We start from the raw sequence: 288,358 nt of genomic DNA on the forward strand, positions 1-288,358 counted from the left end.
TTTTGGTTTAAATCCCAAAAATGTGGGTGAAGTTATCTTGGGGAAACCAAAGTCATGTTGGTTTTGAGCAACATCCCTCGTAACAAAACAAAATTAATTATCACAATTCATAAACTGATTGAAAATGGAGTTGATAAGAAAAACTAAAATTTACATGTTGAGCAATGAAAAGATCATAACTGTTCCAAATGTGACAAAACCTATCAAAACTCAAGTCTACGAGACAATATTCACAACAAATTGATAATGCTGAGAGAAAAAAAATTAAATTGCAAATAATAAGAAAACTTGAAAAGGTCTACGGAAAATGAAACAAAGTGCAATACCAGTTGGGCAGCCAATAATGGGATTAATCAATATTGGAATTGCATGTACATATGTATTTGCCACTCAATCACTACAACAATATGAACATGGCATTACAGCAGGAAGCATGCAACCTACTGAGTACAGACAGTTCCATGAGTACTTGTTTCCATAACAGTAGTTACTATCTTTGACTGGTACTCCATTTACAGTCACTTCAAGGTGATAAACATCTTTCCGCATCCACCTGAAAACAAAGAAAATGAAAGGTAAGATGGTGTTAGGATATTACAAAGAAGCTAATCGTATTATAAAAGAAGCATATAAAAAGGACATATAAATGGATACTTCTCTAAAAGCAAAAGGAGCCTTTTCTTCTCATATTCAAAATTTGACTTCTTTTCATCTCCCTAATGTACCCACTTAATTAACCATTTAGCACTGGTAAACAGTTTGACACATTTTGTTTTATACATTAGTCTTAGGTGAAGCAAGCCAATATATATCAAACTTTTTATTAAACAGCAAATGCCAAAAAATGTCCTTCTGATCACAGAAAAGTATAATTAGGCTTATCGGATTCAAAGAGGTGCATTTCCAAATTAAGTATTTTATGATATGCTTTAAAACAAATCTGATCAAGTTGGGACCATATATTTCAATCTCTGCTGAAACTCAATCTATCCCAATTTATGCATTATTGAGACAAAGAATTAATCATGTAAGTACCATTCAAATAGTATTTAATTTTTCTCAATGTTTTAAGGCCCCTTGTGCCCTGAGCCAAAGAAAAATGCACTGCCTCCAAGTTTTAGTGTGCCGAGAGAGACCACAAACCTGCTTGTCACAAAGGAGCAGGTGTTAACAAAATCATGATCAAAACTGATAAATTTAATCTTGTTTATAATTGTAATTCATGAAATATAGCATTTTTTAATGCAAAATCATAAATTGTGTTGCATTTAATATTTTATAAAATCTCAGTACACTGTACATAATTACACCATTAATTATCAATCAATTAAAATGTTAGTAATGACTACTGGTGACAACAGTTTAAAAAACAAATACGAATTATTACATCTTATAAAATTAAATTCATTTTTCAGCTTTATATTTTAACTTGGTTTCAGTGTAATCATCATATATTCAAACGTGTGAACTGTCAATTAATGATCAGTGCACTGCCAGTAAACAGTTCCAGAAAAACCCAAATGTGCCTTCTTTTTATGTCCAGCGTGTGGAAGTGTTTGTTTCCTTGTTACAATGCTTATTTTGTACTATCACATTAATTTTTTGTATGAAATCAAGTAATGGGTCTAGAATGTTTTAATAAAAATAATCAGACATTAAAATCTTAGTTGTGTAAGAGCTAGCGATTAAGATCTTGTGTTAACTCAATTCAACTGACCAATCAAATACCGTCGAAAATATTATTATGTAAGTAACATAATTAAAGTATCTAACATTGATCAGTGGTTCATCCTAATCGATCACAAATGTGATGAAGAAGAGCAATGGAATCAAAGAAAAGTGCATGAAAAATTTTGTTTTACAACTTTTAAGAATTCATTATGGAAATGCAAATTCCAGAGTTTGTACTAAACATATAGTTCCTGAAATTTTACTTGCAATGAAATAACAGTATCACTATTTTTATGAAGCAATTTTTTTAAAATTGAGTTTTGACGTTGCTTTTCAAAATAAATGTCCATCTTTTTTAAAAAGATACTTCTTTTCTTCTCAGTCAACAATAAGAACAAAATGTATTAATATTGAAATGCAAAAGGCAGTAGCATAAGACACAGCGTTTTCACTGGATTACATGTGGTTTGTGTTAAAACATCCTGTAATAATGTTTACAGAAAGTTTTCAAGGTTCAGTCATCTTAAAAAAAGGTAATTATACAGAAAGCTAACAATTTCATTAGAAAAATTTATCGACAATTATTCACAACACAACTATAAAAGGAGCAGCCAATCCACCCTATCAATTCCATCGCTTTCTTGATTTGTTTGAAGTTGTTCAGTCATTTGTGCCCTAGCATATGCTCTGGTCTATGTTTTTGGACCCACTGTGTGAGAGTTCTCCAGGGTTAGGTTTATGATTAAGCTATAATTTATGAAAATTAAATGATTATTATCCTTAAAATCACCTTTATGATTCAAACTTTTTGTCACGTATAACTCATTTAATATTGTCATTTCTACTTCTTTAAATACCCACTTCAGAGTTGAACACACAAGTTTTCATGCCATAATAGTCAATTTTGAGAATAGTACATAAAAACTATTCACATGCATATATTAGGCTATGTAATAAAAATGTAATACAAATCTCACTTAGGTGTATAACAGAAGATCTGGTTCTCCAAAGTACCATCCACTGGGACTGTGCACTCATATTCTGCCGTGCTTGAGACCAGGAAAACTTTTTTGTCAGGGTGGGAATTTTCATGTCCAAATTTGTTTCCATTTCCGTTGTCGGAATTTCCAGGGTGGGAAATTCTGTCATCATCATCAGCAAAACCTTCAACATAAAACCAAGATTTTCTTGTTTTATTATATCCAAATGTTTCAGAATATTTTTATCATCTATTGCTTTCAATTCCATCAAAATCTTTCTCTGTTGCAAATGTTGCTGCCCTCTTTTTTAAATATTGCTTTTACAAAATGTTCATGTATTTACAAACCAACAATTGTTTATTTTCCCAGAGCAATTTATATTTCTAGTTAGGGATTCAGGTGAAGACAATGATATTAACCAAAAGCTAAAACTGGCTCTTACCATGCCAATCATCACAACTGAATTTGTAATAAATAACTTTATAATAATAATAATAATAATAATAATAATAATAATAATAATAATAATAATGTAGACAGTATAGCACCTAATCTTAAGAGCTCTAAGAGCTTTACAATATTAAAAAACACATACATGCAAATAAAACGACAAGATCACAAAACAAAGATGTCAGGTTTGCTTGAAGAGTATGATAATAGTCTAATTCAAAATATTATGAAAAGAACAATTCAAACTGTCATGCAGAATGATAAAATTCTGACCTGAACCCTACCTGATCTGCTAATGACACAGAACTTGTTTATTACCTGATCCATAGATGGTTAGTCTTGTCTCTCCATTCAAACTCCCATAGTGAGGTTCAACTCTAGTTACTATAGGCACACCTGGAAAACAAATATTACATATATATATATATATATATATATATATATATATATATATATATATATATATATATAGTAAAATCTGTCTTGAGAGAACACCTGTTTTGAGAGACCAGGATCTCCATGCATGGATTTATTGATTATATAGTGTTAATACCTGTCCTGAGAGGTCACCTGTCTTGAGAGACCAATATTTTTTACTGTGTGTCTGTATATATATATATATATATATATATATATATATATATATATGTGTGTGTGTGTGTGTGTGTGTGTGTATATATATATATATATGTGTGTGTGTGTGTGTGTATATATACACACACACACACACACACACACACACATATATATATATATATATATATATATATATGTGTGTGTGTGTGTGTGTGTGTGTGTGTGTGTGCATGTGTTTGTCTGTGATAAACAATGAATTACTGGATTTTCAGAGATAAATAATACTGATAACTTACAGGAGTTAAATATGATATTTTTTCATTGCTAGTCAACAGACATTGATAACATTATGACTAAGAAAACTGAACCTATTTTTCTTAGAAAACTGAACCTATTCTTAGATGTTTTTGTGGTCTAATTGTAAGCATGAATGGTCACAATGCATTTGAGACAAACCATGTTCAAATCCAACAAGGGGTAAATACTATTTTCTTGAGTTTTATTTCTTTTTATCTTCTGCTTTACCTGGATTTGGGAAAGAGAATTATGTTGCTACTTTCTGTGCGAATATCTACAAAACACAGCAACACATAAATGCTAAAGAACCGATATCACAAGGGATCCAGTAAGATATATACTTGAAATCAGTTATACATATATTTGGCTAACACATTTGATCATTAAATAAAAAGAACTTTGCTTGTTCTAACAGCCGATATATTTCCTCTCGCAGGTACAAACTGTAGAAAATACTGCCAAAGAAAGTATAAATATCTGTTATTCATTCCTCTTTTAAGCAAATACTGGTATGATCTAAATAGGTACTTTAGGTATGTAGGTAGGTATTCTCATACAAACCGCCCCACCGAACCCCCTTTTATCACACAAAATCAATGAAATTCCTAACTTATCAAGGCTTAGAGACCTGTATGTATACATTACAGCATGTCCAAATAATTAAAACAAGATTTACTTTATTTGAGATTTAAATAATGACAACAGAGGCTAAATTTATGCAAATATACATGTCATTTAATTCATTATCTGTTAGTTTGGAAAGAAAAGTAATTCTAAATACTAGTAGATACTGAGTGTACTCAAGTTACATGAGGTCAAGATCTGATATCGAAAGTTCCCTAATTCAATTCATTTCAGGTTAACCAATCTGTTAATGTTAAATTCCCTAATTCAGTTCATTAACCAATCTGTTAATGTTAAATTCCCTAATTCAGTTCATTAACCAATCTGTTAATGTTTTCATGTTTTATTTGAGGACATGATACAACTTAATTGCAATAATGTTATTATGTCCAAGGAAAATATAACCATTAAGTGCAAATCACAACGTTAAACTGGCAAAAAATGATAATGGAATTTTTAGAGCATTTACAGTGCGTTATATACTATTATTTTCCTTTGTCTCTAAAATTTTGAGTCTTCCACAAATACGAAACTTAGGGGATACACCATCCTCTATCCTTGATATCCTATGTACAATGCTGAAAATCTAGAAAGATGCAGATAGACAATTATTTAAAGGAATATATAGATATATATATATTGCTTGCTTAACCGGTCATTTCTTATCATTTCTGCCACAGTGTATTCTATTACATGTGTGTTGTAATGTCTTACATATACATCTCCATCATACAAATTTGTGACTGAAAACTGCATGCATAAATTTTTTTAAACTGGCTGTATTTCCAGCAAAAACAATCTGACACATGATACAGATAAATGAATATTAAAGAATCAAATGTGATAAACCCAGATCAATGATCAGTTGTACTCAAGATGCAGAATCAGTGATAAACTTAGATCAATGATCAGTTGTACTCAGATGCAAAATCAGTGATAAACCCAGATCAATGATCAGTTGTACTCAAGATGCATAATCAGTGATAAACTTAGATCAATGATCAGTTGTACTCAATATGCAGAATCAGTGATAAACCCAGATCAATGATCAGTTGCACTCAATATGCAGAATCAGTGATAAACCCAGATCAATGATCAGTTGTACTCAATCAGAAAACACTGAATAATCAAAGGTTTTGTTTTCAACAAAATGGAATAGATATCAAGCTTAATGTGAAACGTGAACTCGATGACATTTTGAAATAACAGACCTAGATGCTGGACAGTGCAACAAAATCAATTCCCTTAACAGTAATATAAATTTTTAAACTTACTACATGTATGTGCTTTAAAAGATTACTTTCCTCATTTTTATGTGTGTCAACTATAATTCTATTACAGCTAATTATTGTAATAAATCAGCACTGTGAAGCTATTAACTATGAAAGGTGTAGACTGTTCATATAATGGTGAAGAAACTTAGTCTGGTGTCCCAAGTGATTACTAGTGTAGTGCAGCCATTGAGCCATCAAAAATGTCCTCATGAAGCCCCCTGCTCTAAAGCCTCTTTTAGGGGTGGGTGGGATGGATAATAATGCAGCAGAATAGAACATGATGAAAGTCTTCTTAAATTTTATCAATGAAGGCGAAGATCCGGGTTTACTGTTCTGTTTACAGGGGGTAAGAGAGCAGTGAAAATTTGATTTTTATCGCATTATAATACTTGTGGGGTAAGACTGTTGCAAAAGAGTATAAGCATATTTTCTCTGCACATCTGCATCTTTTCCAGCTCTCTACTGTATTTTTTTAATAATTATTTAAAATATAAATCTTAATGACACATATGCATAATTTTCTAAAAATACAGACTGTTGGAATTTCTCTTTTCCCCGTTTCTTATGGTAGTTTAGCTTCGGACATACTATTTTTGTAAGGTTAATTTCGTATAGTTTTGTGCATTTGTTCTTCTCATTTTGACAGTTAATGCCTGTTTATTATGATCTAATATGTGAAAAGATAGGTCTATATAGAAAATAATGTTATATTGCAAAAAAAACAATGATAATTTGGAATAAAGAATAAACTCGTAAATTTGTTGGTGTGCTGGAAGCTTCGCAATTGATATGAGCGAGACTTGTTCTTCGCAGATGTTAAAATGCACACTATTAATTATGATGCAAATTGACCCCGACTGCATACACGATGATGAAGATTACTGAATAGATCTGGGAAAGTAATATAGCAAGCATAATCTATGTTGCAATCAGACTGACTGAAGTGATTGATAAAAATACCCAATGGAAATGTAATCAATGAAATTATCATATATTTGAAAAAAATGCATGTTATAATGCACCATAACTAAGCACACGGATTTATGCATGTTACATGCACCATAACTAAGCACATGGATTTATGCATGTTACATGCACCATAACTAAGCACATGGATTTATGCATGTTACATGCACCATAATTAAGCACACGGATTTATGCATGTTACATGCACCATAACTAAGCACATGGATTTATGCATGTTACATGCACCATAACTAAGCACATGGATTTATGCATGTTACATGCACCATAACTAAGCACATGGATTTATGCATGTTACATGCACCATAACTAAGCACATGGATTTATGCATGTTACATGCACCATAACTAAGCACATGGATTTATGCATGTTACATGCATCATAACTAAGCACATGGATTTATGCATGTTACATGCACCATAACTAAGCATGTTGATCTATACTTAGTTTAACAGTCACATTTAGTGCCACTCGTTACATCCAACCGAACTGAACGAAGAAGGCTAACTTCTAGAGTATGCAACTGCTCATATACCTTACCTGATCAGTTGTTAATTTTGTTAACATTTTGTCTTTTTCTTAATTTGAAGCACGTTCATGCTTCGCTGGATATACCTTCTCGTACACTAGCGGAAATACATACCACAACTACAATATATATATATATATATATATATATATATATATATATATATATATATATATATATATATATATCGTTACGAATTTTACATGAATACAAATATACTAGTTTCATGTCCAGATGGGTAGTTTAAGACTATATTAAGTAAGATGTTTTGCCAAAGAATGTTCTGTATCATTCATATTATGTACAATGTTAAATGTATGTCACGATGTCCGCCATCTTTATTTTGGAGGCAATGTATGTACTGGATGCACCTCCAGTGTGTCATATCATTGGGTTACATTGTTTCAATGCTGTAAATCACATATATGATAGTTTCGTGTACATATGAATATTCTGAGACTATGTTATGTTCGATGTCTTACAAAACAAATGTTCTGTATGATTGATATTATGCACAATGTTTAATGTATTTCACTATGTCCGCCATCTTTGTTTTGGAGTCAATTTTACGTATTGGAAGCACCTCAGATTTCCATTACGCGGTGGATGCAATCATCATTGAACACCAATAAACGCTTGATTTAACTAGTTTTTACGTAGAATAAGTTATGCTCAACAATAAAATAATGCACTTACCTTCTCCTGCAAGGATAACGCATTAGGATGGTGCATGTTATAATTTTCCCGCACCACCAACTTGTTTGGAGGCCAATATTTACTGTTGATACGTGTGACACAAGGAATTTAGTGCTTGATCAAACGTTTGCGATTAAGATTGTAATAATATAATTAGCATTTAATGTTTGTTTTGTATCTCAGTAATTTAACGATATTTAATATTTATTGAGTCGTAAATACTTGTTAACAATATGTACTATTTTGGCAGAATGTTGCACTGTGTAGTGCAACAGAAGGTTTAAATACGGGTGTCGCGCAAACCTGTCAGTTATATATATATATTTATATATATATATATATATATATATATATATATATATATATATATATATATATACTTGCTTTTGAACAGTGGACGGTTTTAGAGTCATTCTCTCATTGAAACATCTGTTCGGCGAAGTTCTGAACATTTTCTTAATTTCGCTTTGCACTTTTCGATCCAACCAAATATATACAAAATGATCTAGAACGACCGAGCAGAATGAATTACCCAGTTGCACATGCTGGTCTCCAGTGAGATCGAAATAGATTAAAGATAGGTTTTGGTGAATTGTGTTTCTTGAATAGTAGAAATATTTTCTTGACGAAGTTTTATTTATTTATTTATTTATATTTATTTATTTATTACTATTTTTCGTTGTTGACATTGCAGTGTGCAACAAAAAGGGCAGTTTGAATCGATGCTTCTCAGTTTATGCTGAAGTGACAACATTTCTCAAAGAGTTGTTTAATTATATCCTTAAAGATTTGAAAATACGACGACTAAAATCAATAAATAAACCACCGTTAAAACATAAGCATTCTTCAATATCATGCCATTATAAGAAATATTAGTCTCACAGTACTTCCGGTACTTTGATTATTGTGTTCATTGTGTTCTATTTTTTTGAAAAATGATTTAAAATTTTTTATATACATTAATCAAATGTGAATTATATGTCCCATAATATATAGGTGATGAGTTTCACTATCTTTTTCATACTTCGATAAAATAAAAAATAATACGTAAGTACATAATCTCAAAAGTGTTAATGCATATAATATATTTTGAACACAAATGTTAACGTCATTATTTCATTAGGTTCAAATACAGGAATTATATGTTTGTCATTCTCATTCCAATTTATGTTCGATTTGCACTTTTCTTTTGCTTGGTTAATATTTTTTAATTTTTTAAAATATATAAATAAAATGCATACCTCTGCCTTCCGAGCAACACAAGTGTCACTGCTGTCTGTGAGAAGACTATTCTGATAAAAACGACCGGCCGTAAAAAAAATAAAACACATTTCACAGCTGGTATGACCTGCTTAGCTAACTGTTCAAAGTTGCCTACTGTCACCATTTTTAAACGGAAGACTGCCGAAAAACATGACATTTCCTGGAGTTATCGTTCTTCCATAGCAATGGGGATGGATAGACGAAAGTGGAACGGTTGAATGGCTTGATAAATGCATTTTCATTAGGCTATTTTAGTTACCTGGTTTGGCTACATATTTAAATTTAGAACTTAACGCTTTCATCTTGTGATGTCTTCTCGTAATTTTGAGTCGACTTACGAGCAGGTCGTGCACTGCACATTATGTTTTAACCTATTCAATTTGGTAGGTCAGCTTATACGGGAACGGGTTTATACGCGAGTAATACGGTAAATAAAATCTTGCATTATGCCAAGTAAATCACTGCACTTCAGAAAAGGATTCCGACACAATGTTCAGTATCATTTGGGGAATGAAGACGTAGTTCTGCTCCACCTTTATTATAAACCTTTTTGAATTTGGACAGGAACACCATTTACATTGACTATATTACTAAAATATTTGTTAACAGAAAGCGTACGAATTTAAATAGTGTTAACTAACTGAGACCAACACAAGTCATCTGCAACTCTTTTCAGTTTTTCTTGTTGAAATTACATATTATTTGAGTATCTGTTAATTAGAATGATCGCTTGATTCATTGATTGATTCATTGATTGGTTGATTTAGTTTCTTACATTTCGACTTCTGACAAAGGAAGTTTCGTAAGAGTGCACCTCTCCAGAGATCACACCACTAAGCTACATTTAGAATGTGTGGCATGGAAAATCATCATCCCACTAGAGATCACACCACTTACCTGGGTTTAGAATTTATGTCATGGAAAATTATAATCCCATTAGAGATCACATCACTTAGCTGGGCTTAGTATTTATGGTATGGAAAATGATCCTCCATCTAGAGATCACACGACTTAGCATGGTTTAGAAATGTATGGCATGGAAAATGATTTTACCACTAGAGATCACACCACTTAGCCGGGTATAGCATTTATGGCGTGGAAACTGATGAACGCTCTATAAATAGCACCACTTAGCTAGGTTTAGAATTTGTGGCATGAAAATGGTCATCCCTCTAGAGATCACATGACTTGGTAGGAGTTTGCATTTATGGCATGGATAATGACTTTCCCACCAGAGATCACACCACATAGCTAGGTTTATCATTTATCGCACGGATAATGACCCTCCCACCAGAGATTACACCACATAGCTAGGTTTAGCATTTATGTCATGGATAATGACCCTTCCACCAGAGATTACACCACATAGCTAGGTTTAGCATTTATGGCAGGGATAATGACCCTCCCACCAGAGATTACACCACATAGCTAGGTTTAGCATTTATGTCATGGATAATGACCCTCCCACCAGAGATCACACCACATAGCTAGGTTTAGCATTTATGTCATGGACAATGACCCTCCCACCAGAGATCACACCACATAGCTAGGTTTATCATTTATGTCATGGATAATGACCCTCCCACCAGAGATTACACCACATAGCTAGGTTTAGCATTTATGTCATGGATAATGACCCTTCCACCAGAGATTACACCACATAGCTAGGTTTAGCATTTATGGCAGGGATAATGACCCTCCCACCAGAGATTACACCACATAGCTAGGTTTAGCATTTATGTCATGGATAATGACCCTCCCACCAGAGATCACACCACATAGCTAGGTTTATCATTTATGTCATGGATAATGACCCTCCCACCAGAGATCACACCACATAGCTAGGTTTATCATTTATGGCAGGGATAATGACCCTCCCACCAGAGATTACACCACATAGCTAGGTTTATCATTTATGTCATGGATAATGACCCTCCCACCAGAGATCACACCACATAGCTAGGTTTATTATTTATGTCATGGATAATGACCCTCCCACCAGAGATTACACCACATAGCTAGGTTTAGCATTTATGTCATGGATAATGACCCTCCCACCAGAGATTACACCACTTTGATGGGTTAGCATTTATGCTAATACTATCACAAAAAATAATAATACACTTGACTTTTAAAATTCCTATCTAATTTAACTAAACTGAAATCCCTAAAGCTGCATCTCTGACCTGGTTTATGTAATGGTGCCACAGCCTTGACTTTCTGTAATTCAACTAGTACGGGTTGGGTGGCCTGCCCTATTATAGTATAATTATGTACCGAGTTAAATGATGCGGATACCTTTATAATACATACTTATAAACGTTTTACACTTTTGTTTTTCTTGTTTTGATGTCATCAGTGAGAAAGCTACACGTAAATGTAATACTAGTCTCACTTTGCAGGACACTGAGGTCATAAATGTGGTATTTCAAAGTACATTTTCCTTCTAAAAGTATTTTGTTTGACTGCTTACAATTATACTTATATTCAACTTGGTGTTTTGTTTGTTTTTATTCTCTTTCTTCTTTTAACGAGACTCCCTTCACAATAAGACTATTAATATAGTCATAATACCCAATAAGACTTCAATAGGTCTCCACAGTCCCAAGTTAAAGTCTGACAGCGACAGCTTATGAATCATTTTCTAGTGACCGATGCTAGTATCATAGTCGCTAATTTTATCAGCCAATCAGATGAAGACTGATATATTGACGTTTGAGGGACTGAGCATTATGGAATCAGATCACAATTATTAGTTCCGATTCAGCACCCGTAGTCCCGGTCTAATTTTAGAGCATTTTTCCTGTCGCCTTTCGGTGGTGATACAAGAGTTAGATTTATGCATTCTTAGTGATGATTTGAAGGTACTTGTTTATTCTTTAGAATTTGAGTTTATGATGTGGTTGTATGTGTGTATTTCGGCGACAATGCACAGTGAGTAATCAGGAAATGATGATGAACCGGTAGTAAAAAATCTGTGACCCCATGTACGGTGCTTTGTTTATTGTACAGCCTTTCAAAATAATGCCGGTTAACCTATGACAAGAAGTTCACCGTGAGTTTATCTTTGAAGGTACTTTTCAGTATTGAGAAACAAATGTAGAGAATATATGGTAAAATTGTATTATGATTACATTATTGTTGAAGACTATTAATGTGTGCCGAGCGATTTAATTGACTTACAGATGTCTGAAAGCTGCATTTGCACTGGGTAATTCAAAGGTCACACGAACATGACTCCTAAGATATCGTTGTCAGATCTTCACGTAGGAAAGCCAAGATCTGATTTAAATCAGATTGGCATGATGCCTGATCTGTCAAAATCATCAATCATTACCTGAAGCAGATATATACATGTACGTGTAAACGCAATTAGAAGTCATATATAGATATATGAATTGCTTATGTTGTCGCAAGTCTTAAGAAGAGTGTGATGATGAAATATACAGTATGCGGTAATGAAATGTTTCTGGTTGATACAGGTCATTTTCATTATAAGATGAGTTGCACAAATGTTCTGCCGTGTTTCGCATACGTATCGGGGGGTAAATGACGTAGCATGGGTGATATAGGTTATTGAATAAGACGATATCGCATATCAAGAGCATTTCTTATCCGCTGTGCATGTTTGATACCTCATCCAAAACAGTTGTTCTGATCTTGCATGCAAGTAGGATAATTACATAATTCTGCAATTAATCTACTGTGAATGTATGCACTTCATTCGTATAACGTGCGGTGGATTTGACTGCTTGTATTGGACATGCACATCAAGGTTGTATCTTGACTTTTTCATAACTATTAGTACATTAAAGCTCTTTGTTTAAAGCTAGTGCATATTCTGGCAGCAATCTCAGTAAGCACCTAGTCATGGCGCAAACGATAACGATCGTCTGTTAGAGCTACATTGCAGGATTACAGCAAGTACTCTGAAACTGCATGTCCTCCACGAAGTTCACAGTTTGGGTCATAATTTAGTCCCCATGTTTTGTTGGTTTAGGGAGAACATCATACATTGAGCCTAAGAGGAAGTTGATTTTCTGGGCACCAATTCTCCAGATGTCGTATATATGCGCACACTTAAGGTCGATCATTTGCTAGGTCTGTGTTATGCAACCTGGCAACTCTTTGATGCTGAAAATTGTATTAAAAGCTCAGCATGGTCCTCTGGCGTTTAACCATGCAAACGTTTATCTATGAAGCTTCTGTCAGCTGATTATTTCATATTCAAGCACTCCTGATTTAAACAATAGAACTTTAAAACTGTGCCGTAGACCCACTAATTGTATAGATGATTTAAACCGTAAACCGATATAACCGGGTCGTACATACACTAATTATATTGATAATACAAAAGGCTCAATGACAGGAATGACACTCTTCACTGTTTACTATACAACACGTTTTGTCACTAGATGGAATAATTTGTACAAACTTTGTGAAACTTTAATTAAAGGGTGATGTAGGATTAAACGTACATATCTTAACTACATTGTGGTATCGAAGGTGAACACCACTTCTGTTTGAAACAGAGACCAATCTCGTTTTGAGTTGTCATTTCAGTTAATTTTGCGTTGAATTTTTGTCAACAAGATGAAATGTTAACAAAAACAGTGATAGATTTGATGGGGTGAAATCTTAACATATCAGCCGTCTTCTGTGAATCCCTTGAAATACGAGGTAAAAATAAAACGCGTTTCTGGAAGAATGTGGCAGAATTCTGCCTGTGGTGGCAGTGACATTTCGAGTGAAGCGAGACAGTCACCTGGATAGCAATTGCGTAATTTGGACCAGTTTTGTTGAAAGCAAAGGTTAATTGTTAAATTAAAATAGATTTAGCGCTATAAAGAAATGTATACTGGTCGATATACACTTTCAGTAACTATTAAAGATGTTTTCATAAATATTAAATTCTATGTGCGAATAACTTAAGTTTTATTTTTATTCATTTAATTATAGAATTTTTCTTTCTATTGTTTTGGTGGGAGCAGGGGTGGAGAGAGAGCTTTAAAATCGGAATGCAAATATTTATGTGTGACTTTTATGATACAATATACGGAAAGCTCACATTTTATGCCAGTGTGTTGAATTATATATTCAATATTTATTTTTCTAAATTAAATCTCATCACGGTAATATTTCATTACTAATTTGCATGCTATAATTGTGAACAACGGCTGTTATAAAATTATGTAATGTTTGCTTTTAAACTTTTAAACATTGGAAGAGACATATTGCCGCTCTTGTCAGTCTGTATCTCTGTCCATCAAATATTAGTTGAGTTTTGTGTTTAGCTGAATTCAGGCACTTTGCTTGGGAATATGTTCTCCATGAACAGACTTCTATAAAACGGACATAATTATGATAAGGTACTCTCCGTCTGTCCGTACCTATGCTTTATCCATAGTCACCTTCAATTACATTCGTCGAAAGCATTTCAATCGGCGCAACAAAAATATTTTCTGTGCTGACAGGCAGAAAATTCATGTTACGTGTTTCGGATTAGAAACCTGTTTCAAAGAATGGAACAGGGGTGTAATTATAATTATTGCATATATGCATGATGCCAGCATAGGTAGTAGACTCACTTCACTTTGTTTGAGGTGTTAAATAACACGAGCTGACATGGTAAGTGTTGTATTTATCCACTGTTGGTAGAACATCCAAGAATGGTGTATTAGTAATTAAATAATTCTGTGAACCTAACAGACCTATGGATACTTGAAGAATCTGTGTGTCAAAGAAACAAACTGTCCTTTGGGTTCGCTTTCACCGTGTGTTAGTTAGATACAGATTGAATGACACATGTATTGAAGGCGGGAAAACAGTTTCAATGATACATGCACTTCAGGCGTGATACACAGCTGGAATGATACATGCAGTGAAAGCGTGAGATACATATTCAATGAAACGTGAATCGCAAGCGTGAGACACAGTTTGAATGATACATACACTGAAAGCGTGAGACAGATTGAATCATACATGCACTGAAAGTGTGAGATTCAGATTGAATGGTACATGCAATGAAAATGTGAGACAGTTTGAATGATACATGCACTGAAAGTGAGATTCAGATTGAATGGTACATGCACTGAAAGTGTGAGACAGTTTGAATGGTACATTCACTGAAAGCGTGAGACAGACTGAATAATACATGTACTGAAAGTGTGAGATTCAGATTGAATGGTACATTCACTGAAAGCGTGAGACAGATTGAATGATACATGCACTGAAAGTGTGAGATACAGATTGAATGATACATGCACTGCAAACGTGAGACACGGTTTGAATGACACATGCACTGAAAGTGTGAGATTCAGAATGAATGATGCATGCACTGCAATCGTGAGACACAGTTTGAATAATACGTGCACTGAAAGCATGAGACACAGATTGAATGCTGCATGCACGAAAATCGTGACTGAAAGATATCTAATATGATGCAAGCTCGGCATAGCGATAACTTGGACATCTCATGTCCCAACCCATATGTTGCAAGCTCGGCATTAAGTTAACTTGGACATATCATGTCCCCATGCATATGTTGCAAGCTCGGCAAAGCGATAACGTGGACATATCATGTCCCAACCTATATGTTCCACCACGCCCTAGATTACTTTACTATATTTTATGTATGTCTTTTATAGAAAAGTAAAGACGGGCTCGACGAAAATGATTTCTTGTCTATCTACAACTTTACTCACACACACACACATCTTACTATGATAACATCTCAGAGAAATATTCGTTTGGTTGAATATATAAACAGAAAAAATTATTGATATGATAGCCCGTGTTCTGAGAGATTTTGATCTCAAAAAGGCCCTGAGATGGTCCAAATTTTCTGCGAGGTTTGCATCACAATGTGAGAACTCGCAGATGCAAGAATAACCTTAATAGAATGCTGTACTAATTACAACACTGCAGTTGTTCGATAAAGCTGAAATAACTCTGATGAGTAGACATAGATGCTACAAAATAATCAAAGAATAACTGTATAGCCTGCTTTCAGTTTAAAGGTCACCGGCCATACTCCAACATTTTTCTTTTTACATCAGATTTGCATTACATGATTAGTTATAAAAGTAGTTATACTCGCACAAAAAGAATTTAAAAAATATCAAATGTAAAGAAGAAATAATAATTTAATAACTCCAAATAGAATTATACAATGCTGTTACTTCCCCATAGCCACAATTTCCCAGCTATTGACGACGCCAGCCGGAAATGACGTACATTTATGCCACAAGACGAAGTACGTGCTTCTTGTCGGAAAATAAAACACTATAAACTATGGTTAGGGAACATTTAGATGAAACTATTGAAAACTAATTTACTGTTCAACCTTATATCGGTATGCGTGCACTACGCACTAGATTGAGCCGCTTTCAAGTTGTCCCATTGTTTCAATTTATTTTAAAAATTCCCGTTCATACAGGTAAAAAGGAATCAATGCTGGCTTCCTTACGTTGGCCGACTTTGTAAAAAAAATAAGAAATCGGTACACTTAAAAGAATCCAGAGGAATAAAAGCTGGCTTCCTTATGTCGGCCGACTTCGTCAGAAGAAGAAGAAAGAAAAAAAAACTGGCACACTTAAAAGATTCCAACGTCAGTTTCCGGCGTTGGCTTACTTTGTAATTAAATAAACTTTGTATTTGATATCCTGTCGGTAAGTTTAAGCAATGAGTTTATGGCTCTCTGCCATCAGCCATTCAGTCCAAAAACTTGTAACCCAGAAAACCTATTTAATATTTGTCTTTTTAAATAAATAAATAATTTAAAAGATAGAAATGTGTACCTTAGAACAATACTGTTGGCAACAAAAATCTCGCTACGGTAGTTACCGCTTTATTTGATCGCATTTTATATTGTTCAATTACCTAAGCGTCAGTGCATTGTTGAATAAATGTAGATTATATGCTGTACCTGTATCCTAATTCTATTGTATTATCTTTGTCATTCCAACGTATTGGTGCAAATGTCATCATAGCAAAGTGCATATCCCTTTTGGTCATTTGGTAAATTTTGGTAAGTTAATAGACATATGCAATGATATCGAATTCATTGTCAAATTTGTTACGATCGTTTGCTACCTTTTTCTTCACTGAATATGTTTAGCGCGTATTCTAATATCCTAAAACTGAATACTATGGTAAATATGGCCGTTATCTTCAGTCATTGCTCATCACTGACAGTTACATGGCCAAGCTGTATTGGCAGCAAAAAATATTCGTTCTGAGATCCTTACTTTATATCGTTGGTGAACTCAGATATTTATTTTGTAAAATTATATCAATATGGGTACTGGAACAAACCTCATTATTTACACCTTTATCTCCATCTTTGAAAAGTAAGAAATTGTCTACCAAATAAGACAACATTAAAGACATGTTTATACACCTTTGATTTTGTATGCAACTGCATCGGATGAATATGCATTTTTTCCCACCACACTTATGTTCTAGACTGTTTTCCACTAGTTGTATCATAGACCCTTCCTTCCCAGTCTGCATTCAACTTGTTTGTGTAATGTCAATAATAACAAAAATATATCATTTATAACTGCAAGTCTGTGTGGTCATATAAACTCGTTAGATTTCTTGTAACAACATAAACCGGAACAACACGAAAAAGATTTGTAAGCAAATGTTACTGATAACTTTATTTATTGATTTGTCTATTATACAAAACATTATTCATTAATATGGTCTTTACTCTCAAACTGATTTGGTACAAATTACTGGATGATTCGGCCTAGAATTCTGACCGATTCGGCCCAACTTCCAAGCTGAATCGGACCATGTGACATATTCAGTTTAGTCCAGGATTTAAATGTGACATTTAAATTTGTTTGTAAAGATGATTTTCTCACACCTCGTAGCATTATTTTATAATATATTTTTAACTAACCGCAGTGATGTCGTGAAATGATGTATCTTAAATTGTGGTGATATTAGTATACCACTGGAACTATTTACTAAGTTTATCCTCAGCTTTATCTTAGACACCAAACAAGTATGTCCATCTTATTTTTTAAGTGCATAACTGTTGCCCCTGCGCACTCTTTTTTTTTTCTTTCATGGCCGGATCATAAAATTGGTTTGGTGTTTACGCTAACCCGATAAGATGTCACTCTCGATAGTACTCTCTCATTATACCAACATGTAATGAATATATGCAGGACTGCTCTTCAGCTCCATTCGAATTTTTCTTTCGGTAGTTGCCACTAAAATGCTTATATGCCCTTTAGTACTTTCAAGACTGGACATATGCAATTCAGTTCTGTCTCGTTCGTCTCAGTATCTACTACAGAAACTTCAAACACTTGGATCATCTTTTGAGTACAAATAAATGAGCACACGTCCCCCTTCTCTGTAACCTTCACCGGCTACCTGTTCAATTTCAGAATCAAACACACAAAAATCTGTTCATTATGCTACATTTCGCTGGCTGGCTCCAGTCCAATATGACCTCACCCAGAGCACACTGCATTTTCAAACTTACGCTCCTCTTCCGACAAAACGAAGTCATACGGACAACATTCTTTTGCTTACCAAGGCCCAGCTACGTGGAACGAATTGTCCATAAATGTTAGACACAAGAACACTTTGACCTTATTCAAGAGTGCACTTAAAACACGCCTATTTCGAATACAAGACCAGACTTAAAGACCCAGTGATGTTTACTTTCTTAATTGTCAGCATGTTTTTGCTTTGTAAGTTCAATGTGCTTGTTTTTGTAATCTTGTCATTGTTTATGTTAGTACGTATTATCTAATGATGTAAAGAGATGAGAGCGTCTGAAGATTAGGTGCTGTACTAAGTCCAAAATTAGTATTAACCACTGACCCATTGTGGCTCCGTACTCAATTAGTCGTCCCTCACGACATATAGAAGTGCGCGTTGTATCTGTTCACATCCCTGAGCACACTAGTCAGGAAGATGGTCTACTATAGACGGATTACATGCATTCTATTTAAAGGTCCAGGACAAATTATAAAAAAAGTCATAACAGCAAGACACAATACGTGAATAATATCCTGAAACAGATTTTAGGTTCAAGACAGCTTGGGTTGCATTTGGAGTTTGAGGATATTTCTCGAGGGTGTGGGTGAAAAGTGGGTGCATAGTAAGACATTCAAATGAGATGACACTTTTAATTTTATAGAGAAAACATGGAAATTTACAATAAAAAGCAATCAATATTGTTCATTTATCGGTAGCAGCTAATTATGTATTTTTTTAATACTTGTTTTTCCTTGTATTTTTATATACCTGACCTGATTGTAAGGCCAAACGAGCTTATGGTATGACCCTGCAACCGTTGTGGGTCCGTCCGTCCGTCCGTCAGCAGTCCTTTTACTTTTAAGTTGTTATGAAAATCCACCAGACCAATTTTAACTAAATTAAGCAGTATATCAAGGCTAATAGACTTTCATATTTGTATAAATTGTGCTGTTCCACCGTTAAATATGGCTGATGTTAATAATACATAAAAGCGTTAAACGAACACCTCTCAAAAACACTGAAAAAAAAATTGAGAAAAAACATCCATGCAGGAATGTCTTTCAGATTTGTATAATTAATGATATTTTTGACATAAAATACGTCCAATGTTACTACACTCGTTAAACAACGAATCCAAAACCACTAATAAGAATTTCATCATGTTTTACAGAAAACACCTTGACGCGAAGACCTTTCAGCTTGTAACAGGGCATGCCTATCCATAACTAAGATATATTGCCAAACAACCATGATGATTATTCTGACTTAAAGATTTTTAAAGGTTGAAGGTTTTGTACAATTTATGCCAATCCACCATCAACTATGGCCGTTGTTACTAAAAATATAAAACCTTTAACCGACTTCTCCAAAACTGATTTGATAGGGTATAAGATTTATTTGTGGAAACAAATGGCGTAAAGTCGTATTACTTTTTTGTGACTTTGCTGTTCACAGACATCATACACGTTTATGATACAATACAAGGAAGTTAAATTGACAGGGGGAATAGACAATAGGCCAATAACCTCATACAGCAGGGCATACTGAGGGTAAGGAATTGCTCCTTGCAAGATTGTATCCCCTGCAGCTAACCGTCTTAAATTCATTTAGAAAACTGGGATTATTAACTCTTTTTATTGTTATTTTCATACGTCACTAATGAAAAATGTGTGGAAATTCATCGTTGATCTAGAACCGACTGCACATCGTAACAAGAATGTTCATACACGAATATTATTACGCCATGGGCGGATCACAATTCGATATATATATATATATATATATATATATATATATATATATATATATATATATATATATATATCCCGTATCTTGCTGCCGTGGTCCAGAGAGAGAGAGAGAGAGAGAGAGAGAGAGAAACGGCCTTTGTACATTTTCGTATTTAATTAATAATAGATAATAATCGCTTTTTATCACATTATAATAGGTTTAAGAAACAACAACAACAAAATAACAATAAATACATCACAGTATATGTAACACGTAATCAAGAAATTTACCGTCTAATTTGGGCAGGGTTTGCGACTTTGTATCATTGATTATATGACCACTGTAGATAAATCCCAATGAAAGTGTAGACATACCGGTACGCCGAACTATGTTCTTGTAGGTTACTTGGTGTAAGTTCAGTTTCACGGTTTTCATCCATCGCAAATTCTGTTTCTCTCTCAACACCAGACTTCTGCGTATTTTGTCTCTTATGCATGAAATGGGAAGGGGCACGGAAAGCAAAGAGGATTACGATGAAATTGTGTACCGTATTAAATTGATTTAGAAAATGGGGATTATTAATACTTTTTATCGTTATTTTCATACGTCACTAATGATTAATGAGTGGACAGCAAATCATTGCATTGGCGCCTTTGCAAGAATGTTTATATATACGTATTATCGCGCCAAAAGCCATGCTATTTTTAATACATATATATATTGAAATGTAATTCGTAAAACAGCTCATCAAAGTTTCAAGCAAAACAAACTTGGCCAACAGTATACAGTCGCATTGTTTAATGTCAGCAGAAACCCACTGGCTTGTATTCTTCATAGATTATATTCAAAGAATACATAGCTTAAAATATAATGAAAAATGCTCCCTTACATAGTCTAATTGTGCAACTATGACCTTATTGCTTTGTCTTAAAAAAATATATCTAGCAATATAGCTTCTTAATGTAACTATTTATTAACGTTGCGCAAGAACTTGTCATACATGATCTATTGTCGCGTGCGCGGTATTATTCACTCCGGACCAGGAACATAACTTTGTGTTTGTTGTGAGACAACAAGAAATAAGGATGTCTTTGTCTAATCACTTAATCAATCTATTCTTACATTTAAAAAAAAAATACATGCGCAGAATTTATTCGATTATGCGTATCGATGTGACGTACAGATTCAACGATATCGAATTTCACGCGACATCATTGCCAAGATATGTTGTTATACGTTGTTTTTTTTTTCGGACCGTAAGTAAAACAAATGAATTATTTACTCATCATGTGCGTATTGATTGAAAACATGCAGTCATGTTAGCTTCTTCATTCGCAAAGAAGACATACCTAACCTGAACAGTGAAATAAGATGTGCTCTGTTGCTCTAATACAGGTTTTTGTTACAGAGAGATAGAAATAAGGATGCACGCAAAAGTTGTTTATCAACTCCTTTTCTCCACGGTAATCTGTATTTATTCTGATTAAACTGATTAAAATCATATATCCACTGTCCTACGTGAATATCTGATAACGACTTCTTAAGGGTCATGTTCTGGTGACCTATGTTTAAACCATAATCGCTAATTGTATCATTACAATGATTTCCCTATCACCAGATGTCACTCAGTCTTAATACGTGCTGACCACTGGTTTCACCTGAGACCAATATTGAAAGTATGAGCGTCACGTGATTTATAATAATAATAATAATGAGGACTTTGTACAGCGCCTAATCTTTAGAAACTCTTAGTGCTTTACAACATTAGACAACACCTATAAGATAATTTAAAAAGACATATAATAATATTATTACTAAAAAACCCACCATGAAATTAGAAAAACATTAAAACATTAAAAACATGCTGAGAATATTTCAGGTAGGAAACATTAATAGGTCTTTAAGTTTGTTCTTGCAGTCGAAATAAGTAGGTTTTTAGAGCTCTCTTGAATGTGATCACTGTGTCTTTGTGTCTAAGTTCAGTGGGCAATTCATTCTACGTATCTGGGCCCTTGTATGCAAAAGAAACAAAACCGCTGTCCATATGACTTTGTTTTCATAGTGGGAATAATGAGTATACAATTGTCAGAAGAGGAGCGTAATTATATTGCTGGTGTGTACACTTGGGTGAGGTCGGATAGGTATGTTTGACTAGAGTCCGACAGTGAAACGTAGCACAGAGAACAAATGTTGTGTTTGATTCTGGATCGAATGGATAGCCAGTGTAGGGTACAGAGCAGCGGGGAGGTGTGCTCTGATCGTGGTACTCTAAGAATGATCCGAGCAGCTGTGTTTTGAACTTTTTGAAGTTTCTGGAGTAGATATTGAGATGAACCAGTCATAATTGAGTTACAATAGTCCAGTCTTGAAAGTACTAATGAACACACAAGTGTTTTATTGCCATCAACTAAAAGATATTTGCGAATTGAGCTGATGCGTCTCAGCTCAAGATATGCAGCCTTGCATATGTTCATGACATGTTGGTACAATGTGAGAATACTGTCCAGAGTAACACCCAGGTTTCGTACTGATTGTGTGAATTTAATGTTGGTGTTGCTGATATTTATTGTTTGAGGTAAAGGATGTGAATGAGAAAGTCTTTGTGTTGTGATCAGAATAGCCTCAGTTTTATCATCATTCATCTGCAGCTTGTTACATGTCATCCATGATTTCACATCAGAAATGCACTTCTCTACACCTTTGATGGCAGCATCAACTTCAGTTGGGTGGCTAGATTTGTATAATTGTGTGTCATCAGCGTACAGTTGGTGAGACACTGGATGATGATCTATGACCCTTGAGAGCGACTGAGTGTACAGAATGAAGAGAACAGGTCCAAGAACAGACCCCTGTGGAACACCACAATATAGATCAACTGGGCTGGAGTGTATTCCATTTGCAGATACAATGTGTGTCCTGTTGACCAAGTAGGACTTGAACCACAATATAGGCGCACTGGCAGATTGTCTGATGTTTGTGATTACTATCCATCACGAATTGAACATATACTATGTACACATTCAAATCCTTCAAACGTACATTTCAGTTGGGATTAAAAACAAATAACACTAGTTTACATTGGGCAAGTGTCAGCATAAAATACTTTGATTGTATACGATGTGTTATGCTTTTGAATATATAGTGTTATCTCATTTTCGGTAGCAATTGTTCCAATGTGATAACCCTATTTATACATTGGCGTATCGAGCGGATATGTAAGTGCTTCGGGTCTGAATTTCACTGGATGCGGCGGCAAGCCGCCGCATCCAATCAAAATTATGTTGTTCAAATTTGAACACTGTTCCTATATGATCGAGACAAGGGGAGCACACAATTCGAATGGACTGAAACAAAAATGCAATTTTCCACGGCAGGTCCGTGTTTAGGCAAATATCTTTCACTCAAATAGACATGTAATGGCTTCCATCTGGTACATAGTCATACTTTCGATGTAAATCTTTCAAAGTATCCTTTTTAGGTCAATTGCCTCCATCATTTTTGGCCGATGTACAATGTACCACGCCATTTGTTAGCAGGGCATTACATACTAAGTGGGCAACTCATGAAATCTAATAGATGTCGCTAGGACAAAGCACCAACAGATCTGTTCAATCCGCCAAGATTGTGTAATCGTTGCGTTGGCGTAACTAAGTTTTCGAGGCCACAATTATAGAATCAGACTTGAATTTCTTCATTCTTTAATCTGTCTATCTTTGTCCATTAAAAAAGGAGACTTACTGGCATGCATCTATATTTTTATTTTATATTATACACTGGCATTTAAAAAGCGCAAACAAGAATGCTGTTTTATAAAATTGAATTTTGTGCCGATTTCTAATCTCGGTGTTCACAACTGTGTCTTACTTATCGAACCTGAGAAATGAGCCGCTTCGCGTGGTTTGAAGTATAGATCTTGGTAGTCGACAATCGACAAAAGCCAACATGGCTCATGGGGCTTTTATAAGAAGTTTTGATTCCTTTTTCTAGACTTTACCTTTTACATGTATCATTGACTTTCTACTTTCTACACCATCTTAACCTTTTACAGGTGTAGACGCTTGCTTTCATTTAGAAGAGTTTTCTTCATTAAATATTATAACCGTTTTGTTATATTTGCATTTTTTCTGTCAGTTTTACTCGGCACTTTACAACTGGGATCATCCTTATACTACTACTACTACTACTAATAATAATAATAATAATAATGATAATAATAATAATAATAATCTTGAAACATATTGTTTGAGGAGACATTGCCAGCATATTCTTTTGGGAGGCTTTTATATATCAAATTATAACAGATGTACAAACTCCTTGTATCCATCTGTTGTATACTAATCAACAGGGAAACATATATATAAATACACCGACTCCGTGTATCATGTATCACCATGACAACTTGACGTAGTTTGTGAAGTGTGAGGAATTGTATGATAGGGATTTGTCTGGATGGAATTTCCCTAATAACATCGGGCGGTCTTGGGTCAGAACCCACACAAAGGTGACTCTGTCCATATGAAATATATAATTCTAATCGACAATAAAGACGATGAGACTTTTTTATTTTTATACACATGTTGCCCCCCCCCCCATTTTTTTATTTTATTTTTATATATATAGCCAAATGCTTAATCATTTGTAGTCACCAAATTCAATACCTTGTTATGGAAGCCGTGGTGACTCAGTGGTCAGCGTGCCGGACTGGTTAACCAAAGGGTGCATTGTTTGGCTATAGTCCGATAAATCAGTCCCCTAATATTTGTCTGCATTAATTGCGCGTTTTAATGAATAGGTGATATCAAACCCAATAACCGTCCATAAGTATAAGCACTCGTTACGGGGACTGATTTTTCAGGCTTGTCGACGATCGTGCTGTGTTCTTGGGCATGTCACTTTGCTCTGATTGTCTTTGCACAAAATAGTATATTTTTGTTGTTGTGCCTTAAAACATCAAACCAAAAACAAACGAAACCAATTTTTATCTTGAAAAAAAAAGCGAATCTTGCTTCATTTTAAAATCCACATAAATGGTTTGATGTGGTTTTATGAGGTTTAACACCATTTTTCAGCCACATTGTGGCCAGCATAATTTTGGTGAAGGAAGAACAGAAAAACAAAAAAACAAAAACTTGGGGAAAACCATCATCCCACTGGCAAGCTTTCTAACATAACCACTTTGGCTAAGCCGAGGCTCGAAGTCTCAACGGCAGAGGAGAGCAGTGAATGATTTGTAAAGACGAGTGAATGTGACCACTCGGCTACCCACCACCGGACCCCACCAATAATGGGTTCCAATGTACATTCTTTCATTTATAGCGATCTATCAAAAGATATATGTGCCTTGTGACAATTAGCAAGTTCTTGTTCATGCATACATTCAATTTATCTCACATGCAATTAGTTTATTGAAAATACTTTCCAACATACATACATTCAAATAGTGTACTTTATCAAATATAGAACGTCATTAATATCTGTTTGCGTTACAAAAAATAATTTTACTGTAAGATTTCTATACAATTATATTTTGTAAGCAAATAATTAAAAAATACAGAAAAAAAGAAAGGTTGTATAACTATATAACTTTTCATAGCGTGCATATATATACACATGTCTTTTTGACGCCACTTTAATGTCGCTATCGGCGAGTTGATACCGCCATCTCACGTTTGGATGATGCATGTGATACGTGAAAAACAAAAATGTTGGACAACATTTAGTTGTGATGCTTTTAATCAAACTCTACTAAAAGATTATAAATCAAATTCAGACCAGCTTAACATATGATCTACATATATGAATATTAACAATAAATTCTTATTGAAAACAAGGTCTCTGTAGAACACAGTTTCCGATCTGCAAAGTAATTTGAGAATGCATTTTCTAAGACTAATAAAAGTATAGCACATTATATATTCATTGTTTCTGATGACGCGGACGCTGACTCCGGCGCTGCTGCTGCAGTTAAATGTTTCAGCATCACTATTTCTAACCCTGGCAAGACAAAATTGAAAACCTATCTAAATCGCTATATAACTAATGTAAATATTCCTTACACAACTAATGTAAATATTACAATTCTTTTTATCCATTTTTAAAGAAAAAACGGTTCTCTTAATTTTGTATCTACTCTTTTCACGTATTCGTCGGGAATGAAGTCCCTTTGTTACAGCTTTCAAGATACTTCAAATTATTGACACACCCATAATGATAATAGTGACAAGCTATATTTATTACCTTAATTCTTGGTATTTTGTAAGTTTATTTACATGTAGCTTGTTGGCATAAATAATCATAGGAACACGAATTTGAGAGCGTTCGTACTACACAAGATCAAAACACTATCAATTAGGTATTTTATGAAAGTAACATGTTCAGACATTAATGCCTGTTACTATATTGGTGACAGTATGTTCTGTAGTTGTGTTGCACTACTATTTACACGTTAAAAAATAGAATGCCATTAATTAAAACTCAAATATTTGTCCTACCTTTTGGGCATGCGGACAACGTAGGCAAAATTTAATAGTATGCAGAACGATACGTGTCAATCTATTTCGTCCAACAAAACGGGCATGCTATGATTACACACGCGCTACCAGTATTTAAGCCGTCATAGGCAAAGGAACATAATATATGTACCTGGATTTACACATAACCGAACTGTAATGATTTTGGTGAGACATATATCGTTTAAAGTTAAATTTCACAGATCAGGCAGAGATTAAAACTGCTCTTTTTCTGTTAGCCAGTCATCTTTCAGACATTCCATCGTGCTGATATCGTGATGTTTGCCGTGCATTGTACGCAAGGCCTGATGTACATGAAAAATGAACACTCGATGCATCTTGCGTTGTTTTCAAGTAACTAGATAATTGCAATGCAATTCCTCATTACGATCATTTGCGCATAAAACGCAACATCAATTCGCCTATTTTAGTTCATATAAATATATTTTCACTGAACATTAAAATGACAGTTCTTTTAGGTTAATAATTTATAACCTTCCACTTGTTACGTATTATGCGTGATATTTGACTACACTATACCCACCCACCCTGTTAAGCCTATTCACATTACCAACGGCCCTAAATATGAAACCAATATCACCATCATACGACCCGTCCTTTATATTTAGGTGGGTATAACATTTATATTAAAGAACCAGTTGAGGTGTTTTTTTCTGCAAGTCTACAGACCATAACAGTTAATGTGAAACTATTCTCGCCTTCTTATGATTTCACCTTCATAGTTAGGTAATTTTGGTTTACTGCTTGCAAAAGTTCAGATAGGTCACAGTACTACCTTGTCAGGTCAAGGATCAATTCAAGCGAGATAACTCACAATTGATAATTACGTAATCAGACACAATCATTCTATTTTATTAGTATTCACATGATCCCCACCCACCCATCTCTCTCTCTCTCTCTCTCTCTCTCTCTCTCTCTCTTCTGTGACAGCAATAATTGCTATCCATCAAAGTTCAGACTAAGTTCTTGGTTTCAGAAAAATACAAACTCCTCGTTAATCATTCTCACTTTTAATTTTATTCTGTTCAAAATCAACAAGTATGGCTAATTGATCGTTTATAAAGGTTGATAACGTCCTAGAAAGGTAGCATCAAGTTTTATTTATTCCCACGAGTGTGAATGTTCTTTTGTAAGCTGCAATGACTAAGTGTACTGTTTCCTTGTCATATTTTAAGTGTATTGCGTTAATTATAGTTGTTCGTTGGGTCCCGAAATGTTCTGTACAGGCTTGACCGGATTTGTTTGTCAAAAGCTAATAGTTAACAGCTTGCGTTATATCTACAAAAATTGTCAGAAGATTTTTTTCGATCAAACAGATCAGTGCAGCATGTAAAGTATAGACGAAACGCTGATTCGTTCATATTTGAGCAGTCCTGATGTAAGCCATAAACATGTGTAATTGTTTCGTAGACCTACTAATTAAATATATGATTTAAACTATAAACTTGTATAACTGGGTCGTATACCCACTAATTAAATATATGATTTCAACTATAGACCTGTATGATTGGATCGTATACCCACTAATTACATAGACGAACCAAAACGTGCATATGACGGTAATGATTCAAAGTCTTTGTGAAAATAGCCAGTTTACTTGACAAGTACGTTTGGTAAACAACAACAACAGAACATGGCCCAAGTGGAATACAGACATCAAATAAAGCAAACCAACAACAATCTGGAAAACAACAACAACAACCAGAACAAGAACAAGGAAAATTAACTACTATGCAGTTTCCAAGTTACTACCCATGGGCATCATGTTGTCATCCAAAGGTCAGGGCCTGAGGTTGTAATCATGAACCCAATATTATACATTTCCAACTACAAAATGTACGATATGTTTGAAGACTGTACAAAAGCCATCATCACCCCGCTTTCCCCGTCCCCAGGGTTCAAATCACATTCTCACATCCGTTTTACCTATGTAATTACGACCCCAGTTGCAAATCAACATTTCAAAGTCTGTATATTAATCAATTGGGAGGAGATACAATACATTAGTACCTTAAGGAAAAGCAGATGCATGGGAAGACGTAATCCTCGCTTTTCTTGCATTATACATAGGAGAAAAACAATAGCTGCCTCGATTATTTCTTTCCATGACAAACGTATAATTTTGGCGTGTACAAAATCTGTCTGGTATGATACTGTTTAGCAGATTTTAATCATTCCTTTGTATGTTAAGAACTGTAAACCATTCTGTTACTCTCCAAACATGCATTGTCAGGCGACTATCAATCAAGATAAAAAGATAAAAAGCATAAATCGTACTGCACTATTCAAAACGCATCCTTGTGTTATAACTCGTTATTCTGTTATATTATAACGCATCCTTGTGTTATATTATAAAGCATCCTTGTGTTATATTATAACGCATCCTTGTGTTATAACGCATACTTGTGTTATATTATAACGCATCCTTGTGTTATAACGCATCCTTGTGTTATATTATAACGCATCCTTGTGTTATAACGCATCCTTGTGTTATATTATAACGCATCCTTGTGTTATAACTCGTCATTATGTTATATTATAACGCATCCTTGTGTTATATTATTAGGATAGAATTTTTAAGTACAAGTAACAAGATTGAAATTTTCTCTGAATGGTATTAAAAGTAAGTTGATAAATTATTTTGAAAGTAAATTTCTATTAAAATATATTGAGATTGAATCCATTTATTTCGGTATTACAATTATATACTACTTAATACAGATTGCGCCCTTATGATCAAGTACGAACCGTCTATACATACATTTACCTTGTATCCTAAAGTCGGCACACGAAAAAGCTACATGTAAAGTACCGCATTGCGGAAACCTAAAAAAATCATAAGCTATTACTAATCGCGCTGACGTTGTAGAATTGTCTGTCTAATGACGTACATAGATCTAGACGATAATCTGTAAGAGACTACGAAGCCTCACTTGAGATTCTGGCCTTCGCAAAGAGCTAGGCGCGCGCCATATTTGGCGTTGTCTTAAGAAACTGGTATATAAAGCCCCAGCCACGGGCTGACACCAGTTTTGCTGGCCAGAAGCTCAAACAGACTTTTGTCTTTACAGTTCGATCCGAGTACTCTCGCATGCCAAGCTTCCCCAACATGTAGATGTATTTACAACATCATCAAGTGACACCTCTTTCAAGAGGATTGAACTTCCTTTCTTTTCACTCTCTCTCTCTCTCTGTCGGGTTTTGGAAACATATTGACTTAAGAGTCTACGAAGCAAATCTCTTCATAAAAGCCTGACGAACAAATCTCTTCATAAAAGTTGGTGGAGAACGAACAAATTTTTTCATATAAATATTATAACGCATCCTTGTGTTATAACTCGTCACTGTGTTATATTATGCAAAGGAAGAAAGGCAACTTATACTTCTGAGCATTCATTGAATAATCTTTACATATGATAACATCGTGACGATCGTACTGATTCAAACGTGCTTGAATAGTCATCTTATTAAAAACACAGTAGATGTCTGTACATTATAAAAAAAACTCAAAATATAGAAATATGATGCCATAGCAATGCGAAAAAATCTGAATAAAAACGGATTAAACACTTTTATAATGTTATAAATGTACATTTATCAACATTAAACATATTTTATGACATATTTTATGACAATATTAATTCTTTTGTAAAATTATGTATATAGCACAAACAGGAAACCAATTTAAAGTTGTGTGTGTGTTTCACACTAGATACCTTATCACATTTAGTGGTTTTTAATACTAAATTAGAATGATTAGTCTTTAATGTTTAACCATTACTTAAATTCACATTTTTGCCAGATCAAGGGAATGTGTTTAAAATTAAAGTTTATGCGCACACTCAAAATATGTTCACTGCTTGTTTTCAACAAAATATATTTTACAATAAGAGTTTTCTTGAAAATGTATATGTTTATATATATATATATATATATATATATATATATATATATATATATATATATATCATAAGAGAAAAGAGAAACAAATATGTTAGTTATTTTTTGTATCCTTCTTCCGTTGATCCAATCCTTAGTCGGCATGCTCTTTCCTTTGTTTCCAAAATTTACAGTGATAATTTTCTAAATGAATTTTCAATACAAATTTTAAGTCTGAAAACGCTGCTTTTTACATCCAACATACATTGTCATTAATTGAAACTGAAATAGTTGTCCTACCTTTTGCGCACCCTGTCCACGCAGACAAAATTAATTGTATGCAGAACAATATGTGTCCATCCATTTCGTCCTGCAAAACGGGTATGCTGTGGTTACACACGCGCTACCAGTATTTAAGCCGTCATAGAAAAAGGAACATAATACCCGTACATGGATTCACACCGGGCCAAATTGTAATGATTTTGGTGAGATAGATATCTTTCAAAGACAAATTTCACAAATCGGAAATAGATTAAAACTGCTCTTTTTCTGTTAGCCAGTCATATTACAGGGATTCCCTCCAATCATATTTTATACAGCTGGTCTTACATCAGCCAATTAAAAGCGGCGATCTGGATATTTTGCTGATTTCAGCGTTGGTTTTTAATGAAGTAACCTCAAGGGAGAGAAGCTAAGCAATGATTGTTTTGTATAAAAGACTTTAGGGTTGCCTGAACAAAGCTAACTCTAGTAGACAATGAATGTTATCGTTATATGATTGAGTTCCCTGTGTTGTTATTGGATGCGTACGGTATGGATCACGGTAGCTCCTTTTTGACAGGTTTATCTTAATTATTTGGAGAAGGCAAGATATAGTGCTTACTCCTTGATACGAACCATAGGGTTATATTTGCGGATGTTTGCGTAAAGCAACTAACAGAAATCAGAACAAACAGTCCTCACGATGCAGGATTTGGACAACGTGACAGAGAACAGGAGCTTCACGAATCCTGCATAAAGGTTGTGTGGTAGCTCCGTAGATTTATGACATTCCGACCAGTTTCAAATTTACTTTAAACATTTTTTAATGCCCAAACTATTTTTGGCTCCCATTAGAAGAACTACTAGACAAATGGCAGCCAACCCCTTGAATCCCCGAGAATCTTAAGTATGTACTTGAAGACAAACAGTCTTACCTTAGGAACACCTTACAAAACAAACTGGTTCAAGACAGAAAACCAAGAATTGAGAGTCGAAATGGAAATCGATTTTCAACCTTTTAGTCAACCTTTTAGTCAATAACGAACTCTATATGCATATGCGAACTGCATAGACAATAGACTGCAATATGTCTTTTGATAACGAGTCGGTTCATCAATGTCTACGTTATTCGTATTAAATCGTAAGATAAACGAACATCTTCGACTCTGATCAAAGAAAACAACGTGCGACCGCACATCTGGGTTTACGCCGCTCACTTCATATATTGGCAAAGACTATTCTCGTCGCTCGAACCTTACCCATGTAATACTTGAAAGCCAATTTCTCCCAACATTTGCCTGGGATACTAAAATGCTTTCTTCAGTTATTATATATATATATATATATATATATATATATATATATATATATATATATATATATATATATATATATATATATATATATATATATATATATATATATATATATATATAATCACTGTAGACAATAGCATACATAATGTAATTAGTATGTTTCATCGACGACTCCATTGTTTATCAGAAGTATATTTACATTTGCTCATCGGATTTATATTTACGAGTTCTTACTTTATGTGTAGAATAAAAAGGATATATTTAATATTGTGAGAGTGGAGGTTGTTCATCAACAATAGGAAACCAGCACTGGACCTCTGGTAATGCGAAATTTGAAGAAGAAAAAAATATTCTTGTCTTAATTCAGTTACTAACTAAATGGCATGATGCTTTACAATATATATAGTATATAGTATATACAGTGACATAAAGCCAGAATATTATTTCTGTCTGAGATCTTAACAAAAATAATATGATTGTCTTTCTCCATTTATCCAAGGTCGCATAGTCGATACCCGCCCAGACCAGCCCGAGTCTGCTGCCTCGGCGTTTCTTTGTGCAAGGCAATGAGTTCTCATTTCTTTGAAATGATATAGCCAATAACGAGCTGAAAAGCACTGTTAAAGACAACCAACCATTTAGGAGTAGACTTTTGACAGTTTTTCTTTCAAGTATTATTAATAGGGTAGCTTGTGTCAGCTTCTAAGAGGATACAGCAGGCATGGTCCATAAAATAAGCTTTTCGGCTTTTTCATGTCAATTCGATTAAGAACTTTTTTGTCACCAAAAACATCTGGGATTTTCCTCATGGATTACATAAGAAGTTTTGATCCCTTTTTGGAGGCTTTACCATTTACATGTATCATTGACTGTATACCTTTTTAAGAATCATGTTAACCTTTTACAGGTGTATACGCTTGCTTTCGTTCAGAAAGTTTTCTTCCTTACGATTTTAGAACCTTTTTTATAATTATAATAATTATAATTACCATTGTTGTTTTATAACTTTTTATTCAGCACTATAAAATTAGGATTCTACTGAAATAATAATGTGGTCGTCAATTTCCATAATGGGTTATATTATAAAAATATTTGTTTTAAAAAATGCACTGACACGCACTCAATATTTAAAATGTACTGATATGTGAGTATAGTGGTTAATAGAAATATATATGAACAATAAAGTATATACATTTCAGCATGTCAGAAGTCGTATAAGCATGAATCGAATAAAATATCTACAATTTGTTTCCGGTGTCCAAAGGATAAAATTCTCTATTGGAAAGCTTATTTATAAAATCGAAATCTAATTTGTTTTTTCTATAAGGATCAAGCCTATAAACAAAAACATACATATCAACAGAGAAACAAACATTATTGCACAAACTCCGTGCATCCATCTGCTTTTATTTATCAACAGAGAAACACCTATAAATGCACAGACTCCGTGCAGCATGTATAAGCAGGTTAACAATATGTAATTATAACCGTTGTAAAGTGTGAATGCTTGTGTGATAGAGATTAGTCTAAAAGGAATTTCCTTAATAGAATTGTACAGGGGAGACCACCTTTGTGTGATTCTTTGTCTCAATGAAAAAATGAAGTCTAATAGCCACAATAAAAACGACTATAATTTTTTCTCAAATACCTGCTTTTTCCGATAAAACAAGACGAAATGATTAATCTTTTAGAGTCAACAAATTAAATACCTTTTTATATGAGTTTTACTGACTCATTGGTAAGCGTACCGGACTCGCTATTTCAAGGGTACCTGGGTCGTATATAGTCCGATAAATCAGTCCCCTAATATTAGACTGCACTAATTGCACGTTTTAATGAACTGGTGACCTCAGTCCTACTAACTGTCCGTCGGTTTAACATATGATCTACACAGGCGTATTACCAATACATTTAGATGTGATGCTTTAAATATCACCAATAAATTGTCATAGAAAACAAGGTCTGCGTACAAAACTGTTTCTGTACTGCAAAATAATTTTCCAAAATCATTTTTACGAGTTTAAGAAAAGTATACAACATCATATTTCATTGTTTTTATTATCAAGCGGACGCCGATCCCAAGCGCTATTGCTACAATTAAATGTCCCTGCATCATTATTTTTAACGCTGGCAAGACAAAACTGGAAACCTATGTGAATCATTACACAAATAATGGAAATAGTTTGGTTCTTTTCATCCATATCATATTTTTTTTAAACAATTATTTTGTCTTACATTCGTTGGAGGTGAAGTCCAGCTGTAACAGTTTTGAAAACGCCTCTAAATACTGACACACGTTTAGAACTAATAGTGACGTGTTATCTTTCTTATAGTGAACCTTATACCGTTAGTCTTTATATATATATATATATATATATATATATATATATATATATATATATATATACAGCTTGTAGGCAGACATAGTTATATGATCGTGAATTTGACAATGTTCATGATATCACATATCTAAACTCTGTAAATTAGATATGTATGGCAAAGTAATGCCTGTTATATTACTGGTGACCGTATTATTATGTAGTTGTGTTGCATTGTTCTCTTATTTTGTTGTTGTCTCATTTGTATTTTTATTTAGAATGAGTTGTACATCACCTTAGTTTAAAGAACTAGTATTACGTTGGCGCAAACTGTGTCTCTCCATTGCTTTATTTGTTACATATCAATCTAATTATTAAAACATAGAAGTGAAAGATAAATAGACAAAATAGAAATAAATCTGTAAGATATATAATGATTTTTTTATCCTTCTTCCGTTCATCCATTCTTTGGTATGCGTGTCCATTCATTTGTTTCCAAAAACTACAGTGACAATTTTAATAAAGAACTTTCGATAAAGGTTTACATTTTACTGTGTGTACTATTTACGTGTAAAATTACAGTCTCTAATTAAATTTGTCCTACCTTTTGCGCATCCTGACCACGCAGACAAAATTAACAGTATGCTGCAGAACGATACGCGTCCATCAATTTCGTCCATCAAAACGGGTATGATATGGTCACACACGCTCTACCAGCATGTAAGCTTCCATATACCAAGTAACATAATACCTGTAGATGGATTCACGCTGGCTTAAACCGTACTGATTTTGGCAAGATTGATCTCGTTTAAGGTTAAATTTCACAAATCAGGAAGAGAATAAAACTGTTGTTTTTTTTCTAGCCAGTAATAATACAGGTATTCCTCGTAATTTTATGTGTTGGTCTTATATCAGTCGATCAAAGGTGGGCGATCTGGATATTTTTTTAATTGATTTTAGCGCTGGCTTTTAATAAAATAACCACAAGCGAAAGAAGCTAAGCTATGATTGTTTAACATAAAATACTGGACAGTTGCCTGTGCAGGAAGGCTAACTCTAGTGAATAATGAATATTGTCGTTCTGTGGTTGGATTCACGGTGTTGTTACTGCATACATACTGTATAGATCACGGTAGCACTGTGATGATAAGTGGGCATTTTCACATGTTTTCTTAAAGTTTTCCCCTAATTACCTGGATAAGGCAATATATATATGGCTTTCTCCTGGATAAATCCCTTTGTGTTGTTTGTGCGTAAGACTGTTAACAGGAGCCAGAACAAATAGTCCTCCGGATTTATGCAGACCCTGGAGAAAATCGTAGAAAACAGGAGCTTCACGAATCCTGCATAATGATTGTGTGGTAGCTCCGGAGATTCAAAACACTACGACCAGTTTTAAAACTTACGTGAATACAAAATTGTTGAATGTCTGAACCATTTTTGCTGCCAGTAGAAGAGCTACTATGTCATTTTAGTCAACCTTGGATCTCTGAGAAACTGTGTATAGACTTGCAGAGAAGTCGTCTTTACCAGGGCAACACGTTTAAAAAAAAACTTTTTTAACATAGAAAACCATGAACCGAGACTGGCCAATGGAAATCGATCTATATCCATCAGTTTAATGGCGTACAATTTTTAAATGCATATGCAAACTGCATATACTGTAGATCACAATCTGTCGTTCGAAAATGAATCAGATGATCAGTGTCTACGCTGTTCGTATTAAATCGCAAGATAAACGAACAACTTCGACCCTGATACAAAAAAAACAATATACAACGGCAGATCTGGGTTTACTTTGATCACGTGATTTATTGGCAAATACTATTCTGTCTAGAACCGAATACATCTACTCCTTGAAAGAAAAACCTATTAGAGATCTACTCCTCAGTGGTCGGTTGGTTGATTGGCAGGTTGCTGGTTGGTACTTGGGTGGTTCGTTGGTTTTAACAGTGCTTTTCAACTCATAATTGGTTGTGTCGTACCTAGGAAATGCGAGCTAGTTGTCTTTCACAAGGACACGCCCTGGCAGCGCATTCGAACTGGCTTGTGCGGGTATCGAATCTGCGACCCGTGGATAAATGGAGAATGACGATGATGCTTTTCGATTTAAGATCTCAGGCAGAAATAGTTGTCTATGCTTCGTTTCACTTTCACCATGTAATAATGTAATACTATATTGAAGTCTGTAATAGGTATTGCAAAGTACCATGTAATTTATTTAGTAGCTGAATTACAACATTAAACATTTATTTCAAATTTCGCATTAGCAGAGCTCTATTGCTGGTTTTCTAACGTTACGGAATATTACAATATTTAATGTATCCTTGTTTCTCTGCACATAAATGAAGGAGCTCGTAAATGTAACTGATAAACAATGCAATTGTCGACAACTAGATATATATTCAGTAAGAAATGTAATCATCGATGAAACATACTGATTACATTATTTATGTTACTTTCTACAAGGATTAAATAAAACAACGGACGTATGACTTTTACTATCCCAGACAAATGTTGAAAGAATTCGACTTAAATCATGCTGTAAATAAAATATGTAAACTAAAATGAACAAAATAAAGCCCAACAACAATCACGATCAATTTCTCAGTCGTTTGCCCCCTTGTGTGTCCGCTAAATAAAGGTGTTACTCTAAAACTTCTGTGCCTAACAGTGAGAGAATACGTTGTAAAATAATGTACCTTTACAAAATGAGTTCCCCCAAGTACCTTTAAGAAAACAGCTCGACATTTGAACAAATAAAACAAGAAAACATTGAAATCAACATTATATGCAACTGATGTATTAATTTGTGACGAAATCACTTCACAATATAGTAAAACGGCCTTAACGGACATGTCTATACCAAGGACCCCCGTTTGAAAAGGTCAATATTCTGGACTCTTCTGTTTTCTTCGTTTCACTTCTGCAAGAAATACGCTTGTCAATAAAGGAGAAAAATATCGTTGTTCTTTGGGTGTCCTTGATACAGAGGTTTCGTTGTACTAAAATTTGCTGTCATCATCAAATTATTTTGCAACGGCTGAGAAGTGCTTTTATTTTCATTTTCGCTGTTCTGAGCTTGCATTCTGATTTAATGCATAATATAAACGACATTCCTAAACAACAACAGGTCCAAGTCGGATGATCATACGAAATACATGCATGACTAATGCAAATGCCAATGGAGCAAGACGGCACATGTCACTTGGCATACAAATACCCATATTTTGTTCCTGCTACTTGGCCGCATGATCTAAATATGATATTGATGAAGTATATGATTTGCAATGTTCGGGCTCCTGAGATTGATCCTTTGTGTTGGATTACAGTACCCGAGATTCTCTCCCGGTGTTCAGCTAAACGTCACACCGACTGTGTTTTTGGAGGGGGCCCCGAGTGGCCGAGTGGTCTAAAGCGCTCTCCGTTATGGATCACTCCCATCTCACCTCTGTCTGCGTGGGTCTCGGATTCAGCCAATGTGGGTATGTGGGATAGCTCGCCAGTAGCTTCTCGTGGGTAGGTGGTTCTTTCCGGGGGTTTTCCCGGATTCTTCCTCCACCATTAATACTGGCCCCCATGTATAGCCTATCGTGTGCTGAAAAATGGCGTTAAATCCTACAACAACAACAACTGTGTTTTTGGTTTGCCTTTTTTACATGGCACACATGCAAGATGCACAGTATGCATTGCATAGGCTCAAAGGGTATGGCAGATTCATAATTTTTATAATCAACATAACAGTCGCACAGAACTCGTGTTTCGACCTGATACTAGAACTTCGCGATAAACACAGAAAATTAAGGATGTATTGTAACGGATTGGGGGTAGGGTACGTGTTAACTTACATAAATGTAATACTAACTTTAAAGATAGCATAGGTTCAGGTCCTTTTTAACTGATGAAAATATGATAAAATGCTTCATAAAAGGACAATGCTACTAAAACACGAATACAGGTGATTTTGTGTAATAAAGATGAGACATTTTAATAAAGATATAAAAATTCGTTGACTTGTATAATTTTAATAAGTATTAACTTCTTAATGTGTTTTAGTAAATGTGTAATTATAACTACCTCAAGACAGTAATCTTTTAATTTGGTGGAGATCTGTATCTATGGACTTTATGAATGTTGACAGCTATCTTTGAATTTCGCTCCTGTTTGCTCTCTTAGGATAATAGTTATGTGACGTAATTATGACCAATCGTTGCTTTTCTCACCCATACCACTGAGAAATCTAGCTGTTTTGCTAATCTTACTTTTCTTATTTTTTTATTATTATTTTTTTATTTTATTTTTTGTTAAAATATTGTTTTTGTTGTTTTGGAGTTTCGCATTTTGTAGGAAGTGGAGGGGGCACCATGCTATTTTCAGTACTTAGGACCCTGGATGGCCTTAATCCGTCATCGAGTATTAATTACTTGTGGAGGAAGGTAGCAGGAACAGACAGCAACAAATACATCTATTTACAGTTTAAACATTTTAATAAGTACTTTTGTTGGTCAGTCGCAGGAGCCGACCAAAAGGACGTTTTAAATATATAGTTATACAGTACCAATTACTTGCTTAGGACACTCACAAGAGTGTGCCAATACGACTGCTTTTACACTTTAAATATACATTTACAATCTTTGTATACTATACGAACACTAGAGATTGTCATGCCGAAATTGCATGGAGGTGTAATCTGATATAAGATAACACCATTTAAGTTTGAAATACTATCCTCGAGTTCTTCTATTTCCATACAAGGTTGCTATAAATAAACATGTTAGGTGTGACTGAATTACGATAGTCTCAAAGGTGGTTTATCTTTTATGCAAGTTAGATAGGATCATTTCAATATCATTCAAAGAGTAGGTGTCGTGTTTGCTCGGCCCCAGTTCATAAGTTGTGTATAAATTAAGGTATTATTACAAGCCATGTTTTGATGTCTAAAAATTGCCGCCGGTTAGAGTTAATCTCTTAAGCAATGTTACCGTGACCAGAGAGAAGACCCGGCATCTTGGATCGGCACAGGCGTTAGATCGAGCTACTTCCCACCTAGGTGTTACAGCTTAGTCCTAATATCAGAGGAACTGGGAGGGGGATACGGGGCGTGCTCTAAATCCGTTCCCGCATGGACAGTCAGTGAGAAGGACACTGTCAGCTAAGTTTGATTGGTTTGGGTCAAAGCGGCATCCAATCGGTATTGAGACGGACGGTGTGATACAAATTTTTATCAGAATTATAACTTCTAACTAACAAGCGAAAATTTGGGTATGCCCAGGAAGATTGCTGAGCAATATAGGGTTAATCCGATGAAGCCACTCGTAATTTGGCGGTAAAACTTAGAGAGGATATTCTAAGAAAAGACAAAATTTCGTAAAGGTCAGTAAGTTATTTGCTCAATTTTTGCAGAATATTACGGCAGTATAATTGTAATTACGTGTAGTATGTATACTTAATAGGATCGTTTAGTACGTAGAATTACTTTTGTAGTGTTAAGCGTTTTTGAGAAATGAGTTTGAGTATTATGTAGATAATTATGTAGATTCTTAGCTTGTGGTCAGAACTAATTTTGTCATTCACTATTAGGTTACTTCGTATTAAACTAGTGCATTTATCCGTGCGATATTTTTGATTTTACACATGCTTGAATTGTGAATTTGGAAAATGGTTGAAGTGTGCAAGCTTAGTTAATATGGCTGTATGGCTATATCAGAGCATGAATTTTTGAATACTTGTGTACTTTGTACGAGTCTTAATGTAAAGAAATGCGTCTGATTGCTGTGGTATAGTCTAGTATAATGGGATTATGAATATGTGCTGATGTGACGCAATTTATTGATGTATGTATGAGAAGTAATTGATATAGTGCTTTTATTACTACGTTGTTTTACCACGCAAGAACGTTTGAGTATTTCGATATGAATGAATGCTTGCCCAAAGAAATTTAATAGCAGTTATCTGACGATAGGCTGGGTGTAGTGTGAGATGAGATGGCTAAGGAGAATATTGTACCGTCCTTGTGTTTTCACAGATAGTTTTTTAGGGGACGGAGAACTTCCGGTTCAGTTAAATCCCGAGTCTCTAAGAGGGGAGACGGAGTGAGACTCGCAGAGCAGTCGGAGTCGACAAGTCTAGTCGGTGGACAGAGTCGAGAAGGAGGAGGAAACGGAGTCGAAGAGGAGAAAGTGGAGAAGGAGCAGGAGTATAAAGAAGATTAGGAAGAGAAGGAATTGGAGGAATAGGAGAGAAGAATACGCAGATGAGTAGAATACAAAGACAGGTGGAAAGTTATCTCACCACTACTAACCAAATATTGCAATAGGCTATCACAGGGTCGAACGGATGGAGAGTACTTGAGAAATTTGAAACATTTGACTATTGAATCGTTACTAAATTGTTATTCGTTGAATTTCACTTTATTTGTATATTCAATCATTTAACCGTCGGCATTGCAGACTGGGGGCTCAGAGCTTTACATCTGTTTTTCACTAATTTAACTTCAGACCAAAATCGAGCCTGGGTGGGACTTCCATAATAATTTAAATATAATATTGGGAGCACCCCACCCCAACCATAACACATCTACCACAGTGGCGGCTTAACAACCAGTCAAGTCACAGTATGAAATTCAACCTCACACCGTTCTTCCATTCAAATATGCGCCTGAACGTGTTGTGCAAAACAACGTTATTACATTCATACATTTTGCGTCAGTTAGGTTTTCATGCTTGAAGACTGGGAAAAAAACCTGACATGAATAATAATGTCACAACTTCCTTGTTGAATTTATTGGTCGAGTTAGACAAATATTCAATATAAAATCTTGAACGTAGTGTTTTGGTGTGAAATAAAATCTTTTAAAATTGAACCTTTGCAAAAAAGAAAACTCGTAACTTGGAAAGAAGTTGATAACATGCTACCTCGATCGGCAAAGGCATTCAAAATTCTTCCATATGATCAGTTGTCGCTGCTTGAACGGATCTGCAAAATCTGTCACCTCTATGTTGCTTCACAAGTCATGTTGAAGAAGCATGTTCAACAGCACCGACACCGAGATCTTGGGCCTAGGCAATTACCACATGCTCCTCAACCGCAAAGAATTTGGCCAATACGAGTGGCTGCCAAAAGACAGAGAGAGCTGATGGCAATTATTGCTCGCGGAGAGATGTTAAGCGCAGAATGGTTAGATAAAGATGATGTTGACTTGTCGGGTGTATCGGTTCCACAAGAAATTAATGAATCAGCCACTATGCCCATTATAACAACTGAGGAGCATTTGGCTTCCCCATGGGAAGATGATAGAAGCTAGAATATAAACTGTCGATTTTTTCATGAATTCAAAGTGTTATAGTCAATTTGAAATCTGTTAAACAAGTTTAAAAAAATGTATTAAAATTTATTTGTAGACCTTTTAATTTCCATAATTCTATTTTTAGCATAAAAGCCAGCAGTATAAAATATTGTTAGTTTGGGGGGGGGGACAATTTTATTAGGGGGGTCACTGAAAGTTTGACAGTTGTTGACTGGGGAGGGGGGTAATTGCCTAAAAATTGTTGACATAATTAATGGACGTCCCCTTACACGTATTCAGTGCCATAGCACGGCCGTTGTCATGACTAGCACGTATGGTAGTACATCATCCCACTACAAAGGTCTGACCCTACTAAACTGTTATGTAGTATTTCAGTGTTATGATACGGCCACGTGAACTACTAACACGTATGGCAAGGCTTCGATCCCATTAGTGTTTGAAAAGTTGGTACTACTGACCTTCTCTTTCGTTTTTAGATTTTTAAAAGGTTGCAATTTATGCAGCGTAATCACTGCTTTCGTCCGTCCATCCTTGCCATGTATCAAAACTGAACACTCTGATCACCATGATGGCATTATTGCTGTAATTGAAGCGGAATTTAAGTTGCTGCGTGATTAAAATCATTTTACCAAAGAGACAGATAACTCAATGTAATTTTGTTCCCTGATTATATTGATGAAGATTTATAACTGCATGCGTATTATCATTAGCGGCCAGCTTCCTTCCCCATCCCCGTTCTCTGTTATGTCCATACACTCGTTGCTAGGGTTTTCATTTGTGACATCAACGTCACAGAACAAGGAAGTTGTTAATTACTCACGCTGCTTTCTGATACTAGTGATATCAGCCTTTTCTTGTCCGACTGGTGCACTGACATTAGTTATTACCACGTGTCATGTATTGTAGTTGTAAGTATGCATGATTAGGCGGATAGAACCGGTTTCTATGTTATTTATAATCTTTATGCATCATAACGTCTGTACATAGAGTTTGAAAACGCAGACTTAGTTGCAGTACTGCATTATTGATTTTGCTCACTAAAACCTACTCCACCCAGGTCTGGATATCGACTTCTGTATTTGATGAGTATGCAAGTAAATAAACGCATGGCATACAAACCACACTTCAGGTCTGCAAACCCCCCTTTAAATCTACCAAGTTTTCGTTTGTGTTAATAACTTCATTACATGTTTATAGGATGTAACAAATACTAAACACCAACGCTATGCGAATCTAGACATGTTAATTCGATATTACAATTCCAACTAAAATTATTGATATTTATGCAAAAGGAACAACAGCCGTTGCCTTTACTTCCCTTTTTATTACTACTAACAATATTACGACAACTAAGACGACATCGACGACGATGATTATTATTACTAATATCGATGATGGTAACGCTATGGCTCATTCTCACACATGAACATTTTGAACCCTGTTATAATTAGCTGATTCATTGTTAAAAATTCCATTTCTGTAAGCAAAGCAAAACAGTCCGCATATTTAAGGATAGTGCTATCTATTTGTCTCACTTTGTTCGTGGATTTTAGGCGTAGGTATTTTACACAACAAAAAAGACAACATACTTTATGAGCCATATACAACATATATTATTAAATGTAGGAAATATCTTATAAAGCTTACGTCACGCCAAAATTAATATAAGTGCTGCATATTCCAAGAATCGGGCATCTCATAGTTATTTCTCATATCCTATGAACTGTACATCTTACAAACTGTATAAGGTATCATATATACTGACTTCATCCAAGGTATCATATATACAGACTTCATCCAAGGTATCATATATACTGACTTCATCCGAGTTGTTTGTCATGAATCCAGTAAACTCAACCAGTCTTTGTACAACATTTCTGTATGATTTAAAATTATTATGGCACCAAATAATATTTGCTACGACTTTAGGTTTTCCTTAAGTAGGCAAGAAAAAGGAATACAAACAACAGTTTAAGTACATTTCAACAAACAATTTATTTCCCAAGAATACAAAGTGAAAATACAAAGACATGTGAGGTATTGTGAATTTATTGTAAATAACCCTAAATGGCCTCTCAGAAGTCTAAGAACATAGAATGCTCCAAAATGCCATTGAATTAGCTCACAAAATCCCAATTAAGTGTGAGTCCAAACGCCAATTAGAACTTTAGTAAGTCCAGTTAATAATTTAAATAATGGCTTATTTCCGAGTTCAGCATTACACCTGTAAACTTAATAGATTCCCAAAGACTGATATGAAACAAAACAGACTTATATGCTTGTCAACTCCCTATTTATAAACATTTCCACTGACCTACGACGTAAATGAACGGATACATTACCAATTTAATTGTAAACGAGGCTAAGCCTCGAATATTCCAATCTCAAATTCTGTATGAACATTTTGTTTGCAACTGATCATATTCTGAAGTACAAAATTACAATCCACTATGGCTTTTAAAATCTACAATCATGGACACAAATTAAGCACACACACACACACACACACACACACACCAACACAGTCTCTCTCTCTCTCTCTCTCTCTCTCTCTCTCTCTCTCTCTCTCTCTCTCTCTCTCTCTCTCTCTCTCTCTCTCTCTCTCTCTCTCTCTCTATATATATATATATATATATATATATATATAAACATTGACTGGTGACTCGTTGTCGTCTCTCGCGAGATGTGATAAGATTGTTTTCTGGGCACTGTGATCAGCAATAAACTTTGTTAAATTCCGACTCAAACGACTTCAGTAAAATATATTTTAACCCCAAAGATGGGAGTAGGAGGCAAACCGTAACATGATCACGGTCATATATAATCAAAGTTTCTTGAGCTTATGATTTGTTTTTGTTATTAATATTTCTCACGAATATTATATCCACTGCCAAAGTTGCTCCCATGATTCTGGAACAGTTCACCTGGCGACTGCGATCAAACCAACTGTACCTTGTGTAAGTTTGTCAGCAGGACTTTGTTGTACAGATTGTCAGTAGTCGCGGTGATTAGATACGCTACCGTCGTTGCTCCTGTATAAAACACAGCTAACGGATAATAGAATGTATGACCTGACATACGTTGTTGTTGTTGAGTTTAATTATAATGGCGTGCGCACAATTGTGCATGTGTCACTTTTTTCTGACTGCACCGCAGCCTGCTAGTTGTTCCTGGGGAAGGGGATGGTGCCACCTCCCCCAGGCTTTTATGGATTCAAGGAACCCTGATAGTTTGGCCTCAATCTGTGGGTCCATAAAGGTCCCTACAGTCGAATGGTTGGCTGTCATTAGTGGGAACGGAGCTCGGGAACGGTCCTGCTTGCTTTACATCGCTGGTTTCTTGTTGCATTTGCCTGGTGTTTCTTGTTTTTTTTTTTTTTGTTTTTTTTTTTCCTTCTTCAAAATGTTCTAAAAGGAGTGGGGATGTTTTATGCTGTTTATAGAGGTTCTTAGTAGATATCATGTATGAAGAGAGATTGTCAAGGTTATTATGGTATTACTAGTCGAGGTGTTTAGGGTGTGTTCCATACGTTATGTTATTTATAAGATTTTAGATATTACCTCTTTAAGTTATTTATTAATTGATGTTTTTAGAGATTGAATGTTATTTATACTTTATTTAGCAAGAGACCGGAGTCCTAGCCGATTACACGGTTCGTTAAGGACATCTAGGACCGGAATCCAAGCTGATTACTCGGTTCGTTAAGGACATCTAAGACATCCGATTTTGCGGTTTCCTTAGTTTTTATAGGTGCTTCGTAAGTGAATTATTTATTAATACTTTTATAAAATTGAATGATATGTTATGGGTTTTTATGTGGTGGCTTCTAAATGTATTTAGCTAGTTACTGGGTCTTTTGGTTTTGTGGGGATAGTAATTATATTTTGTTCCTAAGTCCTGCTGAGTCTATGAATTGATTTATATTTTTATATGCTGATTGTTTATTTTTATTAGAGTCCATAAGTAACTCTGGGTATGTGTGTGGTGATCCAATCTCTTTTTGGTTTTTGATAAATATTTTCCGAGCGGGTTGATATTTTGGGCACATATTGAATACGTGGTGTAGATCTTCGGTGGTGTGGCAGTTAAAGCAGTTAATGGTTGCTGGTTTGGGTCCTATAAACCTTCCAAAACTGCTTGCTAGTTTAGTTTTTCCAGTTATTATCTTGTTTATGGTTTTCTGTTCTAAATAGGTACCCTTAGGTAGCTGTATGTTCCTATCTACGTTTATGGGGGTTTCATGGTGCTTTTTACCTTTTGTGGAGGAGTTCCAAAAATCTTGCCATGTTTGGTCTATATATGTTTGTGCGAAGCTTATTGCTTCTGTAGAGCTATAGTTAAGCTTGATAGAGTTTTGATCTCCTAGTTTGGTTTTTGCAACTTTGTCTGCTGTTTCGTTGCCAGAGATTCCAATGTGCGACGGTATCCACATGAGCTCGACTAATTGATGTGCTGTGGTGATATCTTCGATTAATTGGCATGCTCTGTCGAGGAACTGTTCCCTAGAGTGTGTATTGCGATTTTGGATCGATTTGATAACGCTTAGGGAATCGCTTATAATGACTGCTTTATGTATTTGGTTGTCTTTGATCCATTGTAGTGATTCAAGTATAGCCCAGAATTCAGTGGTGTAAATGGAGCAATAGTCAGGTAATCTGGATCCCGTTTGTATATTGAATTCAGGGATGACTATTTCTGCTGCTGTTCTTGGTGAGTTGTTTGTTTTTGATCCATCGGTATATATTTTAACATAGTCCGGGTATTTTTGGTTGATTTCGTTTACCAGCACAGGTTTTAGTAAGTTTTCTTGTCCTTCTTTATTGCCTAATTTGGTAGCTTCAGTGTTAATCCTTGGTGGTTTTTGTAACCATGGTGATTTGTTCTGGTCTGTATTGTTTGTTAACTGTTGTTTTAGTAGAGGTATCTTTTCTCTTAGTTCAAGGATTACTTTGCCACTTGGTGTGATAGGTATGATTTTGGGTTTGAAGACAACTTTACACTTATTTATAGCTATTTTGGTGGGATGGTTGTCTGGGTGGGTATCTAATCGAATGGAGTATCGGAGGAGCAGTTCTTGCCTACGTAATTTTAAGGGTAGTTCTCCTGTTAGTGTTTGTAGTTCTTCTAATGGTGTTGAGGGGAGTGTTCCTGTGCATAATAGTAAGGCTTTTCTCTGGATAGTGTCAAGTTTTCGTAGTACAGCCTGCTTAGCCGAGTTATATGCTTGGCAACCGTAATCCAGTTTTGATCTAATTAGGCTTTTATATATCGTGAGGAGGGTTTCCTGGTTGGATCCCCAGTCAGTCCCTGTGATGTTCCTGGGTAAATTAAGATCTTTGTTACAATTCTGGGTGAGTTGTTCAATGTGTTGTTTCCATGTGAGGTAGTTGTCAAAGAACATTCCTAGGAATTTTCTACTGTTACATATTTGATTAATTGATTTTGTATATAGAAGTTTGGATAGACTATGTTGTTATTTCGTTTGGGGGTGAATATGATTGCCACAGTTTTTTCATGAGATATTTTGAAACCCCATTTGTCCGCCCATCTCCCTATGTTGTCTAGGCTCTGCTGGATTTCTTTAACTATTGTGTTATTGGCAAGATTTCCATTCCTCCATATGCCACTATCATCTGCAAATTGTGACAAGTTTATTTTTGTGGAGGCTACATTGAAGTCAAGGTCGTTTACCATTAGGTTAAATAGTAAGGGACTTATTACACTGCCTTGCGGTGTTCCATTTTCAAGTGAAAATTCTTCCGAACGGGTGTTGCCTATTCTTGTGGTAATTTTCCGGCCTGTGAGGAAATCGCCAATCCAGTTGAACAAGCGTCCAGTTATTCCAAATTGGTTTAATTTGGCCATTAGTCCATTGGTCCATACTAGGTCGAACGCTTTTTCTAGGTCTAAAAAAACCGCTATGAGGTTGCGATCGGTTTTCCTATGTGCGTTATGTCTGTTTCCAATCTGAGAAGTTGGTCAGTGGTGGACCGTTTGTTACGAAAGCCACATTGATTTGTGGAGAGTAGGTTATTGGTTTCTAGGTGGTGTTTTAACCTATTTGCGATTATTGTCTCCATTATTTTGCAAATATTGTTTGTAAGGGAGATGGGTCGGTACGAATTTATGTTGTTGGGATCTTTACCTAGCTTGGGGATTGGTATTACTATGGCCTGTTTCCATTTGGTGGGTAGTTGGCCTTTATCCCATATCCTATTAAAGAGTTTGATTATGGCTATTGTTATATTGATATGTAGTTTTTTGTAGATAATGTAACCTAACTGATCCTTACCAGGGGATGTTTCGTTTTTGGATCGTAGGGCTATCTTCCATTCATGTACTGTGATGTCGCTATTTAGGTGAGATTCTTTTGTTCCTTGGCCTTGAAACATTTGAGGCTGGGTTCCCTCCATTAGTTTTTGTGTTCTTGAAAGTTTCTGGTGTGATTATTGTTGCTACTCATGTTTGAAAAATGCTTCGCTAGGAGGTCTGCTTTATCTTTATTTGTTATGGCATTTTTAATTTTTGGGGCTGAGGTAGTTGTTTTCCCTTTTATGGCTTTTATCTTGTCCCATATTTGTTTTGAGTTTGATTTTAGATTCAGTTTAGAGCAAAATGTTTGCCATAGATTAATTTTAGCAGTTTTTATAGTTTGTTTTAGTGCTTTTTCTTTATCTTTATATTGCTGGAAGTACATAGAATTTTTGGTGCGTTTATATTTATTTAAGGCCCTTTTTTTGTCTTTATGTGCTATAGTGCACTGTTTAGTCCACCATGGAACAGGGTTTTTATTTTGGATATTAGTTGTCTTTGGTATGCATCGGTTAGCTGCTTCTATAATTATGTCTGTTATGTTATCATAATACATGTCAATACTTGGGCTTTATAAGTTATCTGGATTTACTCTAGCTAGTAATAATTGGAATTGGTCCGAGTCTGCCTGTTGGTACCTCCATTTAGGTGGGGTTTCGTTTGGAATGTGTTGAGCTTTTGTTTGAATATTGATTGTGATGGGAAAATGGTCACTTCCTAACGCATCTTCCAAGAACCCACCAGTTTGTGATTTCAGCCAATTTTGGGGTAGTGATGGTTAGGTCTACGGCTGAGAGAGTGCCATCCTCAGGGTTTAATCTAGTGTTCGACCCGTCATTTAAGATGACCAGATTGTTCTCAGTTATCCATTTTTCAACCATTTTTCCTCTTTGATCTTTCTTTTTACCTCCCCATAATTCACTGTGTGCGTTGAAGTCGCCACAGATCATTAGATTGTTGTTGTTGTTATTAGTGATTGCCTTTAGTGAGATTAGGTTGGTAGGGCAGAAGGTACCCCCTGGGTCGTATGCATTTATTATTTGAATGTTTGTGGTTCCTATATTTATCATTACTGACATTATTTCGATGCTATTATTGATGTTTAGGTTAGGGGGTACTTCTATTACTTCATAGTAGATTAGTGTATCTATTAAAGAAATTGCTAGTCCACCCCCTTTCTGCCCCATGGGTCTGTTTTTAAAGAACCCTGGGTATAGCCTTGTAGTTTGGGCAGGCGTTTGTGTTCTTGTGTTATGAGGGTTTCCTGTAGGCAGATTACGTCTGGTTTTACGGCCGTATTATTCAGTTTGTTCTGCAGTTCTGATAGGTTTTTAAAGATTCCTCTGCAGTTCCATTGCCAGACGGTGATTTTATTATTTATTGTACTATTCATTTTTGACGTTGTCTTTATCTGTTAGTCTTGTGGTCCAATCAGCTAGTATGGTGAAAATGGTTTTGAGGGTTCTGATTATGCTACTGAGATCTTGCATTAGGGTTCCTGTTGTTAGGTTCATTACTTCCTGTATTAATTCTGTGTTGGGGTGTGTGTTAGGTTTGGGGATGTTTGGGGTGACAGTTTTGTTTGTATCTGGAGTGTTATCAGGGTGGTCATGGTTTGTTACAATGTGGGTTGTAGTTTTTGGTTCTTTTGTTTCCTGATTCGAGGGTATGTTTTGTCGTGCAATGTTTTCCTTTCTGATTCTGCGTGGAGAGTTTTGGTGCTCATTGACTGTTTCAGAGGTAGATTTTGGTGTGTTGGAGTTGTTTTTACAAATAAGGTTTTTGGCAGAATGGTAGGTGAGGTGTTTTTCGTTCATTAAGTCCACTATTTGTTTCTCTTTTATTGCAAATCTGCATTCTGCCGATCTAGGATAATGGTTTTCTTTACAGTTAGCACATTTTTGTTTAATTGTGTGGCATTCCCCTTTGTGTTGACCTCTGCAGTACTTACATCTTGGTTTGAATCTACATCTGAGGGCATAGTGTCCCCAGTGCAGGCATTTGGTGCAAAATCTTGGCCTATTTATGTAGTTTTCCAGCTTATGACACATCCTGACTGTCCTAGTTTTAATATTGAGGGTATTGGCTCGGTAGCCTCTATAACTGCTTTGTTTGTTCCTTGTCCCATGTGATTTTTAAGACGATATACTTTGGTGGTCTGTGTTCCATTTGCTGTGAGTTTATGAAGTAGGAGTTCATTGCTTATGTCTTTGTTGTATCCGTTTAGTGCTATTACTTTTTTAAAGATAGTGGTTTTAGTGGGTTCAGCCAGATTCGTTGTGGTTTCACTGTGTTTGGAGTTCGAAGTGACTCGTGTTTTCATCTGAGTGCTATGGTGTCTCTCTGCTTTGATCTTTATTGGGCATATACTTTCAATTTGGATGAATTTTTCCACCTGTTGAATTGTGCTGCATTGGGCAATCAGGTAGTTTCGCCTTGGTCTTATCAGTTTGAATTGTCCAGTGTGAATTTTGGCCAGTGCTGTCCTAATACTATTGGTACTTAGACTAGTAATTCTGTTGCACCTGCTGTTATGTATATGGTGTGTTCGATGGAATGATAATTGTAAATTTTGTTTTGGGGGTTATGTTGTTGTTTTTTTTCCTGTTTTGAGTTAACCTTACTTGTGGGTTTTTTGTGTGGTTGTTTTGGGGTTTTAGCGGGCCCTTGCCATTACCTAGGTATGTGTTTTGGGTTGTTTGGGGTCTTTGGGTTGCCATATTAGTGATGCTGCTAGGTAGTTTTGTAGTGTCTAATTCATTGGATTTGTTCCCATAGGTTGGTGGTTCCCTTGCTGTTATTATCCCAGATGGTCCAGGAGTTTGGTTTGAGTGTATAGTTTCTTTCCTAATGTTTTGATTTATTGTTGTTTGCTTGATTTCCTGTTGTTGGTTTGTTTGCATGTTTCTAGAACTGGTTATTTCAATTTTGGTGAATTTTGGGGTGCTGGTTATGGTTATGTGGTCTAATTGTGGGGAGTTTAAGGTATGTAGGTTACTGTCAAATTCATTTGTTAGGTTTGGAATAGTGGTGTCTATATCTTCATTTGTGTTTGGTTTTTCCGCTTCCTTGAAGAGGATTGGCGATAGTATTGGCATTGTATTTATATTGTTCCCTGGAGTGTAGTTTTGTATTTCTAGTAGTTTGTGTTGGTGGGGTGGGGTGGGTGTTAATTATGTCTGCTGGTTTGTGGTTTGTTTGGTCTGTGTTTGAGACCAGAATTTGGGGTCCCAGTGTGATGTTGGTTGAATTCGAGTTTGCTGTGGTTGGTACTACTTGCGTTAATCTTGCTTGTTTTACATGCTTTATTGGTGCTGTTTGGAGTTGTGATACATCCAATATTTTTACTGATTTATTGATAGGGTTGTTTGGTGGTTTGTGTGTTTGCGTGTTTGGATTGAATAGAGCCATTTGTTTGGACCTAGTTTGCATTCTTCTACTTAAATTGCGTATAGCATTGAATGATGACTTATCTTTTGTTTTTGTCCTAACCCAGTCTGCTCCTCCGCTAGAAGTCTCTCCTTTATTTTCTGTTACGTGTTCCTATCGTTCCTTTGTTTGATAGTTTCTTTGTTCTGTTCAATTCCTTTGTTCACGGCTTGGCGGTTTGCTAATCGTTTCCTCTTCTTGGTATTATTTCTTTGCTCTTGTTTTCCTGTTCCTTTATTCTATTTTAATTGGTGATGGTGGTGGCCGCACTCAGTAGAACGTTTAAAATTATACACCAAGCCGGTTTTACACAGTAAACAAATCAAGCAAATTGAGAGATAGTTTTCATACGTTTATTATCTCAGACTGCAGCTGAACCGATAGACTCTAATCGAGGATTAATTTGATGATGCCAGATTACATCTGTTACATTTATCATTTCAATATTGTTATCTATATCATCTGATAGTCATTATTATTTATAAAGTATGTAAAGGACGACTTACTTAGTTACCAAAAGAAAACAAAACTGTTTGTTTTATCACTCCTATACACATTAGACCAAGCATTGAACGTATAAGATATCATGCAAATAGAGGTTCAAAACAAAGGGGTAATATTTCTACATTTTTGGGGGGTAATTAAATATCTTTAGTTTGTTTTCCTGGAGCAATACTTAATATTTGTAGGTAATACTTCATGGAGTCTATTATCAGATATTACAAATCATGAATGCAGTGTTGGAAAGTAGATTAAATCGTACGGGACCGCTCCGGTGGCCTAGTGGTTGGAGTGTCTGCCTCGGAAGCGGGAGGTCGTGGGTTTGATAACCCGGCCGAGTCATACCAAAGACTTACAAAAATGGCACTAACAGCTGCCTCGCTAGGCGCTCAGCATTAAGAGGTTAGTGTTAGGCCTGGTCGGACTACTGTCAGGATAATGTGACTGGGTGGGACATCATGCTAAATGTCTGCGGCATGACGCCCCAGTGCTAGACATCACTATAAACTGCCACACTGCAGACATCGTAGCGATATGACTGAACAATTGTTAAAGCTACGTTAAAAATCATAATCACACACACACACACATACACACATTAAATCGTATGGAAGAATAAATATTTTCTTATATATACATTATATGATTTTAGAAGAAGAAAAAAAGCACCGCGCATTGTGGTTTGAATGTTACATTGTGTCCAACTTGACATCTCACATAGCTTAGCAAAACTCAGTAATTTCAGATAAGAATATCTGCATGCCCTCGCGGTCATTTTAATAGGAAACGTAATTGATAGAGTGGAAGTATATTACATTTCAAGGAAAGTTTAATATTACTCGTAATGTTTTTTTAGTATATTTGAAAGAATCATTTGCCTCGAGAGTAATTTTAAAAATTATGTTGAGTAAGCGATAACGGGCGTAAGATAAATTTAATATTGACTTTGTTAAGAGGATATACAATATCCCATGAAAAATTAATACTAGCTGTTATATCTGCAGATCTATCTGTCAGCAATATATAATGGCCAAACCGCTGTGCAATGAGACGACTTTGAAATGCATTCGGATGCCTCGGTTGTAACGTCTATCCTTTGAAGGGCGTTATAAAGTCATTTGTGACGTCATGAGTTTGTATTACACGTGTTGCATCATATATCAACATTATGATATGGGTATGTTGACGTAAATAAGACAGTAGTCAAGTGATATATAATATATATCATCGCTGAAAGCAATTTTTTTTAAATATCAGTTGAAATATCAATAAACAATTAGTTCAGCATTACAAATGTTTCTGTGTATTTATATTTACCATTTTAATATGCATCTATTTCTTCTTTCCTTCCTTCGTTGCTTCCTTCCTTCATTCTTTCATTATTTATTTATTTCTATCTTCAAGTGCACCAAGTCTGACAAGGAAGGAAAATAAAATTCTGAATTTTAAACCAAGAAACTTGGAGTTCCGTTACACTCGCTCCAGATGTCTAAACTCTACCAGTAAAGGTCAGGAAAACCAGGAAGACATAATCATTGCTATCTGGCTACAAACTGGATCGCTACATGTCAAATGAGAGTAATTGTTGTAGGCTTTGTATCAAATAACAATATAAAATATCAAAATATGTTTATAATTTACAGTGTAATTTTGTATTGTGATAGTTGGCAAACTACTACGCCTCGATTTATAACAATGCAAAAATGAGTGATATTAAATACATCAGGGAAGAATAAATATATTTATCCAACTTCAATCTTGCTGATCTGCATAGGTGACTTGTCGTCCTCCTAAAGTCACGTGGACATTCTAAAACCTTCTGGTAAAGATATATCCTTAACAGATATAAACAAAAAAAAAAAAAAAAAAACAGGATGGAATTTTGCCAGAGGTTTAAGGTGGGGTACGTCCTCGTGCTATCTTTATATACTTTCACACAGCATGATGTTTGCAATAAAAGATCTTTAAACAAAAAAGTCATCCGGCAACGATTCATACTTAGACATTTTTTAAATTAAGCAAATGACACCCAGGCAGGTGCTATGTCGATTAAATATTAACTGTACTTGCTCTTCCCAGCCCGTTTGATTCCCCTATTTCGACAAATCATATTGTGTACATTGATAGGTCTTGTACGGGTAAAGTAATACCATTATTTACAATGACGCCAACTATCAATCACCATGCACACAGGGTAGTGTTACAAAGGTTGTAAGGTACTGGCATTCTTCAAAAAAATATAGTTATATTTGTTTATCCCTATTTTATGGAACTTAAAAAAAAGCTATTAATCATGATGCTATTGTTCAGTTCCGTGGGAAAAAAGCCATTCAATCTTCAAATTGAAAATTTTAAAGATATTGTCGAAAGTTCTATACTTTTACACAATAAAAAATGTCATAAAAATTAATTTGGATCAAGTCGTTAATGATTAAATTCTCTATTGAATTATGTTTCTTATCCTCTGCAGTATGGACTATAGCTGCATCCTCACTTTTGTAGTTCTATATCGCATTTGCAATATAATGGCAATTAATGTGTGTGTACTGTTCTTTGCCTATTTTGCAAGGCCGCAACTTGTATTTACGGGAAATACAATCTGTCTGCCGCATGAGAATACTGGCTTGTAACGAAATTGAGTCTATGTGGCTTGTTTACCCCCCCCCCCCCTTTCGATCTGAGAGGCGTTCCATCTGTAAATTGGGAAATGATGAAAGGACATTATGTTGAATCAAAGGAACATAATAATGGGTTAAAAAGGACCCTATAACATTAATATTAACATTCCCATTTTCATTCTTTCATGAAATAAACATCGCTTGGTAACAGTAAATTCACCTTCCTCTGCGTGTAATTCTGCATCCTTAATAGCCGCAGTAAGCAAAATAATGTCAACCGCACGGAGAAGACAATTTTTGATGATCAGGTAATACGACTCGTCTAATTTTCCTCATTTACCAAACTGGGGTTGTCAATATGAGGCGCAGGAGAAACTTTGTTCAGTATTATTTTGTACATTTCTAGTGTGACTGCTTTTATTTTATGAGAAAGAGGTGTTAGCTCAATAGAATAAAATGTTGTATGATTCTTCATTTATATTCTGCGTTGGCTTCTGGCAAAATCACAAAACTGCCTTCGGATATTTATCCTCTCTGAAATATGCGAATGTCAATATGCTCTTGTTAAAATTATAAGGATTGAGCGTTTTCTAAGTAGTCAAATACTGAGAAAAGTAAATTTGTATCATGGACGTATTTGGCGATGTATTTAATAAGGTTGTACTATGCTTCCACGGTCTTTTAAAATCTATTCTGGTATGAAATCTAATTCATGTTCAGGTTGTGGTGACTCCAGTTGCTTTTCAGTAGTGCCCGGATGCTGATCGATTACTCTGACTCGTCAGTACTGGCAGCAGTCGTTCTGTCAGAGGCGTCTACGTCGTCAAAATTAAAACCAGCCGCCTCATAAAAGTCGCGTTTTCTGATTTTACTGTGCAGTAATCGATTGTTGTTGTTTTTTTTGTTTTTTTTTAAATTCTTTTGAAAGTGGCGGTCCTTGCATTTTGAATCAGATTTGTGTTCCACATCCTCTCATGCCAATTTAAGGGTTTTGCAACTGCTTGTATTTTTAGTTGATAACTATGCCAACAATATTTTGGATACAATTCTTCAATGTCACTTCCTTTCGTCAACTTAATTTGTCCAGCGCGTCTGAACCCTTGTCACTGCCGAACCGTTTGACGGCTTCGTACTTTTCGAGCTCTGACTTTAATTACTATGCTCAGTTGTTGACAACGTTTTTGCCGCTTGTTTTGGTGGTTCATGATCATCTAATAGCAATGTGTTACGATCCTTGTCGATTCTCGCAATCTCAGACATATACAAAAAGTTTACACAAGATCATACAGCGCAAAATTTTGATGCAATTTAGACCGGAATTAGATGGCGTTGCAGAAATACAATACAATCTGTGGAGACTGTATCTTGTCGTACCAGAGTTTGGACTGCAAACAGGCTGATCTCGTATAAAGCACAGTTCAGTTATCGTTGCCATTTGTTGATATACTCTGTCCCTAGTAAGTAGTATAGTGGGGAACATTAGCGTCAATGAAACACAGTCCAAAAGGTCGTGGGCAGGATTAACGTCAACACTTTTACTGACCCCCTGGGTACGTTTAGCATCAAGGGAAATTGAACATGGGGAATATTGGGTCTGTATAGCGTCAAGGGAAAGTTGGGGGTGTTGTATAGGAATAATAGGAATGGAACAGGTGATGTGACGTCACGGTACTGAACATTGGTAACAATGTGGCAAGGGGATGATCTCAATTGGTCCAAACAGTGGGAAAAAAAGCTAGAAAGATTAGCAGGACATAGAATTGAACAAACATAGACATAGACAAAGAAACACACACACACACAACACACACACACACACACACACACACACACACACACAAGGCAAAGAGAATAAATATATCTTTCAGTGGTCCTGAGAAGAGCCTTTGGTTTTTTGTTAACACCATTCCGTTAACATAGAGTGCATCGCATGTGTCTCTTCTCTTCCTCAAACTTTTTCTCACTTCTGGACCGTAAATGAGGACTCTCTTCAGACAGCCTTTTCTCTCCACATAGATTCTTCTGTTGTAAACGCTCTTATCGGTGATCCGGATGATTGTCCATGATGATCTAACATACATGGGTAAGTCCGCATGGAACAGCATCGACGATACGAGAGTAGATGATTCAACGTTAGTCCACATCTTGTGACGAGAACAGGTGAAAGGAATGAAGTGAACCGCTGTTGTTTATAGTGGAAGAGCAGATCGAAACGGATTTAGTTTTTTTTTCACCAATCGCAATACACGTTACAAAATTCAGTACGGAGTCTGTCTTCCAATTTGAAGAGAGCTACATGTGACGTCATATTCCCTATATAGATGCGCTAGCGTTTTTGCGCAGTGAATCAATGCGACAAAGTTTTCAAAAATCTAAGAAAACGATGAGTTGGGATGCACCGGCCGAGAAGCGATGGCATAGTAGCGGCTACCAAAGTCAACACAGTCCTACTTCAAGAAGGGGCCGATTTTCATTGGTATTTAGAGGATTTTATCTAATGTTCGGATGAATTTGTTCCGGTACCAGCACATTCGCCACCTTCTCATTCTTTATCACATGTCGAGGATTTTAAGCAGAGACAGAAAGAAGAACTGGAGAAATGTTTACAGCAGCAGAAAGAAGTAGAACAAGCTTTTCTACTTCAACAGCAACAGCAACAGCGAGAAGGGCAAAAAAAAAAAAAAAAAGAAGGAAACGTCAGGAAGAAAAATCAACAGCAGAGAATACACAAGGTCTAGGAGAGAAGGAGGACAGTGAAAGCCAAGCGGTGACGGTACTCAGACCTTTTGGCAGAGATAAGGAGTCTGAAACAAATGTATCAGGCTTCTTTATTGCGATCCTAAGGAAAAAGACCTTCCCATAGCCAAACAGCCCAACCTCATTACTACACCTGAGATACCAGCCCTAGTGATTTATACCAAAATCATCATCGACAGGAGCAAGTCAAGATGTAGGAGTTTGAAGATGACATGAGTGTGCCAGAATTCAGACCCAGAGAGTCTACACTCAGTCAAAATCCACCAGTATCACCCGAAATGTAGTACCATATTCGAGAGACGGAAAAGCGCTCCTCTAGAAAATTTAGAACTAATGCTTACTTGTACACGGTGAAGTTTAAAGATTTCAAGTCCAACGTACCGTTGGAGAAAGCAGAGGGTTCATCACAGAGGTGTGGGATTCTTTGTTACCCACATTGAAACGAAATGTGAAGCCAAAGAAGACAATGGCTTGAGACTTTCCATTCATCACAACAGTCTGAAGTCCCCCGTTTGCATCGAGTTTAGCAGTCCAGCAGAAATGACACCTTCCAAAGTCATCGACAAGATTCAACACGTTGAACAATCAAGCAAGTTTCACATCACCAATGGAAAAGCGACACTGTTCATGACCTACTTTGTCTCTTTCCCAAGGGACAAGACGCATAAAGGTGGTTTGCTTGACAACCTTTGCAGCACCAAAATGACCCTCGTCCGAATTAACAACCCTCAAGACCAGATGTGTTTAGCCCGTGCCATCGTGGTGGGACCAACGTATGCCGACAAGAACGGCACGGTAGAATGGAAAAGAGCCTTGAAAACGATTCAACAATCGGACCGATCCAAACAACGAAGAGAAGCAGAACTCCTGTTACAGCAAGCGGGGCTATCCATAGACATATCCTGTGGCATTCCTGAAATGCAAAAATTTCAGGACGTCTTGACTCCACGCTACACCTTGAAAGTACACCATCAAGAAGTGTGTGGACTTCTGTTGTTTCGAGGCAAAGATTTCAAAGATGGAAAATACATTATCGTCCATCATCACGATGAACATTTCGATGCCATTACCAATATCGCCGGATTCCATGGATACAGTTATTATTGTGAGAAATGTTACTATGGTTAGAACAATCGAGAGCATCACATAAATTGTGGATCAAAATGTGACAGATGTTTGGCCTCTCAACCCAGTCTGGAAGAAGGAAAAGAACAGGTGCATTTCCCATCTTGCCAGCACACTTTTGTCAGCCATGCCTTTTACTAACAACATCTAAAGACGCAAGGTTTACAGAACAAAAGTGCTTGTCAACTGCTGCGATTGTGTCCTACTTGTGAACAAGGCATACGTACCAACAATGCCAAGGCACACGTATGTTCAAGAAAGAAACGCTGTCACATTTGTCGCCAAATCATAGACTTCGAACACGAATGCTTCTTTCAAAAATACCATTTCAAATATCAAGAGAAAGACGATGACCAGAAGAAAATCACCGAGCGTGCAAGAAGTGCACACAAGAACGGATATTAAGTCAATTCCCTTGCTGTAAATTTTGCTAAACGGATCTTAGACCCCATCGACGAGACGTGGTGCCAAGAGGAAACTGAGCATTACGGAGTCTGTCACGCCATGCGACGGGGATGACTCAGAATTTCTCGAGATAAGATGGACAGTTTCTTCTCAGATACTATACGGAACAAAGTACCGAATGTCATAAAGCGACTTTGAACGGAGCCAGAAAAATTTTTATGCAAGTGGGACAAGTGCAGTTTAAGAATTCATTGAGTTACTTATCTATGCCTCTGAGTCGAATGCCTAAAACGTCTGGAATTACAAAAATAACCAAAAGGCTAACTGCCGCACTTTTTCAATAACAAAGCCAGTGAAAACACCGTTCTATCCCATTTGCCTGAGGCTCACTACTACGACCCCGACACTATGTGCACCGAACAACGAAAAACATTCTACCATTGGTACTACTCTCTAGCCTCAGACCACTTCGAGTTTCAAGAAGAAATATTAAAGTAGTGTCGTTCTGACCGTGGACATTTTACGGCGCTGATGTGGAAAAGTTCGAGAATTATTCATGGAGTACGGAGGGATCGATCCTTTGAAAGAAGCATGCACCATTGCCAAAGTGTGTTCCTTAGTGTACCGCCAACGATTCATGCCCGAAAACACCCTGGCTGTCATCAGCCCTAAAAGAATCACTTTTGTCAAGCGAAAATACTCGGTCAAAGCCCTACGCTGGTTACATTACTTGTACGAAGGAAAACAAATGGATCCAACATGCTCGCAACGGGGGAGGCGAAAAGACCACCGAAACGTATTCAGTGGATAGCTGAGACTTAGAAAACCAGAAGATCGTTTAAGATTTTAACGGATGGTTATTTCATTTATGTCCCGTCTGCTACCGCCAACGTCAGACCAAAAATCAGTTTTTACAACGTACCATGGGAAATTTGTACCATGCCACTTGACAGCGGCGCTTGAAGTTAGAGCAGCAAGATACCAAAGTGGTGGAAATGTGGAAACACGAGTACGATCCTGTTTTACGTCACCATTGCCAAGGAAAGCTGATGTTTCCCCTGTGCCGTAGTTTTGCCGAAACGTACAATCAAGACCACCGTTGTCAGCATGCACTGGAAGAACGTGCCTTGACGGGAACTTGGGTCTGCGTAAGTATATTTACAGCTCTTGACTTGGGGTATCTATTGTTAGAAGTGTACGAACTTTACCACGTTCCCAAGACAGAAAAATACCATATGGGCAGCGAGACTCAGAAAGGCTACATGGATGCCGTTTTGAAACTGAAAAAAGAAGTCAGCGGCTATCTTCCTGGTGACACACTCCCGGAGACCAAAATAAATTATGGGAACAAGAAGGTATCACGTTAGACCACAAGAAGAGAAAAATGAAGGAAGGCGATCGTTTGCCAAAGTGTTGCTAAATTGCTTGTGTGGACAAATGTCACAACGACCGTGTTTACCCAAGACAGAGTATTTGATAGAACCTTCCCGTTACTTTCAGAGCAATTACGACAAAACCAAATAAATGAAACACATGTACGTCGTTCGTAAGGACTTGATCTTTGTCAATTACGAAGAACTGAACTTTGTAGAACCCTACTCATTTGGAAATGTCATAATAGCAGCTTACGTGACAGGCCATGTTCGCTTAAAATTGTAAGAAGTTTTAGAACTGTGTGCTGTATTTTGACACTGGCAGTTGCACCTACATCGATCGCCAGGGTCACTGTCACCCTAAAATCGAAGGATACCATTTAGCAGCCTTGAAGGACTAGCACCCCGACGACAAGATTCAAAATTTTGCTTTTGGCTGTCCCAAAAATTACGGCTATCAATACTGGAACAAACAAGGATAAGTGCACACCGAGTGTAAAAGGAAAGGATTGACTGTAAATTATCGCACCAGTCGAGTGGTGAACTTTTGGTGTGCTGAAAGAAGCTTTGCAGTCTGGAGAGGATCGACATTTTAGAGTGACCACCTACGAACCACACAAGACTGAACGTTTACCCACACACCATTTTGTCAGTCGACCTTTGGAAAAAGTGTATCAAATCGTGTACCAGAAGCGAGTGCGGCTTTCCAACCACTTCACTTTACCATACGTACACGCCGATATTGGCCATCATATAAAAGGGAAAATTTCCAAGACCGATTCTTAATTGGGACTACGATTGCCAAGCAAAACAGACGAATCCTTTCACACAGCAAGTATCAAGTGAAAGAAAACTCGAGTGCGATGCTCTACTTTGCGATTGCATGGATGCCGTACGCTGTGACATCAGCGATTCAGTATCACATGTGAACTTTGCTATGACTACTTCAGCATGGCATCATGGGAACCTTGTCATGAATACTGCTACTACACCTACCATGGAAAGTAATGCTGTGAATGTCAAACCTGACTGTTGTCTGGTTTTCATGGTGAATGTCATCTCCCCCGCGAAACCATTCAGCTTCCACCATACGGATGTCATGCAATCCTAAGAAAACTTCTGCAGATTTTACTATACTCTCATCGAAATGACCCTGTGAAAGACGAATATTTGTTACCTGTGCGTTTGCCTGAATACTGCAAATTTCAAAACCTTCTAAGAAAAATGGCCTAAATATCTGGGAAGACCTATCCACGAAGAATTAGCCAGAGCCGGATTTATCTACTTGGGCGAAGGGGATAAAGTAAAGTGATTCAGTTGCGGTGTGTCATTTCACGAGTGGGATCAAAAAGATTTCGCTTATCTGGAACATGCTCAATGGTCTCTGGATTGTCACTACTTGCCTTTAGTGGGACGACCTCAGTAATATCTGGATGAATACTTTGCAAGACAACATTCGTGGTTTGCCTATTAGTTGAGAGAAGGCATTTGTCGAGAGTTGGTCAAAAAACGCAAACTCGAAACCATTTCTCCATTTTTAAACTATGTTCTTTTCCCAAGTAAACGAAGACAGACTGATTATGGGAGGATACTACTTCAGTCACAAATATGAACGAAGCTATTGGCCACGACCCAGCGATTCATGATTCTTGGAGGACACTAAATGAATACGTTACAAGAGAACATTCTTGGTTTGCCTGTGGAGTTGAGAGGACGCGTTTATAGATGCTCAAACTATAAGTGAAACGCAAAGAAAAATTGCATCCGTTAGGTCACCGATGTTTAAACCAATGGTAGCTAAATGATATGAGAGAACTGAATCAGATGAAAGTGTTCCAGTGGTCAACATTGTTAACCTGGACGTGGGCGAGAAGGATTGGTTTGTTGTGGCCGATAGACATATTGCAACGAATTCCAGAAGAAGAATTATAAGGTTACCAAAATCGTTTACACAATGTAAACTTAGTTCAAGTGGAAACTTTTAAACGGACGTGATGTGCAAGTTAGTCACTACATCATTCAGGTTCGCCACTGGAGTACGATCATCTCTATGGAGAAAGTACATGTACTGCATCCGACAAATAAAGGTATAAGAACGGGCTGCCATGCCACGGCCTTTATCAGATGAGACTGAAGGGACGTCATGTTGACGCTGTGTGAGACAGACGAAAAGTGTCCGAGGTTTTTATAGATTTCCACAACAGAGACGTGTACAGGACAGGCACTCCGTCTTGACACCAGCGGTGAAACAAAAGGGTATGAAATCACAAATAATCGGGGGTGGCGTGGGTTTCAAATCCACGTGTAGATAGGCGTGTGGGGTTTGAGTAGAATCGTCGTACGCCTGTGTCAGCCAGGCCGTTCCTAACTGTTTGGCTAAAACTTGCACTTGCGATTTATTTCTAGGGCTTTGAAACAAGATCACGTAATGAGCATTGAGACTGATTTTGCGATCGGCTTTACTTTGTTGAAACAACTTTTGTGTAATGTAAATGACACTGGCATTACGATAATGCCCTTTGCGCGTAAACCACAGTTTAATTTATTCTTCGTCTTCTCCTAACATGTCGTCGAAAATGACCAGATGGGTTTGACTAGGGTCAGACACGATTCTGTAGTCTTTGTTTTGGAATGCCTTCCACAAACACGATATAATCGCCTTGACTTTCTCGCAAGAGACTGTACGCCGATTGCCACTCTTTATAACATCACACGATTCGTTGAGGTGGACGATCGATCAAATGATGTTTATGTTCGATCAAACGTTTGACTAATTCGGTTTTGTCTGACCGCTAGGCCCAGCAATTAACATGTTAAAGGAATCGCGAAGATACAAGGCCTCCCAACTGACATGATCTAAGTGTTCGTCGATGACTTTGAAATGGGAGGAAGAGGGAGCAGAGACAGCAGAGGTAGCCATAGTGCAATGAATGTCCCTTGTGACACGAAGACAGACAAGACAAGAAAATTTATACTTTTCTTCAGGACACGTTTATTTAACTTTTTTAAAAAAAAATACATAAAAGCCAAAGGGTTAAGTACAACGAATATAAACAAGTCTCTGTACAACATATTTTGGGTAACCAAGATGTTATAGGGACAGTGTAAAATGTTCTTATATGGGGTAATGTCACACAAGTGTCCTCCACGAATGGTCTTTTGGGGATGCCTATGACAGTCCTGCCTTCCGTGAAAGGTTCTTCTGGGACTGTCACTAACACAGGTTTAAAAGTGACTTATCTCCTTGGATGCTTGAATGGATAATCACAAATGTTGAGCATAACGGGTCACTTCTTTGGTCCAAGCCTCAGAACCCACATTTCTTCACTCATGTACGTCTGTCCAATGAGGTTGTAAGTCACAAGCTAAACACACATCGTTATACATATCTCGTTGACTCCTAGCCAGTCTTGTCTATTAAACGACATTTGTGTCAATTCAATAACTCGGTCCCACTAAAGGTAGGTAGTGACAATTCAGGGACCATCAAGCATGTTCCAGGTATGTTGTACCCACTGGTGAAGTGACAAACCACAACAGAAGCACTTTACTGTATCCCTTCGCTTAAGTAGAAAAATCCGGCTCTGGCTAATTCTTCAGGGGCGGTCCTCACAGATATTTAGGTCATTTTCCTTGGAACGATTGAAGGCGATTTTCAAAGTCGCAGTATTCAGGCAAACGCACAGGGACGAATATTCGTCTTTCACAGGTTCGTTTCGATGAGGGTAGGGTGACATCGATAGAAGATTGCTCAGTGTTGGATGACATCCGTAGGGTGGTAGACGAATGGCCTCACGTGAAATAGTCCACGATAACGAGTGGAATCCCTTTCGCATCCGTCAGGTTTGACACGCACAGCATCACTTTCTATGGTATGTTTAGTGGTAGTAGTACGGATAACAAAATTCCCATGACGCTTTACTGCATCGCTCGCACTGCAAGGCACAGCACCGTACTCAACTGTATTTTTTTAATACAATCACCGAACTTGAATTATGTCTGTTTTAAAGGACTAATCTTGTTCGCTTGGTCTTGGTAGTCACAATGAACTATCAATACTGCATATTGTCTCTTTTTATATGCTGACCAATATTGACGTGACCGTACGGCAAAGTGAAGTGGCTGGGAAGACGTACTCGTTTCTGGTACACGACTTGATACAGTTTTCCAAAGGTCGACTGACTATTTGAAGAGTGGGTAAACGTACAATCTTGTGCGGTTCGTAGGTGGTCACTTTAAAATGTTCATCATCTCCAGACTGTAAGGCTTCTTTCAATACCCCAAAGTTTACCACTTGACTGGTTCGATAATTGAGAGTCAGTCCTTTCACTTTCCACTCGGTGTGCCCTTCTTGTTTGTCCCGGTATTCGTAGCCGTAATATTTAGGACCGCCACTAGCAAAACTTCTCGTCCTGGTGTTCGTCTGTCCAGGCTCCTAAACGGTATCCTTCGATGTTAGGGTGTTGCTGACCCGGGCGATTGATGTAAATGCAACTGTCCGTATCAAAGTGCAGGACGCAATCACCTAACAGATCTAATGCTTCGTACAATTTTAAGTGAGCATGGGCTGTCACGTAGGCCGCAATGATGACATTTCCAAATTCGTCGGCTTATACAAACTCCAGATCTTCTTCGTAAATGACTAAGAATAAATCCTCTCGAACGACGTTCACCTGCTTGATGTATTTAGTTTTGTCGTGAACCATCTGGAAGTACCAGGAAGGTTCTGTCAAATACTCCGTTTTAGGTAAACACGGTCGTTGTGCCATTTTGCCACACAAACAATGTAACATCACTTTGGCAAACGATCGCATGCCTTCGTTTTTTTCGATGTGCTTTAAAATGATGCCTTCCTGCTCCCAGTATTTCTCTTTGAAAGTCTTTTGGTCTTCGGGAGTGTGACACCAGGAAGGAAAGCCGCTGCCTTCTTGTTTCAGTTTCAAAAAGGCTTCCACGTAGTCTGCGAAAATGCCTTTTTGAGTCTCGTCGCCCTTGTGGTAAATTTATGCCTGGGGAAAGCGGTAAATTTCGTATACTTCTAACAGTTGGTATCCCAGGTCCAAAGCTTTGAACAATTCCATGGTAACCCACGTTTCCGTCAAGGCGCGCTCTTCCTGGGTGTGCTGACAAAGTTGGTCTTTTGGTTGCTTATTTTGGCACCAGTCCTGCCAAAGGGAAACACCAGTTTTCCTTGGCCATGGTGAGGTAACACGGGATGGTACAAGTTCGTGGGAGGTAATATTTTGCACTTGATTAACCCTTCGTATTGTCGAATATTGCCCAGGTCAATATGTTCCGTCAGCAATTGTGGGTGCCATGCAGGAAAGTGACAATATTTGCACACGTAAGGATACAGCAAACACACGTCCAAATGGAATTTGTCGGTCCTCTGTACAAACTATCATTTGGGTTCAGGGGGTCCATCAAGTTGTAACTTTCCACGATACGTTTAATCTCGGGATCGGTTTTCAAACGGTGACCGTATTCGTGTTCCCACATTTCCACCATTTGGTAACACTTGCTGTTCTAACTTCAAGTGTTACCGACAAGTGGCCTGGTATAAGTCTTCCATGGTTCGTTGTAAAACTGATTTTTAGTGCCACGTTAAGGGTAACAGACTGGACATTCTTGAAATAAGCAACCGTTAAACTCCTACACGTTCTTGGGTTTTTCTAAGTCTCAGCCATCCACCGAATACGTTCCGATAGTCTTTTCGCCTCCTCCATTGCAGGCGTGCTGAATTCATTTGTCTTCCTTGTCGCACAAGTAATGTAGCCAACGTAGGGTTTTGACCGAGCACTGACGTTTCACAAAGTTGGTCGTTTGAGGACTGATGACAGCCTGGGTGTTTTCGGGCATGAATCGTTGGCGGTATACTAAGGAACACGTTTGGCAATGGTGCAGGCTTCTTTCAAAGGATAGACCCCTCCGTGTTCCATGAACAGGTCTTGAAATCTTCCAAAACAATGTCGTAAAATGGCCACGTCGGAACGACAATACTTAAACATTTCTTCCTGAACGTCGAAGGGTCTGAGGAGTGAGCCTGGTACCAAACGTAGAAAGCTTCTCGTTGTTCGATGCGCATGTTGTCGGTGTCGTAGTCATGAGCCTCAGGCAAATGGGGTAGAAAGGCGTGTTGATTGGCTTCAGTATTGAAAAAGTGCGGAAATTAACCTTTGGCCATTTCTGTCATTCCAAACATTTTATGCATTTGACTCAAAGGTATGGACAAGTAACTCATCGAATCTTTAACCTGTACTTGACCTACTTGCATGAAATGATTTTTGGCTCCGCTCAATGTCGCTTTAGGATGTTCGGTGCTTTGTTCCGTATGGAATTTCAAAAGAAACTGTCCATCGTATCCGGAGAAATTGTCAGCCATCACTGTGGCATGACAATGACAATCTCCGTAACGTTTGATATTCTCTTGGCTCCACGTCTCGTCGATGGGGTCTAAGATCCATTGGGCGAAATCGGCCAGCGTGTTAGGTCTCAGAAAGACTTTGTCACGTCCTCCAGAAATCTTGCTGCAGTGAGGGCAATGACTAAAGATAAGCCACACATAAATTAGGAATGTGAATGCCAGTCTCTTGCATGCATTCGAAATTGAAAAAGAAGAAATTACCTTTCTTCTTGTGGTCATCATCTTCATGTTGAGATTTGTATTTTTGAATGTAGCATTGATGTTACAAGTCCACTATTTGGTGACAAATGTGACATTGTTTCTCTCCTGAACATAAATGTGGCTTGGAAATGTTGGTACGTATGCCTTGACCACAAGTAGACAACAATCTCAGCAGTGGACAAGCACTTTTCTTCTGTGAACCTTGCGTTTTTAGATGTATGTGGTAACAGGTAGGGCTGTCAAAAGTTCGTTGACAAGCAGGGCAATGTACTCGTTCTTGTCCTTCGTCCACACCGGGTTGAGAGGCCAAATATCCTGAGCATTTCGATCCACAGTGCTTGTGTTGCTCTTGATTGTTACAGCCATGGTCACATTTCTCACAGTAATAACTGTATGCCAGGAATCTGGTGATACTGGTAATGACATCGAAATGCTATAATAGACGTGAATGTATTTTCCGTCTTGGAAATCTTTGCCTCGAAACAACAAAGGTCTGTGCACTTCTTGAGGATGCACATTCAAGGTGTAGCGTGGAGCCAGACATCTTACAATATTTGCATTTCAGGAATATGCCACAGGGTGTGGATAGCCCGCTTGCTTTAACACGAGTTCTGCTTCATTTCGTTGTTTGGCTCGGTCCGATTGTTGAATTGTTTGCCAGACTCTTTTCCATTCTGCCGAGTCGTTCTTGTCGGCATACGTTGGCCCCACCACGATGGCACGGGCTAAACATATCTGGTCTTGAGGGTTGTTAATTCGGACGAGGCTCATTTTGGTGCTACGAAGGTCGTCCACCAATAACACCTTTTTGCGTCCTCTTCCTTGGGGAAGAGGCATGTGGGTCATACACAGTGTCGCTTTTCCATTGGTAATGTGAAATTTGTCGTTGATTTGTTGCACGTTTTGAATCTTGTCGATGACTTTGGAAGGTGTCAATTCTGCTGGGCTGCTAAACTCGATCCAAACGGGTGACTTTAAACCGTCGTGATGAATGTAAAGTCTTTGGCTTGACATTGGCGTTTCAGAGGGGTTAACAAAGAATCCCACACCTCGGTTATGAAATCTTCTGCTTTCTCTAGCGGTACGTCTGACTTGAAATCTTTAAACTTCACCGAATAGGTGTATGCCGTCGTTCTAAATTTTCTAGAGGAGCGCTTTTCCGTCTCTCGAATGTGGTAGTACTTTTCAGGGTTTACTAATGGTGGTGAACTTTGAATGGGTGTAGACTCTCTGGGTCTGGATTTTGGTTCACTGATGTCATCCTCAAAATCACTGGCATGAATTTGTGCCAAGACTTCAGCTACTGTACGAGGCGATAAATTACGTTTCTGCCTCTTACTTTCTTCTTCGTTCTTCACGAATTTATGCGATCGATTCATCTTGACTGCGAAAAGTCAAATGACTACATTTTAAACGCCATGGATCACTTTATATTTATTGTGGACAGTATAGTAAGGGTTTGCTTTTGCTTCTTCGCGTGTGTGGATAGTATATAATGTGGTTAGTCTTGGCTTCTTTGCGTGTGTTGATAGTAGATTTGTCGTTAGTTTTTTGCTTCTTCGCGTATGTGGATAGTAGATTTGTGTTTGTTTTGGCTTCTTCGCGTGTGTGGATAGTAGATTTGTGGTTAGTTTTTGCTTCTTCGCGTACGTGGATATTAGATTTTTATTTGTTTTGGCTTCTTAGCGTATGTGGATAGTAGATTTTTGTTTGTTTTGGCTTCTTCGCGTGTGTGGATAATATGCTCTGTGGTTAGTGTTTGCTTCTTTACGCATGTGATACTAGATTTGTGTTTGTTTTGGCCTTTTCTCGTGTTGATAGTATATATTGTCGTTAGTGTTTGCTTCTTCGCGTATTTGGATAGTAGATTTGTTTTTTGTGTGCTTATTCGTGTGTGTGGATAGTATATTTCTGTTTTGCTTTGCTCCTTCCCGTGTGTGGATAGTATATTTTGGTTTTGCTTTGCTTCTTCGCGTGTGTGGATAATATGTATATTAGTGGTTAGTTTTTGGCTCCTTCCCGTTGTTGTTGTTGTTGTTGTGGGGTTTAACGCCATTTTTCAGCATACGATATGCTATGCATGGCGGTCAGTATTAATGGTGGAGGAAGAACCCGGAAAAACCCCGGAAAGAGCCACAGACCCACGAGAAGCTACTGGTAAGTTTTGTCACGTACCCACGGTGGCCGAATGCTAGACTCGAACCAACGCAGACAGAGGTGAGATTGCAGTGATTCGTAACGGAGAGCGCTTTAGACCCCTTGAACACAATAACGTAGATGAAGACAGGCAACAAGCGCAAATATCATAAAAACGGCACTAAAAAACGGAACAGCTGCTTCAAGCCGGTTAAGCGATAGCGGCCATCTTGTTTCCAATCATATATATATGCTACATTGCAGACTTCAGGTTCTGACTTACTTTTTACTGTTCTAGCCCTGTACCTCTCCTCATGCATTAGCGATGTAACACGGTCAGTAGATTTGTTGCATCAGTAAATTGGGCATGATCAAAATAACCTTATTCAAATAAACTGACTACAACAATGGGTTGAAAGACCCTTTTAAATTTAAATCGTAAAACAGCTAATAAAAGTTTCAAACAAAAGAAACTTGGCAAACGAAATACTTTCGTACTGTTTAATGTCAGTAGCAGCCGATTGGCTTGTATTCTTTATAGATTATATTCAAATAACATAGTTTACAATATATTGAAAAGTACTTTCCTATATATTCTATGTGCAACTAGTACCTTATTGCTTTGTCTTTTAATATATATATATATATATATATATATATATATATATATATATATATATATATATATATATATATATAAATGTTGCTTCTTAACGTAACTATTTATTAACGTTGCATCAGAACCTGCCATACAGGATCTATTGTCGCGTGCGCGGTATTATTCACTCCTGATCAGGAACATAAATTTGTGTTTGGTATGAAATAACAAGAAATAAGGATCTCTTTGTCAAATCACACAATCAATATATTCTTACATTTAAAAAAAAATACATGCGCAACATTATTCAACGAGGTGTATGACCTACATATTCAACAATATTGGATTTCACCGACATCGATGCCAAGGTGAGTTGTTATACTTTTGTTTTCGGGCTGTAACCAAAACAAATGACTGTTATTTAGATGTTGTAACGTCATCGCGCTACATTAGGGCATTCTCCAGAGGTGAAAGTCTACAATCAATATAGCGGAGAGTAAACATGACCAAGACGTTGCAAGAATTGAAGGACGAATCTACATAGTAATCAGCTCAACAATATTACTATTTGATTTTGCTATCATCCTCATTATTATAATTTTCATAACTATCATCATTATAATGATGTTACTGACACAAAGTATCAATAATGTAAGCAACCGAGCATTTTCTTTTCCGAGGGCTTTTTGTTTTGAGGAAAAAAGTTGGTGACCCTCAAACAGCTTAAGAAAAGTACCCTTGCTATGATTTGTGAAAAATCCAGATCCGTCACAGTGTTATAGAGTTTCTTATCTCGAGATAAAGGAAAAACACAACATCTTCCTCTGATCATTAATTCATCGGTCCCTGCATTTCGATACTTTGTCAAAATTGATTGTAAATATATTCCTTTATGTAGGTTAATGATATATGGAAATTAAACAGAAAAAAAACCCATAAATATCATGGCTTTCTTTTCCGATCACCTTTTGGGCTGGTGATTAAGAAAGGGTTGTATTAAGATTTGTCAGTTTCGTTTGTAAGCTATCTCGCGATTCGGAATACGTTGGCTGGCTTCACGGATTAGAGATTGAGGCAGGAGTTGGAGGAGATTCTTTTTCATTCCTAAATTAAAGTTGGCATCGGACAATAAATCTCCGAGTTGAACCGGCATGTGGCCACAAGATTTCATTGCCATTTTCCGAATAATGGTCAGCAAATTTATTTAATCCCCATTCTCATGATGCCTGCTGCAGATGAAAACATTTTGCCAATCGTCCATTGACACAATCTGAAGGTGTAGATAAGATCTTACTTTTCCACATTTTGTCTCTCTTCACGAGAGATATGCTTAATATTAAAAACTGAAGACCCTCCGATCGTCTGTATTTTTATTATGGATATGCCCTTGTTGTATCAGACTGATGCACCATTGTGTATATTGTAATAGATAGGTTCATCTTCTCTAACGAGACTGATCAGATTGTACCTCTAGCGGAGAACCGGATGAAAAACTGTGACGTCATAGCCATCTTTTCCTAAAGTGTCCATAATTACTTAAGACATATTCCCACATAGCTACAAGTTTTGGTTTTAACTAATTTGAATTTCTACATAAAAAATAACCCTACTGTCAAAACATTGGCAGCAGTCAAAGTGTTTACGAGGAACTCATGATTGCACGCAGTTGGAATAATTTGAAGTTGATCTGAATACAGAAGGCAATAAACATATTCTGTAAAACAAAACAATTCTAAATACATTTTAATCCCTTTAGATGAATATTGTGCAGTTTCTAATATTAGTTAATATTAATCGAAGAAAATGCATCCCATCAATTAATAAGTCAGTTTATAACACACGGGGAAATATACTTTAAAAAATATATTCCTCGAAACGAATAAACTCCAGGTGACTTCAAGAAATATGTTTGAAACCATTTTTCTTTTAGTGTAAGTTCGATGCTAAGCAAAAACCTTGGCTTAAAAACAGATTAAGATCATTCGTCAGTGAAACGAGAGACTTCCCAGTACAGTAATTACAGTGATTCGCTATCACAGGATATCGCTCAACCCAAATGCGTGCCGATGCCGAATGACTTAAGACAAATACTAAAAGTATGAGAATTACAATTCAAAGTATTGCAAAGCCAACATCAAAGCCACACATTTTTTCTCAGTTGTGGAATAATTTATCTGGTGCCTCCATAATTTCTTATAAAAATAGCACACTGGTTGATAGACACCATTTTTGTCTTCTTGAATGAATACCCCAAACTCAACATTACAAACATCAACAAGCAATTTAAATGAGTGAAATTTGGAACTGAAATGTCATAAAATGGACCAATTGATTGCGGAATGCTACTTATGACGACAGGGACAACACGCACAAAAATAAGATGATTTAATTAGATAATTATGATGAAAAAAAGCACAATAGTAAAAATAAAACCCATTAAACCGTTCTTGAATATTGACTATTACAGTTCTTAAGAGCACTTTATGTTCATCGATACTTCTGCACTGAATCAGTATTCACAGAGTATATACGCCATCCAATGGCTCTTCAATGCATAGGTACGCCATCCAATGGATTTATTGTGTAGGTGCGCACTCTAGTGGCTTCTCCGCTGTGTAGAGATTTATTAAGGTACCTCTTGTGAATGGGGCTCCCATGTCCCGACGTTCTTAGGATGCATCGGTATTGACCACCTTGTGGCAGAATTCCCTGGCTAGCAAAACCCCCTTTTGCAGTCTCTCAAACTAGCCTTAACTAAGTGACTCATGCGACTGTGGTTCCCTTATCCCGACTTTTCTAGGACGTTCCGAGTTTGTCCATCCTTGTGGCAGGATTCCCTGGCTATAATAACCTACCGTTAGCAGTTTTAACACGGCCGTATCTCTCCAGGGTTGGAAGCCGATACAAAACGAAAAGTCGTTTTGAGTCATAGTATAAGGTTAATGTATACATTACAACGATTGACTGTTACATATAGTGCATTTTTGCTCTGTTTTATTCAAGTTCTCTCTTTAAACCAATTTTTCAACTACTTTCTTTTCTCTATCTACACTAAATGAAAGCAAACCTAACATTTTATGAATGCAAGGCAATGAAAATTAAAATACGTTGCAACTGATGCATACAAGTAAATAAAAGCACAGCACATTCAACGTACTATCGTTGCATACCTGAATATGAATTACAATCAATATATTTGATTATTATTATTAGCGTGTGCAATTTTACAACGTCATCATCAGCAAGGTGCAGAGCCTGCAGTCCACCAGGTAACTTTGTATGTGGAAAGTTGTTCACAGTGTGCGACATGGTCGGAAGAGCTCCACAGCAACAGGAAGAGTTGGTGGCCTGGCCCCATCGGACAAAGTTGACTGTTCAACGACCCTGCCCTGTCCGAAAGCGGTTAATTGTGGTCCACAGATGACGTGGAAGGTTGAAGACAGGAGAGCAGACGGATGGCTCAACTATGAGGAAGTGTTTTACAACATCTGTTGAAGACCATTCGACACTAAATGTTTAAATAGCTGTCATATCCTCGGTCAACGGACCTAACCAGACTGTGCGTATCAAAGTCAAGCGGACTGCTGAATGTGAGGTGATGCCCATGTACAGGGGAAGTTTTTCACTGGCATAGACCTTAGCAAACAATTTTGTGACTGCTGCCTTGCAATGCAGATGTAGAGGAGTAAAGGAGTACGACGTAGTGTTCCAGAGATTATGTGCATTGTTGTGTTGAGCTGGACATCAATTAACTTAGTGTGTGATGATTGTGCCCTGACAGGAGCGCAATACTCGGCTGTATAATAACAGAGGGCCAGCGCTGATGTCTTGAGTATCTGAGTATTTACACCCCTGTTGAGCCAGCCAGTTTGCAAAGTAGGTGTTTTCAAGTGCTAAGTATTGCTAAGTTTTCTAAAGGTGGTTGTAGAATGTCAGTGATCTGTCCAGAGTCACACAAAGGTATGTTGGTGTCGGCTCGTATTTTATTTCCTGCCCATTGGGAATGATGCAAAGCTCACGGTTCGTATTTGCATTGTTAAGGTGGAAGACGCTGGAGACTCTTTGTTGCACTTGGCTGTGTGCGCCATTTTAAAAAGAAGTCCGTCATATCCTCCGGGTCCTTGTTCAGTACCCCCTCGAGCTCAGCAAATGAGCGACTTTGGGCCCCGAGTGCAATGCCATCTACATGCATGAACTTGCAATTGTGTGTTACAGGTAAGTCATTGATATAGACATTGAACAAACTTGGCGAAAGAACAGACCCTTTTGGGAGTCCATTAGTCTGGCGGCTGGATTTGAAGCTGTCTCTGATGTGCAATCTGAAGCGAAGGAACAGTACAGTAGTCTCCACTATACAGCGCGGAAATACTCTGGACATTTTCAACCGCAGCCGCGCATGCCAGATCGCATCATATGCCGCTGTTAGACCGAGAAAAAACAACTCCAGTTAAGGTTCCTCTGAAAACCGTTTCAACAAATGTTGTCAGGGCAAGGGCTTGATCGCAAGCACTACGGCCATGCTTGAAGACTGCCTGCTCATTATTTATGATATTCTCCAAGTCAGGATCAGTTTGTTGGAGAATCAGTACCTTAAAACATGGCTCTTTGGAAGTGGTGGTTGGATTCCATGATTGTGATCCAGCGAGATGGTATGGTGACTATGCTACGCTCCTATATGTCAGTGTACTTCGTCCGATCTGCTTTGAGAAAGTTTCAGCGCCGCTGTGAAGAGTTGTGTACAGCCGGCAGCTGCAGTCCAATATGGATAAGAAATGGTCTTTGCTGACTGTGTGGGAAGTCGTCTAGAACAGTTTGGCTTACTGGCTGTGGATGGTCACCAATAGAGCTGACCCATTCGAGGTCTGGTGAGTAGTCCTTTTGCCCCTTGCAGAATGAAATGTCCCACGTTGCATGGAGTCGTGGGTGAGAAGGAGGTCATTGTTCATTTCCCACTCTACCAAGTGTTTCCCGTCTTCATCGGAGTGTGAGTAACCCAGTCAGGGGAATGACAGTTGAAGTCGCCAATATAGACGTCTGGGCGTTCGAGATTCGGAAGCATACTGTTGTCCCATTGAGCACAAGGCGGTTTGTAGACATCAGCAATCTTGTACCTTTCAACCTGGGCCACATCTCAGAAACTGGTACAGGAAACTGGAGATGCATCAGTAATGTCGAAGCGTGCATAACTAGCACGGCCGAATTGGAAATCAGGTGTTGATGAAATAAGGTCAAAGCCTCCAATGGTGTGTAGTCCTGCTACCTGGTCTGCTACGTAAGTCTCCTGCAGACATATTATGTCAACATTATGATAGTGAGCTATAGTGCTGATGACGGTTCGTTTGGCTACTGAGAGACCCTCGACGTTAGTTGTAAAACTCTTAAGCCAGTCCGATGGCTTGAAAGTCAGCGGACAATGACACGTAGGGGGCTGCTCTTGTTAGTGGCACGTAACCGGGATTCACGGCTGAATTCGGTTTGCAAGTAGGATCATTTGTTTCCACAACCTTGGCTGAGTACTGATGTGGGGCGCCACTTGAACGGGGATACATGCATCACAATATATTTGATAAACTATAATGTTTATCAATATATTTGATATACATAATAGTCTGTACGGTATAAACAATGATTTATGCATAATAAATACGAAAGTAGTGCAGAACAATCTACTAGAATGAGTAGTAATGATTAAAATAGAGATCATCGAAACAAGTCCTATTATATATAAACAAAGAAGAAGAAACGAAATAAAGAAAAAGCTTTACCTCCGAAAAGTACAATTTTCAACTGTACGCAGTTACAACATTATTCCCAATGTTATTCAAATGTTAAAAAAAATAAAGAATTTTCATACCTCAGTTTGGTCGTTCTAAGTGTACAGGTTTTCTGAAGTAACTGTGCGTGTGATTGCCAAGGTTTTGCATTGCATATGGTCGCTTTATACAGACCCTTTTGCAGGTATCATAAAGTGCACGAGCTTCTCGCCTGGTGAGAACCATTACACCACCATCATGGTCATACTGCTTACATGAGTTTGTATTCTACTGTCTACTTCGGATAACGCTTCTTTTTTACCGCTGTCGAATTCAGATAATATATTTTAGTGTCTTTATTATATTGCAAATCTAAACTTATTGACTACGTAAATAAAACAAGTGAATAATTTTAAGTCAGTTGGTGACACGAATGTACTGTTGCACTCCTAATAAAGACTTTTAACTTATCAAATCTTCCTGACATTTTTCAGACCAACTAAGACTTTGTTTTCTTGCTCAATAAATTCCTCAAGGGTTCATCATTTATGTAAAACTTTTAAGCAAAACTTCAGAATGTATCCAGCCATACCCAAAAAATCGCACCAGTTACTTTTTACTGATACGCAAAGAATTTGAGAGATAGCTTTGACCATAACTTCTATAGAGTTATATTGTTCTTGTCACACATTACGTCCAAGAAAAGTAACACACACACGGCAGAAACACTTTTACTTAAAAGTTATTGTCAGATATGCATAACCGAGTCAAAGAATTTTGGAACCGTTTCCAAGTGATCTTCGAATTGTTGTTGTAGATTAGGACATCATCGATGTAAGCGTCACAATATCTAGACCAGATGTAATCATGTTCATTAACCGTTGGAAAGAATAACGTGAACGTTTAATTCCAAACGGCGCTCATTTATAGTCCATCTGGGGTTATGAATGCCAAAATCTCCTTTGCACTTTCCAAATTTGCCAGAATTCTTTCGAAATATCAAATTTGGTGACATATTTTATATTCTCAATTTGTCAAAGAAGTCATCGGTTCTTTGCAATGGAAATTAATATGTTTTGGTCACACTGTCCACTTCTGTACTCTTTGTAAATGCGGAAAGTATTATCCGGTTACGGCAAAGGAATACATAGTGAATTCTAATCACTTTTGCTTGATTCTATGAAATTATTCTCCAAAATATACTGAATTTCTCGTTTCAAACATCCCTCTTAGAGAGGCTTCATCATGTAAAGATGCTGTTTCACACGTTTGAAATCAACTATTTCAACGTCATGGTAGATTGTATTTGTTCGTGTTGGACCATCTGGAAGTAAGTGCTCATACTCAAATAACAGCTAGTTTAGTTCACTATTTTCTTGTGACTCCAGATGTGAAATATTTTGGTCCAGAATATTCAATATTTCTGAATTCCGAGGATTAGTTACATCAATGGCAGTACAGTCCGACTGCATTCCATCATTTAAATACTTTCATTGTGAGACAAGTACAACTAAAATGACTGCATGATTAACACGGTTATCTCAATCAACATACTCCTTTAACAAATTTAACATCCTAAGAGTATTAATGAAGTAATGTAAATCACGTACTTTGTTTCTAACCTCATAAGGATCATAATACTTATACTGAAGAAGACTTTGAGGTATGAGCAAGAGAGACAGAACTTTATCACCAAGCTGAAATCTCCTTTACCTCGTATTTCTCTTACCTTAATTTCAGCTTTAACTTGGTTTTAGGTAAAGATCTGACACAGTCTACTATTATTCTACTAAATGGTTCGTCAGATGCATGCATAGGTTGTAAATGAGCCTTAGGTATCTTCTGATTGGGTTTTACAAAGTTTTGGACAAGTGTGACAACATCTAAAATATTTAAAAACATCACTTTTACTTTTCGACCAATAGAAATGACTTAAGATCTTGTGATAAGTCTTATTGACCCTTAAATAACCAGCCGATGTAGTTTCAATCTGCAGACGAAGACCTTCCTGACGATATGACATAGGAACAACAGTGGGCACCTAAGGTGATCCCCGTTCCCTCAAAATAACAAACATGTATTTGTGTGGCTTCAGTTTCGTTAATAGCCTATTGGAATACTCGGGAAATATCAGGATCTTGTTTTTGTTCGACATTGAGTTATTTTCGTTTGTCACCCTTGTTAGAATAAAGAGAATGAGTAGTAAAAAGATGGCCACTCACAGAGAAATATGAACTATGTATTATTTTGTTTACGAAATAAATGAATTTGATTTTGGACAAGGTAAAGTCCAAAATACAATTATACATAACATATAATCATGAAGTAAAAGTTAACAAACGGTAAAAATTATGTATGTATGTATGTATGTATGTATGTATGTATGTATGTATGTATGTATGTAAAAGGTTTAACAACACGTCAGCCCAATCCTGGCTATATGGTACCAAGACAAATCTTGGTAGCAAAAGTGGTAAAGATAAAAACCTTGCAGAATTCAGTGAAAGTAAATATGTACCATGAAACAAATATAAAAGGTAAAGGGGTCACAAAACCCGGAAAAGGAACACAATCAAAGGCAAAAACAAAGATAAATTCAGTAACACACAAAGCAAAAAAAATTCTACATCAATCGTACACTTTTAAAAGTCTGATACCTCCTCAAGTGAAATGCCTTATGAGGGGCATCCAACGGCAATGAGACTGCGCCAATTAGTTCACTTCTACGGCATTCAGGATGGCCCATCAGGAATATTCTAAACACATGAGACTGCAGAAGGGAAGTAAGGAAGAACACGAGAGGGCGAATCAACCTAATACATATAAATGGCTGAAATTTATGTACCCGACCAGCGGTTGAATGCCACCACAACTGTGCACTTTTAAAACTAGGTGTTTATACTAAACTGTGTCTTAACGTTTTTTGTAGAATTTACTTTTTGGCCAATATCTTATATCTTTGGGAGTAAATGAACATAACACCTGTCTGTAAGCTTTAACTTTTTGTGCCGTGTCCTATTTTTCTAACAGTGTTGCATTGCTCTACCTTATTCTACAGTGGGCAATGATCTTGATAAATTTAATACAGTATGCACTTTGTTATCAAATCAAAACTTACAGTGGGAGTGATACAGAAGTGGGAAAGGGAAGCGAGCTAACTAATTGTTTGGGACAAAGTGTCTTCTTCGTCACAATCAATTGTCCTCATGAATTGTGTTCGTTGGCATTGAAACGTTACATAATCAACACCATTCTTACAAGAACATTTGGATTGATTGAACCAAATAATGTATGTAGAATTTTGACCTTTTGTCATTTTGTATTATGTCATATTTTCTAATATTGCTGCATTTGTTCTGGGTATAGTTTCTTCAGCCATCTGACTTCCTGCGAAACTTAAAATCCAAGCATGTATTGTCTTGCATTCTTCGTATACTTCTTTTATCAATGCACAATTGTATATGTAGGCTAAATAATGGAAGTTTTGAATAAAGAATTAGATCTCGTAATAAACTGCAGTACGGATTATGACGACTGAATTTCAGGGAAGCAAATAAAGGTTGAGGGTCGATTTGGCTCCTCTTATTACATGCTGTTTTTAACTTATCAGGTAAATGTTATCTCTCGTAAAGCCTTAAAATAAAGGCATGCAGTTGAACCAATATTCATGTAGACATGACAAGAATCAGACAGACAAAAATATCAGCTAACTGACAGACTGATAGACAGGTGAAAAGCAGGTAGATAGGCTCGAACTTAGTAGGTATCTATTTAGATGGATATATATGTACGTAAATAGATAATAAATAGATAGGTAGATAGCTTAACATACAGATATAGAGATTTATAAATATACAAAACAGCATAGAAATTTAAAATCTCTGTTCCGTATATAGCAAGACTACAGTAAACGTTATGAAACTAAATACTTTTGTTTCTAGGTAATGATATAAAAAGGGAACATAGACCCTCTTGAGCCACAAGGTGAAAAACCGTGTAAAAATTTTATATATAAAATGACATGCAGGTATTTAGTGTCAACTTAAGTATCATAAATTAGAGACTATAATATGCATCCAAGTAAAACACGCACTCAAGTATTACCCTTAGTTTTTCTATTCTGTGTACAAAAAAATAGATTACCTGCAGATGTATATAACTCACAGGTTTTCCCAAAGAATAATAAACGACCACACTCTGTGTTGGCTTTTTTTCATTATAAACATAGCATAAAATACTAGGGTATGGTGAATCATTCTTTCTATTTTATATTGAATAGCAGCAGAGCTGTTTCAACTAATCTGGGTCAAGTCACATTTAATTTTCTCACCCTGAGCCGTCTCAAATATTCCATGATGAGGGGACGGCACGTGCTCTCTTGGTTAAATGCAGGATCTATCCGTTGCTGGTAATTCAAAATCAATATCATAGTCGCCTACCCGTAAATAATCGCTGGAGGTATGAACTACACACCTTCTGATTGCAAAATAAAAAATAATAATACCGGCTACTATTCGCAATCGATTCCGGAAATGTGAAAATCTTCCGGAAGTCCACTTGTCTACGGAAGCTCTGAATCCGACTGCGACAGACCCATCTATTGAAGTTTAAGATTTAAGTATACAAATAACATTGCCGCTGTTCACAAATTAGTAAAATATTAAATTCAAGATGATGATTTTATTATATTGGTCTTGTCTTGTTATTATATCATTGTTATCATATCATCTTTAAACTCCAAAAAATGTAGCTGAAATGTGAAAAATAACTATGTAATGAAGATTAAATTCGTTTACTAAGTCGAACTTCTGCATTGTCTGAAATATGAAAGGAGTTTTTTTAAAATATTACTACAACGTGCTAATATGAATAAACATCAAATTATGCAGCACACAGGCATATACACCGCAAATGGGGTCGGGGTGCATAATAGGGATAAAACTTGGATAACCCACGTTATATTCTCTAATTTACTGTAGCTGGTTTAAAACAAGACCAGGAAAGGCTGATGTCATTGAATTCTTGATCTTCACTTAACTCGTGGTGTCCAAATCAACGTTCACCTACAAACAATAAATAACTTTCTAAGAACTTAATTTCTTTTAATTAAAATTAAAACTATAACATCTATGTCGATCAAACTTCGTAGTGAAACTAAACAAGTTGTACACTTAAAGAAATGGGGCGACATCTGCCGTTAAATTCAGTTTTAATGTTGGATGAAATTAAACCAGAAGTGCTTCGTATAATAATAAACAACAACGAAAAAAAGAACAAACAAACAACAACTAAAAAATATAACACAACTCGATTTGCAAACGTTCAAAGTTTTTCCCACTAGCCTGGTTTTCTGGTATTCTGTATCATCATCATCAATACCTTAAATCACACTCAGTTTAAAGTGGTCAAAACCTACTCACTTAGGAACATCATCAATGAGACAAATTTCGGGGTAGCGTTAGACACTTGTCTGATTTGTGGGGACTATAGTGAACCGTTTCAGGTTATGAAAACATCTCGCTGATTGCACAAAATAATAAAGATCTACTCTGGATGCCAATGAAGAAAAATAAAAAGATGGATAGGTAAGTACACCAAACTTTCAGTGGATAAAGATGTAAAATGACCATTTGGGCCTGCTCTATTGACATTAGATTAGGCAAAATAATTATATCAGAATGACAGAAAGATTCAAAATAAGGTGTTAAGAATGGCCAGATCATATTTGTGACGTAATGTGAAATGCATATAGCTTTAGCTAAAGATTCCATCAATGATTACGATTTTTAACACATTATTATCTCTTTGTGCTTAGCCCTTTGACCGTTATTTAGGAAGTGAGTTATACTTCGGCAAAGTTAGCATGTAATGAACCCAAATTATCTGATATCTTTGTGATGTGATGTGATGTGATTTGGATTTTTAACGTAGCTTTAACAATTTTTCAGTCATATCGCTACGATGTCTGCTATGTGGCAGTTTATAGTGATGTCTAGCACTGGGGCATCATGCCGCTGACATGTAGCACGATGTCCCACCCAGTCACATTATGCTGACACCGGGCCGACCAGTCCTAACACTAACCTCTTAATGCTGAGCGTCAAGCGAGGCAGCTATTAGTACCATTTTTGTAAGTCTTTGGTATGACCCGGCCGGGGATCGAACCCACGACCTCCCGCATCCGAGGCGGACGCTCTAACCACTAGACCACCGGAGTGGTCTCTGATATATTTAAAAGTTTGGATAATATTGAGAAGATACGTTTAAGAAGGTGACACCATCATAACATTTGGCACAAATTAAAGTCTGGGTGCAATAAGTAAATCAATTATATACCCAGTCTGAAGGCTCTTCCAGTTTCTTGTATAACCTCATTAAGTCAGCATGGCCGCGCGCATGCATTGTGAGCTAGCATTCAAATTCCGGAACCCCTACATTTGTAGTGCTGTCAGAATTTTTCGTGAAAATAGTTCCATGTCATGATATTTGGTGTAGTAGCGCTTTAAGGCACATCAGCACAATACAGAATATACAGTGCCAATTTTAAAAAGTGTACAAATGAATAATTGCAACGTCATTTGGAAGATAAATCATTCCAAAAATGTAATACGAAGGATTAAAATATAACATATTAAATATAATGGTTAATATTTAATATTTTTTGCAAAAGGTATATAAAATAGAAGTTAAGTGTAACACATGTGAAATCATTTAAAAGATTAAGAGAAAATTCGTTATAAAAAAAGAGTTTCCTCTAAGTTTCAAATAAGCTTTCATTTGGTACATTAACCTAAAGGTTCTTCATTGATTGCATATCAGAAAAAAATATATCTTACAGGATGACACACTCAACAAGAATGTGTTCTACTGTCAGTAGACACTGGCATGATATGCACACCGCAAGAGGTTAACCCTTCAGGAGGTTTGCAAGTGTTAGGTATATATGAGTTCGATCAGCGATTGATACAATACCATCGCATCTTACCAATTAGCTCTATACGATGGCTGTCCACCCCCATCCCTCCAGTGGTAGATTTTATATTCTTTAATTTGTTTTTATTCCTCATATATTGTCAATTATGATGATAACGTTGATTGATATACTATTTGTAGTTAGTGTATTCAATCTTCCAGTCTGAGACTGTTGACTGCATAATAGCTTTGGCTGCTATTAGCTACCCTTGTATTACCCAGACATCAATATAGAATAAGTTTCCCACATTGAATACATCATGCTTCTTTAATATCATGGATGTTAACGGGTTGCAGATTTGAGATATTGCAAGGCTTTAGAGGTGGAAAAGGAATCCGAAAAGAAAACGTAATTTGTTCTTTAAAGTTACAACTTCGTCAGAAAGCTTTGAAAATATGGCCGTGCTTTCTGGTATCGTGGGTTTTGGCTATGGTAGTTCCGACGTTTAAACCATCTGTATACAGGGACATGTCGCTATATGATGCCCTGATTTCTTTGAATTTACTCTTGAGGAGATATGTTCCTGGATCAAGTAATTCACGATGTTGGATAGGACAAGATGCTGCCTAGGGTATACCTATCTTTTGATGATATCGTTCAGAAAGAGTATTGCCAACCGTAACTTTAAAATCTATATCTTTATAACTCAGAGATAAAGCAGGCGTGTGGCTCCTTAGACCTACGTTTAATAGGTCATTCATTATGACGTGCTTCCATGGAACGTAATAAGCTTTCTTCAAATCGAAATAGATGGCAACTATACGTTCTTTCTTTATGAAACCTTCCCTAATACATTCCTACAAATCTGTTGACTTTCCATTATACGTGGTGCTTATTTCATTATACGTGTTGAACATTCCAGTATACGTGCTGTATTTTCCCTTTTACATGGTGCTTTTTCATTATACGTGGTGATATTCCATTATCCATTACACCTATTTCATTGTACTTGGTGCATATTCCATTATGCGTGGTACATATTCCATTGTACGTTGTGTTTATGTCATACTTCGTGTGCATAAGCCATCATGCGTGGTACATATTCCATTATACGTTGTGTTTATGTCATACGTCATGTGCATAAGCCATCATGCGGGGTGCATATTCTAGTCTACGTGTGCATTTTACACTATACATGGCGCATATTCCGTTATACACGGTGCGTATTAGATTTTATTTTATACTCTTTTTTTTCTCTCTGTTAACTTTACATTGTCAGAATTGTGCAGTATTCTACGATACTGAACACCTTCATATTGCACACAACGGTCTCGAAACGTTTGCCTAAAAATAGCATAGTGCATTAGGAACTAATTTGTAAACAAACCATGTACACTCATGCAGTGGACCTTAGACATCTCTCTCTCTCTTTTAAAAAACTTGATTGATTTCATCTAATTTCACAGGTGGGGCCCCGAGTGGCCGAGTGGTTTAAAGCGCTCTCCGTTACGGATCACTGCCATCTCACCTCTGTCTGCGTGGGTTCGAGTCAAGGATTCGGCCAATGTGGGTATGTGAGAACGCTTGCCAGTAGCTTCTCGTGGGTCAATGGTTCTTCCCCGGGTTTTCCTGGGTTCTTCCTCCACCATTAATACTGGCCGCCATACATAGCCCATCCTGTGCTGAAAAATGGCGTTAAACCCAAGAACAACAACAATGCACAGGGGACTGACACACTATTGGTATTTTTTACTGTCCATTAAAATAAATGGACGAAAATTTCAAGTACAGGGTGGTGTTTCGGGACTCTGTGTCTTTGCGCCTGCTGCCGGGTACCTTTCCTTCCTTACCTCTCCCGGACTTAGTCCCACGACCTGATGGCTAAATTAACAGTGCTCTTTGAGCACATAAATGCCTGGGGGATGAGGCACTAATTCCTTCCCCCAGGAATAGTCCTCTTTGCAGACATAAACCAGTGGCACATGTACACTCGTACGCACACCACTATCATCTAACTAAACAAACTAGCAAAAAACTTTATTCTCCTGTGAAAATTGTACGTAAAGAATTATATAGATTGCGGTCAGAATTAAATTTTGTCATTCGCAAACTGTTGCATTTATTCATGTGATATGTTTCATTTTAAACATGCTTGAATTGTGAATTTGGAAAATAGTTGAAGTGGGCAAGCTTAGTTAATATGGATATATCAGAGCATGGGTATTTGAAACTGTGAACTTTTTATGAGTTGTAAAGAAATGCGTCTGATTGTTGTGATATTATATAGTATAATGGAATTAGGAATATGCACTGACGTGATGCAATTTATTGATGTATGTATGAAAAGTAATTGATACCGTGCTTTTATTACAACATTGTTTTACCATACAAGAACGTATGAGTATTTCGATGTGAATGAATGCGTGACCGAAGAAATTTAATAGCCGTTATCTGATGATGGGCTGGGTGTAGTGTGAGATGAGAGAGCTTAGGAAAATATTTTGCCGTCCTTGTGTTTTCACAGGAAGCTTTTGGGGTACATAACTTCGGGTTCAGTGAGTCCCGAGTTTCTAAGCGGGGAGACGTAAGTAAGACTCGCAGAGCAGTCAGAGTCGACAAGTCTAGTCGGTAGAGAGTCGAGGAGAAGGAAAAGGAGGAGAAATTGGAAAAGAAGAAGTATAGAGAAGTCGAGGAGGAGAAGGAATTTGGAGAAAGTCTGGAGGAAGAGAAGGAAATGGATGAATAGGAGAGAAGAATACACAGATGAGTAGAATACAAGGACAGCTGGAAAGCTATCTCACACTAAAGATTAAATGATGCAATAGGCTATCACAGGGTCGAGCGGAAGGAGAGTACTTAGGAAATTTTAATCATTTGATTATTGAATTGTCATTAAATTGTTATTAGTTGAATTTCACTTTTTTGTATATTCATTCATTTAACCATCGGCATTGCTGACTGGGGGCTTGGAGCTTTACATCTATCTTTCACTAATTTAACTTCTAACCAAAATCAAGCCTGGGTGGGACTTTTATCATAATTTAAATAAATAATGAAAGCCCCCACCCCACCCCAAGTGATGGCATAATCCTGCCACGCCATAATATAAAATTTAGATGTAATTAAATTAAACACCAAAAAAATAAAAGATTTTAGATTTAACAACATTTATAAAGTCATAAAGATTTCGAAAAATCAGGCTCACATTTACAAAACCAGACTTAGTTATTAGGATAGATAAAAAATGGGTTTGCAATAAAACATAAGTTTAATTTGCTCAACTGCTGGAATCTTACTTCATGCAATAATTACCGACATTGTTTTCTGTTTACTTACGCTGCTCTTTTTTGCAATCTACACACTGTCTTTTTAACAAGCACATCTGAGTTTTATTGTGATGACTTTGACAATTATCACTCAATAAAAGAATTTGTTCAATTTCGAAAATCTCATTTTTATGTTGACTGAATGCACCAATAAGTTTGCACTTGCGGGTAGCACTCTACTGTTCATACCAATATTTCACACAATTAACCGCTGATGTGATGGTCACTGATAAAACATGGAAATTTAATTTCCAGTGACGGGCGTCAAAATGTCTGTTTCATCATTCATTCAATTTTACATCTTTTGTCAATAAAGAACCTTAAAAAAATGTAAAACACTGAGATTCACTTTTGGATACAACTTAGTATCCTTCTCTATGTGTCGGTGACCAATCACAACCATATATATATATATATATATATATATATATATATATATATATATATATATATATACTTGCCATTGCAAGTGAGTTAACCTATGATGTCTGCCTAGATTACTGGGTCTGTCCTTGTCCTCTTGGGGCACTGCCACTAGTCATCATTTGAAATGCAATGGCACTGAGGATAATGCATTGGACTAATGGCCAGAAAGATGGGATCTATTTCCAGCATTTGAATTTGATCCTTCTGGACTTTTTTTTCAAGGCCATGGTATTCTTTTCTCTTAGTAATTTAATTTTAAAATGTTTAAAGAGGAATGCATAATTGGGTTATTTTTTTCCTTTATTAAAAACTAAAAATACAAATGTAAAAATTAAAACAATCTTGTGAGTTATAGCATCGAATATGTGAAATGTTTTCAAAATAGTGAACAGCACACATCATGTAATAACGTCAAGGAAAAAATATATCAGCATTTTAGTATAACAATACAAGAAACAGTCAAATTCTATTTACCCAAACAAATCAACTTAGAGGTGATAAGGGTTTTAGTAATAACCCCTGCAAATACATTTATAAAGTCAGACATGATGTTTACAAGAAATGTTTATCACAAAACAGAATCCTTGTCTTGTGCAGAATATGTAAATAAAGTCTTAAACATAGATACCTTTATTGGTGTACATCAGACAACTTTAACTGAAAGCAAAGAGGCATTCATTTTTTGTGTGGACAGCTCCAAGTCTTTCCCAGCTGGTTAGATCTTTTGAGCTGACCTCTAAAAAATGTTCTGTGCACCCGAAAGTTTAGCATTCTAAAGTACCAAACAGAAATATTTACTTGTTTAACAATTTTGAATTAATTTTTATTTGAATTAAATCTCTAAAAACTTCTCAAATATAGGTATTTATCTCTATTTCTGTCACAGATTAAGGTTTTAATTTGTTTGAGATCAGAACTGAGACTTCCTAATTACAAACCTCTTTTCTTGTCATAGTAATTCATTGGTATTTTACAAACTAATCTTATCAATATAATTATATCATGAAATTATCAACTAAAACTGTTAATCGTTAAATTGCTAATTCACATTTTTCTTCAATTAAAATTAAAAATCATTCATGATAATCCATGACTTCTGTTATTTTTTTTATTTCTGTCACTATTGTTCTACTGAAATGTATGCATCCTGTATTATAAATTAGATTTTTAAAATGTTTTTATCTTTTTCTGCATGGGGCAGAACCCTGTACAACTCCATACTTGTGACTCTAAATATATCCTAGCATAGGTCACTTCTCTTGGATTCTAAAAAATAATAGGCAAGTAGTTGACTGGACTCAAGATTTTGGGGACCATGGACAAAACAATACCAATGCATCAATGGGAAATGGAAGTATTCAAAAAGTCATATTTAGTTCAAAGACAATTTTTAAAAATCTAACTGAAATGAAAAAGTCCTAAAACCTCTTTGAATCCATTGGAAGAAATGAAAAAAATTAATAAGATTACCTTTTTGTGAAGAACAAAAGTTTACAACATAAAAGAACAATGGCAAGTTCAACAATAATTCTGGATAAAAAAATAGAGAAAAGATTAAAGTAGACTGTTATAAATTTAGAGATTTTAACATTAATATTAATTTCTAATAAAAACAATTTAAATCTCTTTTCTGCAATTTGTAAATCACCTTTTAATCACTGTTAATGAAATCTGAATTCTTTCCTAAAAGATCATCAAAGTCCAATTTTAATGTTTTTTTTTTTAAAATCTTATGTCAACAATGTCCAAAATGATTGGATAATAAAGACTATTAGCACTCACAAAGAAAAATATAACAATGTTGGCACACAGGTTATTCATATCACAGGCACAATGAAAAAATACTAAGTAAATAAGAAACTAGGCATAATCACACAAATAATAATAGAAAAACAATTCTGGCACTTCAGTGGTATTTTTACACTGCACTGCACTCTAATTTTCTTATACAATAAACATGGCTGACAATTTGTTATATAAAAAGTACAAAAACAGTTTGAATTTTGAGTTACTGGCAAAAGAAACAAATCTAAGAGTTAGATCATATGTTTATACAATTAATTTAAATGAAGTAAACAAACATTACCATTTACATATTAATTTTCATTATGTTATTCAAGAAGAAAGAAATAGCATTAAAGAGATAAAATTCTTCTCAAAAGGAAAATGCCTTTATAATCTATAAGCACTGATGTATTTCTGGTCATGTTTTCGTTGTCAATAAACCAGCTGGCTGCTGGCCTCCTCAATTAAGGGAGAGTGGGTGAGGTGACACTTGGATGCGATTGACAGGGCTTCTAATTCGCTTTGGGAATTTTGGAGGCAACTGTGTGCCGAGAGGTGGTGGTGAGATCATTTCACCTCGAAGACTGGTGAAGGAATTCTCAAAGAGCAATTGCTGTTCAACTTTTTTCTGATAACCTCCCAGGTACCTGATTTTGTCGTTGTCTGAAAGGAAAAATAAACAAGTTGCACTAGACCCAGAAATGACATCCCTTGATGTGCAAAATAATAAATGTCTGAGCTTTTCTCTTGAAATCATATGTGGACTGAAAAGAAGACATCTTTTTATGCCATTGTGCAGATCTGTACCTCTGCTGTCTGAAGTGGATGTCAGCTGCACAAAGTAAAATATTGCATTAAGCTGTATACCTATTCTCAAACAGGTCCTTCACTGACAAAATCTTAATTCTACCAAATGTAACAAGTGATTTGTGATAACTGTATGCCGGTACAACGTGTTTAATCTCATAATAAGTAACATGAATTTCCATTAAAAATAATTTGTGAACATTGCTATTCCAATAAAATTCATTCAAAATACACTGAGTAAACTACTCCATAACAACTGGTTTATATAATTATGTTGAAGAAAATTACCACTGCTCATTCTAGAGTCATGCCATCTTTTCCATAGAATATTATTATTTGTCTGAATCACTGGCAGACCCAAATTATTTCTAATCACACCACTGTCAAAATGATTCCGGAATATTAGGGCTGAAAGTTCTAATGCTTTGTAATGTATATATGCCCCTTGACTTGGCTACAATTTGAAAGAGTTGAATTTGTAACAGAATTTAAACATGTAAAAAAAATATGTATTAAAAGGTCTTAACTGAGGACTTACACTTGATGATTATGAATATAACATCAATCCTCAAGCTGCAACACATGTAACAAAGATTCTGAGTTGTACATATAACAAAAATTTGTATCCATAAAGCACAGGAGGTGCATGATACAACATACATCAAAGCAAGGACACAACACAATCAGCATCAACCCTCCACCATGAGTATGATACAACAAAGGAGTAGACCACTGGACTCAGATGTAAGTTCTATGCTGTATCAAATAAGTTTTGTTAACCCTGACTCAGAACAAAGGAATTATATGGTTTTTTATTCATTACAAAGTGCCTTTTTATTCAGGCATTCTTTTCAAACTTTTTAATATATCGTTCAAAACAATTTAATTAGGGCAATGTGAGATTTATAGAAAACAACCTACTGAACCCCTTCCTAATGATATGTACCATTCAGAACATTGCCATCTCTTTCTAATGCAAGTAAAATTACTTCCACTCTCTGTAGGAGACTCAGAAATAATTATAGTGATTCTTTCAAAAGTGGTTATGTTTTTGGCAGATGTACATCCATCTAAATGTGTGTGTGATTAGGATTTTTAACGTAGCTTTATAAATTTTTCAGTCATATCATTATGATGTCTGCATTGTGGCAGTTTACAGTGATGTCCAGCACTGGGGCATCATGCTGCGAACACGTAGCATGATGTCCCACCCAGTAACATTATCCTGACACCAGGCCAACCAGTCCTAACACTAACCTCTTAATGCTGAGCACCAAGTGAGGTAGCTGTTAGTAGCATTTTTGTAAGTCTTTGGTATGACTTGGCCGGGGATCAACCCACGACTTCCTGCTTTCCAAAGCGGATGCTCTAATCACTAGAACTCTAAGGCAATACATCTAAATGTGCAAAGTGCATGTGTGTGTTTGTGATTTGGATTTTTAACGTAGCTTTGGCAATTTTTCATTCATATACCTATGATATCCGCAGTGTGACAGTTTACAGCGATGTCTAGCACTGGAGCATCATGCCACAGACATGTAGCATGATGTCCCACTCAGTCACATTATCACCAGGCCAAACATTCTTAACACTAACATTTTAATGCTGAGCACCAAGCGAGGCAGCTATTAGTACCATTTTTGTAAGTCTTTGGTATGACTCGGCTGGGGATCAAACCCACGACCTCCCACATCTGAGGTGGATGCTCTACCCACTAGGCCACCGGAGTGGTAAATGTGCAAAGATGATTGGTCTTGAGAATAACACTCATCAATGATTCAACAATCAATGAATGATGACATTTTTTTTTATTGTTACTCCAGCAACTTTGTAATGAAACAAAACTGAAGACATCATTTGGTTTCAGTAGCCTGAACTGTCTGCAACTATTGCTTGGAAAGCTGTTAGCAGTGGCATCTCTTAATTGTGACGTTATCAAGTTATTACCATATAATAACAACCATGGGCTTGAGGGCAGTTCCAGGGTTTTTTATGTGATGGAGAAGGTTATGGATGCTCTAATAGATATTGTACAGTAATTTACTCTAGCTTTGTAGTTTTAAAACATTTTGTACTCTTAAGTTCACTGGCAAATCCAGGAAAGCTAAGAGGCTGTATTGGTTTAATTGGGGCCAATTGTTGTTTGGGCTACAGCCATGGGATCCAACAATTAAAGGTTGTCTCTGCAAAGTTAAGTACTCTGAGATAAAAATATTGAGAAGATGGATGCCTGCCAACAACTTCTGCAATGTCTTGGATCAAAACATTGTGTTCGAACACGAGGCTCGCATAGATTACTCTAATTTAATTAGCTGAAATTCTCATAAGCTGTTCTTATAATCCACTTAAACCAATAAGATGAGGCTTGGTAGATGATGACCTGTCTTCTTTCTTTCATCGGTAGATTGATTGGTTTCCTATGTGAATGATGACCTGCTCTCTTACTAAAAATAACTCGGCATATGATCATATGAACTGTGACCATTCTATCAAGTTATTAGGATTATTGACATCTTCCTATCTAAATTCACTGGCAAATCCAGCGAAGCTAAGAGGCTGTGTTTACTTGGCTACAATGGTTGTTTGGGATACAGCATTGGGATCCAAAAATTACTGGTTGTCTATGGAAAGGTAAATCCACAAAGATGAAAAATTTAGAAGATGGATGCTGTATGCTCACTAAAAGCTTCTATGATGTCTCAGATCAAAACATAGTGCTTGAATGTCAGGCTTGCAGGGATCACTTTAATTTTATAGCTGAAATTCTCATAAGGAGACTGACCTTAAGAGATGTCAGGGTGTAACCCACTTAAGCCAAGAAGATGCGGCTTTTGAGATGATGTCCTGATTTCTTGCTTTCATTGGAAGAAAGATTCTTTTGCACTTGCCACAGTTTATCTCTGAGCACTTCAAGCAGTGTTTGAGGCCTAGTGGTTAGAGTGTCCGCCTCGGATGTGGGAGGTCGTGGGTTCGATCCCCGGCCGAGCCATACCAAAGACTTACAAAAATGGTACTAACAGCTGCCTCGCTTGGCGCTCAGCATTAAGAGGTTAGTGTTAGGACTGGTCGGCCCGGTGTTAGGATAATGTGACTGGGTGGGACATCATGCTACATGTCTGTGGCATGATGTCCCAGTGCTAGAAATCACTATAAACTGCCACATTGCAGACATCGTAGCGATATGACTGAAAAATTGTTAAAGCTATGTTAAAAATCCAAATCACAACACACAACACAACACATCACATGATGACACTCAGGCTGCTCACTGATGGTGACTGGGTCCTGACTACTATGCCTGTTTGTGACATGATCAATAAACCATCCAATCTGAACTTAAGATAGTTTGGGTTGAATGAAAAGGCAAGTAAGTTGGTCACCCAGTATGCCAAAGCTAAAACAATCAGATGATAACATCTTCAGCAAGATCTGGACTAATGGCTCAAATGTTTCTGAAACGAGTCATGAAAAGATCCAGGACAGATTCCAGCTCGGAAACAGGGTGAGGTATTTTGGCCTATTCAAACCAAAATTAGCTATTAGGTCTGGTAGGTCATTATCATGATTGATAGTTCTTCTGCCATGACACCTGAGTGTGTCATATATCATGGCAAATGGTGTCCACTTTTTCAACTTGTAGACAGAGGAAAAAAGATGGCTTGTTTAGGGATTCAGGCACTCAAAAGGACCATGTTAATGACCTTGAAAATATGTCCCTTTCCTTCATAAAAGCATTGCAAGTGGAGGACCATCTTGCTCCTGAAATTCTCTCCACAATCAAGGTCTAAATTCTTTCTTTCACAAGGCTGTCCTGACAAACTGCTGAACCAGCACATAGGTCGGGCAATCCGGTGCACTCCTGTTTGAGGAGGTAAGTCACCACTACAGAGTCCACCACAACAGTAATGAGGACTGACTTCTTCAGAGTTGGTCCTTCTAGAACTGAAAGGTGTTTATGACAGGTTTCATATGGGGGTTGATGTAATGAGGACTGACTTCTTCAGAGTTGGTCCTTCTAGAACTGAAAGGTGTTTATGGCAGATTTCATATGGGAGGTTGATGTGAGAAGGCAGTTCCCATGGTCCCCATTTCCTACTGACCATATTCAAATTCTGGCAAAAAGGCTGGCAAAAAAGTGTTCACCATGAAAAAGATTGGATATTATTTAGAATTCAACCTATGTTTTAGTTTTTGAACAGAGATTTTTGGAATTTACTTGGATTGATGTTCTTTCTATGGTTATATTAGTCAAAAGATAGTGAAACTTTTGTGATGGTATAATATCCAACAACATTTATCAATCTATTAGCATTTTTTTTATTACTAATTTTCTTACCCCTGGGCACTTCATTCCATTTTATCCTACAATGACACTGGCAAAGACTTAATAGTGTCAACATGCAGTGTGAAGATTGTGGAAGCTCTACTGGTCATTTGTGTCAGGGAGATTTATTCCTCTGTAAGAAATGTGAGCTGAAAAGATTTCCTAGGGTGACGAGAAGCCCTGTAAATATGGCGGCAGATTACCAACGACAGCGGTTTGTTGACAGCTCGTCAGTAATGGTGATTGTGCACATTGCCTATTGATTGCTCACCAAATTAGTAACTGGAGTTGTTTTAACACCTTATTAACATGAACACTCACATATTTGATAAACTGGAAGAAAATGGTATTTTAAAAATATTTAATTGAACAAGCAATCTTTGGACTGAAGAAAACAAGTAAGTAATAATTTTCAACCACTGTCTTTCTCTTTTCTGCCTATCCAACAATTACATTCAACTTCATTTTGTTACTACTACACTGATAACAGAAAATGACAATCAAGATTTAAATGATCACTACAATGAGATATATTTAATAAAGATTTCAAATAAATGCATTTAGATGCTACTCACAGAGTTACCAGTTTTCAATTAGATACAATCAGATACTACTATCAGTTAAAAATTTTTCAATTAGATATATTTAGAAGTTACCCATTGGATTACAAGCTTTATTTCAACACTAAATATCTGAATACTCACCGTATGTCTTGGTTTTATGGTAGGCCTTACACTTCCAAAGAATGAGGATGAAGGCAACAAGAATTAGTACACTGCCAACACCAATAGCTGCCCAGATGGCTGGATGTAGAGACTGTGCTGTCTCTTTGGAGGACTGCAATAATAAAAATACATGTAATAATACATATTAGCAAAAAACAATCCATTTAGCAGTCGAAGCAGCCATACAGTACTAATTCATTATATTGCAGCCCATGAATGCCACACTAAAGTGTAATGCCCTATATGAAACACATTATTCAATTTTAGTGCTATATATTCAAGTGGATACATAACTTTACACATCTTACACTTGCAATAGGAACCATGTTATAAAGAAGGACACTATGGTGAGGGAGAAGTGTATAAATAGTAACAAGAAAAGAATAATACTGGATTGATTAAGCAGTAGAAGGACAAAAACAAAGAAATATTTTGCTTGTTTCAGTTTAAAATCTAATTTTACTCTGACCTGTGTCAAATTTCAAGCTGCTACAAAAAAACGTTTTTATGAAAACATTCCAGAGACCTAAATGTTTCTGTACATCAGTTTAATGAAGTTTTTTAGCAGATGATCAGATGTACATGGTGGCCAGTAATTTTGGTGGAGGAAGAACATTGGAAGAATCACATACCCACAGTAAACTACTAGCAAGCTTTTTCTCATACCCACATAGGTCAAGCTGTAAGGCAAGCTTTCTCTCATACCCACACAGTTCAAGCTGTAAGGCAAGCTTTCTTTCATACCCACACAGGTCAAGCTGTAAGGCAAGCTTTCTCTCATACCCACACAGTTCAAGCTGTAAGGCAAGCTTTCTTTCATACCCACACAGGTCAAGCTGTAAGGCAAGCTTTCTCATACCCACACAGTTCAAGCTGTAAGGCAAGCTTTCTCTCATACCCACACAGGTCAAGCTGTAAGGCAAGCTTTCTCTCATACCCACACAGGTAAAGCTGTGAGGCAATCTTTCTCTCATACCTACACAGGTCAAGCTGTAAGGCAATCTTTGTCTCATACCCACACAGGTCAAGCTGTAAGGCAATCTTTGTCTCATACCTACACAGGTCAAGTTATAAGGCAAGCTTTCTCTCATACCCACACACGTCAAGCTGTAAGGCAAGCTTTCTCTCATACCCACACAGGTCAAGCTGTAAGGCAAGCTTTCTCTCAAACCCACACTGGTCAAGTGTCTAAAGCACTTGCCTTTTCCAATCATTGCCATTTTGCCTCTGTCTGCATGGGCATGAACCTCTATCTTGGCCAATGTGGGTATGTGATAAAGTTGGTCAGTAGTTTTTGTTCGTGGGTAATTTTCATCAGGGTTTTCCTGGGTTTTTCCTCTACCAGTTATACTGGCTGCCATGTATTCCTTTATCAGTTGTACTGGCTGCCATGTATAGCCTATCATGCACTGAAAAATAGCATAAAATGCAACACAAAAAATAACATCAGTCATAAACTAGACTGGACATGGCACTGACTAGCCTACAACACCATGTTGTAAGAACTTATAAACACAGACAGTACTTGGAAGTTGCACTGTTCCAGAGCACTACATCTGGATCAGAAAAAAGAAACTGACCACTTGATCATAAGACATTAAGCTGATCCTAAACCTAGATACTGCACCTTAAAAATACAGTAAACAGCTGAAGACAATTAAACTGTTAATTAGTTTATCTAAGCTTATCAAAATACCATTTAGTCCTCAGCTGTTGTCAAAAAAACATATCTGCCAAGTAGAGTTATTCACATTTACTTCTATATCCATTTAAATTTATAATGTTTTCAATGTTCTTTCATTTGACATGGTACAAAGCAGTCTTCTCTTAGCATAAACATTATTATGTTCCGATGATGGGACATTTTTATTCGATGCTCAGTATGAATATTTTTTATTTCTAAATAAGTTTTACTTTGTCATCATTCATTTCTTTATTTTGTTACAACTTCCATTACTTTGGGATCCATAGATCTAATTTCATTACAAGCATCTTTGTGTCATATCAGAGCAAGTGGTGTATTCAGGAGCCCAGTTAACACAGGTTTCACTTCAGCTACACCATGTTTTGCCCTTTAGAAAATTATAAATTTTAATTATTACTAAACCATATACTCTATTCATAGTAATTACAGACTCTCCCGTTTGTACTCCCACCCACCAATTTTAAAATTAAAAAGCATCAAGGATATAAAAAAAATGCACAAACTTGGTCATTTCAATTACTGATTTATCGTTTCTAACCTGGGGTCCTGAAGAATGTCAAATTAACAGTGATTAAACACAAATGGAAGCTCCTGATGTAAACATGCAGTCAGACTGCTCTCTGTCGATTTCTGGTACCTAAAATAGTCCATTTCAGTACAAACTGTGTTGTCTGATCCAATATTTGCAATATCTACTAATAATATTTCCAACACAAATTGAACAAATAAATAGGAGGATTTACTCTTGCACGCATGCAAACACAAACTTTTGTAAAAAAGCACAACCTGAGTGACTGAAAAAACCTTGTTACCTTTGGTCCACATGTCACTCCATAGTAGCTGACACCATCGACAACCATGTATGAGGACAGGTACAACGTTGTGGAGGAAAAGTTGAAGGGAGTCTGGCTCTCAATATCATCACAGATGGAAAACAGTGTTGTGTTGACATTATATGCTGTACCATCAACTGTGATGGTTACCACTATGCTGCCTGATGATAATAATAATAATGAAGATAATATACCTGATAACAGTAACAACAAATGTTTTGTCAAGAAATTTAGAAAACACAGTTAGGTCTGTTGAATTTGCAATACTTAGCAAAGTTTAGAAATACTGCAGAAGATGCCTTGAACCCCTTCTGCCAGAATAAAGACCACTAGTCTCCCATGACAACTCATACAAATACATAATCAATTAATGTATGCAGGAAGAATCTCTTCTTTTTAGACAGGTGGCTTATGATAGTAATACAGTTAACCCTGATTTAGTTGTGTTCCCAAGAGTTGTCACGTATCTTGAAAACATTTCCCCTGATAGCAATAATGTTATAACGGAGGTGATATATCCCAAAAATTGCATAAATTCATTTTTTTTGGTATGAAATTATCTTATTATGTTATGAAAAGAAAATTAAAGCAAATATTTATATTTAATGGCCGTGTTTCCCAGCTGAATTTTATCACTATGAATTCTCAGTTGATATCTTTGTCCCACATTTAAAGATTCTGTCTAAGATAAGCCAGTAGCACACACTCTAGCTTCCCTAGGCTGCCCTGGTGGCCTAATGGTTAGAGTGTCCACTTAGCATGCAGGAGGTTATGGGTTCAAACCCCAGCTGAGTCATACCAAAGACTTACAAAAATGATACTAACAGCTGCCTTGCCAGGTGCTCAGCATTAAGAGGTTATTGTTAGGACTAATCGGCCTAGTGTCAGGATAATGTGACTGATTGGGCCATCATGATACATGTCTGCAGCATGATGCCCAAGTGTTAGACATCACTATAAACTGCCACACTGCAGACATTGTAGCAGTATGACTGAAAAATTGTTAAAGTTATGTTTAAAAAATCCTAATCACACTCTAGTGTCTCATTGTAGAACTCCTTATAGCAATCCACTATTTTCTGGAACTTCCTGGCTACCTTGAAACTTCTCTGCCCATCAGCGTTGTTCTCATTAAATAGGTCAGTGACTGTGTCAATGTGCTGGAAAGCCTCTGATAAGATCACTGCAGAGAGCGTTCTAACAGGCTGGACCTCAGGACCTCAGGAATTAACTACTCATCCTCCTCATTATACTCCTCCTTCAGGACAGTTCCTCTGTGTGGGTCAAGCAATTCCCTCACATTATCCTCATCTAAAAGATGTCAACATTTGTGGCCATATCAATGATTTCTCATCTTGCATTGGCAATATCTTCTCCCACTAAGCAGGCCCTGAAATTGTTGATCACCTTAGGATAGATTTTCTGCCAAACCCCATTGTTAGACTTTTCAGTGACCTCTCCCTATGCCTCACCAACTATGTCAATTGCAATTTTACGACATGAAACTTTGCCAAAACTATGTAATAGTGGGCTATTCTTCTCCATCTGTGTCTTCTATAAGCCTGAAGAAGGCATGATGATGGCAGTAGGTTCTAAAGGTGACAATTATGCCCTGATCCATTGGCTGGATGAGGGATGTGTGTTCAGACACAGAAAAAACATTTATTCCTTACTGAGGTCATCAAGCTTTGGCAGGTGCCTAGAAGTCTTATCTAGAAGAAGACGAATTTTGAAAGGAATGTTTTCACTCTTGTAGTATGCTTTCAATTCCTGGTGATGTTGTTGGTGTAGCGTTTAAAGCCATTTTTCAGCACAAGATAGGCTATACATTGTGGCCAGTATAAATGATGGTGGAAGAACCAAAGAAAACCTCGGAAAGAACCACCAACCCACGAGAAGCTACCAGCAAGCTTTCTCACATACCCACATTGGCCAAGCCCAAGACTCAAACCCACGCAGACAGAGGTGAGATGGCAGTTATCTGCAATGGTAAGCACTTTAGACCACTCTGGGCCCCTTAATTCCTGGTGAAGACAGCTCCTGAAATAATCTGTGAAAACAGCAGCAGTAATCAATCCATTTTACCACAGTAAACAAAGACACTTTTCAGAGTAACCCTTGAGTGCCTTTGGATTTTCAAAACAGTAGACCTGATGGGTTAGACTCTTTAGTCACCTAGATGTATTGCCACCTAACAGCTGTGTAATCTGTTCTTCGCAGCTTTGAAGTTGGGTGCTGATTTTTCTTTTAAGAAGATGAAAGTTAAACTCTGTATCCACTTCCAGTAAAGGCCTGTTTCATCTAGGTTGGGAACCTGCTTTGTAGTACAGTAGAACCTGTCTTGAAAGACCATCCCTTCTGCCATAAAACAATGATCTCTCACAACAGGTGGTCTCTCAGGACGGGTAATAATGCTATAAAACCAATAAATCTGTGCAAGAAGAACTTGGTCTCTCAAGACAGGTGGTCTTTCATAGCAGTGGTCTCCCAAGATGTTATAGTACAAACTCATTTTTTTCAAAGCAACACTCTCTGCTGCTACAGCTTCTCAGTTTGTTCTTAAGTTATGTAAACTGAACCAGGCCTTGAATCTCTCAAACTACCCAGAGCTAGCGGTGAAATGCCTTGTTTTTCCTTGTGGTTCAGATTTCTTTAAATGCTCACGTAAAGAGATTGCCTTTTCCTGAATCACAGCAGTAGACAATGGCAAGGTTTTAATACTCAACCCATGTAGGAAGCATCCTCTCCATCTTCTCCATGATGAAAGAATGAATAATCATAGATCAGGCTGAACTCACTTTTGAAGAAGTTTTACAACTTTCATTAATTTGAGGAGCATTAATATGGATTGTTCTCAGCAAGGATTCAGTCAAACACATATCAGCTGTATGCTGCCCTCTTTCACACCAATTCAAACATCTAGTTTGAGTTGCAAAGTGATAGCTTTCTTCTGCCTATTAACAGTTAGTATTACATCTCTTAGAACTCATATTTGATCAGGGTTACAGAAATAACCAGCAATTAAAAATGTTAAAGAACTGCACATCATTCTAGTGTCACAAAGAAGAACAATGACTTACTGAGCTGTGAATAAATGTGAATTGCTGACCACGTAAAACCCAAGCTATATGCACAATATATTCAACATCCCTGCCAGCTGCATGGGAATTAAGTTGACGAAATAGATAGGTTTGTCTAATTCTTCTTCTATGACTTTTGATGTTCATTTTTATTAACCTTATAATTTTCATTGAAATATTAATTTGATGCACTTAGCAGTTTACAAATCTTAAGTTTTTTGTTTAAGACAAAAAAATTCATTCTTTTTAGTCTTCACTAAAAAAATAAAAATAAAAAAGATGCACGTGAAAATGCATTAAAGGGAAATCTTTCAAGACATACTTTAGTGTACTGTCATACAGATATTTTCTTTTTTTCTTCCTACCTCTCTCTCTCTCTATTTGATACTATTCTCTCAAACTAGCTATGATTATATTCTTTATATATTTATATTACATGTACTTACCACATTCTTCATTGGAAGGAGGAAATAGCAATATCAATCACTCTCTCTCTCTCTCTCACTCTCACATATACTCACAAGTACACTAAATTAAATACATAATACATCTATCTAAACCTGTGTAATACTGCTCTAAATTTGGCAACAAGTCAGATATGCTCTATTACCTGGTTTGGAGGATATGCCAGTAATTAGTGTATCAGGATTCTTATTGGCAAAGTACTGTCCAACAAGCTGGTGGAATTCGGAGCGTGCTGTTTCTGTGGACAGGTATTGATTGTAGTCCTGAGGGAACTTAAGAACAATGTCTGCAGTCTCTTCCACCACCATGTTGACATGACTTGATGATATCACATGAATCACCCCAATATAAATCTCGTCATACCATGCTGGCTCAGACATGATGTGATACATTACGTAGTTTGGACCAATAGCGGTGAAGTTCAGGCTGCTGAAGATGGCCTTCCCCGTTGAGGGATTAAAAGTTGTGGTAAGAGTTCCTGTCAGTGTACCATAACTACTGCCACTCATCAAGGATGCTGTCACATTCCATGTGTGACCCTGTGAGGATAAAAAGGCTCTTTTAGGAGCACTGAGAATTTCTACATTCATGACTAATATGTGCATGTAATATATATCTTAATTGTAACAGAAATGCAAAACTCAAATTGAAATAAATACCTGTCTTTAATTACAAACATTTTTGCGATGAAAGTGGACTCAGAATTCCTGCATTCATGATTTTAGGTTTAATGTGTGCATTTAAAGAAATTTTACTTCAACAGAACGAAACTATATCTTAACGATAAATCAAACTTCCATTAAAAAATGTTTAAGACATTCTTGATCCTATCTGGTGAGCTAACATGAAATCCAAGAAATCCATTCATTGATAAAAATTAACTTCCTATTTCCAGACACAGTAGAATATACACCTACAATATATCTATTTTTTCTGCTGAAAATTTTCTTCCATTTTTCTGTTTTATTTCCTCACTGTACCTTTTACAGACTTTACCTGATATGCCCTATATAGATAAGTTAAAATAAAGGAAACAGATCCTTGATATTAGAACTTCAAAATAAATTAAATGGCATTTAAATGAAATAAAATTTGAACAAGGAATTGTTCATATGATATTCTCAAAAACATGGTGCAATGGAAGAATGCCTGTTTTGGTATGCCAGGACAGAGCTCCACAGAGCTCCAAGTAGAACAGGGGCCATAATTCTAATGTAATCAAAATGGAGTGAAAATTGACCTTAACCAAGGTCTTCAAACTATCATACCGAATCTGGCTTAAATCCATCCAGTATTTAAAATGATTTTGGGTGCAAATATAATTTGTTATGAACAGATGCATAAAACGTAGAAGAACATATGGAACTGGACAGATGGACATGGGCCACAATAAATGCTTGATCCACAGAAATAGTGGCATAGAAATAATGTAAACAATATATGACAAACTGAGAGAGTAAATTGAACATACTGTCCAAGCAATATTTTCAATCTTCTGTAGAGACGTTGCATCAATCAGATCCAGGGTGACTTGAGTCAGATCATTCTGGATCACGTGGCCGGAGATATTCTGAGAAGCGCTAATTTTTCTACCTGGGACATCAAAAGGTTCCGAACTTAGAGTCCAGTGCTGGGCAACTGTTGGTGCTGATATGATGAAATCCAGAATATAGCCATAACCCATATGAGAGATGGACAGATCTGTAAAGTTGGCAAAACCATTCACAAAACTTACAGTCACATTACCATTGAGCACTGCCCAAGAGTAACCTGACCCAGGATGAATACTTGCTGTAACTTGCCACTCATTTTCAGCAGATCCGACAACCACTAGATAACCCTACAAAGAAAAGAATACAACTGAGTTATGGGATCAGCTTGAAGTGAATAATCCATACTGTCAAATGTGTGTGCGTGTGTGTGTGTGTGTGTGTGTGTGTGTGTATGTCTCAGCTCATTATCATAAAAAGTATTTTGGCATAGTAATAATAATAATGACTTATTTAAAGAGGGTAACACAATTAGCTAAAAACTAATCTACCTTGAAGCCCTCATACAAATGAATTTATATATTTTAGCTGCATCTCTGAAGCCACTGGATATAATAGGTTTGGAAGAAGGAAATAGAGCGGGCATTTCTAATCTCAACTGGAATACTATTCCAGAGCAAAGTTCCAGAGTTTTGGAAGATCTTTTTAAATAATTCCTTATTTGGTTTGGGAATTTTATACTGTTTGGAAGACATGGCTGACAGGTGGGGAGTATTGCCAGATAGCCTATACTGGAATAGTGATTGTCAATATTCAAGAGCACTATTATTGGATATACTGCACATTAATTTGGTTTTTCTCAAAAGGATTTGGTCTTTAATAGGTAATAGTTTTAAATTACCAGCAAAATTTTTGTTGCTTTCCTTCCGGATTGATATTATCCCAAATGCTCTTTTTTAAAGATGTCCAGGCTTTTCTATATTTTCATCATTTTAATTACCCCACACTGTATTACAGTAGTCTAAATAGGGTTCTATGTAACTGTTATAAAATAGTTTTCTGTGCCATTCAGGGAGAAAAAGTCTTCTCCTACTGAGAAGCCATAAACTTTAATTGATTTCTTTACTGATATGTTTGGTATATTCAGTCCATGATAGGTTATTATCTACCAAAACAAAAAGTAGTCTATCATGACAAACCATCTGCAAATTCTTATCCTTCCATGTCAGACACAGTTCATCACTATCAAGATTTGTCCTTTTTTGCCGTGTTGAGATAAGTATTATTTTAGTTTTACCAATATTTACCACTATGCCATTGCATGTACATCAGTTTTCCATTTTGTTTAGGGCATTCTGCAATGAAGCTTTGAGTTCATGCTTTGTGTTTTGGATGTCTAACAATATTTTGTCATCTGCATAGAGATTTGTATATGATATCGAGTCCCTTAGTAAAAGTGGTAGGTCATTAATAAATAAAATAAATTGTAATGGACCTAGAATTGAGCCTTGTGGTACTCCATATCTAATTGTTTCAGATTCAGACAGAACATTATTTATATAAACATGCTGTGTTCTCTCACTTAAATATGAAGTAAGCCATCTAATTATGTTTTCATCACATTGGTAAATTTTCAGTTTCTTCAAATGGATTTCATGATCCACCCTGTCAAAAGCTTTCCTGAAATCAACAAAAACAGATCCTATTATTCTACCTTCATCAAGTGCTTAAGCCATTTTTCAGTTAGGAAGATCAAGGCAGTCTCACATTAATGTTTCTGTCTAAAGCCTGATTGATAAGGGTGTAAGAGCAAGTGTTTGCTTAAATATGACATAAATGAGTCATGGACATGTTTTTCAACCAATTTTGATAAGTTTGGTAGTATTGAGATTGGTGGGTAGTTATTTTCATCATCCTTAGAACCTGATTTGTGAATAGGAGTTACTTTTGCTGTTGGGGCCCCGAGTGGCCAAGTGGTCTGAAACATTCTCCATTATGGATCACTGCCATCTCACCTCTGTTTGCATTGGTTCAAGTGTCGGATTCGGCCATTGTGGGTATGTGAAAAAGCTTGCCAGTAGCTTCTCGTGGGTCGGTGGTTCTTTCTGGGGTTTTCACAGGTTCTTCCTCCACCATTAATACTGGCTGCCATGTATAGCCTATTGTATGCTGAAAAATGGCGTTAAACATTACAACAACAATTTTTGCAGTTTTCCATATTTTGGGGAAAGATGAGGTTGCAATACCTAAATTGATTATGAATGTAATGTTATGAATGGTGAAAACCCATCTTAATATGACTTTCATTTTGAAAGGTGGTGGATTTAGTGAAAAGATTTTCAAAATGACTCCTATGGTGGCTATATTAGATGTCAGATCAGGTCCATTATCATTTAGATCAACTAGACAACAGAATTCTTTTGATGAAAACCCCATATTGAAAGGACCATTCATAAAGGAAGAGTTGCAATAAGATTTTCAAGATGGTCAATGAGGTACTCATATTGCATAAAAAAATGGGGACTAGTTGCACTCACAAGATTACGTTTTACACTGCATTCAGCTACGATACAAAAAGGGCAGTAACTCTTCACATGATGACCACAGCACATACACAGTAATATGGTAGTCCACTAAAAACTGTGAGACTAGTTGCATTCACAAGATTTTGTTTTACACTGCATTAGTTTCCAAGTCAGAATGGGCAATAACTGTAGCAAAAATCACAGGACACTGATCTGTCTGCAGATTATGACCATCATACAGCATGTGCCATGTTATAAAATGATCAATTAAAAACTCTGAAAATAGATATGTTCACAGGATTCTGCATATTTTGTTAATATGCATACTGATATGTTGACTACAACATTTCATTACAATCAAGTGAAAAATGTGAGACCAGTTGTGATCACAAGATTTTATCATACACTGAAATCAAGAGCGAGTCAAAAAGGGACATAACCCTTTTTATAAATGATATGGGCACAATGATTAGTCAATATGCAAATCTTCAGGTGATGACCACAATATGTACCAAGTTTTATGGCAATTGATCAAAAACTGTGGCAACAAATAATGTGTGCTGACCAGACATCCAAAATGAATGGCCATATTGATTCCTATATTGAGGCAGAGGAAGGTATAAGAACTGTAACACTAAAGTTAATCAAAGATGTGGACAGACATGTGCATGGACACACAGATGGGTGGACATGCAATCCAAAATGATCACCATGTTGAACCACTGCTCTGGCAAGCTAGAAAAAATGTGACTTATCTAAGAGTATATATTGAACAATGAAATCGTAATAAGGTGCATAATGTGAATTTTGCAAACTGACATTTATCAGGTCTTTTTCCTATACAAAATCTCCAGGCTTTCTCCTTGCACTGACCAGGTAACATTCCAGTAAACAAAGTACATAATTTAAAACTTACATTTTCATCCAGGAACTTGAGAACAGGCTGGATGCTGAATTGTAAGCCTTCACTAGCTGGAGTGGGGGTAGTGTGGAACTCAAACCTCTCCACTGGGTTGTAGATGACATAGCGGGACGTTTTGGGGTTAAAAGTAGCCCATTCTTTAGAACCTGGACTGGGCAAAGGGTTAGCACTGGAAATGGAGAGAACTGTTGTATTCAGCACATCGCTGAAGTTTGTTCCACTCTGAATCTCATTCTGAAGGGTGTAGGATATGTTCATCAGCTCCTCATGAGACAGGTCAACCCCAGGTCCAGTTCCATTGATCTCTGAAAGAGGATTCAAAGAAACACTGTCATGCAGAACAAACAAACTATCTGACCAGCTGTTAGAAAACTAAAAACTAATATAATACATTAAAAGTATCAAGATGACTAATCAAGTCAGAGATAATAACTAAATCAATCAAAAGGTTAAATAGTCTCTGATTCAAAGGTTTCTTCTATTTGATAAAAATCAGGGTTATACAAACCTGTAAGTGTATGTAAACACAGCAGTTGTAATAGTTGACTTGATCAGCTACAGTCTGATCTGGTGGCCTAAGTGGTTAGAGTGTCTGCCTTAGATGCAGGAGGTTGCAGGTTCAAAACCCTGGCCGAGTCATACCAAAGACTTACAAAAATGGTACAAGCAGCTGCCTCACTTGGCACTCAGCATTAAGAGGTTAGTGTTAAGACTGGTCAGCCTGGTGTCAGGATAATGTGACTGGGTGGGACACAATGCTACATGTCTGCATCATGTTGCCCCAGTGCTAGACATTACTATAAACTGCTACACTGCAGACACTGTAGCGATATGACTGAACTTTGTTTAAAGGTACATTAAAAATTCAAATCACACAACACACACACATATGTGTACACAGATCTACATACATCTGGGACTAGGCAGTTGTCCAATGTCAATGTAGGTCTATGGTCTATGTGCTAAGAATATGACAGACAAAACCTGAAAATCCTTGTCTTCCAGCTAGAACTGGAAAAAATATTTGATTCAACTTTAAAGACTATCAATCTTCATCAAGGTGGATCTCTGAAACTTGCCTGGAAGACAAGTTGTGGTTTAATAATGTACATTAAAAAAATCCATACACTTGTACAAATAATTACAATTGGGAAACTTAAAACATATTTACCAGATGAGGGTAGATTTCCGATTTCCATCTGAATTGTTATGTTACCCTCAGATGTTGCTCTCTTACGACGCCCAAAGCTTGACTGTTCAGTGATGATGTTTACAATTCGGATTTTGGAGTATGGAATGCTTAGGAATGCTGCCAGGTTCTGTACTATGTTTTTTCCAAAGAAGTCATCTACAGTCATCATTGGTAATCCAAATGCCACCATGATGACCTCAGCAGTCTTGATTTCTACTACTCTGGGACCCTTTACGATGAAGCAAATTATTCCTGTTTTCATGTTGATGTAGTTTGCGCCAGATGCATCAGTGTTGACATTAGGCATATATTGGCCTTCATAAGTCTCTCTTTTCAAGACCATGGCTCCTGTAGGAGTGTATGCAGCATTTCTAGGCAGTACATATGTCCCATTAAGATAGATATCAAGTCGGTTGGGCTGGCTGTAGTATACACATACACGCACTGCCTGTGACTCAGAAGCACCCAGCAGGAGGTATCGGGAATGCTGAGGAGATGTGCTGGTGAAGAACACGTCAAAGTTCTGCCCTGTAATATATATCCAAGAACAAGTGATAAAGATATAATTTATGTATCCACAATGCTACATCTTACAAAATGTTTTAACAAGTATTTTTGGAGCCTGATTATGACTTGGATTTATATTCTCAAATAAAGAGAGATACTAAATTATAATTCAACTTCATTTGACCGGGCATGAAATTATGTGCACAAAATTGCAATTGTATTGTATTGTAATGTAATATAGTAAGGCTACATTTGCAGCAGAGTCTCTATTTGGGGAACTCCGGACTGATGAATGAGATCTCCTCAATCTGCCAACAGGTCTACTTGAGTGAGAATAAAAACAAGCTTCCTTGTGTTGTAAACATGGGACTCACTACCATGTGAAGACAACCTCCCTCCGCCAGAAGTGCCAAGAAGCCATTGGAACCAATCACTTCTTTTTACATGTCCATCACCAATCACTTATTGGATCTAGCCACTTCCATAAGCAGGTGGAATGCATGTCCCAAGCAGCTATTTTATGAATGCATTTACCCACATCTTGAGGCATATTGAATGTTGAAAGGAAACACAAAATTAAACAACTTAACCAAAACAAGAATTTGGAGGGTAACATATATCCTAACACTAATCCTATTAAAATCCCCAAATTTTATGAAAATAAACACAAACAAATAAAAACTATGCAAATACGAGGCTAAAAATACATGCAGCAATTACAAGACAAGAAAGAATATTACTATGAGAAAAAAGTCCACAAAAGTCTAAAACACAAGAAAGGATACTAGTGACAGTAGATAGATTACTTTGCTGAGTGTCCAAAGAAATCTTCATAAAAGTCTAAGGAAAGGATGATATTCTGAATGGTAGCCAAGGATGATATTTTTTGTTATAAACCTCCAAGTACTAATTGGCGGAGGGAATATTAACCTTGGACTGTGAAACAGTACCAGGAAAAGATATAGCAATGCAATAATAATAATAATAATAATAATAATAATAATGCTTTATTTATAGAGGGTGACTCATTAGTCAAGGACTATTCTCCCTTGAAGCCCTCTAAGGAGAGTATAACAATGTACATTATATGAAGATAGCAATAATTACTGTTTATTTTAACATGTTTAGTATTAAAATACTAAATTCCATTATCTATTAGAAGCACATATATGCTCATGATATCTCTACTTAAATACTCTAATATTTTCAGCAGATTTTACACGTAGTGGAAGCTTTTTCCACAGAACTGTACCAGAGTATTGGAAGCTCTTTTTAAATTGTTCTGTTCTTGGTTTTGGTGCTAGAAGGTTTCCATGTATATTGATCTCAACTGGTATTGTGCTGAAAAAATCCTGACTAAGTCCTGAAGATACTCTGGTACAGTTCCATGTAGACAGTTATATAAAAGAACCGCTCGGTGAAAATCTATCTTATAATGTGAACCATCTGACTTCTGTAAATAATGCTTTTGAGGGATATCAATAGATATATTTAAAATTACATGTGCTGCTCGTTTCTGAAGTTTATAAATCCTTTCAAGCTCAGATTTAGCACAGTTTCCCCATACATTTGAACACTAATTCATTGTTGGAAGAATATATGACTTGTAGTATAGATTTTGAGTTTCCATAGGTAAATATTTCTTGATTCTGCTGAGTATGGCAAGTTTATAATAACAGCTAATGTGTGACTGCTATTAAAATGTTAATTACAGTATGAAATGGATATGATGGGCAATGTGTCACAAAAAGACAAATCAGATGATGAAAAATATCGAGTGCTTAGGGAATGTGAGACCTACACAATAAGTACAAGGAAAAGAAAATTGTTATTTCAAACGAACATAAATAGCTAAGGAAATCTGATTAGGATGATGTTTTTATTCTAGACCTTCAATTACTAACTGGACTGGAGGCTAATTTTAGGGAAATAAAAGCAATATAAAGCAATAACAACAGGTAATGTAATACTGCCATTAATGTGTTTTTTTTTCTTTTTCAGAAAACTAAAGATTTAAGTGTATACATATTTGATGATAATGAAATAGCTGTTAGTTATTTCTGAATGATTATTTCTTCAAATTATTTTTTATAAAAACCACGTCTATAAATAAACAAATGATGCATCCTGGAAGTAGAATATATAACCTTTTATGCTAGAACCAATACTGTGGTCAGAATTTCCAGTAACAACAGTCTCTGTGTTGAATGCGTACATGACCTGGATGACTTTACTATTCAAAATATCAGAGATTGTGAAACACATCACAAAGTTCGTTTAGATGTTTTAAATAATAGTTTCCTTTGGTTACAATGAAATTAGGATATAACAATACAATTTAGGAGTCCCTTGGGCTTTGTTATATCAGAAGTTTGCTGTAAATTTGTGACATTGCTGTAGTCATTTTATTTTTCCTTTTTCATTGTAATTTATCTGTTGTGAAACTGAAACTGTCACACACACAAAAAGTGTATGATACTAACCATCTGGGCTGGAAATATTACACTGCTTAAAATCATTTTACATTATAAAAACTCCAATATATGAATGTGCAATAATTTCCCTGTAATGAAAGACAAATGAGAAGATTATTTACCAGCAGCAACAACAGCCTGGAAGGTAGATAGCCTCTTTCTACAGGTATATTCCTCACACCATCCATGGTCTTGGGGGCCATTGATCAGGTCAATGTAGCCATCACCATAGTGGGCTACAATTGCAACTGGGGACAGCCGACGTGTTTCGGTGTCAGCATCCATACTCTCAATGGTAAGTACCAGATAATCCAACCCCTGACAAAGCCAGGCCTGCCAGTCAGCTTGCAATGTGCAGTTCTCATTACGAATGATACCTGAGATATAAAAGCACATCAAGACAGTGAATTATATTACAGGCACATATCATAGAAAAACTCTGCAATCTTTGGATTTCAGATGCTTTTGCTTAAAACAGCATTAGATAAATTCCGCTCTTTCCATACTCAAAAATCTTGTTGCTACTTGTTCACCAAACATTATTTTTAAATATCAGAAAAATATATATCAGCATAAAGATTTGTTATTGATACCAACATGACATCTAAGATTACACAAAATACTATATTACATTAGATTACACAAAGTAATGTCACATACCTCTCTTTCTAGCAATAATGTTGACATCAAGCCTGGCCCCTGTGACAGGGTCAGTCAGGAGCTCTTTAGGGATCCTGTAGTCTCCTAACCCTCTTACTGGGTTCACATCCCATTCAAACTCTGACTGAGAGATGATGTATGCCTGCTTGCCAAGGAAACTTCCATCCAAGTCAGTCATAATTGTCTTCTTCTTGGCATCACAGTCCATGTCCACACAGTCAGCTGGATTGATCTTCCTAAAAAAAAAACTTGATCATTTAGATTTTACACCTTTATCTTGTAGCATCTGTATTGCTCTTTCTGTCTGATTTCTTGATCTGTTGGTCCATAACTATGTCTCCACTGACTGAACCAACTCTCTGTCCATCCAACTACCAAATCTCTTTCTACTACATGGAAAACTGTAGCATATTAGATTACAGGTGATGCTCAATTTATGCCACAGGTTATGGCATAAACTGAAAGTGGCATAGATCGAAAGTAATGTAAATACACATATGTGAACTGCATGCAAGTCACAGCATTATGTCACCAGCGAAGGCATATAAATGAGCACTGTGGAGCAAATGAATGTTATTTCTTCATCATAAATGATGTTAAAATGAAAGCACATAAATCATAATGGCATAAATCAAGTATCACCTGTACTCAGTAAATCTATGCAAAAAATACTACTGATTGATGATAAAATATTTTTTAGTCTGTTAGCATAATATGAATATTCTTCATATAAAGTCACCTGAAGAAATCTGAGCACAAAAAAAGCATCAGACATACTCAGTGTTAGGTCTGTGAATGAAGACCTTTAGAGCATCATCAACAAATTCCAACGTAGCCCGCTCTATTGTCAGGGGATGGTTACCATCATCATTTCCTTCATTTGTGGCAATGGCATAGTCTGTCTGGTTTGGGCAGGAAGTTTGGAAATATGCAAATGTCACATCTGAAAATGAAATTTGAACTTATTAATATTGTCATACATCTTGGATAACAAAATTACATTGAATCATCAGGTATCTAACCCCATGTTACGAGAATTATAACTTCGTTCAAACTGACATCTATCTGATCCTATGGTAACCTAATGAATTAAATGTCCAGTTATTTTCAATGAAATCTTGTTCTATCTAAAATATCTAATCCATTTTTATTGATTTGCCTTTTCTATTTTCATTTATATCAGATAAATGTTACACCTTATTTGTGTAGGATTTCCACATGGCAGTTGCCACTTAATCAGAACCATGTAACTGAACAATTTTTGGTAAATATAAAGGTATTATTTACTTATTTATTTATTATTATACAGAAACAAAACAATTAAAAAATCAGTAATACATCCATAAATCCATCCTAGAATGAAATGTAGTTACTTGGCAGATTAAAATAATTTTAATTATGTAATATTTACTTACCTGCTACTACAGCATTGCTTTCCTTGTCCAATATGCTATGTCCCCAGTCCCAAGCTAAATATTCCCTCCTTGAATTAACACACAAGTGACAAGACAGGGAAGTGAATTAGGACATATTAGGAGATTTTCAAAAATTTAATCAGGTGTTTTGCCTTCAAACAGATGGAGGATTTTCAAAGAGAATGGCAAATTTTTCAATGCATCATGTCTTTGACTTTCTTATCCCATCTCTTAGTGTAAGAACTTTTGTGCAGTTTCCAGATCAGGGAACAAACAGTGTCTTGGAATATACATCTTTATCTACATTTGATGCTGATTCGGTGAATATGGATTTCAGTAATGACATATTTTGCTGTGGCAATTATGTTTTCATGAGATGGTAATTGTTTTATGTTTATTGAGATCTAACTATAATCAATTAATGTCTTTAATCCTTTTGGAATTAATTCTGATCCCACACAGTACAAACCATATTGACAAACTTCAAACACTGATACCAACTGACCCTGCCAATAGAAGTAAAGGGATGTTAACTGTTTTATTCAGCTTGAAATCTGCTCAGCTCAGTAATGTGATCACGGATTCTAATATCATAAAAGTACTACAATGGAAGCTAGATTTGAAAAAAAGAAAGAAAATTCATTTTTTAAAGATAAAAATTTTGCATATTAAGATTTCAGTGAGTTATGAGAGTGATGGGATACAACCCTCATTAGGTATACCCCCCCTTGTACTCAAAGCAAATTGGATACTTTTAGCTAGATTTAATAACAATGACCTGAAAATACACTGATTTACATATAGGATAAAATTTGTGATGCTGTGTGGGATGAACTCTAGAAATAAATCATCTGTTAATGTGTTTCCAGATATTTATTGTATTTGACTGTTAACTGTTTTATGCTGCTTGAAATTAGCAACTCAACTGTCTTGCCCTGCTTAAGTCAATTCAGTCAAATTACCACAGGTGGTATTACAGCAAGTATTCTACACTGGAAGCAAGGTTTGTTGTTGCTGTTGTAGGGTTTAAATCCATTTTTTAGCACAAGATAGGGTATACATGGCGGCCAGAATTAATGGTTAAGGAAGAACCCAGGAAATCCCCGGAAAGAACCACTGACCTTTGCTACTGGCAAGCTTTCTCACATACTTACATTGGCTGAATCCGAGACTCAAACCCATGCAGAGGTGAGATGGCAATGATCCGTAACGGAGCAAGGTTTGCAAAAAGGGATAAAATGAAATTTTTTATAATAATTTTGCATATACTGGAGATTTCAGTATGTGATGGGAGGGACAAAAGACACTTCTCATTGCAGGATGAAAATCCTCCTGGCTGTATTTGAAATGAATTAGGTACTTATAGCTATATTTTATTATGCTGGCTTGAAAATTTACTGAGTTATAGATAGGAAAAAATTTGTGATGCTGTGTGGAATGAACTATAGAAAAAATCATATGTTAATGTGTTTCCAGATATTTATTTTACATGAAAAAACAATCAAAATATTTTCTGTTAGATTAAAAAATACACAGACTTGCCTGAAACATGCATTGTGCCACCTATAGCCGGATAGGCCATAATGCCTGCAAGTGGATACACAGGGGCATTGTTAGAACCGGATGTAAACGTGGTCCATGTAAGTCCAACCATCCCGCCATTGATCCCTCCAGCAGGACTAAGCAGGCCATTGTCAGAACAGTTGAAAGAAGATGTTCTACCCACAATAAGTGTGTTTGCCACATGTGCAAATTTATTCTCATAGTGATGTTCCAGTGAACTTGGTCCTATAACCATGGAAAAGATATTCACGCCATTCTCAATGACGATATTGTCAGTCAACTTAGTGCTTGGGTAGTTATTGTAGTACAATCCATAGTCATGGTTCTTCCAGAGAGTAAAATTTGCCAGCCTTGTACACCTGTGGACATCTGTATCATCAGGAAAGAGACCTATTCCAATCAGACAACTGTGACCAATATTATTGACATATTTCCCAGTGTTACCACTGTCACATTCTGTCCCAGGAACATGGTAGCACATCCTCTCTGATGCAGACACAGCATTGTCTATCAGTGTCAAATCTGTGGCTTCCAAGGCTTCAATTGCTGCTTCATAACTTTCAGTCCAAATGTTCAACACGGCCAGATTACCACGAATGGTTGTGTTCACAGATGTTGTCCATATTGCTGTAATAAATAAAATTAAATTTTGTCTTGAAATGAAATTCACACAAAATATCTGTAAATGCTTAATGTTCATAATAAAAATAAACAGATCAGATGAAGTCTGACAAATTCTTAAATTTGTAAAAGTCATTTACAATGATGATTCTCACTCCTGTAAATACCTATAATACATATTCAAATGAAAGTGCTGTTTAAGAGGATATAAAGAGGCTATAAAGTTCTTACTAATAACAAATGTTGAAACTGCTGGATAACAAAAAAAATTAATTTATTGAAATGAATATTTAAAAAAAGAAGTATGAAAAAGATAATTCTTCATTATTCAATAAGAAAATGTCCTATTTTCACAAAAAGAACTGGAGAAATAGACTTCTACATAACTGAGGCAATAAAAAAACCCACCTTTCTCAATCAATTTAGGCAAAACTCCCCATTAAAATTTAATGATAGATACAGTTGCTTAAGAAATACAAATTATTCACAGGCACAAACTTACCATGCTTCACAGTATGATGTATGACATTGTTCTCTATGATCATTCCATTAGCTCCAAAAAGCCCTATTGCAGGACTGAAACCATCATGAAATGCACACCCTTTCACATAGGATGGCTTGATACTGGACACTGTTCCAGTATCAGAATATGTAATGGAGAATCGGGCATCATCCAATTCAAAGTAGCCATCCTGGCCAGAGTTGACAAACTCCACATTAGACAGCCGAGCATGACCTGTATCAAATGATGAAATCTATAATCCAGATATTATTAATTTATTTATTTATTATCAGTAGTTGTAGTATAGGTTATAAATTCTAACAGGTTTATGTATGCATTTAACTTTGCAGAATGTGGCTAAGGATGACCAATATGATGGAGGAAATAACAAAATTGAAAAACTGCTGTAATTACATGAAAATCAAAACTGGTCATCTATTCATTACCTTGAAAAAATGTGTAAAATTGTATGACTCCAAGGTGAAAAAATGTGTAAAATTGTATGACTCCAAGGTGAAAAAAATGTGTAAAATTGTATGACTCCAAGGTGAAAAAATGTTTAAAATTGTATGACTCCAAGGTGAAAACAGTTTGTGTCATCATGCTAAATTGTTTCAGAACAGACATAGAGAATTATGGGCATGCACATGTATGGACAGCAGCAAAGCAAATTGCTCATTTTTGACTATCTCAGTGGTTGCAATATAAATGAAAACAACAGTCCTGATTGTCAAGGCATCATTCACACCAGCACTACTGCCTGTGGGACTAGCATACCTAATAATATTAGTCTACATTTAATGTGCACCCAACTGCAAATAGTGTACACCAAGATCTGACATTACACCAAGTTTTGGCATATCCGGGTCCTTGCTGTCTATTCAATCAGTGAATACTCTGATCTGTGAAAGGATCATGTAAAGTCAGATCTGGGTCTTCAAGGTTTTGGCTGGATACATATTATAAATGAATAAAAGAGAAATGGTGACTCATTTCTTGTAAGGATCATGTGATGGCAAACGTGTGTCTACAGTGTTTGTGGCTTTATGTATGTTAAAAATGGCTAAAACATTAAATGGTGACTCATTTCCTGGGTAAAGTATCAATCACACAAAAGGCAAACTCTAATGCCCACATTAGTCCAACAGACCTAGATGTTTTACTTTTTTCTGCATACAACTTTCACTGTGAACATGGTTCCCACACTTATCTAAAGATAAATTTCCAGGTCGTTTCCAGGATTTTTCCAGGATGAAAATATTTTTTTCAAGGTTCACATATAACCGTTACTGAATGGAATTAAAGAACATTTTAGATTATAAAACAGGCATTTTCTAAATCTAAAGATGTTTCCCTTTCAAGACTCCAAAACATCTAAGTCAGAAAAGATGATCATGTACATAACCACAAAATGTATCACACAAAACAAGTTTGTAAAGCCATTTCAGTTTACAGAATAAAAATTCAAACTTAATTTGCTGACCTGCAATATGTTGCTAAGTGGGAACAGCATAATGAACATAAATTAGTTTTGTTTCTTTTCAAACCTTTAAATCTAAAGAATTTTAAAGCAATATATATATATATATATATATATATATATATATATATATATATATATATATATAGTCTTGTAACGAAGAGTTTAACACTGAATTTATCTGTGCCAATAAAATCCCAAACAAGATTTTTAAGATATCTTGTTAAGAATCCATCATTTAGAAAACATTTTCAAAAGGATTGATTTAAGTTTTGACAAAAGACCTTCAAAATTAAATAATTTTATATAAACAAGGACTGAATTTTCTGTGAAATCATCTTGTCTTCTTGTAATTTGTTAAACCAGTCCCAAAACTTGTACTAATATAAGGGTTCATATCGGTTTTTAATATATAATACAAGGGATGGAAATTTCTCATTTCAGCTCTGAGATTCGACACTTTGGACCACAAATTTGGCTTAAAACGAATAGCATTCCATTTCCTAATCTGGATTTCCTTCGAATATTCCCACCCCAATTTTCACATTTGGACATTATGTTGGTGTGTGAGGTCCTTGCAATTGCATATAGAAAATTTGGAATTTGCCATCACCATATGGTAGCGGCATATGGTAGTCACTTACCAGCAGGCCTAGCAAATTAAATCTTATGTTCTATCAAGTGATACCTGCATGAAATCAATAGGAAAATGATTTATTTTCTTAGAAATGGCAAGTATAATTGTTATGTCTTTAATCTGCCGACAGACTATACAAAACTACAGCATAGATGAAACCTGACCTGGTATTTGATATTTACTAGTCACATGACTTCATAAATCTCAAATGATGCCATCAAAAGTCCAATAGTCACATGATATCAACAACAGACTCTATTTTAATGTTGTTGTACAGAAATTAAATTATATTAAATGAAAGTCAGATACCTTTTGTAAAAACCAGAAGAACATATAATTCTCAACATATTTATTTTGAAAACAACATGAAAAAGCTTGTTGTTGTCACAGCAATATGGCCAGTCTGATTCATCAAGCAGAGAGTACATGTCAACATGATAATCACGTGATACAACAAAACTCCGGAAGTTGTTCTTGGAATAAATATGGAGAATTTTGTGTTCTTTCATTTTTGTATTTTTATTACAAACAGTATATGACTTTCACATAATATTTCTTTTAATTTTTTTCTCTACAACATTCGAAAATGTGGATTGTGAAATTTGTGTGCTCATGCAACTAGCAAGGCAAATACCAGGTCACATTTCATCAATGCCGTAGTTTTATCTTGTCTTTCAGCAGATTAAAGATGATTTTAATACTTGCAATTTCTGAGAAAATAAGTGATTTTCATATCAATTTCATGCATATATGACTCGATTTAACAATGTTTATGTTTGCTAGGATATCTGGAAGCGGCTATGCTTTGCCACCACCACGTTGGCCTCTTATGATGCTTGCCTGGTTTTCATACCTTCGATGTAAGGATACAGATATCGAGCTGACTGTGATGACGGTTATACTCTGGTAAGTACAGTTTAGTGATCAAAGTCTAAACTTACCAGTAAAAACGCCACCTCCATTTTCACTTCTGCCTGATACAATAATCCTGGCTCCAAATGATTCAGCATCCATATTGCTGTAACTCTTCCCAATGATTTTAACATTCCTCGTCAGTAGGCCAACTTCCGCTCTCATCTCGATGATCTTTCCAGATGGCAGCATTTCAGAGAAACCTATAAGGTAAAAAAGGATGACCGTATAATAACACTGCAACAGTCAGGCTTATCAAGATTCATTACAATTATATCTTCCAAATTTTCTCTAACTTTACACAATACACTGTTGAATATTTTTCTTGGAATTCTCAAGCCTGCCTATATTAAAAACAGCTAAAATGAAACCATACCTCCAGCATCTGACTTTGTTATAATATCCAAATGAACAAAATTCCAGATGTACAGTAATTTTTTTCTTTAAATGTAAACTAACATGAGTAATGATCTCCTGAAAAATACATCTTTTCCCCTCAAAATCAGAATACCTTAATGACAAACTGTACACTTATATCTCTCACATAGATTATGGAATTGGAAGAAACAACTTGTATATACAGTCAAGAATTATGTTTACCCTTTCCAAATCAACTGTTACTAGAGGTGTGCTGTATTACCAGTACACCAATTTACTGCAGTATTTTTTTCTGGTGGTACATAGCATGGTACTTTTTCACTGTACTGGTACGTTGCAGTTTCTGTCAGGAAGGAACATATGGAAATTCTTGAGAAATCATGTTACAACTTTAATGATATTGACAGTGTCTTTTCATTATTCAAGACAAAAAGTTTTAAAAAATAACTTTTGTTTACAAAATGGGTGAATCTATCACAAATTAATGATGACATATATAATTCTATTTATGAACCTTTAACCATATCTTTGACATCTGTCACATGTGCCAATGTGGTGGCCAAATGAATTGTGAAACAGATTAGGGCAAAATTCGATTTTCAGAAAAATTTTTGATTCAAAAACACCTCCCCCCCCCAAGAAAATCAAAACAAAATATGTCATGTTTTAGTTATGTATTAGCGTAAGTGAATGTGTTAAGTATATGTACTCCTTTGGAAGATTTGAATCACTCTATGATTTTCAGGAGTATAATTGTTATCTGTCTGAACTATACATAATTTCTCAAGTCCACTAAATATTCTATCATTTCTTGAGTGTTTACTGGCACTCTCTGATAAATGTCTTGCCCAGGTGTTGGCATCCCACTCAAAGTTTTCCTGCCTATTATATCAATAGTGTAGCTAGAGAATTGTAGGCTTCAGAATAAACACTTAATATTTTTATCAACTGTATCTCTAATGCTAGCAGTATGTCTTTCAAAGTAGCAGCTAGTATATAAGCTTAATTATCCCACTTTAGTTTCAATTTTTAGATTGCAACTTTTACAACAATTAACATACACATAGAAAACACATCTACAGTAATGTGCTGGCCATTTAATTTTGGGCAGGCAGCTGTCATTTTCTTTTCAGCTTAAGTATTTTCTTTTATTTAATCTCAAGATAATTAATAGTTTTTTCCTAATAATTTTATGGCTATATTATGGTGTTATTTTGCTATAAATCAGAGAGGGGCCCCCTGTGGCCAAGTGGTCTAAAGCGCTTACCGTTACGGATCACTGCCATCTCACCTCTGTCTGCGTGAGTTCGAGTCTCAGACTCGGCTAACATTGGTACGTGAGAAAGCCTGCCAGTAGCTTCTCGTGGGTCGGTGGTTCTTCCCTGGGTTTTCCAGGGTTCTTCCTCCACCAATTATACTGGCCACCATGTATAGCCTATCTTGTGCTGAAAAATGGCATTAAACCCTATAACAAAACAACAACAACAACTATAAATCAGAGCAAGATATTTTATGCAGTTATTGACAGATGGAATTAAACAAAAGAGCGTTGGGTTGTTTTTCTAGAACAATGAATGGTGGGTCCCTAATATTATCTGTGGTATAGTGTGGTACGTATCATGATACATTGAGAAATACTGCTGTACAAATTTTTTTGCAGTGCCCAGTTCTAATTGTTTCCAAATATTTATTACCCAGTACCTTAAAATTGAAATGTGCCAGTCTGTTTTTTTAATATTTTTGACATAGCTTTAACAATTTTAATCATATCACTATGTCTGCAGTGTGGCAGTTATAGTGATGCCTAGCACTGGGGCATCACGCTGCAAACATGTAGCATCATGTCCTACCCAGTAACATTATCCTAACACCAGGCCAACCAGTCCTAGTACTAACCTTTTAATGCTGAGCACTAAGTCTTTGGTTTGACTCAGCTGGTGTTCGAACCCATGACTTTCTGCATAAAAGGCAGATGCTCTAACCACATAGGACAACAGAGTGGTTCAAAGTGCTAGTCTGATCTGCTTTCATTTTGCATACAATTAAAAGACAGTAACTTTTGTAATGCTTATACAATTTTTTTAGAATCAATAAATCAAATATTTTTACTCATCCATACCTAAATGTTCGTAGCTTAGTGCTCCAGAAAGGGTAATTGTTGTGGACGATATGGATGAGATCTGGAACATTTCAGTCTCCCAGGCATTATAGCTTGTGGAGGCAATCACAATGCTGTCTCCTACCCTCCAGTCCACAGCATCCTGTACGTTGATTTGAGTGTCTCCCACATTTGCCGTGGTGTTCAACTTGGTCCATGTGTGACTGACATTCTTGCCGTGAAGGTCAAAATGTCCAAATACACCTGCAAAAACACTTACTTTCATATTTAATCATGCCAAAACACACACACACACACACACACACACACACACACACACACACACACACACACACACACACACACACACACACACACACACACACACACACACACACACACACACACGAGACCATGTTACCTACTGTAAACGGAAAGGAAAAATAAATATCATGCAAGATATTTACATTTTATTTTTAAAACCCTTTAACCCCACAAAAAATAAAAATTTAATTCTTACATTGATATTCTCATGAAATCATCTCCTCACATGCCAACCATACATGTAAAATAAACATTAAAAAACACATTCTAGGTAACCTTAGAGAAAAATGATTAATATAGTCTCGTAAAAACAATTTTCAGTTACAAATATCTTTTTTCTGTAATTAATCTCACAGGAACAAATTCTTTTAATGTAATCCAACCTTGGACCAAATAAGCCACAAGCCTGGGAAAAAAGTGTTTTAAATACTGCCTTTATTATTATAAACTTTTGCATGAACAAAAAATCATTGCTGCATGGGATATTTTGTTCATGATTTTGAAGCATTCATTTTTCAAAGTCTCAACATTTCTAATTCCTACACAGAGTGATGGCACCAGATTGCTGCTTTAAGAAAACATTGATGTAGAGCAAAGTTGGTGCTGTGAATGTTGTAGTGATATTTCTATTTGCAAAAAAGATAGCTCACCTATGACTTTACTCCCAATAGGAGGTCCATCTGCAGTTGGGAACTCTGGGGTTGAGTGTTCACCAACAAGCGTGATTTCTGCTGAACCCTGAAGAGGATTATTCTGCCAGCCACCAATAAAATAACCACCCTGAATTGGATGAAAAGAATTTAATGCAAGTCTCATCGAATCTATAAAAGACTGGTCTTATTCAAAAGGACACAATCATGAAAGCTATTTCTTTTCATTCATTGAAAGCTGATAGGAGGAGGGTAACAGTGAGAATGCTGATCTCAAAAGGACTTTTTTTTAACTGGATACGAGTAAGCTTGCAGTAGCATTCTAAAAGGTTTTTCAACTTGTATTGTTATCCTAAAATTACAAACAATTAATGAAATATAAAAGAAAGTTCTAACATTTTCGTAATTTTTAATGTTGTCATGACAAAACTCATTACAGTCTTTCAATTTAAATAACAAATATCCTTCTTTCCTTCACTATCCCATATCTCTTTACTGTCACATTAAAGTCAAAGTCCTTAAGGGAAAGTCCTGCTCTGCTGAGGGTTATGAAGTTACTGAGCATAATCTGTAACAGCTTGATACTAAGCAGAAGTAACTAAGCATCCACTTTAACAGCTTGTTATGAAGTAACTAAGCATCCTCTGTAACAGCTTGTTATGAAGTAACTAAGCATCCTCTGTAACAGCTTGTTATGAAGTAACTAAGCATCCTCTTTAACAGCTTGTTATGAAGTAACTAAATATCCTCTTTAACAGCTTGTTATGAAGTAATTAAGCATCCTCTGTAACAGCTTGTTATGAAGTAACTAAGCATCCTCTGTAACAGCTTGTTATGAAGTAATTAAGCATCCTCTGTAACAGCTGAGGGTTATGAAGTAACTAAGCATCCTCTGTAACAGCTTGTTATGAAGTAACTAAGCATCCTCTGTAACAGTTTGTTATGAAGTAATTAAGCATCCTCTGTAGCAGCTTGTTATGAAGTAATTAAGCATCCTCCGTAACAGCTTGTTATGAAGTAACTAAGCATCCTCTGTAACAGCTTGTTATGAAGTAATTAAGCATCCTCTGTAGCAGCTTGTTATGAAGTAATTAAGCATCCTCTGTAACAGCTTGTTATGAAGTAACTAAGCATCCTCTGTAACTGCTGAGGGTTATGAAGTAATTAAGCATCCTCTGTAACAGATTGTTATGAAATAACTAAGCATCCTCTGTAACAGCTTGTTATGAAGTAATTAAGCATCCTTTGTAACAGCTTGTTATGAAGTAATTAAGCATCCTCTGTAACAGCTTGTTATGAAGTAATTAAGCATCCTCTGTAACAGCTTGTTATGAAGTAACAAAGCATCCTCTGTAACTGCTGAGGGTTATGAAGTAATTAAGCATCTTCTGTAACAGCTTGTTACAAAGTAATTAAGCATCCTCTGTGACAGCTTGTTATAAGTAATTAAGCATCCTCTGTAACAGCTTGTTATGAAGTAACTAAGCATCCTCCGTAACAGCTTGTTATGAAGTAATTAAGCATCCTCTGTAACAGCTTGTTATGAAGTAATTAAGCATCCTCTGTAACTGCTGAGGGTTATGAAGTAACTAAGCATCCTCTGTAACAGCTTGTTATGAAGTAATTAAGCATCCTCTGTAACAGCTTGTTACAAAGTAATTAAGCATCCTCTGTAACAGCTTGTTATGAAGTAATTAATCATTCTCTGTAACAGCTTGTTATGAAGTAACTTAGCATCCTCTGTAACAGCTTGTTATGAAGTAACTAAGCATTCTCTGTAACAGCTTGTTATGAAGTAACTAAGCATCCTCTGTAACAGCTTGTTATGAAGTAACTAAGCATCCTCTGTAACAGCTTGTTCCTCAGTGCACTATTGATCCTGGTCATGGTTTAAAACAACCATTCATAATCTGAAATAAATGTAAGAACAAGTTCATTAATGGATGTAACAACTGTTATTTAAAAAAAACCAATTTGTAGGTAAACTACCAAAAATGAATTCTTCATGGATCAAGACAGTGACATGTCTTTAAACAATAGTGACTGAATGGCCAATATAATGTATATTCCTCTGCATATATAACAATAAACCAATATGTTTGTTATGGTTTAATTGCTTCAATGTCAGACAGCTGAAATATTGTTCAAAATTTGTGTTTTGTTTACCTGCTGTAGACACACTAAGTACTAGCTGCTTATTTTGAATAATATTTCAAATATATGGGAAGGAATAATCAAATTTGGTTTTGTTATACACAGGTTCAAAGCAGTTAAATTTTGAATGTGTGCTCCTTTTCTTATCTGGATAGATATATAAAAAGAAATTTGCATGGCAGCAAGCACTTGAGTTATACATCTCTTTCACTTACAATACATTTGTTTCCACAAGTATACTATCTAAATATAAGAGTGATTCATGCAATTTTCACTCAAGAAAATGAATTCATCACATTAGTTCTGGAAAATATAAAACAAAATCTAAAACAATAATAAAAACTAATACTACTACTGCTTCTATTACAACAAAACACAACGATATATTGTGATGGTGTCATAGGAATTTTATGCAATTCTACATTCCCTACCCCATCTGACCTGTTACTAAGTAGATCAAAACCAGACGTTAGTAATATGGAAGACTTACCATTCAATTCAATGATTCCATACAAGAAAAGGAAATCTTTCATTCAATGCTGAACTATGCCATTACATTCTCTTCTTAGGATCTTTCTTTTCCTTCATGGGATAAATCCTGCAATCCCAATCCGAATCCACAAACTCAGCAGCTGGTCTTAGGCTGGTAAACAAGGGGCAATGCTGGCAGTGGATAATTTTATATCTTTTCTACGACTGGTGTGTCTGTTTTACTGAATGAGTCCAAAGGATTTTACTAATTTCAAAAGTAAAATGCACATGCCTACTGACCTGGTAGTGGAAACAACTGAAATAAAACTAACTAGTAGACTTCATCTTGACATGCCAATCACATGACTATGTCATGGGAAATATTAAACCAGCATCAATGACCATGCACTGGCTACGGGATCAAGCAATGTACAGAAGATAATAGTTAAGTGACTGGGTACTTATCTCTGATTATTTTAATGACATACAAAAGAAAAGGTTTCATTCAACTGATAGTGGTTGGAATTAGGTCACAATAGTATAATGAGATCACGTTGTATGAAAATTAAAAATTACAAAATAGGAAAGAAAAAAAAAATGAAGGAAACAATGAATGACATCCAATTTTCTAAATGCTTGCACTGTCACCTCTCTTTACTCTGAACATTTCTCCAATATTTGCATGATAGTGTGAGAACTATCAATGGTTTTATCAAGCTGAACTAATTTAATCTTTTGGCACTGGTTGTTGGTGCTGCACAAAAAAAGAAAATGAAATGATTCACTTATTCAAATAAAATTATTGTCCTCTCAGGCTCTGGTTATGTATCATCTCTGGATACTTCCCTGCCATAATGGCAACAAAACACTTTTGTACTACTGAAGTTAACAAATACTATAGATATTTCTGCATCCACATTTAAACTATTTTTCTTAATGTGCATTAGAATCCAATTTTCTCTAGTAAAATAGGTTTCTTCGAGAATACTTACCCAATCATAACACTTAAGGAGAATACTTACCCAATCATAACACTTAAGGAGAATACTTACCCAATCATAACACTTAAGGAGAATACTTACCCAATCATAATACTTAAGGAGAACTACTACTTCCATGGAAATACAGCCCTCCCAGATAACACTTTTAGCTATAAAAAAAAGAGTAAAAAGTTATCTGCCCACCTAGGTGGCGAGTGAACAGAATGATCTCCCCTTGTATAGAGATTGGCACCCAATCCGATGATTATTTCAGTTACAACTGGAGTGTAATGCATTCTCTCTATGTGGATGTAACTGTGTGGAGGCTGGGAGTGTGTATGTGTATTATGATGGGTAAGTATTCTCAAATCACCATACTGTGCAAGAAAAATTGGTTTCTTCTATAAATACATTACCCAGTCATAATATCTTAGAAGAATTGGTAAGAGGTGAAGGGAGATAAATCATCTTATCCCAGAGAGACCATCTCTGGTCCTCCATAGTATGTGAGACAGCTTCTAGATAACCTGACTGGAAAACAATCCATCTGTTGAGACATAACTTTGAAAAGAAAAAATATTCCCTCCTGCATATCCAGCGGAAGTCATGAAGCCACATCTGTATGAAGCGGCCAAAAAATCTGAAAGGGTAACCTTTGTACTCAGGGCAAAGATTCCTCCAGATCAACTTAAGTATTTTAGGGTGAGAGATCTCTGATAAGAACTGGAAAAGTATACTTGGATCTCCATTGCACGGCATGGATAATGATAGTTAGCAAAGAGTTTCACTCATATGCAACTCTGCTGACTGTTCGAACTTCATGAGCCAATATGTGGGGCCAATTCATTGGTGTGGGTTTAGTTAAATATACAAGACAGATAACCCACTCTGTCCATTTTGAAATATCCATGGTTCCCACACTTTTCTAAATATAAATTTCCAGGTCTTTTCCGGTTTTTTCCAGGATGAAATTAATTTTGTCAAGGTTCATATATAACCATTAATGAATGGAATTAAAGTATTTTTTGGATTATAAAGCATGCATTTTCCAAATCTGAAAATGTTTCTCTTTCAAAGCTCTCAAAAACATATATATCAGAAAAGACGATCATGTACAAGACCACAGAATGATTCACACGAAACAAATCTGCCTATATTCCTATAAATTGGCATTTAAAGCCAATGCAATGTACAGAATACAAATCCTAACTTTACTGTGCTGACATGCATTATGTTGCTATGTGGAAACAACATAATGAGCATAAATTATTTTGTTTCCTTTCAAACCTTTAATTCTAAAGAATTCTATAAACAAAATATGTGCATGTTATACAAAGTAAACATTTCCTTTCACAGTATGGAGAAGAAAAAAACAACAAATGCAAAATATTAGAATCTTATCTTGTAACAAAAAAAGTTTAACCCTGAATTTATGTGTGCCAATAAAATCTCAAACAAGATTTTTCAACTAACCTAATTTCCTTAAGACGATTTGGTTGCAAATTCCATTATTTACAGATATTTACAAAAGGACTGATTAAAATTGTGACAAAAGACCTTCAAAATTATATATTGTTGTATAAACAAGGACTGAATTTTCTGTGAAATCAACTTGTCTTCTTGTAGTTCAGTAAACCAGTCCCAAAACCTGTACTGATACATGGGCTCTTATTGTTGCTTAATATATAACAAAAGGACAACGATTTCCCATTTCTCCTGCGTTCTATTTAAGATCTGAAACCAAGGTTGTACCTATAGAACTTTTAGCAATAATTTGTGCAGGAATCATCACTCACAATTTCTGAGTTTCAAAGAAGTTAATTGTGATACTGTAGTTTAATAATTCATAATCATATTCCAATAATGTTTAATCTCTTTACTTCAGAACTCAACTGAGCCTGATCAAGAGCAGTAATTACATTCCAGCACTGAACAGAGGACAGCAGATGCAAAATGACAAATGGATGAATATAACACCCTAAAAATAGTTAGAAATGATATATCTCTATAATATATATATAGCACAGACGGGCAAGTTTCAGACTTCAAACTTTTAACAACAGGTTCTCTATGGCTAATTAGTTCAATACAGACTTCAGTATCATCCTGATAGAAAGGGTCCTGATTCAGTACAATTTGATAATTATGCATTATTAGGATTTCAGGCATAATGTATTTCTCCTGAAACGAATTTTTATTTTTATTGATTTATTTTCTGAATTGACTCACTCCAATTCCCACAGCAATACTTTCTGCAACCATTTCTGTGTGCAATTCAGTTTTTAATAATGGCATTGTTTGCATTTATTTCAGTGCTAACTGTCAATGCTACCACTTAATGCAAGTATCATTTTGTTTATCTCAGCTTGAAAGGCCATAACTCCACCAATGTTACCTATTAACACAAGTGACTTTGTATCTATTTCAGTTTCAAATTCATATTTTCTCCTAGTTAATTTTCTCATTCTCTTCATTCCTTTGTTTTTTTTTCATCAACACTACCTTACAATATGCCTATATTACTATAAAGCAATTCTTTATATACATGTAAAAAAATTGCACAAAATTCATTCAATTTGGTCTTTCAAAAGTTATCACGCAGAAATTAAAAACAAAACTTATAAGTCTAATGGGGAGATAACTCAGAGTTGTCCTATAAAATAGTGCAAAAGCAATATGACTTAAGTCTTCTTAATGAAAAGCCTAATACAAAATTTAATTTCACTCCATTAAAGTCCTCCAAAAGTCATTGAGTGGAAACAAAACTGAAAGGCAAAGTTTAAACTTACACTGGGGCTCACCTCAGTAAAATTCTGACAATAACCTTTCAAATGAAACATGACAGAGGCTTCCTTAATGTAGCCTCTTATCAAATTTGATTTCAATTAATGAAGTCCTTAAAAAAAAGCAAACTTCAAAATTGAGCAAAAAAGTTTGAAGTCCAATAGGGGCCATTATTCCATACATTTTCATCAGAGTCAAACCTGAGCTAGGTTTTCTTAATGCAAAGGCCCATACTAAATTTTATTTCAAGCCATAATTTCCTTCATTGTCATTAAGGGGAAACAAAATCTATGATGGGATGCAAAAGTCATGATATCACAGGACTGCCTCAATAGATACAGTCTGATGGTAGAACAAAAACTCTTAAGTCTTGAACATACATGATGTAAATAAGTATTGTTATTTGATTATTTTGCATTTGATAACAAAATTATGGTTGTGACCAACAACAAATTTAAAGACCCAACAAAAAATGATTCTTTAGTGGCAAAAATGGGTTGGGTGGGGGCCATAAGCAATGAATGATTTTAAATATCAACAATAATGTCAAGTTTCACACTTAAAAAGTACTACCATGAAGAAATTCTGGTTCTGGGGTTAAGTTATTTTTGTCTATTTGTTTGATTTTTATGGCACAATAAAATATGAAGGCTATCCAGTGTTAAGACAATTGGAGTAAACAACCTTCTCCAGGGCCATACAATAGTAGCCAATATGGCCTGATAAAACAGTAATAGAATCAAAGTCCATATCCTTCTGGTTGAACTAATTGCTGAGACACAAATCTCCTAAAGAAATTCTGGTACCTGAATGATTATGTAAGTTGCTTCTATTCTAAAGTTGTAGTAGCTTCCATTTGAATCTGGGTAGTAATCCAGCTCCATCTTCCCTTTCACCTCCAGCGTGCTAAACTTCAGGTCTTCTACATCAACAACAACCCATTTACCTGATAAATGACAACAAAAAGCACATCATACAATAAGTTTATATATATAATGTCAGGATGTATATTAAACAGGTAACTATCTCTGATGAGTTTATTACCAATAAAAATTTAAGGTCTTCTATATCAAAAAACTGTTTTTTGTATTATCATCAATTAGTGTCTCCTTTTTTAACTGAAAACACTCCAAAGTATGCTGAATGAGACTTAAGATGGACACCTGACAATTTCTAACTATACATTCATCTGCAACGTGTTAACTGGGTTGGATGTTATTACATGGACACAAATACCCAAAAGTGCTTAAATGAAATATAAACGCATGTATTTCTTACAATTTTCAAACATCAGAATGAACACAAAAGCAGTGTTGCAACCTTTGTGAAGAATGACTCTCAATGATAAAATGCTGCTGTGGTTTATTTAAAATAAAAAGAATTAAAAATATATACTGTGTAACAATGAGTTCATTTTGGGAATGACAAAGTAAGGGATGCGTGCTGGTGTACTAACTTACCTTCAGGGATGACTACATAAGCATAAGCCGGTGGCATGCCTACATTTGAAACAGATTCATCACCAATGGTATAGTAGGTAGTATTATCACTGAACTGTCCCACAATCCAAATCGCTTTAGACCAATAAACAAAAACAGCTGACCTGGAGTCCACAGGGGGTACAGTGTTGAGGTACTGTGGGGGAACACAGTCTTCATAGAAGCACTTGAAGGCAGTGAAATAGGGGAACTCTTGGTCTATAGAATAAATGTTGCATTCCTTCTGCACCCTCTTGGTTCCTGACACTGCAATAGGCATAGTGAATACAAAATTCAGTGATACCAATTATTTAAGTACATGTAGAAATGTTTCTTTGATACAACTTACCTGATCATGAAATATGACCTCACAAATCTAGCATTTCCCACCTAGTTTTAGTAATAGAAAAGCTAAAAGTAATCAAGGGTTTAAGTAACATGATGTGCCCCAACATCAAACCACTGGAAGAACACTCCCCACTTTCCCTTGTATGCATCTAGATTGGTTTGTCTTCACATCTAAGTTATTATGTCCACCAGCTGTTCCGAGAAACATTTGCCCCTGAAGGTTTGTTTGATTTGACCCAGACAAGCTGGTTCAACAATTCTGGGTTAAGATTTTAGATGGAACACCTGCAGTAGAGGTTGCTTGCCCTGGAGAGGGAAGACCACGTAAACTGGAATCTTATGATGATGAGGTCTGCTGCTGCGTAGAGGAGACCCAATAGCAGGTAGCATGGATAATCCTTAGCAGCTTAAAGCATTGAACTCAGAGCATTTAGTCCTGCCCATTGCACTGACACCAGTAAACAGAGAGCAAAGTGATAGCCTATACAGGTTAAATGATTCAAGCACAGATATAAACTTAATATAAAGAGAACACTAATGACCAACAAAAACATGTATAAGAATTATATGCATGACCATTTTGGTATGTAATATTAAACAATGATTGACAGAATTGATACGCTAATGTAGGTAACCAGTAAACAGAGAGCAAAGTTAAATGATTCAAGCATAGATATAAAGTTAATGTTAAGAGAATGCCAATGATGAATATACATGTATATAAGAATTACATGCATGACCATTCTGGTATGTGATATCAGACAATTATTGACAGAACTGATATGTTAAAGTGCACATTATCTGAATGATAAAATTTGCAAATGGTCTGTTATGATAGACTACTTGGTGTTCTGGTAGATAATAACCTATCATGGACTGAACATATCAAACATATCAGTAAAAAAGTCAATTCAAATTTATGGCTTTTCAGTAGGATAAGACATTTTCTCCCTGAAAGGCACAGAAAACTATTTTATAACAGTTACATACAACCCTATTTAGACTACTGTAATACAGTATGGGGCAATTCAAATGATAAAAATATAGCAAAGCTGGCACATCTTCAAAAAAGAGCATTTGGGCTAATATCAATCCAGAAAGAAAGCAAGGAAAATTTAGCTGGTAAGTTAAAAATATTATCTATTAAAGACTGAATCTGTTTGAGAAAAGCCAAATTTATGTACAGGATATTCCATAATAGTGCTCCTGAATATTTACAATCACTATTCCAGTATAGGCTATCTGGCAATACTCCCCACCTGTCAGCCATGTCTTCCAAACAGTATAAAATTCCCAAACCAAATAAGGAATTATTTAAAAAGATCTTCCAAAACTCTGGAACTTTGCTCTGGAATTGTATTCCAGATGAGATTAGAAATGCCCACTCTATTTCCTTTTCCAAACCCAATATATCCAGTGGCTTCAGAGATGCAGCTAAAATAAATAAATTCCTTTGTATGAGGGCCTCAAGGTAGATTAGTTCTTAGCTAATTGTGTTACCCTCTTTAAATAAGGTCATTATTATTATTATTGTTATTATTATTATTATTATTGTTGTTGTTGTTATTATTAATATTATTATTATTAATGAAATATAATATAGATGGCACATACTGCCCTTTGTGAGAAACCTCCTCAGACTTGCTCCCAGATTGAAAATAGCACCAAATGAAGACATGTTTGTGAGGTCTTTAAAAGATCATGCTTGATAGCACAAGTATTAGCAGTAGCAATCAGTGCCAATCCTACTATCCTCGGAGATCATTCCTGTTTGACTCCCATTTATGTGGGCAGATGATGTTAAGCTTGTTCATTGCTAAAAAATAGTTTCGGAGGGCTAGATTTGCAAGGTTGTGGTTGTACACCTCAGGTAATAGGATGAGGGTAACATTTGAAGAAGACAATCAAGATTCATCTTAAATTGTACTGACTGATAATATACAGTAAGCCCTCACTATAAAGCACCTCATTAAAGTGCAGTTCTGCATAAAACAACAAAGGTATGCTCATGGCTCCCGATGTGATAAAGAACATAGCTTTGGTATTAAAATTACCTCAGTACATGGTGACCTCACTTATATGCTAGTACATTTTTATAGCTCACCTTTACCAGTGTTACTATTGTTATACATCATAGAAAGGCAGAAGCTAGAGCTTTCATATGATTTAACTACCTGAATAATGCATGCATGTGACAGAACCAGGATCTCAAAACCAGTAGATTTACAAAGTTTGATCAGCAGACTGGCTTCTGAACCTCCAGTAGATTTTTTATCAGCATATATTTTAGATTCTTCAAAGGGATTAAGAACAAAATAAGTGCATTTTTTGCAATATGTATTCTCTTCATAGTAAACTAAAACAGCAGGTTTTGAACAAAAAATGGATTATATTCTTCTATTACAATTAAAATTGTCAATTATTTAAAAAGGAAGAGTTTTTTATCTTATAGATGACTGCAAATATTTTTGTATGGCATACAATAGCATTTCAAATGTCCTTCACAAGGTTACTGTCTGGTGGCCACTGATGACATTCACTGAAATTATTAAGCTTCACACTTAAAAGACTCTCAACAGTTCTCTGGTCCAGACTTTCCCCTTGAATCATTTTATATTTTGCGAAGAATGGATAATGTCCTCTCTCATATCAGCATTAGAATGTTGCAATTATAGGACAGCTATGCTTAGCCTGCAAAGAACATCTATCTTCAGTTTCCTGTTGCTGGGTTTGTAAGGTTGTTGACTACTCTCCAATAGTCCTCAAAGTTATTAAAATTCACTCAGTGGAGGAAATTCCTGACTTGGACTTGAGATGTATTCTTGAGTCTCAGCCTAAATAACTTCTATATTTGTATGGCTCAGATCTAAAAATCTGTTTGCAGGTTTCACCACTATAAATAAAGATTGATTTTTACTTAAAACAAATGAAAAAAATACATGATATACATATGCTTTTATGAATAATTTATCGCAACTTTAGAATTAATTATCTTTTAACCCTTTACCTCATACAAGCGTCTTTGGACGCCTCTACTCCATTCGCATGGAAGCGCCTTTTGACGCCTCTACAAGATTCGCATAGAAGCGCCTTTTGACGCCTGCGGTAAACATCAGCCATTTTGAGCTAGTTTTCGTAGTGCCACCTTCGGGGAAAACCCCCCTATTACATACTACATTCATTTCTGCGAATGACAATTACGTCAGATCACGTGGTCGCTATTCATGCACTGGTCGATATCTGCTATTTAAAGTAACTGGGTTGTAATCTCCACTCTCCAAAATGGCAGCTGCGGATTTCATTCAGTACGTACGAAGTTTTCACGATTAGAATAACAACCACGAAAGATTCAATAAATTAGGTAAAGTCTCTGATATTGATGTAGGCAGCAATTAGGTTTTATAAATTATCAAATTCAGATGACTTAGTGATATAGACGCACACGAAAACCTTGTAAATTTCGAGGATCGGAAATAGCAGCAACGGTTGGTCACGCGGCCTCACGGACATGACGGTGAACGAGTTCTCTCAAGATTTTGAAGCACATAAAAAAATTCTTCTGTGGAAAATAATTACACAGCTATAACAATCGGACATTACTCTTAAATTTTTCCACATATAATATATGTGTACCAAAAACGTAAAATGGTTAAAATTGTTGTTAAATGTAACATACACTAAATTGCTTAACAGTTCACAGGCAGGATTTCATTCAGTACTTACGAAGTTTTCATGAGTAGAATCACAAACACGAAAGATTCAATAACCTTGGTAAAGGCTATGATATTTATGCAAATAGCAATTAGTTTTTTATTGATTATCAAATTCAGATGACTTAGTGATGTAGACGCAGACGAAAAACGTGTAAATTTCGAGTATGGGAAATGGCAGCTATGGTCGGTCACGCGGCCTCACTGACATGACGGTGAACGAGTTCTCTCTCGATTTTAAAGCACATAAAATATTCTTCTGTGAAAAATAATTACACAGCTATAACAATCGGACTTTACTCTTCAATTTTTCCACATATAATAAATGTCTGCCTAAAACGTAAAATGGTTAAAACTGCTGTTAAACGTAACACCACTACATTGCTTAACAATTCACAGGCATGCCTATGTGGATGCGGTCTGCTAGGTAACAGGTGTTCTATTTATAGCGTGCTGCACTTTGTCACTAAGCTCTATGAGGTAAAGGGTTAATATACTGTAAATTACATATTTTATCATGGGATTGAACTGAATTTATGTGCATGAAATACAAAAGAAGCAAACATTTGAAGTACACATTGTAAACTCATGATAAATGTTACTTGTCTGCATATGCTTAAAACTCAGATATCCAGGCACTGTTGAACTTGTAATATTTCTCACTGGTCTCCTAGCATTGGAGACAGCACATGTTTTGCCAGTCTGCCATGAATTGAACAAAAAATGCAAAACCTGCCTTTAAATATTCCTATTAAAACATTGAATACAATAACAATTAAACAATATTGAACAATACAATAAAAATTAAACAATATTGAGCAATATAATAACAATATTGAACAGTACACTAACAGTTAAACAATATTTAACAATACAATAACAATTAAACAATACTGAACAGTACAATAACAATTAAACATAATTGAACAATATAATACAATAACAATTAAACATGACAAAAATCAAAATACTTACTCAAGTGTGTCCGCAATTTTTTTTTATTATGGTTGGTCTTCATCACATCTCCATTCTGGAAATGGTCCATAGATTTTCATCAAAGGCTCAGAAGACATCATGACTACTCTTTACTCCTTTATTACTTAAAACACCTCAAAAGACATGCCACATTTAGCTTGAACTACCCATATTTCAGCAATAAAGTTACCAGCTTGTTGTGTGCAAGTGTCAATTATTCTTGAACAATGGGTCTGCCACACATTATTGCATGAAATGGTGGAACATTTCTGGCCCTCAGTAGACTGGTTCAGGTTGGTTTCTCTAATGTGTTGATAGAACAAATAAAAATACCCTGTTTGGGTTTTTTAATTAAATTTTGTTAAAAGTAGACTTAAACTAAAAAATGGTATGTGCGGTAGACAGCCTTTTAAATGGCATTTTTGTCCTAGTGCCAGTAAAACCTCATGAATGACATTATGATGATGGGATCCAATCTTTTTGTTCAGCAAGTTTTCATATTAATTAATGTACAGCCAAACCAAATTTAGTTGCATTCCAAAATAAACAACTGAACATTGTGATACTATCCAAATATCACTTTAGAGGCAAACTGGAACGCATAATCAACCTTACAAAGAGGAAAGTAATCAATGTCCTTAAAAGAAGTCACTGAGATAATTTTCATCTAAAATAATGAAGGTTTTGTTCAGTGATGAAAGCATGACTGATAAAATGCTAAAATAGTAATAAAAAACCCTAACATATATTCCATTTCAAATAAGCTCATCAACTTGCAAGTGGCAAATCTAATATCACTTTTCAAAGTCAGCAGACACACAACTATTAGGCATTTGTTATGCCACAAGTAGCAGCATCATGAAATTTTGGACCCATTTTGACATGCTGACAACTATGAAACTTGGGACCCTTTCACTATGTAACTGGAGTCTTGATATTATAATCTGACATGGATGTATCAACTGTTTCTGTTATACATGTGAACCTCCTGGCTTGTAAAGATTTCCTCCCAAGATGTGGTTTATGTCTAAAGATCAACAACAATGAGGGCTGACACAAATATAATCCAGGCAATGATTTGCTAAGAAAAACTAAAATGCTTGTTCTACATAATAGGGACAGTATGAAAGGCAACAAGTTATTGTGAAATGACTGGTGTTATGAGATGATGTACATAAATTATATTAATATAGAAAAGGGTAATTTACACAATAGTTGTCATATTTGTTTATTCGCATGTTAAAAATTGGATCAATACAAATCCTCCTGATCTGAAGCAGAAACTTCTGACCCAATTTTGGAAATCTGCCAACCTACTTTTCAGTCACAAGTAAGCAAAGACCAACATTTAACCTTTCATTATGAACTGACTCTTAGGTTGGGTTCAATCTGATGTTTTACAGCAAAACAACAGTCTAGAAGATTATTTCAGTTAATGTAAATGTAACTGTAGTAATTTGCATTTCTTAAGGTCGCCTCAGAGTATCTGACCCTGGCTGATCCAATGGTAGGATTCAAACCACATATTTCTGGTCCTGGGGGTTCCCAAGTCTTGTATACTAAACCCTAAGCCACTGCATTCCTGGAACAAAACTATTATCTCTTGTATGTAATTATGTTGTAGAAGGTAACAATGCCAGTTGGAAATTAAAAAGAGAAATACATTAGTATTATACACAAAAGGTAAAAATATCTGATTTATGAATAAGACATACTGATGTCAAATTAACATTCAAGTTTGATGGCACATGATATTTACCAACTATTCTAACCAGATTGTTGACATTGTCCCATTCCCACTCTCCTGAAGTAGCATTGGCAGGAATCAGACCTCCAATTGTTGGTTGGATGTAGTTTGAACCATCAATGCTTAATCTGTCTGGAAACTGGGCCATTTGTAGCTCAAATACAACATAATCCGAGGGCTAAGGAAAGATAAAGGATTCAGAAGTTCATAAAAACATAAGAACATTGATCAAATTCGTATTATCATCTGCTAATACAAGTAAAACAATGGTCCCAACATAATGCAATGTCTCACTTGCGACTAGTCCCACTGCATGATGTACCCTAATATTAACATCATTGTAATAATAACACGTGTCTGGCAAGAAAAACTTTTTTTTTTACTATGGTACACAATTTTCTTTGAGTTGTATAATTAATTTACAATGAATTCCAACAATTCATTAGCAGCTGAAATGTATTACTGCATAATTTCATTTTAACTATGAACCCTGCATTAACCTTTACAAAGACAATTTATTTAAGCTACATTTGCCCACATTCAAATTTTGAGCACTATCAGGAGTTGGAAATGATCAATAAGTAAAATAACTCAATAATGTTGCACCTGTATTGCTCCAGTTTGGTCAAATGAATGGTAATTTTTAAACATATGCAATTTATTCCAATCATCCAAATGGAAAAGTAGCTCTTTATGTTAAGCCCTGAAACAAACACCAAAAATGTTTACCTCAAACTGAAAGAAAACTGCTGAGAAACTGATATTCCTGATCTTCACTGCATTCTCAAATGCCATTCTGTATGTCTCTCCATCAATCACAGTCCCAACCCACATTCTCCAATTATCTGGTATGGCACTTGTTCCATAGCTGTTGCTGAGCAACATCTTTTTTCCTTGCATGGGGATGATGTTATTCATAGCAAGGCGATGGAAGCGTATTGAAGCATTACATATACTGGCATTAACTCCCTCACTGAAACCAGCAAATCCTGGAGAGCAGAATGAAGTTGGTAGTGTACCAGTTGTTGGTGTGATTTTGCTCCCAGCAGATGTTTCTGTCAAAGTTCCATCTTCATCGATCAGCACACCTTCATGTTCCCATTCAAATCTAGCTTTTCTGGGTGTGTTGATGAACTGGATGCCCTTGAAGTGATAATTGTAACCCCCACAATATAATGAACATGTACCTTGAACACGAGTGAAAGCAATAGCCACAAAACCAGGATTAATGTAGTTGACAAAGCAAACATTCTTCACCAAGAATCCATTACCATATGGCAAAACTATACCAGTTGAGGGACCTTGAGACGAATCCAGACGGGTGGTAGATCCTACAATCAGAGTGTTACTAACCATAGCCCCTTCATTTGGATACTGTGGAACATTGTCGACCCTCTTCCCTTCATAACCAGCCTTATCATTATTCACAAATATACAATTGCTAAAAGTCAATGCACCTCCATTAACAACTTCTGCACCCTTCATATTATTCCATGAAGTTAATGCCTCAAAATTGACTTGTTGTGGTTCACCACATGTACAAGAACCACCAGCAGCTGGATGGTATTCCTGGTACATCCACAGACCATACCAGCCACAGGAGTGAGCAGAGTTGTTGTAAAAACGTCCAAGTGGAACATTGCGAGGACAAATATTGGGATCAAAGGAGGGTCCATCAGGGTGTTCATGCATTCGGTACCAATATCCAAAGTGTGTACCACCAGCAACAGCATTATGCTGAATTGTATTATTGGGGTTTGTAACCCAGAATGAGGCAGGTGTGATGTCATCATTCAACAGACTGGTACTAGAGCGTACAAATAAAGCTAAGTTGTATTGGAATGTATTTCCAGTCTCTATACCATCTTCTAAGAAGAAGGCTCCTCCACTGATGTTGTATACTACAGTCTGCTCAACAAGAGTGTTGTGGACTCCATGTAAATTTACAGCGCGATTGAAGGTGTGATGGATCGCACAGCCGCGTATATATGAGCTGGACATGTCACCGTTCAAACGAAAGTATATTGGGTATCTGTCTAGTCTGAATTCCTGTCCAGCAAATGTCACCTCAACATTCTCTATCCTGGCGATAGCAAGGTTTTTGTTCCTCTCAGGTGCATGAATTAAAATGTGACCTCCAAACCCACTACTGCCAATCTCCTCTCCAAATCGACCCTGGAAGCAAGTCTGAGTGGCAAATTCCCCTGAAATGAAGAGAGATAATGATCACCATGGAATATGTCAAGACTAAAGTTTCTGAGTATCAGAATATCCAACAGTTTGTAATGATTTCTGGACACTTGCTGCATAATCACCTAAATTAAAATTTTGAAAGGGTATTTATAGGCATACCCTTTACTCAAGCCTGATCAAAATATGTAACAAATAAATAAATTAAAAAATGACATTTTTTAAAAGCACTCTTTCCATCTACACATAAAAATTCCACAATGTTAAAGAATTTTGAATCTGAGTTTTAAATAGTGCAGAAGAAGATAGACTTACTTATGTCCATGTGAGCAAAGATGGCCAATGTAATACTACCCACCACTATTTTTTATCATAAAAACAGACCATCAAATAAGAACCAAAAATATTACCACTGGAAGCAGGTTTCTTCAATGCCTGAAGTCATTCACTAACCTGTATCAAACCCTGCAGGACATGCTTCTATGTTGCCATTCCAAGCTGGGTCAGAGTTGCCACGCACAACCACATTGTGTGTTAACAAACCAACCTCTGCTCTGAACTCCACCTGTGTTCCATCAAATGTCTCTATCACACCAAGATGTTCAAACTTTAGTGGTGACTCTAGAGTTATGTTCCGTTTGTCAGCTGATATTGCAGCAATTCTGTTTTCCTCAGTCTGACTCTGGCTCTGGTAACCACCAGTGGAAGCTATTACAATTTCATCTCCCACATTCCACTCCACAGGATGAGTCAGCATGATGATGGTTTCCCCTATGACAGCCGTAGTCTGAAGTCTGGTCCATGTTAGAGGAATGTGCTTGCCTGGAAAATGTAACAGCTAAAATGAATGGGGGATCAATAATCAAAAACAAGTAATCTTTAAAGATATAGTTTTAAAAGGCAGCACTTTTGCCTATTATGTAAGTGATGACTTTGTAACTATTAATATTAACTATTCCATGTACTTATTTGCTCACACAATAATTACTATCTTTTTTAAAAGTATGTAAAATAATGAACAACAAATTAATTATTATTTTCGATAAGTGATCCTGTATGAAACAATAAAAGATCTGACAATGAGGAGAACTCCACAATATCAACATCATTGTTAAAATTAAAATCAAGTGTATCCAATGTAGTTGTGTACTGTAATGGATAAATTTAAAAAAAACTATGACACAGTTATCCCATTATCAAAACTTTATTCTCATACCTCATGATCCAAAAATATGTTATGCCTCAATCAGAGTAAGATTAGAAGAAGAAGGAGAGAGAGAGAGGGGGAAAGAGATTTCTGCCCATCTTCATGCCATTTTGGTCATGGTACCTTACCCTGAATAGCTCTGTTTAGAAGAAGAAAAAAACATTTAAATGGAAATTTAAAGATATAAATCCCATGAAGGATCATATCTGCTATAAAACTAAGTTCATGTATGCCATAACATGATGTGTTATATGAATAATGAAGTTTTGAATTCCCATAACCCCGTACACAGTCGTGTTTCATAACACATAATTTTCAGTAATCTTAAGATAACTTTTGGGGAGTTGATACATCAAATTGCAGCAATGGAATGTTGTGTGGTGCTGGTAGGTTAATTGACCTTAACTTCTGTTTCAAGAAGCTCACTGGTAAAAACATTTTTGCAACAGCCTTGATGTCAAAGACAATGCCACAGTGCAACAGTAAGTTTTTAAAGATTTGCTGTCACCCCAGCTCTTTGCAACATTCAAGATGGTGATTTAGTTAGTTTCACGACAAACTGACCGTACAGATGTTAAGCTGCAGGTCCATTATAATACAAGCACATGGTCAACACACCTGCCCCCTGGGCTGCCTTTTCCATCTGGGGTGTAACTCTCATGCTCTCATTTTGTATGTGCCGCCCAGAGCAATGGAGTATATGGTCATCTGAGCTCCTCATATCAAGGGCTAGAAATCGTCATCTAACTCAGGCATCTATGCATCTTTGATAGAGTAGAATACCATTACCTTCAGGGCCAGGCTCCCATTGCTTGTGCTGAGCCTGTTCCTGGGCATAAATCTGGTTTAGTATGACCTAAATTGTCAATGACACCTTGTTGATGAGCTGTTCTAGAGTTTAACATTATTTTGCAGCACAAGACTATACATGGTGGCCAATATAAAATGGTGGAGGAAGAAGCCTGGAAAACCCAGGGAAGAACCACCGACCCACGAAAAGCTACTGGCAGGCTTCCCCACGTACCCATGCTAGCAGAACCTTGGACTTGAACCCACGCAGACAGAGGCTCAAAAAAACAGTAACACAAGAAAGAGTGAAAACATTAAGTTTTGACAAATTTAACAAATAATTTGTTTCCATGGAAAAAATACTGTAAAAATTTAAAAAAATAAGGACTTAACAGTATTAAGAATCAAATCCAAAAGTAATTCAAGAATAATCCACAAATCAAATTTTAGAAGTCCTAATAATGAAATGTTCTAATGAATTCAAGTTCAAGTCCCAATGAAGAATCCAAGATGGAAGGCTATGACGTATACTGTATCCTTTGTGGTATTGGAATGTCTTCATTTCTGTGGCATTCACAAACAATAATCTGGTGTTTGACTTAATGAAATGTCTTTGTCAAAAAATTCTGTATCAGCACTCATATTTGTCCAAGTAAAAAGAATTAATGCTTTTGAATTCAAATAAACATTAAAATGTAATTCCATAACTGATCAAAAACAAACAAACATCTTGACATAAAGTGTTTTAAGCCCAAACTGAGAAAAATCTCTACAAACCAAGAGTATACAGTAACTAATGAAATGCAAAACAAATTTCCAGATGAGTGTAAACTTTCCAGAATCTTTGAGAAGTATTTACATCTAAAAGCACATAGCCCTAGTATGACCTTGCCAAAATCCAATCATTTTACTCTAAGAATAAGATAAAAATAAAAAGTTGTTTACTTCTCTCACTGAATTTCTAAATTAAGGTTGGAAACTAGGTCAGCTTAAGGTGTTTACAACTGAAGAGTCAAGGTCAAACTATTTTCTGAACAAATATGAGTTCTTAGTAAACAAAACTACATTATTTTGACATGTAATGAAATTAAAACAAAAAGATTTAAAACTTACAAATAATTAAATTAAATCAAATATAAATGAAATCAAATATACATAACAGTGCTGTATTATGAAAATGGCAATTTTGTTTTGAAAATTGGTGACAAATATTCAGGTTGGCAATTTATATTGCAACAAATTTATTACTGTCAGCGCCATCCCTGGATTCATCTATCAACTGTGTGCTTCCAGTATTCTAATAGTCACACATATACAGTCTAGTCTTGTTTATTTGGAATTTGTTTATTAATTACTTTCATTCTATGCCATAAATGGAATAATTTCTTGAAAGTTACTGGATCCATATATTGGACAATCATCTTTATGTTACATTGTTGACTGTTCAAAATAGTTCAGGTTTAAGGATGATGTTATGGAACCCTGAATTGTGAAATTAAAATTACATGGATTACATTATTCAAAAAAAGTCATGCCTAAGAATGGTGCTTTGTAACTCTGATGTATTGGCTGGTCTGTCTGGTCTGACCCAGCAAAAGTTACATGGTTTAGAGTGGTTAAAATGATTCATATCTAAGCACTGAAACTAAAGTTGAAACTGGTCAGGCCAAGCAAAAGCCACATGTTATACAGAGTTCAAAATGTGTAATATCTAGAGATTCATTTAAATACTGCGAGCAAAATTTAAGAAAATCGAAACAGTTCTGTGATAAACATATTAGGCTGTTACCAAGCAAAGTTAGAGCACGTCTAATTCTCAAACTTTCGACCTGCTGAAAGGGCCTGATATTTACCATGAAGATCCAAGACTCCTTCCCTAAGTGCCAACACCTTGGTTCCATAGATAGGCAGTTCTCGGTCTCTGCAGTGTCCATACAAAGTAATGAGGGCTTTCACTGGGTGCCGCTCAGTCTCTGTGCCAGCCTGGGAAAGGATGTAATAAATGCTAATGCAATTCCTACCACATGTGTAAACTGTAGCATTTTAATCTTATTCAACAAATTCATTTGCTTCAATGCCTGTAAATCAGGTTCACAATGATGGTGTTTGGTGTTGCACAGCATAACAGTACTAGTAGGTTATTTTTTTTATTGCTGAGGCAGCCATAGTAATATACTATGCCAAAGGACATATTATGGAATCTAACATGGACTGGGCTGATCTGATGGCAGGATTTGATGCCCCACCTTTTTATTTTAGGTTGTAAGCCAGAGATGCTAACCTCTGACCCACTATTGCTCCTGTGTCCATTATTAGTCTTTTATGACAGGCAGGAGGGCACATCAGATCTGCTCTACATCCTGAACCTGAACAGGGAACCTTAAAAATCAAAGGATAAATAAATGTTTCACATATAAATTCCAACTAAGAGATAAACCAGTAAACTATTCCTTCATCCAATTATGTCATTTGTTGTCAGATTATTGACATTCGTAGTAAATATTTTATATGAAAATTTACATAGCAATAGCATAAAAAAGTATACATATTTTAAAATAATACAGGAACAAAGAGAGTAACACAGTATGAAAGACAGTAAAAGATATAATCAAGGTATAACTGAAGAAGACAAAGATGACCAAGCTTATTCCATATCCAGTTGCTACTAATATGTTACAAGTTACAAGAGCAACAAGCCAATCAAGGCTATAAATGTTGTCTCCTTTTGCATCTACCAGAACTGTAATCAATCCCAAGGGAGGATTGTCTATCTAAACTGAGATAAAAAAGGATTTTATCTGTTTCAGTATCAGTGAATAAATGAAGACTTGGCAAAGAACACTGACCAAAAACACCAAACCACTGAAATTAAATAAAAAGGTTAATGTAACATTTTTACTGACCTGCAGGAGTCCACCATCAGTAATGAGAATTATTTTAGACTTCAGTTCTATGTCTCTCTCATTATCAAAGATCAGCTGGCCTCCTGAAGTAATGATAAACAAGATTACCACAAACAGCACATAATATACCTTCACTATGTTTAATAATTCCCTTTATATGTAATATAAGTTTGTGCACAGAAAAAGCATTTTTCTTCAGCAACAGTTACCTTGATCTTTGGAATTTTCTGCCCCAAATCAACCAGATTCTGCCTTACTCCAAATAGGTGAAAGCCTTCCACAAAGTCTGGCCCAAGTTTGCGATGCTGAACTAAAGCCACTGTATGCAGACCAATTTTCCTTCCACAAAGTCTGGCCCAAGTTTGCAATGCTGAAATAATGCCACTGTGTGGAGACCAATTTTCTTCATTTTGTCAGTTACCTTGACCATTGATGTTTTTACCTCAAAATCAATACACTTCTTCCTTCTTACCCCAAGCATAAGCCATCTATAAAATCTAGTTTATGTGATGTAGAACTAATATTATTATACAATTTTATTCTTTCAGTCACAGTAACTATAACTTCTGACCTTTTGACCCTAAAATCAATAGGTCTTTTCCATGCCATATTAGTGCAAGTTATGAACAATATTTGGTGACTGCAAATAGTGCAAAACTCAAATTACAAGGAAACTGTTTTTCTTCTCTCAGAAATGTCATGCAGAACTAATATTTTTGTACAAAAACAATTTGTATTCTTACAAGACCATGATATTTTACCTTTTGAACGAAAATTGGTACACCACATGCAAGCCATCCAAAAAGTTTGAAAATTGTAGATTGAGAACTAAAGTTAAGTGCAGAAACAAAAATTCAAGAGATAGCTGGACAGACAGATGGGCATCAAAATATAAAATGCTCTGCCCCATGGCAGGCTTATACGAAGTTTTGATGATAACTGATAAATCACACCATATTGTGATACGAATGTAAGGCTATCAAACGAGAGGAAAAAGTCAACCTCTGAAAAGACTAAGTTAAAGAGCATGATGACTAATAATTAATGTTGGAAATAAATAGAGTGTAAAATGTAGCAATCGGGAAAAAATCCAGACATAGATTAGGATAGCAGCAAAATCACTGTCATTCAAACTATAATGAATACATGTATAGCTATGGCTTTATTAATATGAACTTAAAAGAAAATGAAGGTTTGAGCCCATTATCAGGCTTGGAAATTTGTAGGGTGCTGGTTCAGAGAACTTCAAATGCTAATTTTAATAGTTGGCCTCAACTGAAGCATGTGATGACTGTTGACATAACTGTTTGGCACATCAATGTAAATGTATTAAAATAAGCTTATTTTATTTTTATAATTACTCTAAAACTTGCATTAACCAAACCTTCATCTTTTGTAATCAGCTTCAATTAATTCTGCAGTAAATTAGTTTAAGGATATCAATGTCTACTGACAACCTGTACATTTGGAATTTTGAAGCAGGCTGTCCCTGTGGCTACTGAAGTCTGACAGGGACTTGGACCACTCATATCACATGCAATTTTCTGAAAGTACAGTTAAACATTAATTCTTCCAACTCTATGGTAGATGTGAATTCCAAATTGACAATTGGCTCTTCAGACAATGAATAAGAAAATGTATATGAAAATTAGTAACTCATTAAAACAGCATTAAGGATAAGACATGGGGTGAGTGGGTGGGTGGGAAATAATATAAGGCTTTCCCACCAACCCACTCAGCCCAGGTCTTATCCTTAATACTGTTTTAATGGGTTACTAATTTTCATAGAAGATAGTATTGGTAAAAATTACATATCAAACAAATGAATGAACAAAGACTTTGGGAATGGTGATCCATCTTCGAAAGGAGTAAGACCAACTTCCCTAAACCAGACATTTAGGTACTGATAAAGCTGACATTAGTCTGCAAGTAAATGAATTTATAATTCACAGTTTATGAAGAAAGAAGGAAGTTCTATCTTGTCTAATTGGAAACAGAATACTAAGCAAATCTGAAAACAAGCATAAATACTTACAAAATAATTAAGGTAAATTAAAAATATATTTTTTAAACATGATGACAACTACATTCACTCTTCCCTGGAGAGAAGAAAATTACCTTGTATTAGCAACATACTCAACACAGGAGTATCAGTGTCTAAAAGAATGATCTGTCCTTTAGGAATGATGACCATCTCTCCATCAGCAGGGAGGGGACCACCACCCCAGGAGTAGGGAGAAGACCAGCGATCCACATAGTAAAATGTCTGTGACTCATCCTGGCATTAAAAATACATGTATACTGAAACTTGACATTTATTTTCCCGAAACCTGCTTAGTGACATTTCTTCAATGAATTTAACAGAAATGTCTTTATACTGGTAAATTTATATTTATGAGTCAACTGGCTATATTGTAAGTCTACATGGATATATGCAAAGAGGTTCTTGAAGATTTCTCCTTATATAGTGAAACCTGTCTTAAGCATGTATACTGAAACTTGAAATTTGTTTTTCTGAAATACATTTGGTGATATTGTTTCAATGAATTTAATGGAAATGTCTTCATACTGGTAAATTCTGATTTAGAAGTCTATTGGCTATATTTTAAGTCAACATGGACACATGTATAGAGGCTCTTTAAAATGTCTCCTTATATAGTGAAACCTGTCTTAAGCAGCCTCTTAGAAAATCAGCCTTTCAATACAGGCAACTGCCTAATAGAGGTTGATTCCTACAGTATTTTATGTGCAAGACCTTGAAAGGTTATCTGCTTAATACATGTGATTCTTTAATACAGTTGACCTGTACAACACATTTGGCCATATAATCGGTCTCCTGAGAAAAAACAATTTTTGCCATTGACTGTCCTGTATAGACATTTCACTGTTCAAATATGAGATCACAGAATACAAGAAGAATCAAGTATAATTTTATCTCATTATCCACAATAGGTCAATCATCTGTTATTTATTTAATGAACAGACCACATGTCAAGAATAAGAATCAGTGTCCTGACAAACTATCTTTAAAACAAATGAATTGGGTAAATAAAGAAATTTTTGTAGTGACGATAATCTTTGTAGTGATGATAATCTTTGTAGTGACGATAATCTTTGTAGTGACGATAATCTTTGTAGTGACGATAATCTTTGTAGTAGTGACGATAATCTTTGTAGTGACGATAATCTTTGTAGTGACGATAATCTTTGTAGTGACGATAATCTTTGTGCAGCTAAGCTAGAGTAGTATATAAATACTTGTAGCCAATGCACATGGAAGCTTCCCTTCCGCAACTCCAGCATTGCACAATATAAAGGAATGCAAATTATGTCTCCATTTATGCCCAAAGATTGAGACATTATGTGAGAGAAATATATTGTTTCCATTAAACTTTCTAACTTTAAGATAGATAATAACATACTTTGTTATCTTTTTTTTTTTTTACTGAAATCACAAAACAGATACAAATTTTGCCAGACAGTGTGTAACTTTAAATTATAAATAAACACCAATTTCTAGCCATCAAAAGACATCTAAGATAAAAAAAAATTCTTGTTTATAATATGGAAAACACTAAGTCTCCCATGATTAATAGTAAATCTCAAAACAACTGGTCTTTTTTCCTTCTTGAAAAATTCATTATCATTACCATTTGTCTGAATAAACAATAATTTACCTGTTGTTTTGCAATACCATTTCCTGAAACCTCAACTCTGACTTTGGTTTTGATAGATCCAGAGTGTATACTAGTTACACAGACTATTACAGTGTCTGTCACAGATGATACAGTACAGGTGCTGCCATCTATTGTAACACTAACTGCTCCAGCTGTGGTGCTGTTAGTGAAAGTGCAAGAATAAATTACATTGAACAGACAAATGAAATTTGGACAAGTGCAGAGAAAAAATATATCAGCCTGAGTACATTCACAAAAATTTTAAAAGTAGTTTGAATTCTATTTTGGGAACGAAAGGATTATACTATTCAATTCTATACAATTATCCTATGTTAAGTCATACATGTATATTTGAAATAGTAACCTTTCTTAATGTAGTTTAGTGCTCTCATGAAACAGTATGACTAATTTGTGAATACATGTATAAACAAGAAAAATGCAATGTTTTTATCTTTATTCTGGTTGCAACTTAACTGTTCAAGATTTTGTCCTTTTTTCTTACATTTGTCAAAATTTGGTAATGATAAATTATTGAATAATTCCTAGTAAGAATCTATACTAACCCAAATCCAGAGCCACTGATTGTGACAGTGGTGCCACCCGCTGTACCACCACGAGCAGGACTGACTGTTATTATTGACGGTGTAAGGCTTGTATCATATGTATAGCCATTGCTCAGTGTGACAACCAGATTGCCGGCAGATGCTACCACATTACAGGACTGTGTTCCACCTACATGGAATCAAAGAAAACAACACTCTTCAGATGGATGATGCATGATGGTCACAAGTCTTAAAACTCCATGTGCTAGATATGTCATTTAACATCAATATAACAAATTGTTTAGAATATCCACTGAGATTATAATTCCTTGAATGCTCATGATATTTCAGGAGTTCCAAACAGAGCCTTGTGTGGTTAATTGATGTAGAAGTCATTGTGTCTGCATCAAAGTGATGAGGAGCAATGCAAACATTTTAACCAACCATGAAGGCACATTTTTTCTGTAATTTCAGTATTGGTAGTCATATTTATTGACACATCAGCAAAATTTGTATCAAAATGAATGTTCAATGGCTGGATTTTCTTGTTAAATTTGATTATTGAGTGGTTTAACAGATGAAGTCTAAATACTTGAATACTACTTACACCATCTCAATCCAAGATAAATGACTTTGCCAAAAGGACAACTTCTTTATTTAAATCTTAATTGGTGAAACCCTTGTATTTCAACCATTTCTGAGGCAAGAAAACATTCTTGGCACAAAAAAGGAGTTGAAGTACAAAAAGTGTAATAATATTAATGATTTAATTCCAAATATTTAATATTGTTTATATATGAACACTATTCATAAAATGTTTAACAGGTTTAACTGTAGCACTGATGCTAATTTTCGAATATGATTCACCTGTAATGTTGGTGGGTGGTGTGAAACAAATAAAACTGGTGGCAGACTGTAAGGTAGTGCCAGCTGCACTACAGACATTCCCACAGATAGTGACAGATGTTGCATTACGATCAAGCCCTTGTCCAGAGATGGTGACTGCTTGCCCTCCAGCAATACTACCTGTTGAAATGAACAAACATTAAGCACAAAAAAAATAGGTGAAAAAAACATTCATGCACCTAGAAATTTCAAGTTATGGATAAGATTTACAAAGTTAAAATTCTGTCTGCTCAAAAATATTTGAATATTCATTTCAGCACTAGAGCAGCTAGAAACAGAATAGGAAACCAAATCAACAATATGTTTTGTTTTTATACCAATATAGAAGCACTCTGTGAGAGCCTTCTTTTCTAGACTTTCCTCAACCATAAATAATGTGTTTGGATAATATAGGCTTATAAAATTACACAATTTTTTTATTATTCTTTCATTATAGCCATCATACAAATCCTGAGAAGAGTCTTTGAAGCCAAAGCATGAAGAGCATGGGGACTGCAATACACTCAAAAGAATTGGCAAAATTTAACACCAGGCAAAACATGATCAGTTTAAAGTTTCCACAGTGAAGCTACCAACCTGGTAATGTTTGTTGTACATAATCCTTTTCTGGGACAGTGCATATTTATATAAATCAGTTGATGAAAAAAAGATGAGCATCTCAAAAGAAACCAAATTTGTAAGATCAACCGAGACATAACCACTTCAGAGAATCATCTGATGCACCTCATTACACATTTTTATTTTGATCAGTAAAATCATAATACATAGATAGGTAAGCTAAAAGCATAATACAGAGATAGGTAAGCTAAAAGCATAATACATAGATTGGTAAGCTAACAGCATAATACATAGATAGGTAAGCTAAGAGCATAATACATAGATAGGTAAGCTGAGCATAATACATAGATAGGTAAGCTGAGCATAATACATAGATAGGTAAGCTAACAGCATAATACATAGATAGGTAAGCTAAGAGCATAATACATAGATAGGTAAGCTAAAAGCATAATACATAGATAGGTAAGCTGAGCATAATACATAGATAGGTAAGCTGAGCATAATACAGAGATAGGTAAGCTAAAAGCATAATACATAGATAGGTAAGCTGAGCATAATACATAGATAGGTAAGCTAAAAGCATGATACATAGATAGGTAAGCTAAAAGCAAAATACATAGATAGGTAAGCTGAGCATAATACAGAGATAGGTAAGCTAAAAGCATAATACATAGATAGGTAAGCTGAGCATAATACATAGATAGGTAAGCTGAGCATAATACAGAGATAGGTAAGCTAAAAGCATAATACATAGATAGGTAAGCTGAGCATAATACATAGATAGGTAAGCTAAAAGCATGATACATAGATAGGTAAGCTAAAAGCAAAATACATAGATAGGTAAGCTGAGCATAATACAGAGATAGGTAAGCTAAAAGCATAATACATAGATAGGTAAGCTGAGCATAATACATAGATAGGTAAGCTAAAAGCATGATACATAGATAGGTAAGCTAACAGCATAATACATAGATAGGTAAGCTAAAAGCATAATACATAGATAGGTAAGCTGAGCATAATACATAGATAGGTAAGCTGAGCATAATACAGAGATAGGTAAGCTAAAAGCATAATACATAGATAGGTAAGCTGAGCATAATACATAGATAGGTAAGCTAAAAGCATGATACATAGATAGGTAAGCTAAAAGCAAAATACATAGATAGGTAAGCTGAGCATAATACAGAGATAGGTAAGCTAAAAGCATAATACATAGATAGGTAAGCTGAGCATAATACATAGATAGGTAAGCTAAAAGCATGATACATAGATAGGTAAGCTGAGCATAATACAGAGATAGGTAAGCTAAAAGCATAATACATAGATAGGTAAGCTGAGCATAATACATAGATAGGTAAGCTAAAAGCATGATACATAGATAGGTAAGCTAACAGCATAATACATAGATAGGTAAGCTAAAAGCATAATACATAGGTAAGCTTAAAGCATAATACATAGGTAAGCTGAGCATACTGCATAGATAGGCAAGCTAAAAGCATAATACATAGGTAAGCTAAAAGCATAATACATAGCTAAGCTAAAAGCGTAATTCAGTGTACAAAGTCATAATGATTACACCAAAATTATGCTGGTCAAAAGGTATATAAATCCATTGTCTCATTATCTGCTAGCCCATGTAAGGCCACAACAATCTTACACTACAGTGTACACTAAGCCATATACAATAAGACTGTCCAATTGTTCTTCAAAACAAACTGCAATTCTGTTCCAAAGCAGAATTACTCCAGGCTTTACTCAGTTATTCATACCATTCTCCCCACTTCCAATATATATGCAGAAGTGTCCCTCACCCCATCTGTATGGATCAAAATTCTACAATGATAGTGCACAGCTACTAATGATCCCAAGTTATTACACCAAAGTTCTTTCTCTTTACCAGTATAGGAGGATCTATCCCAGGTTATTACCCCAAAGCTCTTTCTCTTTACCAGTATCGGAGAATCTGTTCAAGTTATTACCCCAAATCTCTTTCTCTTTACCAGTATAGGAGGATCTGCATCACATTACATATGTAGGCATGCACATCAGAATGTCCACTCTTTCTTCTATAAACTTGTGCTGAATTAAAGAATAAGCATTATTCAGAATAACAATCCTTACCAATGCTAGGGCTGATGTCAGTGATAGACAGCATGTAGCTGAACTCCACATTTGTGTTGGATGACCCTTTCCCTGCCACAATCACCACCACTGGGTATCTCCCTGACCCATGAACACCCAGGGTACATATTATGGATGTAGGGTTAGATGATGACACAGTGCAGGCAGTACCATCAATGTAAACCATTACACCTGAAATGGTTTTTTAAAGAATGTATAACAGAGCAAAACACACACACACACACACACAAATGCACACACACATGCAAACACATGTGCACACACACACACACACACACACACACACACACACACACACACACACACACGATCAGATCACTCAAGATCACTAAGAGATGCCAAGTAACTTCATACAGTAAATAAAAGGCTGTGTAGCTGTTATACTTAACCCTATGTTCATATGGAAACAACTGTCATTTCCATTTTTAACACTGTTAAAGCAGCAGCTGTTAAAATATGTGATAGAAGGTTAATAACTTGAATGCACCTGTGATGAATTCAAGCTTTGCATATCTTATCCATTCAAATGTAACATTTTCTTAACATGAACAAAATAACATCTGTTAGCATGATTTAGATCCAAATTATGACATCTGAGACTAATAAAGCATCCATACCATAGTTTATTCTGATTCAATGCATAGAAAGATGAAGAACTTACCTGAGGCAGCAAAATTAGATCCTGTGATGGTAAGTGTATCCCCACTCACTCCTTCAATTGGGTTGATCGATGCAATGGTGGGCGAAGCATTAACTGTATATACAAAACTCTGAGAGGGATAGGACTGGCCTTTTGATGTCACTATTACTGTCACAGTGGCAGCAGCATGGGCAGCTGTTATACAGATGATCTGAGTTAGTGCAACAGATTTAATTGTGCATAATGTGCCATCCATCCGTACAACAGTGTCACTGACAATAAAGCCATTCCCACTGATGGTCAAAACAGTGCCTCCATGGATACTGCCCTGGGAAGGTGAGATGCTGGAGATTACAGCACTGCTTTGGACCTGTAGTGAACCAGATGCTTTCCCCAGATCACTGACCCTTACAATTACACTATTTACTCCAACAGGTGCACTGGTAAATGAACAAGACAGACTAGTCTCAGCTACAGTAATCACATTACATGGTTCTCCACCAATAGTAACTACCACATCAGCAGTGTCAGTTCCAAACTTTGTACCAGTAATAGCAAGAGTTGTTGGTCCTGTCACTGTTGTTGGTGACACAGAAGATAAAGTTGGGGTTTGGTCAGTGGCATAGGTGTATTGGCAAATATTTGTTGTCATCTGACATACAGCAGTCAGATGTTGGGAGTTGATGGAAACCTGGACAACTAGACTTTGGTTACTTTCAGACCCAGACTGAGTCTCACACATTATTTCACTGTATGTCACATTATTAATTTCACATGCATATCCACCAATCGTTACTAAAACTGCATCCACATCATTTCCAAATCCTGACCCTTGTATAGTCACTGATGTGCCACCTGCTGTAGAACCCCAGCTGGGGTTAATGACTGTGATGACAGGTAAAAGACCAAAAGTACGATCATACGAATTGCTGATCATAACAAGCGCATACCCTCGGTTCCCAACACGCAGACTGACCTCTTGTTGTACTGCAACTGTTGGTTTACCCTGTACATTTATTTTGCACCCAATTAAATCAACTGCTGCCTCAGTCACTGTGCAAACATCCAAACCAAAACTAACTTCATTTTGGCAGTTTGTTGAGGCAAATCCACTGCCTTGGATGATAATTGTGGTTTCTGTGGTGCCATTGTTATGGCTGAGAGATTCAATCATGGGAGTGCTGCATGTGTAGAAAGCAAACCAGAACTTGCTGAAGTCATTGCCAGTAGGAAGAATATCAGTGCAGCCTGATACCTGTGTATTATCTGGTGCACAGGAACTGGAATCCACTGGATTGTTCGTCCCTACAAATAAATAGGACATCATCAAGATTAAGTAGATCAGAGGTGGGCAAACTTTCCAGTGCAAGTGCCGTATACACAAATTTACACCTTGTCGCTGGCCACATAGTTCATTAAGTAAAATAATTAATGTTTGAAATAGCAATAACAAAAGATTTTTCTAAATAACATCATAATTAATTTTCAGTTGTTAATATGTTGTTAATATTTGAAAACTTAAACTTCAAAAGAAGCACATTTATTTGATAAACAGAGTAACATAAACAGAGTCAGTGCGAATGATGACTTGTTCCTAGGCTGCATGAAAAAAAAAAAACCCTTGGTGGGCCGCATGCAGCCCGCAGGCCGTAGTTTGCCCACCCCTGAAGTAGATTTAATTTCTACCTGATATTATTAATGATAGGAACTAGAATCTATAGAACTGCTCACCCCTACAAATAGGGCAACAACAAAATAAACTGATGTAATTTTTATCCATGTTATATTAATGATTGAACAAAGAATACAATTTTCTCATGACCTAAATATAACAGACACAAGAGGAATAATTTAGTGTTATATACAAAAAGATGGGCTATTTTGCTTAAAGTTATAAAATGAAGAAAATAATAAAAACACAAATATCAGCAAGTTTACCATAGAGTCTTGTCTAAAATGTTTAGTTCATTGTATCATTCTTTAAATAAACTGCACCAGGAATGAATATTTTCAACTGTGCAAGTTGGTTTTAAACTTTTCAACCATCATGTTTCCTTTTGACTATTTCAAGAATTAACGTATGTCAAATTGATAAATTAATAAATAAATCTGCTGCTGGATTTAAATAATTCTGTCCTCCAAAAAATATATTTTATCAGCAAAATTACACTTCACTTTTATAAGCAACTAACCATACCCCTCCCTTGAATAGATGTGCCCTGATAACTCGAGAACCCAGTAATAACGTGGGGTCAGGAATGGATCCCATTTTTTAAACCTTTACAAATACCAAAAAATGAACACCTATTTGTTGAACATGATGAAAATCACAATACAAACTGACAACTGACATCCTGATATACTGTTTGTTTTATCACCAAAAACAGTAAATAGTTCCTGGACATCTGAATTAACATTATAATTTTTTTGACTTTTAATAAGAAGTCATATATTTTGTTAAATGTTCTTTCCCAACAATATTCTTAGTACACTGTAAATAACAGTATTCAATGAAAGTTTGATAAATAACGTAATACACACCTACTGGAGGCAGCACATTAATAAATAAATACCAATTAAAATAGTTTTGTCAAGTGAAATTCTTGTTTTACTTTTGTCTATTAGTTCAGGTTAAGCATAATCATCATAAATCCAATGTGCCCTCTTGTATTCAAAATGTAAAAGAGGTCAATCTATCATTACAGCTGTCCGCATTTCTGTGAGAAACTAATTAAGTGCTGATCATGTTTTGATATATCTGACTTGTCGAAGTATTTGTTGTATTTTTGCACTTAATTAAAAGTAGACTTGCTTTGTATTTTATCACTTTAATTTGTTTGATCTTTTGTATCAAATAAAAAAAAGTAGGTGGAATAAGAGAAAAGTTAAAAGGCATGCAAATCCTATCTATATAAGAGCTCTGTGTCCCTGGTTATGTGCCAGGTCAACTCATTCCAATTAATCAGTTGAACACTGTTATAAATATGGCTGTGTATGTAATATAATTACAATTAATCTGCCTTAAATTAGCCTACTCATTCACAAATGTGATCAAAGATAGCAAGTGAAGCCAAGTGAAATGAGTTCATTGTGGAGAAGCAAGTTTCAGAGTTTGTAGTTAACTTAAATTTCCTGAATTGGCACAAAAAGATTCCTCTAGGATGAGATGTTTTGCTATTACTTGCAATGAAATCACAGCATCAATATTTTTCTAACCAAACAGTAAAAACTGACTGAGTTTTGACAGTGACAGTTGATTCACATATAAAAACGTCCCAAGTCTTTGAAAAAAGTTATCTTGTTTGGTTCCAAATTAACAACAAAAAGTAGCAATGTAATACACAATGTTTTCATGTACATGTGAAGATTGTTGAAACCAGCTGGAATAATGTTAATGATCTTTAAACAATGGGGATCTTGAAAATAAAGGTAATTTATAAAGAAAAGAAACCAACTTATCAGGTGCTTTACTGACAATTATTCCAAATGAGAAAATAAAATGAGTATTAAGTACAGTCAGATTGCCCCTCCCTGTGCAATTTTCTCTATGTTCAGTAGTGACTGCATTACTTTTTATGTTTCTTTTTAGGTCCCTCAGTAACTTGCACTATCACTTATAGTGTAGTCTATGTTTTTGGCCCCATGTAAGGGGACATTTCCATATTGTTATTTAACATTTTTGCAAATTCAAGATTATGGAAATTTGTATGATTTTGGCATTCACGTTACTTCCAAAGTTTCCATGAGGTTAAATTTTCAAGGATTTCTATTTTCAGTCACAAAATGTGAGATACCCCACACAAAAATGTATCTTATTTGTGGCATTTCAAAAACATCTGAACATAACAAAATCTTAGAACTCTGAATAAGCAAGTTTAGTTTCAGTTGGCAACATAATGTGTCTTTTTACCTGAAGATGTGTTGTACATTGCAGTTTTACCAGCAACCTTGACAGAAACCTCTCCCACATAAGAAGTCTTGTTGGTTACTACAACAACACCTCTATAGCTAATGGCCTGATTAAGGTCTACAAATCCACTCCAGTAATAGTATGTTCCAGGTAAAGTGAAACGGAACTGGTAACTACCTGTAAATGAAACAAAATATGCAAACAGGCTATATGAATATATCTATATGAATATATTTAGCATCTCTTTGAGACGTAATATGAAATAATACATAGAATATATCTTGTAGTTGACATAAGGAAATATTTCATAAGTATAAAAATTGCACTGACATGAGTGGCAAAGCCAAGAGTGACAATACAAATGTTTCCACTTCACAAGTGAAATATTTCCTTATATTTACTCCAAAAACATAGATTGTCATTTAATTATATTTTTAAGGCAAATCCTTTAATCTTGCAAGGATTTTCTCCATTCTTTGTTAATGTAATTAGTGACCGTATTACTACATTCTTAAAGATAAGTCCAAAAATTTACAAATTTTTTTAGGACAAGGACTTTTTACAAATTTAAATTGTACATATAATGCTTCAAATTGTGTATTTTATAAAATTAAGAGATTTTTATTTTTATTAACATTTCTTTTGCAGACTGATACATTACTGTACAAACATGACAGAATGCTCCAACAAACTTCAGGGCATAACATCATTAAGCAACTGATTTTAATCATTGTGAGTTTACTTGTATGAATTTTGGTGGGTATTTTTGTTTATTTTTGCGTTCAGATGGCAATTTTTGCAGTCCATTTTGACAACAGAAGCTGCAGCCAAATTTTGATCATCACTTAATATCAGTTAGCAAACGATACTAATCAATGCCTGATTTCTCTCTCTTTATCAGACACGATTATAATTCTGATAACATTTGAAATTGTTACTTAAACAGTTTTATTAGTATATGTAATCAAATTTTTTATGCTGCATGGAACAGGTATAAGATAATGAATAGGTGACAAAACATAAAATAGCAACAGTTCATGTAAGTTCAGCCACTGACAATTTGCACAATTCATGCAGATAGCCAATTGTAAAAACATTGATACCTGAAGCCTGCTTTTTGTTGTTTTGGGTTCATTTTAGGCATTCCTGATGGTGCCTTCTCAATGATTATATCAGTGAATACTAGATGATCAACAGTCTTGACACATTTTAAGATCTATCATCCTTATGGGGAGAAAGAGAGTAGAAGGGTGGGAGTCAGAGAGAGGGGGGAAGAAAAGAAAAAGACAAATGAAAAAGGCATAAATATGGAAATACAGGGCTGAATAACATCCACAAGGACAGATGATACTTCCTCAAAGTAAAATGTAACTAGTTCCAAAAGTGATCTCACCACTGTGGCAATATAAACTGTCTCCCAATGATATATTTCTACATGTGATTACAAAATAGATAAAAAAATAGGTTATTTAAGTGCAAAGTGAATATCATCTACATTGATAACCATGTAAAGAATAAGATCTTAGACATGTTTGATTAACAACATGTTGTCAAGGCAACACTCATTATATTAACAAGCTTTATTTTCTAATTATTCATTAACATTCTGATTAGACAGTATTGGAGAAGGGACATTGTCTGACTAGTATCACTAACTGACCAGAATTCATGCCCCCAAACCAACAAAAATTCTAACATTTAATTCGTTAACCCCTGGTGCCCCATTTATACGTCAATAGGTAGTACCCAACTTCCAAGCTCTGTAGTGTCACATTTCGTTTAATGTACACCAAAGTGGGTGGTATTACAAAAAAGTAGACAGATGTAGCTCTCCAATGATACCAAATAATCAGGACTTTCTACTTGTATTACAAAATACTGAGGGAATAACATATATTTTTTTAGACCCGATTTTTTTACACCCGAAGATTTCAATCATTTTCGGAATCTGATTTTGTGTCCGGATTTGAGGCTTTTAGGCCTGAGATCGGTCTGAACTGCAAAAGGTAGGATAAGTTGGGAATTTGGAGTAAAAAGTGACCAGGACACAAAAATGATGAAAATGATAGATCTAATATGCAAAAAAAGAAATCCAACTTTTACCCTTCTGCCCATGCACGAGCTAAATAAAAATAAAAAAATGAAAACTACATTTTTTACACAACTAGGCATGAGACTAAGTGAAAATGTCCAGATGTATTTAGATGTATTCAGAAGGAGCCCCAAAATGCATTTCCTACTCCCATTTTAGGCAAAAATGATGAAAATCTCTAGGGGTAATGAGTTAAATTCAAACTGCTTTTTTGGTAAACATCAAAATTACTGACCAATCAGAGGTCAGTTTGTTTTGCTGATATCTAAGGTGGGTTAAAAACTAATTGTCATCTCAGGGTCTGGTTTGAAGTCTGATCTAAGCATTTCCATCCCACATGAACCCAGAGAAAACATGTCATAATGGAGATTGTATGGCCAATATGCATAAGACAAAGACCGTTAAAAAGGAAATATTTTAGTAAATTATGTTTCTCCAACATATGAACATCAGTATTCAATTACTTTCTGGTACCTTTAAAAGACTAAAAATGTATGTCTATATATTATACATATTACAAGAAGTAACTCCTGTTGATCAACAACACTTGTTCTTGGTAGGTGGCTACCAAAATCATGTATTTTTACCAGTTCAAACCTGAATGAAACCTGTATAAGGATGCTCAAATATGTCGGGAAGGGTGGGAGAGAATGATAGGGTAAGTATTTCTGGAGAAACATAATTTAGTAAATACATTAATCTCACTAACAGGAGGAGAATAGGTATGAAGGGGAGAAAATGATTGAGCATCTAACCTCTGCCCATCTCACCTAAAGGAGAATGATGACTCCTCTACTAAATAGATGCACTTCTCGGAATATGAAGTTAAAACAACTTAAGATTATGCATTTATACACATATGAAAGCAATCCCTGCATGATCCCACTACTTGTTCTTTGATATAAATTCAAATCTTTCCAGGGTGAATCCAGCAAAAGTTTCAAGATCATGCCCTGGACTTAGTGCTGTCGTGAGTAGGAAGTGGCAACTACTTGTGGCCCAAAAAGAGTCAGCTCTCTTCTTTGCATGTCATGCAAATAAAAGCTGGAGAAAGAAGACTAAGCAAGCTAGCCAAATGACTCCACTATGTCTTTAATTCTTTTTAGATATTATGTTTGAAAGTCAGATTTGTGGAAAATGCTTGCTTTTGCATGAAGTTTCTCTGCTGCTTTGTTACAATATCTATTTTGATTCAGTTTGGATGCCAACACTTTTGTTGTGTCATGTAGTGAATATGCAACAGTTAGTTCTGATTGGAGGCAATGATTTTACTCTGTACTAGAACAAGCAATAACCACCAATGATAATTTAATGTTAACATATTTCACTATGTGACATACTGGAAGTTTAGCCCTCATCTTCAATACAAGCAGACAAGCTGTGAAGCAACAGCAAAACTTGGCATTAAATTAAAGTTGTTCTCAAATGATCAGTAAAGTACTTAAATAGTACATGGGGAACATCTGGAATGTCTTCTTTTGGCTAATATGTTATTTGTGGCCAAGCATACTGACAAGATAAATAATCAGCCATAAAATGGGGGGATGGGGCAGATTTCAAACATCCCGAGTTAGTCACCTTGTGTTTGCTAATTTGTAGAAGGCAAATGGGTGTTGTCACTAGTTTTTCTTTGTAACTGACATCAATAAGTGTGTGCCTGTTATGGCTGTCTCAGGTGAATTCTCAATTTAAAGAATAAAAGAGCAAATGACTAATAATTATTCTTGACTGCTGAAGATTAAAATAATGCATAGGATAAGTATGGTTTTGAATTGATTCTTCACCTTTTGTTTAATCAATATGGGTATTGATATAGAAGAAATATCCATATATCAATCAAATATTTTATGCCTACTGCCAAGGATGTGATGGATTTTGTATATTTGTATATTTGTATGATATTAGGCACACCAATTAAGATACTCCCATATGATAATGCAAAGGTCAAGAGATTTTGTTCCCATTCTACGGTCATACCTGGTATCCCATGACCTTGCATCAGATCACCTCTGCATTATATGCCATCTTGACGTATCAGTCCCTAACCCTCCACCTTTATCTGCTACTAAGAGAAACCTCCATATGATAAATAGAACAAAACTAATGCACGACATCCAAGCTAACCTAACAACTTGCTTACCTCCTACCGCAGAACAACTCGATAACTGTCTGCGTTCATTACTTGACAAACATGCCCCAGCTACCAAGTGCAGAGTATCAATTCAAAAGTGTTCTCCATGGTATAGCAGTGTTAGGGATCAGCTTCGCATGGCTAAAAGAGACCGCCGTAAAGCTGAGAGGCTCTGGCTTTCCACCAGACTCACTATTCATAAGCAAATCTATAAAGTCGCTAAGAAGAATGTCACAAATATAGTCCATGCAGCGAAATCAGCCCACTACACTACTAAGATCATGGAAAGTTCCAGCTGCAAAGAGCTCTTCAAGATTACTAACAAGCTAACGTCAAGGAACAAATCAGCACCACTTCCAACTACCTTCTCTCCAGTCAACCTTCCAGACATGTTTGCAAATTTCTTCCATGACAAAGTACAAACCATTAGAGATAAGCTTGACACAACAATTTCAATTGACTCGTCGTCACCATACAGTTGGGATACAGAATTTGAGAGGCAACCATTAGCAGCATTTGAACCTGTCTCTATGGATTTCGTATGTACAATCGTGATGAAGAGTGCACCAAAGTCATGTGAACTTGATCCAATTCCAACATCACTGCTGCTTGAGTGCTTAGATACAGTATTGCCTTCACTAACTGATGTTATTAATACCTCTCTCTCATCTGGGGAATTCCCATCATTTTTCAAAACTGCCATTGTAAAGCCTCTGCTGAAGAAACCAACACTAGACCATAACGATTTAAAGAACTACCACCCAGATTCTAATCTCCCATTCATTTCAAAAATCTTAGAAAAGGTTGTTCTATCCCAGCTTGAATCTCATCTAAATTCAAATAGTCTTTTTAGCAATATACAATCTTCATATCGCCCTTGCCACAGTACTGAAACTACTCTTCTAAAAGTAGTTAATGACATTCTCTCTGCGTTGGATAAAGGACAGATTACAGTCCTCACCCTTCTTGATTTGTCTGCAGCATTTGACACAATAGACCATGATATATTACTTCACCGTCTCCAGCATGTATTTGGCATTCATGATACAGCCTTACTGTGGTTCAAGTCCTACTTGGTCAACAGGACACAAATTGTATCTGCAAATGGAATACACTCCAGCCCAGTTGATCTATGTTGTGGTGTTCCACAGGGGTATGTTCTTGGACCTGTTCTCTTCATTCTGTACACTCAGTTGCTCTCAGGTGTCATAGATCATCATCCAGTGTCTCACCAATTGTACGCTGATGACACCCAAATATACAAATCTAGCCACCCAACTGAAGTTGATGCTACCATCCAAGGTGTAGAGAGGTGCATTTCTGATGTGAAATCATGGATGACTTCTAACAAGCTGCAGATGAATGATGATAAAACTGAGGCCATTCTGATCACACGACAAAGACTTTCTCATTCACATCCTTTACCTCAAACAATAAATATCAGCAACGTCAACATTAAATTCACACAATCAGTACAAAACCTAGGTGTTACTCTGGACAGTACTCTCACATTGCACCAACATGTCATGAACATATGCACGGCTGCATATGTTGAGCTGAGACGCATCAGCTCAATTCGCAAATATCTTTCAGTTAATGCCACTAAAACACTTGTGTGTTCATTAGTACTTTCAAGACTGGATTATTGTAACTCAATTCTGTCTGGTTCATCTCAATATCTACTCCAGAAACTTCAAAAAGTTCAAAACGCAGCTGCTCGGATCATACTTAGAGTACCACGATCAGAGCACACCTCCCCGCTGCTCTGTACCCTACACTGGCTATCCATTCGATCCAGAATCAAAGACAAAACTTGTTCTCTGTGCTACATTTCAATGTCGGACTCTAGTCCTACATACCTATCTGACCTCACCCATGTGTACACACCAGCAAGATATTTACGCTCCTCTTCTCACAATCATATACTCCTTATTCCCACTATGAAAACAAAGTCATATGGACAGCGTTCTTTTGCATACCAGGGCCTAGCAACGTGGAATGAATTGCCCAGTGAACTTAGACACAAAGACACAGTGATCACATTCAAGAGGGCTCTAAAAACTCACTTATTTCGACAGCAAGAACAAACTTAAAGACCTAATAATGTTTCCTACCTGAAATATTCTCAGCATGTTTTTTATTTTTTAATGTTTTTCTAATTTCATGTTGTTTGTTTTTGTAATAATATTATTATGTTTCTTATCTTATAGGTGTTGTCTAATGTTGTAAAGCGCTTAGAGCTTCTAAAGAATTAGGTGCTATAGAAAGTCCTCATTATTATTATTTATTATTTGGTTGAACAGATAGTTCATTGCAACCAAATAGTCTGACATTATGTACACTATTTTCCTTTGGATCCATTCCCCCCAAAAACTAGGATGCACTGAGGTTACCTTCATTTACAGGTGACTTATGAAGAGACTTGCACTGTCCACTTTCTGCTGACTGTCACAAAGTCCTTTGTGCCCCACCCACCTGACAAATTAGCATCAGGACAGATTGTCATTTCTTGTACTAATAAAAATAATTCGACCACTAGCCACACCCTGTCTTGCCAATGAAGCAGGAAATATTTGTTGTTGTTGTAGGGTTTAATGCCATTTTTCAGCACAGGATAGGCTATACATTGCTGCCAGTATTAATGGTGGAGGAAGAACCGGGGAAAACCCCAAAAAGAACCACCGACCCACGAGAAGCTACTGGCAAGCTTTCTCACATAACCACATTAGCTGAATAAGAGAAAGCTGAAAGCGTAATGGAGAGCGCTTTAGACCACTCGGTCACTTGAGGCCCCTGGAAATATTTTAGTTTTTTCAATCTCATAATCTAGTAATATAAAGGAACCAAGATAGGGTGCCACTATGCCAGAAATAGACCCACTGTTAAACTGAATAGACCAAGGAGTTGAAGAAACTCTATCACCATAAAGAAACCCCCAACACATGCCTTCTCCAACACATGAACAATACTGCAAATGTATTGGTGACAAAGATCAACCTCACAGACACAAGTTAAAAAGTCAATAAAATAAACAAGATGAACAAAATGTTAGGAAGGGACAGATCCAACTTCTCCACACTGACCATCCATCCTTCAATGTGAAAGAGGTAAAGAAAGTTGTTCATATTGTAAAAAATGAAACACATTTTAACAGTAGGATACAATTACATAGCTTGACAGCTTGAATTTATTGATCAATATCACACAGATAATAATGACCTTTAAAAATATCAGTAAAATCACTGTGAAAGACACAAATGTTATATACACTAGGTATAAACCTTCTAACTTACTATACCAATGAAAATGCAAGTTGGATGGTTGCAATGGATTCTTTGAGGCACTGTTCACAGTTGTAAATAAAAGTTTAAACTGGTATACATCTTGGTGGCAACACAGCAGGAACAAGAGGGTGGGGAGTAAATCTGTAGAAGTTTCCCTTCATCTACATGATCTATAGATATAATGATGATTTTCATCTTTCAGGAAGGGATGGATTTTGAGGGTTGCAGAGAGCAAATTCCTCATATTAATATGATCAGGTAAGTATTTTTCATGGAGAAATAAAAGATGCATTGCCTACGCTTTGCAGCTTAGACATAAATTATAAGTACATTTCTGTACAATGTTTTTTCTCTCCGAAAAGACAGCATTAGACTGTCAGATAATACAATAAAACGTATTGTTTTAGCATGCACCAAAGTTAACGACTCATTCTGGCCATTACTGACAGGTTGCTAATTAAAGACTACAACTGCATTCAATGACAAGAGACCACCTTTTGTCATTCTTCTCACTTCTTAAAATAGAAAGTTAAAAACTTTAAGACACAACTTAATCTAATGAACTTTAACATATGCTCATCTGATTCATAACTGTTGTCATGTATTCTGTAATATTAATCTACCATTTATGTCCTTAGATCCTGAAATATGTTAATTTTTTTATATAAATCAGTAATATTTTGTTGTCATTACGTCAATTCAGGATATTTGCAACATAAATTTGTTGTGACATGACTAATGGCAAAACATGTTTGATATAATCTGGTTTATTCTACATATATTTCTATTACAGTAAATATTCTAAAGATTTGTTGCAAATATTTTGTAATTTCCATAACTTAATGCTATCAAAGCGAAAATGTCAACTTAATGTTAATCTGACCTCAGTATAAAAACTACTGACATGCGCAAATGCTTAACACATACCATCTTTACTTTGAATTGGGCTGCCAAACCCTTTTTCCATGTTGACAGCAGCACTAGCATTGACAGTCTGATGGACAGAGTGGGTGATGCCATTGACAAAAGTTGGGGTGCTCCATGTCCATTGCACAATGTCTCCAGTCTTGACCTCTACATAATTTGGTTTAAAGGCATAGCCTTCACCAAAGTCTGCAAAAATACACAGAATGATATTTTTAAATGTGTGATTAATTCTCTACTTAGTAAATGAACATTCTAAATTAATGATAAGAATTTGATTAAGTGAATTGTCTGTTTTCCTTGAGATAGTTTTTTAATTTTTTTTATAGGAATTATTACATCTCACTGCAAAAAAAAATCATTCAGGATTCTAAAACCGCAAGTGTGATCTGAATAATTAGTTTACTTAGTTATAAAAGATTCCCGAGCCCCACAATTATCTCAAAAGCTGTTGTAACATAAATATATAAGTATTATGAAAAAATTTATGTAGATAAATTCCAAATGAAATTATACTATGAATTCACTTTGTATACCAGGCCAACTTCTAATACAGTGCAGGGAGTTTGGAAGGAGGAAACTCACAAAGTGTTCTGAGGTCCCAATGGGGGATGGGTTTGCATAGCCCCCATGAAGACATACAATTGAATGTAACTTATCTGTTCATACAAGCCAACTGAAAATGGCTCAATATTCAAATCTGTATAAAAGATAATACTGTTCTCTTTGAAGCATTGAACACATTTACAAACAAAAGCTAATCATTGTCAAATATCATCATACATATGTGCCTGCCCTTAAATAATCTTAACCATATAAACATTAATTTTTAAACAAATGTTTATGTCTTTAAAAGCCATTAACAGTGGAATAGTCTTTATTAGATACAGTCTTTGCTGCTTTCAACAAATTCAGAAGGAGGTTTAAGGTAATGCAGGTGTCATTTGTATTCATCTCTACACCTATTAGAAACTGGATGGTACTATTGTTCAAACCATTTTGCAGATTGAGTGTGGTTCATATGTCACTGCTGTTTCTAATTCTGATACAGAAAGTACATTCACGATTCTTTCCAAACTACAAAGTGATTTATAGCAAATCTGGACCAGACAGCAATTGAGAGCCTGTTAAGTGTGAAATTTTATAATCACAATGAATGCTATTTAATGGTCACCAGTCTGTATCTTTTGAAGGAAACCAAAAAATATGAGTTTTATTAATTTGTTTAAAATCTCTGCAGTGCACAATGAGATATAACTCTTCCCTTTTAATTTAATTGACTATACACTGACTGGCATTCATTCACTATTTTTATAACATTTATTAGAATCATATTCAAGTTCAAAAGTTGCTGTTTTATTATAGGATTAAAAAAATCCACTTGTTTTACATTCAGCCCCCTTTAAACATGAAAATGTATGTCAACAGAAAATCTAATGGCTTAGAAGCCAATCCACTGAACAAAATTTAAATCTACAGTTTTTGATGGTCTGGTCTTGTCACAAGTGTGAACATGCATCTCAAGTCTGATTTGCATAATATCAAACGAATTGGGATGTTCCACTTAGTTTAGTTTACCTGTGTAAATCAGCCTAATAGGCTCTCTGACAGCAGTACTCAAAGGACTATTGTCAGCCTGTCAATAGGCTCTCTGACAGCAGTACTCAAAGGGCTATTGTCAGCCTGTTAATAGGCTCTCTGACAGCAGTACTCAAAGGACTATTGTCAGCCTGTTAAGTAATCAGTAAAATGGTTTTACCACCAAGGACATTTTTTCTGTACTAAAATTTGCAGATTAGGTAAGAGGGTAACATCATGTCCTTAGGAGAAGGATTGTTAATTGGTCTTAAAAATTCTCATGTTTGTAGCAAAGCAAAAAATTCACAAATAATTGTAACTTCAGTGTAGCCATACCCTATATAACAGTAAGCAGTGTTAAATAAAAGACACCAAGTTGACTCTTCAAAAGACTGAGAAGAACATAAACTACTTTGTACATTCAGACTTGCATCTAAATTTCCATATAACAGTTTGGTAAGAAATTTTTCACCTCTGTTCAAAGTAAAATAAATAAGTATAAGATATGAACAAGAAAGAATGACTGAGTCACTAACAGCCTCCTGTTTTGTGAAGCAAAATGAAAAGAAAAGTAATTACATAAAATGGCACTTCCTTTACTAAGATATAAAAATTAATAATGCCCCTTCAACAAAGTACAAGTATTTTAAGTACAATAGGTTTCTTCAATAATACTGTATATACTCATTTAAAAGTAACTCGACTATAAGTTACCACCCTCCCACTTATTTAGGGCTGAAAAAAGCTCATTTCTCTTTGACTAAAAAGAAGTTGAGGTGTACAGTAGAACCTGGCTATAACACGATAATTGGGGTCCAAAAAATTGGATCACATTAATATCAGGGTCATGTTAATGTGGGGTTTTACAGTATTTTACTTTTTTTTCAGAGAACAACTCATTGGCACATATACGTGTATTCATGTCTAATGTATATGATGAATATGGTATCAACACTGTTTACTATCATGCTGTCATGGCATACAGTTCATCTATAATGCATTTAATTCCATTGAAAAATTGCACACAGATTTAAAATATTCAGTAATTCATTCCAAGATCATTGTGTCTGAATTCAAAGTCTAATAAACAGCATGAACAGAGTATCAACACCATTTACATGCCGTCTGATATCGTACCATTGGGGCTTGCAATTAATCCATATATATATATATATATATATATATATTGCATATATATTTAACCTATTCAATAATTTTGCCATGCATCATTATTTGTCTGAATGCAATGGGAAAAATTAACAGCAAAATTAGGTTAAGAAAGACGAAGTACATGTACAGTTCATTATGTTCCAGGGTCTATGAACGGTGTCTATAAAAAATTTCATACTACTAAAATGTTCTGATATGCATTCAGTTACATTTATCCATTGCAAATGTCCAATAATTAATGCTTGTATGCCTATTCATTTGAACAAATATAGCAAGAATAAATAACAATCAACACATGCTTTCCATGTGCATATAACTTTTACTTCAGATTTTGTGTATATCGAAAGAAACATGCGAAAACTACTAATCATTGCGCAAAGTGCAGAGAATGACTTGCGTTTGTGAACTTGCTTTTCCATAACAGTAAAATATTTTTATAAAAAATAGGAAATTAATAACGAGTTCATAAACAAACACCATACCCATGTAAAACCAAAGAACTAAGTGCAGTAGGTCTGCAATGGTCACAAGTCACTTCTATAATTTTTTAAAAGCTGAACGCATGTACAATTTCATACCCTTTCAATTTCCAGCCAATAAAGAAGACATTATTTACTGGTCAATAAATGCACTGTACTTTGAAAGTCAGATGTATCTGATGGTGGGACTTGTTAAAAATAAACAAAGCAAACTGAATGGATAGACTGATAGGAAAAATAAAGATCACCACCACAGAGTTGTCTGACCTAATGAGGACCGTTTTCACCTCAGAGTTGATCTTTTCAGAAGTGAAAGGCATTGATGACAGCCTTCATTTCTAGGATATTTATGTGTAAAGGCCTTTTCCGTGGCTCCCATGTATCATTGATAGAGGTGACGGTTGGCAACAGGCACTGGTACCTACCCTTAATTCCACTTCAGGCTTCTCCAGTGGGATTCCCATGGTCAGCTGAACTGGGATATCCCATTGATGCAGGAATGATTGAATCTCAGGCATGATCATGACAGTTTAATCAAGGTGACTTGAAAAAGGGGCACCATTGTGCTGGCAATGTCTGCATAAAAAAGATGACCAAGAGGGATCAAGTCCACTGCCACATCGAATAAACCAAGGAGTTGCAAGAGCTCTCTTGCTGAAATCCAAGTCATGTTGTTAACAGATTCGACGAGTTCAAAGATTCTGGTAATATAAACTCTATGAAACACACTAGATTCAAGTTGGTGAAGAAGTCCATACAGAGATGGACAATGTTATGGAATGAACGGAGGTCTGACTTTCCCAGTTCACCAGAAAGCCTAGATGATCTAGAAGAGAAAGATCATTCCAGTCTTGGAGTAGGATAAAATTTACCATGTGTTGCTGGAGGATGTATCCATGTATGCTGCCATCATTGTAGATGATGTCAACTGGAATAATCTGAGTAAAAGCCAAGGAACTGATGTTGAGGCCAAAGGAAAGAATGGTGAACTGATAAGCTGTGTCTCAGTAAGCAAAAAAAAGGAGAAAATGTTCATGACATGGGGTGGATAGGGATGTGAAGATATGCATCAGTCAGATCAAGACTGACAGCATACTCGTCTCAACAACCAGAGAGGCAGATTGAACTTGCCATCTCCATCTTGAAACTACTGAGGTAACTCCAGTCAATGATGTGTCTCAACTTGCTGTTTGCTTTCCAAAAAAGAAAAGCCTTGAGTAAAACCCAATGGATTGTGGCTAATTTTTGGAGGGGGATGAGCGACTGTATCTCCTCTTGTAGAAAGGCATCCTTTTCTTCCAATCTGATGGTGTATTTGAGGAGAGGGGAGAAGAGGATGGGGAAGGTTATTGTTGATGAATAAAACCTGAAGCCCTTCTGAATAACTTGGATCACCCCCCATTCTGCAGAAGCAGAGAGGTCCAGTGAACTTGAAATCAATTTCTTACCACCTCAGTACGATTTATTCCTAGGGATCGATGTAGGTGTACCTGTGACTGAGAAGATCCCCTGTTCTGAGGCTGCTTAACATCCCTTCAAACTGGCAGAGACTGAGTGGTTCCAAATGCCTATGTTGGTTGAGCAGAAAGGTGGAAAGGCAGTTCCTGAGCTGCCTGTCTCTGAACTTCCTCTATTCTTCCTCCAAAGCACTGGTAACCCGAACAGAGTCATCAAGAAAGGGAGGGTATGACAAGGTTGAAGAGACATGGATCGCAGCGATGCAACTCAAGAGTAGATTGGCCAAAACTCATCAAAATATTTTCCATGGTATGGTGAGCAGCCCAGGTCAGTGATCCTAGCAATCCTGGCTGTCACCTCATAAGTGTGGCTCCATTGAGTCTGAAAGGTGCCAATGAGGACAAATACAACAATGAAGAAGGTGCAACAATATCCTTAACCAGCTCTAATGAGCATGGAGAATATCTGTCCACCTTATAAAGCAGATGAGCAGACATATGAATAGCTATATTCTTGTCAAGTGCTGGGAGATGAATACGAAAGGCATCTGTCACCTTAAGTCTGTATCGTCCTCCTTGTCGAGATCTACCAATTCTTTAGCGCAGCGGTAGGGTTGGAGGGCATTCTGAAGTAGCCAACACATTATAAATGTCCTCGATGGTTGCTTGAAAGCTAAACTTAAGTCCGTTCCATTATAAGATTTGAAAAATGGAGGATTTTAAGGAGTTCCATCCCACTCACAAGCATGAATAGAGAAACTGGTAGATGGAAAGAACTGATTGTAACATGGCTTCCACATCATAATACAGCCCACTATAAAACTATGTTCAAGATGGAAAGCAGGGTGTAAAAAAGTTTATTAGAAAAGTTCTGAATTTACTGACTGATTGTAAAGTTGTACTCACCTGGATCTGTTCCCTGGTTGGTAATTTGATGTACTGTTGCAGTATTCTGAATCTGGCAGATCACCTGAGTTGACTTTGTTAATTCCACATCACAAACATGGTCACCAATTGTGATTTCCACATCCGAAGAGTCCATGCCAAACCCACTTCCTGTTACAGTGATTTTTGTCCCTCCCAATAATGAGCCCATGGTTGGGTAGACATTGGTCACATCCAGTTGCACATTTACAGTAGGCAAATCACCACTATTAAGAAGCAAAATAGTAATGTTTTTGTTGCATTTAAGACAAACAGACAGTATAAAGTAACATTGTGAAATGTATGGGACAATTATGCACATTACCATATATATTCACATATAAGCCGATTAATTTAGGAAAAAATAAGGCCTGGAAGAAGGGGGGCTTGGCTTATGCATGGGCCAATGTCTAAACTTGACAGTTGTTTTGTCTTTTTCTTGATTACTGTAATGGCTGTAAATCTTGGAACATGAAACAATAATTTTTTTGTGTCCTAAGACATAGGCATGTAAAAAAGAGTAACTTTGGTGACCCAACAATTATTAAACTGTTACACAATACTATAATTGGTTTTCTTATTATTTTGCATATGCATATTTTCTGATTTCTCCAATACGAAGTTAAATAAAGGTAAATACAGACTTCATAATTCACAGGCCAGTTGAGTTTACCAGGGAGACCATGTTGAACTATAATGTACAGTACTTACGCAGTGCATAACGTGCATAGCATCACTTAAATCCTTACTTTTTCCCAAACATATTAAATGCAGATTTTGCTTTATTCATTGTTTTGACCAAATTGCATTCTTCCAGATAACATTCCAGCTAGTCTTTAATAGCTGTGTAATTTACACTGAATCACACGCTCATGGGTTACTCATTTTCAATGATATAAGTGATCCTACAAATTGAGGTATTATTTTTAAAAAGGTACCCACATTTAATTGTACAAGGTACATAATCATCATGGTTTATATGTTCACAGAGAGTGGTAATAATAAAGGCTAAAATTCTCAATCAATCAATTTTAGTTTTGTGTTTAGCTGAACAAACATCATAACTTTCCACAAAATGGAAAGCTTGATGTTTAGGCATCTCCAATGTTGATAGTTGGCCATTTCTTTCGTTTTGCAACAGAAGTACAGGCCAGTTAATCATTAAAACCCTGAAACTGGCTTGTGATAAGAGGGAATTTTGACTGGTAATTATACCAGTACATTGATTTGTAATTGCCTTTTATTCCTTAATATTAGCATGATTACCGTAGTTTTGTAAAACAGGGTCAAAGGCATACCTATGAACTTTTAAAAAGCCAAGCAGGGAGACTGAATAAAAAAAAATATAGATTGGGACCTAAAATCAGTAGCTTTTTCATGGCATTTTTTAAGCCTTGTTTTCACTAAATGTTGATTGATCTTCCTGGTCCAATATGCATGAAATTTAAAAGTTTCTCCCTGTGATGTGCTCTATTTTCCCCCCAGGACATGCACTATTTTCATATGCTGGTCAGCTGTGGTCAAACTGCACAGTAGCTAAAAATTAGTCTTAAATAAATAAGCAAGAAAGCCAGCATGATTAATTAACAGTTAATCCTTATCCATGCAACTATTTTGTGAAAACGATTGGCCCTCCATCGTAATTCAAAGAAATCATGTTCTACACTTTTGTGTGTTATGCAAGCACCAGCAAATGATCGGCAAATAAAGGATTCCCAATTTTGTTGAACTAAAGGTACCAAAATAACCATCCTCATGGTACTGTACATGTGGCAACTATTTTCCCCTCCTTGTATATCCAACCATATTCCCTTATTGTCAACTTGTAAAGCATTTAGTATTGTTTATTATAAAACATGTATTCTGAATTAGTTTTTTGAGGACACACTTGCTGCGTGGTATGTATTTTTCATTCTTTCTTTTAATTTAATGATGGTAATTATCATTGGTATATACAGTATAAAACTGCAGGTGTTCACTCATGTAAGTTTCTTTCGAGGAAATGGTGCTATAGCAGATGGAGTTACAGCATTCATAGTGATCATTCTTGGAACTGAAATTAATTGTGGATGATTTTATTGTTGTGGTTTACTTTTTGTTCTGGTTTATTGTTTTATTTTTGTATTATTGTATAGGTAAAAAAACCATTAATTTATGTGAATAATAATTTAAACTTAACATTCTATTTAGTGAAGAAGCAAATTCTTTATAAGTAATTATTTTGTCACTACAATAATTCGCAGGTGATACAACAGAACATGCAGGACTTTTCTTGTTCAGAAGAAATGAAAATCGAAGACATAATGTAATAATTGGGAGTTCTCTGCAAAAATCAGATGATATTGTGAAAATGTGAAAGTTTACAGGTATGGTGTAAGGTTGCTTACATCAAAGCAAACTACAACTCAGCTTTTACAGTATTAGCATCAAACCGTATTGTTTGTTTGTTGTGTTGTCATCTTGGGATTACATTTTAATGAGTTAGGTATTTACAATTTCAAAGCAAAGTAAAAACATAATTACCGGTCCACTGATATAAAATGTCCAATGCAATGATGCATAAACAAACAATAATCGAGTCAAAAGGGAGAAGTGTTACAAAAACTATATTCTTGTCATCGTCTCATCAAATTATACACAAATCTAAATTAGGCAGAAACAACAAAACAGAAAATTAAATAAATTACTTTTCAAACAAGTTTACACCATTTCTTTTTAATAATCATGCACGCCAACCTCAAGATAAGTATACATGTAATTTTTTAAAATATAACTTTGCCTAAATAAATGCATTTACAACTTACCTTGTGCATCTTGAGATGTCTCGGAGTTGTAGGTCGGCTTATACACGGGTCATGCACTTTTTAGTGTTTATACCTGCTCAGTTGGGCACAGGCTTATATGCAAACAGGCTTATACGCGAGTATACATGGTATTTAAAACTTGTTTGTTCTGATAATGTTGAAAAATAAAAACAATGGCAAGGTAAACTCCTCTAACAAGGATCATTAAAAAGTGAAAAATATTATTTTAAAATGTTATTCATCTAGTAATCTATAAATGATCATATATAAAATGGCACAATTTGAATTATTGTTTATTCAATCACAGACCAATAAAAAGAAAATGTTGACAATTTTTTATTTCTACCATAATCAATTTCACTGAATTTTTGTCCCCTGCATATAAGAGTGAGGTTAAAAATGTTCACAACAATAGAATCAGATTAAGATCTTTAAGACAGATGTAAAGTTATTGGGGAGAAATCAAAAGTAACCCAGTTTCTTTGTCCTACTTGAACATAGTTAGAGCAAAGATAAGAGGTAATTGTTGTTGTTATAGGGTTTAACACCCTTTTTCAGCACAAGATAGGCTATACATGGTGACCAGTAAAAATGGTGGAGGAAGAACCTGGGAAAACCATTGTTCCACGAGTAGCTACTGGCAAGCTTTCTCACATACCCACACTGGCCAAACCTGAGACTTGAACCCACGCAGACAGAGGTGAGATGACAGTGATCCATAATGGTGAGCACTTTAGACCACTTGGCCACTCTGGGGCTCCCAGACAAGAGGTAAACAATGGATCAGTGATGTTGACTTTGAAGATAAAACCTGACAGTACTTCTACATGTGCCATAAAACTGACAAGTATAAATGTACCATGCTACATCCATTGCCTCAAAAGCTTTTATGATAAAAAGCAGAAACAAAAGAACCTTTTGCCCTGTGACCTGGATCTCAAATATACAATGCAACATAAAACATTGTTTATAACATTTCATAGGGGACTTTTATTTTCAGAAAATTATAACCAGTGTTACATTCAAAATGATTATTTATTTTTCAAAATGCTTTTGTTCTTGTCCATTTCAATCATGTTGGACATCTATGTTGTAAACAATTTTTGATTATTTTCAAAAGTCATATGTAATGTTGATACAATTTTCAAACAACATACATTTGAGTAATAATACACTCTTATGTGGAATGTTTTTGTTTAACAATTTGGTGATGCACATGTATGCAAAGATTCATCTCTTAATCCCAATGGCTTAAAAATTACCAAGTGGAAGGGGGGGCCCAGATTGGCCGAGTGGTCTAAAGCACTCTCCATTACAGATCACTGCCATCTCACCTATATCTGCGTGGGTTCGAGTCTCGGATTCAGCCAATGTGGGTATGTGAGAAAGCTTGCCAGTAGCTTCTTGTGGGTCAGTGTTTTCCCGGGTTTTTCCTCCACCATTAATACTGGCGTTAAACCCTACAACAACAACAACCAAGTGGAAGAGAAAATGTATTGGACAACGAAAACTATAGAGTCATGACCCTGACCTTAAAGACGGCACCCAAAATGTGGTATGTAAAATATCACCTAGTGATGATGTACATTCATTCATTATTCTTAAATGACTTTAAAGTTACAGAATGAAAAAAAAATATGTTAGATGGATGGACTGACAGTCAGACAGAAATGTAGATACATGTCCCCCCCCCGTCTCATCAAAAAGGTGCAGAAGAATTATATACATCTGATGCACAATCTACAGGTCATTAAAGCTACTAAACTAGGTAACTGATGTATTACTACTTTAAAACATGTATAATTCACAATAGGTCAGTCCATTATACAGCATCATATAAAGAATAGTAGTGAACCTGTATAAGGCATTTGAGGAAGAATAGCATATATACCCCTTTATAAGTCCACCTGTTTAACGTGAAAATAAATTATTAATATAGAGTTGGGGTTGTCTTATAAATGAGATATAACGAAAAAATTTAAAATCTGACCAAACCGTTACGAATGTTTATCTTTGGATTCTACAAGTCTTGGGACTCCAATATATATTTTCAAAAGTAATTGTTTAATGACTATAAATGTTGGGACATGAAATAATAGGAATTATTTCATGTATCATAAATCTCGGAACACCTTCAACATTTTTTTTCTCGCTAATTGGTCAATTTAATAAAAATATTGCATGTAACAATAAAGGCATTTCAGAAATTGTGCTTTGAAAATAACTAATATTGTCAAAACTCAGTTTTAGTTTGCTTTGATGTTAGTAACCATAACTGTTTATACAGTAATCATGCTAATATTATAGAGTACAAGGGAATTAAACATCGATTACTTAGCCGCATGACAAAATTCCCTCTTATCCAAGCCAGTTTCAGGGTTAAAACACAGTAACTGGCTTGGATTGCTGTCAGAAAACAACAGAAAAATCCTCTAATTATAAAAGAAGGACTTGCCGAGATAGCCAGCTTACCAACACATGTATTTTTCAGGTTCAAACTTTCATTTAAACTCACTCATCCCAATTTTTATTTTGTTTTTACTTTTTTTATTCCCATCCTAAGATGGGCAATTAAGCTAGTGTTTTGAAAAAGTTGCTAATTAGACCTTATTCATTTTGCATGTAAAAGCAGCACTGCTTCGTATTCCCCAGTGGACAATTTGCAGTACTATTGTTTTTTTTTTCTGTAAAGTTTTTTTGATGATACTTTGCAAATAAAACGTATTTAATTTGATTCTGAATGCAACATGATTCTGTCATAACCGCTTAACTGCAAGCTCATTCTCAGTTCTCAATATTATTTAAAATGAAACAAAGCATCAATAAAATTAGAGAAAGACTGAAAAAGTTCAAATGCATACCCTAAGAAATTAGTAGTTTGGATGATTTGGGTTGCAAGTTCAATACAAGTGCAATTTATCAATAAATTGGACATAAATGTAAGGCACTCTGGGTTAAGTGTATTTGTAGTTTTACACCTGTGTCCAATTTATTAGATTCAAAATTAACAAAATTACTGCATGGTAAATATCGAGAAACCAATACTTAGTAAGACTGTGAACTTTATGCAAATGAAAGATGATATTTTGTTGTGATGTCAAGCATTTTTTGCACATCAAATATTTGTATTTTCCTTCTACTGTTCTTTTAAATTTACCGGTTTTGCTGATGGAGCCGCCCACAGTACAGTTTCATCAGCTGTGCCATATTTTACTACTCTAAATAGGGGCCCCGAGTGGCTGAGTGGTCTAAAGCGCTGTCCATTACGGATCACTGCCATCTCACCTCTGTCTGCGTGGGTTCAAGTCTCGGATTCAGCCAATGTGGGTATGTGAGAAAGCTTGCCAGTGGCTTCTCATGGGTCGGTGGTTCTTTCCGGGGTTTTCCCAGGTTCTTCCTCCATCATTAATACTAGCTACCATGTATAGCCTATCGTGTGCTAAAAAATGGCGTTAAACCCTACAACAACAACAACAACAACTGCTCTAAATCAAAGAGATGCTTGAATCATATGGATAATGAGCAACATTGGTTATCAATCAACATAAATGTGAACCAATATTTTCCATTCTTTAAATTCAATTTTTTAATAAAATCAGATTTTGTTCCCTGTGAATCTAGTGTAATGAAGCAATATCAGCATCTGCAATATAAAGGACAATCCTACTGATCATGTAGACTGGTCCCTTGTTGTAGTTATACATATAATTATGGGCTGTAGGTACATAGGGGGTTGGGAACCAGGATACTGATCATTCTATACAGCACATAAATAGCACAGGGGTTCCAAATGACAGTGCTGAATAAAGAAAGGGATTCATTGTTAGACAGACAAAAATATCATCATTTATTATTACAATGATAGGAATTAGCCAGTACAAAATGTCCCTTTAACACCATTGCCACAAATATTGAACATTTATGTTGAAATGTTATTGAAATGTTAAAGAACTAATGTTCTAGAAAAGTATTGTACATTCATTCTTGAAAATTTGTCCATTTTAAGTGTTCATGAACTGCTCATGAAATGTTCATGTGCATTTTATGAATGGTTCATGAAAAGTGTTCTAGAACAACTCATGGATAATTCAAGAACTTCTCATGACATTCACAGGTGTACTACTGAATGATTTAAAATCTTATAAATGATTTTTTTCCTGCAGATTCTGACTAAGATGATTCTTAAAACCCCTAGATGAGCCAGCTGACTGTGTATAGTGTGGAAGTGAAATCCATATTCTGAATCCAGAAAAAGCAAAATGCTTTTTTAAAAATTCAGAATTTGGTTTAGGTAAATAAAAATTGTTGTTGGGGATGGATCCAAGTTCATGTATACATAAATTGTTCCACAAATAAAATTACTTTCAAAATAATTACAACACATGTAGGGATTTGCAGACTAGTGATCTCTTTCGAAGCAGAGTTCCAGTATGTATGGGGAATGGATTAAGTTCAATGTTTACCTGATCACTTGGCTTCTCTTACAATATATTAAGAACTGATGTAGAATGAGTGAAATGACAAATAAATATAACTTTGCAATCTCAGACCTCAACCTTATAAAGCTGATATTAAATGTAACATACTTTATATCAACGACAAATCCATTTTCTCCAACATTAAGTTTGATGTCCTGGGTACCAGGACTGAGTCCCCAGTATAAAGCTGTCACATGTGTATTATTGTAGGCTATAATGGAGGCCACAACATCTCCTATGGAGAGGACAGCTGAACCATTTGCAAAGGATCCAAATCCCAACCCAGAAATCAGAATGGTACCATCTGAAAATATCAACAACATGCATACAGATGATTACAACTTTATACTTACAGTTTCTGGAGGATGTATACAACAAAACATGTTCCTAATGCACAATATTTTAAAATAGCCCAACATCATCTTGACAAAAATCATCATCTAACTTTCTCCATAGTATACAGAACAGTGACAGCTATCATAAGCTATTATTTAGAAGAAACTCCATAGTTACAACAGGGATTGGGTCACAAAGTTCACAGAAGTTGAAAAGTATTTTTGAGGATAATCTTGTAAAACAGCTTGATAAAAGCCTAGTAAAGTGGGAAAACATTATTATTGGCAACCTAAATTTTTCATATGCAGGACCTCTCTAAATCCTGATCTTTACATGTGATATTTTTTATCTGACATGCCTAATTAAAGAACCAATTTTTGTGTTTTGAGAATTGATGTAATCCCTCTTGTATTGACCTTATTCTTAGAAATAAGCATGAATGTAATAATACCTTAAATATGACTACTTGTATTAGTGACTTTCATAATTAAGTCATTGCTCAATTAAGACCCTGCATTCTTCAACCATGAAAAAAACATTATATAGAAGTTTCAAAGCTTTTGATGTGATTGACATTGTAAATTATTCACAAAATGCTCCGTTTACTGCCCTGTCTTCCAGTAATGACTTGGATTTGTCAACTCAATGTTAATTTTGACAAAGTTCTGTTAAATGTTATAGACAAACATGATCCAATAAAACAAACATGCGCACATAAAAAAGCATCACGTTATATGAACAGAGCACTAAGGAAAGCTATAAATGTTAAACATATGTTGTTTACAAAATACTCTCTGTATGAATCAAACAAAGTCTGGGAAAACTACAGGAAGCATAGAAATTTGGTCAACAAATTAACAAATAAGTTTCTGAGAGCTTACGTTTTAGACACATGTGCAGGGACCACTAAATCCTGGAACCTCTTATCAACTATTAAGCCACATTTTTCTAATAAATGTTCAGTTGGTCAAGATAAGATCATTATCACTGAGGGTACAAAAATTTTAAACAATGACATAGAAATATGTACAATCTTCAGTAAGTTTTGTGTAAATGTGGCATTAGTAATTGGTAAGGATGTTCTTTTTTACCCTAGAACCCATCAGAGTATCCTGACTATTAACACATTTAGGTTTTTGTCATTTTCGCCTGAAATTCGAGTAGGAAAGACATTTTGAAAGGTATTTCTGAATACATCTTAACAGATCAACTTCCAGGTGATATTTCAATAACATAATGTCTAGTTGTGTTAGAAACATTTTTTTCATTGGCTATTTTGCTCACACATGAGCAGGAGGGTTGTTGTAGAGTTTAACGCCATTTTTCAGCACACACTAGGCTATACATGGCAGCCAGTATTAATGGTGGAGGAAGAACCAAAGAAACCCCTGGAGAGAACCACCAACCCACAAAAAGCAACTGGCAAGCTTTCTCACATACCCACATTGGCTGAATCTGAGACTCGAACCCACACAGACAGAGGTGAGATGGCAGTGATCGGTAATGGACAGCACTTTAGACCACTTGGCCACTTGGGGCCCCGAGCAGAAGGGTAAAAGTTGGAATTTTTTTTTTTTTTTAAACGGACCCATCATTTTTGTATTGAGACCACTCTTTATTCAAAATGTCCATCTTATCCTACTTTTTCCCAAGTTTCATCTGTCTTTTTGCAGTTCATACTGGCCTGCCTTTGATCTGAGACCAAAAAAGTCTGGATTTAATTGGATTCCGATCACAAGCAAAATTTTGGGTGGAAAAAAATCGGTTATAAAAATTTGATTTTTCCCTCTGTATTTTGTAGTGCAACTAGAAATTCCAGATTATTTGGTATCATTGTAGAGCTACATCTGTCTACCTGTCTATAATACCACCCATGTTAATGTATCATACATGTCCTTGACACTACAGAACTTGGCAGTAGGCTACTACATCCTGCCACGTAAACTTGTCTCCAGGGGTTAATGTGTTAAGGACAATAGTAATATAGATACATTTTTTAATTTAAGCAAGTTAATCATGAAGAGGTATATAAAATGACAAGATTAAATTTTTAAAAAAGCTACATGAGGATTATATTCCTGATAAATTGTTAAAATCTGGGGCACCAATCCTTGTGGGTGGGACATTATAAGTAAAGATCTAACTAACAAAACCAAATATTTTTCCTGATTGTCTGAAGGAAGCTCAAGTAGTTTAAACTTTCAAAAAGGAGAATCGTCTTGTTAAAAGTAATTATAGACCTGTCAGCACTGCACCCATCATATTCAAACTGTTTGAGAAATCAACTGAGAACATTTTAAACAAACATTTAGATGTTTTTCATAATGGTCATGGATGTCAGTTACATTTGTTTGAAGACTGGGGAAGGCTCTTGATGAAAACAAATAATATCTGCAGTCCTCGTGGACTTATCCAAAGCTTTTGTTTGTCTCCCATGATATTCTGATTTGAAAGTTAAGGGCTTATGGTTTGTCAGGTGACTCAGTAGGCCCCCTACTGAACTATCTATTGAATTGTAAGCAACAAATTAAGTTGCAGGTGTCCTGAGTAGTTGGTCTGAAATTCAAAATGGGTCGCTCAGGGATCGATCCTTGGACTTTTTAATGTTTTTATCAATGACAACACTCTCATTAATCCACCTGAATTAGAGTCGAACATTCTGATTAACTGGTTCATTGCTAACAAAATGCAAGCCAAAAGAGAAAAGTTTCAAGCAACAGTTATGGGTAAAAATACATTCAGTATGAAGCCTGTATGTAACATAAGCTGTGCTGTCATAAATTGTCAAGAAATTGTTAAACTGCTAGGAATTGACATTGACTATCGACTGCAATTTGATTCACATGTATAAAATCGCTGTAGTTAAACCTTAAGGCAACTGTCTTGAAACATACTGGTCATAAGCAAACTAGGCTCAATAAGCTAACAATACATTAATCCTCCCCAATTTCAGTTTCTGTCCTTTAGCCTGGCATTTCTGCAGTGACATGAAAAACTTGAAAAAATACAAGAGCATGCTTTGAGACTGATGTACTTTAAACTATGGTAAAAATGCCAACTCTAACGGTGTGCAGACTTCAGGTTATGGCTCTAGAGACTTTCAAAATACTGAATAAGCAAGATCCCAAATGTCTGGATGATTTAGTAAGTTTTAAACACAATAAATATAATTTTAGATATTCAAATATTTTAGATATCCCAAGAATTAAAACATCAATGTTTGGCAAAAAATCTGATGACTGATACACAGCTGCCACTCTTTGCAAAATAAGCCACTAAATGACTTTAGAGAGCAAACTTTAATTCATTTAGATCTTTAATTCTATCCTGGAATTGTAAAGACTGTAAAATGTAATATCTGTAAATAATTCTTCCCAACCGCACCACCATGATGACAACTAACGTTTGTGTCAGAGTTTATTGTTTATCTGTACTTGTCTAATGTTCTAATAAAGTGCCCTACTGATAGCTCCTTTCCTTTTAAGTAAGGCAAAAAGTATGCTTATCAGTCCAACTTTGGTGCTTCTGTATTTATTTTAATTTTCAGTTCTGATCAATAATTTTAAATTTTTCACTTTTCCTCAGTGATGTTTAAAATTATTTGCTTGCTAGTGTCTTAAGTCATGTGATGTGTGTTTTGTCAGATTCTCTAATTTATATGTTATGATGTGTTTGGATGTCTTGCTAATCATGTTTGTTATTATTCCTCATTTGTTTTATGTAATTTTGGTTAAAAGCTCATGTAACATTTGGGTCCAAAGGACACACAAACACCAAGTAAGGGTCTTACTACTTTATGTAAAATCTTCACAAAAACTAAAAACCAGTGTTGCTTACACTACCAAGCCAGGCTGCATAACTGCCTGCTCTCATACTCTGCTCTTGTTTTAGTTGGGGTTAGAGATAAGGGATTTTAATTAATTTAACATATGTGCCTTATCCAAGGGCATGAACTGGTCCAGGCCCATTTAGCAAAAGTCTTTCTTACTAAGATATAGCATTACATCTAATTTTTATAATTATAATAATAATTACTTTCAAAACAGTACACTTATAATATCATACTATTGCATGGATATGTATACTTTATTTCATTGTTTAAAAACACTTAGAAATCCAAGGACATGAACTGGTCCAGGCTCAGTTATCCATGGGAAGATAAACAACAGAATCAAATTTGTTGACAGTCTCTGATATCAAATATCCAGAATGCAGAGATTAATATTTTGGCCAACTGTCACTACTAACAGCTAGAAAGTGATTTTATTTTGGAATGAAATATTTATTACTCAAAATATGCCTTAATAATTTAACTATCATGAAAAATGATGACCAGTATCTGATTATTTACCAAATATAAACTTTAACAAACTGTTTGTGTTATCCACAATATGGGTAAATGTGTAATTAAAAGACATACATATAGATCTATAGTGGTGAACAATCTGCCTTACTCTGAACTCCCAGGGTTGATGGTTCCACACTGGTGATTGTTGTTGTCAGGGAGGAACTGTATGTGAAAGAGCTGGGGGAGGTCAGGGTAATGCCATCCTTAGACACAGTCACTGGCACTGTCCGGGCTATAGTCTGGGGATAAAAAGGACTACCTCTTTAAGATCATGATAATAAAGATTCATACATTTGATTTTCACAATTATTTTATAATCTTTAATACAAATGTAACTTGAAAATTATTACATTTCCACTTCAACGGATTTGCCTGACTAAAGATATAAAACATATAAATTAAAGATTATTGCCTCTTCAGATGAAAGAGTTCATAAACTTCATATTTAGATAGTTTTAATGTTCATGCTTTGTAAAATGATTTTTAAATTTTTTTAAAGTATCTTATATTTCAAAGTACAGTAAAACCAGTTATGGGAGACTCCCCCTTCTGGCAACAAATATGGTCTCTCAAGACAGGACAGCCACTGGTCTCTCATAACAGGTTTGTACAAAAAGACCAGTTTATAAGGTCCAGTTTCAGAAAAATTTAAAGAAAAATAACCACAATCACTGAACATATATTTTAATCTTTATTAATAGTTCTTGCTAAAATACTGTATGCATTAATCTGAAAAAGAAATTATAAAGCACAAAGATATACTTCTGTCTTTATTCATGAAATCATTTATATTTGAAGATCACATGTACATGTATTAGCATTGGAAATTATTTCTGATTTACTCCTTTTCCTTTTTAACACCCTAAATTTGTTTCACAGATGTTTAAACCATTATTTTGTGAGTGGTCTTCTCTTTTTCACTTCTTTTAGTTACAATAATCATTTTCTCCAGCATTGAAATTTGTCTATTTTTAGTTGGAGATTCATCCATTGTTATTAAAGTACTAGGTGTTAACATTATTAGTGCTCAGTTGTAACATCGACTGTAAAGAAGGTTTTCACTGGGCTTGAGAAAATATAAAAGATCTATACATCTGCATTGGATATCTAACAATTAATAAAATAAAAAGAAACAGTTATCTCATACAGAAACAGAATCATTTTCTCAGAGACAAGAGTCAATGGCTTAATTCAAAGAATGTATACAGAGTTTAACTCTATATTCAAAGCATGCAACACCAACTTGAATAGCAAATGATTCTCTCTTGCTAGCAAAGACCTTTTTCACCCTCAGTCAATACAGATTTAACTCTAATGATAATATCCACAACTACTACATTAATTTTGGCACTACAATAGCAATTTGCAACACATACATTAGCCTGGTTGACAGACTGTAACATCTATCACTGGTAGCCAGAATCCTTTTTTTGTGGTTTTTTTGGTTCTTTTTATGTTTGTTTTTTATCAGAACAATTGTTACTAATCAAGCGGTCATTGTTAAAATTGATTACATATAGGTCAGTGGTGTCTGCCTATGTTCTCATGATAGAGTCATTCATAGGGATACTGGGTCCTATTCATACATATAGGCACTATCTACGATAAGGCCAGGAACCAGGCTAAGTGTGATAATAACCTACAACGTGTACTTTAGTCTGGTATTAAACAGAAACTATAAAAGACTAAAACGATACCTACAAAATTTCAGATATTGGTAGCCAGCCTATTTTTTTTAGAACAGTATAAGCAGTCATTGTTACAGAGATTAAATAAAGGTCGATGGAGTTTTTCCCCGTTTTTGCGATGTGGTCATTCACAGCAGTGTCAAAATGAATATTCTGCCACGACATCATGGTTGCTGGTCATGTTCAGCAGGCGGTCACTCACAACTTAGCGTTTTTATAATAAAATCAATCCATGTATTATGACTGTGGTTGGAAATGACAGGTGGTCACTCATAGCAGAGTCACTCATAATAGGTTTCACTGTACTGAAAAATGAATATGAAAGTGATTTGTTTGATATCTTATTCAGAATCAGGTGTCTTACCACAAAACAGATTCCTCTGTCAAAACCATCAGTTAAAATCAGAAATCTGGCAATTTGCTATCAGGGTGTTTTGTACATGGAAAACTATAGCATTTGGAGTGACTGATAGTAACCACTCACAGCACCTTAGTTAGAATCTTAGTTATCTTGCAAATAAAGCTGACATAATTGTTGTTGTTTGGGGTTCAATGCCATTTCAAAGCACAAGATAGGCTATACATGGTGATGAGTATAACTGTTGAAAGGAAGAACCCTGAAAAGCCCGAGTAAGAACCACCAATCCACAGGAATCTACTGACAGCTTTCTCACATGCCCACACTGGTAAAGTCCAAGACTCAAACTCATGTGAACAGAGGTGAGATAGCAAAGATCAGTAAAGGCAAACACTTTAGACCACTTGGGTACCAAGGGCCCCTGTTTCAGACGAGATATTAATTTGCTTGAGTTTATTCAACAACTAGTGGAATAGGTAAGGTTGTTACAGCATGATAACAGGAATCTTGCATGATATTGTTTTGAATACACTGAAATTGATGGGTACTACTAATCTGAGGAATAAATGAGAATCATGGTCAGTAGCTCATTTTTAATGCCATAAAGAAGGAGGCTGTTGTTGTTGTTGTAGAGTTTAATGCCATTTTTCAGCACAAGATAGGCTATACATGGCAGCGAGTATAAATGGTGGAGGAAGAACCAGGGAAACCCCAGGAAGAACCACCAACCCACAAGAAGCTACTGGCAAGCGTTTCACATACCCACATTGGCCAAGCCCAAGACTCGAACCCATGCAGACAGTGGTGAGATGGCAATGATCCATAATGGTGAACGCTTTAGACCACTCGGGGCCCCCAAGGAAGGAGGTAATGTATGTACATGTAGTCATATAGTCATCAGTTTTACCACCTCAAAATGGATCTCACAGATCTTTAAACCTCTATGGCTGGCATTCTTGAAAATGAAACAATGCACAAATGACGTAAAACAGGCACTCCCAAATTTGGAATACACTGAACAGGATTTATATGGTACTTACAGACGCTGGAGTGAGACACACAATCTGGGTTGAATTAACAGTAGTGATGATGCAGGTCTTAGTTCCTACTCTAACAACAGCATCTTCAGGAAATCCATAACCGGACAGCATTAAGGCAGTACCACCTGCAAACATCAAATGAATAATAGGCCTGATGGCAAAAATTAAACATCAAAACACAACATAATTTAGAAGGTACTTAAATCAGATGAAGAAAATAAAACCATAAACACCAATCTTCTGTGTGAATGGATATGATACTAGTAACCTGAAGACTATGGAGTTACATGTTATACCTGCATATAAAGGTGATCAGATCCAGAGATACAGTTAATAACCAAAATTCAAATAGCTTACAATTTCTAGGTTTTTCACCTTGTTTATGTGATGAACACATTAGAGGTACTGGATTCAAGAATTGTCATGGACTATATTTGAATTTTCCAATTACAATGCCAATCCTAAATCTTAATCTTAAATACTTAATCATGCTTATTTACAGACAACCCTCACCCATATCCCAGTCTGAAGTAAGTAGGAATTGCAAAAGACTTCTAATGCATGCAAGTCCTTCATTTCAACAAGTGTGGGGATAAATCTCCCAAGTTTGCAAATTTACCTCCCAAGCTTCCAGATGTAGGACTCATGCCACTGATTTCAGCTGTGTAATTAAACACAACATCACCTCCTGAAGGATGACTGGCCCTGCCTTTACCACTCACTGTTACCACCACCTTGTGTTTTCCCATATGACCATTACCAACAGTGCAGGTAATAGAAGTGTCTGTGGCAGTGGTGACCGTACACTCCGTATCACCAATTAGAACATAATTGTTGGAGGCTGTGGTGCCATCAAATCCTGTCCCTGTGATGATGACAACAGTCCCAAGAGCACCTATGTAATAAAGACAAATATTAAATCCAACTGGAGCAAATCTTAAAAAATATTTTTCATATATTATATTCCTTTGTTTAATTTTTACCTAATCTATTATGATCCAGGATCACTAAAGATGAAAATAAAAATTAATGCATACAAATCAAGAGGCCAAATTGGTATAAGATCGATCACCTGGCTGACATCCACCTAAAAGCCAAATACAAGTGCAGTTGGAGAAGAAATTTGGGTCAGTGGAACACTTTCTGTTTACATTTCTTCCAAAGCAGTTGATTGTGAATATTAAGAAAACTGTTGTTTCAAGGTTTCTCTCGGTTTGCTACCTTCAACTATATTTGATGGTAAACTAGTATCATTTATCCAATATTGAAAGACCACGTTACCAGAACACGTCATGTCCAAGGTGATCAAATTCTGTACATAAGGTTTTAGAAATAAAGTTGTAAAATTAATGTTTTTCTACTTTCAGAGATGGATTGGCATCATTTGTATAAATCTTAAAGCCTTCTTTGACTGGCTGCTTTTTGTTAAATTTGGTACAATTCAGTTAAGCTGTTTTTGAGAACAAGTCATTTAAATGTTTTGCTATGTTTAATAACAGCAGGCTCATTTGATCACAGATTGGCAAAATCTGCATAAATGTGAGAGCCATTCCTACCAAGATGGTTCAGTGATTTTGGAGTTTAATACAGCAATTAATGAGAGATGAACAATGCATGATAAATGGCATATGATGTACAACAGATACAACATCATACCATAAGCTCACTTGACCGTATGACCAGTTAGTGCAAAAAGTAGTTCATAACCATACCAAAAATTGTTAGGAAAGTTATGAAAGATGCAAAATTAATTCAGACTTCATTTATCCAAATGTTTTGGCATCCAATGAAATTTTGTTTGAACAAGTTTCTTCTATTTGCCTTTGAATTAGTCAACAATACCAATTGTTCATTAAACCATTAAAAGGGGGGAGGGTGAACAAAAGTGTTAAGATTTTATGAAGTTTCAAATGCAAATCAATACCTCCAAGATGAGAGTTCAGATAGGAGACTAAAGTGTACAAAAAACATAATAATGTGGTACTTACCACTAGAGGGGCTGATAGCAGTGACAGTAGGAGTGACCTCAGATTTCCACTGAAAGCAACAGTCTCCTGTACATTTGTTCGGGATGTTATTGATATAAACCAATGCCTGAAAAAATTTTAATAATAATAACTAGAGCAACAGCAATGTTTCACCATTACAAATCCCCATGGTTTTAAATGCATATTCCATTTTCACATCCTTACCAGTGAACCAAGAGTAACAGTGCAAAATCTGTCACATATATGATGAATCTTTCTGCTATGATTTCAAACAAAAAGATGGTCATAAAATATAAAATGTCACCATAATTAAACATTTTTTACAATGCACATATGACTGATGAAAACATGCAGCCACCCTCCATAACCCAACTTATGGAGCCAAGGATGACACTTGACTAGTTGATGGTTACCCCAAGGGCAATAATTAACAACACAGATGTGTGTATTTCTACAGAGCAGTTTGGAAGGATATAATATATAGTAATGAACAGACATACAGATGGACAGATAAACTAACTGAGGATATTATTTGCCCTTCTTTTGCTTTTGATGACAAGCTGTGGCTGTGTGCAGCACAAAATAAATGATCTTTTTACTTGATATTACCATTATTTAAATACATTTAACCCTTCCTTATTATTTAATGGATTGTTTGTGTTGGGATAACAAAACACATATACATACAAGGCTGCAAAGTTTTGCCAAAATTTCTAAAAATGTACCTAGCATAAAATAATCAAAATGATGCATGTATGTATATAGTATCATTTTACAGAATAGAAGCTCATTAGTGGCTATGTGGTGCCAACTCAAGGTAAGTCTGAAACATGTAAAAAGATACTGTACAAAGAGTTTGGAAGACAAACCCTTATAATTAACTGCAAACATGAAATATTACAAGATAAAATGTAAAGATGATAACATTCTGTACAATTATGCCACTAATCAAACAGATGTTAAACTCAACTCATTACCTCTGTCAATATGTTAGGTTTATAGCTAACAACTATTTATAGGTAAGACATTTATGATGTGCATGCCATACCACACACAACTTGCAAATGTTTCATCTGCTGTACATCTTTTACCACTTATTATGACAGGATTCAGTTTTTGTAGAACGTGTCTTTGTTGAATATATCTGACAATTTAGGTAGAACCACCACAGGATTGTTATGCCGAATCATACTGTTACATATATGCACTTAATGAAAATCAAAAATGCAGCAAGACATAAGATTTTTAACACATATTGCTCTTCAAAATGTACAAAAAGGAACATTTCATGATAAAATGCGTTTCTCTGAGAATACTTTCTGGATCACATTTTATAGAATTAACACCTACTGCCTTCTAAATCCAGCCCTCCTGGAATGATGAAATAGAATCTATACAAAGAAATTCTTACAAGATATCATATATTTTCTCTCTTTACCCCTACAATATAGATAGTGATGTAGTTATAGTTTGAGTGTTACATAAATAAGGATAATTCTCATCCATGAGGAAGTGTGGGAGGTTGTAATAATAACAAGTGAGTGTTACATCAATGAGGATAATTCTCATCCATGAGGAAGTGTGGGAGGTTGTAATGATAACGGGGTCTGAATGATATCAACAAGGTCTGATGCATCTGGACAATTGTCACTCAGCCAACCAGATTCAGTTCTCACCTCTACTAGATCTCAAAAATAAAAGGCAGAAAACATCAACTGTGCAACCAACACTCAATAATGTCCCTCTCAAATCAAACAGCTGTGTTTTGGGCAAAATTTCTTCCCATTTCCAGATTCTAAAAAGACAAATATTTTTGTTGTCGATCCAGGAGGGCTGGATTCAGGAGCTAGCAGAAGTTAACTCCTGAAGTTAATATGATAAAATCATATATCTGATTGAAATTAAAGATATTCTCCAGGTCTGACCTTTGCAGCAGTGATTTCAATTGGTCATATTACCATCAGCAAATATCATAACATTTTTATGATGTACTTATGACACATAAAAACAAATAATTATATATGACAAACAAATACAAATGTTTTGTTAGCAAAGGATTCTTTCTTAGTATAATTATGTGACAGACAAAAATATCTTGGATAAATCACTTGATAAAAATTTATAACATATTCATGAATTATGAACACTGCAAAACAACTTGATTTTCAAATAAGATACAAAAAGCTGCATCTCTTAATTAATTCAGAATAATAATTATTTCAAGTAGAGTACTGTACTCATAAAACATTTTTTTATTTAACTTCTAGCTTCATGAGGAATAAACAGTAGTTGAGTCAAAAATATGCATGTATATGATACTTTTGGATCAGTCTTTGCATGTGATTTGTCCACAATGCATGTATGCAGAATACATACTGGAAAATTTTTGTCAGCATCTGGGATATTTCCAGTTTTTCACAATTTTTTGGCCATGTTCTGAATCTGAATCACCAAATTTTCTAAATGATTCAAAATATATATGTACGAAAATGTCTAATATCTTGTTCTGTCGTTTCTGTCATTAAGAGTTATTAAATAAACATTTTAAATATGACATTCTGGACAGAAAAGTGATCACATGTCCAGTAAAATTTGCTCAAGAAAGATAAACATCTAACTCCATCAAGAAACTATTGTAAATCAATTTTCTTTTGTGAATAAATCAGAGGCTCACCATTGACTTTGCTACCATGAAATTAGACTAGGAGTTTTTCTTAGAGAACAGATGCACAGCTCTTCATTATGATTATACCCAATTAGCAGCTATCTCATTATCTCTTGAAGTAAATGGCTCAATCTCAATAGCACAAGGCTTGGACAAACCAATAATGTAAAAATTAGTTAAAATTTGATGGTGACAATATTAACATTTGCAGTGAAAGAAGGTTTGTAACCTGGCTGCTATTGAGAACACTGACTTCTGTTTCTTACTCACAAACAAAAAAAATTAAAATTTATCATGATGTACCTGTGGACAGGTGTGAGGTGTACGCAGCATGTCTCCTGGGATTGGACCATACCATGCACTTCCATCCCAGTCTGTTAACACCACCAGGGACTGATTCATGCCACTCAACTGTGATGCATCAACCTGCACATAAAATTACAATATCACCAAATAGGATATAGACAATTCAGTTCCGACAGATCAGTGGTTCCCAACCTTGTTTTGCCATGACCCTAAATGGACAACCAACAGGACCCTCCAACCCTCAGGCTTATGATGCGAGTTCCTTTGATGACTCTTTGCAATCCTGCTGAGGACACCCAACAACGGACATTTGGGTCGCAATTCCAAAAACAAAGAAAAATTTATTTTAAAATTGTTTTCAAAACTCTGGATCCATAATATGAAACAATATTCCAAAAGAAATCAAAAACTCTTGTAGCATGTCACCATGGGTATATAAAAAAAAGAAATCTAAATCTTAATAGCACAATGCCTATCCACCTCCTGCAGCTACTTTTTTCTATACAAGTGTATGTCAGTATGTGTTATGCAAGAATCTGACAAGTGAACACCGATAATAACTTCATCTGTTACTGTGTTACAATTTAAATGTATATTTAACTAGTCTTGGTTTGTAATATCTATGTACATGACTAATATATAGATGTGTGAGATGGTTAGTGATTGATTGCACTCTGTATATATTTGCACATATGTCTTTGAGTGCCTCAAGGCAAATTAGTTCTGTTTTGTAACTGAGTTACCCTCATTAAATAAAGTCTTTATTATTATTATTATTATTATTATTAATATTGCCCATTCTCAAACTTGTACAAGATCTTAATGATCTAAGCATACATTCCATGATCAAAATTGGACAAGAAATATAATCTCCGGGCTGGTCACAAGGTTAACCAATCAGATGCAACACCACCTGATTAATATGCACTGATCTTGCTGATTATCAAACTCATCCAAGATTTTGAAGATATAAACCCCTATTCCAAGTTTGACTGACTCTGGATCAGAATATGGACTCTAGATTGCTAACAAGAAAATGTTGATGATACACAACGGATAAGAGCCATAACATTTGGTTATTGTACTTGAAGTAGAGAAAGATTTACAATAATAAAATAAAAAAATCTGAGAAAATGGATGAAACTTGCAGAAAAATGTCAAAAAGGGAACATAAATTAACTATCAAGTTACAGAAGCAAGAAATCATGTAATATCATTAGTGCTCTGTTTTTGTCTGGGGATATGTATGCAGTTAAACAAAACAGGGGAAAGCATAGTTTTAAATAAATTATGTTTCTCAAGGAACACTTAATCGTATTAGTATTAAAATATAAACTGCACAACCTCTCAAATCAATTCCAGAATGATATACATTTCTTTTTTCATGTTTATATACCACACAGACAAAAGGAAGAAACACATCAATGAGGATACTTGCTTTGGTAGGGCAGTGTTTGTGGGTTTACTAGTCATGTGACTGGTTAAGCTGCACAGAGAAACAGAATTCCCAATCACATAAACATTAAAAGCAGAACAGATAAGAGAAGGAGGAAATGCATGAGCATTCAGCCTTTACATGTTTTTGGAACACACATCACTTCTCCAGGTGTTTTTGGAACACCCATCACTTCTCCAGGTGTTTTGAAACAACTTTGATAGCAAGGACCAGGTCTTGCTTAGATGCCTCTTTTGACATGTCAACAAAGAGAACTTGGAGAACCACATTTGATTGTCCAAAGATGTTTACTGGTTCTTGACTATGAAACCTGGTTTTATCATTAACACCAATCTGAAATGAAGACAGTTTAGGCATACTGAAAGGGTGCATAACTCTGTCACCCTGCACACTGAGGCTAGTGCTATTAGAAGATCTGGCTAAGAGTTGAGACAAGTCAAAACTCATCAAAAAAATCATAAAAGACTAAATTTTGGGAACAAAGTAAGTGACTTAGACCTTTTCAGGTCAAAGTAAGCCAACAAATATCTTTGTTGTGACCCATATTTGCTCTACCAAATAGATAGTAACCTTTCCATCCTCAAAACAAATCACAGACAAAAGTTAGTCAACTGAGAGATCAAAGCATTGAAAGGGACAATATTATTATCTTTGAACCAGTCCCTGAATACCCACCACCTTCCTTTGTAAGCTTTCAAAGAGGAAGGTCTTCTTGCTCATGACATTCTCTGTGTGATTTAAGGTTGAACTCGTTCCTATGCAAGGTTCACCTGAAGAGACAGGTGTGAATAGGACACCTGTCTGGGCAAGAAGGAAACACCTGCAAGCGGGGTTGTTGAGCAGACTGAATTTCGATGGAACCTTCCAGGGTATGTTTATCCCTATTTTGAGCAGATCTTTCATCCCTGAGTTGTCAGCAGTTAATATTGTCAGCCATTCAGAGACCTTTATTATTTTAAATACAATAAAAATATACCACTACACATAATCAGGGTGCATACACCTTTGGTGTGACAAAATTTAAGCACTTTTCAAGGACTTCATCCAATTTTTTCAAGGACCCAGATGCCAAGTGCACTTCAGGTATATTTATCACTGGCCATTTAAAGGATTAATGAGAATGTTGTAATTTCAATTTTAAGTATATGGGAAATTAATTACCAGGTCTTGTATTCTTGGTTTTAACACCAATGGTGGTTGAACACAACACTTTCCAGGCATTTTGCTCCAAGTGAAATGAGCAAGCTCTCGCAGAAAAATACCCAGATAAATCTTCCATATTCTCAATGCCATGTACATGTGTTTATCCTCTGATGGGTGTAAATGCAGCCTCCTGTATATCTAGTAGCAATCAAAGTTAAAGGAGAATGCTGAAGCACCACCCTCTCTCTCCAACACACTTCATGAAAACACATTGGCCGAACTCGTATATAGCGATTTGCATAGTTTATGCGTACCTGAAGTTGTCTGTGGTGGACAAAATCAATTTCTGGAATAATTTATATCTGCTATTGCATGATTGCTCATTGAAATTTTACAGGTACATTTACACACAGATGTATGTTAACAGACATACGGCCATAATTTATGCACAAAGTTTGGTCACGACACTGAAAAAGTCAATAATAGACTTCCAGCAGACTTCCAAATTTTAGACTGTACACCAAAAATCAGAAGCTTGGATGTACAATAAGAACAAAATTGGGACCATTTCTGTGTAGATTTTTCATTATCTTTTGTTTTCTAGATTATTTTAACAGCTGACTCACCATGATTTAGAGTACAAAGATGTACCACTGCCGCTGACTCACCATGATTTAGAGTACAAAGATGTACCACTGCCGCAGAAAATAAATAGATGAAGAATGATAGTTGGAAAAGATTTGCGTACTTTTTAATGCTAACTATAATCAGGTTTACATGCAATTATAAATATGTGATTGGTTATGCATTGTACACCACCCAATAGCAAACACTTTTATTTCGATTACAAGACATAATGGTATGAAAAGAAACTTTTGTACATTCATTTGTCGATTGATTTTATATTTTTCAAGGCCCGAGGCTTATTTTCAAGTACTTTTCAAGGTAGAAACAATTTTCAAGTACTTTCTAGGATAAATCAAAATTTGACAAGTACTTTTCAAGGTACCATGCGAACCCTGATAATGTGGGGGGCAGGAACAAATTCACCATCTGTTAATTTACAAATATTGATGGTAATCTGAAGATTCATGTTTTTGTACCTACTCAATCATAATATGTATGTATGTATGTATGTATGTACGTATGTACTTGTGTATGTATGTATGTATGTATGTATGTACGTATGTATGTATGCATGTATGTACATGTGTATGTATGTATGTATGTATGTACGTGTGTACATATGTATGTATGCATATATGTATATACGTATGTACGTGTGTATGTATGTACGTACGTATGTATGTATGTACGTATGTACATGTGTATATATGTACGTATGTACGTATGTATGTATGTACGTACGTATGTATGTATGTATATATGTATGTATGCATGCATGTACGTATGTATGTATGTATGTATGTATGTATGTATGTATGGACGTATGTATGTACGTGTGTGTGTGTGTGTGTGTGTGTGTGTGTAGGCATTATTTGTATGTATGTATGCTACCCATTTTTCATAGCCAAGAACCAGTTAACATGTATATGTGGTTTAATGGCACATCAGTACAATGCTGGCTATAATATAGCTGTAAAAATATCAAGATTAATACAAGGAACAGATACTGTTGCAGAATGAACTTTTGTCAAATTTTCATGAAATGATTTGAAATACATAGATATAATTAATGACTATGGCTGTTTATGGAATTTGCACATCATGAAGAGTATGATATCAGGAATTGAAAAGCAAGAAGAATACACAGTATGAGTGTCCAGGATGTCAAGCTTCTGCTGTCAATTCATGAATTACAATGATTTGTTATACACTGCTGTCAAACACTGCTGTCAATTCATGAATTACAATGATTTTTATACACTGCTGTCAATTCATGAATTACAATGATTTTTATACACTGCTGTCAATTCATGAATTACAATGATTTTTTAATACACTGCTGTCATTTCATGAATTACAATGTTTTAATACACTGCTGTCAATTCATGAATTTCACTGATTTTATACACTACTGTCAATTCATGAATTACAATGATTTTTTTTATACACTGCTGTCAATTCATAAATTACTATGATTTTTGATACACTGCTGTCAATTCATGAATTACAATGATTTTTATACATTGCTGTCAATTCCTGAATTACAATGATTTTTTTTAATACACTGCTGTCAATTCATGAATTACAATGATTTCTTATACACTACAATAAAATATCCAACTGTACATGATTCACCACTTCAGTTCAAAAATATTTCTTGGCAGTGTTATAATTTTGACCAGGACTTGAAAAGTTCTATTGCAAACTGTTTTTTAAATGTTTATATTTTTATAAGGCTCTAAGATTACCATTAACAGTTGCTGATAAACTTCTCTTGCTATGCAATGAAAAGTGGTCAAAATCATTCCGTAAGTTTATGTTTATGACAAATTGCAAGCTTCAGGAAATTTGAATCTAGTTTTATTTGGAACTCACATAACTTAAAAATAATAATAATAATAATAATAATAATAATAATAATAATAATAATAATATTTTCTAACGAAGTAACTTTAACATGCAATCATTATAAATCAACATAAAGTAATCTTATAAAATAGTGACATGTGCTAGGCAAAATTCTAAATAATATAAATACAATTCAAATAAAGGACTGCTGAAAATTTCCCATTGTTTTACCTGCAGCTGTTCTTGGTTTCCAGGCAAAGAGTAGAATGTTATGATGAGATCAAAGTTGGTGCAGTTTCCTGTCTTTTCCACAAGTAAGGAGCCAATTTTAGGTATGGACTCAAGCTCCTTCTTTATCTCCCCTACATCTAGGGTGATATTTATACCTGGAAACATTGAATTAACTGTGAATAAAAAGGCAAACATATCAGTTATGCAAAAAGTGATTACCATCCTAACCTTTGCCCCAAACCAAGAACAATCTTTGTAACACAAATATTCAAGAGTTTGAATAAAATCAGCAACTATTCTCCTAGTGCAATAATTGACAACCTTGAATTTGACCCTAAAAACTTTGACCCAAGGTAATTTGAAGCTCAAGACCTATCCTGATAACAGGATGATAAGCATCAAACAAAAAGTTGTAACCTGCATGTCAAGCCCTTCAATAAAATGAAAACGTTTACCCAGAAAAATAACACAACTATAATTGACAACAGCAGAAATGTAAATGTTATACATCCCTTTAGGTTTATGTGGGCTCAAAAACAACTTCAACAAACTTTTGGAGAGATTGGAATAAAGACAACAGTGTAATGATTGATTATATAACTCATCATAATGTGTGTGTGCCTTGTGTGATTTTGGATTTTTAACATAGCTTTAACAATGTTTCAGTCATAACGCTTCTATGTCTGCAGTGCAACAGTTTATAGTGATGTCTAGCACTGAGGCATCATGCCACAGACAGAATGTCCCATCCAGTCACATTATCCTGACACTAGGCTGACCAGTCCATGCACTAATCTCTTAATGCTGAGCACTTAGCAAGGCACGTGTTAGTACAATTTTCATAAGTCTTTGGTATAACTTGGACAGAGTTCAAACCCACAACCTCCCACATCAAAGGTAGATGCTCTAACCACTAGACCACCAGAGTGGTCTGAAGCATTTTTGTCTCCAGAAGCCATTGTAACTATTAGTGCGGTCGTGAGCTAAACACAGAAACTTACGCCAACTTAATGTAAAATGTAGGTTACAATGACCTTCCAGTTAAGTCCAACAGGTCATCAAACATGTATCAAAGGAAAAAAATATTACTTTTCTTTTCGAGTATCTTTTTTCTTTTTAATTAAGGTCTGGGGTACACATTTTGTCCTATAGGTCTGATCTGTGCTGACAGACTGCCACATTATTAACCCTTTACCTCATAAAGCATAGTTACAAAGTGCAGCATGCTATAAATAGAACACCTGTTACCTAGTTGACCCATAAGCATAGGCCTGCCTGTGAACTGTTAAGCAATGTAGTGTATCTTACGTTTAACAGCAATTGTAACCATTTTACATTTCTGGTACACATCTATTATATGTGGAAAAATTTAAGAGTAAAGTCCAATTGTTATAGCTGTGTAATTATTTATCACATAAGAATTTTGTATGTGCTTTAAAATCTTGAGAGAACTCATTCACCGTCATGTCAGTGAGGCCGCGTGACCAACCGTAGCTGCCATTTCCCATGCTCGAAAGTTTTTCGCCTGCATCTACATCACTAAGTCATCTGAATTTGATAATTTATAAAAACTAATTGCTGCCTACATCAATATCAGAGCCTTTACCTAGGTTATTGAATGTTTCATAGTTGTGATTCTGATCATGAAAACTTCGTTAAGTACTGAACAAAATCTGCGACAGCCATTTTTGGAGAGTGGAGATTACGACCCAGTTACTTTAAATAGCAGATATCGACCAGTGCATAAACAGTGACCACGTGATCTGACGTAACTGTCATTTGCAGAAATCTAATATCTAATAGGGGTTTTTCCCCTGAAGGTGGCGCTACAAAAACCGGCTTAAAATGGCTGATGTTTACAGCCGACGTCAAAAGGCGCTTTCATGCGACCTGAGTAGAGGCGTCAAAAGGTGCTTCCATGCGAATGGTGTAGACGCATCCAAAGACGCTTGCATGAGGTAAAGGGTTAAAGAACACATACCATGGTGTGAGGGCTAAATATAATAATGTCTATCTGAAATAAGTATTCCCCAGGGGCAATCATTCAATTATTGGATTTTGCCAAGACCAGCTGGTAAGCCTTCATACCTTTTGCATCTTGGGCTTTGTGGACACAGAGTATTTAAACAATTAAGAAAACTGCCTCAGAACATTGAAAATAAGTGGTTTACACCAAGAAGACAGGAAAAAGACAGCCATTCACAAATAAAATTACCTTTTTGCAGCCAACATGTTCTCTTTTCAATTATTCTCTAAATTTGCTTATTAGTCACCCAATAACCTATAATTACAACTATAACAACAAAATATGCATGATATAATTTGCACGTACATAAATTTACAAAAAATAACAGATGACGCTTTGCTCATCGATATATAGGTCAATATAAAATATCTTTCAGCATCTGCAATAAGTCATAGTCATGTAAAGTTTTACAAAGGCAACGGTTTGTCTGTTTTATTTGTCTTGTCTATATTTTGTCATTGCCTTTGAAAAAGACTCATTATGAGTCAAAAGCAGCACTTAGGCAAGCTAGATACTAGTTTTGCAATGTTTGTAGTCAGTTTATTACATTTATCTTAATCAATCCCTGACAAACACGATCCCTTGCTGGATCCAGTGCACTGGAAAGGACTGTTATTTGCCATATGATTTTTATTCTTTATATATATATATATATATATATATATATATATATATATATATATATATATATATATATATATATATATATATATATAATACAGAAAATTTACATTAGTATAGAGCGTACCTGACTTTGTTTTTCCATTAAAAGTTACACTAATTGTTCCTGTGACAGGTGGTGATGCTGCTGTTATCCTTGATGTCACACTTGCCTAAATATTAAAAGCAATGAGAAACAAATCTGTATTGACATTATCAATCTTTTAACATATAATACAAATACAATTACCTTCCACAATACAAGATTATCTCAATTACATGATTATGCACGATTTTCTGAGATTTTCTTACTGATAGATCTTAGAACAAACTTTAATGAGAAACAAAATTAGGACAGAATACTATGTTTAGACTGCTCTGCCAGGCTATATTCCAAACAAGCATCAAAGTCACCACAGAATGACAAGTTGGCCAATGTGACCTATTTTACTTGTGATAAGCAGTACTCTCTTCAATAAATATACCCATCAAAATCTTTTTACAAAATTGAAGTTGATGCTTATGCCAACAGCAAAGACAGTTCTGCTGGAAAAGAAATAACTGTCTAAATTAAGGCTGTCACATTTACCAAAACATGGAAACACTGAACATGAAACAATGCCATTTAGACATCATTAAGTAACCTGCATGCCAGAACTGGCAATTTGTGGCAAATGTAAGATTTTTTTCACTAATGATAGGAAAAGTAAAATCTCCATAAAGTTTTAAAAGCTGAATTTTACATAATATTCCAGATTACTTGATAGACTGTTTTGCTTCCACTCAAATTTATACTGAACAATGACCACTACAAGTGGCTAGAAATTTCAACAAAATGAGAGTGAGGAGTGTATTATGGAATACAGACTGACTCACTGATAAAATGGAATAATGATTCCATAAAAGACAATAATGATATAAAGTTTAAAGAAAGAATCATACTTAAACTTACATTTCCAGCTGAGCTGAATTTGTCCTAGTATTAAACTTATTTAAGTGTCATCTGCACAATCCATCTATACCAAAAGTTACAAAATGTGTATTCCATGACTATACTGCTAAAAAAGCCTTATTCAGTAATGTAGAAACTCAGCCTCCTTGAATTTACAAACAAACAATTACAAACATTTTCTTGAATTTCTCTCTCAATATTCACAAACAATATGGATATATGGGAGTCAGCTAGTATTAAATCTATGCTAAAATAATATACACAGCTTGTTATTTTCACCAACGTAGTCAGTCACGCCAAGCAGTGGTGGTCATATCAAACATTACTGCCTTGCATAATGATCACTGAAGACAGACAAGGTTGTTGAGTTAATATTACCAATATTTTTCTTTTACAAAACAAATTTGTATTCTTTATCATCCACAAGGAAGACAAGTTTGGTTAACGTTTGCAGGGCTAACACGAAATCATTGCAGCCTTAGTCTCAACCAAATTCTGTATTTTTTTATTAACACTTCACAGATGGCATTCACAGTTATCAGGAGACAAAAATACATTATCAAGAACTTTAACATACCTGGCTGTTGATGAGTGTGAAGAGTCCAAAACTATTGCCACAGTCAAAAGTTCTCAGATCAATGGCATAAACGCCCGGTGTGGAACTTGTCACTGCCACAATATCAATAATGGCCTCATCCGCTTTAGCAGCCTCAAGCCTCTGAAGGTTGATTTCAGCTTGAAAAGAACATGAATTTGCATATTCCATGTAGCACTGATATTGCATTGTTGGTGTCAAAAGACATACAAATTACAGACTAACTATATAAATGGAAAAATGATGATATTTTATGTAGGAAACCTACCATAGTTTGTAGTAATTTCCTGAACACTGATGGTCACCATGTCAATGAAGATATCCGAGATCCTACCCAACACCACCTTCTCCAGGGAAAAACTGAAGTCTCCATGTTCATTCTTCAGCCAGTTATACATGCCAAGACACTGATAATGCCAGCTGTAAAACAATTGAAATAAAAGAGCCATCATCCCATTTTTTTTGTCTATTTCAAGATATTCACAAACAGTATGGATATATGGGAGTCAGCTAGTATTAACATCTATGCCAAAATAATATACATAGCTTTTTATTTTTGCCAACGTAGTCAGTCACGCCAAGCATTGGTGGTCATATCAAACATTACTACCTTGCATAATAATCACTGAAGACAGACAAGGGGTTGTTGAGCTAATATTGCCAATATTTTTCTTTTACAAAACAAATTTGTATTCTTTATCATCCACAAGGGAGACAAGTTTGGTTAACGTTTGCAGGCCTAACATAAACTAATGTCATTTATACATGAAATCATGGCAGCCTTTAATAATACGCTTATACAGCATTAAGGAACAAGTGCCCGAGTGGTCTAATGCGCTCTCCGTTACGGATCACTGCCATCTCACCTCTGTCTGCATAGGTTCAAGTCTTGGATTCGGCCAATGTGGATATGTGAGAAAGCTGGCCAGTAGCTTCTCGAGGGTCGGTGGTTCTTTCCGGAGTTTTCCCGGGTTCTTCCTCCACCATTAATACTGACCGCCATGTATAGCCTATCGTGTGCTGAAAAATGGCGTTAAACCCAACAACAACAACATTAAGAAACAGATAAGAAATTTGGCATAGTAGTCAGTAAACTACTGATTTAACAAAAGAAGTTGATATTAGTGGAAAAATCATTTTTTGGAGCCGATGTATCCAGAAGATAAGATCTCTGGAAAATTGTACAACACAGCCACAGAGATCAGTTTCCCAACATATTCGGGCTGATAAAGCTAGCTATGTATAGGCCCCTTCAGAAAGAAGCACAGAACAATATTGATACAAAGAAAAGGAGCAAAGCATGCTCAGAATTCATTAATAAATTAATGCTTATACATCAAAGATACTGATTTCAGCAGAGCTATAAGAAAGTGGAGCAGGTTGAAAGAGAAAAAGATACTGAAGTTTAGATAAATACCGGTATTGACCTATGACCATTTCTTCCTCCCCTCCTTTTTTCTTTGATAAAGGGGAGGTCTCCCTTAATAAAATCCTGTAATCATCTCTATTTAAACTGTACATGGGAAACAAGTTTGGAATATATCTTGTTTATGCAGAGATATTTAACTAGTGAATGAAGGTGCTGATGGAATAAATGACATTAGCGCAGAATAAGTGATGGGGCAAATTTCAAACTGCTCAAGTTTATCACCTTCTGCAAGTTAAAAGAAAATTCTAGAATAAGACTGGGTGTAGTCAATAGTTTTCCTTCTTCATGTACAAATATAAGTACCTGTGGCTGCAGCAGTCTTTTGCATCTGCAGGAAATAAAATGTGATAGATTGTGTTGGTATTCAACCTTATTCCCATGCCCAGACTTGTTCTAGATGAGATTTTCTTTGCACAACAAAATTGTATTATTTCTTCTGCTTTAAAGATAACATCATAATGACTACAAAGTGTAACTGAGACACAAACTTGGTAATAATGTTTTCAAATCAATCATGCTGTACAAAACAAAGGGAGATAAATGGAGCCACCATTAGATGGCCTAAAACGTTGGACAAAACTAACTGCAACCAACAGTTAGTCTGTTTGAAAGTATTGTTGTTAACTTCTCATCAGTGAGAACTGCATATAAATGTATATGATAACTACATGTCTATCTGCAGTCTTCATATAATATATATGATAACTATATGTCTATCTGTAGTCTTCATATAAATATATATGATAACTATATGTCTATCTGTAGTCTTCATATAAATATATATGATAACTACATGTCTATCTGTAGTCTTCATATAAGTATATATGATAACTACATGTCTATCTGTAGTCTTCATATAAATATATATAACTATATGTCTATCTGTAGTCTTCATATAAATATATATGGTAACTATATGTCTATCTGTAGTCTTCATATAAATATATATGATAACTATATGTCTATCTGTAGTCTTCACATAAATATATATGATAACTGCATGTCTATCTGTAGTCTGCATACTGAAAACAGGACTAGAATGTCAACATGAAAGGGCACCACCTACCTTACAAACATGGAAAGACCTTTAAGTTCTTGCAAATGTATCAATATGTATCATATCACAGGCTGCATATTGTGAATCATATTGATATGTGGCTAAGATGTATCATTTCACCCCTAGAATATGGTAATAACATTGGTCACCAGAACATTACCCCTAAGCAGTCATTATCAGATCTTCAGGTACAACACTGGAGATCTAAATTTAGTCAGATTGCATCTACACAGAAAAGATCCCGTTTTTGTTAAAGCACAGAAACTGACAAACTGTTTCAATGGTCAACAGATCTATAAACAGAATAAATGGATAGCTCAATGGATGAGCAAAGATCAAGATATAGATACTGACCTGTAAACAGGCAATTTTAGCAGTGAATTTACAAAGACCAAATGCAAAAGGAATATAGAATTTAAGCAGTGAATTTACAAAGACCAAATGCAAAAGGAATATAGAATTTTAGCAGTGAATTTACATTGTAAGACCAAATGCAAAAGGAATATAAAATCAAAGCAAATGATGTGAGTGCAAAAAAATGGAGATCAATACAAATGCAAAACACACAACACAAAATGGTGAATGATAAATGAAAACATAATTTAACATGATTATCTTTGGCTGCCACTCAATCTCCAAGATCAATGCCCTTTTGCATTATGATATGGCATCAGATTCTTCACAAAGACAAATTTTACTGCTTACAAGCCATGAAGTAGTTCCAACAACCACTACTGATGTTATGACATCATCACCAGTAGTTGTATCAATTAAGAGTTTAACGTTGTTTTTACTGAGTTTATCATGGTATAAACTGTCAGATGCTGACTCACACGGCAAATAATGCCCGAAGGGCATTATGTAAGCTGTGTGAGTTGGCAACTGACAGTTTATACCATGATAAACTCAGAAAAAACGTTAAAACTCTTATAACTGAAATTTTAATTATTTGTTATGTTATTTTGTTTGCATCATTAAAAAACAAAATTCTTAACTGAGTGATGTTAAATACATGTTTGGAGTTTTCTGTTATGTAGCTATTTATAGCAGTTGAGATTGTCCTGCTTGATCGTAATAAGGTCATCATAATAACAGTCCTTCAACCAACAGAAGCCCATGTAAGGAATTTGAACAATGCTACCATGATTTTTATATTTTGCCTTAATGGTCACGTGTATTCAAAGTGAGAGCTCAATATTTAAATTCACGATATCATGGCTGTAAGAATGTATGCGTTCATAGACTGACTGAATGTGATTTGGCAGATTCATCACTGTTCTGACACGTGAATGATCTAACTTCGCTATTCAAAACCTATTTTCATGTTTATAAACTGGCTGGACTAATACACGTATGTGTATAAGGTTAGGTTATAGAAAGCACTGAGTATTTATTTTATCCCTCTAGTTATTCCATGATTTGTTTAGTGACAATGGTTCATAACCTGATCCCTCTCATCAAAATGTGTGACATCAGTGTTGAAAATAGACAGACACGCCTAAGGACAGATGCAAACAAAGGCAAATGCTGATATAGAATCCTCTTGGTGGAAGAAGTTATGAGTTTTTAACTCGGGGTTCAAAACAGCAAGACAATTTAATTTGTTTAATTTTGTTGTTTATTGTTTACACACTTTTCTAAGTATAGTGTAACAATAATTACAATACAGCAATGTAACATCACTATAAAAATGAAAAATTGTATGATACATTCATGTATTTACTACTTTAATATTTGTACTTGTATCTAACTATTTGCTATGCATTTTCTTAATTTGTCTATAATTATTCATTGAAAATTGCCATATAATAAAAACCAGGAGTTGTACATGATGTTTTGAAAATTATTATTCTAGCCTGGATAGTTGAGATGGGGTATTTAACTTGAAAATCATGTATTTCCTTAACTTGTTTGCACTTACTCTTTTTACTTGGAACTAAACTGGAAGGTACAGTTATTGAAATGACAGGTGGATTGTGTAATGAAACCTGTAATAGAGTTTTATAATTATTGTTTGTTCTTTCTTTTTGCATAAAAATAAACAACATATTGCCTTTTCATAATATCTGATTTAAGAAAATAATAAATAAAAGCAAATTAAGTATCAAGCAATATTACTTAAGCTTACATTGATGAACAGTCCAATATAATAGTCATTATTATTATTATTATTGTTATTATTAATGTTAATTTATTATGATTATTAAATTAATGAATAAATCTACCTGCAAAAGTGGTGTAGCCCCATTGAGGGTTTTTCTTGGTAGATTTTGAGTACCGCTGTTCAGATATGTTTAAGAGATCTTCCTCTTTAAGTGATTTGAAGCATTTTGGTTTATGGTCATCCTTGTGATCAAATGGGAACTAGACTGGTGTTGGTTCATTCAAACTAAATGGTTGTTGTTGTTGTTGTTGTGGGGTTTAACGCCATTTTTCAGCACGATAGGCTCAAACTAAATGGTAACTCAGTTTGTGATAATTCTTTCACTTCAAAAGGCTCGTCAAATACAGATGGGTCAAAATTTTCAATATCTTCCTGCATATAATCTAATAAGGCAAAGTTAGCAAAAAATCTCCAAATTCTGACATATCAGTTTCAGTGTTGGATAGCTATAATACCGTATACCGGTGACCATGACCTAGTGCACTTCAAACATTTTTATCCATATTTTTCACAAATTTCAACAAAGAAAGAATGATTTTATTCAAAAAAGATGAGAAATATTGGTTGCTTTAGTCTTTCAGATTAAATTTATTCAATTATTTTTTTTTTAAATTGTAAGAATGTTCTTTTCCTTTAATGCTTACTTCGTGTCTGCCGTCACTGGCAGTGTTTATCTTGTGTTGTACAAGTGACTCTATTTACAGAAGTGGGTATTCTTAAAAAAGTAGTTCTCCTTACAGTTCATACAGAAATGAACGTAATTCATTTTGATCACGTGGTAACATTCTGACCAATGACCAATGGAAATATTACTTTCCTTTACCAGCTACTGGCATTGCAATTATCAATCTATATTTGAACTGAGTGAAATAAAAAAATAGAATTTGCTGTACAAAAGCTCAACAACTACATTTTTTAATTTCATGCAATTGCAATTTTCAGGAATATAAAAATTTTATTTCCCAGTGACTTTAGAAAACAATAAATAATCACACTAATATTAGGATTACTCTCTGAATCCAGGCCTCCCTGAAAGATGAAAAAACATCTGTATATATAACTCCCAAGTGGCCACCAGTATCCCAGGTGTAGCAAGTTCAAACCTTAGTGAAACCTTTAACAGAATGCTTGATTTGAGGGATTGCTTTGGGGGCATTTTTAGTAAAGTAATTAGATATTATTGGAGAAAGTCACAATTTACTGAAAAATTTGCTTTCTTTATCAAAAATACCAACTGATTCCATTAACTTTACAAGAAAAGGTAAGAGGTTGAGGAAATGCTGAACATTCTACCTCTGTCACTAAAAGAAGAATTGCTCCGAGTGTTAGTTTTAGCATAACTTAAGACTGTGTATACACACATACACACATGTTAGGGTCAATGTTAGATCCCACTCCTGATTAATGTCTTTCATTCAACAGTTTCATAGGCTAAAGGAGCAAGTTCAAGCCTAGGTCTGAAGGTTCTGCTTTCATGAATAGGGCACGAAAACTGTCTGGGCAACTACCACTGGACCAATAACATTAAGTTTTCCCCTTTGCGAAGATATGTCAAACAAACAGAAGCTGAAAGAATGCCAACAAAATGACTTCACCATGTCCCAAAATGAGACAATGTTCAAAGGCCGGGATTAGTTGTACCTAGCTGGTGGGAGTTCCAAGTACACTGATTTAATGACTAATTCCTTTAGCCAAGCAGCTAGTGCTGGTGGGGTTATGTCATTCTTTCCTGCCTTAAATGGTAGGAATAGTCTTTTATGGTCACTGCAAATATTCACCTTGTGCCTCGGACATCTGAGGGTGCTGTTGCAATCCTCTTCAAGACTAAAGTTTTGAACTCCTTTTTATGCAGGGCATCCCAGACAAGAGCCATGCATGAAGGAGGAGTTTCTCTCAACATAGACGGAGACCTTGACTGCTTGAGCAGCATAAGACTTGCTACGATGTTTCTCAATAGGACTGAAATTAAATCAAGCAACTCATTGACTTAGGACTTCTCCCATCATAGAGGGGCATTAGCAAAACTATTTTGCAGAAACACACCAGGCTGGCACATGTTGAGAACTCATACCCAGTTGGACAAAATGCTGAGCGGGATAAGATCTAATTTCTTTCTTTAATTATCCATGCTACAAATAACAGAATGAAGATTTTCATGTTATGAACCAAAACCAAACTTACCAAATGCTTTTGAAGTATGCCATCCACATACACTGCTGAGGTGGGCATCCATTACAAGAATAGGATGCAGTAAAGATTTGCATGACAGTCCAAGAGCTTAGGCCGAAGCAGAATGGAATGACATGGAAATGACAAACTATCCCATGACATGCAAAGCAAAGGTATTTGCACAATGCTGTATGAATTACAGACAGGTCAATGCTGATCATGTATTTATCATACTGCACTGAAAGACAGTTGAATGTTGCCATCTCCAACTTGAATTGTTCAGGGCAGAAATAATTTGATTGAGCCTGCTTAAATCTATCATAAGTCACAATTTGTCAATGGATCTGTAACCAGAAAGATTCTGGAACAGAAACCCTGAGGGTGTCTCATTCTGTACAATGTCTGCCTTCCTAAGATCACTTGAGTTCTGTCATGATGGAGGGGGGGAGAGGCAACAAAACTGGACAGGTCAGATGAATGAGAACTGGAGACCCTGCAACAAGACTTGTTTTACCCAATGATTTCTGGAGAAAGACAGATCTAGGTCTGGTGAATAGAGGAGTTTGGCAACCATGAACAGATTCCCAGCAGGTTGGAGTAATCTGCAAGTCACTGATGGTTAACAGGAGACATGGGGAGAAGAATCCATGCTTTCTGTCTACCCTGCCTGCTTGCCTGAAAAAGAAAATTCTGCCATTGTTGAAAGTCAGCCCTGCAGTCTCTTTGGTGACAATTTTCTCTTCTCTGATACATTCCCTGGGATAGCTTGCACTGAAAGCTGATGGGCAACTCTTGTGTTGTTTGCATTCTCATCTCCATAATTTGTTGAATAAACAGAAAGAGAACTGAAAGGGAGGGAGTGCAAATGTCACTATAAGATGTAGTTTGAGAGAAGGCGTGCATGACATTCTGGTCGAACTAATGTGACATTAAACATTTATCTTTTTACTTCATAACAGGCAGCAGACTTATTGAAAGTGGGCACATACTGGTCTAGACTTGGTAAATCTCAAGAATAAAATCAGTATTTGATTTGTACCAGCTAGGTATGAAAGTTGGTGGTAAATGACTCACTGAAAAGAAAGCTCTTACTTTAAATGGGGTAGCAAATTTTATCCAAAACATGGCTGGTAATTTCCATAATTTTTTAAGATTGTGGCAAGATTCTTAATAATGGACCATCATCAGCATCTACATACTTGCGAAGTTGACATCAGCATCTACATCATCATCTACATCATACAGATAGGATTGGTTGTAGGTGGAAAAGGACATTCCAAAAGAGGCAAGTCGCATGAAAATTTTCATTAGTTGCCTTGAAACTATATTCTGTCCATTCCATGGTCAGATTAGAATGTTCAGATATGTCCATCTCATTACCATCATCACTCCCATCATCAATGTCATTGCTGTTTTTTGTATTTTTGAGGGGAATGGCAGTGGCATCTTGACATCCCCCATAAAATGCATCAATGATTCCCAAGTGGGGTAGAGGCTTAACATTTCCTGCTCTGATGATTTTGAGCATGCTCATTTAATCTGGCCCTTAAGTTGCCTTTTCAAAGTGTTGGACCAGACATCTTGTGTTCATAATGCACACACACATGGCATGTATGTGATAATAAGCATTATGTGCATGCCAAACGTGTCTCATGTTTGTCCTCAACAACCTTAAATTGTTTGCACCTTTTGCACATGCTTGAAATCATCTAATGAAAAGATATAGAAACATATAAATTCTCATTTATCAAGATGACTTGAAAAATGGCAATTCTCATTTATCAAGATGACTTGAAAAGTGCAATAACTGAAATATAATCATACACAACAATTTCACCAGTGAAAATTTCATTTTCTCAATCAATATCATAAGAATAATAATGAACTGTACATTAAATGTAAAAATATATTTCACCAGAAATCATGGAAATGTTGAACAGACAATATATAACAACATTTTGACACACAATACTTCATACCACTAAAATGAAAAAGTGGATGGTAGCAGGTGAACACTGGTTACATCAAGAACAAAGTGACCATGTAGTGGGTAGTAAGGACAGCTAACCTGAGTTATTTCGTTTTGCCTATATGTTATACAGACAGAAAGACATCATTTGGTCTTTCTGGGAGTGCTGTATTCGGACAAAGCAGAGAGTAATCCTAATGTTAAAGGGATCAGATAATGTATTTGAGAATTCCCTTTGGGTTTCAGTGTCTAATGCCTAATATGCCATCTAAGAGCAGCATTTATTGGGTACTAGATAAGGTACTGCAATGTCTAAATGGACTCTGAATTTTGCTGTAATAAACTGGACAAAATATATACCAGATATAAATAATTATCAATTTTATTATATGCAATCACGCAGATTTTGAGTTTACTAACCAAATTAATTGTGGAACATACATACCAAATTACATCTACACCAGTATTATTTTTTGAATATACAATGCTATGATTTGAAAACAGTTCACATCCTCTCTGGACATTGAAGAGGGCTCTTTAACAAACAAATAATCCTGAATATGTTGTCAATTGGAAAAAATATCTGAGTGGCAACTATACAAAGAGATTTTAAGGACTCTGTCTCTCATTTTTTGCAAACAAACCAACCTGAAAACCCATCTGATGTGCTATATCTACCTGCAGTTTATTTGAACTCCATATTCAAATACACATCATTCTATCTGAACATTAGTGAAATATTTATTTTATTGATACTATAACTAATGCCATTCCAAATCTGTCTTTCAGCATGCATTTTGGCATATATTAACAGTCAATTCTAAACTCCATACAAATAATATATTTCAGTGCAAAAACTGTTATCTGGAGGAAAACATCTACCAAAATGTGTACATATATTTTTCCTTCACTTAGTACTTACTCAGATGAGTGTAAAATCAAAGGGTGTTTAGTAGATAGAACAAAGGACATTAGGACTGAGTCATTGCCAGTGCACTGATGCACACTTGTCAATCAAATGAATCCAAGCAGGAACCATTTTAATTTGAAATATGACATACTCTTTCCCTATTTAAGAAAAGCAATGGTGAGTTTAGTAACAGAAATCTCATCACCTGAATGCTTTAATACAAATTAAAAAATATTCATTTCCTTAATCTGCATCAATAGGTTTAATGGAGAACATCTTAATCAAAGAGATGGATATTTCCAAATGTTAGCTGAACTTTTTGTTGTAAATAATTTGGAAACAATGTGATGTACTTTTACTACATGCTACCTACCTTGTGAACTCTAGAGAAAACTGATGGAAAAAGGAGGTAGTGATGGGGCCCACTGTATCTCCAGATGCATTAGTATAGGTGTAGGTCAGCTTCACCCAATTATGTAGGTGGCCCCTGGAGGCAAAACACAGCTGGAATGACAATAAAAAAATACTGAACTGAAATGGAACTTCAAGATAGTTGACATTAATTATTGCACAGTCGCCAATCTTTGTCTTGACAATGTGAGTGTTAACTACAACCACCCATCTAAATTATTTAGGGACATAAAAGCAAATAGTGGGCATAATTCCTGTCATGGAACTTTTGAACTCATTCAAGGTCTCAATAGTGTAAAGACCAATTCAAAAATTAGTTCAAATCGAACAAAACTTCAGAATGTTATGCTACAGGCACCAAGGACAGGTGACTAGAGGGCATAACTCCAATAAATAATGTCATGGGACTGATTTGTTTCAAAGTCTCATCAATACAGCTGCATATAAAATCTGACTGAAACCCAAAATATCTTGACAAAGACATATGGAGACCAACATCAGGAGGATGCGCAATCATGGCATCATAAATCCTGTAAATGTTGTGGAATGCTGGGAATTTAACTCAATCAAGGTCTCATCAAAATAAAGCTAAATAGCGAATTTGGTTGAAACCCAACAAATCATGGTAAAAGGTGTGGAAACTGAACTTATAAATGATCAATATAAAGCTGCATGTCAAATGTGGCTTAAGTCCAACAATCCTGAAGAACATTATGCTGCTGAAATAAGACTGGGGGTAGGTGAGATAGACAATCAGGGCCCATAACTCCTCTAAATGATGACAGTGATGACTGGAAACTGAATTCTTTTCAAGTTTCATCAATAAAAAGCTGAAAATAGAATTTGGTTAAAATCCAAAATACAGTGTGACCCGCTATAGCATGCTCTGTTATAACATGAATTCAGATATGACACGGTCATGGCATGGCTCCCTGTACTTTTCTCGTACATGAGAAAAAACTTTCTTAAAAGTATAAAAAATGTAAAAAATGAATTATCATTTTGGGGAAGAGATCACGCATAAATAATACAAGACAATCATTGCGTGGCTCCTGAAATTTTATATGCTTTTTTCTAGTACATGAAAAATTAGTTTCTTCTTCTTAAAAGTATGAAAAATAACATCTAAAAAAGTTCTTGGATCACATAGGGATTCGCCACTGTTGCAGACTGCAATATTTTTTCCTTATTGCCGGCAAAATATACCATCTGGTGATTTTTTTATTGGCGATATTGTTGGCTGTTTTAACTGGAGTGGATAAATTCAGAGGCCCCATGAAAGGAAGCTGCAAACTTGATATAAAATGCACTGAAATTTATCTATTGTTACATAAACAATTACTTTGTCCATGTTGACATACCATCTACAGTGCATTGTTATATCATAATCCACTTATGTTGACATCGAGCATGAGTACTGTATGCTGTGAGACATTTCTGGTAGTAGAGATCAACCAAATGAGGCATTAGCTTGTAATCTATCTTTCGTCTGATGCTTGGCTGCTTGCTAGTAATTAATATATTTACATAGACATTTGTATGTGGATTGTAAGTAAAATTCATAATTAAATCCTTCAGAGCACTCACATTTTCTGTACTAATCCATGTCATCAGACCAGAAAACCTGCGTCTCTATCGTCTGTTGACTCTTTACTAAATTTCTGATGCATGCATGGAAGGCAGCATCACTCCCCTACCACAAATGCAAATAAAAAAAATCTTACTTGTTGGTCTGTTCAATAGGCAAGGAGGAACATTAATTACAATCAACCAAATGATGGCCAATTCCTTTTTTTTAAATGTACCCAAATAAAATAGTTTGCTGAAATTTCAAAGAAAACTGATTACCCTTGAAGCACAGACTGTTATGAAAATGTACTAATCAAATGGAGAAAAAAAATCAGTCTCAATCATGCAATACAATTATTTGATGTTGCTGCAACAATAAGAAATGGGCATTAGTTTGGTTCTCCAAAGCTGGCCTTTAGCGGTGACTACAATAACGCATGCACCTTTCATCAAAGAAAGCAGACTACAATCTTCAATAAAAACAAAACTTTTTCTTCAAAGGACGTCAGTACCAAACTTTAATAAAAGCAATGGAATCTGATGAATGTTTTCATTTTCCAACGTGACTGGAACATGTTTATGCTGCCATGAAAGTTTCCTTTTTGCAGGGAAAAAGTTTATGCTTACGAGTGCTACCAATGGCGGCTTAAAACACGAACTAACTTTTACCAATTTGGGACGTAATAAAAAGTAAATGTGCTTCATCATTTGTAACGTGATTTTAAATCTCTGTGTGTGCATATTTTCGATGGAATTACTTGTATTGTGGATTCAATGCATGTGATGAGATTTGCGGGTGAGTACACGGTGTTAATACTCTATTCATGCTATATATTAGACATGTATATATATAAACAGTATACAAGTATATGTACCCATCTGTGGTTCTCTAAATAAAGTAAAATTTTATATATGTCTTCTGTTTTCACTACAGGTGTATTTCTCATTTAATATGCGTCGATTTATGTTGGTAACTGGGCCAATGAAGCACGTATTTTACCACCCATGTTTATTACCTAACTCCCATCACCCCCCAAAATTTTTTTGGGCACATGCATAAGCTTCTTCAGCTAACTGACTTGGCTGCTTATAACACGGTTCAGTCTATAACATGGTCAGGTTCTATGACTCCCAACTACCGTGTTATAGCAGGGTCACACTGTATTCCCTGGAAAATTATTTCATGCAAACCAAAGTGCTGAAAGGTGAACAACATAATTACTATAGGGCTCTGCTAACTTCATTAAGTGGAGCCCTAATTACTTAGGCATCAGAACAATTTCTCAAGTGAGGCAACTCTCAAAAAGCCTCTCTTTTTCAAATAAGTAGTTACGGTTGACATGTAAATTCGTAATTCACAAAAAGTGAAGGGTCACCATGACTACACATCCACCCCAGTTATGATACCAGTGATTGATAAAACAATATGTACCCATTTATACATAGTCTGTTTTATATCTTCTACAGTCTGATTATCCTTCTTCTCATAGATCACAGTTGGGTTCTTGATGGAATATTTCCCACAAAAAGCTTCTTCATTTATCACCCACTCTCCATTTGATGACCCAGTGCCAGACTCAAAATTTTCAGCCACCTTCACTTTGGCTGGTGCAGTCAGTGCTTTGGGACATCTGGCACCAAACATTGGAGCCAGAGCTGCCTTAACCTGAGAAAAGATACATTAGTTACTGATATGTACCAACCAACACAATAATTAACATGAACACAAGGTTTAAAAATTGTATTTATGTATGCACTAAATTATAGATGGTCTGAATAAGTGTCACTGAAAAATTCTATATTTCATTCAATCAATAAGTATTTCTCAAGGTGAAGCCAATTCAGTCTTTTTTTGCCCTATACAAACATATTAAAAAGATGTGTTCAAAAATCAAGAATAACACAATAATTTACAATGGTTATCATTTTAAATTTCTCATACAAAATTCCCACATCTTATTGAATATATCTTCATAGCCATTACTGAACAGTAATGAATTATTAAAGTAATGAATTAAGTAACTGATTACTTGAAATATAAAATTGTAATTGTCATAAATTCCTGCAAAAAAAGTAATCAGTAATTGATCAAAAAATCTGGAAAAGTAATGCAAAATTCTAATTACTTTTACAATTACTGCTTGTCATAGCTACAATTAGCCATTTACAGCATGACAGCACATGGCAGAAAAATAGTTTGAAAATGGAATTTTCTCATATTTCAATCTTGATACTAACACAGACCAGAAATAAAACCAGAATAAAGAAAAATCATAAAGTTCTGTGATTCTACCTTTATTCTAATTACAGACAGTAAAAGCCAGATGATTCTGAGTCTGAAGTTATTCCTCAAAAAGGTTAGAGAATACACAGACTAGTACTTCTTCCTTCCATCATAGAAATGGTTACTCAAAGATAGCTATCATTTTAGTATAATTTGACAAGTTGCGAAAACGCAGTTTATTGTCTTAAGCCATCCATTTATGTACTTCACACCATATTTGTCTTGCACTAATCAAATTATTGAAAGTACTGAGGGTTGATGAGATAATAATTTACACAAGAACAATTAGTGGAAGCAATAAAACAGGACTCCACAGTTATTACAGTCCGTGGTCCTTTTTACTATCATAAACAAAATACTCTAAATAATTTTTTATATTTTTAAAAACTTTTTCATCTTTATTCGACACTAGAGAAGTATACATTAACATTTAAAACATTCTTTGCATATTCTGCTATTTTTGCACATATTTCCGTCAGTGGAAAAAATCCATGGGAGATAACTACTATCAGGTTTGCCTAAATCTGAGTAGCATTCCTTGACATGAAAGGCCAGTGCTGGTAAACACTAAGTTACTAATTATAGCAAGACTACAGAGTTAACTACTAATTTGACATAATAAAGCTATATTTGGAAAAATAGAATGGAAACTATGCTATATGCATGAAGGTCAATTTACCTGATCAGTAGTTGCATTGCTAGTGAAGATGCCAGACGGAATGCCTTCCATTGCAAGAGATACCGTAAACATGTCTGAGACTCCTTTTGTTACCTCAGTAACAGTTGCAGTGACCTTAGGGGTACCTGCCACTGTCCTGACTTCTATTTTATCAAAGTCTCCTGCAACACATGATTAGGATAAAATAAAAAATATATGATATCAATAAGGTAAGACCATAACAAAAGGACTGGACACCCAATTTATCTGGGACACCAGGTGACCAAATGGTCTAAGGTGCTTGACTTTACATTTTGCCTCTGTTCACCAGGTTAAAAGTCTCGGGCTCAGCTAATTCAGTTATTTGAGAAAGACTGCCAGTAGCTTCCTATGGGTTGGCTGTTCCTCTTCCACCAAACAAACAAACTGTCATGTATATAAGGCTATCATGTGATGAAAAATGGTGTTAAACCCACAAAAATCACAAAATATGATTTATCACCCACATCTCCATCTGGATCAGTAAAGGTTTTGTTCATAAGAACCTGATGCATGTCAGTTTCTCTTTATATTTTTGATATTTTTCATGAGACTCAACCCATTTGATGACATTCTGCTAGAGAGGGAATCATAACAGAGAAGATTTCCAAGAACTTCACAATTTCAGCATGTTTGCATATGTAATTCATAATTTACTGTAGCATACACCTCTACTGTTTTACATCTTTAGCTTTGCCTAAAGAGCAATGAATTATTTATTTTCATCATGATCTATATGGAAAAGCATTTGGGTGACAGGGGATTGTTGTTGTTGTAGGGTTTAACACCATTTTTCAGCACACGATAGGCTATACATGGCGGCCAGTATTATTGGTGGAGGAAGAACCCAGGAAAACCTCGGAAAGAACCACCAACCCACGAGAAGCTACTGGCAAGCTTTCTCACATACCCACATTAGCCGAATCCGAGACTCGAACCCATGCAGACAGAAGTGACAGGGGATAGTTTTCTTTTCTGAATGATGCAACAAATATCCAAATGCTGCTTGATCAAAGTTGAAAACACAAAAGGAAGTTGGAGTGCCATATTGTTTTCTTTTAAAGGAGATGCATCACAATTATAGAAAACACTCACTTCATAATATCATTACATTCAGCAGCTGCCAAGTATGAAAATATTCAAACAGAATGTGAAAAACATCATCTTGTATACTTTTATATGCCGCTAATCCCCTAGCACAGCTTAATTCCCAAACAACTGTACAAGTACCACTCCACATATTAAAAGTTCATGTGCCAATATTGATAGTTTAACCATATATTTTGGTTATATGACTTGAAATGAGCACAGCAGAAACAATGCATTGTATTTAATTCTAAATAATAGGAATATAAGATTACAGGCCCCAAATTACAAATAGGTAAACATAATTAATCAACTGCCACTTCAACAAACAATGTAGTATTTTGCTTTTCAAATTTTCAATAAAAATGTACAGTAAAAATAGAAAAATTAGTCTTGAGAGACCACCCTTCTGCCAACAAAACTAACAGTCGCTCAATCTCCTTAACTTTATAATAAAATTTTTAATGAACACAAATAGATACCCATCTTCAGCAAACCAAATCATGATAAACTTACGTGTAGGGCAAGCACCCATATGATTCATACAACATATGTAACACAACTAAGTAAAGAGTTCCTTAACCTTCAATTCCAGGAAGGCTAAATTTGACTCATTATCAGCTTATACAGTATAGTGTAATGCCAGGCATTTACTCAAGCAAGTTTCTTCACCATTGCTGCTTTTGTACTCGCTAACAGAAGTGTCAGAACCTTGAATTTATTGTAACAACAATGCTTAGCAGCAGTAAAGATCAGAGCAAAAATTTCCTAAGTACTAGAAGTGTATGTGCAATTATTCACAAAGGGTAGCCTTCATTGGCAGGAATGGAGATGAATTGCAGAGAAAACAACACTGCATTCTATTTAATGTTAATCCTTGGCATTTAAACTCACTAGAATTTATATGGATATAAATATGAATATTTAAATTTAAGTAATGTATATTTGAAACTGAAGGAGTATTGTACTAAATTACTATTATGGATACAGCCAGATCAACTGATGACTGATGAGTATATCTACTCAAACTATTAACTTGCCAAGTATTGTATACATTTATATGTATGTATCAAATAATGGTTTCTACACTAAAAAAATAATATTAAATATGAAATAAATGTTTTAAGTAAATCATGTTCAATATGGAACAAGTTGATAACTATGTCAATGAATTCCTTGATTTTGTGCCACCGCAACCCAATCACACCCACCCCAATCTTGTCATGCCAAGAAGATACACATACAATATTTTCTTCAGCTAAGTGACTTCTTTGTCTCCAGCACAATAACTGTTACATAGCACAATGGTATGTTTTCGACCCCAATCATCATGCTATATCTGGGTTTCACTTTAAAAACATGCATATTTAAAAAATTTAAAAAGACTGTACACAGAAACTGACCTCTTTTGGAGTTGAAAGTGATCCTGTATTTGACACCGTTTGGAATACTTGTAGTTTCAACTGTGAAAGATTCAGTGATATCCAACCAGGGGAGATCATTCAGGGCTGACATAACATCCACATTACTTGCAGACTTGGGAGCAATTGGACCTGGGCCATAAAAACAAAATAAATGCTGTACATTTACTTTTATTTACCAAGCATACATTTTCATGAATTCTTTGGTTACAACAGATCAAAAATTTAAAAAAAAACACATAAACCTGTAAAGTAATGAAGACCACTTCTCCCATCAGTCATTCCCAATAATTTCAGTACACCCAAAATGCCATTTTCACAGGATGACAATAATTGATGCTCAAAATTAGAGCAATAATAATAATGGTGGCAATACTAGTAATATAAACATTAAAAGGAAATATTATTTATTTTTGATTATGAAACAGTAGTAAATGTTATATGTATGCTTTACCAGTGACAAATGGCAAAGTGAATTTGCCTATCATTAAATATGGTGGATAAAAGAAAAATCCAAACTATTACACTGTGTAATGGATCCTTTAAAATTTAGTCACAACACTCACTTTATGAACAGTATGATTTAGGTTTCATTCCTTAGTGAAAATGCAACAAGAGTTGTGACCCATTTTTTTTTTGCTGATATGTGCCATGAGCATATTCTACATTTTCAGTATGTAAATTATGACTGTGTTTAAGATTTTAAATCATTACTCTAGTATCATATTAAATTTATTTTATTTGTGGTTGAAAATAAGAAAGGATATTTCTTTATTTCATACTCCATGGTGCATGTATACAATCACATACACAGAAATGAAAACGGAAAGGTTTTCTGAATATAACAAATTCAATAAATTTGTTCCCTGCTGATTATGGTAAGGCAACCATCTGTTAATCTCAAAAGGCTACACAATTACAAAGTGTAATGGAAATTAAGACAGAAAATTGTTAGATCTCATAAACTGACATAGTCTTTGGGTTTGTTTTGTGTTTTGTCTTTTTGATTTCAGATTGCAGTGGCAATCATCTCTCCCACCATGAAAGATACTCAAATTAACATGACATGATGTCCAATGAATGTAAATGTTACCTTTCAAGCTTTCCCCACCCCCCATGAATCAATCTGAATATTCTTTTTTTATACTTCTATGCTGAATATAATTTTAAGAGGCTTCTTGTCCCTTTCATCTTCAAAGTGTTTTCATTCATTGGATGCCATTTGTTGAATATTCTAAAGCATCAGTTTCATCATCTAAAGTACTTGTTATGTATATTTGATTTAATTATATCTGATTTAATATACATTTATTTCAATTTAATTGTTTGTTAGTTTTTTTGTAAAAATTATTTTTCATTACATGATATTGTAAGGTAAATTTATTCACTAGAAATTATACTTTTTTTAGAAAACAGTTTGACCTTGACTGTTAGTTTATGACTGTTAGTTTATAAACACCAAGTGTTGATCTAAATCCTGACCTTGTTTCAGAATTTGTAGCATCCTTTGTAAACAAGTTCTATTTTATTTTCAAATGATTGGTTACTTCCAAGGTCATGATGGGACCTTGCCTTTAAGATATAAACAATTTTTTTTATTTTTTATTTCTTAGAGTAAAAATGATTGGTTTTGGTCAGGTCACACTGGGTAAATGTGATCTGTAACAAGTATTTGCTTCTATTAACTTCCAGAAGATGATCACGTGACCCTTGTTTACGTTTTAGAAAGCCCATATAACCCATGTTTTGGAGAATTAATCTCAGTAGAAGCTGGGCTTTTAAACTGTTAGTTGTATGTTGTGCTGTTTGGAGTTATTTCAAATTACCTGGTTTGGAGTTATTTTAAATTACTTGGATTCAAAAGGATTAATTCTGTTATTTTTCTGGAAAATACATGTGCTCATGTAATATTGTGAAACAAGAACAGTTTAAAAAAAAAAAATTATTCAGCTATCAGAAACCAGAGTGATAATTTTTATTTCTACAAGGAACTGTAGACTTCAACACTACAGATTGCAGCATATGTCGTCATCTTCCATCTTGGATTCTTCATCGGGATTAGAATGTGAAATCAGTAGAACATTTTGTTATTAGGACTACTCAACTTTTATTTTCAGATTATTTTTGGATTTGATTATATAAAACCGTAAGTTCATATTTTTTTCATTTTTACAGAATTTTTCCAGGGAAATAAATTATTGTATTTTTCAAAGCTCGTTGTTTTCACCCTTTCTTGTGTTACTGTTTATTCAAGCCTAATCAAGTGACATAAGATACTATAAAAGTTACACACTGGTTCACTGGCCAAATTCACTGACCCTAAAATGAAACTCAGATCTGACTGGTTCCCTGACCAAATCCACTGACCCTAAAATGAAACTCAGATCTGGATCAAACAAGGACAAGCCAGATTCTGGACCACAATGACTGTATTTTCATTATTTTTGCTATTATTCCAAAAGTCCATAATTTATGGGTCTCTTCAGTTAACAGTTAAATCATAAGGGTATGCAGGTCTACAACAGCCGCTACTTCAAATGACTGAAGAATGCAATATGATGTATCTGCTACAAATCAAAGTACCATAGTTTTGAATGTCAATTTGGAAGAAATTTCCCTGTGCAGATAATTTACATCTCACATATATGTTAAATAGGAATTATTCTCTCTCTCTCTCTCACTCTCTCTCTCTCTCTCTCTTGTATTTAAGTAATTTGTATCTGCTTAAAGGCAACAAAATATGTTGAAACTAATAAACTCACATGTGAACACTCCAAAGAGCCCAAGGCGGATTCTGACATTAATAAAGCTTCCTTTAACACTCTCAATAATCTGCACAACCTGAACCTCCTTGGTCTCAGCCCTTTTTGTGAAGTTCCTCAAATCTACACTCTGCATGGACACAAAGGGAAAAATAGCTCTTGTAAAATTGTAAAATACATAGTCTTATCTGTAGTATATATCCCTAAAGAACTTCATCCTTCAGCATCCTTTAGAGTGGAATCTGATAAAAAATATCTTGATACAAAAAGACAGAACACTACCATTTCAAATAAATTTAGAGAAATTGTTAACAATTTATAGTTCTTCTAAAACCAGTGCTAGAACAATGATTTGTCAGCATGCATTTCTTCTAATAACGAACATAATAAGTACTAAGTTTCACAGCAATCCCCTAAAATGCAATTTGTAATACCTCCTACTGAAATCAAAGGAGCACAAAGAACTCACAATATGTGCTTCTTTAGATGATGACTATAATATGTACCAAGTTTCCACGCAATTTACAAACCTTCAAGAAAAAGTGCAGAACTAGCTGTACTAAAAATGTCATATACTGCATTAAGCTACAAAATAAAAAAAAGACAATTACTCTAACAAAAATTGCTGGGCAAAGTGATTTTCAGGAAACGACCATAACATTTGTCAAGTTTCTTGGTATTTCCATAAAAATGCAAACAAATTGCTTTGTGCCACACATTTAACTCCAAGACAAAAACCGCACTAACTCAGAAAAGTGATTTGCTGATTTGTCATCAAGCAATGACCACAATATTAACCAAGTTTCAAAGCAACCAACAGAAACCATGGTACCAGTTGCTCCACTGTCACACACTTCATTAAGCTAAAAAATAAAGGGCAATCACTTTAACAAATACTGTAGGATCAAAGAGATTATTTATATGAACATTTTCAGGTGATGCAATATTATTAGACAATGAGAAGAAACTGTTACAGGTTAGCTTCACTTTCTGCACACTAGGTGGCCACCATTATACCTAGATGTAATCAGAGTTTATTTAAGTGAAACTTTAAAGGATACTTGCATTGCAGGGAAGAGTGGGGTTGATTATTTGTAATTTGATCAGGTAAATATTATCAGAGAAACATAATTTACTGAAAAATTTGTTTTCTCTATCAAATACACTACCTGATCATATTACATTAGGAGGAGGAGGAAATGCTGAACATCCTACCATTACCCGTGTCACCCAGTAAAAACATGATGGCTCTACTAAAGGATGAAATTCTCCTAAATTTATTATAGCACAACAGGCAAACATTTGCTTATACACATGCAAGGGAAGTCTTTGTCAGGATGCCATAGTTAATTATCATGTCACCCTTACATTTTTTAACATAATCCTTCAAAAGTGTTCAATATCACCCGATTCTAAGGTTCTACTATCAAAGAACAGAGTGTGATCACTGTCTGTGCAGCTACCCTGGTCTGACAAAGTTCAGTTCTCTACTTGGTAAGACCATGTCGTGCAGACAGAAAATGGAGAAAGTATTTTGGACATGCCATACAAATGATTCCAATGTGTCTTGAATTAAGACACCTGGCTCAAGGAAATTTTTAATATTTCGTTGGCTGAGATTTTCTCGTGGCATACATGCTTCTGAGAGTTCAGAGTAGACAAATTTTTGACTCCCTTTAACCAAGTGTCTAGCACACATGGTGTTATAAAAACTGGAGACACAGAAACCAATTTTTTGTAATAAAATATGTTTCTTCGAAAATACTTACCCAATCATAATACCTTAGGAGTACTACCACAACCTTGCAAATCCAGCCCTTCCAGATACTACTTGTAGCAAACAGGAGCTAAAAGTTATCTGCCGACCCATGTGGTGGTTGGGCAGAGTAATCCCCCTTACCTATAAGACTAGGCGGCAATGAGTATGAATATGCCAGTTATTACTGGAGCAGAAGGCATGCTCCCTAAGGATGTAACTGCAGGGAGGCTGGGAGGGTGTATGTGTATTATGATTGGGTAAGTATTTATGAAGAAAGATTTTACTATAAAAAATTGTTTTCTTCTTCAAATACGTTACCTAATCTTAATACTTAAGGAGAATAAGTAAGAGGTGGAGGGAGATACATTCCCTTACCCCAGAGATACCATCTCTGGTCCCCTAAGGTATTGAGACAGCTTCTAGTTAACCCGACTGGAGGAAACTCAATCTGTCTGGGTGCTGCTTCATAAAGGGAAAAAATTTACCTCCGTTAATTCAGCGGCAGTCAAGAAGCAGCATCTTTAAGAAGCTGTCAATCAACCTAGAAGTGTGACTTGTTGTGTTGTGGAGATAGGTCCTACCAGATCGAATTGGGCCCTTTGAGATGAGATATATCGAACTGGGCCCTTTGAGAAGAGATATCTTGGAGATAAAAGCAAGACAATGTGGACTCCGGTCTCCATCCTCCAGCCTAAATGATGCTGGTTAGAGAACAGTTTTGTTTGGATGCTAGGCTGGTGGTAACTGCCCTAACCTCATGAGCCAAGATGCATCAAAAATTTATTTGAGCTGGGGTTGTTTCCCTGTACGCTGAGCAAATAACCCAGCATGAGATAGTTTGAGCTGATATATAGTTTTGTCCTGATTTAAGAGGAAGAAAAAGGCACCTTGATGCAGCAGCTCCATTTGATTAAGGTACCACTTCAAAGATCTGACTTGGTCTTGTAAGTGGCCTTCAGTTGATTTGTCCAGGAGAAACAGAGGTCTCATGACAAAAGTCTGGTCACCCTTGGAAGGAAGACGGTAATTGGCAATGAAAGAGGAAGCGGTCATGAGTAAGACTGATCCATCTTGTCAGAACTGCAGGTATTTGGGGTCAGCAGACAAGGAATATATTTCACTAATTATGTCTGCTGTTGCTAAGGCCAAGAGGAAGCAGGTCTTGTAGGAAAGATGCGCCAGAGGTGCCCGTGCAAATGGTTCAAAGGGGGTCTTGTTCAGCCAAGTTAATACCCAAGATAGGTTCCACTTGGGGCAGAGGGTTAATGTTTTGGCCATGTTTACTCAAAAGTTGGGAGTGAATCAGGTAAGTCCTTATTTTGTCCGATATCTTCGTGTCCATGATGATGAAACGTGTCAGCTATGGTATTGATGCCTGGAGAGGTAAAATATGTTCGTTTGCACACCACTGGGTGACAATGTGTCATTTGCCTTTGTACGCTTTTAGAGTAAAGGGCCGTTGTGACATGATCCAGAAGTGCAGTTCAGGAACTAAGGACAGGGGTGAAACAACTGCTGTCATGGTTGTTTGAGTAGATGAGGGATGACCCAAATCTTTCACTGGATTTCTGACACAAGATTGATGACGTTGTTGATCCACAACTTCTACCATCAGAGTGGTGCGATGAGGATGAGGTGACAGGCAATTCCCTTTCTTTCTGCATCACTTTTGGAATCGGTGGTGTTGGAGGGTAGGCATATATGTTCAGGTTGTTCTAATCCAAGGATAGAGCTTTGACTGCCCATGCTTTTGGAACCTGGCTGGGAGACAAAAGGTTGGGAGTTTGGTATTCCACCTTGTCGAAAATAGATCCACCAATGGCCAGTCCCATCGGGTACAGATATGGATGAAAACCGAGAGACAAAGAGACCGTTCCATCTGAATTGATTGTTTCATGACAAGTCGGCTAGAACATTGAGGCATACCAGTATATGACAAACATGTGATTTGTTGTTGACCACACCAGTTTATAAATTCCCATAAAGGTCTGGGGATTTGGTTCCTCCCTGTCGTTGGAGCTAAGTGATTACTGTAGAGTTGGCAGACAGAATTAGGACTCCCTTGCCAGAGAGGTGCTCCTGCCACCAGTGAAAAGCTTGGACTATGGCCACCATTTCCAGAAGATTGATCTGCAGAAGTCGTTTGTGGGGAGACCATGCACTGCTGGCATCCGAAATGATGGTAGGAGATGAGCTGGCATCGGTATAAATTGTAATCTTGGGCAGTTGTAAGTGCAGAGGCATACCTCTTGTAAGCCAAGAAAGCTTGCTCCAAGGCTACAGATGGTGCCTCAGTTGTGAGCAGATGGTTAGATGGTGGTCCAGTGGACAAACTTTGGGTCTTCATTGAGACAGAAAAAGCATTTGTAATGGACACATAAAGAGGCAACCTAGGATGAAGAGGTCTGCTGCTGCATTGAATAAACCTAGGAGACAAAGGAATTCTTTTGCTGATAGGGTTCTCCTTAAGAGTAAAGAAGTCACCATGTTGTGGATATTTAATGCCCACATCTAATGGAGTCTAACCACATTTTCCTGTGTACTGAACTCCATACCGAGATGAACAAAATGTTAAGAGGGTACTAGGTCAGATTTTACGATAAAGCCCAGATTGGTAAGTGATGTGTCAAGGGATACCATGACTTGATGTAAAATAGAACTCACCTTATGTTTTTGAAATATATCGTCCTGGTAACTTGATATTGCTGCCATAGAAACAGTCCAGACATGCGTCATGACTTGATTCATGAGACGAGTGAAAACACAAAGGCTGATACTGAGACTGTTGTAGGAGAACCACAGGTACTTCCTGGAAGACTGGTGAATAGAGACATGGACGTACGCATCTTTACAGTCATGGCAAACTCTCCCTCCTGGATGGCATTTAGAATGTGACGTGGCGTTTCCATTGAGAACCTAGGAGCATTATTGAAGCGATTGAGGGCACTGAGGTCGATGACAGGGTGCAGAGTGCCGTTTGCCTTTGGAACCAAGAAAAGTCTGGAATAGAATCCCAGAGAGAGAGAGTTTCAAACAAGTTTTACCACCCTGTTCTGAAGGAGGTTGTCTATTTCCTGCTGAAATGTGCTGGCCTTGAGTGGATCCGATGGGATGTTGGTGATTGACGGAACTCTGGACAGAGGTGGAGGAGCATGAAACGTGATGCAGAGTCCATGTAAACCACTTGCAGAGTCTAAGTATCATTGTGGAAAATATTGTCCCATTCAACAGCAAAGAAAAGAAGTCCTCCTACTACCGGAATGTCTGGAAAGGGCAGATTGTAGACGGCATCATTTTTTAAGGGGATGAGGCTGTCGAGTGGAGAAACACTGAGAACAAAAGGCTCCCCTCTGTTTTATTAGCTTTGGTTTGCAATGGCTGTGGCTTACGCTGAGTCCGGTAGGACTAGCTTCTAGAAGTTTGTGTCCTATAGGTGGTTCTTGGATCCCTTTCCTGATTTCCTGTATTATCCCTGTAATGGCACTGTGGTGGCGGATTAGGGAAATTTATTTCTTTGGTGGCCTGCATACGAACCTCTTCAATCTGGTTGTTAAACAAAAGCTTGGACAATAAAGGCTGTGCACACTCTGACTTTAATGAGGTCTTTTAGGAAGGTGGAGGTTGGAAATACAGAATCCATTTCAGCCAATTGTAGATTGGTAGTGGCAGTGACGACATAATTTTTCCACTTGTTGGAAAATTGCCATGGAAACAAAGTCCAGTAGAGTGCCCACAGTAATGATGATGTGCACTAACTGTTGAGTATCATCGAAGGCTGCTCAGTCCATATGTATGGTGTACAGTTTGGACATACCCAAAGTGGAAATATCCTGATCTATTGCTGGGGTTCCAAGTTAAAGGCTGACGTGTAACAACAGTAGAAACACTGACAGAAGTGAGATGGAAGGCGTGTTTGTGTAAAGAAAGGTCTATTAATACTGCGATCCTACAATTGGTGGTGAAGACAGTTCAGAATGTCTGTAACTCACCCTGACTGCCGTAGTAACTTGAAGGCAGGCTCCTCCTTTTTTGTCATAAGAGCAACAGAAGCTGGGACTCTAGTCCAGTTTGGTGTTGGTGTATGGGGAGGTGGGCAAAACTCCAGGGGTAAAAGGCAGAATACTTCCTCAATGGAGGCCCAGAAGGTTGAATCTTCATGTGACATCGTAAAGTCCAGAATTGATAACATTCCTTAAGAACAAGCATCATCATCCTTAGGGGTACAAGGTGAGTCTGAAGAGTGACAAGATCTGCCCCCACTAAACTCGTAGTACATCCCAAATTAGAAACCATTACTTCCAGACAGTCATTAAGAATAGAGGCTCTTCCCGTGGCAGGCTGTTGGAAGACTGGTGATGTGATGTCTGTAGAACTCAGAGGAGCTAAAACAGGCATCATGCCAGAAGAAGTTGTGAGGATAAAAAAGTGTTGGAGCAATCCCTGAGTATGTCAATGTAGATCTGCTTCAACACACTGGGATAAGGGCTTTTGTATGATTGAGCCCTAAAAAGAGGATGTTGTTGCTGCACCTGATCACTTGAACATGGCCTAGACCAGTCGTAATGGAAATAGGCCATGTGTGTGGGAGGAGTATCATCCAAATCATGAAGAGAGGACAAATTATGGGATGTTTGACCCACGTAACCTGCCTGTATATCTGAAGATTGAGAGAGAAGTACTGGCTGTTGGTTAAACTCTTTCCCTCATTGCTTAGCAAGAGAAATAGAGTAAAGTCCAATAGGAATCACCAATAACTTTGGGTCTGGAGGAGGTGACTTGGGTACCGGAGCAGTTTCTGATCTTGTTGCTTTCCGACTCTTAGTGGTTGAAGGGACAGAGGTCGAGTTGTCCCCCTTTTCCAGCAAAAATTCCTGTACAGATGAAAGATCAGCTTCTAGACTGACGTCATCATCTTTTGAATTCCGCTTCTGTGCTTTGCCCATAGCTCAAACCTGTAAGTATAATGAGCAGAGAAAATAAACACGAGAGGCCTGTCACCTATCGGTACAATCGGTGCGAGCTAAAGCTTATCATTGGCCGAGTAAGTAATAATGTCAGTGAACCGTATAGAGGTATAATGCTAATGAATATACCACAACATGCCTGCACCTGTCTTTTTGGCTGTTGATAAGGCACAGAGCTGAGCAAAAGAAAAATTACCTGGAAAAATATGTGTTTGCAGACAAAATTTAGCCAATAGCCTGTTAGGGAGGTCAAAGATGTCATGGACAGGTATAATCATTGAAGCATGATGTCTAAATACTAAGACTGCCTAGGTTAAAGCTGAGAAAGCAATAAAGGTACTACATATATACATATATACATATATATTATATATATATATATATATATATATATATATATATATATATATTTATATATATATATATATATTTATATATATATATATATATATATATATATATATATATATATATATATATATATATATATATATATAAAATATATATGATATATAGATAATGCTACTTATAGGAAGGCTCAGAGACGGCCTATACATGTGCAAGTATACATTGAGCTAATGGAAGCATGGTGCCAAGGCACTAAAACTTTGGAAATAGAGATGGAGTATACGTTCCTTGAGGTGAAAGGACTCCTCCAACTGTAGGTATGCTTACAAGATGAAAATGGATGGCAAGGTCTTATTGAAAAGAGTGTGCTTGGCACAGCAATAACTGGTATATTCTTACTCATTGCCACCTAGTCTTATAGGTAATGGGAGATCACTCTACCCGACCACCACATGGGTCAGCAGACAACTTTTAGCTCCCTTTAGCTAAAATTAGTATCTGGGAGGGCTGGATTTGCGAGGTAATGGTGGTGCTCCTAAGGTATTATGACTGGGTAATGTATTCAAAGAAGAAAAAGTCTGGCCTGCCATTGCAGATGCCATCTATATACTCCTGATCATATCTGAGAGCATATATGTGATCCAGGAGCTTTGCCATTTATCCATTAAGGAAAGGAAATAGGATAAGCAGTTATTTGTTGATTGCCTAGCAACAGCAACCAGTTTTTAGCAATTAAACCAAGCTGTGTGTCAATGGTGAGTGAATGTAGCACACTTTCCCTTGTGCTATCAAGGAGCAAGTCAAGATGGCTGTTGAAATTTACATAAAAGATTATTTGGAGTCTATGGAAGACATCTTTGTATCATGCCAAAAAAGGTGTAAACAGGTTACAGCTAAGTATAATGGTAGCCACCTAGCATATAGAAAGGGACTCAGCCTGTAACAGTTGCTTCCATTTGTCTATATATCATATAGACAGGAAGAGATTTTTCATCTTCATCGGAAGGCTGTGTTAAGAGGTAATAGAGAAGTTATCCTAATGTAATGTGATCAGGTAATGTACTTGACAGAAAAAATCCAACATATAAAATTTAGTAAGAAAACTAATTTCTCATGCTTGAGTTAACATGCTCATAAGATACTTCTCAGTGCAGTAGAAAATTCTTTGTCACAGCCTTTGACCTTGAACCTAATATACTGGATAGAATATTCAGACAATGGAATGCTTAGTTTGCTTCAATCATTACATTTTTTATATATGAAAAATGAAGTTATTTGGGTGACATGATTGAACATTATGCTTTAGACACATCCACAAACTGGATTAAATGATAAAAATCCATTTTTACTTGTGTCATCATGTTTACAAGCCAATACAGCTGATTCAAGTCAAGACAAGTGACCTTAACATCAGTATCAAAGTGCGGACTATTAACTTGTTCATTAGAATGAAACTCAATACATACTCTGGTCAAAATTAATATTTATGTACAAATCTCTCTGTTCACATGATTCATAAAGTAAAAATAATGCAAGCAATGACCTCTGACTTGACCCCAAGTTCAATTAGATCTGTTGTTCACAAAAGTGTGGATGTTTTTAGTCAGATATGCACAACTGCCATTCAGAATGATGTAAATATTGCAAGTGTCTAAATGAAAACCCTTTGCCAATGCCATAATTTATACAAAAAGTAGTGATAATATTTCTGAGATGGCTGTGGTCAGACAGAACTAACTAGTACGTATTGCTTTTGTGTTTTAGTGAAAACCACATGTTGATATGACTATCTGTTCAAGAGAAGCAACCATATGAAGATTATCAGGATGGTCATGAAAGCAGACATTAGGCTCCATTATCACTTTTAGCATCATTTTAATACAGGGACAACTATTGCAAGAGAGAAACAGCTGTTTGTGTTTAAATATCAGTATAGCCTTCCATTCTGGAGAAGTAGCTAACAAGATCTGCCAAATTCTGTGAGGTCAGATTGGTATAATTTTCATTTAGGACTAAAAAACAGACTAAGAGGTGCTTTACTAAAAAAAACACGTTAATACATTCATCCTTTAAATATCACCAATGACAACAAGATTTTCAAGACGGCCACCATAACCAACACGATGGAAGTGAAATCAGCACAACTTTTATTTGTGACCAACTAGATATCCTAAGAAGTAGCCATAACAAGATTTTCAAGATAGCCACAATACTGACCATATTGTTGATTATACTGTTTGCATTTAGTAGCAATATGACATGATCAGAAAGAAGTCTTTTGGTGAAAACTTCACATACCATAGCAGACTGGACATCCTTTTAAAAGTAGCAATAAAAGGTTTGGTGGTCATGTTTGTGTTTATGTACTAGGATTTACTGGCACAAGAACACACCACTGGCTATGTGCTGCTACTTAATAAAGAAGTCTTGAAAAGGTAAATGTAATGGATTTTCAAAATGTTGCTGTGATATGCATAATGGAAGACCAAGGGGCACCATTTTCCTTTAGGATCAACTAGACTTTGGGATTAATCTGCCTAAGTTTTGGTGCCAGTCATACAAGTAGTTTGAGAGGAGAAAATATAATTTGTGCATAGATGCTAGACAACAGGCCATCATATAAGATCTTCTGGTCCTTGACCAGTAGAGATGAAGAAAAGGGTGTGGGGTTGGAGTTCATCACTTCAAGATTAGTAAACTGGTCAGAATATGGACATATCTTCCCTCACCTGGATCTCATCCAATACCATGGAGGTGACCCTTAATCTCTGTCGCTCCTGTTTCACATTGCCAGAGTATACACTTGTCAAGGTTGTGTTGAAAAATTTGGCCCCAACCTGAACGGAGGAACCACTACCAGAGTCTAAGTGCAATACATCCAGGAAGTAGCTAGGAAAGTGAAATAAAACTTTGAGCTAAGTGGTGAAATATGCTTCAATAAATTACAATATCTCCAGATATAAAAAAAAAAATGTGAATCTAGCTAGAAATTCAGGTTTTCACAAGATTATTAACTATGCTTCATATATTTAAAGCACATATTTCTTTTAAGAATTTCACAAACTTCTATTTTGTAAAGATACTTAATTTTAAACCTTTGTGCACATCTAATGACATTTAACATTGTAATTCACTGTAGTTATGAATAGGCTGGTTTTCAACTTGACAAAGACTAAACATGTGTAAAAAGAACACACATGCCCCATTAAGGTGCTAAAAACTGGACAGACAAGCACAACTCTGTATGCCCTACTACAGCCATGGTGAAGCATAAACAAATAACCAAACAAGTTGGTCCAATAATATCTGTGTTACATGCAAATTTGATATCATTCAATAATGTAAGGTCTCTATTTCAATTTTCAACATTTTTTATAAAAGTAAAACAAAAAAAACAAAACATACCATTTTTTGTCATTGTTCACGTATAATACTGAATAGTGTTTGAACTTGATAATCAAAGCTTTATGTTGGTTTAAGATAAGGATCAAGAACACCTTATATGCATGTATACAATTTCTACTTTAGTATACAGTATAACATTGCTGTAACTTTTAAAATAGGTACTGAAGTTGCTTCAAACTAGACCTATTTCAGGTACATTTACAACACAAAGGGTCCCATTCACTATAATTTGATTGGCAGAACCTTACATGATAATGTGGGACACTGCAAACGAAACTCATTAAAAATCTAAATGATAATGTGGGACAAGGAAATTTAAACTCATTCAAGGTTTTCTCAATATAAAGGTGCCTGACATATAGGTTGAAATCCAACAATCTTCTGTAAAAGTGATCCCTCTGAAAAGTTAGAAAGATAAGGGGCCTTAACTCTTGTAAATGATGTAACGGAGTGCTCCTAATCTAACACAATCAATTTCTCGTCAATATAAAGTTGCATAAAACACTTGGTTGAAATATGAAAAATTTGCTAAAGAAAGGCTGTGACATGCTGGAAATCACTCATTTAAGGTCTTATCAAACTCCTGACCAGAAATCACACCCTTTTGATGTCCAATCAATATAAAAGCTTCATACCAAATTTGGTTAATTTTCCAATAATTCTCAGTAAAATTATCTTGTGGAAAACAATTGTTGATGGATGGATCTGATTATTATAGGACTCCACCAACATCATCAAGATGAACCCTAATAATAAAGTTATAATGAAAAGTCACTTTATACTCAACATGAAGCCATGTCAAATACTCCAAGATTAATAATAATAACATCAGAATTATCATAATTTAACACCAATAAGTTATAATCTATCAGGATTTTCCTGCCGCCTAAGTTAATCAAACTCCAGAGTTTATCAGTAAAAATAAGAATGTGTCAAAATAAATTAAAAGGTCATGTCATTAAATGGTTCTTGAAGTATAATGGAAAATAACAAGAAATCAAATCATGAAAGCAATGGTTTGTGGAAGTACAATAACAGAGTCAGATGTAACTGAATTAGTATTTAATAGTCTAAAGGAGATAACAGCAAGTTCCATCTATACAATAGTACCTTTTTCCTTTGATCAAAGTGAAGCGAGCAGAGCTTTGTTCACCTGGAAAACTTGCAACGAGCACCTGAGCAAATGAAAACAATTTGTTATTTTTTATTAAACATAGATGTATAATATGACCATGTTCTGCTGTCACATAATGCTAAATTGAAGATCAGGCTCTGTATTCTCAAAAATTTTTTCCCCCAAGACATTCAAGCTCAAAGTCTAATAGTTATAAATTCTACAACTTTGATTAGTATAAAGTCAGACTCACAGAAATCTCAGATCTTATTTCTGGTTTCTCTACTAGCATGATAAATTTAAATTAAAAAGGACCTACATGAACCAGCGATATGAACTTGATTTTCTTCTTCAAATGTTTTTTCAAGAATTTGGAGCCTAGGTCTGTTAAAAGCAAACAGCATAGGCCCTGATCAACCAGTAATTTTGCTATGGCATTTCTGGGTCTGCTCTACATTTGGGCTACATAAAAATTAAAACTGTACAGTAGTCACCTTATCAGTACAGCATATCTGGACTTTGAAAGAAGGAAATGACAAATTCCAAGGAAAATAGTGTTGTATTATTCAGGTCTTGCTAATTCTGCCTATTCAGCAAGTCAGCAACATAAAATTTTCCAAATATGACAATTTGCACTAGTCATATTAAACATATTTAACAATTCTACTATTACCAATTACAAACTTTTCACAAATTTAGTAGCTTCCATATAATTGCAAACAAATGTATGCTTGCAAAATAGTTTTTTAATTTAAAGTAGAAAAAAGACAGTACTTCTAAGACACTATTATCCATCATTATTGCCACTCTTTCATCACACTGCTTATTTCAAATAACATTTATGAAGTATGCAAGATAATTTCAACTTTTTACTGGGCTTATTTCCTAAATTTCATTTGAAATGATCACTCTGTAATATCTTCTATTTATGAATGGGGTTTAACACAATCAAAACAATATAGAGCTAATTAGAAGTTCCAAAATTTAGAAAAATGTTAAGAAAACTTGACGAAGATAAGGAATTCCAAATAAACAAAAACATGAAGTCATGCAAGAAAAATGTAAAGATGTTAAAGAGCTGTATAAGGTACATAAAATAAACTTAAAAAAAAAAAGATGTAAAATAATTTATAATCAATGAAAAAAATACGAATTCCCTGTTATATCTAATGCAACAAGAATTATACATATTCTCTTGATATTAGAGTCAAATATTACCTTTCCACTAGATGGGCCAGTCTGACTAAAGTAAAGCTTGGCTTGACCAACACATTTCATAAAGAACTGGTACTGTCCATCATGAGGAGGTATGAAATAGCCAGACAGGCGAGACACAAAATTATCAAAATTCGGATCCTCAAAATGTGCGTCATCAGCAATACCAGAATGATAATCAGCAGCACTTGTGCTGAGGTTCCAGATTTGTTCCAAAGTCTGAAAACTCTTCTGGGTTGCACTCCAGTATTCTAATTTTAAGCCTCGACCTCCTACAGTAAATAAACATGCATATAAAGTATAAGACTTAGTAAACAAATACTAATACATACATGTGTTCTACAAAGTGTAATCAAATCAAATGCCATCGATGAAAAATAGGTGGCTTTTTAAAAGTTATAATTGTGTATACTTGCATGTAAGTTAAGTCAAACTGCAAACAACAAATATCCTGATCTAATATAGCATAATGCACCTGCAGATTAAGGTCTATGCTGTTTACTCCTGACAAACTGCACAGAAATATGCCAGGGCAATATGTGATGGCAGATCTGGATCTGTGCAGTTTGTAATTGGACTTGTCTTATAAGCAAGTATTTAAAATAAGTCTACAAGAACTTCACATACTAACTTGAACTGAGCAGGTATAGCTATATAACACTATCAAAATCTGAACATGTCTAGGTTTAATGGCACATGCTAACTTGAACTGAGCAGTGTATAGCTATATAACACTACCAAAATCTGAACATTATACTATACAGCACCAAAAAAGGTTAAGTTCAAATAATGTAAAAAAAGGAATTGCAACAATAACAAAAATTAAAAAGATAATCCCTTCCAAATAAATACAAAACAAATCATTTAGTACTTCAAGAAAAGCATCAGTTTTAGCTTTTAAGGACATCAGATATAAATTTAAAAAGCTATTTTTTTACAGGAAGTTATGTTGCTCTGTGAATATTGGCCAGATCAATTTAATATGTAAGAAAAATGAATTCCACTACCTCCTAAGTACAGCCTACATGAAACAATGAAAATAATTCTTACTGTACAAGTTGACAAAGGGAAGAAACTCTTACCCATTACCTCCCCTTACCGTCAATAGATGGCCACCCATCAACTGCATGTTTACCATATCAACTAAGATGTTCACACTTGTGGGGAGGTGTTGGAGGGTTGTGTAGTAGCGTGATGTAGTTAGTATTCTCAAAGAAATAAAATTTACAACAAAATCTGCTCCTTTCTTTGAATACATTCCTGGATCACATTACCATTAGGAGAATAGGTAATAGGAGGAAGAAATTCTGAACGTTTTACTTCTACCAAGCATATAGCACCATTCTAGCTGGGAAGAATGGCTGGATTCCCTATATGAAGGATAATCAGCTCACCTAACATGACATCATGTGTATTTGAGCAGGCTCGGCCTCACCAGGATTGTCCTGAAGATATCTATTATCAAGCAAATTATTCACCCAGGACTTGTCCAAATTGAGAGCATTCAAAATCAATTTGCATTTCTGATCCCTCAATTTCTGTATCATTTTGGTAACAAAGCCAGGTGGGATGTAGGAATGGGTACAAAACCCCTCTGAACTGACGGATGGTACATCCATGGCCAGGCTTCTGGATTCAGAGATCAGAGAGACAAAGGTTGGAAGTTTTGATTCCACTGTATATCAAAAAGTCTATCACTAGACACCCCAAAAATGCACACATCCGCTGAAAGACCGATAAGTTGGACCACTTGATGTGAAGAATCTGGCCCCTTCTTGACAATGAGCTGGCCAGGACAATTAGCCTGCCAGGAATTTGCCTGATCTGGATGGTTATCTTTAGATGAGAGTACCACTGTGCATAAATTTCCAAACCCTTCCTGTCCCTGCATCCTACTTTTGAGAAGGTAGGTCACCACCACCAAGGAGTCCAACATGATAAGGACAACTTTCCTGTAGAACTGATTATTCCAGAAATGAAACACATTGACCATAGCTATTTCCAAGGGCTGATGTGAAGCATGGCAACCGGTGGGCTTTCCAACCATACAAAATGGTTTCTGTACATACCATAACTTCTGGTTGGAGCTTTTCAAGGATTCCTCCTGTGAGCCAATGTTTGTTGCAACAATATTGCAGGAAAAAGTATTACTTTGCTAGTGATCATAAAACACTGATGAGTCAGCCAGAAGAGGGTAGTCACTGGGCCATGAGGGCCATCTGCAAAAGGGCACATAAAAAGGTGGATAAAAAGAAAATCCATTGTCACATTTAATAAACCACGGAGTTGTACAAACTCTATGGCTGAACACCAAACCTGTTGGAAATCAACTCAATGAGTTCAATCATCCTTGCCATGTGTACATAAGACAAGAATGAGGTTTGTCAATAACTTCATACCCAGGTTAACAAAAAAAAAAACATGGGAAGTGTTGCAATCTGACTTTTACTAGTTCACTAAAAAGTCTAGATGACCTAAAACAGAGAGGGCACTCCTGCCATTCAATAAAATTGAACTATTACCACCCTCTCACAGTAGCCTGGAATAACTCCCAGTCCTGCTTATAAATTGGAAGCAGGTGTGGATCCCATTTTTCTTTTAGAAAAACAAAACAACACACAGGCTCCTGTCTGCTGAATGTGAATAAAACTGTGATCCAAATAGGTAAATAAAACCTCAATATATCCCTCATTTTGTACTTGAAAACAGCAGTTAAAAATTTGAATCAGCATCATGAAATTCACTACTATTTTCTTTAAAACAAATTCTCAGTCAATTTTAAATAATATAAATTGAAATTTAAATAAATTTTGATCAATTAAAAATGTTAGGAATGCCAACTGATGGCAACACCTTAGAAAATGAATACTAGTTAAACAAGTTTTATCAAGTGAAATTCATACTTTAGTTTTATTGTTTAATTTGGTTTCAGTCTAATCAGCATAAATACAATATGCCCTCTTGTTTTTAAACATGAAAAGTGTCACTTGACAATCACAGTGATGCCTGTGAGCATTTCTGTGAGAACTTAAATTAAGTATTGTCTGTGCTTTTACCTCCAACTTAAAAAGTGATGGCTGCATTGTTACAATCAATTAAAAGTTGTCCTACATTACATTATCATGTCAATTAGTCTTTTATATCAAATCTTTTGTATAAATTGAATCATAGGGGAAGAATAAAAGAAGTTAAAATCTAAAGGCCTACATAAGAGTTAGTGCTAATGGTTGTGTGTTAAGTCAATTCATTTCAATAGACTAATGAACACTGTGAATCTTAACAAGATTTTTCACTCATCTCTTTGTGTTCTTCCTCAGATCCCTTCTGATCATCATCATACATGGCAACCCCTGGCCAGTAATCCAAGTGGACAAAAAGAGTAATCCACATATAACACGATAAAAATTCAATGAGCATATGTACAAAATGATTTATTTATCCATCTGGACTTTTAACATCAATTACTGCTTCAAGTTTCTGTATATAATGCTTTAGTTTTCATACATAATGCTTTGAGCTTTAAAAAGCAACAGACTCTCATATTGCATTTCAAAACACTTTGTACCAGCTGATTGTTGTTGTTGTAGTGTTTAACGCCATTTTTCAGCACACGATAGGCTATACATGGCAGCCAGTATTAATGGTGGAGGAAGAACCTGGGAAAACCCCGGAAAGAACCACCGACCCTCGAGAAGCTACTGGCAAGCTTTCTCACATATCCACATTGGCCGAATCCGAGATTCGAACCTACGCAGACAGAGGTGAGATGGCAATGATCCGTAACGGAGAGCGCTTTAGACCACTCGGCCACTCGTAGCCCTGTACCAGCTGAGACTATGAATGTTTTGCACACCAGTAGAGTACTAAGTGCTGGCCATTACAGAGCCTGGATCTGAATTCAGTTTTATTTTTGTGAACAAAACTTAACAATCTCTCACAGTCAGCATTAGAATGATAAAGAACCATTATTCTTTTCATAACCTGATGAAGAAGAGGAAATTTTTATCTTACAGTTATTGGGTCTTTAAGCTGAGATATAAGATTTAAAAAATCAACTCTGTCTGCATGAAGTACATTGTCAGGTAGAGTGCCAACTTGATACTTCAAGAGTTCTCCTAATTTATGAGCAGCCTTTCCTGCAGCATGGTGCATCATATGACAGAGACAACCTGATATGTACAATGATGGAGACATTTTTCAAAATACAGCATGCAAGTCATTTATAAATTCCAGTCATTACTGATGCAGTATCAGCTGAAAACCCCATATAGTTCTGCCAACTTATGTTTATTCAAAGCATTATCAAGCAAATAAAAAAAATGTTTTCTCCAGTGGAATATACTGTTAATTCTGGTAATGAAAAAAGAGCACTATGACTTTGCCCTTTTCGTTGTCAAAGTCTCTTACACAGACTGGGCACAACTTTTTGTCGTAATCACTACTCCTGTCTGTTGCAATACTAAATGGCCCAATTTTCATGGCTTCAGCAATTTTAAGTGAAGTATCTTCTACTAAACACCAATATTATATGATTTTGTTCTTGCACATGCATATTTTCTGCAATTTTGGAATCGGGGAAACATCCGTTTGAACAAAGGACCAATGTAGTCTTCTACTGATAGGGGTGTTCTATTAAGAACTCGGTAGATAACAACTCTGTATTTATAAAATTCATATCCAAAATTAAGTTCTGCTGTAAAAAAGAAGTTACCTTAGTATTGGACTTAGTAAAACAAGCTAATTCAAGGTTTCTTTGTACTACCACCATGATAAATATTAAAATCCTTTCCGCGTAGTCTGCAAAGGGCGTGAAGCTGCCCTAGAATGGAATGGTGTATTGTGTAATTCACGTATTCATCTGTGAATCAGTTTTTCATCTTTTGCTAATCCAATTTGTGAAATTATTTGAAAAATATATTTGCTCTAACACATGCATTGACTAGAATAAATCTGACTTGACCTTTAGCACCAAATACCTATAGACTGGTTCTGTACCAGATATGAATTAGAACAAAGACTCTGCGAGCGAAGATTAAGAGTTAGAAAACCAGTCTGTTCTCTCCTAACTAAGCCATACAGCTGCTATATGTGTGTGTGTGATTTAGATTTTTAACATAGCTTTAACAATTTTTCAGTCATATTGCTATGATGTCTGCAGTGTGACAGTATATAGTGATGTCTAGCACTGGGGCATCATGCCACAAACATGTAGCAGGATGTCCCACCCAGTCACATTATCCTGACACCAGGCCGACCAGGCCTAACACTAACCTCTTAATGCTGAGCACCAAGCAAGGCAGCTGTAAGTACCATTTTTGTAAGTCTATGGTATGACTTGGCCGGGGTTCAAACCCATGACCTAATGCATCGGAGGTGAATGCTCTAAGCACTAGGCCAACGGAGTGGTCACTATAAATAGAAACCGAGGTCAAAAGTAGAAACCAGCATGTTTCTTTGAAATAGGGCAACTGCTATAAATAGAACATAATACTGTTAGGAAAGTGCATGTAAGTCTTTGGACAAGCATACTCTTATGTCGTAGTTACACTAAAGACATCTTTTCTAGAATATGGCCTGTGGGATTAATGGGATGTTAATAAAAATGAGAAAACAAATTATTAATTTTTTTTGGAGAAGGATACAATGTATACCAAAAACACGTAATCCGAATATAGTTACACATAAGGTGTAATTTAGTGGAAAAAAATAAGCAAAATGATTATGCCAAAAGCGTAATGGTTGGCATGTATGCATCATGCACGAACGCTACATGAAGATGATGAACATTTTTTGCAAGCAAGACATGTTTCAAGTGTCTTCATTAACTTAAAATCTTGCATTTAATGATCATCATCATTATTGTTTAACTGAACTGACACAAAATTAAATGGAAAAATATTACACGAAAGTGTTCTCAAATCTAAATTACAAGTCATTATTTAAACAAGCAAAAAATATATGAATTGAATACAGAAAAAAGCAACCAACAATACATGAAACTGTATTAGTGCTAGAACACAAAGGTACCAATAAATAAAGTCAAGAACTGTGAAAAAATTTAAATATTTATTTAAAATAAAAAATTATTTCAACATGTAGCAATACATTATTACACACTACTTGACTGGCTTTCTAGATGGATGGATTGAAATCATGAAAATATTCAAGGATTTCAGGAGATCTTATAGTACTATGCTGATAGTCTCGAGGAAAGCTAAAAAATGGTAAACGTGAAGTAGATGGGTAGCCACCTAGCAGTGGTAAAGGGATAAAAACGGGAAACAGTTTCTTCCCTTTGAATGACATATAGAAAAAAGACAATTTCTTTCATCTTTAAGACAGGCTAGATTTGGGAGGTAGCAGAGTTTGTTTTTCTGATTAATGTGATCAAGGAATATAGTCAAAGGAGAATGCACTCAAAGCAACATTCAACCATGTTGCTGAATGTATAAGATGAACTGAAACTCTAACCACATTAAGTACCTTCTCTAAACCTGATTTCGTACATTCAGCAACATTTTCCAAATTAAATACTGTAATATGATGGAATGACTAAATCATCACATAAGTACAGTGGTTGATTAGTATTTTACCTGTAAACTCAGATCCCAGGTCAGATGGTTTTGCTGCAAGCTCACATGTAAGGTAGGTATCCTTCACTTTTCTGACTACACATTCAGTTTCTAGAGAATAGTTAGAAACCTGATTTAAGATTAGAAAACAATTTGGGCTTAATCAGACATATTTTCTATTTGTATTCTATCTGAACTCAACTGCTTAAATAAATAAGCTGACTTCAAGTTTTATAAATATTCAAGCATCAAGTCAAATTTTCACAACATCAGTCTTTCTGGCTTAGAAAACATGAATGCTGAATGGACCTCAAATTGTCAAATACATTAAATTAATAGTAAATAATATAAATAATTAAAATTGCTTTCATGCTTTCTGCAAGAATGATATTGTATAAATTAACATTTAGCACATAACACTGTACTTACCTCCAACATAGGCCCTGGTCTTTGCATATGGCGGACGCTCATCAAAGTGCTTGCCATATATGGTCAACAGCAGGCCCCCTTCTGTGCTACCTGATGTAGGAGAGATGAATGTGCTTTCTGAAATAAAAATTATCTAGTGTCATTCAATCAATCTATAATCAAAAACAATGATGAGCCATCCAAGTTAAGGGTACTTGTGCATTTCAGCGCCTACATCCATAACAAAGATACTCATACATTCAGCACCAACATCCTATCAAGTGTACTTGTACATTCAATACCTACATCTTTATCAAGGGTACTCATACATTCAGCGCCTACATCCTTATCAATGGTACTCATGCATTCAGTACCTATATCCTATCAAGGGTACTCATGTATTCAGTACCTACATCCTATCAAGGATACTTGTACATTCAGTATCTACATCCTTATCAATAGTACCCATACATTCAGCACTAACATCTTTATCAAGGGTACATGTACATTCAGTACCTATACCCTTATCAAGGGTACTCATACCTTCAATACCTACATCCTTATCAAGGGTACTCATACCTTCAATACCTACATCCTTATCAATGGTACTCATACATTCAGCACCTACATCCTTATCAAGGGTACTCATACATTCAATACCTACATCCTTATCAATGGTACTCATACATTCAGCACCTACATCCTTATCAAGGTACTCATACATTCAACACCTACATCCTTATCAATGGTACTCATACATTCAGCACCTACATCCTTATCAAGGGTACTCATACATTCAATACCTACAGCCTTATCAAGGGTACTCATACATTCAGTACCTACATCCTTATCAAGGGTACTCATACATTCAGTACCTACATCCTTATCAAGGGTACTCATACATTCAATACCTACATCCTTAATTTCCCTCTAACATGATTAAATACAGATACATTTCTATTATCAAGTCACCTCTTAACTATCTCAAGAAGCTAAGATGTAAATTTAGCCATTTCTTAAAGGTGGACACCAAAGTGGAATGACTGGTCATATATTAATTTTATTGAAATATAATTAAATTTTGGCTAATGTAATAAGAAACGTTGTCTGTCCATTTAAGTTTCAAAAGTTGCAACCATACAAAGATTCACTGATCCAGCCCTATATCTACCCATACAATAGTGTTATATCCAAATTCATGCTATAACAAAGCAAGCTATAGCTGGGTTACACTGTACCTATAGAGATGTGTGAATAAATCATATCCTTCCTGATGAAAATACCTGATACAGATGGGATGGTCAGTTGTTGCTAAATTAAGATACCTGTTCCTGGAAATGAAATCTGTATTTATGCCGCTTACTTAAAAATGAAACAAACACCTAAAAGATACTAGATTTACCTGTGTAAGCTTGAAACATAGCAATCTTGTCATAATTGAAGATCTTCAATACAGTGCTTTCTGGAAGAGATCTGTAATGTAAACCTAGCATTTAGAAAACTCACAACAACAAATGATCAAAAGACTAATAATAAATTTATATATCCCTCAGAGAGTTGCAATTAGAGAAAAGAAAGTATGTTTATGATCTTTTCTTGCCACTGCCTTTTGCATTGCCAGCGACCTTCTCGCTATGTCTCAGATTATTCTTCAATTTGATAATTTTAGTAGAAAAATATGCCTCTCTGCACATATCAACAGAATATCAGTACCGTAAACTACTTTACTGATGACCGCTATAATTTAAGAATTTCTCAATGTCAACCTATCTAGTGGTGAATTAATTTCATGGACTGATTACCAGTACTCATATTTTTAAATCCCTCTTATAGCAAGACCCTCTCCCTTCCCTTTATCTTAAATAATAAATATTAAGTTATACAACTCATTTTCAATTCAAGAATAATCCCAGTCACCATGTCTATTAATTTTTTTCCATGCTCATGTTTTCTGAAACAACTGGGTCAACCAATTTTACTTATATTCTAATGTTTGGGGTGTAGAAAAAAGTGCCTACAGCCGTGGGCTATAAGAATGCATGGTCTGGGCTACCATAAGCTAACTTCAGGTAGCCCAGTAGCAACTACACCACTCCCTCATTTTAGCAAATCCTGGTATCTGATGAATCAGCTTATAATGTGGAAGCAGGTGTTGATCCCATTTTGTTCAAAGAAAGAGCACAAAATTAGATCCAAGGTACTGTTTAAATTAAAAAAATTATTATTGAAATTGGTACATGAATGCTAATTGTATATTAATATATCTTGCTTGTTTTATTATCAACTGTTAATATTAACCAAAATTTGTTTCTCTTGCTATCTTATGGATATAAATCAAAGCCACAAGGTCAAATTTGTGTAGTTAATTACTGTCACTTAAACAGGAAGAAAACTTACAAATTTTAAAATTGAAAGTTTGCTCTTTTCAATATTACCTTCCAAGGGGTGCCTCAATTATGAAACTGGCATTCATATTACCTGTTGAGAAAAAGAGATAAGGCTTAATGATTCTAGCAACTTTGAAACATAAAAACCATATATATTTTTTTAAAACACACACCTCTGCATGAAAAAATGTCAATGTGATTTAAAAACCTTCCTCCCTGCTTTATTAAAATTTCTGACTGACAACTCTAACATTTTTAAATTTCTGATCAATGCAAAATCGAGAATTCAAAGACAAAACGTCACTCCAACTTTCAAAGCAAATAATAAAAAAATTCCATTGCCAAGAGAATTAAGATCACAAACACACATGAAACATTCACATATGTACATTGATTAATGATGAATAATGTACATTGATTAATTACACATAATGTACATTAAGTATGCATAATGTACATTGATTAATTACACATAATGTACATTGATTATGCATAATGTATATTGATTAATTATGCACTGTACACTGATTAATTACATATAATGTACATTGATTATGCATAGTGTACATTGATTAATTATGCACACTGTACATTGATTAATTAAACCAAATATCAACTGCTGAACATGTAGATAGCATCAGCTAAAGTTTAAATCAAAACTCACCAACAGATGTTCCTCTCATTTTGCACTTCATGTATCCCCAATTGCCAGTCAACTGTATTCCATACCTAGCAAATTAAATAATACAAATAAGCAAGAGTCCCATGAAGGGACTGATGTTCTACTAAGCAAAATCAATTTCAAGGAATTCAACATAAAACCATTTCTGCCTTTCAACTCTATTCCGTATGTAGCAAAATAACGAGAAAAATAAAAATAAAATAGAACTTGATATTGCAACACACACTGAAGGCTCTGATATTCAACATACTGTTAGCATGGAGTAAGCTATACGCGTATGGGGAATATGTTTTGCATGCAAGCAACCACCAGTTCTTATCCATCTATCAATAAAAACACACAGATATACATCAAACATCCCTAAATGTCACATAGGTTTGACCAAAACTTGAGACTGCCTTAAAGAGATGGCCAGTATCAAGAGTTTTGATTAGCATTAGAACAGCCCTAATGGGACCAAAATATGTGGTACATCTGCCACATCAAAGAGGGGTCAGTTTCTCCAATAATACATAACACATTACTTCTTTGTAATATGCCCCTTAATTAAAACATAGGATAGCAATATCTTTCTCAAATTAAATCTCCAAATTAACTGCCCAGAGGTTTACTTTGGTTCTATGGAGTTTAACACCATTTCAAGCACACAATAAGCTATATGAAACAGCCAGAATAAAACCACAGGAAAAGACACAGGGAAGAATCAGAGACCCATAGGAAGCTACTAGCAATCTTTCTCACGTACCTAGGTTGGTCAAACTAAGATTCAAACCCACAATGAAGGGAGATGTGAGTGATCTGTAAATGCGAGCACCTTAGAACAGAAGGTGATGAAATTTAAATTTCATCATTCAGAGTCCTACTTGCACGTGTGTGTGTGTGTGTGTGTGTGTGTGTGTGTGCATGTGTGTGTGTGTGTTTGGATTTTTAACATAGCTTTAACAATTTTTCAGCTATATCACTAGGATATCTGCAATGTGGCAGTTTATAGTGATGTCTAGCACTGGGGCATCATGCCGCAGACATGTAGCATGATGACCCACCCAGTCAGATTATCCTGACACCGGGCCAACCAGTCCTAACACTAACCTCTTAATGCTGAGCTCCTAGTAAAGCAGCGGTTAGTATAATTTTTATAAGTTTTTGGTAGGACTTGGCCAGGATCTGAACCCCCGAACTCCCACAAAGTCATACTTATTTGAAAATTTGTTAAATCTTAAAAAAAATCAAGGAATACTTATGTTGGGGTAATATATACCAATACCAAATATACTTATATGCTACACACATTTTGAATCTACCTGCAAAGTGCACTGACCCAGACCTAACATCATATAATGCACTAACAGACATGGGTCTATGCAGTTTGCTAAGTTTAAAACAAACAAATGACAAAGACATTAAATGCCAGCAGTTTAGGGTCTACGTTGTTTGCAATTGGACCAGACTTTATGTGAGTATATATGGTGTTTATAAATTTGAGCATGATACTTACAAGGTGTCATTGACTTTCAGGTTACACACCTGTGGTCCTGCATAAACTCTAAGTAAAAAAATATACATGTGCATGAAATTAGTGCAGAAATAAATAATTGTAATAATCCATAACAATATAAACATCAGATATTACAAAAATCAAGATGAATAATTAATTATCTTGTTCTATTAGTCGATATTACCACCTGGACGACAATTTCACAGCCCTTCTTAGTTAATCTGTGTTAAAAGTTTTTCTTGCTTTTCACTACTGATTTTGTGAATTATAACCATGCAACAAGAGGCCCAAAAGGGCCTGGGATTGATTACCAGGATGACAGTTACCTACAAGTCAAAAGTATGGGCAGTATGGTTTGTTATGATGCTTTCTAACTATTAAAGTATTTATTATTTATCTTTATCCCTGGCAGCTATATTGGATGACAGATCAGCATCCATTGTACAATAATGAAATGTGTTGTACCTGGATGCTTTCTGTGAAATAGGGCCAACTTTTGTTTGCAGGCAGTTCAGAGCATTTTATTTTAAATTGTTTTTTCTATTTTAGTAACATCAGCCATATTTGATGGATGATCATCAATTCAATAAATTTTAAGGAAATCAAGCCGATTATGTTCAGCAGTTTTGGAGAAGAAGTGTGAACAATTTTCTACTTTCAATAATGTCAGATGTACTTGATAATAGATCAGCAACTTTTGTATCAAATTCAATGTTTTTTCTCAATGTTCTGTCAAATTGGTCCAATTTTTTTGAGAAACTATTCAAAGTTTTTTTTCTATGTTAAGTAACAACAGCAGATCCATATCATTTGCACAAACTATACAGGGCTTCAATGAGGTCAAATTCTACTCATCAGTTTTTGCAGGAGTCATTTAACGGTTTCTATTTTTAGTAACATCAGTCATATTTGATAATGGACTGGCATTATCGATACAACTTAAGAGGTCTTCATGTCAGAACACTTTATGTCAAAGATGGCCAAAATCTATTCAGTTTTTTGAAGAACCTTGCATGTTCCCTAATTTGAAGATCTTGTTCTTTACATCTTCCTTTGAAAGTTTGTTTCAAATATTAAAGATTAAACAATAAAACATGCAAGAGTTCACATTCCTGAAAATTGATGTAATGACCTCCACTTTCAAATATTTTATTTCTTTTTGGCTCACAAAACTCTAAGCTACACGTCTTACTTTTCAACCTAAGAAGTTCATGTGGAGCAAAAGTAGAATTAGCTGATTTGGTAAATTTTCCAATCTTCAGACATACATAAGTTGGTTTGAAGTATATAATTTCTACTAGTAACACCTGGTTTTGTGAATATTAATGATATCACTGTATGCTATACAAGATTAATGAGGAAATTGTAGTCAACGATGCAAACCCGATTTTCCCCCAGTTTTGGTTTGGACAGAGATAGAGAGGTAGATTTCAGGGTGATTTTAATGTGTTCATCAGTTACCTGATGACAGTGATCTTCCTCATGTACAACAGCACTACTATATTCCATTATCATCTGACACTTCTGAATATAATATCCACTGTCACAAGAACCATGTGGCTATGCAGTGTTATTACATGCTAATTAAATAAGTTAAAAGCTTTGGTCTGGTCATTCCAGATGATACTTTAGTGTCTGAGAGCAACATTCCAAAGGTAAGATCAAGTAAGTGCTGTTACTAATAGAGAAATGACACTGTAGAGAAATGAGAAATGAAAAAGACAAAGAAAGATAGAAACAGAGAAAAATCATAAAAAAGAACTTAGTATTTTTTTATATATATTTCATGAATCTATGAAATAATATAGCAAATTATTTACACAAATAAACAGTTAGGTAACATATAGTCAATATAAAAGATCTCACAAAATTGACTAAGGTAAAAAGGTAATTTATTTTCACTTATAAATATTAATATGGTGGTATCCAATAATTGATAAAATGCAAATGTTATGTACCCAGCATGTCATTTTAAAATTTTACTTCCCCTTCGTACAAGAAAAACAGGCGCTGCTTCTACAGAACTATACATTTCTGTTCTATTTCATTTCAAGCCATAACAAATAAATATAAAGTCTGAACATGTTTTCAGGGCTGTTCCATTAAAAACATACATGGGACTGGGCGAAGGCAGTTTTGAAATTGGGTAGCCACCCTAAGATGTTATTAAGACCTTTCCTGACCTACCAACAGAATTTACTGAACAATAAAATCACCCACCAATAGAATTTATTTGGGATATATATATATATATATATATATATATATATATATATATATATATATATATATATATATATATATATGTGTGTGTGTGTGTGTGTGTGTGTGTGTGTGTAACTGTAATTGAAGTTTATAAATTGCACTTATCTTACCTTCGTAAACATTGTACAGATTATAGTTCTAAATTTGATGTGCATTTCTGTTGAACTCTCTCTAGCAGACCAACTCCAGTGTGGCCATCATGTTGTACAAGTGCCCAATGCCAGACTATAGATAGCCAAAGTGTTCCAATTAAAAATACAATACTAAATCTGGCTGTCAGAGTTAATATTTCTTGCCAGCATGTTTTGTTGCAACATTAGGCTTTGTTAAGTATGAGCATTTATGGCTGTGAGTCAAAACTGGCACATTTGAGTGAAGACTGGTGCTTATGAAAGTTGTTAGGGCTGCAGAGAAAGAGTATTTAACATGCCAAATAACATGCATACAGGATTGCTACAATGTTTACTTTCTTCTTTATATATTCTCTTTTTCTAAAACATTTAGCACATCTGGAATGCTATTAGCATGGTCAGTCACTCCTCTGCCACAAATGCTATTCTACAACCACTCTGTATTCCTGTTTGTAGGAGATGAAATATGTGATAGACAAAGTCACCATACACTGATCTACATTATATTCAATATTACTACTAAATTATCCATGGCTCTGTATGCCTTATTACTTATAGTTGGGAAGGGGTCTGCATAATACTTCAAAACAACATTCAATTTAACATCTTTATTTCAAAATATATTACCAAAATGATTTCTTACATAAGTGTTAAAATGTTGTGTTTCAATCTTTAACAGGTTAAAAATAATAAATTGTCAAAACTTCACTTAAGAAATTCAAGACTGTCAAGAATGTGCATCACCATGTGTAATTTGAGTCCCAGTAAAGTTAACCAACAAACTTAGAACTCAATATATTGTTCATGACAACTCCATCTAAAATGAAACTAACACAAGCAGTGTTGACAATAACCCTATATAACTACATACACATTTGTCATCTTAAGATCACAAATACATGGACATGTACCTAGATCATAGCAACTGGTTCATGGCAGCAAATGTGATTTTAAAAACTGAATGCTCAGGATAAATGACATGTTGGGACTTCAACATGTACAACAATGACCAACACTCAATCTAAAATTCCACAAAAATCAATGAATGGTATCCATAAATGACAAACTTTCAATTCTGAACATGTACTCTGGTAATTTAAACTGCTAAAACAAAGTTAACAGAAATAACAATAGAGCCAGTAAATCTTTGAACATTTTACATCTTGACAATTTTAAGGGATTCATTTCTAAATTCAAAGTAAGATATTTCAAAACTGGCACATTTTTCAGGAAATCCCTTTATGCATCATAATACCTTGGGCTCACAGAGCTAGATACCTGTATAATAAGAAAAGAACTGATAGGCACTATTAAAAATTGAAACTATATGAGATAACCCCTAATACACACATACTCCAATCCTGAACATAATCAGTCAGTGCTCTATAATGGTTACCAGTGTTGTAACTATGTTTCATATTGTGATACCAAAATTTGACCCCACATTTCAACAGAAGTGAATGAGATGCTAAAATATATGTCAAATAGCGCACCCTTCATTGTAATTTATCTACATGTGACATAACATGTCAATGTACAAGCTGCATGGCTTTTAAAACTACCTGCAGTTGAAGGAAACTCTGTAAACACCTTTGTATTATAAAAATGAATACCCTCACCAAATGGATTGGTCATGCAACCAGAGTAACACCATACAGACTTTTGTTGAGATGTATACACACACCAATTTTTATCGCAATTATTTACCCAGAAAACCCTTCAAAGAAAACTTGTGATATTTTGCACAATTTATTAACATCACCTAAATAAAACAACCACTGTTTGACTTTGTACCTTCTGGCTAATCTCTAGATTACTCCATTCTGCATCAAGTATTGAACTCAATTTGGTGGCCTTTTTTTAAAAGCAGCACTTATATCACTGATGGCAGTTTCTTCCTCAGTAACCTCAAGTTCAGCTTCTGTATCTTATATGTCAACATTAATGGAAGTTGTATTGTACTAAAGTTAACAACTGGTCCACCACAATGATTCCTGATATAACAGTACTGACACTTTCTTGGATTTCTGTCTGAAAAATGCAAGAAAATGTTATCTAGGCTAGGACAGAAGGAGCAGCTATAATTTGAAACTTTTAAAAAAGTCTTTCAAAGGGAAGCACACTCTAATGACCAAAAAGAATTTATAGGAATCTAAGGTAAATCCATTTCTTCCATTACATTGACATTGATTGGGTTGGGGGGAAAGGACTTTAACTTAACTTTAACTTAAACTCAATATATATATATATATGTATGTGTTGTGTATGCATAACAGAGATATAACAGAAGAAAATTTTTTATATAATAATTGTGTAAAAATAATTTACATTCATGCAGTCATTCCAATTTTTCAACTAAAGCATTCCAATCTTTCAATTAAAGGAAGAAAATACCCCACAAAAGACTAGAAATATTTTGTCTCATCATCATTGTTGACCTAATAAGAGTTGTTATTTCAAGTGATGATAATGGGCTGTCCATTTTGTACATATGCAAACAGTCATCCGCACCCACTGCAGTGTGCAGTTATTTGTACCCACTCCCAGGACCGTACATATCCTTTTGCTTAGTACCCCCTTTCAAATACTGTCAATTTGTTTGCATTTTGAATCAAATGGGAGTTTCTTCAGAAACACAGTCTTCATTGTTGCATGGGCAAGTCCGTTTTCAAGCAACAGATGCTATCATTCACTATGTTTGATAATCTCACTAATTCCGTAAATTTTGGAGTTACCTTTTTATGTGTTCATTATTTTGAGAAACATTAAAAAAAATAGGCATGGAGTGTAAAGCACCAATTATGTTATTTACTATGTATATTTTGGAGATGATAAACTGTCCAAGTTTAGAACTTCACATGCACATAGACAAAATCTAAACATCCAATTAGCACAAGGTAACTAATGTGAAATCTGCTCCCCCCCTGCTGATTCTGTGCATATCAGTCATCTTGAGTTAACTGGATGAAGAGAAGTACATGTTGTTATAATGGTTTTTGACCAACAGAAACAACAACATTCATAGTGATTGAATAAATGAATTTTCACTAGTCTTTTACCACCTTTTGATTAGCTTCAGCTGAAAAAAAACAGAACTTACCTCTAAGGCAGTCAATTATAGTCTGTGCTTTCTCAACCAAATATTGATTTCTTCCATGGTTGAAAACATCTCTTGCTGCCAATACTGTCACAATCCGGTTAATTCTGATCTTTTCGCAGCATGCATTGTATCGGATCCGAATCATGCAATCCAAGTCTCAACAGACTAAAATTTATGTGGCCGCAGAATTTATACTTTCATTTTGCAAGGAGGTTTATTAAAAAATCTGCTAGTCTTCATTATGGTTAAGAAAATATAGTCCAATTTTCACTTTGTTTATGATTAGTTAAACTACAAATGTAGTGTCATGTGGTAGGCTTTTCCAACCTATTTATAACTGACCAATGAGAATGTTTTAAATGGCTGCACACTTCATAAGCTTAAGATCAAGTAAATTACAAATCAGATGACAGGATATCTAAAAGGGAAAGTTTTGATTACGTTTAGTTGCACTTTTAGACAGACCTCCAGAGCCAATTATTTCAACCACTAAAGAAGTGATTTTAATGAATAAACAACCAGGGACAGAAGCAATTTTGAAACTAAACTACCCTGGCATATACATTTTTAAAAGTGCCATCCCCGGGTCTCATGTATGTTTTAATGGAACAGCCCTTAAGTAAAAATGCCATGCCCAGGTCCCATGTATGTTTTAATGGAACAGCCCTTAAGTAACTTGACAAGAAGCATGAGCTTGTCTGATTCTTACCGAAGAAGTTTTTCTTTTCTTCCATTTGAACTCATGTCAACATTGCTACCAAATCTATCTGTAAAAATTTCTCCATATATCGTCAGGATAGTTCCTGAAAAAAATTACAATAAATCTATCACTCTGCTGTTAAATCTGAAAAAAGTAAAGGTCATTTCTATTTACAAGGAAAACCATCACCTCAATTTTAATCAGATCATTCTGAAGGCACTAAGTGGTCAAATACATGTTATAACTAGATTTTAGTGTATTTCCCTTTCTATAGCAACCCTCACAATAGTGCTATTTTAGAACAAGTCCAATTTCTATATAAAAATGACATTTCAGGTTCTTCAGATAAATAGTACCTCAGTTGAATTGAGATAAATATGAACTTTAAAATCACAAAAAACACTGTATTCTATAAGCATAGATAAATGCAAAGTGCCAATAAAATATCCACATCTTTAATAGTAATATGCATAATACACTGTCACATATTATTCCTAACATTTCACTGTAAGATCTATGAAATGATGACAATAATCTAAAACAAAAGTTTAAATTTGATTATATATCATGGGATTTTGACTGTCAAACTAGTGTAAAAACATACATTTTAGTTTATTCCCATTAAATCAGTCAAGAAATGTGACTTCTTGTCTCGATTTTTCAAATATAGTTTCTTTATATAACATGTTTTCTTTTATTGATACATTGATAATATACAGTGACACAGCATAGTTCCAATAAGTGTCTTGGGCATATGTTTGATGTCTCATTCACCTGGAGGTCCTGATGCTGGCTGGATGTATTGTATCAAAGGTGTGTAATAACCCCTGGGCTGGAAAAAAAGTATAAATTAGTCTAGACAGTACAGAGCATGTAAGCATGTACCTAATCATGTTAGATACATAATCAGCCAGTTTGTCAAGGAGTGATAATGTTAGATTATAGGACTTTTGTTTATATAATGTTTATCCCTTTGCCTTGCATGAGCACATTTGGACACATCTACTGCACCCCAATGGAAGCACCTTTCAAAACTTTGGTCCAATTCATATATGTACATATGCCCATACACCAACGATATAGGATTGTGTGCCTGCAGTAAATATTGTCCATTCTGAGCTGGTTCTTTTAGCACCATCTTCGGGGGCGGGGGAACTATGCACTAAGATACATGGCCATCACATCACATGGATTAGGATGAAGTCACTATCTGCTATTTACGCCAACTTAACCTCCACCTCCAACATAGAGGTTCTCAATAAAACTGAAACTAAGCTGACCAATGATCACATAATCTAAAGAGTCGAAAATCTCAAAATTGAGATATCAATGGTTATTTATTTTTGACAGTCATAAGCTCATAGATGGGACTGTTTGTTGTTTATCGAGCAAACTGATGTTTAAGATTTCTGTCTCATACTGAATAAAGATAAATAATTCTACAGTATTTTGTAAGAAACACAAAGAGACAATGAGGCAGACATGAACATTATCGATATCATATGAGTTTTTTCTCTTTCTATGTAAGACTATGTGTGTATTCGACATATTAAATAAGAAAAGGATTACTCTATACTTTTTTATATTTTGAAGTTTTAGTTCTCATTTCTATATCATCAACAATTCAACATGATCATCATGCATCAAACTGACGCATCAAACAATATTAACAAAGCACATCCACTTTTATCAACATCACAGTAGATGACATTCTATACTCTGAAGTCATCTGTCAACAGAATGTCAATTAATCATATCCTATTTTCATTCTTTAAAAACTTTGCAGCAATTTCTTTCCATTAAAGTTTTTACTGATTGACCCTGTAATTTAACAGTTCACAGATTCATCTAATATAAGAAAATTATTCCATCTCATTATTCAGTCTCAAGTAATACCAAAGCACAATTTGAAAAACTGAACATAATATCCAGTAAATTCTTACTGGATCATGTATTCGTTGAAACACAATTTTTTTACATTTTTGCCAACTAAAGCAAATTAATTGCCAATAACCTCACACATGACAATTAAAGGTTGTCAACTTTGACAACTAACTTAGCAAGCCACCATATTTACCAGTTTTGTCTAATTGATTATAATTTGACAGATGGTACATATCTGATCAAAAGTTAATCCAATAAAATCATAATTGATTCCCTCTTCCTCTGTCATAAACATCAAAGATAATCTTGACACAGTCTAACCTTGATAACGTTATGCACATCTAGGTTGATATCAGTGAGCTGTTAGCTCTGCCCAGTTTGTATTTAATTTTACATGGGTGCAAGCCAATAATGTGTAACACAGTAATCAAGCTAATGTTAATCACTGGTGCATGCAATTTATCTGTTATTGACAGTGATCATGTGCTCAATAGGAAACTGTTTCAGAGGCAGAGAATGGGTAATTAAAACTGATGTTCCAGCCCAAATCAAAGTGTCAAATAAATGCACCATATCAGAAATGATCGTATTTAAAACTGACATGTTGAAACATCAGGGTATGCATATATTGAGCACACTGATCAATATTTCTAGAAGATCTCTTTTCATCAGCTAAATGCACATAAATTTGGCACCAATTTCTTTACTTGTAACAGACACTACCACTGGATCATTATTCAGATATAACCTTAATAACATAATAATAACGTAAAAACAATTGGATGAGCAGTTATCCTGTAGCTTTGTAATGCTTGTCATGGATATTTTACTTAAAAATTAGCTCCCTTTGATCATGAAATGAGACTACAGTAGAGTCCCGTTAAATGTGCCATCTTTTAATCAGGGCAGCTGGTTTTTTTTGACAAATCTTAAAGGATAAAATACATGTATTCCTTTTTAACTCCTCTGCATAACTGGGGCAACCGCTCTTTGGGGGTCAAAGTGCTCGAGTCCTGTTTGGGTCTAAATTAACAGGAAAGATTCCACTGTATTGCACTTGTGTATAAAGTTGTGCAGCTGAGCATTTGAATAAATTTCAAAAACAGTAAAGGATTTATAATATCACAAACATTATCAAACTTTCTCATAGCATTTCATCACAAACAACAACTTCACAATCTGAAGATTTCATGTCATCACAAGTTGGCAACTGCGTCTAATGCATCCACTTTAGAAAATTACTCCCAACCCCTAATGTAACATATTTTCCAGGTCATATGGATAATAAAAGTAACTAATCAATTTTGGAAGAAACACACCTGCAAAAAATCCACAATTCAGAATTAGGTCAAATATTTAATACATAAATGATTGTTTTTAACTTTTCACAGGGAAACATTCTAACCAGAAAAATGTTATATCTAAATTCATCATTGTTTCCCCAAAACTGTTTTATGTACTTGTCCATGTCAATGACATTGGACATACATGTAATTAACAATGTACAATGACATGATTACCATCAAACCCCATAAGTAATGATAATAAAACTTTCAAACAACATACATTTGTATAAATGCATATTATCATAAAAATTACTTTCATGTAAAATCATCCTTTGTTCAATAATTTTTTTGCTTCAGAGCAATCACTAATTTTTGGAGGGTCAAAATTCGCAATGTACTTTGATTTCAAATCCTTATACATTTTTACTTGTAGTTTTATATCTAAGAGTTATTTTTTCTGACTATTGACCTTTCAGCTAGTTTCACAACAATTAAAACAAAAATGAACACAAGCGAATTCGCATTAAGCTGTACTCAATTAGTCAACAAGAGTAATAGCTAAATAATATTTTGAAACTAATTAGCAAAAAAAAATTACAAAATAGAAACATTTCTTTTCATGGTTTAATTGCATTGACCAAATAACCATTGACTCTAAAGTACCAAAAATGAATGAAGTGTCTTGGACCTTTGTTACTTAATGATTACAAATGACATGTGATTATTACACGTTTGTTACCAGGCACCTTTGTTGTAATGCCTTTTGTGATTTAAATGACTTCCATTGTTTATCTGGCTTGGCTGCATCAGGTGATATAAAAATTATAACTGACCAACAGTTTTTCCTACAAATGTGTCCATTTGTCACAGAGTGTAAAAGGCACACTGTATGGGTGACAGAATATCTAACAGCCACAATAATTCATGTATGTTCAGTCACTGATCATTTGCAGGATTCAGCTGGAAAACTAATTTTAAAAAGTTAATATAGGAAGCCTACTTTCTGTGCTTTAGTTTTTTTTTTCTAGCCTTGTTTTTGGGGGTTGGGGTTGTATAGCATCTCCTTATTGATAAAATAAGTGTATACCTGGGGTTCCACAGATGTAATTTAAGATATATTCATCATGAGAGAGAGAGACAGAGAGAGAGAGAGAGAGAGAGAGAGAGAGAGAAAGAGAGAGAGAGAGGGAGAAAGAAACAAAGACAAAGAAAAATTAAATAGGGCTAAATATGCAAAAACAGATTTGAATAACAAACATAACTATAATTCTTAAATGGTAGAAAAAAGTAGTTCCAAAAGTGATATCACCACTGTGGCAATAAAAATGGTATCACCACTGTGACAATATCCTTTTTCTCTGATATATTTCAAAATCTTATTATGAAATATATGATAAAAAAGCAGTAAGCTAAATCTGGTCAAAATACAACAAAGCTTAATAACGTTCTGCAGAAGCCAACAGGAAGAACAAAAAGCAGTCATGGGCCATAAGCGCTATTAATGATACAATGGAATGCTGAAAATCAAACTCACTCAAAGACTCTTCATACTTAATTTTGGTTTAAATCCCAAAAATCTGGGCGAAGTTATCTTGTGGAAACCAAAGTCATGCTGGTGATAAGCAACATCCCATATGACAAAATGAAATTAATTGTCAAAGGTCACAACTCGATCGAAAATGGAGTTGACAAGAAAAATCAAAGTTTGTAGGTTGAGCAATCAAGATTCTTAACTGTTATAAATGAGCCTAAACCTACGAAAGGCACATACATGTAAGTCTATGAGACAATATTCATACCAAAATGCAAGGCAGCTGAAAGGAATATTCAAAATGGAAATAATAAAAGAATTTGAAACAGTTTATAGAATATTAAATATAGTTCAATACGTTTGGGCAATCAGTGATGGGATTAATCAATAATGGCCTGATAAAAGAAGTGGCTGTTTAGGACAGGTTAAATATGTAGATGAAATGAAGACCATAGGCAATCAGATCCTTGCTGTTACAGTTAAGTGATACCATTTAAGTCCTAACTTTTACAATTTTACATTGCAAATTTCAAGACTTCTAAACAGTGTTTGTGAGATATAAATAATGAATTTTTGTTTGCTCCAGTGACTGGTAGAAAGAGATAGTATTAGCTCTTCATGATATCTATGTAGATAGAATGATAGTGAAACAAACCAAGAAAACATCACCAGGCATATATATTTTCCACTCAATTCCCCCCATGAAAAAAGCATGGCATTAAAGCAACAAGTATGTAACCTACTGAGTACAGACAGTTCCCAGAAAACTTGTTTCCATAACAGTAATTTCTGTCTTTGACTGGTACTCCATCTATAGTCACTTCAAGGTGATAAGTGTCTTCCCACATCTTCCTGAAAACAAAGGAAAAGAAAGTAAGATGGTGTTAGGATATTACACAGAAGCTGATCATATATGAAGGAAGCATATGGAAAAGAACCTATAAAAGAATCCTTCCCTAAATTCAAAAGGGGGCCTTTTCAAATTCTAAATAAGAGGTTTTGTTGTCTTCCTAATGTACCAACATAATTAACCATTTAGCATCTGTAAGTTTTACACATTTTGTTTTATATACTAATCTTTCATGAAGCAAGCCAATAATTATGAAATTTTTTGTTAAATGGCATATGCCCCCAAAAAATACCTTGCGATACTATTGATCGGTTTATCACAGAAATGATAATTAGCCATATCAGAATCAAAAAGGTGCATTTCCAAATTAAATATTTTGCAACATACATGTACCTCTAACCAAGTTTTAAAAAATTAGGACAATGTAAATTTTATTATCTGCTGAAATGATGAAGTTATAATTTAAGAAATCATTATTATTCTTAAAGTCATTATTACAGGATCTCTTTGGAATGCAATTCAAATTTTTTTCTCAACATAACTTAATATTTTCACCTCTACCTCTTGAGATACTCACTTCAGAGTTTCCATGCCATAATACTCACTTCAGAGTTTCCATGCCATAATACTCACTTCAGAGTTTCCATGCCATAATACTCACTTCAGTGTTTCCATGCCATAATACTCACTTCAGAGTTTCCATGCTATAATACTCACTTCAGAGTTTCCATGCCATAATACTCACTTCAGAGTTTCTATGCCATAATACTCACTTCAGAGTTTCCATGCCATAATACTCACTTCAGAGTTTCCATGCCATAATACTCACTTCAGAGTTTCCATGCCATAAAACTCACTTCAGAGTTTCTATGCCATAATACTCACCTCAGAGTTTCTATGCCATAATACTCACTTCAGAGTTTCTATGCCATAATACTCACCTCAGAGTTTCCATGCTATAATACTCACCTCAGAGTTTCCATGCCATAATACTCACTTCAGAATTTCCATGCCATAATACTCACTTCAGAGTTTCTATGCCATAATACTCACCTCAGTTTCCATGCCATAATACTCACCTCAGAGTTTCCATGCCATAATACTCACCTCAGAGTTTCCATGCCATAATACTCACTTCAGAGTTTCCATGCCATAATACTCACTTCAGAGTTTCTATGCCATAATACTCACTTTGGGTGTTACAAATGTTCTGCATTGATACAATGACCATTACAGTGTTGTTGTTGTTGTTGTGGGGTTTAACACCATTTTTCAGCACACAATAGGCTATACATGGTGGCCAGTATTAATGGTGGGGGAAGAATCCAGGAAAACCCCGGAAGGACCCACTGACCCATGGGAAGCTACTGGCAAGCTTTTTCACATGCCCACATTGGCCAAATCTGAGACTCGAACCCACACAGACAGAGGTGAGATGTCAGTGATCCATAACGGAGAGCACTTTAGACCACTCGGCCACTCAGGGTCCCCATTACTGTGTTAATCATGATCTAATTCTCTATGATACAATACATTTGGCAGTGAAACATCTGAGTTTCTGTGGTACAATGCTCACTTGTGAGTGTCACAAACAATCCAGTTGAAATGTTACTATGCTCAGTTGGAATGCATGATCTCAGTCTCATTAGAAATACTCACTTGTAAATAGAGCAAACCACATAACACTCACTGAGGAGAATAGTACATAAAAAGTACTCACAAAAATGTATATTTTAGACTATGTAATAAAAATGTAATAGAAATCTCACTTAGGTGTATTACAGAAGATCCGGTTCTCCAAAGTACCATCAACAGGGACTCTGCACTCATATTCTGCCGTGCTGGAGACCAGGAAAACTTTATTTTTAGGGTTGGATTTTTCATATCCAACTTCACTGTCCGAATTTCCAAGGAGAAAAGTACTGTTCTGATCACCAGCAAAACCTGCAACATATTTTTCCAATGTGTACAATTACACCAGTTTTTGGGATACACATTTTTAATACCATGATCTTCTTGTTTTATTTTCTCCATATGACTCAATGACTCATTGATTTCATCATCTATTGTTTTCAATTCCATCAAATATTTCTCTGTTACAAATGTTCTTTCCCTTAAAAAAAAAATTAGTTATACAAAATGTTCATGTATGTACACATAAAAAAATTTAATTTAGGAGTTTATATATTCTAATAAAGAATTAGTCAAGAAGTGAAATCAATTAAATTAACCATAAATTAAAAACTGGATCATTACAAGTGAATTTTTATTAAATGACTTAAAAGTCTGTAACAATAATAATCTAGTATGATCATTATGCAATCCAAAAATATTATGAAAAGAACAAAATGATAATATTCTGACTTGAACATTAACTGATCTGCAAATCACACAGAACTTGCTTATTACCCGATCCATAGATGGTTAGTCTTGTCGCTCCATTCAAACTCCCGAAATGAGGATCAACTCTATTTACTATAGGCTCCGCTGGAAAAATATATAAAAGCCACAAATTACTGGATTTTCTGAGAGATATAATCCACATAGATGTTCAGTATATGTCTGTCTGTAATCTGCATACTGGAAATACAACCTGTATACAACATAAATGGGCACCACCTCCAATTGAGAGACCTTCAAAAGATGGAAAGACCATTAAGTTCAATGTGTATTGCTAATGTGCTGTGCATCATGAATCATTTCACCAGTAATTTGTTGTTAACAATATGAATCATGATTTCTTTCCCTACTGCTAATTATTTCAGGTTAACCAATTATTCAATGTGTTAATGTTTTCACGAGTTAACTGAACAAAAATTCTCAAGTCAGCCCCATTGAATCACAAGAAAAAAGTGTCTTCAGCCGTGGACCTCCTTACCATTGTGGGCCCTTGGAGGGACTGAATTTTGTCCTATATAGTTGTCAGAGACCCTGCACTGCTCAATGTCTCTTGGACAAAAACGTTTTGAAACAAAGGACTTTGCACGTTTTTATTTCAAACATCCTCTCAGTTTTGTCATCACTATCTAATGCTCATATCCCCTTTAGTAGACCAACAAGTAGGTCTCCGCTTTGTTCTGACAGTATTGATAGCTACCACTACTACCAGTAATGTCAGAAAAAAAAGGTGGAGAGCTACTTGTTGGTCTAATATCCCCTAAATATTGACTGGTTTTATAGCATTCTTCCATTTTCTCTCCTTTTCCTTTTTTTTTTTTGGGGGGGGGGATAAACATCGTTACTGACTGAAGTTAATATGTCATTTCATTATGTCCAATACCCGAGTACTTAAAGATACGTTGTGCAACTATGTAGCACCGAGTTCCTCTTCAGTGTATTTTTCAAACTCCTGCCGCTTTTTCCCTCGAATATTTTTTGAATACTTTCACCGTGTACTTTGTTGCAAGTTTCGTATAAAATGACTCCGTCATCTGTGATTTTTACTAAAATCTTCGTGAGAAAATTCTTTCAGACGTCAAATGTGATGGGTTTTCCCTTCAACAAGTTACCTCCCTTACTAGTTAAAAAAAAATTCTCGGCATATAGTACAAATTAAATACAGTGCAAATTAAACCAGTCATCTGTAAGCATTTATTAATTTTCAATTAAATATAAACTGTTCTTCTAAAATCTAACAATACTTTTCTTTAACCAAAGTCTATTCAATCCTGATTTTTTTTTTTAATGAGACTGCACCTTAACTGTCATCAAGAAACTTTCCGACGAAAATTATCGATCTCTAGGCCACCAGTCGTTGACAGTGGTGGCCATGTACTGATCACTTCAAGTGGAATCGTCACAACACAGGGTAGCACGAATTTGTTTATCAATATGCGTAGCGTTCATTGTGACGTCACAGTGCGCGACATTCAATCCAGATTGTACTGAATCACACCTTTAGGTTAATTTCTTCCAAAAATGTATACGCACTTTAACATTGATGTTACCTTATGTACTTCTCTGGGCGTATAAATTATGACCTTCCAAGGAATGTGGATGAATAAGAATCCGAATGAAGTGAATACTTGCCACTTAAAGGTATGAAAAATCAAATTCTATAAAATTACAACTATTACTTAAATAATCGGTGTTGAATGCCTACATGACTAGAGTGACTTTTACTGTAATTTAGTTCATACCAGTCAGAAAGGTGACGCAGTTTAACAACAAACTACCCGTCTGACCCATATCTGTGCGACCCAGTACTCACGGTACTAATTCAGTTACCTTTGTAAACCTATACATACACCACGATATTAAATATTCAATAGCTTCAAATTTTTGAGTGCTCAATATAAAATCTATATTTATCAGTATAGATGAAGCCTGGATGTCAGCTTATGTGTAGAGGAAAGGATATGAGCTGCGGCATTTTCTGGACCTGCACGTGTTGGAAACATGTGCTTTCGATTCCGCACCAAAGAGTCAGGTGCTAATTTTAGCAATGAGTGTTCCAAACTCAAGACTGTTAAAGGACTGAAATTCCATAAATATAACAATGTCTCTATTTTCTCATGTACAACTAGGATAAGCTCTCAAAATTTTGTTTTTCCTTAAACATAATTTATATTATTAACCAGTCCTGGTCAGCCAAACCTATATATACTCACCCGTGTCTTATATACTTAAAGAGACCAGTACATACAGTATGATACGGATTGGTCTGAATACAAGGAATAATGTATAAACTTAAAGTTATAAGATAAATATCCCATGTAATTCGATTTGTGGATAAAACAGTATATGCACCAATCATTCCATTTCTTTTAAAGTGCGTACTAAAGTATTGATACTCATGCTGCATAATATAATAAACATCGCATGGTGATGACAAACCACCTCAAGAGTATGTATGTATGTATGTATGTATGTATGTGTGTGTGTTGTAAGGGGTGCTCATGGAGAGGTAGTGCCTCTGATCGGGGTAGCAGTCGTACTCCTTGTGGGTAGCTAGTCCACTTTTAGTCTCCACTTGGCGCTCAGCTCTCACATCCCGGCAAAGCGACGTGGAGCTCTAAGAGCACGGAAAGACACGTAGGACGCTTTGGTCATCCACTGCATCTAGTCTCCATTGCAGCCGTCTTGACTACGTCTTGCAACTGGACAAAGTGGAGCCTGGAAGAGAGAGTGAGGCTGACGCAGCGCAACTCTTCCTCACTTTAATCCAACTCACGCGCAAGTCATTTATGTAATCACCAGTGTCCAAGTCCTGCGGCGATGAGCAAGCTGTTACGCGGCGGGTGAGGATGCACTGGCAGCCATAGTGGCGGATCTGCACACAGGCGGCTCATGCCATATGGTCGTCTTCCACTGATCTGAAGCAGAAATGGATGTCGGCAGCCCTCTGATCGACTAAGCAGACCCCATCAGAATAGCGCTGCTTACCTTCAAGCCTGAGGAAGGGGCTAGAAAAGGTGCCCTAAAAAAGCCTGCCTGATCTACACCGACCAGCTTATCGCGGCTGGTTGAATCCCATTCTTGCAGTCGAAACACAAAGGAAAAACGAAAGGTTCCGCTCACTCTTGGTGCGTGGAGCATACGCACTCTTCTGGATCGTGCAGAGGCTGACAGACCGGAGAGAAGAACTGCACTGATATATTGCAAGAAAACATGCTCGCTACAAGATAGAGATAGCAGCTCTGAGTGAAACTCGCTTGGCCGACGAGGGCCAACTGACTGAAGTTGGAGCTGGTTACACCTTTTTCTGGAGTGGACGTGACACCGATGAACGTCGTGAGTCTGGAGTTGGATTCGCTATCAAGTTGAGTTGGGTGAAAAGGGAATTAATGACTGGCTTATAATGCTGAAGTTACCCTTACATGAAAAAAGCAAGTCACACACATTAGTGCTTATGCACCAACCATGGCCAACTCGGAGGAAGCCAAAGACAAGTTCTACCAGAATCTGGAAGCTCTGATAGCTTCAGTACCAACGTCAGACAAGCTGTTCATACTTGGTGATTTTAACGCCAGAGTTGACGCGGACGACATCTCGTGGGAGGGAGTTCTTCATAGAAATGGAATCGGCAACTGCAACAGTAATGGACAACTGCTCTTGACGATGTGCGCAACATATGATCTCCTGATCACAAACACAGTCTTCCGTCTGACTTACCGTAATAAAATAACTTGGATGCACCCAAGGTCTAACAAAACCCATATTGTTTTCAAAACTAATGCAAAATTATCAATATCTACCATTGTCAATCAACCTCGTGAAAACTGTTGAAAAAATACTTCTGTTTTATCCACTTTGTTGTCATATAAAGTTGATAACTAATTCAATTTCGTGATAAAGTTTATTTATGGATTTGGTAACGAGATGAAAAATGATTAAGCTTTAGAAAACAGTTTTAAAACTAGAATCTTTACTAATTGATGTTAAGAATCGTTTACCAGGAAATTTTAATGGTTTCTTTTATATTTTAAGATGATAAACTTAGGTAACTTAAACTACTTTCTAGCTTAGTACGTGAACGCCACTGATGTTTGACCCAGAGGTCAAGCTTGTTTTGAGTTGTCATTTCAGTTAATTTTATGTTGAGTTTTGGGGAAAAGGATGAAAGATTAACAAAAGCAGTGATAGACCTGTTGGCACAAATCTTAGAATGTATATATTTTCCGTTACTTTTTAACTCCCTTGAAACATGATGCCAAAATAAAGCAGGCGTTTATGCCAGAAGTGACAGAATTCTGCCTGTGGTGGTAGGGACATTTCGAGTGAAGCGAGACAGTCACCTGGATAGCAATTTGAGCAATTTGGCCTAGCTGGTAGAAAGACAAGGTAAGTAGTGAAATTAAAATAGATTCAGCGTCATCAAGAAATGTATAAAAATCTATATACACTTTCAGTAACTATTAAAGATGTAGTCATGATTTTGAAACTCCATATCCTAATAACAAAAGGTTTTATTTTTATTTCTTTAATGATATACTTGTTTCTATTGTTTTGGCGGGAGTAGACGGCAAGGAGGGGTTTTAAATCTCAGTGCAAGCATTTATGTGACTTTTATGATAAAATAAATCAAAAGTTCGAAAAATTTAATTTTCCACAATATATTTAATGCTCACGTTTTTTGTCCACCTGTTGAATTATATGCTCAGTTTTTCATTTTTTCAAATAAATAACATCCAGATAATATTTCATTACTCATTTGTATGTTATAATTGTGAAAGCAGATGGTATAAAAGTGTATAATGTTTGCTTTTTATATTTTCCACCACAACAGTGATAGGGATCGTAGTGTTACCCTTGCCGTCTCTATCTCTGTCCTTCAAACATTGATTAAATTTTGTGTTTAGATCATTTCTGGCATTTTGGTTGGGAATCCATGTTCCATGAACACAATTTTAGTTTATACATAAAATAATCGAAACTTTTAACAACATTCGAATGAAGAATGCATTCTATTTTATACTTCTATTATTTATCTTTTCTGGACGTCAGTTATGATATGGTACTCTCCATCCATCTGTCAGTATTATTTGTCAATAATCAGCTCCAATTACTTTGCCGAAAGAGTATCTATATGCGATTTCTTTCAGACGCAGCAACAAGAGTTTTTGTGCTTACATGATGTGATTGATAACAGGCGAAAACTTCTGTCACACGTGTTTCTGAATTAGAAATATGTATTAAACAAAAGACCTGGAATGTAAATAGTTATTGCATATATACAGTATTTTACTAGGGGTACATGGCGCCCGGGGCGACGATGATGGCCGGAAGTCAAATGATATGTCCATTCCTATTTATTTGTTTTCTCAATGTAGAAATGCTGCCCCCCCCCCACTCTTTTTTTTTTCTTTTCACGCGCTGATCATATAATTGGTTTGATGCTTTTCGGCAGGCTATCCCCTGAGCCTTCGTGGCTCCGTTCTCCAATTTCACGTGTTGAATCAAATTGCGTATCCTTATTTTTCCATCGTCTAGGTCGAGATTTTAGATTGTGTATGTTGAATTGTGCAGCGATAGTTGAAATTTAAATGTCCTATGTCTAGAATTCCAAGTTTACATGTCGAATCTAACTGTTTGTTTTACAAGTTCCATTTAATACGTCGAGTATCTAGATTTCAACTATTGAATTACACAGCATTGGTTGAAACTTGGACATCAAATGCTGATTTTCATCTAAGCTGGTCCAAGAAGAACGTTCCAGTTGAAATTTCAATGTCGTAAGTCGAGACATCAAATTTCACATGTTGAATCCAACTGTTTTTCTTATGTCGAGTATTTAGATTTCATCTGAGGAATTACCCAGCGTCGATTGAAACTTCGATGTCCAATGTGGAGTTTTTAGATTTTAGCTGAAAGCTCCATTTAGTATGTCGAGTTGTTAGATTGTATCCGCTGAATTACACAGCGGTGGTTGGACGTTTTAGTTTGCTTTGCCGGATTTTTTTAGTTACATTACAGGATGAGAATGTTTACTGTAACAATTCAAAATAATATCGAGTGTTAAGATGTATCATTTGTGTATTCAATTATTAGGCCCCATAATATGCTATGCATTTACAGTTTGAAACTTATCATTCGTGGTTCGACAATTACTCGGAACTTCCTCGCTCTTGACAAAATAGCCGCGTTATTTTTAGATATGGAACATTCCCAGTGATTGATTTTGATGAACAATATTACAATGAAATATCTACTTTTATAAGTTATCTTACTGCGTTTTACTGAAGAAACTGTAACTAGTAAGCTGCATGACTACATTTTAAGTATATATAGTGAATGATATTCTTATGTTTTGCTTTATTATACCTATCGAAAAATATGAACATTTTTGACCTCACTCATGTATTTTATTTTTAGAGAATTTTTTTATTAGGAAGGTGTATGCAACATTAAATTTGTGCATAAAAACTGTCCCTTGCACTCATAGATAGTTCCCGAATGACGTCATCAGCAGCCATATTTGTCGTATGCTGGCAGATTTACCGTTGAGTTTGTATGGTGTTTGGAAGTTTAAATGAATTCATTGAATCTGATGATACTATTACAAGACATATATACATAAATAAAACGCCGATCAAGTATTTTGTTAGTATCTATCTAGTCTGTTGATGCTTGACTCTACTTTATAAGTTGATTTTGCTTCATTTTCGGCTCGTTCAAAATTCTGTTTTGTTGGTCGCATATAGGAGAAACAGCCAGGTTGCCCATCGTCCAGATAAAATGGACAGAATATCGTCTGCTAGTGACATTATCGGAATGGTGTTTGGTTGTACTTGGTAATAAACAGGGAACGTAACCTGCAAACATCTGATTTTTAGCAAATTATATTTAGATAAATGAGTTTACGGTATAAATATGTGCTGGCACGGAAAAATGTGGAGGGGAGAATCACTTAAAAGAATACAAAACCAGTTGTTTTTTATATTAAAAATAATTATTTTATAGCCTTATTAACATTGACAAATATTTGAATTCTATCCGAATACTAATCTTCAAACAAAAAGTGCGTACACTTCAGAAGTTCATTTGCAACACGTACTTGTATCCTTTACCTAAAGAGACTCCTCCCTACCTCACATCGTCCTCTGCTATTGTGGGTCCTGCAGCTCTAAATCTTGCAGACGACCGTTCTAATCTGTTGATGCTTTATTCTGCTGACCTTCTGCGTTCATCTAACAAGCTAGCAGCTGAATCCAATCAATTCGTGTCGGCTGCTAGATTCGTTAGAATGTCACCGAACTTGGGATTCAACCTTACTCGCCTTGTTTATCAGCGTAATTGCAAGAATTTTAATGTCATTGAAAATATATAGAATTAAGTCATGCAGCACATTACTATTGTTTGTCAAAATAAGAGTAACATCAATACTTTCAGCAGAGATGTACTCGTATTTACGTGCATCATGTTAAGAGAAACGAGCGACACCGACAAGTAGCTTCCTTCTTTAAAAGTGATACGCGCCATTTTACAGAATGACCTCTAGCGAGGAAATTCATATTAATTCTCAACCTGTGAATGGTAACTTTCAAACTGTAAATGCATAAAAGGTAATGGCGCCTCACAACTGAATACACGAATTGATAAATCTTACAACTCGATGTTATTTTGAATTGTTAAATGGGGTATTGACATCGTCTAATGTATGTTTTACCACAAACATAAGATTTCACTATATAAAAATAACAATTCTGACAAGCACAATGAAAGGTCCAACAACCGCTGTGTAAATCGACAGATGCAATCTAAAAACTCGACTTACGAAATGGAATTTTCAGCACAATGAATGTGAATAAACATTTTAAATTGAAGTTCCCGACAAATGACTTTAACATTTCAACACCCGTTGTTTAATTCAATAAGTACAATCTAAAAGCTCGACATTGGACATCGAAATTTCATCCAACGCTGTGTAATTCAACAAATGAAATCTAAATACTCGACACATTAAATGGAACTTTCAACACAAACAGTTTAATTCAACTCGTGAATTACGAATTCTCGACATATGACAGAAATTTCAACTACAGCAGTGTAATTCAAACGACACAATCTAAACCTCGACAATGTAAATGAAAATTTCATCCAGTAATGTGTTTCAACAGATACGATCAAAAATTTCGATCTAGAAAATAAAATGGAACTTTAAAGACAAGTAGTTTGATTCAACACATGAAATTGGAATTCTCGACATATGACATTAACATTTCAACAACCGCTGGTAATTCAACAGATACAATCTAAAAACTAGACATTGGATATATAAGTTTCAACAACCGCTGTGTAATTCAACAGATACAATCTAAAAACTAGACATTGGATATCTAAGTTTCAACAAACGTTATGTAATTGAACAAATTAAATTTTAATACTCGACATATAAAATGGAACTTTCAACACAATCAGTTTGATTCAACAAGTGAATTAAGAATCCTCGACATATGACACTCAAATTTCAACCGCTGCTGTGTAATTCAAACAACACAATCTAAAACCTCGACATGGAAAATGAAATAGAGCTTTAAGGACAAGTAATTTGATTCAACACGTGAAATTGTAACTTTCGACATATGACATTAAAATTTAAACTGCAACGTTCTCATTGGACAAGCTTTTGTCCGCTACGGCGCCTCATACAAATTTCAGGGTTATGGTCCAAAAGGCGGCTGAGGTAGAGGTTGGGGTTTGACGGTACTTCTGAAGAAGGGGGATGAATAAAGGGTCTAAGGTAAGAGATAACACTAGTCATATTGTTTGATGTCGGTGGCAAACCATTGATTTGTATTCTTCAAAGACTAGATTCAAAGAATACATAGTTTCAAATAGAACGAAGAATTCTCCCCCACATAGTCTAATTTTGTAACTATGGCCGTATAGCTTTGTCTTTTAAAATATACCTAGTAACTGTGTCTTTTAAATTATACCTAACAATATTGTTTCTTAAGCTATCAAATCATTTACTGTAACTTGTTATTAACGTTTCGCATGAACATGCCATAAAGGATTTATTGTCGCGTGCGCGATATTATTCACACCCGAGTGGGAACATACATTTGCGATTAGTATGAAATACCGGGAAATAAGGATCTTCATGTTAAATCACCAAAGGAATCTATTCTTTCATACAAAAATATACCAGTGCGGTATTGTTTGACGATGTGTATCGATGTAGCCGTACCGATACAACGATATCGGATTTCACGCAACATAGATGTCCTAGTAAGTTGTTATACTTGTCTTTTTCTGGGTCTTACCCAAAACAAATGACCATATTTTACTCATCGTGTGTGTATTGACTGAAAACATGCAATCCTGTTAGCTTCTTCATTCGCAAAAAAAGATATGCACGTCCCTAGAAGAGAAATAATACGTGATATCTTGTTATAGTACAGATTATTTTTCACAGCGATGGAATAACATTGCAAGCCAAAGTGGTTTATCAACTCCCCTTTTCCACGGTAATCTGAATGTATTCTGATTTATTTTATAAAGCAAACTGTAGTTAAGAATCTGAGTAATTCCACGCAGTTACATACCAATATTTATCCTACTTGCCTTATTCATAAGAAATGACAGAAACTATACTAAACGAGATTCCAAAGTGGTTATTTCTTAAAAGATCTTACGAGACGCGCATACGTATAACATCTGCTGATCGGTAACACACTCCGCCCCAGAAAAGGGCTGAGGGAAACACATATATGTAATTGGCGCCTTCAGGCGGTAAACCTTAAATTGCATTTGAACATCTGAAAGTTATTTTTTGCGTTTACGTAGGAATAGCGACCATACATGTTTATTCTGGCATCAACCGATTGGTTCGGAGAACAATGATATCATAAAAAGAGATATGATTCCTGCAATAAAACATCGCTCGTTCAGATTTCAAATATGCTAAAACTTGATATCGAATCCATCATTTGAGAAGCATTATTTTTTTGACAAAGAGATATCGGGATCATAAAATACTTATCGGCAATTAACATTAACATTAATTCAAGCGCACCGAAATTCTATATTATTTGAGTATTGCCATTATCTTGAATGCATAATTTCGTACGAAATTTGTATTTCGGGCCCTGGCGATATCACATTTCAAAGTTTATCAATATCGTCCAAGCAGGTCAAGTGTTTGGTACACTCCAGCAGCAAAACGCAGACAGGTTATGTGTCCGTCGGAATCATGGAGGAAACTACAATAAGAACTAACAACACGTAGATCCCAGCAACACAAAACCGACAGAATATGCAATACACGATGACCGATAGCGGCCTGACAAAACGTATTAGAACTAAGACGATTTTAAAGATAACAATGAACAATTCTTCAGATAAATTTATAAAAAAATTTTTGGGGGGAGGGGTGTATATTTAATTTGAAAGGACAAGTTATATTCTAACTAAGCACTTTATATAAATACCCAATGTACACGTGTCATTTATGAAATATAGACTTACCCACGTTTTTGTACATAATGCACGAAATATATAAATGTAAAAGAATATGATATTTTACCATGATTGCACTTTAATGTCCGTCCCGATCTGGACAGGTAACGCAGTAGGGTTAGTTATCCAATGTCATTAACCATGATAAAGTGCTAACATAGGAGTATCTGGAGCCCCGTTTTAAATAAGAAGATTGTGATCAAATGGTTTTTATAGATGTTTTGCGTTAATTTTCATAAAGACGTTTGGAGACGAAAAAAATATGGGCTAGAGGTCTGGAATATGGAATATGAATCTAGACTGCTCAAAGTGTTCGGAATAATTACACAAAACGTTGATTTCATATTCCGACCTAAATCTATATAAGTCTTAGTTTTAGCGAGTTTGAATTTCTATATGTAAATAACCCTACTTTCAACACATTTGCAGCAGTCGAAGCATATGTGAGGAACACGTGATTACACAAAGTTGGAACGGATTTGTTGTCAATCTGAGTACATATGATCCACTATCACACTTTATTGTTTTTCTCCAAAACTGCTTTCGAATGTATATGATTTACAATGAAAACATGAGGCAAGTAAATGACTTGCATGTGCATATTCTAGATCTTCCTGTTATTATACCGAGAATCGCTCGACCGAGGGACCTTTCTTGCAAAATGTCGTATGCGTATTTGCCTTTTCATGTCATTATGAATTTAAAGATTTGGTCCATGGGTAAGTCTCCTACAACAGCAGTATTAGACAAGTGCCTGTGTTAGGTACACATTTGAATTTATCTTCTTAATCTCCTTAATTGCATACATGATTATAAGGGTTATGGCTGCAGCTAGTATGTCCAAGTGTCTGTATTGGATGCATGTCGTATTTCCTTGCCTCATATCCTTCAAACCTATACATAAGAATGCATGGGCATCTCAACAGTTTCCAAGTTACCACCCATGGGCATCATTCTGCCATCCAACAGTCAAGGCCTGAGGTTGTTGTCATAAATCCAAATAATATACATTTCCAACTACAAAACGTATGATATGTTTGAAAATTATCAAAAGCCATCCTCACCCTCTATCCCCGTCCCCAGGATTAAATCACATGTTCACCACCATTTTACCAATGTAATTACAACCCCAATCGCAAATCAACAGTTCAAAGTCTGCATATTAATCACATAGGAGGAGATACAATACATTAGTAACGAATGAAGGAAAACATATGCACAGGAAGACATAACCCTCGCCGTGGTGCTAACTTGCGTTGTGTTATACCCAGAGTGCTGCTGTCGGTGGTGATGTTGGCCCTGAAGAAGATAAAGGTCAACAAGTGGTGAAGAACTAAGGCTTCTGGACCAACGGATCTGCAGAGAACATGGCAGACCTAGAGGGACAGGCCGTTCGTGATGGTTCTTCAACAATTCGGCATAGCGTTGGAGCTGAGAAGACCATTTGGATTTGTGTTCGACTCCGCAAGATATGGCCCATGGTTTCATGTCAAGTTTCACTATTTGAGTGGAAACTCGTCATATCGTATTTCATTAAGTCAGGAAAAACACCATCTATCATTAGTTGAGTGAAACACATCATACATCACTATTTAAGTAACTATAATCATTTATTACTATTTTTGTGGAAATTGTCAATGTTTACGTGAATCATATTTTCCATTGTTTGTGTGAAATCACTGTGAATCATTAATCATCTTTTAACTATTTTAAGTTTTTCTTGAATAGCAGTTCACATTTCATTTAAATCGCAATACATTATCAAGTTCGTGCATATTTTATTAAATATCCAATATTTGGATTTTGTTGGCGCACGAAGCAAACAGTCTTTTTCATTGAATCATTCATAAATGTTTTTTTTTTTTTTAACCATCATTTCTTCGTTATCATCCGACCCCAACCCGGTTACCTTGTTACAATCAATTTGAGAAAGTCCATCCCATTCATTAATAGGCCAGTTTCTATACAAGTCAATATTAAATTGGAGAAAGTGTTTATCACGTCTAATAATAAATCAGTTTTTAAACCACATGACAATCTACTTACGACACTGTATTTCGTTGAACGAATAAACCCAACTTACAACAAGAATCTTTTTTTTAAAAAAAATGTATTACTTAAGAGTAAGTTTATGCTAAGTAAAAAGCTTCGTTTGAAAACAGCCGATGATCAGTTCCTCGGTGAACGGAGCTTTCCACGGATCTCTCTAGATCAATCACCGTATATCGCTGGCAAAAATATGTGCATAGCGTGATTTACAGGCACACTAGTAACTTGTCGGATATTAGGGCTTACTGCCCATCACGTATTCAACATGTGCTATATATATATATATATATATATATATATATATATATATATATATATATATATATATATATATATATCCTCCAAACGCAAACTTGTGCCAAGATTTTGCACATAAATTTTCAGTTTGTATTAAAACAAATAACACTAATTTACATGGGGCAATTGTCAACATAAAATACTTTCATTTATATGAGTTATACTAATGAATAGAAACTGATCTCTTCACTGGCGATAAATCAGTTATCGGGGCCACACTTATATAATCGGACTTAAGTTTCTTCATTCTTTCATCTTTCTATCTTTGTCTATTTATACAGGAGACTTATTGGCATGCATCGGTATTTTTAATTTTTTATTTATTCACTGTGATCTCTTCACTGGCGATAAATCAGTTATCGGTGCCACACTTATATAATCGGACTTAAGTTTCTTCATTCTTTCATCTTTCTAGCTTTGTCTATTTATACAGGAGACTTGTTGGCATGCATCGGTATTTTTAATTTTGTATTTATTCACTTGCGTTAAGAAAGCGTAAGCTTGCATGCATCTTTATAAAATGGAATTTTGTGCCGATTTAAAATCTCCGTGTTCACCACTGTGTCCTAATCGAGCGTGAGAATGAGCCCACTGATTTTAAGCATAAATATTGGAAGTCGAAATTGCCGTAAGCCAACAACCTTATTAAGTCGCCATGTACAGGAAAGCATTTCCGTTTAGATAGTCAATTAGACAGTTTTAAATTGCCGATAATCAACGAGAACGCTGGGTTTTTTTATCTTCTCGCTAATAGAAAGTAAGGCTTAGAATAAATGCTTCATGTATAGAATATGAATAGTGTTTGTTCGAGAAACGACATTTAAAATGGAATGAATGGATAAATAAAATAGGGAATATACGATTATAATAGTTAGTTATACTATTGTTCCCATCCGCTAGTCCAACAACTCGAGCGAGAAACTTGCTAGATAATTGGATTTAAAAATTAAATTACCTATAATTATTTTTCAGGATTGATAATTACATTATATATCCAGCGTAAGTTATTTAGTCAATGTAACTTTTTTTGCCATCTGCTCGATTTATTTTTGGTACTGAATACGATGGGATGTTTTCAACGTCAGGAAAGAATCGTATCGCTCAAACCGTACTTTAGACTCCTGTAGCCTTAGATATGATTTTAGGCAATGATTAAAACGGTAGCGTGTGTGAATAATTAAACTCTAATAGTCACAATAAAAACGGTGAGAAATGTTTTTCAAACACCTGCTTTTACACAAATAATGACCAAAATGCTTACTCTTTTGCAGTCGCCCAATTCAATACCTTTTGAAGGGAGTCATGGTGACTCGTAGATTAGCCCGGCCGGACTAGCTGCCAAAAGCCTGCTCGGTCGGCTCTAGTCCGAATAATTAGTTTACTAATATTGTCCGCATTAATTACGCGTTTTACTGATTAGGTGATATCAGCACGTTTTGGTGGCTGAATTTCGGATTAGGTCGGCTACTGTGGTGTTTCCTAGAGCAAGTCACTTTACTTCGAGTGCCTCGGTAGTAGATATACTAGTTCTGTTGATGTGCCTTAAAACAGCAAAACCAAACCAAGCCAGTTTTTACCCTGTACAGAGAAAATTTCGATGCCGCACATAAACCTTTTTTTTTGGGGGGTGGAGGGTGGGGTGGTTTAACACAACCTTTTAGCACACATGGCGGCCAATATATTTGATGAAGGAAGAACCTGAGAAGAATCACATACCTATTGGCAAGTTTGCTCACATACGCATGTTGGCATAGTCGAGACTCGAGCCCATAGAGACAGAGGTGAGGTGAGAGTGATCTGTAAAAATGAACGCCTTAGCCTACTTGGGCCTCCAAGGCCCCCACCTAAAAGGGTTTTAAATGTTCATTGTTTAATTTATAATTATCTATTACAACATAAATGCGCCTTGTTACAATAAACAAGCGTTTGTAGATGCATATATTTAAAACCAGTCACAGACAATTAGTTGGTTAAAAATTCATTCATACATACATGCATTCATAAACTGCAATCATCGAATCTTTTACGTAATTGATTTGCATTTGCATGCTAAAACATTCTATACAACTATGTTTTGTAAGCAAATAATAAAAATATGCAAAAACACTTTCGTAGCGTGATCTAGATATACGCGTCTTTTGATGCCGCCTTTGATGTCAATGTCGGCCACGTTGACACCGCCATCTCACTTTTGGCTGGTGCAGGCGATACACGAGAAACAATCATATTGAATATATTGTGATGTTTTAAATCAAAAGCTACTAAGTTTTTAAGCATTATAAATCAAATTCAAACCAGTTTAACATATGATATACATATATGTATATCACCAATAAATTTAGCTGTGATGCTTTAAATATTAATTTTTTTTTTTAAATCGAAAACGAGGTCTCTGTAAGAACGCCGTTTCTGTACTGCAAAATAGTTCTAAATTGTATTTTCTAAGACTTTACTAAAAGTATAACACGTTATATTTTAATTGTTTCTGACCACGAGGACGCTGAACGAAACGCGTATGCCGCAGTTAAAAATATATGCATCATTATTTGTGTATGCTGGCAAAACTGACATGCAAGCAATCTACATGACATATAAATATTCATATATTACTAGTGTAAATATTCATATATTACTAGTGTAAATATTCATATATCACTAGTGTAAATATTCATACATTACTAGTGTAAATATTCATACATTACTAGTGTAAATATTCATATATTACTAGTGTAAATATTCATATATCACTAGTGTAAATATTCATACATTACTAGTGTAAATATTCATATATTACTAGTGTAAATATTCATACATTACTAGTGTAAATATTCATACATTACTAGTGTAAATATTCACTAAATTACTAATGTAAACATTCAAGTTACGTTATCATTTTGTTTAAACTTATTTTCTTTAAAATTCTCTTTTCACGCATTCATCAGAGGTGAAGTCTCTTTCTAACAGCTTTTAAAATGCCTCTAACTATTAACACGCGTATAATGAATGCTAATAGTGACATGCTCCCTATATTACCTTAAATATTGGTATTATTAGATTATTTATGTCCAGATGGAAGGCAGGAATACTCACATGAACGTGAATTTGACAGCGTTAGTGATATATACGATTTAAACTGTCAGTTAGATATTGGGGGACAAAAACATGTTCAGACATTAATGCATCTTACCATATCGGCCACCTACATGACGTCATTATTACATTATTTGTTTTGTATTTTTTGTTGTTGTTGGTCTTGTTTTGTGTTTACATTTAGAATAATTGGTATATCACGTCCTATTAAAGAACTAGTGTTACGTTGGAGCAAATTTCGTAATTTATTCAGTCCACTGATTTCGTTGATATATATGGATCTAATTATTAACACTCAGAAGGGAAAATAAATAAAGGAAAGAGAAACAAATATGTCATTTATCTTTTGTGTCCTTCCGTTCATCCAATCCTTGGTCTGCGTTCCCTTTCCTTTGTTTCCCAAATTTACAGTGGTAATTTTCTAAATGAATTTTCGATAAAATTTTACATTATGAAAACACTGCTATTTATATTAAAAAAATACAATGTCTCTAATCGGAACTGAAGTACTTGTCCTACCTTTTGCGCACCCTGTCCACGCAGACAAAATTAATTGTATGCAGAGCAATATGTGTCCATCCATTTCGTCCAGCAAAACGGGTATGCTATGGTTACAGACGCGCTACCGGCATTTAAGCCTACACAGGCAAAGTAACATAATACCTGTATATGGATTCACACCGGGCCAAATTTGGGCAATATAGATGTCGTTTTAATTTAAATTTCACAAATCGGAAAGAGGTTAAAACTGCTCCTTTTCTGTTAGCCAGTCATATTACAGGGATTCCCTCCAATCATATTTTATACAGTAGGTCTTACATCAGCCAATCAAAAGCGGCGATCCGGATATTTGACTGATTCCACCGTTGGCTTTTAATGAAGTAACCTCAAGGGAGAGAATCTAAGGTATGGTTGTTTTGTATAAAATACAGAGGGGTTGCCTGAACAAAGCTAACTCTAGTGGACAATGAATATTCTGTGATTGAGTTGTTACTGCAAGCATACGATATGGATCACGGTCGCTCCTTGATGTTATGTGGCCATTTTCAAATGTTTCACTTAATTGAGAAGGCAAGATATAACGCTTACTCCTTGATAAGAACTTTAGGGTTATATGTGCGGATGTTTGCGTAAAGCAACTGACAGGAACCATAACAAATGGTCCTCCCGACTAATACAGGATTTAGACAACATGATAGAGAACAGGAGCTTCATGAATCCTGCAAAAGGGTTGTGTGGTAGCTCCGTAGATTTAAGACATTGTGACCATTTTCAAAATTACGTTAAACATTGTTGAACGCCCAAACCATCATTGGCTACCAATAGAACTGCTAGATAATTGGCAGTCATCCCCTTAAATCCCTGAGAAATTGGGTATGAACTTGAAGACAAGTAGCCTTACCTAAGAAAACAAACCGGTTCAAGATAAGAAAACCAAGAGATGAGAGGAATGGAAATCGATCTACAACCTTTAAGTCAAGAAAATAGTATGCAACCGCATTTCTGGGTTTACGTTGCTCACGTCATATATTAGCAAAGACTATTCTCGTCGCTCGAACTTTACCCATGTAATACTTCAAAGAAAAATTGTCAAAAGTCTACTCCTAAATGGTTGGTTGTTTTTAACAGTGCTTTTCAGCTCGTTATTGGCAATATCATTCCAGAACGAATGAGAACTTGTAGCCGAGGCAGCAGACTCATGCTGGCCTAAGCAGGTATAATAGTGGTCTGGCTTCATTTCACTTTCGTCATGTAATAATATAATAAAATGTTTAAATACGTAACAAACAATCTGATTAAAATCAGATCTCCGCTGTAATACATGAAGATCTGACAGCGACTGCTTAAGGGTCATTTTCTGGTCAATTATATTATTACCATGATCCCTAATTTTATCAACCTATCAAATGAAGTCTTATATCTTCCTGTTTGGAGACTGAGCATGTGTGGGTGAAAAGCTGCATTTCTATTTGCTAATTCATACGTCACGAGAATATTACCCATAATCGTTCATCGTCAGATCCTTACGGATGACAGCGGAAATCTGATTTTAATCATTCTGATATAATTGATATTGTAAAGAAGCATGCCATTTATTTAGTAGCTGAATTATAACGAGAAACGTTAATTTAAAATTTCGCATTAGCAGTGGTCCCATACTGGTTTCTTAATGTTACTGTATAACCACTACTTACATATTTAATGCATCCTTTTTATTCTACACATAACTGACAGAACTCGTGAATATAAATCAGATGAGCGACGTAATTGTCGATGATTATATATATATATATATATATATATATATATATATATATATATATATATATATATATATATATAACTCCGATAAACTATGTAATAGACGATGCTTGTAATATAACTCCGATAAACCATGCAATAGGCGATGGTTGTAAATATAACTCGATAAAAATGGAATCGTCGATGAAACATACTAATTAAATTTTGTATGCTATTCCTTATTTTGTATTCTATCCCCTTTATATATTAAAAAATCAACCGACTAAAGTATTTCAGTGTCCAGGGAGAACTCAGCTTAAATGATACTATAAATTAAATAGGTAAACTAAAATGAACAAAAGCAACAAATCAACAAACAAACATGAATAATTTCTTAATCCCTTGTCCCCCGTGTGTCCGCTAAATACAGGTGCTGCTGTACAAGCAATGTGGCTAACAGTGATTCGATTAGATTTTATTATATGCTGTTTCCCGGATTTAAGAAGAGTTATCAATGTATGCCACTAAACTAGATTATTGTATTTTACATGAACTTGATTGATACCACGCTGTTTCGTTGTTTTCTTCTAATGTTGTCATGGGTTGGGGTGTCTTTATCGCAGTCGTTGGAAAAGAATCGCATCGAATTTTTCTAGACTCCATTAGCTTTAGATGATTTTAGGCGATGATTAAAAGGGTAGCTTGTATATATCTTAGAGGCTACTGCTGGCATGGTCCATAAGTTTTTTTTTGTGTGGCTTTTTCATGTCAATTCGATTAAGAACTTTTTGATGATGTGTCACCAAAGAAAATCTGGGATTTTCTTACTGGATTATATATAAGAAATTTTGATCTCTACTCTGGAGGCTTTACCTTTTACACGTATCTTTAATTTTATACCTTTATAAAAATTTCTACACCATCTTAACATTTTACAGGAGTATACATTTGGTTTCATTCAGAATAGTTTCCTTCCTTAACATATTAGAACGTTTGCTATATTTGCCATTTTTGTTTCGTAACTTCTTAATCGGCACTATACAGGTGGGATCGTACCGATATATAATAATAATAATAATAATAATAATAATAATAATAATAAGAAGAAGAAGAAGAAGAAGAAGAAGAATCTTTATTTAATGGGAATAATATATTTGGCGATGAAAGATTGATCTGCCATATGACATTCAACAAACATAAATAGTCACTTACACACACTCTAGTATCCAAGTACACGTACTTGCAAAGATTTAAAATGAATTAATTTGTGTAACTATAGTGGTCAACAGATACATGTATGAACAATACACTATACACGTGTATACACATTTCGTCATGTCAGAAGTCATATATACATAAAACGAATAAAACATTTACATACTGTTTCTGGTGTCCAAATGATAAAATTCTCTATTGGAAGGCTTTTATATATCAAATCCTAAAAATCCAGTTTTTACTTTGTTAAAAGTGAAATGCTTTACTTACGTGTACAAACATACATCTACGTATATAATATACGTTTCCTTATCAACAGAGAAACAATGATGTACATCTATGTGCTTTTACTTATGAACAGAGAAACATCTATAAATACACATACTCCGTGTAGCATGTATGACCAGGTTAACAATATGTAATTATAACTGTAAAGTGTGAATGCTTGTGTGATAGAGATTAGTCTAAAAGGAATTTCCCTAACAAAATCAGGCGTGTTACGTATATCTGATTTAATATATATTTATTTTAATTTAATTGTTTGTTTGTCAGTTTAAAAAAAAATTCTTGTATGCTATTGTAATGTAAATTTATTCATTGGCGATGATATTTTTCCAGAAAATTGGTTGACCTTAATCATTCTTTCATAAACACCAGGTGTTTGCCTGGAAGCTGACCTTGATTCAAAATTAGTAAATAAAGTTCTATTTTATTTTAAAATGATTGGTTGTTGTCAAGGTAATGATGGGGCTTTGGGTTTAAGATGTAAACAACTTTTTTTTTATATAGAGAAAATGATTGGTTTTCGTCAGGATCATATTCTGCGTACGTGACATAACGACCACTTTACCGCCCCCCCCCCTTTTTTTTTAAAAACCAAATTATTTCGCAATTCTGGTATTTTCACAACTACGCATTATTTAGCTTTAATAGAGATGTGTAGAGAGAGATTTCTCATTTTCTGGGCTTTTACACTTGGTATCAAGTTGTTTTCTTTGTCGTAGCCAGATTTTTAAGTTAATTATCTTCAGATTATTTGGATTTCAAAAGGATAATTTCTTTATTCTCTGGAAATATTTTGAGGAGTGCTCACACAGAAATTTTGGAAAGATATTGCTTACAAATTTATTTTTGGATTTCCAACACCGGAGTGCAGTTATTTGTATTTCTACAAGGAACTGTAGATAAACACAGTATTGACTACAGCATACGTGATCGTCATCCATCTAGGATTTTCCATAAAGACTCGAACTTTAATTCAATAGAACATTTTATTATTAGGACTTTTGCAAGTTAATTCGTGGATTATTTTTGGATTTGATTATTGAAACCGTAAGTTCTTTTTTCTTTCTTCATTTTTACAGAATTTTTCTAGGGAAATAAAATATTTGTTAAATTTTAAAAAGCTTGTTGTTTTCATTCTTTCTGTGTTACTGTTTATTCGAGCCTAAACACGTAACAGGCGAAGGAGTCGACATATATGTGATTCTTTGTCACAATGAAAAATAGAATTCTAATAGCCACAATAAAAAATAGAATTCTAATAGTCACAATGAAAAATAGAATTCTAATAGCCACAATGAAAAATAGAATTCTAATAGCCACAATGAAAAATAGAATTTTAATAGCCACAATAAAAATGACGATACTTTTCATTCTCATACACATGCTTTTTCTTCAAAAAATGACTAAATATTTAATCTTTTACAACCACCAAATTCAATACCTTGTTATGGGAGTTTTGGTGACTCACTGGTTAGCGTGCCGGACTCGCTATCTAAAGGGTGCCTGGGTCGGCTATAGTCCGATAAATCAGTCCTCTAATATTAGTCTGCACTAATTGCACGTTTTAATGAATTGGTGACTTCAGTCCTACTAACTGTCAATCAGTTTAACATATGATCTCCACATATGTATATTACCAATACATTTAGATGTGATGCTTTAAATATTACCAATAATATTTTTTTATCGAAAACAAGGTCTTCGTAGAACACTGTTTCTGTACTGCAAAATAGTTCTCCAAATCACTTTCTACGACTTTAAGAAAAGTACAGAACATCATGTTTCCGTTTTTATCACGCGGACGCTGAACCCTACGCTACTGCTGCAATTAAATGTCCCTGCATCACTATTTCTAACACTGGCAAGACAAAATTGAAAACCTATCTAAATCATCACATAACTAATGTAAATATTTTGGTTCTTTTTATCCATGATATTTTTTAAAAACATTTTTTAAAATAACTTTTCTTTTCACGCATCCGTCGGAGGTAAAGCCCCTCTGTAACGGCTTTCAAAATGCTTCTAAATGTTAACACACGTGCTAATAGTCTTGTGCTGTCTTTCTTACACTGAATCTTGTATTGTTCGTCTTTTTATACGCAGATGGTAGGCAGAAATAATCACATGATCGTGAATTTGACACTGATCGTGACATATCATATCTGAACTATGTAAATTAGGTATTTATGACAATAGCATGTTCAGAAAGTAATGCCTGTTACAGTACTGGTGACCGTATTATTCTGTTGCATTGTTCTCTTCTTTTGTTGTTGTCTCATTTGTATTTTCATTTATAATGAGCTGCAGATCCCAACATTTGTATTACGTTGGAGCAAAATTCGTATAATTTGTCTGCCCACTGATTTAACTGTTACATCTCGATCTAAATTGGTTTTTTTTTTTCTTTTAATTCTTCTTCCGTTCATCCAATCGTTATTTTGCGTGTCCATTCCTATGTTTCCCAAATATACAGTAATAATTTTTATAAAAAAAAAATCTTTCGATAAAAGTTTACATTTTATTGTGTGTACTATTTACATGTAAAAATACAGTGCCTCTAATTAATATTTGTCCTACCTTTTGCGCATCCTGACCACGCAGACAAAATTAATAGTATGCAGAACGATACGTGTCCATCCATTTCATCCAGCAAAACGGGCATGCTATGGTTACACACTCGCTACAAGTACTTAAGCCGTCATATACCAAGGGACATAAAACCTGTACATGGATTCACACCGGGCTAAAACGCACTGATTTGGTGAGATATATATCGTTTTAGGTTACACTTCACAAATCAGGAAGAGATTAAAACTGCTCTTTTTTCTCTAGCCAGTCATATTCCAGGGATTCCTCACAATTTTATTTTATGCCATTGTTCTTACATCTGCCAATCAAAAGTGGGCGATATGGATGTTTTACTGATTTGTGCGTTGACTTTTGATAAAGTAATCTCAAGCTAGAGAAGCTAAGCTTTTGTTTAGATGTTTAGTATAAAATACTAAAGGGTTGCCTGAACAAAAAGGCTAACTATGTTCAATAATGAATGTTGTCGTGCTGTGTTGTTATTGCATGCATACAGTATAGATCACGTGATCACAAGTGGCCATTTTCACATGTTTCTCGTGCAGATTTCCCTTAATGACATGGATAAGGCACGATATATCGCTTTATCCCTTTGGGTTAGACCTGCGTAAGGCAGCTAACAGGAGCCAGACCAAATAGTCCTCCAGACTGATGCAGAGCCTGAAAAAAAATCGTTAAAAAAACACTTGACGAATCCTGCATAACGATTGTATGGTAGCTTTGGAGATTCAAAACACTGCGACCAGTTTTAAAACGTACGTTAATTAAAACAGTGTTGAACGTCTGAACCATATGTTGCTCCCAGTAGAAGAACTACTAGGTAAATTTTAGTCAACCCCTTGAATCCCTGGGAAACTGAACACAAACTTGCAGAAAAGCAACATGTTAAACACACTTGTTTGTAAGATGTTAAGTCATGAACTGAGACTGGCCAATGGAAATCGATCTACACCGATCAGATTAATGACGTACTCTTTTTATATGCATATGCAAATTGCATATACGGTAGACCGCAATCTGTCGTTTTATAATGGATCAGTTTATCAGTGTCTACGCTATTCGTTATAAATCGCAAGATAAACGAAAAACTTCGACCCTGATAAAACTAAACAATATGCGACGGCAGATCTGGGTTTACTTTGCTCAAGTGATTTATTGGCGAAGACTATTCTGTCTAGAACCGAATACATCTGCTTCTTGAAAGAAAAACGTATTAGAGATCTACTCCTCAATGGCTGGTTGGTTGATTAGCAGGTTGCTGGTTGGTACTTGGGTGGTTCGTTGGTTTTAACAGTGCTTTTCAAATCAATGCTTTGTTGTATCGTGCCAAGGAAATGCGAGCTAGTTGTCTTTCACAAGGGCACGCCCATGCAGCACATTCGAACTGGCATGCGCGGGTGCAGAATCTGCAACCTTGTGATAAATGGAGAAAGACGATGATGCTTTTCGAGTTAAGATCTCAGGCAAAGATAGTGGTCTAGGCTTCATTTCACTTTTGCCATGTAATGATGCAATAACATATTGAAGTCTGTAATAGATATTATAAAGTAACATGTCATTTATTGAGTAGTTGAATTACAACAAGAAACATTTATTTCAAATTTCGCATTAGCAGAGATCGAGTACTAGTTTCCTAATGTTACTGAACATTAAAATATTTAATGTATCCTTGTTGACTCTACACATAAATGAAAGAACTCGTAAACGTAACTCCGATAAACAATGTAATTGTCGATAACTCTCTGAAACATACTGATTACGTTATACTTTCTACAGTGATTATATAAAATAACGGGGAATTCGACTTAAATCTTGCTGTAAATGAAATAGCAAAACTAAAGTGAACAACAACAAAGGCCCAAGAAAGAATCACGAATAATTTCTCAGTCGATTGCCCCATCTCTGCCCGATAAATACAGGTGTTACTGTACAACTTCTGTGACTAACAGTGAAAGATCCAGCTTTAAAACAATGTATCTTTACAAAATGACTTCACCTAATTAGCCTTTAAGAAAACAGCTCGACATTTTAACAAATAAAACAAGACAACACTGAAATCAACATTATATGCAACTGATGTATTAATGTGTGACGAAATCACTTCACAATATAGTAAAACGGCCTTAACGGACACGGCTATATAAAGGACAGCCGTTTGCAAAGGTGAACATTCGGGACTCTCACCTCTATAAGGAAGATGTTTGTCAATAAAGGAGAAAACTGTTGTTCATTGGGTGTCCTTAACACAGAGGTTTCGTTGTACAAAGATGTGCAGTTATCACCATATTATTTTGTGAAGGCTGATCAGTGGTTTTTCATTTTCGCTGTGCTGAGTCTGCATTCTGATTTCATGCAGGATAAAAACAACATTCCTGAACAACATCAGGTCCACGTTGAAAGATCATATGAAATACATACATGGCTAATGCAAATGCCAGTGGAGCAAGACGGCAAATGTCACTTTGCATACAAATACCCATATTTTGTTTCTGCTATTGGGCCAAACGAACTTAAATATGACATTGATGAAGCACTTGCTTTGCAAATTCGGGCTCCTGAGATTGATCCTTTGTGTTCGATTACAGTACCAGTGACTCTCTCCCGGTGTTCAGTCTAACGTCACATCAACTGTGTTTTTGGTTTTGTCGTTTTTACATGGCACACATGCAAGATGTATAATATGCATTGCACGGGCTCAAAGGGTATGGCAAATTCATAATTTATATAATCAACAAAACAGTCACATAGTGCTCATGTTTTGATATGATACTAGAACTACGCGATAGCAATAAACACAGAAAAGTGAGTTTGTATTGTAACAGACTGGGGCGGGTAGGGTACGTGTTAACTCGTATAAATGCAATAATTACTTTAAAGATAGCATCTTTGCATGACCTTTTAAGTTTTGGCAGATGAAATTATTATAAAATACTTAATTAAAGAACAATACTACTAAAACATGAATACAGAAGATTATGTGTACCATATGTGATACACAGAGAGTCTATTTTGATAAGAAAGAAATTAAAATTCATTGCCTTTTCTTATTTTTAAAACTATCTATTAGCTTCTTAATGTGTTTTAGTAAATTTGTAATTATAACTACCTCAAGACAGTAATCGTTCAATTTGGTGGAGTCATGTGACGTAATTGTGACAAATCATTGCTTGTCCGGGACACCAAAAAGGTCGGATTGTCCCAAACAGATACTCTACAACCAGTGGCACAAACTGAGGGTTATCACACATTTTGATTAGCAATACTTCTCCGTATGGCAGCGCTCATCAGTTATTATGTACTTTTGAGAAAGTGACGTATGTAAGTTGAAGTTGTTTGTATTTAAAACATGCACAATGGAGAGAATGTTGGCACAACTTAATGTAATGTGGATGATATTTCTTTGGATATTGTACTTGTGGAAATTGTACATGACCTAACCACACTGCTAACTAAAATGACTGTTCCCTTGTGCTAATAAAAATCATCCTGAATAAGTCTAAAGTACATTATCCGTAGTAGCTATTAAAACAGGGAAAATGAATTTTGCCAGACTAGATAAGACCGGCATTTACAATGGACAAGTGAAATTTAATTTTAAAAAATGATAAATGTGACAAATTTTGTGCGTGGGACCGGTCTTGTTTTCTAACGTCAGACATCATAGCTGCAGACGTAATTTGTAGTGTCAGCTGATGAAGTCATCAAGCTTGGTGCTATTCAAATGCTGATATGGACGGGATTTATATGTGACAAGTATATTTCTGGGAATGATAAATTCATCTCAAGTAAGATTCTTGTAGACTGTGTGAGTATTTAACGATGTGCAAGCTCGAACTTGAACACGTTGTAGTAGCTACCATATGACCGGCGATCACGCTTGACACATAACATAAACAATTTGCTTTCAGATTTCGGGGTAAGTCACAACTTCTACATATGAAATCATGTTGCAATATTCAAATTCACTCTTTCAGCAGTATTTAATCATAGATATTAATAATGTTTAATTTACGACACGAGAAAAATCACCCTCCCAACGATCATATGTATGTATGTATGTATGTATGTATGTATGTTTAACGGTACATCAGTACAATCCTGGCTATATAGTTCCGAGATAAAGCTAGGTAGCAAAGTAGTAAAGATATCAAATTCGCCAAATTCAGCGACACGTAAATATGCACTATCAGACAAATATTAAAGGCAACGGGGTAACAATAACTAGTCAAAGGAATACATATCAGAGGCAAACAATTGTAAAATCCTAAGCACAGAAAGCAAAACCTTCTTTAGACATTCTCAGGTGAAATGCCTTATGGGAAGCATCCAGGACTCACTGTACTACTGATATATAAAAATGGAATATATATCTATATGGCTGGCTGTGATTGGTTGATAATGAATGTAAGATTTTAGTGAAGAGAATCTTTTGAGAGCTTATCCCAGATGCAACTGAAAATGCAGAGACATTGTTGTATTGATGGAATTTCAGTACTTTCACAGACTTGAGTTGAGAAAACTCATTATTGAAATTATCACCTGAATCCTTGGTGTTGAGCTGAGAGCTCATTTTTCAAACCAGAAAATTCTTCGGCTCATTTGGTTTTCTCTGCACAGAAGCTGTCATCAAAGATGCTTATATACTGACAAATATAGCTTTGATCATGGGCATTCAGAAATTTCAGGTTACTAAATTTTAATATCAGGGTATTTGCATAGGTTTATAATGGAAACTGAATAAGTACCGTGAGTCCTCCAACGGCAAAAAGTCCGCCTCCATTGGTTGACTTACGGCATGCAGAACAAACAGCTCATCAGGCCTATTCTACACACACGAGACTACAGAAGGAACGCAAGGAAGAAAGCAAGAGAGCATGTCAACCGAAGACATATAATTAGCTGAAGTTTGTGTACTCTACCAACGTTTGAATGCCAAGAGAACGTTACGCTTTTAAAACTGGGTCATTATATTGAACTGTTTCGTTTTCTTTACGTAGAATTTACTTCGTGATAATTCTTACCTCTTTGGGAGTAAATGAACATAAAATTTGTCCCTAAGCTTTTACCATTTTTGTGTCATGTCGTGTCCTGTTTTTCTAACAATGTTGCATTGCTGGGCCTTATTCTTCATTTGTGAGTGGTCATGATACATGTTGAACTATAAATCTAGGCACTTGTTATCTGATCAATATTTCGAGTGGGGATCATAAAGCTTCAATTCCAGAGACACGCATCAAATAATTTCCCGGGTCAAAATGTCTTCTCTGTCACAAGAAATTATACCGATAACGTTATTTATTCAAGCATCATTATTCATTGATATTCAATTGATACGTATTTAACATATTTCTTTCTTTTGGAGTGATTGAACCATAAAACGTTTTTTTTAAAAATGAAATTTAACCTTTTCCAACTTGTATAATGTCCTATTTTCTAATATTTTTGCGTTACTGGACTCAGATACTTCAGAAGACTGGAGTCCAGAAAATGTCACACTTTCAATCTAGGCTTCTTGCACTCCTTGTGTACTTTTTTCATCACAGTACAATCACATGAAGTTAAGGATAAATAGATAGGTATCGTAATAAATTAAAGTTCGGATGATAACAATTGAATTTCAGGGATGCGAATCAAATTTATGGGTTTATTTGTTTCCTCTTTGAGAAAGACTCGACAGCCTTAATCCACCAACCAATATAAAAGAACTTAATCCTTTGGTACTAAATAATACATCTATTTGCTTGAAAGCTCATAGTTGTATTTGAATAGCTTTTGTCAAACATCCATCACGTGGATTTAGGATAAATTTAGTTGGTCGAGTATTTGGATAACTGCTGGTAGCTCTATATCAAAGGACAGCAGGACTAACAATTGTAAAATAATTAATATTCTGGTATAAATAATTATATAAATATTTGCGATGTTTATAACGTTTATAGCAATATTGATACGTATGCTTCTTAAGTAATTACACAACGAACAAAAGTTATCACATTCACGCAAACGGTTTTCAACTTCTCTTAATTATGGACATTTTAAGGTAAATGCTATCTCCAATCAATAGTTAAATTAAAGCGAATTAACCAATATTAATGCAGGCATGCCATTAATCAGACTGACGAAAAGTCAAATGACCAACCGACCGTCCGATAGATAGATAGATAGATAAAAAGTAAATAATGGTTAGGCTGGTACTTAGTAGGTATATGTTTAGATGGATAGATATCTACGTTAATAGATAGATAGATAGATAGATAGATAGATAGATAGATAGAGAAGTAGTTTCATATATATATATATATATATATATATATATATATATATATATATATATATATATATATATATATATATATATATATATATATATATATATATATATATATATATATAAAGAGAAAGAGAGAGAGATTTATAAACATGCATGTCTCAAAAGTCATGTAAGTTTAGATGGAATAACTGGTATAATGTGCTTAATTAAAAATGACATATAAATTAAAAATCTCTGTCCTGCGTATATAGTAATACGTCAGTTCACTTAATGAATCTGAATTCTTTGTTTTAAAAGTTAATGATATAAAAGTTAACATAGCCCCACTGAGCCTCAGGGTGAAAAACTGAGTAAAGGTTTTATAAAAGTTAACATAGCCCCACTGAGCCTCAGGGTGAAAAACTGAGTAAAGGTTTTATAAAAGGTAACATAGACCCACTGAGCCTCAGAGTGAAAAACTGAGTAAAGGTTTTATAAAAGGTAACATAGACCCACTGAGCCTCAGAGTGAAAAACTGAATAAAAGTTTTATAAAAAGGTAACATAGCCTCATTGAGCCTCAGGGTAAAAACTGAGTAAATGTTTTATCTATAAAGAGTAATTTACGGTATTTAGTACGGTAAATTAGAACAGCAGTTTTTCTATTTTGTGAAAACAAAACATATCAGATTACCCGTGGACCTATATAACCCGCAGGTTTTCGTAAAGAAAATTAAACGACAAAAAATCAATGTTCGCTTCTTTTCATTATAAACATAATATAAACTACTAATGTATGATGAATCATCATTTCTGTTTACTAGTTAAGCAAGAAGTTAGGCAAGTAAGTCGTTAGACCGGTACTTATTAGATGGACAGAGATCTACGTAAATAGATAATAGATGGATTGGTAGGTATGTAGCTTGACAGAAAAATATGTAGATATTTATTAATGTACATGTCTCAAATGTCATGTAAGTTTAGGTGGACAAATGGTATAAAAGTACTATTCAGAAATGCCGTACCCATTTAAAATCTCTGTAAGCATATACCAAGACTACATTACATTTAATGAGACCGAATTCTTTTCTTAAAGGTCATGATAAAAATATATATAATAATCGACAAACAATTTAATCGTCGCTGAAACATACTGATTCCATTATACTCTCTACAGTGATTATATAAAACAATGGGGAATTCGACTTAAACATTCCTGTAAATGAAATAACAAAACTAAAGTGAACACCAAAAAAGACCCAACAACAATCACGAATAATGTCTCAGTCGTTTGCCCCATCTCTGTCTGATAAATGCAGGTGTTACTGTACAACTTCTGTGACTAACAATGTATGTATGTATGTATGTTTAACGGTACATCAGTACAATCATGGCTATATAGTGCCGAGATAAAGCTAGGAAGCAAAAGTAGCAAAGATACCAACTTCGCCAAATTCAGTGAAACATAAATATGCGCTATCAGACAAATATTAAAGGCAACGGGGTCACAATAACTAGTCAAAGGAATACATATCAGAGGCAAACAATTGTAAAATCCTAAGCACAGAAAGCAAAACCTTCTTTAGACATTCTCAGGTGAAATGCCTTATGGGAAGCATCCAGGACTCGCTGTACTACTGATATATAAAAATGGGAACCAGTCTAGAAATGGGCGAGGGATAAAATGGAATATATATGTATATGGCTGACTACGATTGGTTGATAATGAATGTAAGATTTTAGTAAAGAGAATCGTTTGAGAGCTTATCCCAGCTGCAACTGAAAATGCAGAGACATTGTTGTATTGATGGAATTTCAGTACTTTCACAGACTTGAGTTGAGAAAACTCATTACTGAAATTATCACCTGAATCCTTGGTGTTGAACTGAGAGCTCATTTATCAAACCAGAAAATTCTTCGGCTCATTTGATTTTCTCTGCAAAGAAGCTGTCATCAAAGATGTTTCTATAGGCCTACTGATAAATATAGCTTTGATCATGAGCATTCAGAAATTTCAAGTTACTAAATTTCAATATCAAGGTATTTGCATAGGTTTATAATGGAAACTGAATAAGTACCGTGAGTCCTCCAACGGCAAAAAGTCCGCCTCTATTGGTTGACTTACGGCATGCAGAACAAACGGCTCATCAGGCCTATTCTACACACACGAGACTACAGAAGGAACGCAAGGAAGAAAGCAAGAGAGCATGTCAACCGAAGATATATAATTAGCTGAAGTTTGTGTACCCTACCAACGTTTGAATGCCAAGAGAACTTTGCGCTTTTAAAACTGGGTCATTATATTGAACTGTTTCGTTCCTTTTACGTAGAATTTACTTCGTGACAATTCTTACCTCTTTGGGAGTAAATGAACATAAAATTTGTCCCTAAGCTTTTACCATTTTTGTGTCGTGTCGTGTCCTGTTTTTCTAACAATGTTGCATTGCTGGGCCTTGTTCTTCGTTGGTGAGTGGTCATGATACATGTTGAACTATAAATCTAGGCACTTGTTATCTGATCAATATTTCGAGTGGGGATGATAAAGCTTCAATTCCAAAGACACGCATCAAATAATTTCCCGGGTCAAAATGTCTTCTCCGTCACAAGAAATTATACCGATAATGTTATATATTCAAGCATCATTATTCATTGATATTCAATTGATATGTATTTGACATATTTCTTTCTTTTGGAGTGATTGAACCATAAAACGTTTTTTTTTAAAAATGAAATTTAACCTTTTCCCTCTTGTATTATGTCCTATTTTCTAATATTTTTGCGTTACTGGACTCAGATACTTCAGAAGACTGGAGTCCAGAAAATGTCACACTTTCAATCTAGGCTTCTTGCACTCCTTGTGTACTTTTTTCATCACAGTACAATCACATGAAGTTAAGGATAAATAGATAGGTATCGTAATAAATTAAAGTTCGGATGATAACAATTGAATTTCAGGGATGCGAATCAAATTTATGGGTTTATTTGTTTCCTCTTTGAGAAAGACTCGACAGCCTTAATCCACCAACCAATATAAAAGAACTTAATCCTTTGGTACTAAATAATACATCTATTTGCTTGAAAGCTCATAGTTGTATTTGAATAGCTTTTGTCAAACATCCATCACGTGGATTTAGGATAAATTTAGTTGGTCGAGTAT

At 35.4% G+C, this 288,358-nt stretch overlaps 3 protein-coding genes across 4 annotated transcripts in view; all 3 read right to left on the bottom strand.

Annotated features, from left to right (window-relative positions):
- Positions 1-35,612, bottom strand: part of LOC149793387 (fibrocystin-L-like) — a 221,327-nt gene extending 185,715 nt beyond the window's left edge. The window contains exons 1-4 of one of the 2 annotated variants that reach the window (XM_089967368.1): positions 35,491-35,612; positions 3,420-3,497; positions 2,649-2,835; positions 445-553 (exon numbers count right to left, since the gene is read on the bottom strand). In XM_089967368.1, the coding sequence (XP_089823494.1) occupies positions 445-553; positions 2,649-2,835; positions 3,420-3,497; positions 35,491-35,566 (450 nt within the window). In that variant the 5' untranslated portion in view covers positions 35,567-35,612. Of the gene's footprint in view, positions 1-444; positions 554-2,648; positions 2,836-3,419; positions 3,498-31,291; positions 31,333-35,490 lie in introns of those variants that run through there. The other variant, XM_089967369.1, reaches the window with a different exon arrangement.
- A 51,164-nt stretch (positions 35,613-86,776) lies between these two features.
- Positions 86,777-238,699, bottom strand: LOC149793389 (fibrocystin-L-like). The gene is made up of 53 exons (XM_089968992.1): positions 238,519-238,699; positions 237,997-238,113; positions 237,589-237,678; positions 232,431-232,670; positions 230,999-231,267; positions 229,777-229,841; positions 227,991-228,150; positions 218,191-218,320; positions 215,411-215,560; positions 212,904-213,064; positions 211,373-211,606; positions 208,334-208,464; positions 198,531-198,682; positions 198,245-198,402; positions 196,804-196,888; positions 194,030-194,184; positions 188,722-188,844; positions 185,754-185,859; positions 184,385-184,660; positions 183,766-183,890; positions 180,786-180,918; positions 176,104-176,299; positions 168,696-168,940; positions 163,109-163,294; positions 154,675-154,851; positions 150,786-152,069; positions 150,104-150,295; positions 147,386-147,544; positions 146,540-146,708; positions 145,977-146,136; positions 144,418-144,577; positions 142,300-142,382; positions 141,250-141,379; positions 137,854-138,222; positions 135,940-137,414; positions 135,223-135,388; positions 128,413-128,697; positions 127,759-127,898; positions 120,564-120,693; positions 119,611-119,853; positions 117,143-117,316; positions 114,085-114,318; positions 112,941-113,588; positions 110,761-110,926; positions 109,984-110,219; positions 109,446-109,700; positions 106,322-106,870; positions 105,145-105,455; positions 101,685-102,053; positions 100,359-100,752; positions 96,648-96,829; positions 94,110-94,242; positions 86,777-88,937 (listed from the first exon to the last, which is right to left on the bottom strand). The coding sequence occupies exons 1-53, from the start codon at positions 238,697-238,699 to the stop codon at positions 88,735-88,737; spliced, it is 13,044 nt and encodes a 4,347-aa protein (XP_089825118.1). The 3' UTR covers positions 86,777-88,734.
- Positions 238,700-249,501: 10,802 nt separating this feature from the next.
- Positions 249,502-256,846, bottom strand: LOC149793390 (fibrocystin-L-like). Its single transcript, XM_089968993.1, has 4 exons — positions 256,696-256,846; positions 256,056-256,230; positions 254,180-254,288; positions 249,502-249,567 (listed from the first exon to the last, which is right to left on the bottom strand). Exons 1-4 carry the CDS (start codon positions 256,829-256,831, stop codon positions 249,502-249,504), a joined length of 486 nt encoding a protein of 161 aa, XP_089825119.1. The 5' UTR covers positions 256,832-256,846.
- Positions 256,847-288,358: the final 31,512 nt, after the last annotated feature.

Source organism: Sinohyriopsis cumingii, chromosome 8 (genome assembly GCF_028554795.1).
Source record: "Sinohyriopsis cumingii isolate HCF-2022 chromosome 8, ASM2855479v2, whole genome shotgun sequence".
NCBI classification, from domain to species: domain Eukaryota; kingdom Metazoa; phylum Mollusca; class Bivalvia; order Unionida; family Unionidae; genus Sinohyriopsis; species Sinohyriopsis cumingii.

Excerpts from the sequence above, each read along its gene's own strand:
- LOC149793389 (XM_089968992.1), bottom strand. The coding sequence starts at position 238,699 with ATGTATGAGTACCTTGATAAGGATGTAGGTGCTGAATGTATGAGTACC. Across the intron at positions 238,114-238,518 it reads TAAGGATGTAGGTATTGAAG|AAAGCACATTCATCTCTCCT; the intron begins GTATGAGTACCC and ends TTTTTATTTCAG. Across the intron at positions 105,456-106,321 it reads CGGAAATCTACCCTCATCTG|AGATCAATGGAACTGGACCT; the intron begins GTAAATATGTTT and ends ATCCTCTTTCAG.
- LOC149793390 (XM_089968993.1), bottom strand. The coding sequence starts at position 256,831 with ATGTGGATTATATCTCTCAGAAAATCCAGTAATTTGTGGCTTTTATAT. Across the intron at positions 256,231-256,695 it reads ACTAACCATCTATGGATCGG|GTTTTGCTGGTGATCAGAAC; the intron begins GTAATAAGCAAG and ends AATATGTTGCAG. Across the intron at positions 254,289-256,055 it reads ATCTTCTGTAATACACCTAA|GAAGATGTGGGAAGACACTT; the intron begins GTGAGATTTCTA and ends CTTTGTTTTCAG.